Consider the following 259,528-nt stretch of genomic DNA (forward strand, 5'->3'; position numbering starts at 1 on the left):
GGTGGATTTAAAACAAATGTGAGGGAGATTGTTGGCCTGAAAGAGAGAAAGGAAAGACAAAATGAGCTTGTCCTTGCTGCAATGTCCTTGCACAGCTGATTAACCTCTTAAACCCTGGGCTTGAGAAGCTTACTAGAAAGAGACATATCCAAAATAAATAACTTTTATGGATGCAGAGATGCATCGTCTCAAAAACATGGATGATTTTGCAATCATTGTAAAGTTGTCACGTTAGTCTTTTGTTTCGTGAAATTTTTCATGACATACACTAGTGCTTGTTTTCAACATTTGTCCCATTTAAGTACTTGTGGTTTGAACCGTTTCCTGTTTTTCTAAAATTGGTTTGAGCTTTTAGCTGACATTTTTCTGGTTACGTGGATATATTACATGTGTAAAGTGGAACCTGTTTACGTCGACATAAGCCAAGGGGGTCCAAAGTCTGGCCCAGGGGCCATTTGGAGCCAGCAGCTGTTTTTATTGGCCCATGGCATATTCTAAAAATAAAATTAAAGACAATTATTTTAAAAGATTAACAATTTTAAAAAACAGCATTAATTTTATGAGAATAAAGTCGTAATATTATGAGGAAAAAATGTAATTATTAAAATCAAAAAATAGGTTGGTTGCTTTGAAATATACAAGTAAAACATCAAAATATTATGGGAATAAAGTCATATTACAAGAAAAATTGTTTTAAAATATTTGGTAAAACAAAAAATGGAAAAACAAGCAACAAAGTGTAATCCATCCATCAGTCGTCTTCCGTTTATCTGATGTCAAGTCGCCCAGATTTCCCTTCCCTGGCTACTTCATCCAGCTCCTCCCGGCGGATCCCGAGGCGTTCCCAGGCCAGTTGAGAGACAAGTCTCTCCAACGTGTCCTGGGTCATCCCCAGGGTCTCTTACCAGTGGAACATGCCCTGAACCCCTCCCGAGGGAGGCGACCGGGAGGTATCCTGACCAGATGCCCGAGCCACCTCATCTGGATCCTGTCAATGCTGCAGAGCAGCGGTTCCACTCTGGATGACAGTGCTTCTCATCTTATCTCTATCAGCCACCTTACGGAGAAAACTCATTTCAGCCGCTTGTACCCGCGATCTTGTTCTTTCGGTCACGACCCAAATCTCATGACCATAGGTGAGGGTAGGAACGTAGATCGACCGGTAAATTGAGAGCGCTGCCTTTCGGCCCAGCTCCCGCTTCACCACAGCAGACTGATGCAGAGTCTGATAAAGTGTAATATAAGGAGAAAAAAGTGTGTTTTTTTAGGTGGACTTCCCTGACATTAGCAGGTGTTGATGTAACTGAAACTAGCCACTGCTTGCACATTTCCTGGTGACTTTGGCCAGAGACATACGCAGAATGGGCGATAATATATTTTTCATTGTTTTCCTTCATTTGTGCATGTTTTTATTTAGATTCTTCTGTTTTCATATATTTTCTTGTCTTATCGAACACAGCTCTTAAAAGATTTAAAATGTTAAGGAGCTAAGAGTGAGAAAGACAAATCTTTGGGGATTCTTCACACTTTTATTTGGTGGCATCATCCTGGTGACAAAACACCTCGGCAATGAAAGGAGTGTAGTGTGCAGATTATCAACAATCATCATCGGAGCAGCTGTCATTAACAGTGACATGTTATGTTCTAACAAAGTGGAGGTGCACACGAGGCTCACATCTCTCTAAAGGCCTGCAGGTGCTGGTTATACTGCTCCGCGGTCTCTCTGGCTGTGAGGAGCTGCTTCTCACACCAGGACACCAGGGCCTGCTGCAGCATCTGAACCCGTTCACCCTGGAAGTGCTCAATCTGCAAGACATCTCTCTCACATGAATATCCACACACGGCTTTTAAACCAATACAGACTGAAGATGTTTCACCTCTTGTTTTGCCACTTCACAAATATGATCAAACTCGGTCTCTGCCGCTTTCTTCACCTCCTCCAACTGATGAATAATAAAGAGAGTGGATCGTGCTTACAGTACAGCTTAATTGTCGGTGTTGGCAAGCACTACTCTGCTGACACCTGCTGACACAAAGGTGTCATTGCACAACTACTTCAATAGCTTTGTCTCAAATGGAATGCCCCGTTCCAGACCCAACAGCGATAAGTGAATATCTGCTAAGTAGGATTCCTTATTTATAAATGAATATTTAAAACCTTCTAAATAAGATTTTCAACATTATTAGAGCCCTCTAGACATGAAATAACACCGCTCTAGTCACCTTTACACTCCTATTACCTAGTATAGTAGACATAATAAGAGAAAGTAAGACATAATAAGACAAAAATAACACAACATGTGCTCGTGTGTGTTCCGGTGGAGAGGGATCTGATTGAGTTGTAGCATGGCGTGGGTTACAACCACAGCAGTAGCCTGTGTTAGGGATTATTGTGCCTGTTGTGAGACCATTAAAAAATGAGTCTGGTGCTTGTGCATCTCACCAAGCATTACAGTAACATTACTGACACCTGGTGACCAGTGTAGAATACTAAATTTCTTCGCAACATCTTTGAATTAGTCTTCTGAATGTCTTATATTTTTATTTTACTTCATTAAGCCAATTTTATGTTGAAAATACTTCATTTTGGCAAAAAAAAAAAAGGAAAATTTGCTTCAGTATGTATATTTTTGGCTAATAGTAGGCCATTTTCAAACACAAAACATTTATTAATCTATTTTTGAAAACCCGTGATAAGAGTGAAGCCATGAAATTCAAAGCGCAAAGTGGCGAGGGATTACTGTACCATCGTCGCCTCCACCTGCTGAGGAGACTGAGGTCCTTCGGTGTGTGCAGGACTCTCCTACGGACCTTTTATGACTCTGTGGTGGCCTCAGCCATCTTCTATGCTGTGGGCTGCCGGAGAGGGGGCAGCACGGACAAGGACAAGGAGCAGGATCAATAGACTGATCAGGAGAGCCAGCTCTGTCCTGGACGGTCCTCTGGACTCCGTGGAGGAAGTGGGGGAGAGAAGGATGTTGGCTGAGCTGACATCCATCATGGACAACACCTCTCACCCCCTTCATGACACTGTGGGTTCCCTCAGCAGCTCCTTCAGCAGCAGACTGTTACACCCACGGTGTAAGAAGGAGAGGTTCCGCAGGTCCTTCATACCGACCGCTGTCAGGCTCTACGACACCTGCACCACCTGAATCATGTTGTAGTCACTAGGTCACTTTCCCCCCTCTATAACTGTACTTATAGTATTGGGTTACTTACATTGTATTATTTTTATCTCGCTTAATGTTTACATTACAGTACTGTTTATAACAGGGTCACTTTACAGAATTATATTTTTATTTCTTGTGAAATAAGGACTTTTTATATCTTTTATACCTATTTTTTATCTGATCTTATTTTTGTATTCCTTACTTGTGTATCTTGCTCGCTGCTGTAACATGTAATTTCCCCGCTGTGGGATTAATAAAGTACAATCTAACCTAATCTAATCTACTCAGTATACCTAATGAAGTATATTGATGAAAGTATTCCATTTGAGACAAAGCCAAATACTCACAGCCGCCTTCTTGACTGGTTTGGCCTTCTCTGCATTCTTTCTGGCAGTTTCCAACTCCACCAGTTTGCAGGTCCTTCTGAAAAGCATCTCCTGCAATGGACAGGAGATGCGTGACATATAAATCATGAAAATAATGTATAGTCTCTCACAAAAGGGCAAAAGGTATTTCTTTATTAGGTCGTATTGCCAAGAAATAAAAGTCATTTTCACCGACACCTCTAAAGTATATCTAAGTTTCATTTCGATGGTATCATCCCTTGAGGAGATATAATAAAATGTTTGCTGAAATATGACGCATTTACTCACTTTAGTGAGATACTGTTATTGTACTAATGAAATGAGGAAAGTCACGCACCTTTTCCGCTTCCTGATAGCGTGACTCAAGATCCAGACCCAGCCCAAGAGTGCTGACGTCATTCTTAGCGACGTTTGTCATGTTCTTCTGCATGCGACCAACACACAGCCGCTTAACAACACATTACTGGTGCGGGAAGGTGTTTGTCAATGTCCTTACAAGCACAAATTACCTTCATCGACTCAAAGATGTCTGATAATTTCACACAAATCCTGCAAGAAGAAAGACCGCACAACATTTGTACCAATGTTTTTGTGCCAAGTTTCTCTTAGTGTATCAATATGTGGAGTAAAACTATAGAACAGAGTAGGAACTCAAGCAAAGTACTAATATAAGATGATGTCACTTATTCCTGCATTCATTGTTATTATAAATTATCTATTTATAAATCAATTAAACAATGTTTCTGACCGTATTCACTCTTGTATTTATTATGCAATAGGCTGTTTATTTATTATACAGTATTTTTTGCATTTATTTATTCATTCATTCACAAACAGAGCCGGCTGGACAGTTAGGCCAGGGGTGTCCAAACTTTATTCTACCTTTTTTTTTTCTTGTTAGAATACGACTTTTTTCTCTTAATATTTTGATGTTACTCAGTAAAATTACAGCAGTTTTTTAATTTTCCGACTATTTCAACTTTCTTCTTCTTTTTTCGTATGACTTTATTTCCATAATATTTTGACTTAATCCCCATAATATCATAACTTTTTCCCCAACCTAATTTTTCAAAAATTTAAATTTTGCTGTGTTTGTTTCTCATAATATAGCATCTATCCACCCATTTTCTATGCCGCTTATCCTCATTAGGGTCACGGATATGCTGGAGCCTATCCCAGCTGACTTCGGGCAAGAGGCGGGGTACACCCTGGACTGGTCGCCAGCCAATGGCAGGGCACACATAGACAAACAACCATTCACACTCACATTCATACCTATGGACAATTTAGAGTCACCAATTAACCTAACATGCATGTTTTTGGAATGTGGGAGGAAACCGGAGTACCCGGAGAAAACCCACACATGCACAGAACATGCAAACTCCACACAGAGATGCCCAAATGGAGATTCGAACCCAAGACTTCCCCATCTCCTGAATGTGTGGTAAACATGCTAACCACTCGGCCACCGTGCGGCCCTCATAATATTTCACCTTTAAGCTACTGAATGTAATTTGTTCTCACAATATTACATTATGCTTGTAGAATTACAACTTTTTCTCGTTAGAATAAAAACATTTTCTTGTAATATTGTAACTTTATTCTTGTAAAATTACTGCTGATTTTTTTCATTTTTACTACATTTTCTTGTTAAATTAAAAGTTTTAGAATGGGCTGTGGGACAATTAAAAAAAAGCCAGGGGTCGCAAATGACCCCCGGGTCACATTTTGGACACCGCTGACCTAAACCAATAACGTAACCATGTAATGTCGGACTGAGACCAGCGCAGTCTTACTTGGAAAAAGCTGCTTTGTCAGGATCGTCTCCTGATTCCACGCACAGATGCAGGGAGGCTGCAAAGTGCCCACAGGCCACTGCTATTTCTGCATGAACACATGAGAGAGTATTATGCATGAAAACTGATGTCAATGAAGACTATTCCATTACACGTCCCACAATCATGGTGCTAAATTTTGGCACAAAATGGCAAAATATTAACTTTATGTGGCAAAAAGTCAATATTTTGCCAGATTTAGAAATACGTCATTACCAGAATTTAAGATGACCGTGCGTATAAAAATATTTGAAAGGTATTTTCATTCATTTTCATTTTTCTTAGCTACCTGACAGACTGTTTTCTGACTTTTTGTTGATCACCGTTATCTTACACTTCATAATTTGTTCCAGTGCACCTCTTGTGTCACAGCTCTCCAGGTTACTGGTGTGTGAGTGACAGAAAGAAAAGCTCTTATTCACTTGGGAGGTAGTTGCTTGGCACCATCTTCTGGTTTGCATGAATCTCTAAACCAGGGGTGTCCAAAGTTGTTCTACCATGGGCTACACTCAGAAATGAATTGAAACATATTACTTTTCTATACTTAGTTTTTATTTATTAAACACACTGAATTCACAATATATATAGATTTAGGTTTTTTACTTTTTCTGTTTTCAGTATGGCCCGAATCCTCCTTCATCATGTTTATTTTATGCATATAATATTCCTTGGGGGCCAATAGAAATCGAGCTGTGGGCTGCACGTTGGACAACACTGCTCTAGACCCTGATAAGACAACCCGCATTATTTTTTTTTAAAAGTCAATGATAACTATAACAAGGAAGTTCAAGGTAAGGAAACAAAATATTGATAGATTTTTTTAACGGAATGATTTTTACCAATCATTTTTATCTTTTGTGCAAAACCTTTTGAATTCCTTGTGGCAGCAGGTGAATAATATCACATCTGGGCCCAATTCATGATGATGTTAATTGCAATAAAACGTCAAGAACAGCTTTTGAAAGCTTCTTTGACCCTCAGTCTGTACCCTTGAAGACATGATCAATTATTATTCAATTGTCTATGACGGTAATAGAAATGAAGTTATACTTTATCCACATTTGTCTTGTTCTTACTTTGCTCGCTCAGCACCACATCCAGGAATTTCTGCAGAAGAGAAAATGGAAAATCAAAACTGGAAGAGCGTGTCAGGTTTTTAGAAAAGCACGGATGGAGTCGGACCTCACCTCCACAGCATTTTTGGTGCTGCCGGTGAGAGCAATGTTCATGTCCCGTTGGCTTTGAAAGAAGTCGTCAACATCCTGCAGACGCAGTCAGGACGCCGTGAGACACTCTCAGGGTAAATACTGACATTCTGTGACACGCTGTCTTTTGTAAATGCTGTGCACCTTATGGCTTTCTTTTCTCATCTCTTCCACAGCTTGACTCAGTCGGTTGAAAATGTTTTTCCTCGCTCTCTGCCGACCCGGCGGCTGCATGTGGAGACACAGAATCATGCTGACTGTTCTGAAAAACCCTGAAGAACTTAGACCCATTTGTGGCAAACACAGGGGTGTTCAAACTTTTTCCAGCGAGGGCCACTAACGAAAACGAAAGGATGCAAGGGCCACTTTGCTATTTTGCAAAGCGTGCTAAAAGTTACATACTATATTTTAGGGAAAAAAAAAACTATATCTCAGCTTTATGATAAAGGTGAAAAATCATTTTAATTGTATGAACTTTGATCTTTGCTCTTTTTCCATTTTTGCTGTTGCGTTTTTTTCCAAATATTTCAACTTTCTTCTTAAATCTTTGTAAAAATTACATCTCGTAATATTATGACTTTATTGCCATATTATAACTTTTTCGCAAACCTAATTTTGTAAAAATTACAACTTTTGTTTTGTTTCTCATTCTAATTTGTCTTTCTCTTTTTTTTTTTTTACAAATAATTATAGATGTTATTATTATTTCATATTTCAACTGTACGCTACTTAAAAGACATTCTTTTCTCTTGATATTTTGATTTTATTCTCATAAAATTACATCTTTTTTTCCCTTTTCTGCTGTTTTTTTTTATTTTCCAACTATTTCAACTTTCATTATGTAATTTTTTTTTATTACCATAATATTGTAACTTTTCCCCAATCAAATTTTGTTTTGTTTGTTTGTCATAATATTATGACTTTTAAAAAAAATTATATTTCAACGCTATGCTACTAAAATGAAATTTTTTGCTTGTAATGTTTGTAACATTCTCGTAAAATTACTGAATTTATTGCATTTCTGTTGTTGGTTTTTAATTATCCAACTATCTAAATTTGCTTCTTGTAATATTATGACTTTATTCCCATAATATTTTCATCTTATTCCCATAACTCTTCCCCAGCCTAATTTTGCAAAAATTACAACTTTATTTTGTTTTGTGTGTTTGTCATATTACAACTTTTTTTTTTTTAATTATTTTTTTCTTAATATTTTGACTTTTTACTGTTCAAATTACAGCAATTTTTTCCCCTCTGATGTTGTTTTTTTATTCTCCAGCTTTCTTCTTGTCAATGTTTTTGTAATTATGATTTTATTCCCATAATATTTTCATCTTATTCCCGTACTAAAATTACAACTTTGTTTTGTTTTGTGTGTTTGTCATATTACAACTTTTTTCTTTAATATTTCAACTCTGTGCTATTAATGTTTAAATTTGTCTTAATATTTTGACTTTATTCTATTAAAATTACAGCTGTTTTCTTTCCATTTCTGCTGTTGTTTTTCATTTTCCAACATTCTTGTACATTTTTTCCTCATAATTATGATTTTATTCCCATAATATTTTAACCTTATTCCCTTATTCCTTATTCATTGTTTCTCATATTACAACTTTTAAAAAAACAACTCTCTTATTATAATTTTCCTTCAATATTTCAACTTTATGCTACTAAAATAACATTACATTCCCAAATATTACGTTATTCTCATAAAATTAAACTTTTTCTCATTAGATTACAACTTTTTCTCCTGACATGTTGACTTATTGTTGTAAAATTACTTGCCTTTTCCCTTCCTGCTGTTTTTTTTTTTCCAGTTTTCTTGTGAAGCTGTTTTTTTAGAATCTACCCTCCACTTACTTGGTTTGCATAGAAAATATGCAGTGTCTCCCACCCCTGCCAGCCATATTCTGGGATAGCAGCATGACTGTCACATGACAACCACTCCAAACTGTCAAGTATTATATAATTTACACACACGTGGTGTGTTTTGACGCAGCTCATGGATTGGATCTGAATAGATTGCGCAATGTGGCCCTCCTCACCTCAGAGCTGGTGAGGAAGATCTCCAAAGATTTGTTTTTGCTGAGTATGTTATGTGCTGCCACCTGGTGGATGAAGGTCTCCAGTGCTGCACAGTATGGCTGCAACTCTTCCAAAGCAAGGAAACCTACAGGAAAACAATTTAGCTCAAACTATCAAATATTCCAGTCACCAAACAGAGAATGATATGATTCTAATTTCTAAGTTCCAGTGTAAATTCTAAATATTTTATTAATAGACGTGCTCACCCAGCTGTTTGACGGCTTTTGCTGATGCATTCACCTGAGCCTTTGCAGGAAGAGGAGGAAACTTTGGGGGGAAATAGGAGCACAGTTTTACAAAGACTCATTGTTTTCCAAGACAATGCTGCATTTTTTCCATTGAATTCTTTTTGCACACATTTTATAGAATAAATACCACACAACCCCCACTACACACACTGGTATCACAGTCCAGGAAGTGTTGCACAATGAAATATGCTTCCTGGTGTGATTCTTCTGCACTGACTTATGAAAAGTCAAGCAGACAAAACTACTAAAAAAGTTACTATTAAGTAGCTGACAAACAGGAAGCTCTAAAATCCCTATTATCTTGATTGTATCTGCAGCCACAGCGTTCAACCTCGAGTCCTATCTAATCTAGTCCTAATCCTGATACTCTTTACATAGAAATGTGTCAAAAAAATAAATTCAGTGGGACTACTGACAATGACCCCTTGTATTCCGGGCACATCCTCTTGAGTGAACAGCTGCTGCTGCAGCCATTCAAAGTCTTCATAAGTCCGGTCCACGTGGTACTCCCCTGTTCCAGACAGCTGCACCCGACAGGAGAGACAAGCGTGAGAATGGATAGACAGAGGTTCACGTCTTGGGCTATATGGGCAGACAGATGTTTACATTACGAGAAAATGGACTCCAGATGTTGATATTATGCCTGAATGGATAGGCAGATACAGTATGTACATTACATTATGTTTTATAATATACAGTCAAACTTGTCTATAGCGGCCACTAGAGGGAGTCTGCCAAAGTGGCCGCTATAGACAGGTGGCCTCTATAGACAGGTTGGCGTCCAGTTTGAATGTTGACCAGGAGAGGAAAAAAAAAGAAAAAAAAAAAAGGGAAAATAATAATAATAATGTTGACCAGTAGAGGGCACTGCGGACTGCTGATAAAAGTTGTACAGCACTACTAGGCTTGTTATTATCATGGTTCATGGTTTTAATCCTGAACATGCATGAGTCAAACAGTAGCACATCACATAGTACAATTCACAATTTTGCATGTCCAAAAAGGAGTAGGAAGAAGCAAAGCTTATTTAATCCTACCCCTCATCAGTTTCACATCAGTTGCAATACATTTATTCACCTCTTGTTCTTCCACGGTCTACATGACAATGTAGTGCAATCATAGCCAAGGTTTTTACTTACTAAAAGGAAGCTAGAGGCTTAATAATAACTGATAACTGATAAAATACTTCAGTTAAGTACAACCGAACTCAGTTTTGCTCCCGCTGCCGCATGCATGCTAGCATATGTTTTTTTTTTTATTGTAGCGTCGCTGGGAGCACGTCCTGTTCCCAGCCTAATTTGCGGTAATGTTTTGGTGCAAATGCTAGTTACAGTTACATGTTACATGTTTGACCAGGAAATAGCAAGCTCAAAAGAAGACAGATTTTTTATGTGGAACAACTGACAGTTTGTGTGGATCTTGTGAATGATTGTGACTGAGCTAGGACTCAGTAATTAAAGTCTACACACGACGCCTTCATTGATTGAAAAACAAAACTTTTTCGTGCATGAAGCTTCTACTTGAGTCGGTAATTTGGCCGCTATATGCAGTCAGATATTGACCAAGGGAGACAAAATGGGTGGCTGCTGGCTGCATTGGACAGGTGACTGCTATACATAGGGTCTATAACATGTAAATTTGCTGGAGGGGATTTTTCAGTGGCTGCTATAGGCAGGTGGCCCTTCTATAAAGGTGGCCGCTAAGACAGGTTTGACTGTACATACATGAATGGATAGGCAGATACAGTATGTACATTACAGTATGTGAGCATGGGCATCACATGCTTTATAATATACGTACATGAATGGATAGGCAGATATATTCATTATGTGTGAATCTATAGACAGATGTTTAAACAATGTGTGAGTGGGCGAACAGATGTTCAATATGTGTGTGACTGGATAAACAGATGTTTAAATTGTGTGAATGGACAGATGTTTATATGATGTGTAAATGGATACACAGAGCTTTTCCTGATGTATGACTGGACAGGGAGATGTTGACATTATCTGTGAATGGACATCAGATGTTTATATTATGCGTGAATGGATAGACAGATGTCTAGATTGCGTGAATGGATAGCCAGAGGTTTACATCACGATTTATGCGGGCAGACAGATGTTGACAATATGCGTGAATGGATAGACATATGTTTAAACTGTGTGAATGGGCGGACAGGTGTTCACTTTGTGTGTGAATGGATAGACAGATGAAATTGTGTGAATGGGCAGACAGATGTTGACATTATGTGTGACTGGATAGACAGATGTTTAAATTGTGTGAATGGACAGACAGACATTTATATTATGTGTGAATGGGCGAACAGATTTGGGTGAACACACTTTGTGTGTGACTAGATAGACAGATGTTTAAATTGTGGGAATGGACAAATGTTTATATGATGTTTCACTGGACAGGGAGATGTTGACATTATGTGTGAACGGACACCAGATGTTTATATTATCCATGAATGGATAAGACAGATGTTTACATTGTGAATGGATAGCCAGAGGTTTACATCACGAGTCATGTGTGCAGACAGATGTTCATTGTGTGTGAATAGATTGACAGGTGTTTAGGCTATGCCAGTAGATACTAGAGTGATAGAGTTTACCTGTTGTGTGAATGGTTCGGCATGCTGTATTTATGTGTACTGTAGCGGGATAGACAGATGTTCACATTATGTGTGAATGAACATGTGTGGATGACCGACAAGAGCTTATTCAATGCTACGCCTTCTGTTTTTCAGCACTCACTGATAGCCGTATCTGTGTGTGAATGGACAGATGATCTTTACATTTTGAGAGAATGAATACACATCTTTACATGCATCTGGGTTAAAATTTAGCCCTGCAGGACTTGCAGGTAGCTGAGCAGTGCGGTGCTTGGCGCGGCGGGCCGCTCCTTGCACAAAATAAACACAAATCTTTATCATGAGATGTTTGCTGAGCAGATACATTTCCAGGACAGCATCATCAAATGGAAAACATGTCATCCTGACACTTTTGTGTGAACTTATTTACTCACTAGACTCTTACTTCTGTCACCTCACATTTGAACATTTGTACTGCTTTGCATGGAGTTGTCTTACTTTTTGAGAGACAATCAGAAAGGTGAGTCCATCCCCGTCTTTGAGCACCTCTGTAACCTTGACGCCGTGACCATGGACGCTCAGAGTCGACTCCTCTTCTTTGGCTTCTTTCTGTCAAATCAAACACACCATCAGCTGCAGCATGAACCGCTGTTTAATCAAAAATAACACTTCTCTATGTCCATGGATGCATGGCTCTGTGTAAATGGCTGTCACATGACTGTCAGCTGCTGCCATAATAAAGGTTTTCAGGTGCACTCACCATCATCGTCAATGTTTTGCAGTCTCCCGTTTTCAGCTTCAGGAGAATGTCTTTATGTGTTCATAAAAATGCATAAAAGCTGTCAAGATCGTTTCTCTCTTTTCTCTTGAGCTGGAATTGCTGAGAAAGCACAGGATATCCTTTGGGTCAAAGTGCACGCTGGCTTGATGAGAAATAGGAGTACAACTGTGCCAAATTCTAAAGTGCTGGCCAAGAGGGAAAAAAGAGGAGTGAATGTTGTGTTAGTCAGTAACTTTCGACACACCCACACAGGAAAAAGGGGCATGATGGCCCAATTGGTGATCTGTAAAGAAGCATTGAATTTACAAGATATCCAATAAAAGATAACACACACTCGATACTGAAGATAAACTTTATTATTAAAGGACAGTACATGTTATATATACAGCACTTGTCTTGTAGTATTCATCATCGTCATCCCCATACAAATCTGCGCTTCCTTGTCCTCAGTCCCAGTGGAAGTGCAGCTCCTCGCCAAAAATATCAGTAAATACGTCCTCGTCCAGGTCCCCAAAACAGAAGAGGCAGCTGCTCTTGTCTTCATTTGCGGACTCCAGCAAAGCATTGTTGCTCAGGAAAGCATCAAGGCCCAGCCTGTCATACAGCCTCCTCTTCTCCGTGTCAGAGAGCAGAGAGTACGCTTGGGGACAAAGAGGAACAAATATTCTGCAATGAAATGTTTTGGCACTATATACTCTTCTGTCCCTAGGGGGATAAAATAGAGGGATTGCACAATACATACTGTAGCTAATATAGGTACATCTCAAATTAGAATATGGTGCAAAATGGTGGTTAGGTAAAGACCCATTGTGTTTTCAGGATCTATACATGTCTTAACTATGTAAAACTATGCAAAATTTGAATGAAATAAATAAATGTGTTATTAAATGTGCCATTAATTCATGAACTAAATAATCTACCATTAAATAACGACTTAAATATGTCATTAATTACATTAAATTGAAATTAAAATACATAAATGTGTTATTAAATGTGCCATTAATTCACTAAATAAATACACCATTAAATAATGACTTAAATGTGCTAGTAAATAAAACTAGAATTAAATATACTGATGTGTTATTTGATGTGGCATTAATTCACAAAATACACCGTTAAAATGTTTTATCTGCCATTAAATAAAATTGGAATTAAAAACTTAAATGTGCTGTTAATTCACAAAATACATTCACCATTAAGTAATGACTTAAATGTGTCGTCACTTGGATAAAATTTGAATTAAATACATACATGTGCGATCGAATGTGCCAGGAATTTTTCTCTTTTCCATCTTAGAGTACAGGCCCAAAGTTTGGACGCACCTTGTCATTCAATGCGTTTTCTTTATTTTCATGACTATCTACAGTGTAGATTCTCAAAACTATGAATGAACACATGTGGGATTATGTACTTAACAATAAACGTGAACAAACCCCAAATATGTCCTATATTTTAGATTCCTCAATGTAGCCACCCTTTGCTTTTTTGATAGCTGCAAACCCTTGATGTTCTCTCAATGAGCTTCATGAGGTAGTCACCTGAAATGGTTTTCACTTCACAGGTGTGCCTTGTCAGTGTTACTTAGTGGAATTTATTGCCTTATATATACTGGGTTAATTAATGGGTTCTATGTCATGTTGCCACTTTTTTTTAGATGGACTTATTTTCCTTTCTTAGCATCTTAAGCCACTATATAGCTGTTACCCCCCAGAATGAAAAATAGTATGGTCCTGTCAGCCTCTACCTGAAGTGGCCATTCTATGCTAACATAGGGACACACAAACAAATGCAACCCTTCATTATTTTTTTTGTTAATCAACCTTGGCAGAAGTCTGTGAGCGTGTCATTCATTAATCTATTTTTTTTATCAATAGGAAAGCATTTACTTTATTTTGTTTTAAAAAAGTGCGCGAATGCTAAGAGCAGTTAGCATGCTAATGCTAAAGCTGTTTTCGCTACACACCAGAGCCATTGCATTTTGTCTATCAAAAAACCTGGTCCACCTCCCAGACACCCTCAGTAGGTCCCCTACTATGAAAAATGTACTTTTTAATGATGTTAAATGTACCCCGATAGATTGTTTTTGAGAATTCAAAGAAAGAAAAATCTATCATCTCCCTCACTTGTTAGCTCCAGAGAAAAGTCGCTCAACACTCACTTTTGAGGTTGTGGCTTTTCATGACATCATAAAGGAAAAAACTCCTTCCTCGTGGACATACCCACATTTGACCTGCCCCCTGGCCAGATGAACCCACCCCATGTACATTTCATGATACATTAACATTATTGCATATTTGTCACAAATAAATGTTTCAGATCATCATGCAAATTTAAATATTAGTCAGTGACAGCACAACTAAACACAAAATGCAGTTTTAAAATGAAAATGCAAACAAATCCAAACCTACATGGCCCTGTGTGAAAAAGCGATCGTCCCCTAAACCTAATAACTGATTTGGCCACCCTTACCAGCAACAACTGCAATCAAGCAATAATCAAGGTTGCAATAACTTGCAGTGAGTCTCTTACAGCGCTTTGGCCCACTTATCTTAGCAGAATTGTTGTAATTCAGCCACACTGGAGGGTTTTTCAGCATGAAGCGCCTTTTTAAGGTCATGCCACAGCATCTCAATAGGATTCAGGTCAGGACTTTGACTAGGCCACTCCAAAGTCTTCATTTTGTTTTTCTTCAGCCATTCAGAGGTGGACTCGCTGGTGTCATTTGGATCATTGTCCTGCTGCAGAACCCAAGTTGGTTTCAGCTTGAGGTCACGAACAATTGGCCGGACATTCTCCTTCAGGATTTTTTGGTAGATCGCAGAATTCATGGTTCCATTTATCGCAAGTCTTCCAGGTCCTGAAGCAGCAGAACAGCCACAGGATCACCACACTACCACCACAACATTTTACTGTTGGTATGATGTTCTTTTTCAGATGTAATGGGACACACACTTTCCAAAAAGTTCAACTTTTGTCTCGTCAGACTACAGAGTATTTTCCTAAAGATCATCAAGATGTTTTGCGGCAAAATTGAGACGAGTATTAAAGTTCTTTTTGTTCAGCAATGGCTTTCGTCTTGGAATGCTGCCATGCAGGCCGTTTTTGCCCAGTGTCTTACTTATGGTGGTGTCATGAACACTGATCTTAACTGAGGCAAGTGAGGCCTTTTTTCCAGGCTGACAGATCTTAATTAATCTTAGCTATGTTTTAACAGGGGGTACAATCACTTTTTCACAAAGGGCCCTGTAGGTTTTTCTTTTTTTTTTATCCCTTAATAATAAAAGGTTTCATTTAAAAAGTGCATTTTGTGTTCAGTTGTGTTGTCATTGACTAATATTTAAATTTGTTTGATGGTCTGAAACGTGTGACAAGCATGCAAAAAAAAAAAAAAAGAAATCAGGAAGGGGGCAAACACTTTTTCACACCACTGTATATGACCACAACTTCGTAAACATTCAGGCTTCGCTACTCATTTATGAATACCATGCAATTATATTCTCTAAAATTAAAATACATATATTTAGTAGAATGACAAGGATGTGAAATCATGTCAAGAGCCAACCAAAAATGGATTTTACAGTACTGAACACTTCAAATCTAATTGCACTGTCACTAATTGCACTGGTTTTCCCTACAGTCACTATGAGTCCCATTTTACTTGCTTTCTGGTGATTGCTATAATATGCTGTGATGTAACAACCATCTACATTAGTTGTGTACGTGTTTACCTTCGACAATCTCCCTGAAAATCCTCTCTGTGTCGGCGCTTCTGTTTTTATCAGGGCAAGTTTGTGGTAAGCCTTTTTTATCTGTTTCTCACTTGCCGTCGGCTCCACGTTGAGCGTTTCGTAGTAATTTCTGCAAGTTGTTGCTTGAGATAAAATATGGAAGAGCAGTAGGAGAACAAGACAGGATCGTGCTGCCATGTTTTCTTTTGTTTTTTCAAACTAACTACTTCTTCGTAACTTGCAAGGGCACATTTGACTGTGCACGTCACGTCTTTTTGACAAAACAAAGACGGCTTTTCGACCACACTAAAACAAAAGAAGGTATGTCGCGTACATATGAATTTATACAATACACTTCTTCGGCCACTAGGGGCAGAGAAGCATTTTGGGAGAAAACAGCGAAGAAGAACGTCTTCTTCGTTGGTAGTAAAAGGACCCTCCAGCAATGTGTAAAAACATCATCGAGGCCCTTGAAGAATGATAAAACAATACCGGCACGTTTTGGTCAAAGATAAGATCTCTGTGAATTTGCTGTTAGAGTGACGTCTTTGGACCCTTGTGGATTATCGTCATCTGCGGTCTTTGTGGTAAGATAGCTTTAGCATTTAGCTAGAATAATAGCTGTGACTTGCTATAAGGTTAGCAAGCACGACGTGTTATTTAACCCAACGTTGTTTATATGACACCGACACTAGAATTACTCGTTTTGCAGTAATACTTTCAATGCATGAACAAATTGTTGCCTCCTATTCAACCCTGACACCGGAATAACTGGTGTAATTGCTGTTGAGGTGTTTTAATCACGTTGTTCTGAACTGTGTGTCCCTTATAAGTCCTGTTACCTCTAAGAAAGTCTAATTTGTGCTTTATTTTGCAGCTTCTGACAGAGGAAAGCTGGATCCGAGGGAAAAAGCAACCCATGACTTCCATCTCTACACATGCAAAAAGGTCACCAGGATACAGTAGCCCTCCTCATACACATGAGTGCTGTTTACTCCCCCAGCTGGGCCGTGAGCCATGCCTGATCGGGACGGCTCCTACCTGTCAGGTGGCAGCGGAAGTGGTAGTAATCTGAGCGAGGAGGGAGGACCGGGCTCTGGTTGCACTGCAGAGGGCAGAGGAGGCTCAGGAGGGGGCGTTGGTTGCAACCTGTCCGGGTCTGGGGGGATGGGGGGGGGCGGGGCGCTTGGCAACGGCAACAGTTGCGGGAACGGGAGTGGCGGGGTACAAGGCGCTGGGCTGGCGCTGGACGGCGTCTGCAGGGATTTTATTCGCAATGTTTGCAAGAGAGGCAAGCGCTGTCGCTTCAAGCATCCCGACTTTAATGAAGTGCCCGACTTGGGGGTGCAGAAAAATGAGTTCATCTTCTGCCACGATCATCAGAATAAAGAATGCCTGCGCTCCAACTGTCGCTTTGTGCATGGATCCAAAGAGGATGAGGACTACTATAAGAAAACTGGAGAGTTGCCCCTCAGACTGAGAGGAAAAGTTGCAGCACGGCTTGGCCTTTCCCCTATGGACCTTCCCCACAGCAGAGGGGAGGTCCCAATTTGCAGAGACTTCCTGAAGGGGGAATGTCAGCGAGGAAATAAGTGTAAATTCCGCCATGTCCAAAAAGACTATGAATATGAACCTTCCAGGGTTGGCGGGGGTGGTGTGATTGGGCCTGGTGCTGGTGGAATGGTGAATGCTGGGAATGCTATAGTTGGTGGAGGAGGAGGAACATGTGGGGGGATTCCAGGACTTGTTGGAGCAGGGGTTGGAAATAACATGATTGGGATGGGTTGCCCCAGTATGGGTGGGTGCAGAGATCCAGGCCTCTCCGGCGTTGGAAGTGTTGGTGCGGGAGGAATGAGCGGCTGTCTGTCAGTCGGTCCTTCAGGGCAGAGACGGTACGACAGGAGCTCCCTGACGGTGTACGACCCCTTGCTTGAGGGCGGCCTCTTTGATTCCGGCTCCCTGGAGGGCTCACTGGACCACGCCGCCCTCCAGATCAAGAGACGGAGGTTAGAGGGGCTGCGGCTGGCTGATGGGAGCGTAGGAGGCCACTACGAGCTCGGTGTCCAGGCCACCTTGTCTACACGCCCTCTGGAGTACAGGTTCCTGGAGGAGGAGAACAACCTGCTGAGGAAGAGAGTTGAAGAATTAAAGAAACAGGTTAGAACAAGAGCACTCATCGACACCGACACTTATAACCTGGCAAATAATAACATACAGGTAGGCCCCGGTTTACAGTGTTTGTGGATACGTACATGCTTGACTGTCGCGACCGTCATTAAAATACTCATGACACCAAAAAAATTTTCAGCTATACAGTCAATGATGACTAACGTTAGTAGCCAAACCTTGCCAAATCGCTATCACTAGCTGACAACAAACATGGCTAATACGCATGCGTGTGTGCGTTGTGGCTTGCAGCGTTGGCACAGGAAAAAGGTGAATATAATAAACAGTTAGCTCCCCCCATGCAGTACCAACCAAGGCAGATAGTATCTTTTGCTTAACCTTATTGGGGGTGTTTCATCAAGTGTGGAATTGTGTGTAAATATAAACGGCATTGAAAAGACACCTGCACTTTGTAAAAATACCCAGTTCAAAAGCTGTAAGTAAAAATAAATTAAAACAGTGAAGTTCTGCTGATGAAAACAGACAGTCCTTGGTGTAATAATGAGAGATGTATGTGTGTGTGTGTGTGTGATAACACGTCATTTATTTTACAAAATGCATAAAATGTAGGGCACAGTGAAATCTGTTTTATTATTTCCCAAATTAAGTTTGTCTGTTTTTTAATTTTTTAGAATTGCGTTTTTTTTCCTTTTCCACTCTTACTAGGATAGAGTGTGTGCTATTTGGGTTAGTGAATAATTAAATTCAAAAATCCTTACATTTGTTGATGCAATACATTGGCCAATTTTGTCCAGTAATTGAAAATGGATGTAGCTTGGCTAACTTTTGTAATGGGATGTCAGCCTCTGCACATATTGCTACAAAATCTTCAACAAACTGTAATGCCCGTGCTTGTGATTAAGGAAGATCTAGTCACCGATGTATTCCCAACCGCGTTATTAATGTAAGGTATTTTTATCACACCCTTATTTTGTTTCCACAATTAAACCAGATTTGGCAAACTGTGCTCTTATTTTGAAGGCCCGAGGTGTGTTTTGTGCGTAGCGCGTAGAGCACCTCTCCCCAATGGGACAAAGAGACTGAATGACTGATAGGAGGGTTTACTCACTCTGTTCATTCCAATATAGAACCAACACGCCGGGTGTTGAGGCAGATGCACGGCGTGCACCGTCTTGTCATCCAGCCTGTTTGGTAGAGAGGACGAAAACAAACATGCATGCAAATGTCAATATATCAAGGCCGGCAAAATTATCGAGTTTGTTTTAATTTAATTTAATTTGTGCAGTTAATTGATTTATTGATTATACTGAACTGCCTATGCTTGTTGTTACTTGACAAGAACTACTCATAAACCCTCTCGTCTTCTCAGGTTTCAAACCTTGTCGCCACAAACGAGGTTCTTCTGGAGCAGAATGCCCAGTTCCGCAGTCAGACCAAGGTGATGGCGCTGTCCTCCACCCCGGCCCCTTCTGAGCAGACCCTGGCAGCCCCTGTGGGTGCAGTAAGCTCCTACAATCACAGCATCGCCCAGACTCACACCACCCTAAGCAGCACCGGGCTGCAGCCTCGGCCGGTCACCCAGCAGGACCTGGTGGCACCCTCCGGCGCTCCAGCAGCACCCCCGACCAACGCCGCCCCGCCAACGGCACCGCCCCCTCACCTCAACCCAGAAATCACCCCCTTGTCGGCTGCCTTGGCTCAGACCATCGCCCAGGGTATGGCTCCACCTGTTTCTATGGCGCCGGTGGCCGTGTCCGTGGCACCGGTGGCTGTGTCGATGACGCAGCCTCTGCCGGGCATCACCATGAGTCACGCCACCACGCCGATGGTGTCGTACCCCATTGCAAGTCAGAGCATGAGGATCACCACTCTGCCTCATTAACTGTTCCTCAGAATCTTTGGAACTGCCACAGTCTCCATCTGTACCGTGTGAAGGAGGGTTTGGACCACACTGGTAGTTTTACTTTATTTTATGTCATTTTTAAATTGATTCATTTGAGAAGAATGTCAGAATAATACAAAAAGAAGTAACTGATTTTTTTTTGTTGTTGTTTTTTTTAATCATCACACCAGAAGTGGGTTTAACCCTTTACCTGCTTCGCCTCCCTCGTCCAGGAGTTTTCAAAGTGTGAGGTGGACAACCAGAAGACTTGAGGGGATGTGCAGAAGCTTGAGAAAAATAAAAATATTTTCAAAGCTGCTGAGCTAGCTTCAGTTATGTTTAAAGTAGAGGTGCTCTGATCGATCTCGAGACTGGCAAATGCCGATAATGCCTTTCAAAGCTGATCACAAAAGCCGATATCTGTGGCTCGCTCTCTTGCAGCCCACAACGATCCTTTCGAGCCAATCGCAGGGCACATATAGACAACCATTCACACTCACATTCATACCTATGGACAATTTAGAGTCACCAATTCAGTTGTCCCCAACCTTTTTTGACCCACGGACCAGCTTGTGTTCCCACAAATCTCCCGCAGACCGGGGGGTGGCAGAGTGGGGGGGGGTGTATACATTAGAGCGATCTAATTGATCTTATTTATTATGTATTGTGTAAAACTAAGACATGAATAACATCAAATTAAAAGCACAAAATGAATGCCGACCCACCATCCACCAGTTCCAGAGACATTATTAGATGGCTGTTTGACGTGTGTGGTAGAAGGCAGTGCGCTAGCATCAATTAACATTAGCACTCAATAAGTGATCTAAACTTAACTTTATGCATTCCCACATAGTATCAGCATTTGAGACCATATATGAGATGAAAGAAAAAAACAGTAGTAGTCTATCTGTGCGGCATATGAGCGAAAGTTAGCACATGCACAGTGGACATGCATCAAGTGAGACGGATGTAACAGAGAGAATCCGGTGACTTTTCAAAATAAAATTAAATAATGGAAATTATTTTTTCTTTCTGTGTGGCCCGATACCGGGTCGTGGCCCGGGGGTTGGGGACCACTGCACCAATTAACCTAACATGCATGCTTTTGTAATGGGGAAGAAAACCGTAGTACCCGGAGAAAACCCACACACGCACGAGGGGAACATGTAAACTCCACACAGAGATGCCCAAGCGGAGATTCGAGCCCAGGTCTTCCCGGTCTCCTGACTGTGGGGGGGCAACACGATAACCGATTTCAGTCGTGAATGATCGGTATCTGAATCGGCAGCATAAAATCCTGATTGGAGCATCCCTAGTTTAAAGTCCTAAGGAACTGATTTGAGGTCCTGCAGTGAGTGTTAGGGGTGAGTATGATCGACAAAATCTGCGTTTCGGGCACGAAGGGGATGCCCCGACAGTATCCTATTCTCTCAAGGTTGAAAATCCCAAAAAGTACCTAATAAAAGTGTTACAAAGAACCATGCAAAAGTATTCACCCCCTTGGATATATCAGCTTTTTATTGCTTCTAGCAGTGTAAATGAGCTTTTTTGACAATTTTTTTTTAAGTGCTCATTTCATGTGAAAGTGGAAACATTTTTTCAGATTTGTGTCAATATTTTAAAAATACCTGAAAGAAAAAGTATAAATGGCTGCGTAAGTATTCACCCCCTTCAGGTCAGTCTTTAGATGTACCTTTGGTTGCAATCAGAGCACTTAAGTCTGTGTGAATATTTCTCAAATTTACTTAACCAGCATCTTTTGAGTACCTAAAAAAGCGCTGCCTTGCAAAAGTATTCAATTTGTGTCAGTTAATTAAAAATAGTAAAGGTAAAGTAAATGAGTGCGTAAGTATTCACACCCTTCACGTCAGTCAGTCTGAGCTCCATTTCGCTAACTAACCCTGCATGCAGCTGCTAGCTGCAGAAGTGCTGAATTAGGTCAGTCACTTTAAAGGGGGTGAATACTTATGTAACCACTTATTTCGGATTGACATTTTTGAATTGACACCAGCTTGTAAAAATCTGTGTTCACTTTGACTTGAAAGGGGATTTTTTCTTAAAATTTGAGTCAAAAAAGCCAAATTACATTAAGAACGATAAAAGCCTGAAATATTCAACTGGAGTGAATACTCTTTGCAAGGCACTGTAGGAGTATGTGGTGTATTATTTATGATGTGACCTGAGAAATTTCTAAGAATAAAAAAAAGGTAACTTTTTTCTCGAATTGCAAACTTTATTTTAATAGCACTTTTTTATCAGGACGTTTTCTTATTCCTATAATACACTTTTTTTGTTACATAACTTTATTCTCGTAACTTTTTCCGCTCAACTTTTTTTCCAGTGTGACCCTCATACCTACAGCTTGCAAGGCAGCGTGAACCTATGCTTCCCCACCAGAGGGCAGTAGAGAGACTTCTGGCCCCTTTAAACCGGTTTTGTGACAATTTAAACGACTATTGAACTATGAACTGATCTTTTCAGTCATACATGCCAAAAAGAAAAAGACAGCACACCACAGGAGACATTTTTGTGACTTTGCTTTGTTATTTTGCACATTTAGCAGTCATTCATAGATGTGTATGAGTGTGTGTTGTTTCCCTGTGTCGCCGCACACAAAATAAATATTGCATCCACAGAGCAAGCGTCTTTTACTTGAGGTGAAAGGGCGGAGTCGCATTATGTCAACTTCTTCTGCTTTCACAGCAACATTTGTTGAGAAAGGCAGATTAATCTTCTTGAAGGAAACCGCTCCCACACCTATAGTCACAACATTAAGTATACCTGTCTTAAAAGCTTCGTTATGCTCCAACATGCTCTTTGTTCCACGACGCCGGCGTCTTGATCCGGTCGCTCTTCGGCGTGAGGTGAGCGGGTGACCTGCAATTCCCCGCCAAAACACTAGGGGCAGTGTTTTTCAGAGAGTAAATTCAACAGGTTGACTAGCTGTTCAGCATCTGTGTAGTACTAGTAAACAATGGCGACTTTGAAAGCGACATCCAGATCCTTGTTGAAGTTGTAACTCTTCTTTTTGAAACGTGTGACTTTTATTGTACATGGAAGATGAAGACATTCGTGAAGGTGGGCGAGTGCAACCACTGAACGAGTCAATGCAGACGACTCTTGGTTTGGGGAAACGGAAATGATGTCAATAAATTAAAAAAAAACGACCTGTAATGAGATTCGGCATAAGAGGCGGCCATTTTGATATTTTTATTGTATTATATTTTGATAATACTTCTCTGTTTAGTTCTCAGTTCCGGTTTTCCTGCTCTTATTTTGTAATTCTTCCTGTTTTGTCTTAGGGTCATCGCCAACACCAGTACGTGATAGAACGCTCCAACCACAAGGTGACCTCGTGGAGTACGACTTCTGGGGCCAGTTGTTCTTCAAGGCGATGGAGGAGGAATGCGCACGATCACCATGGACTCAGTTTACCCAGCGCCCACCACTCACACACTAGCTTGGCCACGATGCAGATGCATGTCAGCCGGCTCCAGCAAGGGCTCCAGGGCAGTCAAAGTCAATCACTCCCTCCCTCCTTGCCACGCCAAGCCAAGGCGCAGTTGCCACAGTCTGTTTCTGAGTGTCGGTCCATGGTGCAGCCCGGTACGGTCCCTGCTCAACGTCAGCACGACTTCCAACTCCCCGCACCATGGCGTCTCAAGCATCCAACGCCCCCGGTGTCCACTCCACGTCAGTTTCTGATGCTCCCTGTGCCCACTCCACTCTGTCTTAAGCCTCCAATGCCCCCGGTGCCTGCTCCACTCCGGCTCAAGCTTCCAACATCTCCCGTGTCCGCTCCTTGTCAGCCCCCGTCACTTCCAGTCTGTGCTCCACGCCGGTTCAAGCCTGAGGTTAAACTTCCTCCAATCCCGGCACCACATCTTAAGCCACCACTTGTTCCCGCTGGGGGGTCAGAGCTGGAGGGATCCCTGGCCCTCCTCCAGGCCTCCCTCCACTCATTCCTGCTTCTGGTTTTGGCAGTTATAGACGTCTGGAATTTGTTGTTGGAAGGGGGGGCTAGTACTATCAGCTGTGCGACTGGCAACGCACAGCCCAGCTGCTGCCGTCTCCAATAGGGGTCCCGCTGGTCCCCTGAAGGGGCCGGTCCTGCCGGCTCCAATGGGCTTGCCGTCCCGGCAGTCCCCCAGAAGGGCCCCGCTGGCGACCCGCCGCCTGTCCTCCCTCCACCCACCCTGCTTTACTTTGGACTTGTTCCTTAAGGGGGGGCTTACTTTTCAGTGACTGTTTAGTTCTCAGTTCCAGTTTTCATGCTCTTATTTTGTAATTCTTCCTGTTTTGTTCTGCTTTATTTTCTGCTCCTTTTACTTTCCTCCTCATGCTCACCTGGCACTAATTTGTGTTGTAATTATTTAGTTCAGCTGGTGGCGTCTTCCTCTGTTGGAGCATTGCATGTTTGCACATGTCTCGTGCCATCTGTGTGTGTTCTGGCTTTATGCTTCTGCAAGTTTCCTTTTTTTCTGCCCTGCACTTATTACAATTAAAGACTTTTACCTGCAGTGGGTTCCTGTCTTTGCATCTTGGAGCCATTGCCAACACCAGTACGTGACACCAGTGTTGCAGATGCAAATGCTGACTTTTTACTTGAACTTTGTTCAGATCCCCGAAGGATTTTGTGACTTAGCCTTTAAATACGACCATATAAGACAACATAATCTTACAATTATTCCCTTTTACTTCATACAGATGTTCCAGCAAAAGAGTCAATGCGTAAAATAAGTGTAAATATTGTGTCTTATTCAAATCCTTTGTATTTTTGCCCCTAAAGCTCTCCTGTGTCCAAAAATATTCCCTGAGTTTGTAAATAATATATAAATATGACAATATCAACAATGTCAATAATACATGAACAAAACACTTGCAGTATATTTGTGACAATCAGAAGAGAATGGAAAAATATCGGTTCATCACGCTTGTATCGAACAAATATTGATATCTTCGGCAGTATCGATGTTTGGATCGATTGGCCCACCCATAGGAAGGAGTTGAGGATGCACATTTGTTCCAGTGGGCGTGTTTTCATTCAGTTAACGGGACTGGGAGAGAAGAGTAGAACTTGCAAATCCAACCAAACTAAAAGAAGACGCAATAGAATAGAACTAGACATAAAATGCAGTTCGGCTCTTAAAGCAGTTAGGGTTCGCTTTTCGGATCAATGTCCTTATAACGAAATTAGGCCTGCAAGGACACTCTTTAACAGGCATTTTTGCTCATTCAGGCATTCCCGGGAGTCCCAAGGCTAAAAGAAGACAATGCAAAGCGAGAAATCTGAGCCGAGCGGGCCGAAAGTCATCGAGGGTGCTGGCCCAGGCGAGGCCGAGAAGAACGCACCTAGCCCCGGCAGCGAGGTGCAGACGCTTCCGCGGACCAAAGGCATCAGCGCCGTGGCAGTGCTGTGGACTTTTGGGAAGTGTCTGGGGGCTTTGCTTCCCGTCTACCTGGCAGGGTACTACCGGGTCAGCACCAGCCTGCTGGTGTGCGGGATGATGGTGTACACCGGGTGGAAGCACGCCCGGGAGGCCAAGGAGGAGAGACTTAAGTCGGCCATGCAGCTCCTCTGCGACGAGCAGGAGCACGGCCACTTGAAAATGTCCAAGATAAAGAAAGATCTCCCTGCTTGGGTAAGACATGAATGTTAAAGTTCATCTTTTTATTAAGGCTTGACGACGACGTCATGTCTGCTGCTCTTTGTGCTTTGAGGGAAGCTCAGCATCTTCAACTCCAACCGTGCACTGAAAGGAGACTAATAAATGTCTTAGTGTATGACTGAGCCCAAAATGGACATGCAGAAATAAAGCACATGTTCCTCATATGGCCACACCCAGCTGAGGTTCCTCTGGACCATTTCTGTCTGGGTGATTTTCCATGATGGTGTTGGTAAATAGAATGCATCAAGCAGTCAACGAATGTGCAAGATGAGGATGCTCTTCAGAGAGACAACTCATTACAAATCAAACTATGTGATATTGGAAACCCTTAATGCACATTTTGCTTAGGTGCAAAATAAAGTGCAAAACCAGACCAAAATAGCAATATTGCAATATGACATCATATTCTTTTATCCTCCCACGATCAGCATTTTTGTAAAATAGTGGGGATACTTATATACAGTATCAAAATACACCACATCCTCAGAGGTGTTTTCCAAATTAATTAGAATTATTTCTATTGATTTGTATATAATGTATTTATATTTATTTATTTTTGTATTTTTTAAACACTTATTTGTACCATTTTTATTATATACATCATACATTTTAGCCTATGTATTTATTTTATTTAATATTTTTTTGTCAACAATATTTTTTGTTGTTATTATGATATGACATATCATGTACATTGTATATGTGCACATACAGTGTTTCAGTTAGGACTGCAATCTATTTGTGGCTGTGGTGGGTTGCTGCGAAGTTGCTAATGTGATGATGTAATAATCAAATTTGCATGATTGGTCTTCATGCATTTGCGAAAAGTGAGTAAAAAAACACGAAAGGCAAAACTAATTTGTTTAGAACTACAAATGAGCTTAATTCGGTCACTTCTTTTTTTTTATGTTGCAAAAAAGGTGGAGCTGCATACGAGTGCTTTCAGATGGGGGAGAAGCCCACAGCGGCACCGCCTGTTAAAAAGAGCGATAGAGAACTCCAAAAGTCTTTTCACAAGAGTTGTGTGCTAGTCGCTTTTTTGAAAAAGAGGCGCTTTAGGGGTCTGAATACTCGTTAAATATAGCGACAAAGTTGCAAAGTTGGCAACACTGACCACTAATGCTACATCTTCTTATTCCCGCGTTATGTTGTGTTTATGAGCGAGGATAACATCCATTCATCCATTTTCTATGCCACTTATCCTAATTAGGATTGCGGGGGTATGCTGGAGCCTATCCCAGCTGACTTCGGGCAAGAGGCGGGGTACACCCTGGGCTGGTCGCCAGCCAATCGCAGGCGAGGAACAGCTAGCACCAAATCTACTGTATTTGTGGCGGGATGCTAAAAAATGTCTGATGTATATACCGGAATAAATTATAACATTTGTTTTTTTGTATTTATACTATTTTTATGATTTGGTTTTTAATTTAATAATGTTTTATTTAATATTATTATTTATGATTTTTTTCAAATATCTTTGAGTATGTAAAAAGTGCTTTATAAGTACAAAAGAATATTTAATATACAATAATTAATTTAATGCATAATAATTATAACAATAACATCAACAGTAATAAAATAAAAATAATATAATAATAATGATTTTTTAAAATTATTATTATGTATAAATTATTATAATTACAACAATAATAAAACAAAAATAATATAATAATATTTTTAATTATTATTTTTATATTATTTTTGTTTTATTATTATAATTATAATATTTATACATAATAATAATAAAAATAATACTTAGTATATTATTTTTATTTTATTATTCTTGTTATTGTTATAATTATTATGTTCTATTATACTTTTATTTTTTATTTTTTTTTTTTACATTTTCATATTGAACATCATTCAACTGTGCAGGTGTCCCTAACGTGGTTTTACAGTATATATCTACTGTATATATGTATATACAAAGTATTACCAATGCAAATACTACATTCTGCACTCCCTACACAATGTAAAAATGTAATTTTTCTTTATTTTTCACCACAGGTAAACTTTCCAGATGTTGAGAAAGTGGAATGGCTGAATAAGGTAACACAAAAAGACTTGCCATTTGTTTGTTTGGCATTTACTAAAGCACACACATGCTATCAAACACAGCTGCTATGCTGACTGACATGTGGCGCATGCACATTGCTTATGGTTGCAGGACAAAGCTATGTTGCATAAAAGGCCAAACCCACCTCCGCCCCCCAGTTATTATAGCCCTTCAGCCAGTCTGTACTGCAGCAGAAGCAGCAGGCCTGGTGCCAGTCAACCCACTCAACATTTCCACTCCACTGCAGTCCTGCACACAGGAAGGGGGAGGAGCAGCCCCGTGCATGAAAATAAATCAGCCATTGTGCACCTCCCCCCCCCGATACTGTAGTTACAGAAAAGTAACATCAACCACGTTAATAAGATCACAAGATGTTGGAGGCAGACAAAGTAGAGTTTTAAGTGGTGCGACTGGAGGACATGGAGGCCTCCGCATGAGCTGATGACTCATTCTCCACTTATGCCTACTTGTTAGCAAACAGTCTGCCCCTGCAGTCCATTCTTTCCCTCGTGGGGTGGAACATTGTCTGATAAGTTGCAGTGTTGTTTGTGAGGATTGCCGCAACTGGTCAGCCACAGCTGTCTCGGTCACTTAAATGCAGCATGTGGTTCTCACACACTTTACAGAGCTAAACACACAGAGCTCAAACAACAGTGAAGCTCGCCGACTGTGCAAAATGGACTTTTTAATAATAATGTAATACTAATATGTGCCCCTAGAGCTTGTTTATTAGCACAAAACATGAGAAAAATCAATCATATCCTTCACTTGTTTGCACCGCTTTTCAAAGAAGTCGATTTTGAAATTGTGTCTTTTCATGACATCTCTGACCCGTCCCCAGCTAGCTGAGCCCGCCCCGTGTATACACCCACCACTTCACGGAGGACACCTTTGTGAAACAAAAAAAAGCTTCGCTACACATCTTAAAATGCAGCCTGCCAACTATTCGTCAGTCAGCAACAGACATGGGAGCTGTAAGTTTGAGCATAGGCTAATTTTTTTTTTTGAATTCCAAATTGTACGACCTCTGTGATATTTCATTTAGAGTCTCTAACTGTCTTTGAGGCTCGCTAAATCAAAGACTTGTGACGTACGTTGAAGTTTTGCGTGGCATTTTCATGACGGTGTTTCAAATAGTCTGATGTTTTTTTGTTGTTGCAACTTTAAAGGCTTATTTATCAATGATCCATCCAATGGCGCAAAGCAGGCTTCGCTACACATCTTAAAATGACACATGGAGATCTGCAAGCTATTTGTCAGCAACTACAGACGTGGGGTCTGTAAGTTTGATCATTTTGTCTTTCGTCAGTGAATAGGCTAACCTACAAGTAGCATGACGTTGCTGTTCAAATGTGAGTGTAATGTTAGCACTGCAGCATCACTTAGCTATGCTCTTGTTTCTAAGGCTTGTGTCCTCCTGTCCCACTCCTTAATGTTACATTGCTGTATGTGATATATGGCATCTATTTACCTGGACAAGTGCAAAGTTACAGTGTATATGTAAAATGTGGATAAAGTATACAACAGTGCTCCTTCTTGGAGACACACATTGTGTACATATGCACAATAGGGCGTTAACCCAGTAGGGCTTACTGAAAGCACTTTTAAAGTGTCTACATTGCAGCATCAAGGCTAGAATGTGGAAAACATGCTTTAAATAAACTACTGTGGGACCGCTGGGACTTAATCAAAATTGTTGAAAAACACTATAATATCAATCAATCAATTATTTATATACCCGCCAAATCACAACAACAGTTTTCTCATGGCACTTTACACATGGAGGTCACATTCATAAATGAAAAACAAACAACCAACTGAAACCCCACATGAGCAAGCACTTGGCGACGGAGGCAAGGAAAGTCCCCACCGCCTCCCCTCTGGGGAAGAAACCTTGAACAGAACACAGGCTCTGTGGGGCGGCCGTCTGTCTCGACCGGTAATATGGGAACTTTCGGATGCAAAATCGGTCCGCTTCTCTGCCCAACTGAAAGTTCCGTACTGAAAAAATCAAATTAGAATACATGTACATGAAAATATATGTATGAAAATGCATTTATTCAGAAAGGCCCCCATTGTAATGCCTTGCTCCTAATAGATGCCTGGTCCTTTCTGCAGCTAAGTAAATAAATATACTGTATATAAAGCAGTGAAGTAGTATAATATTTTTAATGTCAGTATGTTAATAATAATTATAATTGCATAAGTATATTTTGTTTATTTATTATAACATTTATTTTATTATATATAGATTTTTAATATATATATATATATATATATATATATATTTGTGTGTGTGTGTGTGTGTGTGTGTGTGTGTGGTGGTCTTTAGGTGCTGCAGCAGGTGTGGCCCTTTGTTGGCCAGTACCTGGAGAAGCTCCTAGTGGAGACCATCGCACCGTCCATCCGAGCCTCCAGCAGCCACCTCCAGACGCTGAGTTTCACCAAAGTGGACATGGGCACCAAGGTGACGCCCTCGCTGCTGTTATACGGCATACAAAGCACGCCATGGGCTTTAATCGGGCGTGTTCGTCTGTTTTTCTGCAGGCCATGAAGGTGGTAGGGATCAAGGCGCACACAGAGAACGACAAAGGACAAGTCCTGCTAGATCTGTATATCAGGTAGCATGTTAGCCTCGCCCCTCCCCGCTACTTCTGCCAGCTGGTTTGTGACATTTTCTCTCTCAGCTATGTCGGCAACGTGGAGATCAATGTGGAGGTGAAGAGATACTTCTGCAAAGCTGGAGTCAAAGGAATACAAGTGGGTCAGGAACAAACCCCACGAGACAGGAATGTTTTTCCATCGATCTCACGTCTATTTCCTTGTAGCTGCATGGGATGATGCGGGTCATTCTGGAGCCTCTGATTGGTGACGTGCCCATAGTGGGAGCGGTCACCATGTTCTTCATCCGCAGGCCTGTAAGATGATCTGTCTACATTCAGCTTTACTCTTTACCCTTCTTCTCCTATTGGGTCCCATGCTGATTGATTTGCTATTTCTATTCTGTTTTATGTCGCCCCAGAAACTAGATATCAACTGGACCGGACTGACTAATCTGTTGGATATCCCTGGACTGAAGTGAGTCATGCTCAAATAAAGCAGTACTAATCGTATGTATATTTAAGCTTGATATTAAAAAAAAAAAATCCCAGCCCCGTAACATTTATTATATGGAAAATAAGTCCTTTAATGTGACATCTTTTAATTAAAAGGCATTTAAAGGCTTAAAATAAAAAATAGAGTGAAATATTTGGTATTTGGTAACACTGCACTATTTATTTATGGCAATACCACTACAATACATGGTAGCCATTCTACCATGTTTGGTAGATACTGGGCAAAGAATTGTAGTTTATTTGTTTTTAGGGTACCATGTTAAGTAGAAACAACATTGTTTTGGAATTGTGACTATAATATATATGATTATTATATTAATAATAGTCATATTTATTATAAAAAATGCATCTTATTAATTAAAGATATGGAAATGCATACCAGGAGGGAATTTTACATATTTATCTATGAAAATATATTTTGAATATATTTCCAATTTGGCAAAATGTACACTATTAATTCAATTAAAATACATTAAATTGATCATATTGTTGTTATTGTTATTATTTTGGCCCAAGCCTAAGACTTTGGGGGTATTCTGTGAAAGTAGTTCAACCAACCCAGGCTTTGTGCTCAAAGATGCAGCTCAACAAAACCTAAATTCCCCAAACAGAATTAAAAGATACTGCAGCAGTGGTTATCATCTAACTTGGTCAAGTCCGGTTTTCAGCTTAGTGCTAAGTGCGCAGTCACATAATAAGGGGCGTTTGACGTCATATTATTCTACTTCCGCTCAAAAAATAGCCATCCCGGCTGATGTATTCTACAAAAAATCAGTAAGTAATTATTATGATGAGTTCCCAAAAGATTCTGACTACTAAAAGCAACAGTGTCGTCGCCAATAGAGCGAGAGGTCCGCTGACAGAATAATGCTGAGTATGTAATGCACAAATTAACACTGATTTATTATACTTATTATATCCCGCTAGTCGTTTCATTTATCAACGTTCAAGATTGCACAACTTTGACATTTTAACACTTATCCATTAAAAATAAATAAATTGGAGCAACAAATGTGGTTTTGTTATCTTGAAATATGTCTTATTGTTGTATCTGACCAGTAGACCAGTGACCAGTAGATGGCAGCGTTGATGCGTTTTGTGGCAACCTTTTAAAATTTTTCTTACAATTTTAACTTATTATAAACACGTGTTTTCTTCCAGTTGATTGATGAGTGCTTATTCCTCCTGCAAATATCGTCATATAAGAAGACTAACGAGCTGAGTACTCACTGATTGCTGTGACATTTACGTCTGCTAACATCGGCCTAATTGTTAATATTTCATATCGCATTTTATTCATTTATTCGTCTGAAAATCTATCTCGCTTATAGATGGATAATATCATCAGGGAATGCTCTTTTTTTCAATTTTTTATCCATGTCCCCTCAGGGGCGACATAGATCCTAAATAAATGGTGACGCCATCTCCGAATTAGCTAAACAGTGAAACAGTGGCACTTTCGTAGCCAATTTTAAGCTGATAGCCTGGACATAACCTGGTCGGGTTATGAGTTTAGCCTGAGTTACCACGGTGATACTGCTGCTTTAAAAGAGAGCTACTGTACCTTTGCTGAACAGCTCAACACAGCTCACTAACTCGCTTTGCAGAATACCCCCTAAATCTAATAATAAACATCACAATTCATGTTTTAATGGTGCTTTCTTGTTATAATGCCACTGAAATGTGTCCTCCTTCCTCTCAGTGTCATGTCTGACAGCATGATCATGGATGCCATCGCCTCCTTCTTGGTGCTGCCCAACCGCCTGGTCGTTCCCCTGGTCCCAAACATGCACGTGGGGCACCTCCGCTCCCCCTTGCCAAGGGTAAGGATGCATTATACACCTTCTTATACAGTATTTCAGTACAGCTTGTACAGCGGTATAGATTTAACACCAACACACAGCCATCTTGTGTAAATACCTGGCAACACAAACAAGTGAGTAGCATGATAATTGTCTCTTGCCTACAATTAAGCAAGGTCATAGTCTGGGGCTGCACGAGTGCTGCTGGAACGGGGGTGGGGGTCAGGAGTAAAAATGGTTGCAGAAATTTGGTGGGGATGATGCATTTTGTATCTCAGCTCTGGTTGACACTCACTGATCTTCCTCAGGGTGTGGTCCGGATCCACCTGGTGGAGGCCCAGAACCTGGCTGCAAAGGACAACTACGTCAAAGGGGTCATTGCCGGCTTGTCTGACCCCTATGCCATACTGAGGGTGGGTCCTCAGATGTTCACCTCCCAGCACTTTGACAACACAGACTCGCCCAAGTGGGAGGAGATGTACGAGGTGAGGAACAAGGGAGGTCTTACCGTTGCATGGGACACCCAGTCTCACAGTCCCGGGTCATGGAGGCGTGAGACCACCACAGTGATGTCATTTGTTTTCATTCATTCATGTGACATCATACCATCCTGTCAGGATACATGTCTCTGTGTGTGTGTGTCTGGTGCATCAGGTGATAGTCCATGAAGTGCCTGGTCAGGAACTGGAGGTGGAAGTTTATGACAAAGATCCAGACCAGGATGATTTCCTGGGCAGGTACATGTGCATCCTTCATGTCTCCTTGTGTTCGTGTGTTAAACGTCACACATGTCACATATTGAGTGAAATGCACTGCCATTGCTTGATACGGATGGATGGAGATGATTTTTTAAAAGTACACTTTCATTTCTCTCCCATTTAGGGCCAAACTGGATTTAGGCATCGTGAAGAAATCCACAGCAGTTGATGATGTAAGTAAACACTGTTTTTGCAGTTCCTTGGCATGTGTTTTAAGGCACTCTACAAACTGGAGTCACACTGAGGGAAAAAAAGTGAATAAAATTTACATTTTATTTTATTATGAATTCTAATGATTGAAATTAATATGGTATGGTTATATTAATTATTTAATCATATTAATAGTATAATAATAATATAATAATACTATTAATAGTATATAATAATTATATTATTCTATAATTTATTTATTTTATAATAAATATTTTAAATTGATTATATATATATATAATATATATATAATATTATTATATATTATTATATTATAATATTATTAAATATATATATAATTTTTTGTGGAATTCGTTGGAATTAATAACAAATTTTCCTGTCAGAGAAACATAAAACTTACCCCTTCAGCCCCTGCAGTACATTAAGTTAATTAAAAATGTGACTACTACTACTACTAATAAGAGATGCTCGATATATTCGCTTTCTCGATATTCAATATTGTCCAGCACTACTGATACCGATATAGGCAACAGCTCTTCCCTCAAACTATTGTCATGTAATGAACACATTGTCCATCCAGCCATTTTATACGTTTATCCTCACAAGGGTTGTGGGTATGCGGGAGCCTATCCCAGCTGACTACGGGCGAGAGGCGGGGTACACTGAACACATTATGCATTTCGCAAATAAACACTGTTTGTGCAACATAAAACAAAAATTGCAATATGAAATGTACGCTGTAGAAAAAGCGCCAAAACGCTAAGTGATACTGCGAGTGACCAGGTTACAACAGGGGTGTCCAAACTTTTTCCAGCGAGGGGCACATGGTGAAAAATGAAAGGACGCAACTTTGCCACATTGATATTTTGTAAGATATGCTAATAAGTTCTATATATTTCAAGAAAAAAACTGCGTCTGAGCTCTGTGATGGCGAAAAAACATATTATGATTATGAATTTTGGTCTTTGCTCTTTTTTTCCGTTTTTTGCCATTGTTTTTTTTTTACATTTTCCAAATACTTCAATTTCTTCTTAAATGATTTTCATAAATATTCTTGTAATATTAACACTTTTAACTCCAACCTAATTTTCCTTTTTGTTTTGTTTTGTTTTGTTTGTTTTTCATAACATTACGACCTTTAAAAATATTGTATTTTTTCTTTAAAATTTCAACTCCATGCTGCTAAATTGACATTATTTTTCCTCATAATATTACGAGTTTATTCTCATGAAATTGTGACCTTTTTCTTGTTAGAATACAACTTTTTTTCTCTTCATATTATTTTTACTTTATTCTCATAAAATGACAGCTGTTTTTTAAAAATTCCAACTATTTCAACTTACATCTTGTTAATTTTCTTGTAATTATGACTTTGTTCCCATAATACTTTATTTTTATGATAACCTTTTCTGCAACTTAATTTTACCAAAATTCCAACTTGATTTGTTATTTTCAATGTTTTTTATAATATTAAAAAATTTAAAAAATGCTAGGGTTTTTAAACTTTTCTGGTTAAATTCTATTTTTAGAAGGTGCCGGTGGCCGCAAATGGCCCCCCAGCCACACTTTGGACACCCCTGGATTAGAAGTATTGAAGGAAATCATGTTCTGTATGACAGGTCGGACTTTAGTTTTTGTTTTCCTTAATATTCATGTCGTTTCCTGTTTTGTGCCCTTATTTTGGTTTCCCGTTTCCTGTTTGGCACAATGTGCAGGTACTTTGCGGTTGCTGGAAAGCGCATGTAGCTGTGCCTGTTTCTCAATGGCAATCAGTGCTGCTTTTTAGGTGGAGCATCATTACACACAAAGAGCAAAATGTAACACTTTATTGGCAGGAAAAAAAAACAACGACACTGATACCGATCATTTTTATGCCAATATCGGACTTCCCTAATAATAATACATAAGATAGATAATTTACAGTTGTGTAAAAAAAAAATGTAGATGACGTTAGTATTAATTAGTTTTAATTAGTTAGTATTAATTTACAGTCGTGTAAAAAAAAATAAATGTAGATGACGTTAGTATGTGTTGTGTTCCAAATGCTTTGGAATACATACTAGCATACACATGTAACACACATCACAGCGCATCATACCTGTCAACCCTCCCCTATTTTGCCCTTCTTTCCCGTCGTCCTCCAGTTTTCCTGTAAATTTGTCAAATTCTAACTTTTATTTTTTTTAAATCCCCAAAAATTCCAGTACTGCAGGTTACAATGGTGACGGTATCCACGTGTGAGCCGCAGCAATATGCGATGACAGTGGTGCAATTAATCAGTCATCTATGTGTATTACTGAACTTATAGCAATATAATTATAGAGCTACTTAACAGCTCTCAGTATGACGCAATGCCGTCGCACAAACTAGCTATGCTTTATTATCTTCAGAAATGCGAGCTCTTTGTTGTAGCTCTTGTATGGCTCCGCATTAGATGTGTACCTAATGAAGCGGCCTATCGGTCTCTACACCTTCATGTCTCGTCAGTGGTTCCCGCTGAAGGACACCCCGTCAGGTCGGGTCCATCTCAGACTGGAGTGGTTGTCCTTGATGTCCACGACTGATCGCCTGGAGCAGGTGTGCCTCTCTTATATCCACATCCACATTTAGTGACGTGTCAGCCTTATTCCAAAATGGAATTAATTCATTTTTTCCCTCAAAATTGTACACACAACACCCCATAATGACAGCATGACAAAACATTTTTAGAAATGTTTGTAAATGTATTAAAAACCTAAATAAACCACATGTACCTACAGCGCACTGATCTTGTGTGTGTCTTTCTGCCTGCAGCATTAACTGACACACTCTCTCGCTTCAGATCCTGAAGAGGAACGAGAGCGTGACCAGTAAGACGGCGGACCCACCCTCCTCCGCCATTTTGGTCATCTATCTGGACAAGGCTGAAGCTCTTCCGGTGAGTCAAAAAGCGCTCGAGAAGCTCGCAGTTGCTTCCCGTGTGGTTACGTGGTTGCCATATAACATTCCACAACGTTGTTGCTGTGGTCTCTGCTCACACGCACTGGCTGGCTATTTTTACACCCCCCGGCCTTGCCGTGAGAGTATGTGTGGAATGAACAACTCATTGTGGTCTTTATGTGCAACTGTGCCTCCTTGAATGTGACACATAGTAGTCGATGGTCGCTTCCTGTCTGCAAGTTTCTGTTGTTGCTGTGGTGGATTTGCACACTTTCAACTTGTTCACCTGCTTTACTAGTCATGTGTTTCTTTGCAACTTTTAGATGAAGAAGGGGAATAAAATGCCCAGCCCCATGGTGCAGTTATCTGTGCAGGACATCACTCGAGAGAGCAAGGTACGGTATGTCTACAGTAGATCCGATTGCAACATTTAAATTGTACACTACTGTATTTACCAAGCACATCTCCACTCAAAACAATGTGGCCATTGTGGTATTTATCCTATTTTGTGCTCATTTGTCATTATACACTGCTCAAAAAAATTAGAGGAACACTTGGAAAACACATCATATCTAAACTGGGGGAAAAATGATCTTGAATATCTTTCCTGATAATAAGTGGGTGATGTATTAGTAACAAAATGATGCCACATAATTTGATAGAAATGAAAATGATCACCCTATAGAGGGGGGAAATCAAAGACACCCCAAAAATGAAAGTGAAAAAATGATGCAGCACACTGGTCCATTTTGCTAAAATGTCATTATAGCAGCTCAAAATGATTCTCAATAGTTTGTGTGGCCCCCACATGCTTGTATGCATGCCTGACAATGTCGGGGCATGCTCCTAATGAGACTATGGATGGTGTCCTGGGGGATCTCCTCCCAGATCTGGACCAAGGCATCACTGCGGTACCTGGACGCATGGAGGAGATTCCAGGAGACAGGTAGTTACTCCAGGAGAGCTGGACAGGGCCATAGAAGGCCCTTAAATCCTCAGCAGGATTGGTATCGGCTCCTTTGTGCAAGGAGGAACAGGATGAGCACTGCCAGAGCCCTACAAAATGACCTCCAGCAGGCCACTGGTGTGAATGTTTCTGACCAAACAATCAGAAACAGGCTCCATGAGGGTGGCCTGAGGGCCCGACATCCTGTAGTGGGCCCTGTGCTCACTGCCCAGCACCGTAGAGCTCAATTGGCATTTGCCATAGACCACCAGAATTGGCAACTACACCACTGGTGCCCTGTGCTCTTCCCTGATGAGAGCAAGTTCAACCTGAGCACATGCGACAGACGTGCAACATCATTCAGCATAGTTTAGATCTGATGTGTTTTTGAAGTGTTCCTCTAATTTTTTTGAGCAGTATAAAAAGGTATAAAGTCTGAATTCAACAGTAGCTACTAAGAGTTGAAGCAAATATTCTGTCGAGATAGGAGACCCCTGTGATAGCATCGGCATCATAAGGCTGGACACACTATGTGTTTATGTTTATTAAACCACGACACAGAAATAGTGTTTTGAGGACAAGACATAATTAGTATAATGACAACAAGACAGCAAAATTGTTCAGTGACACTTAAAAAAGTTAGTACGTACCCAATGAATGTGATATATCCACTTCTAGCTTTCTTGTGGGACAAAAACAAGCTCCGAACTAACCACATTGCTTGCTTAGTTTAAAAACAAAATGTCACTGTGGTAAAAAAAGTCACATTTGGAGTCCAAAGACCAGAAGTTAGGCGGATAACTCTAGCTGGCTAGCTGGCACCAGTGACAGCTAGCCAAAGCGTGTAAACAAAGATGCAAGAAAAGTGGAACGGCAATAGGTTTGATCAGGGAGTGATCAAACACGCTGGCGTCGATTGGCGCAGCCTGTGGCAAGCTGTCAAACTGAAGCCATTGAGGTTTTACAGGGTAGTGTTGATTCTCGCGGCAATACGGGACAAAGTGCGCCACTTGTCGCCTCAAGGATGTTGGCAGCCTTACGTGACATAGCACACATGCGGTGTTTGCCGCCTCAAGCCGATCGGTTTTTGTGTCGGCTTTGAAAGGCATTTATCAGCATATGCCGATCACGTGTTTTTTATGGACATCGGCTAATACTCAAGTTTGATCGGAGCGTTCCTGGTTTAGACATCTTCAAACATCTACACTACAACAGCGGTTCCCAAACTTTTCACAGTCGCGTGACTTGAAGCCATGTACCCCCTACTCCTGCACACCTGAAAAACACAAAACGTTTTTTAATCTTCATTAACTTTAAATATTCAACATGATTAATTGGTTAATTATTTTAAGTAAGCAAGCAATTCCGGTTCAAAACTGGTATTTTGCATTGTCAAATTTTGCTAAAAGTTTTACATGAGCACTGATAAATAGATCCTGTAAGTATTCATCCTACATATTTTCTGTTTCAGCCGGATGCTGGGATCCTTCTGTTTGAATGGGTTGAACTTGGGCTTCACTTTTGTCCTCTTGCAGTCACAATGATTTAAGTCTGCATATTACTGGTAATTTGATACCAAACCGAAAGGGAATGTTTAACAAACAGTATCCAAAGTACAAAAATACATACAACCAATGATAAAACATCATTTTCAAAGAAATCTCCAATCTGTCATTCTGCCACACACTTGGCTGGAGATTGGAACACCAATATAAATGAAACCTTCAAGATTAAACGCTCTTAATGCACAACGTAATCATCAAACTTACTTATTTGCTCATGCAACTCACACAAAGCAATGAAGAACTTCATGCTCGGTCTCCTTCCTTCTGCTCCGACTGTGCGTTCTGCTCTGTGAGGCGTTCAGGCGCACTCGTAAGTGAGTGTTAGGCGATAATTGTTTTTTATTTTTATTCACGTATCCCCGATGACAATTGACGTACCCCTTGGGGTACGCATACCCCACATTGGGAACCTAGGCACTACAACAACATTGAGCTCTTTTGGAGACTCTAACATGAAAACATGTACAGTATTCCCTCGCCACTTCAAGCTATGAATTTTGCAGTTTCACTCTATCACAGTTTAAAAAAAAATATGAATCAATAAATCACCGCTCTTTCATTTTTCACCAAAATCTATTATTAGTCAAAAAATTTGCATATTTAAGCAAATTTGTTGTATTTGTCTTGCCTAGATTATGTATTGTCAAGCATAAAAATGGCTAAATTAATTAAAATATAAATGTATTTTAAATATAAAAGGCATTCAGAAGACGCTTTCAAAGACATTGCGATGATATGTAGTATTCTAAACTGGTCACAGGTGTCAGTACTGTTACATTGATGAGACAGGCAGGAAGTACTGTACAGAACAGGAAGTGAAAAAAGAACATCAAACTCTCAATGCTAGCATGTGTGAGTCTGCATTATGTCTTATTTATGTCTCTCATATGTTCTCGTATTATGTCTGCTATATTGGGTAATAGGAGTAAAGGTGACTATAGGGGTGTCATTTCATGTCGAGAGGGCTCTAATAATGTTAAAAAACACATTTAGAAGGTAATGAACACGTTTTGTATGCTCTAACTCAAAAAATATACCATTTATGAATAAGGCATCCTACTTCTTACTTCTAAAATTCACTTATCATGGTCGGGCCTGGAACCAGTTAAATGTGATAAACGAGGGATTAGTATATTGCTCATCTCAATGAGCAGTGGGTACTGCCATGGTCCCCTGCCTACAAAAAACACACAAAAAGAAATTTAATTTGTATTTCTAAACTTGTGTTGCTTCTTACATTTTTGCTAACTTTTTGCCTCCTGCAGCATCCATAAAATTACGTTTAAAAATGACCCACCGTGCAAAACAGTGCACTTGCATGACTTTTGGTTTCTTTCATGTTTTCAGACATGTTACACTACTGTCGATCCAGAGTGGGAGGAAGCATTTACCTTCTTCATCCAGGACCCACGCAAACAGGACATTGACGTCCAGGTAACCTCTCATTTGGTTCATCAGCTGCACAATCTCATGTCATTCACTCCATGAACTATATGGAAATTCTGCTTTTAGTAAGATAATTATACCCCTGATTACGGTATTGACTCAAAGAAAACAATCAGAAACAACTACTGGGGACTAGAGAGTTAGAAGTGCCACCCAACAGGTAGTGCCAAGCAACAAGCAGCTTTTCTTCCGTCACTCAGAAAAGTGTCTGAAAGGTTGTTAGCAAGTTAGCACACAACAGAGGCGATAAGATGCTAATTTTAATATATCACCAAGCAACTGTGGAGCAGCTCTTATAATACAATATGATATCCCTTTTTAGAGCAATCTGCCAGTTATTAAACTATAATGATAAACATTTATAAATTCATTAATGACCAATTAATACCTCCACCAAGTGCCAGGACAAGTGGTATTTTTATAAATCATATAGTTATGATTATGCAAAAAGTATACAACCAACACCCATTAAACTTTGTGGAGTAAAGTGCAGAGCAGTGGAAACAGAATCTGTAGTGGACTCAGCTCCAGGCTGCTTTTTAAGATGTGTAGCGAAGCCCCCCTTTTTTTCCCCCTCATCTAGCTAGGGCGGGTCAGATCATGTCCATGAGGAAGGAGGTTTTTCCTTCATGATGTCATGAAAATCCGGAACTTGAAGCTCAGCCTGTTTTGTGTATGGCAGTATTTGTGGTACCTAATGTAGTGGCCAGTGTAGTGTACTTTCTGGTAACTGTGGGTTTTTTTTCTCAACCAGGTGAAGGACGTCGACCGTGTGCAGACATTGGGCAGTCTGACTCTCCCTCTGTCCCGGCTGCTGTCCACTTCTACTCTTTCTCTGGACCAGATGTTTGCACTGGACAACTCGGGGCCAGCGAGTCGCATATATATTAATGCCGTTCTCCGAGTAAAGTCCCCTGACACATGGAAAAATATGCAAATGAGAGACTCATACAGTACACATCATAGACTGATAGCCATTCTTCCACGCACCTTATAGATGCTGTGGTTGGATGAGGAACGGATCACGGCTGATGTGTCATCTCACCTGGAGTCTGGAGGCAAGCAGTTACCTCAGCAGACCTCTCCTCATTCCAGCTTTGCAACGGAGGTAACAGTCCAGCATCTGAACCCGGGATGTATTTGCACATATTTATTCTGCTGTGTGAGCAGGGCCTGCTGAGAATCCACCTGCTGGCTGGGCAAAACCTCGTCCCCAAAGACAACCTGATGGGGGGCATGGTGAAGGGCAAGAGTGACCCCTACATCAAGATCAACATGGGGGGAGAAACATTCACCAGTGAGGTCATCAAGGCCAATCTTAACCCCACTTGGAACGAGATGTACGAGGTAAACACATGCAGATAATCCTTTGAAAGAACACTGTGTGGGTAGCATTTTATTTGTGGATTTTATTGGTTTATTTGACATTAATTAGCATTGCTGCAAATGCACCAGAATTAGCCAAAAGGCTATTTTTCATCTGTTGTCCCTGGACAGATGTTACAAATTGTCTCCCTAAAACAACAGTAAAATGATTTTAGAGCCATGCAAATATAAAGGATGACTAAAAAAATAGATACAAGAACACTTAAAATACGTAAACATACATCAAGACAACGGAAGACACGAGTAGCAGCACAGTCGGGATAGCATGAATAAACTTATACTATTAATGTTAGTATTAGTGATTACATGCATGATGTGTTATGAACCAGTTTTTTTAATGTTTTTTCAATAGAGTGTATGAACTCAGTTCTTTAGTGTTCTGGGGCACAGAGTTCCACTCCTGTGCAGCTGTGACTGAAAAGGCACTACAAGCGCTTTTCCGTAGAGCAGTGGTTCCCATACTTTATACTGTCTCGCACCCCTTCAGACATTTGACTTGAAGCCACGTACCCCCTACTGCTGCACACTTCAAAAACATAAACCATTTTTACATTTAATTAAATTGAAATATTAAACATGATTAATTGGTTCATTTGTTTTATACTGTAGTAAGTAATTCTGGTTCAAACATTTGTATTGTGCATGGTCAAACTTTGGCAAAGGTTTTACATGAGCACCGATAAATAGATAAGATGCGAATTTCTCTTGGAGATGAATAAAATATCTAAGTATCCGTCCTACATATCTTTTATTTCAGACAGATGTTGGGACCGTTTGAATGGGTTGAACTTCAGCTTCACTTTTTTTGTCTACTTGCAATCGCTATGATTTAAATCTGCATATCAATTTGATACCAAATTGAAAGGTAAATTTGAAGACCTGCACCACCTGAACCATGTTGTAGTCACTATGTATTCTTTACTTGCGTATCTTGCTTGCTGCTGTAACAAGTGAATTTCCCTGCAGTGGGATAAATAAAGTACAAATACAAATACAAATACAAATACAAGAAACATGATAAAGATGTATCCAAAGTACAAAACTACACACAAGCAGCAATAAAACCTCATTTTCAGGGGAATCTCCACTCTCTCATCCTGACACGCACAAACATTGACAGGTTTTCAACAAACTGAAGGGAGGTCGTTTGTGTAGGTTGAAAATAGCAAAGGCCCTAAAATGGAACCATGCTGGACACCTGTGGACAGAGAGAGCGCAGGTGAATGGTTGTCACTAATTCTGACTGACTGTGATCGATTTGATAAATATGATTCTATCCATTTTATTGCATCTGAAGAAAAGTTGAATTTGCTTCGTTAGTTAGTCAACAATATTCTATGATTTACAGAATGGAAAGTGTTTTTCAAGTCAAGGAACACAGCACCAACCACACCACCTTTATCGAGTAATTGTTTGATATTTTCTATGAAAAAAAACAGCTGAGCTCCGAAACCAAATTACATTGGATGAAGGGGAAAAGAAGTGGTGTTCAAATGTGTAATAATTTGTTGAGCAATAATCATCTCAGCGACTTTACTGATTGGTCTGAAATTGGAAACTGATAAAGGATCTCCATTCTTATCGATTGGAATGACAGCTAATGACTTCCATACACAAGGAAAAACTGCTTCAGAAATCGAGAGATTGAGCATTCTGGTTACTGGAAATATTAATGTAGAATTGAGTATCAATGCCCAATGTATCTTTTGTTTTAGAAGATTTTAGTGAACATATTGTCTTTAAGACTTCAGATTCAGTAACACGATCTGTGTTAAAAATTGGCTCAGAAGTATTTATAGGACAACCATTTACGTTGTTGGATGGGAAACACTTGGCAATAGTGAATACAGACTCAATACGTATGTCAGAGTTCATTCAGTGTAATGCGCTCTTGTTGCGTTTGTGTTTGAGTTTGGATCTAAAGTCTTCAATTGTACTCTCAATAGTTGTTCCAAAAGATTCACAATCCATTTCACAAGCAATATTGGATCCCAGTCAGTTTGTTGCACTGCATTTTTAAATTCTTCCTGACCATTTATGGGGATTCCTACAAACTCGTGTTCTGTGACAGAAAAACAACATCTCTTTTTAGAAAGCTGTCTGGCCACAGTAAAGGTAAAATAGTAAAGGTGTAACGGTGCGCCATCGTCAAGGTTTGGTGCATACCTGGGTTTTCAGGTCATGGTTGGCTTCATTTTGGGTACAGTAAGAGAACTAAATTATTTAGATTGTCCTCAATTTGTGCGTACTTTTCCACTGTAGTTGTTTACTGTGTAGACGTGTGACGATGTCCCTCACCTAATGCGCACCGTGTGGGAACTCGGTACACCTAAACCAAAGGTTTTGTAGCAAATAATCGAATTATGAATGCATGTACCCGATGATAAATGATGAATTATGTTGCTCCATCAGGTGATTTTGACCCAGCTGCCAGGTCAGGAGCTACATCTGGAGGTGTTTGATAAAGATATGGACATGAAGGATGACTTCATGGGAAGGTACTACCAACAGCACACGTTATCATTATTTTTATGAATGCTGTCAGGCTGTAAATGCTGTCACATACTGCAACTACTTGAAAATACCGCTCACTGCCTGCAGAGCAGAGATTCAGGTGCAGCAGAGTACTGTCATCCTCACCTTGTCACATTTCTCTCTCTACAGTTTATTGTCCGATTCTCAAGAAAAATGATGCCACACACTTACGCTAAAGGCAGGCTGTTTACAGGGTTTTCTACGGGTACTCCGGTTTCCTCCCACATTCCAAAAACATGCATGTTAGGTTAATTGGTGACTCTAAATTGTCCATAGGTATGAATGTGAGAGTGAATGGTTGTTTGTCTATATGTGCCCTGTGATTGGCTGGCAACCAGTCCAAGGTGTACCTATCGCCTCTCGCCCGAAGTGAGCTGGGATAGACTCCAGCATACCCCGCAACCCTAATGAGGACAAGCGGCATAGAAAATGGATGAATGGCTGAATGGATATTAAAAAGTAGAAAAGCATTCGGAGAGCGCAGAGCTCTGCCAAGCGCCATAGTTCTGCCCATATTGTGATTTACACCATAAACTTTAGTCCTATATTTATTTTATCTACATATTTAGATTCCTTGACCATGAAAACATACAATTAGCAATTGGATTCATAATGATATCAATATGTTGAGGTCAGTTGAGGTGGCTCGGCCATCTAGTCCGGGTGCCTCCCGGACGCCTCCCTGGTGAGGTGTCCCGGGCATGCCCACCCGGGAGAAGGCCCCAGGGCAGACCTAGGACACGCTGGCGGGGTTATGTCTCACAGCTGGCCTGGGAACGCCTTGGTGTCCTCCCGGTGGAGCTGGAGCACACTCCAGATTCCCCAGTGTCTTGGCTATAGATAATGGTGTTTGTTGCATGTTTATAACTTCATACGTTGTTTTCCTATGATGAAAATCCCAGAGGTCCCCTATTTTTTCATATTCTGGATCACAGTATCCGGAATTATTCTGGATCAGTCTTTGATATTTTGTAGAACCTGTTGGAAACTTCTCCTGTATTTGTGCTCTGACCATTTTTTGTAGAGTTATATGCACAAATGCTGAAAATGGTCCTATCTCACAATGTTGAAGAATGCTTTAAAAAATTCCTGGCTACAGACGGTGATCCGGATCACCCCCAAAATTTAATCAGTTCTTCCATATCCCCTTTCCGACAATTCATGAACATTTCATCCAAATCCGTTCAGAACTTTGCATGTTATTTTGAACACAAACAGACAGATTAACGCTGGCAAAAACATAACTTCCTTGGCGGAGGTAATAAACATAAAATACTTACTATTATTTTTTGGTAAACAGAAAATAAATGCATTCTATAACCAAGTTGTTGAAATAATTGTCATGCTTCTCAACATGCAGGCTGAAGATCAACCTGAAGGACATCATTGATTCTCAGTACACGGATCAGGTATGAAAACACCTTGTATTTTTGTAATTGAACTGTGAACTGTTAAAAAGATTCTGAGTGTGTTTTATGTATCAGTGGTACACGCTCAGTGATGTCAAGTCAGGTCGCGTTCACCTGGTACTTGAATGGCTTCCAACAGCCTCAGAGGCAGACCAGCTGGATCAGGTGGGTGTTTCCAGAAGAAGAAAAAGTGTACTAAATCATTTTTTTAATAATATCAAACCATTCTCTTCAGGTTCTTCAGTTCTACTCCAGGCAGTCCTACCACAACAAGGCGGTTCCATCTGCAGGACTTCTCTTTGTCTTCGTTGAACAAGCAGATGGTTTACCAGTAAGTGTTGTCGCTGTAAGCACACACTAAGGAGGCGTAATCTTGTGTTTTATTATTACCCATGTGGTGGTGCATCAACAGGTGAAGAAGAGTGGAAAAGAGCCAAAAGTGGGAGCGGAGATGCTTCTTGGAAAAACATCCCGCAAAACTACTGTGAGGCTCCTTACCGTGGCGACTAGCCAGATAGTAACGAGTGTATTGGCATCGGTGACTGACACGTTCATCATTGCTGTAGGTGTGTGATCGTACTACATCACCTCAGTGGAATGAGGCGTTCTGCTTCCTGGTTCGTGACCCCAGAGAAGAGAATCTTGTTGTCAAGGTAAGTTAACAATATTCTTCTTCTTCTTCTTCTTCTTCTTCTTCTTCTTCTTCTTCTTCTTCTTCTTCTTCTTCTTATTATTATTATGTCTGATAATATCCACCACCTGATATCAACAAACTTGGCAACACGTTGTCTGTGTATTATTGCCTTCACACTTTGTTTCTCCAGCTCTCTCACAGCTGGACGTTGCCCATGGGTTCCTTAGTCGTCCCAATCAGAGAGCTCCTCTCTGAACCAGAACTGGTCCTGGATCAGTGGTTCCATCTGGACGGGGCCTCCCCAGAGAGTCAGATTCTTCTTCGAGCTGAACTCAAGGTAGAAGATCTCTCATTCGTGTCTTAAATCGCGCCAGACTTAACATGAAATTGTTTCAGATGCTGATTCCGAGCAAATGTCCCCATGCCGGTCATGAGGTGAAATTCGCTTCCAAAGACTCCGACCGCTCTACCAAGCAGCAGAAACGGGAGGCAGATGTGATGCAAAAGTGAGCGCTACGTATATCCAAACACACTAGTCTCAGGTCTTATTTGGTTTTCATGCTACATGTGTGCTTCTTGAGACGTCATCTGTACTTCTGTGAAGAAAGTGTCGAACGTTTCGCTCCTCATCCGAAGAGCTTCGTCAGCGAACTAACAAGTGCTGGTAGCCTAGGCCTTAAATACAGTAAGAATGGGCGGAATTGGTGTGCCAACACCCTCCTCCTATGGTTCCTTACACTAAAACTGGGCGGAGTAATCCTGCCATAAGACTGTCTTAGTGTAAGGAACCATAGGAGGAGGTGTTGGCACACCAATTCCGCCCACTCTTACTGTATTTAAGGCCTAGGCTACCAGCACTTGTTAGTTCGCTGACGAAGCTCTTCGGATGAGGAGCGAAACGTTTGACACTTTCTTCACAGAAGTACAGATGACGTCTGAAGAAGCCTTTCCCTCGATGGACAACTCCTGTACGACTGAGAGCCTACACAGACGCATGCTACATGTGTGTTTTTAGGTCAAGTTTGGTGGACGCTCCGGTAGAAACTCTTGTCTCCCAAGTGGCTTTGCAAGAAGATGTTCATGCTGCTGATGTGATGGACGATGCAAAGGAAGAACCATCAAGCCCCGCGGTGGTGAAACCTCCTCACACTTCCCCAGACCTCAACTTTGCTACTGAGGTAAATTGTGTGGCGGAAACTAGAAGGCATGCCTGTCACCCTTTTGACTGTGGGATTGGGGGCGTGATTTGCACACTATGTTTTGGGTGACAAATAGAAGTTTTCTGGCTTGACATTGATTCTGCTTTTTCGCGTATGAAGAACAGAGTTCTGTTTGAGACCAACACTGCGACGTCCTTTCAACTGCCACACTGGTGACCCCAATGTGATTCAATGTGGCAGTTGAAAGGAACGGGCAAGGCACTGTATTGACCTGAATATAAGACCATCCTTCTTTTTCAAGTTTGTTTTTGGAAAAGTACTTTTTTAAATCATGTTTTCAGTATCAGTAAAGTCATATTTCAATCATATTTCTTAGCTGCTTGTTTGGTAACTGCTTAACTGATCATCATTATCTTAGCATTAGCATAATAATTCTTTATCTGTTTGCTAACAACTTTTAAGAGACTTGTTTGAGCGGGTCTCTGTGTTGCGGCTGCATCCCTCCAAGTCATTGGTGTGTGTGAGTGACAGCTTGGACTCCCTTGGGTATAGTACAAATGTCGTACAGCGCCACCTGTTGGTTTGCATCAATAGTTTTCTTGACCCCAAATATGAGACGAGCGATCTTTTTCAGACTTTTGTTTTTTTTTAAATAATCTGATCAAAACAGCCACTTGCCTTCAGGAAGAGAAAATGGAATTTAAAATGAAATAAATGTGTATTATACAGTATAATACATCAATTTATGTGTGTGAATATGGACATACAGTATCTAAAAATTATATATATATACAATTTAATTTAGATTTTATAAAATGTGTAATTTATGTTTTATTACATTTGTAATAATTTTCAATTAAATTATCAGCATTTTTTGAAATATATAAAATATATAAATAAATTATATAAATTAGAAATAAAAATTATAAATTAAATTAAATGAATTATACTGATTAGTACAGGCCGATTTCCATAAAAAACTGTGATCTGCAAATGCCGATAAATGCCTTTTTTTTTGCCCATCACAAAAAAGATTGCCATGCGGCGGCGACATGACAGTTCACGTCACGTCATGTGCATGTGTGCTGCGCCACGGAGGGTTCCCAACAACTGTATTGAGCTGACAAGGAACGCACCTTGTCCCGTATTGCCAATTAACACTAGTCTGTAAAACCTCAATGGTTTCTGTTTGAAAGCTTGTCCCAGGCTACGCCAATCGATGCCAGTGTGTTTGATCGTTTCATTGACAAACCTATTGGTGTTTGACTTCTCTTGCATCTTTCTTTACACGCTTTACCTAGCCGTCAACGCCCGCAGCTAACTAGCTGGCTAGCTGTCTAGAATTATCCGCCTAGCTTCTTGTCTTCAGACTCAAAATGTGACTTTTTACCACAGTGACATTTTGTTTTTAAAACAAACAAGCAATACGGTTCATTTGGAGGTTGTTTTTGTCCCCCGGAGAAGTGGATATTACCTCTATCGGGTACGTGTTAACTTTCTCAAGTGTCCATTGTTGTCTAATTATGTATTGTCCTCCAAACACTATTTGTGTGTTGTTGTTGTTGTTGTGTGTAATGAACATGACTTAATTACCAAGGGCCCTTGGAATTGCCTAATGGCAACTCTGGCCAACAGCACTCATCATAAATAAATTGAAAAGTGTACAGTTAATCCATATGATCGGTATCAGTATCGGCCGATCTCTCTCTGGATGATCAGTATCAGAATCAGCAACATAAAACTCTGATCGGAGAATCCCTAAATTATATGGTATATAAATATAAATACATTCTATTAAAATATATGATAGAAAAACATAACAAAATAAAAATATACATATATATAATATATAAAACTATGTTAGTGAGCATTTGTTATTCTTGTACCGTTACATGAAATAAGTCATCATGTGGAGATACTGTAGCTCACAATGAGTGTCAAATGTCCCTTCTCCATGTAGGGGCTCATGAGGATTGTCCTCATGGAGGCTCAGGATCTGGTTGCCAAGGACAACTTCATGGGTGGTATGAAGAAGGGCAAGAGTGACCCCTATGCAAAGGTCACCGTTGGAGAGGTGACATTTAAGAGCAATGTCATCAAGGAGGATCTCAGCCCCGTCTGGAACGAGATGTATCAGGTGCTGAGCATGCTTTCATTCGTGAGCTGGAGCCTATCCCAGCTGACTTTGGTCAAGTATATGTAGTTCTTGTGAAGTGAGGTCGACGCAGTAGTGAGGACAGTAGAAAGCTTACCAAAAAAAAATCAAAATCGTTGACCTCCAATATTTTGGTAATCTTCGTCATGAACTTGGCAAGATATCAGGCAAACTCAAAGAGTTGCACTGACACAGTAAAAAAGATTGATTGATTATCATCCCTAAATGGTTAAAGAGTGAAGATGCGGAGATCCTCGTCATCTCGTGTCACAGGTTTCTTGCCATCCATTGCTTGCTTCTATGTTTTCTTTGGACTGCAACAGGCGGTGCTGAAGCCTCAGCCGGGTCAGGAAGTAAATGTGGAGTTGTACGACAAAGACATGGACGAAGATGACTTTCTAGGAAGGTGAGGGTCCAGCAAAAGACTGAAAACAATTCAGCATGTTTGGCTCTCCAACACTAAATGTCCCTTTTGTCTAGGTGCAACGTCAGCGTGGCTGACATTATCCGCTCCCAGTACTCAGACCAGGTAAGCAGACACAGTCCTTCACTGGCTCTGCTCACGTGTCACAATGCTCTGGCTCAGGACGTGTTTACTTACTTTGCAGTGGTACACTCTGAACGATGTGAAGTCTGGTCGTGTTCGCCTCATACTGGAGTGGGTACAAACGGTGTCCCATAATGGCACCCTGGACAAAGTAAGAGCTTTTTTCGTGACATTTACTCATGTTGCACATGTAAATACGGTATTTAAAGCTATGTCGTCTTATATTCGGGGTCTACACATTTGTTCATGCAAAATAGGTAGCGCCACGACGACTTCTCCTGAGGCGAGTGAGAGCTTTTCTTCCTGTCATTCACACACACTAGTGACTCAACAGTTGGGCAAGTTAGCAAACAACAATATGGTTTTGTCTTTAAAATATTTTTAAGGTTTTTAATTGTCATATTAAGAATCATTTTACATGTTGGTCAATATGGCATATAACATAAAGGTAACTGTTTTCTACCTAGCCATTTTTAAAAAGTTCCTTAAGTTTGTTTGGTCAAGAGTGAAGGTGATCGTCCCAACCCTGGTACACACCAAACAAGTACACATGGGTCTTGGTTCGGTTCCCTTGAGCTCAAATGTTTAAAGCTACAGGGACCAGAGACACGGACCAGTGCTAAAATGACAGCAAAAAGGTTTCAGAAATGACAAATATGTAAGACAAAATGCATTGAAAGTCTTTCTACTCTGCTTTCGTCCTCTGCGTGCAGGTTTCCTACTAGGTGTGTCAAAAGACACTCAGTTCACGACACGATACACAAGATCGGGTATACAAAAACGAGGATTAGAGATTTTAACATTACTTTTAAATGCCAATATATTGCAATCTACTCATTTAAATTCTACTACACTACCTTGCATTGCTTCTCACGAGGCTACACTCTTCTGCACTCTGTGTGTATGCTCACAGCCCCGCCTCCCCCCACCGAGACAAAGAAACAGTATGACTCACAAAAGGGCTCACTCCATTCATGCTGTTGGAACAAATGCGCCATGGTGCTGAAACCAATGCACAGAGTGAACTCTCTTCCTGCTTGTTTGGATGCAAGAGACGAGGCAAACAATATATTGAGGCCGGAAAAATAATCAAGTTAATTTTCATTTACTGTGTGATTAATTTATTATGGTCCAATCTGAACGATAAAACTTGTCACATTTTAATTTTGTGAGATCTTGTGACACCCCTAATTCGTACACAAGCATGGAAAGTATGGAAAAGTCTGGAATTTCCAGGTCTGGAAAAGATAAAATTCTGATAACTAAAAAGAAAAAGAAATGGATGGATCTGTTTTTCTAAGGTTTGTGTGAGGTCACATAGTTGGCGACACATCCCGGAAGAATGAAGTTGAATTTCCAGCCCTCTGCTCTTATCCTCCTCCAACCCTTTGTATGAGCTACATTGCCAGCTATAAAGTCCTGGAAATGATATGCTGACATAACGGCATATTCAGAATAATGAAAACAAATGATTCATTCCATCATTTATTTACATGATACAAGGCCGACAACCAACAATTATTTTTTTTAGTCGATTAATCTGAAGCTTGTTGTTTCAATTGACTAATTGTTAGGACCTATATCAGGGGTGTCCAAACTTGTTTGAGAGCCGCATAGTGAAAAAACAAAGGAGGTGGGGGCCACATTTACATATTCTAAACCAACCCATGTAGATATGCAAATCATTTTTTTATATTTAAAGAAAAACAGCCTGCATCTCAGCTTTCTCTTATCGGAGACTAAGCAAACTGTTAGTATGAACTTTTTCTCCTTACATTTGTACTTAAAAAAAAAAAAAAAATCAAATATTTCAACTTCCTTCTTGTACTTTTTTCTTTTAATATTATGTCTTTATTCTCATAATATTTTGACTCTTATCGTAATATTATAACTTTTACCCAACCAAATTTTGTTTTTGTTTGTTTCTCATAATGTTTTGGCTTTTAAAAAATGACATATTGTAGCCTTTAATATTTAAACTTTATGCTATTTTTTCCCAATATTTTGTCTTTATTCTTGTAAAACTACTGCTGTTTATTCCATATTTGCTGTTGTTGCTTTTTTAAAATTATTTTTAGATTGTGCCAAGGGCCAGTAGAAAACAACCACGGACCGTGAATGGCTCCTGGGCGGCACTATGGACACCCTTGCCCTTGACTAACCAAATCAATATAACCCGGTTGCAAACAGTAATTAGTTTGGTCTGCATCATATCGCAAAATAAATAAAAATGTCCATCACTGTTTGCCAAAGTCAAAGCTGATGTGTGTGAATATCTTGGTTTTCCTAAAACACCAAGATAATAGGTCTGCTTACATGGATGACTAAGGAAATGAACAAATATTCATATATTTGAGAGGCTGTAATCAGAGAATAGTTACATTTTTAATTCAAAAAATGATGAATTGAATACCAAAATAGTTAATTGGATAATTGATTCATCATTATTTGTCGCGGCTCAGAGTCTGGAAAAAGTCTCGAATTTCAAAATGTCAAATGTCTAGGAACCCTGTGTGTGTGACAAAATACCAGTGCGATGTGCGTACCAAAGTGCAAATGTGAACGCAGCCTAAATGTGCCATTTATTTGTACATCTTTAGCCGATATGTCCTCTGAATGCTCATATTGTTTTTTCCTTTCCTTGTTCTAATAGCATTTTCATAATGATGTGCTCCTCCCCTGCAGGTGATGCAGCTGCAGTCTTTGCAGTCCTTTCACAATAAGACAATTCCCTCTGCAGCTCTGCTCTTTGTTCATGTGGACAGAGCACACCTATTACCTGTACGTCACTTCTTCCTTTGGGTTTTCTAAAAGCACAGATTGGGAAATGAGCAAACCCCGTGTGTTGGTGTGTTTAGTTCAAGAAAAGCGGAAAGGAGCCCAAGGCTGGCGCGGAGCTTGTTTTTGGCAACACAACCTACAGAACAAAGGTATGAAAAATACAGAAACAAAATGCAAAAAGAAGAAATGGGAGGGAGACAAAAAATATTTTGAATAAGCAATATATTGCAAGCAAGCATTAAAGGGAAATAGGCTGTTCATCAGCGGATCAAAAGTTTAAAAGTCCTGGGAAAAAGGTATCATTTTCTGTCAGTATTCACATTGTCATGATCTCTTGATGGCAAAGGCATTTGAACGCAGCTGGATTGTTGAGCTGCATAAGCAAGCTCTCTCGCTGCATAAGCAAGCTCTCTCGCAGTGCGCCATTGCTGCTGATGTTGGACGCAGTAAGTAATTAAAACTTCTTCAAACATCCTGAGGGTTATGGAACAAAAAAGTCAAGTGGTGGAAATGTCACAGACCGTGAGCCACAGGAGCCACAGGATCCCATTGACTTGGGACCACCCTCGGCCCAAATGAAGATTGTTACTGTGCCGAGCGCAGTCCAGTAACCATAAGACGCCATCTGCCAGAGAAGACTTTTAAGAAGAAAAAACATCTTCAAAGGCCTCGTCTCCTTCAATGCCACAAAATTGGCCATATGGAATTTGCACGAGAGAGCCAAACATGGGACATTGAAAGGTGGAAGATGAAAAAATGTTTTCCTCACGGCACAGTGGAGAGGGCGCCATCATGATCTGGGGTCCTTTTTCCTTCAATGGAACAATGGAGTTTCAGGTTGTGCAGGGGCGTCAAACAGCAGCTGGTTACGAGGAGATGTTGCAGTGGGCATCTCTTATGCCTGAAGGCCCTCGTCTGTGTGGTAATGACTGGCTTTTTCAACACAACGCTGCAGTTGACAATGCCCGCCTGACAAAGGACTTCTTCCAGGGGAATAAGCTCACTCTTTTGGACCATTTTGCGTCTTCCCCTGATCTAAATCCAACTGAGAACATTTGAGGATGGATGGCAGTGGAAGTTAACACAAATGTACATGCTCTCCGTGAAGCCGTCTTCACCACCTGGAGCAACATTCCCACTAGCCTCCTGGAAGCACTGGCATCAAGCATGCCCAAACCCATTTTTCAGGCGATTAACAAGAATGGTACAGCTCCTTTTTTACCCAACATTTTATTTCTATTTTTTGTCAGCTTTGGTCTTAAACTTTTGATTAGTTGATGAACGGTCTATTTCACTTTAATGCTTGTTTGCAATAAATTGCTTACTCAGTTTTTTTTGTCTCACTCCCATTTCTTCTTTTTGCATTTCGAAGCGCTACTTAGAACCTTTTAAGATCCACCAGCGCAAAATGTGAATTCTTTCCATTTTTCAATTGCTCTTAGCATTTTGATCAGGTGTGCACAGTTCAATTGCCATCACACTTTCACTGAACTTTGCGAGATAAACAACAAGCAGAGCGTGCTGCCTCATGCAAGGTAATTACCCCCTTGCTGTTCTGAAGGCCTGCCAGCCTGCCAGCTGGCCGTCTGCTATTTTTCTGATGAAACCGGAGTTTTATTTGCATGCCCTGACGTGTTATAAGTCTTTGGAATGCTTATTTGAGATTGGATTGATATACACACACTGTAACTGCAAGCTTCTCTAAATACTAATGTTAGACCAGTCACAAACATAACCAGGGGAAACCTGAAAAATTCATAACCAATTTTCCAGTCATGCAAAAGAAATGGGAAATGAGAAAAAAAGGTTACATTTCGTGGAAACGGTGATCTTATCCTGGATAATTCAGCATGTTAGCATTCAAAAGAGCCAAAGTCATGCTTCTACTACCAATTAATTTAAAGACAGCTTTACATTTAATTTGGGTTTGACATTTTTAGGTGTTTTAGCCAAAAATTTGCAAACTACTGCCACTAATTCATGCTGCTTCAATGGTGTGACCTTCTCCTGTCGGAAGGTGTGTGATCGCTCCAGATCACCCGAGTGGAACGAGGCCTTCTACTTTTTGGTCCGTGACCCTGCTGAGGAGATGCTGGTAGTAAAGGTGAATACTGATATGGAGACTTTACATCCCAAAGTCACTGTCACAGTGTAATATGTGATACTGCCGTGTAGCTGTCCAGTGCCTGGGACCAGCCGATGGGATCACTCGTGATTCCTGTGAAAGAGCTCCTGTCAGAGCCTCAGCTGGTCCGGGATGAGTGGATGCCTCTGGATGGAGCCTTGCCTGAGAGTGAGATCCTACTGAGGGCTGAACTTAAGGTGGGACAACACGCACAATATCATATCTAATATCTGGGTCAATATGGTAATATCACCCACAGAATATTCAATGAGATATTTATTGCTGACAGATCTTGAACTCGAGGATGACGGATGCTCCGCAGCCTTGTGGTCCTGCTTCACAGCTGCCATTCGATGAGTGAGTTCTTTATAATGCATTTCACAATCAGGCTGCAAGCTAATCCATTCATTCTGGATGATTCTTGATGGGAGCTGATACCAGTGTGGGCTTTTTTTTCAGTTTTTCTGCAGGAACCGACCAGCTGAAGCACCGTGAAGCAGCACAAGACGATGCAGGGTGCATTACAGTTCAGCCAGTGAGTCACAGCACTCACCGTTTGTTTCGTCATCTTTTTTTTTTTTTTTAAGCTTCATAAAATGTGCCTCAGGTGGTGGAGGACGCAGCAGATACAGAAGAGTGTCACCCCCAGTCAGACCTACAAGAACCTACACAGGAAGTGACAGCGGAGGAGTGAGCTGAACATGTCTGGATACAAGGTTGTGGTGTCAGCACACAAGAAACGTGTTTATATTTCTGTGTTTGTGTGTTACAGTCCTGCTTTGGATGACCTGGCCCAGTCCGCAAGACCTGGTCTTCCTGCTGAACCCTCCAGGCCAGATGATGATGATGATGTTTGTCCACAGCACACTTCCACCCCCAGCCTGGACTTTGCCACTGAGGTTTGTCTGTTTGGGTTTTTATTTGGCCTTAAATTGATTTAAAAGACAGACACACAGCGAGGGCTTATGTGCCATGACACATGTTTTTTTCTTTGCGCCACTTCTTGTTTTCTGTGAACACTTGAATTTAATATCTCTGCTTACACAAATGCGTTTATTTTCTCTTATTAACTATTCATATTCTATTGCTTGTGTTATACATTTTTAAATTTATATTTCATCCTTAACAATGCACTGTCATTTTTTAAACTCCCATTTGCTGATTGATATTTTACTCTTTTCAACACCTTTCATTTTTTCTTTACTTTCCTTCATCACTGCTTAATCTATATTCCAACTTTATTTACAAATTGTGCATTTCCGTCCATTTTTTTTTACTCAAGCATCTATTTATTCTTTTTTAACATTTATTTTAAATTGTATATATTAAAATGAGGATTAAAAAAATGAATGAAGATTAAAATAAAATTGTAATCCATCCAATTCATCGCGGTGGCAGCGACCTAAGCAGAAAGCCCAGATTTCCGTCTCCATGGCTACTTCGTCCAGCTATTCCCAGCGGATCCTGAGGCGTTCCCAGGCCAGTTGAGAGACATAGTCTCTCCAACTTGTCCTGGGTCTTCCCAGAGGCCTGCTGCCGGTCGGATGTGCCCTGAACACCTCCCCAGGGAGGCATCCGATTCCCGAGCCACCTCATCTGGCTCCTCTCAATGCAGAGGAGCAGCGGTCCTACTCCTAGTTTCTCCCGGATGACAGTGCTTCTCACCTTATCTCTAAGGGAGAGCCCAGCCACCCTATGGAGAATACTCATTTCGGCCGCTTGTACCCGCAGTTTTGTCCTTTCGGTCACTACCCAAAGCTCATGACCAAAATAAAATTGTAATAAGAGTAAATTATATATATATATATATATATATATATATATATATATATATATATATATATATATATATATATTCTAAAATAAAGGTAACAACTAAAATGAAAATATAACGTGTGCATGGTGTGTAGGGGCTGCTGAGGATTCACCTGCTGGAGGCCCAGAGTCTGGTAGCCAAGGACAACCTGATGGGGGGCATGGTGAAAGGCAAGAGTGACCCCTATGTCAAGATCAGCATTGGAAGCGTTGTCTTCAAGAGCCACGTCATCAAGGAGAATCTCAACCCCACCTGGAACGAGATGTATGAGGTAAACACCCCAACGGAAGCTTGTTTGGTGAATGAACAACAATGTCGCTTGTCGTACCATCGAACAGGATGCACTACAGCATAAATATTTGGAGCTATCATGCTTGGTGTTAGCATATTAGCCATTTTCATCAGTATAAAATTATATAGAAACTGAGCGTTGTTATGCTTGGTTTAGCAGTTAGCTAACAGTTAGCATTTTAGCCACTTCTGTACGTAAAAACTTACATAAACACTTGGCACTATCATGCCAGGTGTTGTTAATGTAGTATATTAACATATAAAACATGCTGTTAGCAAGTTAACATTTTAGTCATTTTCATAGGTATACACGGAAAGACACTGCCAGCATGCTAGATGCTTGCATGCTAACAAGTTAGCATGTTGCCAATTCAGCTCTTTTCATAGATATAAACTTAAAATGATAAATAGCGCTATCACTTTAGGCGCTAGCATGCTAACAGTTAGCATGTGATTTTATCTGGTACATTCTAAAAATACAATAAACAATAACAGCAATAATTTAAAAAGTGAGAAAAAAAATTAACTAGGCTTTAAAAACCAATACTTGCAAAAAGGTGTGGATATTTGGCTTTTTATTGTTTGATCATGCCTAGTTAATGTTTTTGTGTTCTTTCTCCAGGTGGTTTTGAACAACCTCGGTGTCCAGGACATCCACCTTGAAGCGTTTGATAAAGATTTAGACTCTGATGACTTCCTGGGCAGGTGTGTGTCATCGTCTATTTTCTCTTGTCGCCTCATCAATAACTTGTTCATTCAAGTAGTAAATCAATACTGATGGTGACGTCTCTCATGTTTCTCAGGTTCAGCGTGAAACTGAGTGAGGTCTTCAGATCCCAGTTGATAGACCAGGTTTGTCATGTTTATTGTACACACCACCGTAGTGTTTTATTGGTGTGTCAGGCTAACCTTACTCGTGTTGCAGTGGTACACTCTGAACGATGTCAAGTCGGGGCGGGTTCACTTGATCCTGGAGTGGGTTCCTACCGTGGCACATGCCATCCAACTCGACAAGGTTTGCATCTGCATCATCCTGAGAGGCGGTTCTGATTTTTTGGGTAGCTTATTTGAATGATAGATCTCTCATATTGGGAATCAAATGTCAATGAAAAGTCCATAAATTGTGGTCTTGCCCTGTGCAGGTACTGCAGCTTCAATCTCTCCAATCTTTCAAAAACAAAGCGGTCCCCTCTGCCGCTTTGCTCTTCGTGCACGTGGAGCGAGCGCATTCGTTACCTGTAAGTCTTCTCGGCTTAACAATCCCAAGTGGAACAAGTAGAAAAGTCCTCATGAAGTCCTCAAGGTCCTCATAAGTGATGATGTTTCTTCAGCTGAAGAAGAGCGGGAAGGAGCCCAAAGCAGGAGCCGAGCTTCTTCTTGGAGACACGAGCTACAAAACCAAAGTGAGACTCTTAAAGGGTGATACAGCGTACGCCATGAAATGTTGTGTTTATCTGTTTATTCTTTCTCTCCAGCTGTGTGACCGCACAACCAGTCCCCATTGGGGGGAGTCCTTCTACTTCCTGGTGCGTGACCCAAAACAGCAGATGCTTGTGCTCAAGGTAAAGCAATACGACATTTTCACTCTTAACTTTGATAATATTATCCGAATAATATAATAATAATAAAAATACATAATGTAATACATACTGTATTACATTATATATTTTATATGTTATATGTTTTTTTGTGCGTAATTAACGTATACATATCATGGCAAGCCACGCCTCTCCATTATGGCGACAGACGGCGGCACAGTCTAGCTCCCCACAGTCTGCCACTCTTTAATAACTTTATTCTGACCTGAACACACCAACAGCAGTGCAATCCCAACAGCATACACAGCATGTCTCCAACTCACAAACACATCTCTCGTCCGGTCAGCCTCGGAATGGGACTTCCGCATTGTCGCTACTGCGAGATGCATTCAGGGACACACCGAACATCACAAAAACCTTTTTGTTGTGTGTACGTGTGGTCTAAATAAACAGAAAGACAAAGAAAAAAAAGTGGATATTCTTTTCACTCACTTTGTAACTCTTAATGCGCAAGTACAATTTGCTGCATTTAAGTATGATCGTAAATCCCAGGAAATCAACTCAAAACGTGACTCCAACATAAGTTACATGGTGTCTTTGAACGTAATCCCTCTGTGCTCATAATAGCAAGGCTAAAGGGTGATTCAGATGTGGTGCTATTAAACTACGTAGTCAGTGTTAGGTAAATAGATTTTCAGTCATGTGCCAACTACTTTTAGCTGGATTTAGTTTTCAGTTCATTTGGAGCTGTTAATACATACAAATATTTATAATTCTGTCCTGTCTTTTAAATATTTCTTTCAGTAAAATACAGTAAAAATGTGCATATTTCAGACATAGTTGCAAATGGTGATTAATCATGATTGATTAATTTGAAAACTGTGATTGATCTGATTAAAATCTGTAAAAATTTGACAGCCTTTGACAGCCACCCTATTTTTATATATATTTATTATTTTTATTTGTTTATAATATTATATACAAACACAAATAAAATATTAAACATGAAAAAAAATAATATAATAAATAATAAATAGTATAATAACAATATTTACCCTGTTAATAGTAATATAACATTGCTCATGTTGGAATTTGTTATGTTTTCTTGCATTCCAGTTTTCCAGCGGCTGGGACCAGCCGATGGGTTCGCTGGTGGTCTCCGTCAAGGAGCTGCTGGCTGAGCCACAGCTGGTCCTGGATCAGTGGTTCCGCTTGGATGGAGCAGCGGCTGACAGTAAGGTCCTGCTGAGGCTTCAGCTGAAGGTGGGCATGAAAACATAACTCAAACAGATGGGTCACTCGCTTCAGAATAGTTGCACATTACTTACAGACATCCTTACACAGTCTCCAAGGCAGAAGTGTATTAGAAAGTATTCCAGAAGAAAAAGCGTCCGGTATACTCCATATCTTTCAATTTGTGTGCCTAACTGTGTCACAACCTCAACTCAGTGAATTATTGCGGCCACTAGGTGTCGCCAAAAAAACAACCACCACCCCACTTTAACTTAAAGGCAGCACATGTTTAATTAGGACCAGCCAAACTGAAAAAAATTGTGACTTATCGTCGGGAAAATACAAAGCATGCTATAGTACATATGTATAGTACTTATACAATACTGTATATGTGTAGTACACATAATGCACTACAGTAGTGGACATCTCTTGTTTTTAACAGGTTCTGGAGTCCAGAATGGTGGAGATGATCTGTAGTGGGACGCTGCCTTGTGCGGCTCCTGGTAGTGGATCTGGGAACGGGCAGGTGAAGTTGTCGCTTTCCTATGACTCACAAGACAGCAAGTTGAGCGTCGTCATCCATGCCTGCAGGTGGGCGTTTACTTTGGGCTCACACTTTTGCACCGTCCAATGAGATCCAGTACCAGAACCGTGTTAGCAAATTATGCCAGGAAAACATGAAAGGTGACGCAGGAGAGAACACATCAATGTACTGCCGTCCTCGCCACCGTGGTCTTCTCATGACTAAAAAGTGCCTGCTTGAGTCGACACACATGGTCAGGGATGCTAACAGGGCGCTGCGACTTGTTTTGAGCAAGGGAGCGCATTCTCTTGAAATGCTCAAAGGATGCGCATGGTGGAAGGCAGGGGTGTCCAAACTTTTGGACTGAATGGTGAAAAATGAAAGGATGCGACTTTGCCACTTTGATATTTTGTAAAGCAACCATGTAGATCCTGTACGCTAAGAAGTTACATGGATTTCAAGAAAACCAAATCATCTCAGCTTTGTGACATCCTGATGGTGAAAAAGCCTTTTATTACGATCAACTTCACGCTCTTCTGTTTTCCCATTTTGCTGTTTTCCAAATATTTCAACTTTCTTCTTAAATAATATTTATACATTTTCCTCTCGTAGTATTATGATTTTATTCCCACAATGTTTTGACTTTATTCCCATATTATCACTTTTTCCCAAACCTAATTTTCCAAAAATGACAACTTTATTTTTCATAATATTACAACTTAAAAAAAATTCTTTAATATTTTAATTCTATGCCACTAAAATGACATTATTTTTCCTCATAATATTACACATTTATTCTCCCAAAATTCAAACTTTTTTTCTCATTAGAATACTGCCTCATTTTTATTAATATGTATTAATGTTTCAACTTTCTTCTTGTAATTTTTGTTCTTGCAATATTATGACTTTATTTCCATAATATTTTCACCTAATTTTTATATTATAACTTTTCCCCATCCTAATTTTCTACCAAATTTTTCTAGACTTAAAAAAATACATATTTCTTGCTTTAATATTTCATTTCATTTCATTTATCGGCTAAAATGACATTTTTTCCTCATAATATTACATTATTTTCATACAATTCTGTCTTTTTCTCGTTAGATTACACCTTTTTTCTCTTAATATTTTGACTTTATTTTTGTCAAATTACTGCAGAGTTTTTGCTGTTGTTTGCTTGTTAAATTAGAATGGGCCGTGTGTCGCAATTTGGCCCCCAGGCAAAAAACAAGACGAGTAATCTGCCACGGTGCTCGTTGGAGTAGGTGTAAAGGTAGATCTGCTGCCTTTTAAGGCAGCGTGTCCTTGTTCGATTCCAAGCCCAGACCATTTTTTAAAATTCTGTTAATTTATTTTGCACGAAAAATGAAAAATGGGTGTGTTTATGTTGATGTGTTGTATTATTGTTAACTTCATCATTACAGTGGTGGAGTTCCACAGCATTAACACGGGCACACGGTGACCTCTGCTCAGTGCCAAGTAAGCGTCTAAAGAAAAGTATGGCACAATTATCCTGGGCTCTACCACAGCAACTCACAAAACGCAGCCTTTTTTAGATGAGTCAGTGTGTTAGTAGTGTTCTATAACAATATGTTCAGAAAGATCAAGGAATTTGACCTCCATTAGGGGGGCTATATTTGTCCTTTGTGGACTTTGCGTAAAGCCAAAGCCCCTATTTGAGGATATTGAAGAGGGGAACATTTAAAGGACGAGATAAAGAGTGAAGACTTGAATGACTCCACAGAAAGCCTCATTCTAACATACAATAATGAACAGGGCGACTGGACGTTTGCTAAATGCTGTCTTTGTGTGCACACAGAGGTTTGTTGTGCACCAGCAAGGACGCGCTGGACAGCTACGTCACCCTCTTGCTGCTGCCGGACAAAAGCAAAGCCACCAAGAAGAAGACGACCGTCAAGAAACGAGATCTCAACCCTGAATTTAACGAGAGGTAACGGAGTCAACTGGAGGTTCTTTACTCGTACGCATGATTGGGCAGTTTTTGTTTTCTGCTGCGTTTACCATCGTAGATTTCACCAACATACTGTATTTGTATTTTCGGCATGCTTTTTGCTGTCATTATTACCCTGCTCCATTTGGTCTGTGTAGCGTTCACAAAAGTCCAGACCAGAGAACCGAACGACAACGCATACTTTATCATCGTTGGTGACTTTCTTGTAGGTTTGACTACAAACTGCCTGTGGAGGAAGTGAAGCTCAAGCAGCTCAGCGTCTCAGTGAAGAATAACTCCGCCTCCTTCAGAAGCCCTGACCTCATTGGACAGGTGATACGTCCTTGTATGACGACAAAAAGTGTTGCCCCTTCTTGATTTCTTATTTTTTCGCATGTTTGTTACACAAATATTTCACATCATCAAACACATTTAAATATCAATGACAACACAACTGAAGAACAGAACACAAAACACAAAATGCAGTATTTAAATGAAACTTAAGGCTAATAACTGGTTGGGCCAACCTTAGCGGCAACAACTGCCATCAAGCGTTTGTGATAACTTGCAATGAGTCTTTCACAGCGCTGTGGAGGAATTTCGACCCACTCATCTTTGCAGAATTGTTGTCATTCAGCCCCACTGGAGGGTTTTCCAGCATGAAGCGCCTTTTTAAGGTCATGCCACAGCATCTCAATAGGATTCAGGTCAGGACTTTGACTAGACCACTCCAAAGTCTACATTTTGTTTTTCTTCAGCCATTCAGAGGTGGACTTGCTGGTGTGTTTTGGATCATTGTCCTGCTGCAGAACCCAAGTTGGTTTCAGCTTGAGGTCATGAACAGATGGTGGGACATTCTGCTTCAGGATTTTTTGGTAGACAGTAGAATTCATGGTTCCATTTATCACAGCAAGTCTTCCAGGTCCTGAAGCAGCAAAACAGCCCCAAACCATCACACTACCACCACCATATTTTACTGTTGATATGATGTTCTTTTCCTGAAATGCAGCATTACTTTTACGCCAGATGTAATTGGACACACACCTTCCAAAAAGTTCAACTTTTGTCTCGTCAGACCACAGAGTATTTTCCATAATAAAAAGTAATAATAAAAAGTTTCCTATAAAAACTGCATTTTGTGTTGAGTTGTGTGGTCATTGACTTATATTTTAACTTGTTTGATGATCTCAAACATTTAAGTGTGACAAACATCAATAAAATAATAAATCAGGAAGGGGGCAAACACTTCTTCACACCCTGTAAGTGCTGCCACCTAAACACAGTCTTGTCCTTGCAGGTGCTGATCGAGTTGGCAGAGGTTGACGTCACGTCTGGAGTCACTGAGTGGTGAGCACAGCAGATGAACTGCTTTTCAATCAATCAATCAATCATGTAACAAAGACGTTAAAGGTCCCTTAATATGCAAACTGACTTTTTAACATAATAGCAATATGTGTCTGTCGTGCGGGGGTCTCAAACGTACCTGTGGTGCCCGCTGGAGGTGGAGTCTGGGTGAGGATGGGCTGCATCAAGTGAATCTTTCTTTGTTTATTGCAGGTTCATTCTGAGAGATGAAGAGGAGCAGTGAAGATAAACATGGCATGGCGCCATTGCTGCAGCTCACAGAAAATGCCTTCAGCTTTCTACTTCCGTATAATCACACATCGCTGCCATACGCACACACACAGAACCAGCGCACCTTCTTCTTACATACGCTGCAAAACTCTCCACGCATGAATATAAGACAAAAACACACACTCGCACAATGAGGAGTGTTCCCAAGCGTGAAGCGATACTCGGTACTGACTGGAGGAGAGTTTCATATACGATGAAAGAACCGGCGAGAGTGGTCTTGATTTGTGTTACGTTGTGTTGTCACCTGTGAATGCCACTTCAGTGTTAATTCTTCTTTTAGAACACAGCACCTTGCTTGCTTGTGTTTGACGCTGCTTTTTTATGTGTGTTTTATAAGATCGTTGTTGTTTTGCTTTGCATCATTAAAATCCGGTTTGGTTTGTGTATATTTGCAAGTACTATTATACACCAGGTGAGTGTTGAAAGATGGGATATTAAAAATATTGCACCTCTAATTTCTTGTGTTGTTCTTCACCCTGATGCGCATGCTCGCTGGACACAACTTTAGCTAAACTTGCACAATCTAATAAATATACTAATAGCGTTCCCTCGCTACAACGTGGTTCACTTTACGCGGCCTCGCTATTACACAGATTTGTGTGTGCAATTTTTACAGTGCAGCATGCTTTTACTTTTTTTACAGCATATGAACGCATTGTATTCTGCATCCTGATTCGCTAAGGGAGAACCCGCATTGTCTTCTGCGTCCCAATTGGCTAAGGGACTGTAGACCACATAGAATGGGTTCAGTTTGCCTAATTTACATAATTGTTTGATGATAGCAGTGTGGCTCTTTAGTGTTGTATGCTAATTTTCTCCCTGACAAAACCCACAATGTCGACAAAACGCTCTGCACCGACAAAGGCACCTGTAGTTGCACCGAAAAGGCGGACTAAGATGCTAACCATTGCACAAAAAGTTGGAATTGTGGACATGCTGAAGGAAGGTAGAACTTACACAGCTGGGGGACACCATTACGGAATAAATGAATCATAAAGTAAATGAATAAAGTATAGGTAAGGTGGAAAATAACATAAGGACAACAGCAGCAATACATTTTAGCAAGAACGGCTGTGACTGTCCGCAACGGGACTCATGTCTGAGAAAAGTGTATAAAATGTGTGGTGAGGGGTTTTACAGCCTTAAAACATACAGAACGAAAACACATCTGGTAAATGAAAAAACATATACTATAAATGAAAAAAACATATCCTGTAAACGAAAAAATATATAATGAACGAAAAAACAAAAAAAAAACCAAACTTCTACTAAGCGGATTTCATTTAACAGGGGTATTTTTGGAACCTAAACGAGGGAACACTGTACTCATTTTCATTGACATTATTCATTTATCATTGTGTTAATATGCCGACTCACTGCAACAAACACAACCTTAAAGGAATAGTTTCTGATTTTTTGGCATGTAGTTGTACGACATCCCCATCAGCTGTGTAGTGACTTACCACTTGGTCCCGAGAGCCCAATACTGGTCGGATTTCAGTCATGAGGAACGTAGTTCCATTTAGTTTGGTGGGGCCACTTAAGTAAAGAGTTTGGCTTCGCAAAACAATATGTGTTCAAAAGAGTACCGTAATACTTTTGCATTACAAAAATGCCTCCTAAAATCAGACCTCACAAATTGCTAATTCATATCACTGTGCACTGTCGCCTGTCCATTGTTGTGTATGTGATGAAGATTGCTGAGACGCTCCGCATCTTCATCCGCTGTGGAACACAAACGACGTAACATGACGGCTGCCACGCTGGCTCCGTTCCACTGACGCTGTTGACAGCGGACGCTACTTGCTGCCACCCGCTCACCTTCCTCTTGTTCATAATGCCACTGCTGTGTCCTCCAAATATGATGTTTTTGCAGGCCTACAGCTCTCCAACTAACTGACGTGGAACTTTTTCGTCTTCTAAGCAGCCATGATTCAGAAGAACCGCGCGAAGTGCAATCAAGGGTTTTTAAATATGGACGCCGCATTCATGAGTCACTTTCACTTTGCATTGACCATTTATGGCGAATTGAGGGCGTGGCGTGGGCGGTGTTGCGTACGCACATTTGGACAGCAGATGAAGCACAAATTGCTTGAACGTGTGCAGACGCCACTTTTTTTTTTTTTTAGGTCTTTATTTTTGTCCATAAGCACATTTGGGTTTCTGGCGTACGCAGACTTTGTCAGATTTCCACACGCACTTTTATAAGCAAAACCACAGATTTGTCATTTTTCAAGTTCCTCAAAAACAAAGACAGGTATGTGTCATAAAAATGTTGTAGATTTATAACACAGGTTGTTCTCAAATAAACAGGACAGTGGCCAAGCCTGAAAGTGTTGTCTGACACAATGTTAGACTAATTTGCTTAGTCTTAGTCTTGATGATGATTGAGGTTATAGTCTATCAAATGTATGAACAATGCAATTACTGAAATAAACATTGTATTGTCTAAATACTTCCCGTTACTTCTGCGGAACACAGCAGCCGCACAGCTTCAGAAAATCCTCAGCGAAACCCTGGACTTATTATGTTCTAAAATTGTTGGTCTTGCTTAAAAATACATGCATTTAGTTGTATTCATATGCCTTTCATAAAAATACATGCTAAAATATGTGGCTTTTATGGCTCCCTTAGCCAAAAAGGTTCCCGACCCCTGCATTGCAGTAATTGGCTTTATAACCTAAAAGAAATACTTAAACCATGGAATGGAAATGACAGTAAAGAGCACATAAACATGTTTGAAACAACAATTGACTGACGCTCTAGTTTTACTTCACGGTCTCACGTTTTTAAATCACTTGGCTCTTCACCGATGTGCACGTGCACGTGTATTTATTGTTGATTTATTTTGTATTTCCACACGCAGTCCCTTTTAATTTTGGCACTCCTGTGATTCCATACACGTGCAGCAGAAAGCACGGAAATGCCCAACGTTTACTTTATTTGTATTGCATTTGAACGTTTTTCACAATTTTGGCCTCAAATTCACACTTTTGCCTCTTTTCTTTAGCATCCTCCATTTCCCCCCTTTTCATTTTTTTATACTTTTGACATGAATTAGTAGTATTTTAGAAGAAAAACAAACATCAGACATGTCTTCAATGTGTTCCTCTTCTGTGGTCTGTGGTCCATCCCCCATCGTTTTCCTGTTTTGGGTTCTTACGGGTTGAAATAAGAAGGCAGGAAACGCTGCGTTTTCTGTACAATTTATTTATAACAATATGTTATTGAGTTTGTAAAGTACTCCAGCAAAAATGAAACATTATTCTCTTCCCAGGAGAAAGTCTGAGCCTCCATGCATTGTGTACTATAAAAGCTATGTGTCATTATTTATTTCAAAAGAAAAAGAAAGAAATCAACGACAATTAAGAACATGTGATGGTGATCTTTAGCAAGAACTGCTGCTTCGGGAAACACAGTTGATTGTAGATATCTCTCCATTCAAAGACATATACAACCCAGAATAGTAACACTTGCTGACACTGAAGCAACGGAATAAAAACAAAAGCTGTGGCTGTCCTTAACAATAACTGCTGATCTGTGTTACATGCACTAAGATATGGCTGACATGTTTCTGACAGAAGCAGCATTTTGGGACAGAGGCTGAGCAGAATAAGGACAAGAGTGGTAGCGATAGCAGCAGCAGTTCCATACGGGGTGGGGGCGCGGGGGTATTTGGACAAACTTCAAGAACAACACAAATACCAAAATGACCTTTATGCACTTGAAAGACAAGAGGCGATACAAAACGCTCACTCTGATCCACTAAGGCAGGGTTTGCCAGGGGTGTCGTTATTTATTTACTGTGAATTTTATGGTAATACATCAATTTCCTGGGCGCTGGAGCCTATCCCAAGTGACTTTTTGGCATGAGAGGCGGGGTACACCCTGGAGTGGTCACCAGCCAATCACACGACACATATATGACACGTTCTCCCAACCGGCTGACTAAAAACCTGACAAGGGAGTCCAAATGTAAAGTTGAGGCACACATAATAAAAAACATGTAAATCAACTGTAACTGTACAATGTTAAGTTCATGAAAAATAGTGGCAAACAAAACCTTGCACCCACCAAAATATGTCAGTGATAACATTTGTGATGATTGGACCCCACGATTATTAGACATCAATGCATAATTCACTTAATAAGCTTTTATTCATGTGGAGTCCTTTGGCAACACAACTATAGCTTAGCTATAGCAAAACAGAAGGTTTGATTCCGACCCTAATTAACACGTGTGATGGCTCTGGACACGAAAGGTGAAGGTACTTTAAGAATGTCATAATTCCAAGCTTGGAATTTAGCCTAACTTTTTACTTCACAGCTGGTGTGTTGGAAGTAAAACAGAATGCGTTCAGGTGCTTCCCATACTAATTCACGCGCGTGATGGCGGCAGACACGAAAAGGTACTGATTGCATTCACCGCCACATATAAAACTCATGTAAAAATATCAAACTGTACAATGTTAAGTTCATGAAAAATAGTGGCAAATAAAACCTTGCACTCACCAAAATGTGACATGTCAGTGATAACAGTCGTGATGATTTGGACAACACGTGATTTTTAGATATCCGTACATAATTCACTTAAGGTTTTATTCAAGGTGGAGTCAACTATAGCCTGGTTATCGCAAAAGAAGGTGTTGAAAGCGCTTCCTTTAACATGTGTGATGGTGATGGACACGAATGATAAAAGGCACCTGAATAATGTAACCGTTACAACTATTTCTATATAGACATAGAATAGAAGATCTCTGCAGGTGTGGAGAACGTGTCGTATACAAAGAACCATTCCCACTTTTGGAGTCTCCAATGAACGTAAGATGCACGTTTTTGGCTGCCAAGTTAATGGCAGTAAATGGAAAAGTGTGACAAAGTAAAGGGCAGACAGTTGCTCATGACTGACATGAATAAGAAAAGGTCCATCAGGATGAAGCTTCCCTAACCTTCACCTCGATGAAGGAAGACCCTGGAAGTCACATGACACTCACTTGTCCTCCTAACTGGCTGTGCTTGTTTTTTTGGTCCTCCCATTGTTTACCAGGTGGTTGCTTCATTGCAACACCACCCGGGCCAGGAGCAAAGTCCTCACTCTCCAACACACACACACCAAAGCCATGAAGAAAACATCTTCAGCGTATAAAATACCCTCCAATGGGATTCTGTGCAAGGAAGACAACACAATCATTTCACACTCCGGGTGCCTTCACACTTCGCGTTTGGTTAAAAGGAACTCTGGTGCATTTGCTCGACGAGGACGCTTTGTTTGGGTGAGTGTGAACGGCCATCATCCCGACCCTGGTGTGCACCGGCGGACAGATGGGGTCTCCGGCCGCTTGCCAGTCGGCTCTGGTGCGGTTCGCTTCACGGACCGAAGACGCGGAGCAGTGTCGAAACGACAGCAAACATTCAGAAATGACAAACATGGAAGAGAAAATACGTTGGAAGAAGTCTTGTGTGTGTGTGACAATGGTGCTCTTTAAAAGTATATTTTAGAGGCTTTTTGTGAGATCTAAGATGGTAAATGTTGCAGAATGTAAAAATAGGGTTAGGGATACGTCTCTTCTGCTCTCTCCCTCTGTGTGTGTGTGTGTGTGTGTGTGTGTGTGTGTGTGTGTGTGTGTGTGTGTGTGACATTGCCGCCCTTTACAAGTACATTTTAGAGGCTTTCTGTGAAATCTAAGAAGTCACTCAGAAGAATATAAAAATAGGGTTAGGTCTGCGCTGCTCTCTCCCTCTGTGTGTGTGTGTGAGACAATGGCGCTCTTTAAAAGTATATTTTAGAAGCTTTTTTTTAATGTAAAATGGTAAATCTCACAAAATATAAAAATAAGATCTAGGTTAGGCTGCTGCTGCCTTCCTCTGTGTGACAATGGCGCTCTTTAAAAGTATATTTTAGAAGCTTTTGGTGGCCTTGGGTTAGGTCTGCTCTGCCCTGTCCCCTCTGTGCGTGACAGTGGGGCTCTTTAAAAGTATCATTTAGAGGTTTTTTTGTGAGATCTAAGATGGTAAACATAGCAGAATATAAAAATAGGGTCAAGGTTAGGTCTGCCTTGCTCTCTCCCTCTGTGTGTGTGGCAATGGTGCTCTTTAAATGTATATTTTAGAGGCTTTTTGTGAAATATAAGCAGAACACAAAAAACAACCTACATATTCAAACCAGTAACGGCATTTTGGTTTGGAATATGTGAGTTACGTCATGTAAAGCTGTCCATTAAAGTTATCTCTATGCTTTACTCCACAGCCTTTGGTCCCATGACAAAATAAGGGTGTGAACGCTAAGCGAACCGAACCAGAGTGCACAATCTTGCCGAGAAGCAGAACAAACACAATTTCCACAACGTTGAGTTATGCCTTTCCTGCTGAAAGTGCACACAAACAACAAACAGTTGGCACTGGTGAAATGGAACGACTCTTCTCTCTCGCTCTTTATACAATTCATACAAAAATAACAACAAAAATAAATCTGCTCCGATGACTTCTAATTGTCTCCTTTCCGTTTCATTTTGCACAGAGGTAGTGGCTATTTAGGGAAAGGGGAAGGGACGCGTGGAAATGAAAAATCTCTTATAGAAAATGTTTTTTTTTTGACCGGAGGAAACTCAAAAGAAACAAAATATAATACTGCAATCACATACAAAAGTAGTCCTTCATTTTTGTACATTTTATACAGTGTTCACACGCTGTTTTGTGTCGTTTCTCTCTCAATTTGTTTTGTTTGTTTGTGTGTTTTCTCTAAAAGGCAAGAACACGGTGTTTGGAATAGTGTGACGGGCGGCGGCCTACGCCAGAGGGTCCACGAGAGGCTCCTCCTCTGCGCGGCACAGCAGCTCCTTCTTCTCGTCCGTGCTGGCCAGAGAGTTGCGGCTGTTGTGAGCGCCCATGTACAGCGTGGCGTACACTGGATTGGTGAAGTTGGTAGGCTGTGAGGGCGGCACCAAGGAAACATGAAACATCAGGCGGCGTGTAGTAGGGGTGTAATGGTACATGAATTTGTAATACCTTTTTTTTGGTCATGGTACAGAGACATAAATACTACTACCAGTGGATGATAATAAACAACTATGTTAACTGTAATCATGAACTTTGAGCAATTATTTACAAAAAGGTGCCACAAGGCATGCTGGGTAGTGGCTAATGTTTCTGACTTCCCAGCATGCTTTGCGGCACTTGTTTTGTACAAAGTAGTTCAGGTTACATGTTTAGAGTTAACATTGTTGTCCATAGTAGGAGTACACGAAGAACACCACAAGTAGGTCGGAAGGAAGTTGTTTAGATCTCTACCTTGTCCGGATCGAGGGTGAAGTCCGCGTCTAACAACTCCCCGGCGTCGTCATCAGGCTCGCCCTCGTAGATCTTGTAGGCGGGGTTTCCAATCTCGACATTCATGGCCCCATTGGTCATCCTTTGGTGCTGGAAGCCCTTGGCTCTGTATAACACATAAAAGGTCCAGCTTTAAGATTCCTAACAGCCACAGAACGAGGAGAGAGGCGTCTGAGGGAACGCAAAGGACACATAAGCACAGACACAAACCCAGCACTGGATTCAGAACTCAACACACAAAATGAACCACAACAATGCTTGGACACATTGCTAGCGACTCCATCGACATTTAGGAAAGAGCTGGAAGAATGATCCACGAGTAGACCACACGGCAAGACACACCACAATGCTGTGGCAGTAGGGATGAGCATCACACGTCCTGAATTTAATGCTGATGTTCTAACACTCATTTATTTGTGAGTTTATGAGCATCGAACGTGAGAAAAAAATAAACATCTCACTTTTGACATCACAGATGCTCCGACAAGGAAAAACCTAATTCCTCACGGACATGGTGACCCACCCCGAGCTAGATGAGCCCGCCCCGTGATAGCTATGAGAAAAAACAACAACAACAACAAAAGGCTTCGCTACACATCTTAAAATAAAGCCTGTAAGTTTGATAATTTTATGTATCTTCTTTTGCATGATGCTGCTGTTAAAATATGACTAATGTTGGCACCAATAAATGATCATTTTCCTGGCCATCCAGGGGAGGACTCGCCATCGGGAGTACTGGGAGTTTTCCCGGTAGACCGATCAATAATGACGACCATTTACTCATTCATCCTTTCATTCAATCATTCATTCATTTTCCATGCCACTTGTCCTCATTAGGGATGTGGGGGTATGCTGGAGCCTACGGGTGAGAGGTGAGGTACACCCTGGACTGGTCACTAGCCAATCACACTCACATTCATACCTATGGACAATTTAGAGTCTCCAATTAACCTAACATTCATATTTTTGGAATGAACGTGCAAACTCCACACAGAGATGACTGAACAGAGATATGAACCCAGATCTTCCAGATCTCCTGACTGTGTGGCCAACATGCTAACAACTAGGCTACCGTGCGGCCCACGCCTGTTTATTTATGGATTTATTGCTGCGCCTCAGTAACTACAATAATTAACTCTCGTGGGTTGGCCAGGGAACTCGCTGCTGCAGCCACAACACAACACAAGGTTGTCTCTCTTCAGGGGAGAGGGACATTTTGCACAAGGGGGCGCATTTTCAGTAAATGTGCAAAGGATGTGCAAAATGTCCAGGAGCCTCATCTGTGCGTGGAAACTGTGCGTGGAAACTTGACTAAAAGTCTCCATATGCCAGACACCCAAAATGTGCGTATGGACAAAAATAGCCAGCGCTATAAAAAGTGGCATATGGACACATTCACGTAATTTGTGGTTTATACTAGATCCCACCTTCAGTGGAAGTGTGCAGACGCAACTCCGCCTCAAGTCACGCCCTTCCCACACCTGCACTTCAACATAAAGGTCAATGCAAAGTGACTCATGAAGACGTCGGTGACAAAGAAGCGGACTTTCACGGAAGCGGAGGTGGAAACACGAGAAAAAGTATCATATTTGGAAGACACAGCAGTGGCATAACAAATAAAGATTGAGTGACAGCATGTCCGCTGTAATGGAGCAAGATGAACCGTGGCAAAACTTTAAAAAATAGTGGTCTGATATCAAGGCACACATTTCCATTTTTAGTGAGCATGTTTCTACATTTTTCCTAATTGATACCAATTTTGAATATAAGCCTACCAAAATCTGTTTAATTTAAAGGTAAATGCAAAGACTCAAAACGGGGTTTTGAAGTTATGTCAAAAATTGATGTAATTGCAGACAGATATTTTCAAAATACTTAACTTAATGATGACTTTAATGTCATCAAAATATTGGGTATATTATAATTTTATGAAGTGTTAATGTTGTGTATTAGTCCAAACAAAACCAAAACCCCATCATTTGTGGAAAAGAAAAATGAAAAAAAAGGAAAATGATAAGAGTAAATTTACGTACACGAACGGACCTGGCACAATAAATGTTGCTATTCATGACATACCGGTATTTGACATATGCAACAAAAAATGTCCTTATTTTTTATAAATTGTCCAAAAAAAAGGGAACGGAGGACATATTAGCGCTGTGTCTTGTAAACTTAAACCCTAGAATTATTTAATTGACAACTTGTTTGTTAAAAATAATATAATCGAACACATAATATTCTCACAATGATAAAATAAAATTATGAAATATTCAAGCGCTGCGTTGTGTTTTTCATGTATCTTTTAGTCCGTATACCACGCTGGCACGTAATGGTGTTTATGACAAATGACAAATAATATCCATCAGCGTCATGTAAAATAGCAACACTTTCCACAAATGTTTTTCACTCAATAACGGCATGATGTTTTCATGCAATGACGGATAACTTTCTTGGCTTCAATTTCTTGGCTTCAATTGCATTTTTATTTCTAACATGATTTCCCTTCACCACTTAAAATGTGAGGCGCCTTTTTGCCATGTCTCCAAAAATACGTTGGCGCATATTCTCACGCCACGTTGTGTTTTTATAGATCACATACTTAGCGTGCTAAATGCTGTTTTGTGCATACGCAAGCTTTATAGATGAGACCCCAGTCCAACCAGTCCCCGCGGTCATCTGTTATGGAAATGTTTTGAATGCCCATCCCTACAGTGTGATAAAATAAGACAAAGCATGATAGACAACATGACAAACAGATCTATTCATTGCAGATCTGTCCTGTAGCTCCTAAAGAGGTGAGAGACACTCATCACGGCAAACAAACACTGCACATCAACTAAGACTAATGAGGAAAGGGTAGAGGGAAGCAGTGAGCCCCCCCAGCAACTGTTACCGCAATCGTTTGGACCCGGTTTTACTGGGCCGGCTAGACCTGAGGAGCAGAGGAGATGCCATTACAGTGCTGGTGCAAGGAAGGGAGGAAAGAAGGAAGGAAGGAAGTGGGAAAAAAGAGCAAGAGGAAAGGCCCTTTTAAATATGTTTGACCCTTGACTCACCCTCTCATCCTCCTCCTGTACCAGATCAAGGCTCCCACAGCCAGCAGAACCAGCAGGAGCAAAAGGAGCACAGGGATCACGATGGAGGTAGTGCCTACACACACAAACACGCGCGCACACACATATACACAATACATGAATGTACACGTGGCAGGTTTGAGTTCTGATGCGATGAAGTACTACTACTTACGTCCACCTGAACTGGTGCCACCTTCAGTACCAGTGACTGACTCACAGCGATGCCCCGCCCATCCAGGGGAGCATCTACACGCACACACATGCAGTAGGTATGTAAAGTATCTCATAAAAGTGAGTACACCCCTCACATTTAAACAACCATTATTATGACAGTAAATCTCCTTAAGCGACAACAAACTTGAGAGTAGTCAGTGTACAGCTTGTATAGCAGTCCGAGCGTCCCATGGTTAAGAACGCATTCCTGTAAATTAATTCAAAAGAGACTCGAGACTAGTTACGGCGTAAGAATAAGCTGTATGAAACTCAAGCGCAGCCACACTACTGTCAACAATGAACTGTTGCAAACATCATGAAGGATAAAGCTTATGTTTTTTTGTTCGTTTGTTGTATTTTAGATTTGCCTTGTTTTGTCTTGTCTTGTCTTTATTGCAAAAACAAAACTGGCTGCTGTGGACCACTACCACACCAAATCAGCATCAGCAAACTCAACTGACATCCTTTTCCCACACATACACATACAAACTCATGTTCACAGACAGTCAGGAAACACAAAACTCTTTGCCAATACACATAACTGCCAGCAGTGAAGCACTTTGGGTATCTTGAAAGGCGCTATATAAATTCTATATATGTACTGTGTACACCAGGGGTCACCAACGAGGTGCCCGCGGGCACCAGGTAGCCCCCCACAACCACATGAGGTGCCCGAAAGCCTGCTTTTCATTGAGGTTTTCAGTTAATAATGAAAGAACAGTAGAAAGAAATGCATTCTGAAATACAAAATGTGAGTTGTGGACACCAGCATTTTGTTAATGTTCTGGTAAAACAAGCATATTCGCTTTGTTTGGGTTTAAAATAAGCTCTGAAAATAAATGCTACAAAAATGAGTAGCTCTTGGCCATTTTCATTTTGTAAAAGTAGCTCTCACAAGGAAAAACGTTGGTGACCCCTGGTGTACACTGTGTAAATATACCGTGACATTGTGAATCAAAGCATGATCCCTGGGCAGTTTGACAACATTGAACCCAAGTATCCATCTAGTTACATTTCTATAATATTGTCCCTTGAGAAAATAATAAAAATGGTTGCTTTTGTGATATACTGTAATCTTGTGTGCAACAATGTGGTCTTTGCCGCTAAGTTTGCTCACCTGCACTCAGGAAGGTGGGTACGAGGATTAATGGAGCACTGGCCGTTTGCACAGTATTCATTTGTATCGCATGTGTAGCAGCTTGGCTGGATTCTCCCGTTTGTACATCTATTGAAGACAGAAAAGTGTGAGTAAAGATATACGCCGTCTGACTACGTCATCCTTCACACAACCTAGCTTGAGCAAAAAAAAGCATTTTTGGACACTAGACTGTGTGTGTGTGTGTGTGTGTGTGTGTGTGTGTGTGTGTGACAGAGAGAGAGAGCTGTTACCGGCAGGTGAATTCCCCAGTAGAAGTAAACCTGTCCTTGGGAATACACTCTCCATCACGACAATAGTGACACTTGTCGATCTCACACGTGCTGCCGGTGTACTGGGGCAGACAGCGGCACAGTTTGGAGCCACTGGCAGTCTGTAGACACGTGCCTCTGTTCAGGCAGTGGCCTTCACAGCTTCCTACGCACACAAATAGACACGTGTTGAATCCTATCCATCAGTATTTGCATTTTAAGATTTGAGATGGTCAACACCACTCACGATACTGGCACTGGTCGCCCAGGAAGTTGTGAGGACAGCTGCAGGTTGGCTGATTTCCTGCACTGACAGTACAGTTGCCTCCATTCATACAGTAATTCCTACACGTGTGCAGGTTACAGTTTGGCCCCGTAAACCCTGGGAGACATCGGCAGGTCGGAGAGCCTGTTGACATTCGGAGGGATAAATGATGAGAGAAAACATTAACCAACACAGATATCACACATCACGCATACAGTATATCATTCACACTCACATTCATACCTATGGACAACTTTGAGTCGCCAATTAACCTAACATGCATGTTTTTGGAATGTGGAAGGAAACCAGAGTACCCGGAGAAAACAAGCACGCACGGGGAGAACATGCAAACTCCACACAGAGATGCTCAATGGAGATTTGAACCCAGATCTTCCCGATCTCCTAACTGTGTGGCCAACATGCTAACCACTAGGCCACCAAGCGGCCTAGTTGTTGAAAGTGCTCAAACTTTAGGGACAACATGAATAATGAGTTTTGAAGATAACATCCTCGCTTCAGTTATGGGTTTATGTAAATAAAACAACATGGCATTTATGGCAATCTTTAATAGCTGCATCCTCCTCTTCCTCTTTTCCTTTCGGCTTTTCCCTTCAGGGGTCGCCACATCGAATCAATTGCCTCCATCTAACCCTGTCCTCTGCATCCTCTTCTCTCACACCAACTACCTTCATGTCCTCTTTCACTACATCCATAAACCTCCTCTTTGGTCTTCCTCTAGGCTTCCTGCCCGGCAGTTCAAAACTCAGCATCCTTCTACCTATATATTCCCTATCTCTCCTCTGGACATGTCCAAACCATCTTAGTCTGGCCTCTCTGACTTTATCTCCAAAACCTCTAACATGTGCTGTCCCTCTGATGTACTCATTCCTGATCCTATCCTTCCTGGTCACTCCCAGAGAGAACCTCAGCATCTTCATCTCTGCTACCTCCAGCTCTGTCTCCTGTCTTTTCCTCATTGACACTGTCTCTAGACCAAACAACATCGCTGGTCTCACCACAGTTTTGTACACCTTTCCTTTCATTTTAGCTAAAACTCTTCTATCACACATCACACCTGACACTTTTCTCCACCCTTACCATCCTGCCTGTACACGCTTCTTCACCTCTTTTCCACACTCTCCATTGCTCTGGACTGTTGACCCTAAGTACTTAAAATCATCCACCTTCTTGTCCCTTCTCCCTGTAACCTCACTCTTCCACTTGGGTCCCTCTCATTCACACGCATGCACTCTGTCTTACTGCGGCTAACCTTCATTCCTCTCCTTTCCAGGGCAAACCTCCACCTCTCTAGCTTCTCCTCCACCTGTTCCCTGCTCTCACTGCAGATCACAATGTCATCTGCAAACATCATAGTCCATGGAGATTCCTGTCTAACCTCGTCTGTCAGTCTGTCCATCACCATAGCGAACAAGAAGGGGCTCAGAGCTGATCCCTGATGCAGTCCCACCTCCACCTTGAACTCCTCTGTCACACCTACAGCACACCTCCCCACTGTCTTACAGTCCTCATACATGTCCTGCACCGCTCCAACATACTTCTCTGCCACTCCAGGCTTCCTCATACAATACCACAGTTCCTCTCTGGGCACCCTGTCATAAGCTTTCTCCAGATCTACAAAAACACAATGCAGCTCCGTCTGGCCTTCTCTGCACTTCTCTATCAACATCCTCAAAGCAAATACTGCCTCTGTAGTACTCTTTTTTGGCATGAAACCATACTGCTGCTCACAAATGCTCACTTCAACTACTCTTTCCCATAACGTCATTGTATGGCTCATCAGCTTTATTCCTCTGTAGTTGCCACAGCTCTGCACATCTCCCTTGTTCTTAAAAATGGGCACCAGCACACTTCTCCTCCATTCCTCAGGCATCTTTTCATTATCTAAGATTCTGTTGAACAACCCAGTCAGAAACTCTACTGCCACCTCTCCTAGACACTTCCAAACCTCTACAGGTATATCATCAGGACCGACGGCCTTTCCACTCTTCATCCTCTTCAATGCCCTCCTCACTTCATCCTGACTAATCTTTGCTACTTCCTGGTCCACAAAAGTCACCTCTTCTAGTCTTTGTTCCCTCTCATTTTCCACATTCATCAGCTCTTCAAAGTAATCTTTCCATCTTCCCATCACACTACTGGCACTTGTCAATAGACTTCCATCCCTATCCTTAATCACCTTAACCTGCTGCACGTCCTTCCCATCTCTGCATCTTTGCTGCATCCTACCTGTAGGAGAAGGTGTGCATGTTCCTCCATTCTTGCAGTAGTCTCTGCACTGGTCAACCTCACATCGATCTCCTCCATAGTTGGGCTGGCAGCGGCATTTGGCCTGCTTGTGAGCATTGAGGAAGCAGCTTCCGCCATTCAGACACTGCACCAAGCAAGGGCCACTGGGGGGTGCTGCAGGCAAGTACATTGTGTTAAGTTTTTATTGAGATTTGGGTGTCAGTGTGCGTGTGCTCACTTACAGATGGGTGACAGCGTGGGCGTGGGCTGCCTCACGCATGTGCCGTTGTCCAGCGTGTGCCCGTTGGGACACGTGCACACAGGTCCACTGGGGCTCAGCAGGCACAGCCATTCACATTTCTTTCGATCGCATGGGTTAGTCACTAGCAAAGACAGAGAGCATCCATTAAAAGCACGCCTTCTTCTTACTGCGGTGGCTTTTAAGTGAAACTCACTCTCGGGTTGCTTGTTGCGGTGGTACAAAACCAAATCAGTGGCGTGGTTCATTCTTGTAGTCAGGTTCTCCACATGGCCTTTGCCAAACTTATTTACACGGAAGACGTGGTTGTGGATGTAGGTGATGCCGTAGATGTAGTCTTCAAATATGTCGATACTGAAGGGTTGCTGAAGCTCTGTGTAAAAAAAAAAACAAAAAAACAAATAATTGCAAGGAATTCAAATGGGTACAAAATGTAAAAAAGTCAAACCCGCTCTCAAACAAAATTGAGTGCACAACCTTATACGTTGATGACTCACTCACTCTGCATTTTCTATTGAGTGTGAATGCTAAATAACCTGCCACTTGGCCAAAGACAGTTACAAGTGCCAACAATTTGAGAAAGATACACTAATGAATTTTAAAAATAACTCATCGCAAAGTACGATGATGGTGTCCCCTCCGCACTTCCTTCTCCGCTCTTTGACGTCTTCAACAACAAAGAGTCCTCAATAAAGATTAGATGAAGTTAAATGTTAATTTATCCATTTCATCCCTGAAGTATAATATATATATATATATATATATATATATATATATATATATATATATATATATATATATATATATATATATATATATATTAAATGTATTTTTTATTCATATTTATATGTGTCTGGAACGGATTCCAGTAATCCTGTGCCACTCCACGCTTCGAATTTCGTGGCTTCACCCTAGAGGGCTCGAATAATGTTAAAAACCGTATTTAGAAGGTTGAAAACAGTTTTCTATGCTCTAACAACCAAAATATTCAATTTATCAATAAGGAATCCTACTTTGCTTATCGCTAATTCACTTATGGTGGTCGGGTGTGGAACCGATTAACCGCGATAACTGAGGGATTACTCTAACTGAATTTACATGATTTCCTATGGTAAAAATTGCTAATTGGTTTTGTATGTATTGTCATACCTTTTGGAAAGAAACGCTTAACAAAGTAAAATTAAAGTCAAAACCTCAGTTTTCAAACGCTCCAATTTTCGTATGATTCGTTTTTTGACAAAACATTTTGCATTGGGTCTCGTAAACTCTCTCTGACTAATGAGTGGATGCTTTGTGTGGTCTCTCGACTCTACGGACAAGCTTGAGCATACGATAACTGAGACAGTGTACAAAAACTGTGATATATTTGTCAAAAACTGAATCATACAAAAACTGAGGCATTCAAAAATGGAGGTTCCACTGTATATGATAAACAATAGTTTAATAAGGTAGACTGAAGTATCTAAAGCGCTACTCAACTGTTTTTGATGCTGTGTACAGCCACAACAGCATCACTCCCGTTCAGCCTCACGCTGCCAATCAAGGACAGTTTGGCATCAGCCCAGTACAGGCGCTGGTTGAAGTAGTCCACTGCAAGACCTGTCAAAATGAGGGCAAAGATTGAAATCAAAAATGTTTATGAATTGGATAGAGAAGCCATTGTGCGTATGTATGTCTTACCAGTTGGCCACTGAATGTTTTCTTCCACCAGCGTCTCTCTCATGGTTCCGTCCATGGCAGCGGTCTCAATCTTTGGGTGGTTCCCCCAGTCGGCCCAGTACATTTTCCTAATGAATGATGAATTTCACTTGCATTACACACTTTTATCGCACTTTTGTTACTCAGCTCAAAATCTTTGTTCCCTTTACCCTCTCGGGGGGTCGACTACTATGGCGTGAGGTTCATCGATCATGCCAGAAATGAGAGTTTTGCGCTGTCCTCCGCTGAGCTGAGCCACCTCGATGACATCTCGACCAGAGTCTGTCCAGTATAGGTTCCCCGCCACCCAGTCCACGGCGATACCCCGTGGCATAGTCAGATCAGGGATCTGCATGAAAGTCCATTAAAGAACCACTTCAAATGTTAGCTAGTTTTTTGTACATCTTTACAAACCTCCACGTTGGTGACCCGTGATTCGCTCTGGCGCCGGTTTCGGTTATTGTTAGGTGACGGCGACGAGGAAGAAGGCAATTCGTACGAAGATATGCGCCCTGTGTGCCAGTTGGTCCAGTAAATGCGGTTTGTTTTGATGTGCACATCCATGGCATCGATGCGCACGTTGGCATCGCCCTGGAAAACCTGCTCATAGCGCCAGTTTGGCATGGAGGGGTCCAGCCCACGGATCTCATTGTCATCAGCAATGTAGAGCACTTGTCTCTGAGCTGGGAATGAACCAGAGAAATATTATTGGATTAGAACCGTGCATAGCCTAAATGCTCCAATTAACGCCTCTAATCAATGGCATGCCTCTGTTATTGATCGTATCATTTACACATAAGCAAACAGAAGAGGCAACTTGAAATAATGTCCCTTCCCCCCCATGGCTTTGGCGCCCCTATGTGGCGCATGTAGTGCATGCTCACTTTCTGTGCCACTGCTTTGGGAAAAATTGCAAGGCAAAACCTGCGATCTCCAACACATTCCAACAAATTGCAGAAATATTGTTTCCCAGAAGGGCTGTTCTAGTTGAAAGGGACCAACTGCATATTTTCCCTTGCTGTTGGTGTAATGGTCCCAATACTTTTGTCTATATACAGGGTAGTGTCCTAAACGTGCGTGCATACTCACTGTCAGCCTTGCAAGTGTCGTTGATTCTGGTGAAGTGCTTGTGGCAGCTGCACTTGTACGAACCCTTGGTGTTGTTGCAGATGTGCGAACACACTCCAAACGCTCCGCACTCGTTCTTATCTGTCAGAGTCACACAAAAAGGCAGTCAATCGTTGCCGCGAGAGTCCGCCTTACAAAAGGGGCCGCACCTTCACATCTGTTACGCCCGTAGGATCTGAAGCCCGGTTTGCAGGAGCAGAAGGAGCTTGTCCCGTTGACCACGCAGTGAGCCTCATCGCCGTCGCCGCACACCGTCCTGTTGCTGCGGCAGTCATTCAGTGCCGTGTCTACAAGCCAGGGGACGGTTGTCACAATTAGAACCAAGCTCACCGGTCACCGTCACGGCATCTGCCGGGTCTCACCTTTCTTATTGCAGTTGATTTCGTCAGAGCCGTAGTCCTCGCAGTCGTTGAAGAAGTTGCACCGCAGCACGGAGCTGATGCAGCGGCCACTGGAGCACTGGAACTCATCTTTTTGGCAGACAGGTGTGGACGGAAGCACCTCTGCAGAAGTCATTTATTGATTTATGTTATTAGGCTTATACATGCTTACCCAGAAAATCAATGAATCTGCAAAACAGGATGTGTAATTGTTAAGTAATGTGTGAAACTCAATTTAAAATGTGTTTAATAACTGTGAAAGGCATATTATAGGTTTTGAGAGCAGGGGTGTCCAAACCTTTTCCACTGAGGGCCACATATGGAAAAAAAAATGCTGGGCCACTTTTAAATGTTTTAAACCTATAAGCTGAGATCCTTTTGTATATTTAAAGAAGAAAACAGCCTTGCATCCCAGCTTTGTGTTACTGTGTCACTTTTTTGCAGGTTTTTAATTATTTTTTTTTTAACAAATATTTCAACTTTTTTCTTGTGATTTCTTCTTGTAATATTATGACTTTATTCTGATATTTTGACTTTATTATCATATTCTAACTTTTTCCCAACTTCATTTTACAAATATTTCAACTTTATTCTTAGTTTTTTGTTACTCATATTAAAATGTTTTTCAATAATATTTCAACTGTATGCTATTGCAGGTTCAGATTGTTATTTGCCGAATAAATAACAATAACATTTTTAGTTTTAAACAAAAACTTTCTAAAATATGTATGTTTTCTCGTTTTAAAGACAGGTGGTAAATTTGTTAAGTAGTGTACAGTAGGACAGTTGGTCCTCGGTTTATGAATGAGTTCAGTTCCTCCAGTCTACATGAAGGGCATCTTAGTTACAGTCATAAAAAGATGAAATACAAGAATTAAATAAAACCATAATAAAAAGAGAACAGTCCTTACTTTTATCCCTGTGGTTGTCCTACCTTCTTAAAATATTGTTTGAGGCTAGTCTGGAAGGTCTGCTAGTAGGCTAGTCTTCTCCTCCCAGATCTCCTTGTAACAGCGCACAGAATCCATGACCCCTCTAGTATTCATTAGCATGCAGTGATCTTTATCCTAATGATGGTCATGACAGATGAGTGGTTGAAACCAAAAGAGTGGCCAGTATTGTTCATTTTCACTTCCATGGGGATGGCTTTACTTTTCTTTGGCGCACAATGTTTTTAATGAATTTATGGGAGCGCATTTATAACCACGGTCGAGCCCCACCTGTATCTTTATTTTTCTCATTAACATAATTCCAAACATTCGTTAAAAAATGTCTCTATCAATATAACAATAGACAACAGGGTGCAAAGGAACAGACACACACTAATGTGTAATAATTTAGTAATAATTCCAATATTATAACTCACGGCAGTTGACTTCATCGCTGTTGTCCCCACAGTTGTTGACGCCGTCGCAGCGTTTTGATATTGGCAGACACACGCGGTCATTATGACAGCGGAACTGCCTCGTGGGTGGACACTGGAATTTAACTGCGAGAGAAAAGGAGAGAACCTGACAGAGGGGAAATAACTAGATCAGGGACGCTGTCAGTGGAGTGCGAGTCTTACCACATTCCTCTGGCTTCTCATCAGAATTGTCTCCGCAGTCGTCCTCGCCATCGCACTTCCAGCCCAGAGGTTTACACAGAGTGTTGTTGCACTGGAACTCATCCAGGGGGCAGTGCCTACCCACTGAAATACCACCAGGATTACAGCGTTACCTTGCTTGGTGATGCATTCAGAAGAAAAAGAAAGTGTTTCTCACCACCACTGTCACATTTCTCCTCATCGCTTCCATCCATGCAATCGGGGTCAGCATCACAGCGCCAGCGGATGGGAATGCAGTGGCCGTTTTTGCACTGAAACTGATCGCTGTCACACTTCACTTCACAGCCGTTCTGGACCAAAACAAAACAGTTCACTTCCATTAGTGCCGCCATGCGGGTGTGTCAAGGGAAAATCTGATGCTGGGTCAAAAATAGACAAGAGACGAGACAAGTTATTTGAGAATAATGAGAGGTACAATTTATTAAGTCTTGCATGCGAGGAGATAAACTGAACAGCCGGCTTCTAGAGAAGATGTCTGACTATTCATGCTAAAATGTTATATAAAATATAGGAAACCACATATGCGAGGAAAGGGGGGATTTCCTCCTCCTGCGAGGGACAGAGACGGTGAAGGGCTGACTCACATGGCTATTTGAATCAGGTGATAAGTATGTGGACGACTTGTTTTGGAAACAAGAGGCCTCTGGCCTCGAGCAGATAATCATAGCAAGTCAGTAGGGCATTCAAGTGTACTAATATTAGTCAAATCAAATGGAATAATGGAAACAAAACATTTTATAAATGCAATAACAAACCATATGTTCCTAACAGTGTGTATTTGTTTTTAAATAAGAAGTGCTGAGTGATACCTCATCTGAGCCATCTGCACAGTCATGATCGCCGTCACACTTCCAGCGCCCGGCAATGCAGCGGCCATTTGTGCAGGCAAACTCGCTCTCAGAACACTGGCGAGGCACTGACAGAAGAGAGTTATCACTTTAGGAGGATGAGAAATAAGTGTGGGGGAAGAAAGGATAGGAGGAGCAGGAAAAAGGAGAGAAAGCACTGCAAAAATAAAAAAATAAAGGCTGCTCCTGTTGCGAGACAGGCGGTTGTAAACAAAAGAGCTCAATAAAGTTCGACAGGAATGACTCATGGGGAAGCAGAGGTGGGGGTGGAAGAGCATACGGCACACGATGGTACAAAGTGGAGGATTTGGGGGATCTGAAAGGATTGAAAGCGGACAGTACAAGCTGGGCACATAGCTGAAGATTCTGGAGGTGAGACTATGAAAACACCTACCTCTGGCTCACGGCGACGGGCCAGTGTGAAATACAAAATAGACATGAGATGATATGAGGTGTGCAAATGACCACAGAAGTGATTCAGACGGAATCACAACCATGCATGTTGGTTGAATCAATTTAACGGCAAAATACAGTGAAATGTGACATATTGCTAACCACTCCTTCAGTAATGTGACACGTTCCCTAAACTTGCTAACTAGAAACGGGGCAATGGGAGTCCAAATTTAAAGTTGAGGTGCACTCTTATTTACTCATATTATGTCTACTGTACTAGATTGGGCAGTACGAGTGTAAAAGTGACGATAGTAGTGTTATTTCATGTGTACAGGGCTTTAATAATGTCAAAAAATGTAATTAGAAGGTCGTAAACAGATTTTATATGCTCTATGAAAATATTAAATTTATAAATAAGGAATACTACTAATTCATTTATCACGGCCTGGTCTGGAACCAATTAACCGCGACAAACAAGGGATGACTGTAAAATAACTGTACAATGCTAGGTTCATGAAAAATAGTGGCTAACAAAACCTTGCACTCACCAAAATAGATGTCCGTGATAACAATTGTGATGATTTGGACACCACATGATTTTTAGATATCGATACATAATTAACTGAGTATCGTTTCATTCACATAGAGTCATTTGGTCCCATCTAGTTTCCTGCTGTATAGCGGGTGTGTGTTAGAAGCAAAACAGAAGGTATTCAAGGCACTTCCTGTGGCAGACACGAAAGGTAACGATTGTTATAGGATTTCCGGAGTTCCGGTACTTGGTCAATATTATCTGTGTAGCAGAAACTGCGGGTGGACTACACATCATTTTACAGGATGCAATCATACTTCATATCAGAGCCACTCAATAAAACCATGATATTCCTGTCAGGGTTTTGTGTCCTCCCCCTTAAAATCTTAAAAAGATTAATTTTTTATCATCATTACACTACAATAATGTAACAATTACAACCATGGAATCTCCATCTGCAGGTTTGGAGAACGTGTCATGTACAAACATAGGACACTTTTTAGGTACACCTGCACAATCTAACACAATCCAGTATTTAAAATCGCTGCATTCCATAAAACTGGGAAGTTGGAAATGATCTTAGAACTGGAATGCCGCTTGAGGTTGGAGTTCCTGCTCGTGAAAGACCATAAAAGACTACGGCTACCAAACAAGATTAGGATTTTGCCAACGGTCACGTAATCAATTCACAAAGCAAATACAGTGCAAGCTTATCGCAGTCGTCAGCCATGTTTTTTGTTTACATTCCGGGGCATATTTGCATGGTATGTTAGGTTTGCTATGACGTGGTGTTATGTATTCACCAGCGCTGGAGTCCTAGATTCAGTTCAGCTCAAGGGCAGTATTTGTGGTTGTAGTTTTAAACTGCACTGAACCACATTGAGAGGTTATTATCTCACCAAATAGTGTAATGTTATGGTGCGAAACTCACAGTACCATTCTTAATGAGAACTTACCACACTTGTCTTCGTCAGAGTTGTCCCCACAGTCATTGTCGTAGTCGCACTGCCAGCGTCCGGGCACACAGCGGTTGTTCTTACAGCGGAACTGATACGGCTCACAGGTCCGTTCATCTGAGTGTCAAAGTGACATCATGAGTACAGGCATCTGTTTCTGGCTTTTGTCTTAATCTACAACACCTGTCTGCTTACCACACTCCTCCTTGGGTTCATCTGAAGCATCGCCACAGTCGTCCTCGCCGTCGCACTTCCAGCGTGCCGGGATGCAGCGGCCCGAGTCCTTACAGCGGAACTCGTCCACACCACATGTCATTTGGGCTGCACCACAGAGGATTTTAGGAATAGAGGTACTTTCATGCCTAGTTCATTAAGAACTATGTAAAAATAGCTGAAATTGTTCTCAAAACTATTCAACCACCATTATAAATTCTAGGTTTCCTCATGTTATATTATGCTAGGCTATGCTGGTGTTAGGTAATGTCATTTTATTTTATGTTGCTTTGCTATCCTATGCTATGCCATGCCATGGTTGTGCCATATTACACATTACGTTGTGTTATGCCATGTCATGGTATGTTATTTCATGTTATGCCGTTGTGTTTTTAGTTATGCCATGTTATGTTATATTAAACCATATGTTATATTATGTCATGGTATGTTATGTTATGCTATGTTCAGTTATGCCATGCTACGTTACGTTATAGTATGCCTGTCATGTTTAGTTCTGCCATGTATATTATGTTATGCCATGGTATGTTATGTTATATTATGCTATGCCATGTTATATTATGTTACATTACATCATGTTGTTATGTTTGGCCATGTCTGTTATGTTATGCTATATTATGTTGTCAAAAGTCATGTTCGATGAGAGATACGAAGGTTTTGAAGACTTTAACATAATCAAAAATGTACAGAATCTTGCAAGCATATGTATCCAGGTGAAAATGTACATAATAAATACTGATGAGAATAGCCGTGTGTGGTCAGCTGGGTCTTACTGCAGTTGGCGGGCTCATCAGAACCATCCACACAGTCATTGTCCCTGTCGCACACCCACACCCTTGGGATGCAGCGCTTGGTGACGGCACACTGGAACTGGTTGGGGGCGCATGTCACCTCCGCTATAACAGCACAGACAGACGGACCATGAGCCCAGCTGACTTACAGACACAGCAAACACAACAACACTAAAATCGAATGCCCTAAAGCAGGGGTCACCAACGTTTTTCCTTGTGAGAGCTACTTTTACAAAATGAAAATGGCCAAGAGCTACTCATTTTTATAACATTTATTTTCAGAGCTTATTTTAAACCCAAACAAAGTGAATATGCTTGTTTTACCAGAACATTAACAAAATGCTGGTGTCCACAACTCACATTTTGTATTTCAGAATGCATTTCTTTCTACTGTTCTTTCATTATTAACTGAAAACCTGAATGAAAAGCAGGCTTTCGGACACCTCATGTGGTCGTGGGGGGCTACCTGGTGCCCGCGGGCACCACGTTGGTGACCCCTGCCCTAAAGTAAACTTTCTGTACCACAATTGTGGGCACAGAAGTGCGAGCGCTACTTACGGCAATCTTTCTCATCCTCTCCCTCTCCGCAGTTGTCCTGTCCGTTGCAACGGAAGATGCCAGGGATGCAGCGACTAGGATGGGTGCATTTAAACTGACTGGGCAGGCACACATGGATGTCTGGAAGGTGGGTCGCAAAGGATTTAGTACTGCTAGGAATATTCTAAACAGCATATGCATGTGCGTACCGCAATTGGCCTCATCTGAATTGTCTTGGCAGTCATTGTCTCCGTCGCAGATGTAGGCGGGATTTGTACAAATTCCTGTTCCACACTGGAACTGACCTGGTCTGCACTTAAACTCAGCTACAGAAACAAAAATAAGACAACATGTATTATTATTGTATGCCTACATATAAATATACATGTACTGCTACTACCACTACTAGGGGTCACTGTTGAGGCACTACACATCACTTACGGCAGTCGGCGGGCTCATCCGAGCGATCCCCACAGTCGTCTTCTGTGTCACACTTCCACCAAAATGGAATACACTTGTCATTTTTGCAAACAAACTGAAGAGAGAGCGAGAGAAAGGATGGTTTATGTTTTAGACATAAGGTGTTACCACTGGGAAAAGCCATTTAAAGTCGCACACCTGACTGGCAGTGCAGTTGGACAAGCACTGTTTGCCATCTGCTGCCAGATAAAAGTTAGTGGGGCAGGCGCATTTGTAGCCCCCTCCGGGTGACAGCAGGCACAGGTTGCTGCAACCGCCATTGTTGTTCTGGCAGGGGTGATCGGCCACTGCAGAAAAAGAACATTTCAATGTAATCAAGTCCAGGTAGGATATGAAGGATCCACAAGGTGATTTGATCATACCCTCTGGTTGACGATATGGGTGGTAGATATGGACATCCATTGGTCTATGTAAGGTGCTAATCAGCATGGTCTTGTTGATTCCCAGAGTCTTATGAGCTCTGTTGATGGACTTGGTCTCCCAGTCAGTCCAGTAGATGTACTCCTCAAACAGAGTCATTGCAAAGATGTGTGGGATATCCTGGGCCAGGACTATGTGTGCAGGGTGGAGGGAATCATAAAAGTTAGTAACCAAAAAAAAATCACAGTAAAACACTTTTTTAACATGTGCGTTACCTGTGTGTCTGCTGGTTCCGTCCAGGCTGGCGAAGGCGATGTAGTCCTCTCGGGCGTCGGCCCAGTAGATGCGGTCGTTGACAAAGTCCAGTGTTAGGCCGTTGGGCCAGGTGATCTTGTCCTCCACAATGACACTCCTGTTGGTGCCGTCCATCCCAATCCTCCCAATGTGAGGGGTGTCTCCCCAGTCTGACCAGTATAAGTAGCTGTCAAACACATGTGCCGTATTACAATTGCTGCCTGATGACATAGACAAAACCAAATGCACACCAGGGCAGGCAGAAAAGATCAACTAATATAAAAAAATACTATGGAGACATAAAAACGAGATAACGTCGCGTTCCACACAGCAACAAACTTGCTAGCTCAGTTTGTACGCAGTCTGGAATCATTTCAAAGTTTCACCTTTGAATTGCAATCTGCAAAAAATATAAAGTGCTGCAAGGGGGTGGAGGTAAGGCGCCTTCCTTTAAAACAATATCACACCTTGAGAAGAATCACTGACAACCTCCACAAGCAATCAGTGGAGCAGTGCTGAATGAGCCCAGTTTATAATTTCACTGATTTTATTAGCGCAGCGTTTCATATGGTGCCACATCCAAATTGTATTGTTGTCAGCATCATTTAATGTATTTGTGAATTTATTAAGACTAACCTGTCTTGCTTGTTAATAGAGGAAGAACATGTTATTTTAGTAGATTTTTTTAAAGGCTATTTTGTTGAGACAAAATGTTTACAATAAATATAGCACTTTTTTAGAAAACCTACATTGCATATTGCATATTTGTGAAAAGCATCCAGTGGCATCGCATTAAAGGAAGCATAATGTGTTCATTCATTACAACATTAAGAGAAAGAACTTCTGCCTATATCAGTATCCATTATATTTAACAGAGTAAAACCCATTTCTCACTCTCTGTTTTGGTCTTACCCATATCGCACATCCACAGCTACGGCTCGAGGTTCTCTCAAGCCATTGTTGACCAGTACTGTGCGGTATGCCCCATTCAGCTTCGACACCTCAATAGTGTCCCGCCCCTTATCGCACCAGTACAGGTTTCCTCCCACCCAGTCCACTGCCAGCCCATCTGGGTTGCTGAGTGATGTGCGGTGGAGAACCTGTCAATCAAACAGAATCTACTTTGTCAACACCTCACAGTCATTTTTTTTTTTTTAAGTAGTGTAATTTCCCATGGAAGTGTCTCCAAACTTTCGACTGGTAGTGTAAATGGCAGATTTAATATTGACCTGAACATCACTGCCATTGATGTGCATGCGCCGGATCATGCTGCCCTGCGTGGTCACATCGGTCCAATAAATCATCTGCTGACGATAGTCAAAGTCCAGAGCCACTGCGTTGTTCAAGCCCTGTTAAGGTGTAGGCAGCATATTAGTCAGAACCACACTAAAAGCTGAACAGTGCAATGTAATGATAGCTGCAGATCTCACCTGTTTAAGGAGAGTGTAGTTAGAGCCATTCAGATTGAGCTTCCGTAGGTAGTAGCGGTTGGCAAAGATGAGGAAAGGCTCTTCATCTGCACAAATGAAAACATCATATAGAACTGCAGAAGGCAATTTGTGCAGAAATTGCGTGTGAAGGCTGAAGATTTACAGTGCATCTGAAAGTATTCACAGTGCTTCACTTCTTGTCCCAAAATAACATTTGTTAACATATTTATAAATTTTTTTTCAAATGTATTTAAAAAAAAAGAACTCACATTTACACTACATGAAGCAATTTCAGTAGAAATTTCATGTCAATGCTGAATTGTTGAAGCTGAACTGAAATGTAGAGTGAATGTTGAATTAACCTAAAAATGTGTTAAATCTATCCACCGACTGAGGAAAGAACCAGCAACCATCAGGTTGGGAGATGAACACTTAACGACCTCAGCCATGCCACCTTGCACAGACTAAGCACAATGTTACATGTAATGTTAAATGTAAAGCAAATTTCCACCAAACATTGAAATTCTCCTTCGGAAAAATGTCACAGAAAATCTTGACTTATGGAAAATGTGGGAATTTTTAGAAAAGTCCTGCTAGAATCCTACAAGTCCTGAATGAGCTGAACATTGTGATGTTGGAATGCTTTGAAGTGGTTGAGAAACGTGGGAGTAGTTAGCAGACAAAAAAGGGCGGAATTTGAAATGGTGAATTGCAAAAATAGAGAATGATTACTGAAATGTATAAATTCACTGAACCATTACATGAGGACAGCGTTCGGACCACCTTTTACAGGGCAAAAGTCCCCCCAGATTCTATTACTCTAACAACTGTGAAATGAGTCTAGGAGTCTCAAGGACATTTTACAATGCAATTCAAACAGGAGTCAATACAAGCAATTGCAATGCCAGCACTGGAGAGAGCAACAAGCTGCCAAAAAAGGTTTAGCAAAGTCCAATCGATCTCCAAAGTGGAACTTTTTCCACTTTCTTTTATGACTTCTGTCAGAGAGGTGGTACAATGGGTGTAAACTTACCATTTTTCATTGTTAGAATGTTAGGCACAAGCTCGTCTAATTGCTGCTCAGACAGAGATTAAAATGGTGGCGTATCTACAAACTATGTTTGTGCGTGTGTGCGTGCGTACAGATAAAAACAGGGTGCCTCTTTTCCAAGTGAAAGGTCTTCTGAGTGTGTCTCGAGACTGGAAAATATTCTATTCCTAACAACAGAGGCTCGAACCAGCAACATCGGATTGGGAGACAACCAAGCTACCACGTCAGCCTGTAGAATAAGTGAAATGTTACAGTAATGGAAAATGAAAAATGATTTTTCAACAGTAGGGAGCACCATTTAATTTGTCCATTCATTTTTAGCAGACTAAAAACGGCAACATTTGAAATTTTGGAAAGCAAAAATGCACACACCAAGCATCGGATTGGGAACCAACCTCTTAACCTCCTGAGCCGTGTCAGCCTGTGAATTTGCTGAATGTTGCAGTCATGGAAAATGTTAAATGATTTTCTACCCTTAGGGGGCGCCAAATAAATTGCCCATTCATTTTTAATATGCTTTGCCATGAAGCTTAAAATAGAGCTTAGGTGCATTCCGTTTCCACTGATCATCCTTGACATGTTTCTACAGCTTCATTGGAGTGGGTAATTCAGTAGATTGGACATGATTTGTAGGGGTACACACCTGTCTATTAAGGTCTCACACTTGACAGAGCATGTCAGAGCACAAACCAAGCATGAAGTCAAAGAAATTGTCCAGAAAACCTCAGAGACAGCATTGTCTCAGGGCACAAATCTGGGGAAGGGTGTAGAAATTCTACTTTAAAAGTCTCAACGAGCCAGTGGTGTGCGCTGTGAATACCTTCCGGATGCACTGCACAGTTTGTGTTTTTTTTCTGCTCCAAATTGAATAATCAATAGCGAAAATGAATGTGATGTTTGGCAGTGCCTCTTACCAGATGTCGATTTGCATATGGTTGGATTTTCAGGGCTAAGTTGGAAACCGTCTACGCACAGACAGTGGAAGCTGCCGTGTGTGTTGATGCAGCGCTGTGTGCAAGGGTAGGTGCTGGTGCACTCATCCACGTCTACGCACGTCTTCCCGTCGTCTTTCAGCCGGAATCCAGGGTGGCATCGACACTGAGAGGCGACCGAGCACACGACAGGTAAAGCTCATGCCACTTTCAATACGCTCTTAAGATGTTCCTTTACCTTGAAGCCTATCTTCAGGTCCTCACAGAGCTGAGAGCAGCCACTCAGTTTGCTGTTCAGGCACTCATTAATGAAGCAGTTGAGCTCATCCGAGCCGTCGCCGCAATCGTCCTTATGGTCGCAGAGTAGTGTCTCATTGACACACTTTCCGTTGTTGCACGCGTACGCCGTGTCGTTGCATTTCTTCTCTGCTCCACATGTAAGGAGAATCAAATTGTTACGTTAACCTGACTTCCATGAAGGTCATTCCCTGCTGTCATATAACCTGGTCCCGTGCAGCGCGGATTCTTGGGGGCTTCGTCTGAGTGGTCGTGGCAGTCAAAGTCTCCATCGCATTCCCATGAGCTCTGGATGAGGCAGCGTCCATTGGCACAGCGGAACTCATTGGGTCCGCATGTTGGATACTCTGCAGCATGTACAGTATAGGACCCATGTTAGGAAACACACACCACCGTGGCTTCGTATGGATTAAGACGACCCACTCACCACACTCCTGCGACTCGTCTGAGCCGTCGCTGCAGTCGTTGTCGTGGTCGCACACAAAGTGCTTGGGGATGCACTGCCTGTTCTGGCACATGAACTCGTTGTTGCGACATGTGTTGTTAAAGACTGGGGCACAAATAAAAATGGAAAGGAATATTATGTATATATTTTGTCCTCTCTTTGACCATGAGCTTGCTCTGCTCTTACCACAGCCAGCTTTCACACTCTCATCAGCCCCATCGGGACAGTCTTTGTCACCGTCACACTTCCAGCGCTGAGGGATGCACATGTGGGATCCAGGACATTGGAACGCTTCTGGACTGCATGTTTTTGTTTCTGTCAGTTAAGTAGAGTAGCCATTAAACATACAGTCTGTGTTTGACAGCAATCATCAGTATCTGGGACCACTTTGGAGACATCATATTGACTTGATTGTAAGATGTTATTTTTTCCTAAAATAGTTACTCAGTTCATACCGGGGGTCAAGAGACACATGCGAACCAATAAGTGTTATCCCAGAGCTTTTCAGCTTTTTGCACGCACATACACACACACCAGTTATCTGGAGAGATGCAGCCGATTTCTATGATTTTTTATTATATATTATTATCTTTATTATTGGGCCGCACGGTCTAGTGGTTAGCACGTTGGCCAATACAGGAACAGCCTGGAGATCGGGAACACCTGGGTTCGATTCTCCCCTGGGCATTTCTGTGTAGAGTTTGCATGTTCTCCCCGTGTGCGCGTGGGTTTTCTCCGGGCACTCCGGCTTCCTCCCACATTCCCAAAACATGTAGGTGAGGTTAATTGGCGACTCTAAATTGTCCATAGGTATGAATGTGAGTGTGAATGGTTGTTTGTCTATATGTGCCCTGTGATTGGCTGGCGACCAGTCCAGGGTGTACCCCGCCTGTCGCCCGAAGTCAGCTGGGATAGGCTCCAGCATGCCCCCGCGACCCTAATGATGAAGCGGTATAGAAAATGGATGGATCTTTATTATTATTATATAATATATATTATTCGTCTGTGTAGGCTCTCAGTCGTACAGGAGTTGTCCATCGAGGGAAAGGCTTCTTGAGACGTCATCTGTACTTCTGTGAAGAAGGTGTCGGACGTTTCGCTCCTCATCCGAAGAGCTTCGTCAACGAACTAATAAGTGCTGGTAGCCTAGGCCTTAAATACAGTAAGAGTGGGCGGAATTGGTGTGCCAACACCCTCCTCCTATTGGTCCTATTGGTGTTGTCAATATATATTATTATTATATTATAATTTTTTATTTTAAGAACACTCCGATGATCAGCCGACAATCAGTATTGGCCAATTTCAGTGGAAAAGCATATGATCGGATATGTCGACAAATGCCTTTCAACGCCGATCACAACAGCCGATGGCCTCTGGCTAGTACTATTGCAGCCTTTCGCGATGCCTGTGTGCAGTGTCGTGTTCCTTTCCCACTTTCCTTCAAACTGCACAGGCGTGCCAAAGCCAAACCAAACATGTCTGCTGTGTCGAGCTTACCTGCCATTTGTGAGCGTAATATAAGATGAAAAACGAAAACTATCTTGTAGGGGTAGCACGTTAAAAAGCTTTTATTTAATAATGCATTTGAAGAACAAACACTTGTCGGAGTAAGGTGAGTTTTCGAGGCTCGCGGTGCAGCATCAGTCAAACGGCAGGTACAGGCAGTCACCCGTAGTCATCCTCTGTAAATTTCACCACTGATATATGCTCCCTTGAGGAAGTAAGTAAAATATGTTTATATCTTAATTAAGGTGATTTTATAGTTCCTTTTTATGTATGGGCCTCATGAAAAAAAAATATGTTGGCCCCCCTTTTTATTTTTTATCCATCCATCTTCTATGCCGTTATCCTCACTTGGGTCACAGCTATCCCAGCTGACTTCGGCTGAGAGGCGGGGTACACCTTGGACTGGTCGCCAGCCAATCACAGGGCACATATAGACAAACAATCATTCACACTCACATTCATAGAATGAAAATGAAAATGCGGTTGTAGGCTTAGCCTGACGTCCAGGCAAAAGGCTAGACTGTGATTCGATTGCATCTGTTCCATTGATCATCTTACATTATCATTCATGAATGGTGAGTACTTATTTATCCTTTGAAATGTGCTTAATAAATACGTGTGGCATATTTGGGGCTTAAACCTGGATTGTGCTTCTATACATTTTGTTAGTCTCCTTCGTCACAAAGAATGACAGAGAGACGGGAAGGTGTCAAAAATATACATTTTCATGGCTTAATTTACTCACGTTTATTCGCTTCTCTCGGGTGGTCTCAAAACGTAAACCTGCATATACTGTATATGGCATACATACGTATGTTGACATTGATGGTCCTCGCCACTTACTGCATTTGCTGTCCTCGTCGCTGCTGTCGCCACAGTCGTCAGCTCCGTCGCACACCCATGAGTTGGGAATGCAGCGATGGTTGCCACACTCAAACTGGGAGGCTGAGCAGAATTTACCTGAAAGATCCAGACAGAGGGTGTGTATGAAGCGTACGTAGCGGTATAACATAACGTAACTTGCTTACCGCAGTGAGCCTCGTCTGCACCGTTCTCGCAGTCGTGCTCTTTGTCGCAGGTCCAGCTCATCGGGATGCATCGTCCGTTGGGACACGCAAAGAAAGGCGTCGGGCACTTTGTTTTGCCACTTCCTGGTAGAGCACAGAGTTATATCAACATGATATCTTAAGAACATAAGAAGATGCTCTTCAAGAGTTATTTGTCATGTCTGTTTCATCTAGAATACCGTGGTACCCCGGTTTTCGTTATTCATTCGCTCCAAAGGAACTGAACCAAACCGAATCCTGCGAAAACTGGGGCGTATGAAAACCGAGGTGCCACTGTAATATGAGTTAGGCATCATGCTCTGATCCCCAAGTGCAAAACAACCTTTGTCCCAGATCACTGCCTTCTCATTTAGTGAAAATCAATGTGTACTGCAGAGAACCTGGGCAGTTTCTTTCATCTGAGAAGTCTCCACAGTCGTTAGCTCCGTCACAATGCCAAGAGGGGTCATAGCAGAGGGTGGTGAACTCGCACTTCTGAAATGTCACTCCTTTCACTCCCAGGCGGAAATAACTGGAACAGTCTGTGGCCGCTTCAAAAAAGAGCAAGGAGAGAGACGGGAAGTACTTTACAGCACGGCCTCTTGAGGGATTCTTTTGTCAGCCTTTTTAATTCTAACTTACTGCAGTTCATCTCGTCACTGGCATCCTCACAGTCCACTTTCTGGTCGCACTTGCTGGAGTTGAGGATGCAGCTTCCATCTCTGCACTGGAATTGTTCCGCCGAGCACAGCGTGGCTGACGAGCACAACGTAAAGCTTAGTTTGATTGTCACTTCATATGTGTCTGTCTGTGAAATTCATGCTGCTGCTTATACCGGTATTGGTTGGTATCATTATTGGTAATGAGGTGCTGGACAATATCGAATATCGAGCATCTCTCCGAAACATGCAAATCAACCCCAGTTAAAGACTTTGTGAAGATGATGGCTGAAACGAGTCTTGTACCGACCACTCTACCAAGAAGAAGCCTTTAATCCAAAAGCAACTTTAAAAAGCAAGAATACAGATTATTCAGAAATACAGATACAGAAAAGACCCTCATTTTTGGACAAATGTCCTGTGGTCTGATGAAGTGGAACTGTTTGGCCTTGATGGCCATTGTTACATTTGGAAGAAAAATGAGCACGCTTGTAAACCTGAGAACACCATCCCAACTGTAAAGTGTGGGGGTGGCAGCATCATGTTGTGGGGCTGTTTTGCTGCAGCAGGAACTGGTGCCCTTCAGAAAATAGATGGCATCATGAAAAAAGAACATTATGTGGGAATACTGAAGCAACATCTCAAGCCAGCAGCCAGGTAGCTGATCTTGGTCGCAAATAGAGTCTTCCAAATGGACAATGACCCTAAGCCAGGGGTGTCCAAAGTGAGGCCTGCAGTTGTTTTTGTATTGGCCCGTGGCACATTCTAAAAATATAATTTAACAATTTTTTATAAGAATGAAGTCAAAATGTTCAGAGAAAAAGTGTTAATCGGGAAAAGTCATAATATAACGAGAATAAAGGCGTAATATTATAAAGGAAAATTAAGTCATTTTAGTATCATAATGTTGTAATAGTAAAGAAAAAATGAGTTTTTAAAGTCATTATATTATGAGACACAAACAAAACAAAATGATTTATTTTTTTAGAAAATTAGATTGCGGAAAAAGTTATGTTAAAATATTATGGGAATAAAAGTTATTCAATAATTCAATATAAAGTTATAAAAGTCATAATTATGGGAAGAAAAGTTACAAGAAGAAAGTTGAAATAGATGGAAAATTAAAAAAAAAAAACCAAAAAAAGCAGAAAAGGAGAAAATTGCTGTAATTTTAGGAGAATGAACTTGTGATATTTGGAGGAAAATAATGTCATTTTAGTAGCATAGAGTTATAATATTTTTAATATTTAAGTATGTTATTTAGTTTAAAAGTTGTAAAATTATGAGAAACAACTAAAACAAATAAAGTTGCAATTTATGGGAAATTAGTAAAATGGATTATGGGAATAAACTCATAATATTACGAGAAAACATTTTACAAAGATTATTTAAGAAGAAAGTTTATTTATTGGGAAAATTTTAAAAAGCAACACATTTCACACTAATAATAGGCTTTTTCACCTTTAATCACAAAGCTGAGAAGGAGTTTTTCCTGAAATATACAGTCGTGCCTCCTTTATCACGGTTAATCGGTTCCATACCGCGAAAAGTGAATATCCATGAAGTACGATTCAATATTATAAATGGAATGTTGTAGTTAGGGCATAGAAAACCTCGCTATGACTTTCTAAATATGGTTTCTAGCATGATTAGACTGTCACCTTTAGTCACCTTTACACTCCTATTATTCTTTGTTTGCACCGCATTGCTCATGTGCAGGTTATGGGATCACAAGAGACGGCCGCCACTTTAAACATAGCATGCTACTGACCTAACTAGTTTTATTGTATTTACTGTATTGTCAACTTAAGAAAGGGTTTCAAACGGAGTGGGGAAGAAGGACAAAGTAAGAAGCCCAAAACTTAGCACTTTCACACAGAATGGGAGAATTTTTTTTCAGTGTCATGTCGGACATGTCATGGCTGACTACAAGCAATCATGTCTCATCAATGTTTTGTGTCATTACTGACGCCTAGTGACCAGAACACTGCACATGACTTGTCTTTCAATATTTTTTGACTAATAATAGTCCATAGGCAACCATGAAACAGCAATAATATATTCATCAATTATTTTTTTCAATGTAAATGTAGAGTGTATATAAACTCTTGGTTTCAACTGTATATGGAATTGAACAGACTCACTGTTACAGAAAAGCTCATCGGAATTGTCTCCACAGTCATCCTGTCCATTACACCAAGAGTGATGCCCCACACAGCGGCCGTTAACGCAACGCCTGTAGCCCTTCTTGCACACCCGGTTGGCTAGAACACAAGCCAAGAAATGATATCAAGTGATGCTGTATTAGCGTACAGAAAGAAAATCAACCTCGTCACCGCAGAGAAAGAGTGTCTCCTCACCACAGTAAGACTGCTTCTCATCAGACTTGTCCTTGCAGTGGGCCATGCCGTCGCAGGTCAGCGTGTAGTTCACACAGTCTCCGTTTCCACACTCAAACTCGTCAATGCTACTGCAGGTCGTGTTGAGAGCTAGAGGGCGGAGAAAAGACATTCGCTTGGTACTGCTCGTTCCAACAAATTCAAGCCTAGTGTCAGGCTCACCTCTTCCAAATGACAGATTTAATTTTAAAAAATACACACGTCTTGAGACACCCCCCTAATCATTTAATTGGTTGATGATTAAAGCCGTTCAAGTTAAATAGGACAAGCCTATGGGAACAGCTCCCTTTCCTATGTGGCATGACTGTGCCCCAGGGTCCATTAAAGCATGCTTGAGTTTGGAGTGGAAGAGCTGCCCTCAATATCCAAAATAACACCTTCCAAAATAAGTCTTAACAAAAGAGTGTCCATCCTGTGTCCCAATAGTTTGTCCATATAAATATTTTTTCCCCATATTTATTTGGTCTCAACTCTCTTGACTCTCTTAACGTGACTGTAAAGATTCCGGAGCACATCCAAGCAGTATTATCGTATTACCAATGCAAGTATTGTCCTCCAGAAGCTTCCTGTCGCCACGGCAACTGCAGTTGACCCTCCCCTCAGACGTCAGCAAGCACAAGTCCTGGCATCCTCCGTTGTTGACGCGACACAGCGAGAACTCGCCTATGCAGGGAGCAGGAACGTTAGGAGGAACACACATCTCGACATCAGTACAGTGGATCCATTCTCAAACTGTGGTGTGAGTGCCACTAGGGGTACGTGCGCTCCATTTAGCAGTAGGCAGGAACAGCAGAGATTGTTTTTTTTAACTCGTGAAGCACATGCGACGGTTTTCTTTGTCTAAAATACAGCTAATTAATGTCAGAGACGTGTTGCATTGTTCATGGTACAAATATTCCTTATTTGAAAATAATTCAACTTGACACGTTTTCATGCCTCATACCACAAGTGTACTTGAAATTGAACCAAAAAAAATGTACTTAAAAAATAATAGAAACAGTCACATGTCTTTATTGGCTCATTTTTGCTATTGTAACAAATACATCACATCAGGCTTTTGCTTCACTTCTTTTCAATATATTTCCAATTTAAAGGCTTGTGTTTACGCATTATATTAGGGCACAATTTTGGGTAAAAATCTTGTCAAAAAACAACTCACATAGAAAACTGGAGCGATTTCAAATACTTAGTTTTGACTGTATTATTAGCAAACAAAAATGAAACTATATAACTATATACAGTATACCGCTTTTTTCATAATTTGTAGGGGGTTTACTTCTGCTTGTCCCTCATTTGTGGTTTACTTCCATCATTTGTAAGGGTTTCCTTCTGCTTATCCATCATTTGTAGGGTTTTACTCCCGCTTATCCCTCATTTGTGGTTTACTTCTATCATTTGGAAGGGTTTACTTCCGGTTAGCCATCATTTGTAAGGATTTACAGTACTTCCACTTATTTATCATTTGTAGGGTTTACTTCCGCTTATCAACGCTTTGTATGGGTTTACTTCCGCTTAGCCATCATTTGTAATGGTTTACTTCCACTTATCTTGTATCTTGTATCACTTGTAGTTTACATCCACTTATCCATCATTCGTAAGGGTTTAAGTCACCTTATTTGTAGGCATTTACTTCCATTTATTAATCATCACTTGATCCTGGTGTTTACTTATGCTTACCCATTATTTGTAGGTGTTTACTTCCATTTATTCATCATTTGCAACAATTTACTTCCGCTTATCCATCATTTATAGGGGTGTATTTCCACTTATCCATCTATATTTTTTACTCAGCTTGTGCTGTTATGTCTGTGGTAGAAGGTGGAGCCTATCCTAGTTGACAGAGTGCAAATCAATCACAGGACATCTTTGAACGGGGCTGGCAAGCTGAATGAAAGTCAACTATGCCAACAACTACACTCGGGGTTTAGCTTTACAACCAACAGTTTCTTTGGTTGCATGGTTTTCGATCACTGAGACAGACAGCTGTGGGAACTATTCTGATATTCAGTCATATTGTCACTAAACAGCAATGGCACCAACACAATTTGGGTCAGGGGGACTCACAGCTGTTAGTGTCGTTGGCCACGGCGACGATTCCCATCGGCTGCTGGGGAATATCGGCACGTAGGACCTTCATGTCTCCTCCTGTGTATTTGGCAGCCCGAAGCACAGCCCTCCTCACCCAGTCCGTCCAGAAGATGTAGTCTCCATACACCGCCAGACCGAACGGGTGCACCGGTTCATTCTTCAGCACCACCTGCAGGGGAAAGCACAATAACACTCGTGAATCAGGAGGTTCCAGTCCTGGGGATGCACTACAGTGTAAATATGTGTGGCTCACATATCGCCGACTGCCGTCATACTCGCAGCGCTCAATCTTATCCAAGGTGGCGTCAGAGAAGTAAAGCTTTTCAGCACGGTGGTCGATCGCCAAACCATTGGGGGTTCGAATGTCAGTGCCAATGATGACAAGCACGTTAGCCCCGGTAAGCGTGGCCCGCATGATACTGGGAGACTGCTCGTTCCAGTTGGTCCAGAACATGAGGCTGTGTGGGGAAAAAACAAGAAAATTAACAAAGGAGCTGCCAAACAAGAATCACAGAAAAGCATATGACAGCACAACCTCTGGCACTCGTCCAGAACAAAGGCTCTGGGGTGGTCATCCCCTGACATCGTGACCACGGTGTGTCGGTCAACAGCGCCCCAGCGGCTCTGATCCACCGTGTGGCGAGTGATGGTGGAGGTGGTGTAGCTGGTCCAGTACAGCATATCCCAGCCCCGGTGGTACGCCAGACCCTCCACTGAGCCCACATCTGCAAAAGCACAGTGAACACAGACGTCAAATGACTCGAGGCTAAGAACCCAGACCTATTTCTGCTTAAAAGAAAATGATGGGGGATAGACCACAGACCAAGCGGAGCACACAGAAGTCATTTCATGAAATAGAAAGTGGTTTGATGGCGCTATCTGCACGGGAAAAGAGTTCTGTGTATATGAATCCAGAATCCACTCAGGAAAATTTTATGGGTGTGTCACTGCAAGGACAATATTGTATACAATACTTCATAATGAAACATTCATAAAACATTTTTTTTTCATTTCTAAAACTCAATTTAAAATGTGTTTAATAAGCGTGCTTATGTAACAGGATGCAATGCACTGTATATTGGTTAACCTCACTCCCTGACGCCTTAAGAGTCGCACTGAACAGCTTGGGCTTTTAGTTCGATGACTGATGCTCTCGATTCTCATTTTGCAGACCCTCGTTCAAGCCTGGGTGGAACACGGGGTGGCTGACTGCAAATGGGACAGTAGATGAACCATAGAGATAATAATAATAGTAATGAAGATGAAAGAAAAAAAGCATGTCAACTCTAGTGTGGAGTTAAAAAGCTGCAGGGTGGAAGGACGGAGTCAGAGCCCGGGCCAACACATTTCCAAGAACATTGTGTGCCGCAAGGCTTTTCTGCAACAAATACCTCACTAAAAAGGTCACAACAACTATTAAAGAGCGGCGTATTATTTTCCTCTGCAATACCTCGGAGGAGGAGGAGGAGGAGCACAAATTCAACTTTTTAACCTTGACATGAGTTAAAAAAAACGTGTATTTCATGCCTGAACAGAGGCCAGATGGATGACAAGCACTGGCCAGGATGGAGGAACACAACGTCCTGTGGTTGAAATACAGACAGTACACACACACACATGTGTATTTCATTTGCAAGCACCTACGTGACAGACAGCAGTTAACAGGTACCTTATATAAGGCACTCTTCCATTTGCAGTTTGTGTTACCCACGGTGCCAACCAATAAATAAACGACACATAACAATGAAGTACCACTTTATGTGGGTAACATCGACGTGTTACAGCGATGAATGTTTTTAATCCCCCATGTGGAAGACATGCCCGCAAAGCATGCTGGGTACTCCAGCGGCAGTCACGGCTAGAGGCGGGACTGGATGCTACAATAGTGAGACATTAGATGTACTGTTTAGTGACGTGTGTGTGTGGCACTGGTCTGAAGCAAATAGCAGGTTAGTGTTTGTTATCAGCAGTCAATAATTACCCACATTTCTGATACCAATTCCTCACACTAACAGACACATAATTAGGTACACCTGCAAAATCTAATTAGAACAAATGAGCAATTCAAATGCAGTACAATAATCAACATTAATAATCAACAATTGATACCGCTCAATCAAAAAAAGTAAGCCTTTGATACAGCTCCTTCAAATGTTGTGGCCAGTGTGTAAACAATCAACATCATGAATGCTGTGGCACACATTTGCACATCTCTCATGTCTAATTTTCCCCTGGAAAAAAAGCAAAATATTGACATTCTTTGGGAACTGAACAGAGACAACGCACCCTGGGAAAAAGCTATGTTTGGTCTCCACAGGGACCACCCACAACAAGCATGCCGGCCAATCTCTCTCCTGCTCTGTCATAATCAGTCCAGAGTTCACCTGCTGATGACTCGGCGTCATCCAGTCTTTCTGTAAAGCTATTCAACATCGCTTTTTGTTTCTCAAGAGGAAGACTCCTTAGCTGGTAGGTCTCGCCCTGGAGCTGCTTTGGAGTGATGAGAAACTTCTCATAAAACTCAGATGACGGCTTTTTTTCAGCATTGATCCTAATCGGAATGGCTTAACAAGCATGAATTTACGTCTATGGCTGTGCATGAAAGGACAAATGTCAGGAGGCAACGTATCTACTGTGTGTGAGCATTCTTAACAACAATAACGGGCTCCCTGTGTTGCCTTTCATCATCAATGCTTGAAGGAAATTTTTTTTTGTTTTCCTGTGTAGACTGCCATTCACCCACAATGTGAGCAATCGTTTCCATTGCACACCTTATCTACGGTTTTACGAGCGCCTGGAGCATGATTACAGAGGCAAAGACTAAACTGAAGACATAAAAATGCTGCTGTGGAATTCTACAGGTGCAGAGGATCTGCTAGGAAACGGTAGCGACAGAAGGCAAGGCAATGTGGAGCAAGTCCTCGTCCCTATTTTTGATGTCCTGATCCTGGTGTTGGGTGTGGGGGGCCACAGCATGGTGATGGTGATCCTCTGCAGGAGGTACAGGAGGAAGGTGGGTCAGTCTGCACAGAGCTCCATGACAGGAACGGGTACAGACGTCCTCCTGCTGGCCCTCAGCTCTGCAGACGTGCTCCTTCTCGCCACACTTCCCTTTCACACCACTGCCATCGCCGTGCAGCAATGGCCGTTTGGAGACTTCCTGTGTCGCCTGGCGGGCTTTTTGGGATCGGCCAGCTCCTCAGCCAGTGCCTTCACGCTGTCCACCCTGGCGGTGTCTCGCTACATGACGGTGGTGCACCCCGCCAGAGCTTACCGCCTCCTGTCTCCTCGCCGGGTGAGCATCGCTGCCGCGATTCTTTGGGTGCCAGCCTTCTGCCTGGCGACGCCGCAGTTAGTGTTCCGCTCAGTGGGAACCCCTCACCATAGCTCCGATGGGCTTGCATGCTTCGCTTTCCTGTCCCACAGAGATCAGCTCATCTACGGATTGTTCCACTTTCTCATAGCTTTCTTGCTCCCGCTAATCACCATCGCCATTGCTTATGGAAACATCTACTTGTTCCTGTGGAGGACTCAGAAGGCCCGCCAGGCTCCACAAGTAGAACGCTACCAGAGCAAGGTAACCCAGACGTCTGCAATGCTGGTTCTGGCATTTACTCTCTGCTGGCTGCCTTCTTACGGCCTGATGCTGGCCTTACTGTCCGATCAAAGCTCAGGCGCCACCGGCACCTCGCCACGATACGGCTCGTTCACAGTGTTCGCACGACTCATGGCAATCACTTCCACTGTGCTAAACCCCATGCTCTATGTGCTCGTGTCCCAAAAGTTCAGACAGGACCTGCAGAGGTTGTTCAAGAGGGGAGGGCAGAGCGCCAGTGGGGGTGCGACTCCCTGATTGAAAGCCATTAATCCCCGGACGATCTACTGTACTGGGAGCTGCAACGAATCATTTCTCATTAGAATCATTGTCAAGATGACCATCCTTGTATTTAAATCATTAAAGTCACTTGAAAAGAGTTTTGAAATCATTTAAATGCAGCATTTTCTGTCTGTTTGTGTTCATTCATGTGTTGAACTGCACAATGCAATGCAATCCAATCCAACAATTGCACACATAAGACTGCTGTTACAAAGATCAACTCATTAAAACTCATTAAGTCCTTAAATGACGCATAGGAAACATTTTAGAGGGGTTGTCATGTGATGGTCATGTGACTATCCCAGGATATGGCTTCCCCAAAATGGCAGTTATGTCAGGCAAGCTAGCGCATTTCCAAAAGCGTATTTTTTGCCATCTTATAACCAGTTAACAATTGGAATGCTTCAATACGTTGTCAAATATTACAATTCAACTGTTCTTGCTATATTTCTTCAATTAATTCATACAAAACAAGCAAGGGAAATCGCTATTGCTACAGCTACTGACTCCTTGGTTCAATTTGAAGTACACCTTGTGGTCTTAAGGACAAAAAAGTGTCTTTGACATGAATTGGTAGAAAAAAAAAAAAAACATCATCAATGTGTTCCACTTGGTCTGTGGTATATCCCCCATCATCATTTTCTTTTAGGCACAAATGAGTCTGGGTAATCATGGATTAAAGGACGTAAAAAAAAAAAAACCCAACAACAACATACTGTAAGTAATGACTTTTGAATTATAGCTCACACATCAATTGTGAAAAGAAAACAAGTTGTAGATAAGACAGGAAATCAGATTCGATTAGATGGGAAGGGGAATACTCACTCTCTACCACAGTCTTGCGGTCAGATCCATCATCGCTGATCTGCTGGATGTTGCCAAAGTGGATGTCACTGAAGAAAACCCGGTTGGCTCCCTTCCCTCCCCCTCCTCGGTAATCAAAGGTCAGCGCAATGACGTTCTTCATATGCTCGGGGTCCTCGAAGGGTTTTATGGGCGCGTTCAAGTTGTTTTCATCCGATAGATGAACGCTCTTTAGTATGGTGCGCTCCGAGTAGAGCAGGTAGCCGTCGTAGTCGCGGCAGCTGCTTCCGTCCTCGGCCAGCATGCCGTGGGCGCAGGCGCATGTGCGCTGCGCGTTGCCACGGTAAAGACAAAGCTGCTGGCACCCGCCGTTGTTGACTTTGCACACGTTTGTTCCTGCACACAGGCATGACATGGTGAGGAACTAAACATTTGGCAGAGCATGATGTGTGACATGTTTATACTACAGGGTGTCTCAAAAGATTTATTTCCAGTAACGTCGCTCAAATTACCTAAAATTTTAACGTGATGTGTAAAAACTAGGGGCGTAACGCTAGTGCTACTTATTACTAAGTGAGGGGCTAGCGAGAGTCATGGCTAGTGAAAATGCCAAGGAGAAGCCAGAGCTCAAAAACCGTCTCCTGTCGTTGAAGTCTCTGTCGCATACTGCCGTTTAACATTCCGTCTACTTTCATCAAAATATTTATGTCAGACGTCATATAACGGTAACTTCACATTTTTTGGCCATGGACGGTAGACAGAACAGCATGAATAACATCCAAATACGCCTCACAAATGTCTGCTTAAGTATGAACAATGTCTTCATTGCCAGCTTACGGAACATCAAATGCCTGAGTAACGTCTGCTTAAGTACGAGTCACGAAAGAAACATCTGAATTACGTCTATCAACATCCAGTTTGTACGTTATAAAAGGCCAAGCTCCGCCCATCGCCTCATCACAACAGTCGTAGCTCCTGGATGGTCCACATCGCTCATTCTGAAATTATATTTCGATCACTATTATCTTGGAATACTATTATTTTCATAGTTATTATCTTGAAATAGTATTATTTTCATTACTATTATTTTAAAATATAATTGTTTTGTTGTACTACCACACTTGGAGGTCCTGCACAAGGAACTTGTTGAGTCCATTAAGCGACTTTCTGCCATGCAGAAGAGGGAGCGTGCCGGCAAGCGGGCTGCCTGAATGAAATATGTAAGTATATAACATGTCATGGCTGTGAAAAAATGTCTGATGACATAAACAGCCATAAAAGTCTAAAAACCAGAAGTATTCCACCTGAGTAACAGTGAAAATGGCAAAAAGATGCAAGAGTAACATCAGAACCACCAATGGCTATCCAAAGCTGGCCATCAAAAATTTTGAAAATGTCCAAAGTTTGGCACGGCTAGCGCTGTCTGTCACCTTCTAGATACGTCTAAAAACCAGCTGAAAAACCAATGAAAAAGTCCAAAAACGAACGCCTTCCTTTTTATGATGGAATCGTTAAATGACACAGTGGGACAGAGACTGCACAAAATGTATCAAAGTGCCCCCCCCCCACCATTTTATGTATGCTATACCTATACAGTAATCCCTCGCGGTTAATTATTCCTGATCCAACTGCGTGAGTGAGTGAATTTCCGCAAAGTAGGATTCCTTATTTATAAATGGAACATTTTTAGAGTTAGAGCATAGAAAACCTGTTTAACATCCTCTAAATATAACTTTTTAACATTATTAGAACCCTCTAAACGTGAAATAACACCCCTATAGTTGCCTTTACACAATACAGTAGACATAATCAGACAAAATAGGACATCCATGTATAAGATATAAATAAGACATAATATAGACTCACATATTAGCATTGGGAGAATTCCTTGTTGTTCTTTTTTTACTTCCCGTTCTGTACAGCATTTCCTGCAGTGGCTATTGTCTCATCAATGTAACATGACTGACACCTTGTGACCAGTGCAGAATATTATATATCATCGCAACGTATTTGAATGTGTCTTCTGAATGCCCTATATTTGTATTTCAATTTCATTTTTATGCTTGAAAATGCTTCATTTAGGCAAAAAATACATGACATTTACCTAAATATGAATTATTGAGTCATAATGGGCTGCAGTCAACCAATGAACGGCGCTGATTTTTGATTAAAATATTGTTGAAAAAGTGAAGCCGCGAAAGTCAAAGTGCAACATGACGAGGGACGACTGCATTTTACTTTTTTATGTTTTGAGAATTGTATTTACTTGCATGTAGGTATGTACCCAAACTTGATGATGGCGTGTATTTTTATTATTATTATTGATGTTGTTGTGTCCAGTGCATGTGTATATAACAGGTTCACAGGTTTACCTTGCTGCCTGGCCCGGTTGAAGACCTTAATATCCTTAAGCTGCACCCCAATACCAGTCCTCAGAGACACCGAATCTGTGGCATTGTCTTTACTACCTCTTTTTATGGAGCCATTGGCATGAGTTCTGCATGAAAACAGGTGATGGCAATAAACAAAAGTGGCAGAGAATCACTAGTAAAAATCCACCAGTGAAGGCAAAGCCAGCACTAACCGGTCACTCCAGTAGATGTAGCTCTCAAACACGGACACAGAGAACATGTCCATGTTATTGTTGGCCAGAACCACTTCCCTGTTCTCTCCTGTCTCCAGATTGATGCGCTCGATTTTGTCAGTCCTGGCGTCGCACCAATACAGCAAACCATCCTGAATGAGAAGTGCCACATTTTCAAATCAAAGCTATCACTATTATCATACTGGAGTGCTTTGTTTTACTCTACCTCATAGTCGATGGAGATACCATTGGGCCAGCTAATACTGACATTCACCAGAACAGCCCTTTGCGAGCCGTCAAGTCGGGAGCGTTCGATACGGGGGTACTGGCCCCACTCCGTCCAGAACAAGTAGCTGCACGCACACACACAGGCACAAAGATAACTCCTTTGGTAATCAATCAAGAGGGAAATAACAACCCAGAGTGAAAATTGTGCCTTCTCACCCTTTCTCAGGGTGGACAGTGATGGCACGAGGCTTGTCCAAGCCCTGGGAGATAACCACGTAGCGGAAAGAGCCATTCAGGCGGGCCACCTCGATCACATCAAAACCTTGGTCTGTCCAGTAGATGTTTCCTGTGGAGAAGCCAAAAGGCAGAGTGACGTTCTACAACTCCCAGGGCATGTAGATTTTATTTGCTTAACCCGATGGTTCTCAAGTAGTGGGACGCGCCCCCCTGGGGGGACTTTCACTGTCAGTGTTGTTCTGCCCCCACTAATGTTTGGTCTCTACTTTCTAGGTCATCAGACAGATAACAGTGTTCTCATTAAAGACAAGAAGTTTATTATTCTGTCATTTTGGATTAAAGTCAAAAAGGAACTATTCAGAAATGTCCACAACCTCTCACAATGCCTCATCTCACCTGCTATCCAGTCAACAGCTATTCCCTCCACCCTGCCGATGCCATTAGTGACCACATCCTCTCTCCACGTCTGGTCTCTCTTGGCTCTGCTGATTGTGCTCAGGCCCATGTCCACCCAGTATATAGTGTCATTGTCTGAGGAAACAGGAATCGAAATGTGTATGACAGGACTTGTATTATTCAAAACTGCTTGGTTTACCAGCATGGAAATCTATTCCCACAGCCAGGGAAGTGCCTGACACTGGTACCAGGGCATCAGACTTGTCCGACGGGTCCAAAGGAATACCTCGTATCCCCTCATGTACAGAGTACAGGAGGAAAGAGCCAACACCTACAGCAAACACACAGTCTTTAGCAAGTATTTCACTCTTTAGAAGCCTACAAAATACAAATGTAATGCGCCGCACCCTCGCAAGACTGCTGGCCCCTGCGCAGGCTGTATCCGGCAGTGCACATGCAAGCCCTGCTGGTTGGGGAGGTGGGGAGACACAGCTGGGAACAGTCACCATTGTTATTGCTGCAAAGATTGGTGCCTGGAAACAAAGAAAAGCATGAGGACAAACACATAAAAACACAAAAAGTAAAGAACCAAACAGATGTGCTCTTGTTGAGATAAACAAACTATGTCCTGGTTCAAGAATGACACCGTACATGGTGATTTTGTTTCCCTTTTTGACATGTACAGTATTTCAACCAAGAAGACAAGTCGATAATGGACGAAAACTTCAAGAGGTACATTTGTCTTACGGAATAAGATCTAATAGAAGATGAGTATCAAAAATCTGCTTTTAAAAACACCAACAGTTAATACTGTCTTTCCATCCATTCAGTCATCCATTTTCTTCCTCTTATCCGGGTCCTGGTCACGAGTGCAGCAGACTCAGAAGGGAAACACAGACTTTCTGGTCTCAGGGCACCTCTTTCAGTTCCACCATGGGGACACCGAGGCATTCGCAGGCAAGCTGCTAGACATAATCCCTCCAGCGTGTCCTGGGTCTACGCCGGGGCCTTCTCCTGGCCACAAGTTGGCCCCCCCACTAGCTCCTCTCGATGTAAGGAGCAGTGGATCTAGCTTGAGTTCCTCTCAGATGACCGAGCTTCTCAGCCTCTCTCTTTGGGTGAGTCCAGCCACCCTATGGAGGAAACTCTTTCTGTCACTACCAAACCTTGTGACCATAGGTGAGGGTAGGAATGTAGATTGACTGCTAAATTGAGAGCTTTGCCTTCCAGTTTGCAGTAGAGTGACTACTGCAACAATTCGGCTGTCGATCTCACGCTCACGCTCTTGAACTAACTACTTGAACTAAACTTGGGCAAGACCTGATTCCCAACCCGAAGCGTGCAATCCACCCTTTTCTGACTGAGAATCATGACCTCAGACTGAAATATTGTCATCGTAAAGGTAAAATCTGCACCTTTTTGCACAGTTTCATTGTAGATCTTCATGTGCATCATTGGGGATGTGCTGTTCCTTAGGACTTTCCAGTTGCCACCGTCCTTTTTGTCACACGTTCCTATCTGGTCAGTTCCTTGGTCGGCCCACCACAACTTATCCCCTGCAGGATGAAGCACACGTCATTTTATGAGAGACTAGAACCAGACCGTACGTTGTTATTTACTATAAAAAAAAACTGTGGGACATTTGCAGAAGGAAAAAGTGGTAGATTTACCCATGATGGCTAAAGCCGTAGCCTTGGTCAACTTGCCCTTGACCTCTTTGAGGACTTCAAGTCTGGAGCCATCCAGCTTGCAGCGGTTGATTGTGCTATTACCTGAGCTGATCCAGTAAAGCTGCTCAGTGTCAAAGTCAATGGAGAGCCCTGGAAAACAAACACTCCAATTTTCTGAAACTGAATATTACTGGATATAAACTTTAAAAAGTAAAAAAAAAAAAAAAAATGTAGAAGTGCATGCAATGAGAAAATAGAAAATATTTTGCAATTGATTCCATGCAGAGTCATCAGCATGTGACAAAACTTTGCATTGCAAGTATTTTAGTCCATTTAATCCTACGTCTATATGGCTCTACAACAGAGCCCTGACGAACACCCAAACCATCGTGATACCCACCAACAGGGCCTTTCTGGTTGCTGAAAAGCACACTTCGGTTGCTGCCATCTGTGTTGGCTATGCTGATATTGTCCCCATCTGTCCAGTAGAGTTTCCTGCAGGAGGCAAGCAGAGAAAATCAGTCGAGCAACCTTCGCTACTATCTTACTTTACAAAGTATCGAGGAATGTGCAGCACAGCAATGAACGCATACATCAGAAAAATATTATTGTTTTGGTCATGGTTGTGGTTAATTTGTTTCAGACATGCTTAACAAGTTACGTTAAGGAAAATCTGATGTTTATACTTGCACAATTCAACATGTCTGAAAAAGAGCAGGAGGAATTACACGTGATTTAATCCTACCATTTCTTCGTGTTTCTGCGTAATTACTGATCATTTGTTCACTTCCTGTGCTGTAATATCAACATTTTCTAATGGGAAGAGAAGAGTGTGTAATAATAAACCGATAGCAGATGCAGAGATGAAGGAAACGGACGGGAGAAGAAAATAAGGGTTAACAAATGAAGAAATTAAATACGTGAATAAATTAAAAGTAAATGAAAAAATATATAATAATAATAAAATACAAAAATGAATAATACAAAAATAGACATAAAATAAAAGAATTGAAAATAAGATATAAAAAATAATTAATGAATACTACAGTGATATACTATGTCAAACATAATGTACTGCATAAATACATGCAGAATGTAGATTGAGCAATATATAAAGTTGCTCAACATTGAGCAACTATAACTTACTAATGATAAACGAATAAGAGTGTCACGAGACACCCAACTCAGGAGACGAGATGATGCGCAAGATTGGGACCACGACAATGAGGCAAGATGACATTTTAACATTAATTTTAAGAAAAGTACAAAGAAAAACTATGACTGCACAAATAAAGTTTTTAATTTAACCAAATCACAAAACAATGCAGGTACGTTTTGAAATGTTGATTGTCCCACAAATTGACACTAAACAATATTATTGTCAACATTTTTTGAGACCAAATAAACCACTAATGTTATTTTGATAATAAATAATATTAATATTTTATAATAATGCAATATTTCTTTTAATATGTCATCTCCCACTCTGTAAAATTGTGAAATTGCTGTTTGTGACATGTATTTTCTCATAGGCAACTCCTACAATCTGTCAAACGTTTGCAGCATTTCTTGAAATACTGGATCTTCCACTGTATTAAAGAGCAGCATTTCTTTTGCCATGACTTTCTGTGAATGCACACAATGCCCTTACTTTGCCTCAGTGAGTGTTGACTGTCAGAATGAAGGCTCTACACTTTGATGTGTATTTTTTCCCCCCAAAACTGGGTTGTGTGGATATGTTTGAGGTGGACACATTTGTTTTGTTGCCTTTTATGTCGCTACCACTTTCGAATAAATTCGGCATACTGTGGCATTTGGCTTTACAGGCATCTATTTCCCTCCAAATTTCTATGTTACCTTGCATTGCTCCTCACGATGCTCTTTCGCTTTGTGTGTATGCTAGCAGCCCCGCCTACCCCACAGAGACAAAGCAACTATATGACTGACAAGAAGTCTCACTCTGTTTGCCATTGTTCTATGGAGAGTGTAGCTGCTCAACCAATGCACCTTGCCTGGTGGCGAGAGATGAGGAAAACAGACATGCATCCGCATAGCAATATATGGAGGCTGGCAAAATTGTCAAGTTCATTTTCATTTATCGTGTGATTTATTTATTTATTTATTTATTTTTGTGAGTTTTTTTCTGAATGAGAAATCTTGTCACCTTTTAATCTAGTGAGATCTTGTGACACAATAGCTCGCGACACCCTTATAAATGAATTAAATATATTGCCTGATATTTTTTAAATTGGCATACAAGCACATACTTCTCTTGTTAGGATGAATAATTGATCATTTATTGTCAAATGTAGCTGCTGCATTATTCCTCAGTTTTTAATTCCAAATCTTGTTCAGCAATCCTTTCTGCTGCAGTGTTGTTGTCAAATGACTCTTTTCTTTTGATATTTAATATTTGTCCAGTCTTTTAATTCATGTTTGGGCATAATAGAATTGGGTGAAGCAGAAATCTAGAGCAACTTTTCTTTCTCTCTCTGTAACATACCAATCTTGTGTGCAACTGCACTTAGACTGAGTGCAGACTGGAGTTTGTTTAAAAGGAGCTTTGCCCACATCCTTTCAAAGCCTCACGCCTTGCCTGCGCCCACCCCAGGATGAATGCAGCATTGATGTGCCATAAAGAAGACACATGCATCTCGCAGCATCTGCTTTTCATTTTCCCCCACGCCAACAATGCTCATGTCGCAAACATTCCTCCATTTAAGTGGGCAGGGAAAAGCGGACAAAAGACAGAAGGCCACAGCAATTCTACAGATTCTCTACCTTCTTAATCCACCTCAGAAAAAAAGAGAAAACATGTAAGGGGACTGAACTTGATGTATAAATACAGATGGTCTGTCTCTGCTGTGCTACTTAGATGCGAGGCCAGGCAGGCTTGGTTTGGGGAGCTCAGCAGGGGATTAAGTTTCAAGACACTAAGGAAAACAGACATTTGCTAAACAAGAAAGGAGTCGCAGGATAAAGACGGAAACAGAACAGAAGACAGACAGGCCGTAAATAATTCAGAGACCAGTGGAGTGTTTTAAAGACGGAAGACAGCGACAAGAGGAAAGGACACTGGGGTTCAAAGTCAGCGTGTCGCAGGGTAAAGGTGAAAATATTCGAGGTTCCGATGCGATATTTCAATAAGCTTGACTTTCACTTCGTATGACAGCTTCGCAGCGTGTGTACAGTGTGACTCACCCCAGGATAGGATGCAGAACCAGGCAGTGGGGTTTGTCCAAGCCTTGGATCACAGCGTTTTTGAACGAGCCGTCCAGTCTGGCGACATTAATTTGTTTCTTATTGGCGTCGTAGCTGGTCCAGAAGATATTCCTGGAAACCCAATCAACTGCAAGCCCATGAGCGTTGGGCAGGTCTGAAGATGGACAAGCACACAATGAGCAATTTTTTTTTTATTTTGTGGGTTTCTATATATAGTTAATACAGTATTACATCGATATTTGTCATTAATCTGTTCCAAATGTCAGACAAAAACTGAAACGTACAAAAACAGAGGACATTTTCCCATAGGAAATAATGTAAAGCCAATTAATCTGTTCCAGACACCCAAAAATATTAACAAAAAATAAATGTTATAAATAATCATTTGATTTACGTGCAGAAAACAATAATTATAAATGACGAAAACTAAGACAGTGTACGAAAATCAAATCATATGAAAACGGGGGACACAAAAAATGAGGTTTGACTGTATTCGCTAAAGCAGAAGCGCTAAAGGGACTAGCATTATTCCAGCATTATGTCCTGCCCTCTTCCTGCTTCAACATTGCAAGCCACACCCCACGTAAGTGTCCATATACTGTGTGTGTATATATATACAGTCAAACTTGTCTATAGCGGCCACTAGAGGGAGTCTGCAAAACTGGCCACTATAGACAGGTGGCCTCTATAGACAGGTTGGCGTCCAGTTTGAATGTTGACCAGTAGAGGAAAAAAAAGAGAAAAAAGGGGGGGGGGAAATTAATAATAATGTTGACCAGTAGAGGGCACTGCGGACTGCGGATAAAAGTTGTACAGCACTACTAGGCTTGTTATTATCATGGTTCATGGTTTTAATCCTGAACATGCATGTGTCAAACAGTAGCACATCACATAGTACAATTCACAATTTTGCATGTCCAAAAAGGAGTAGGAAGAAGCAAAGCTTATTTAATCCTACCCCTCATCAGTTTCACATCAGTTGTTTCACATTTATTCACCTCTTATTCTTCCGAGTGTACTTTGTAGGTCTACATGACAATGTAGTGCAAGCATAGCCAAGGTTTTTACTTACTAAAAGGAAGCTAGAGGCTTAATAATAACTGATAGAATATATCCACGACCCACAGAACAAAGCTGTGCTAGTAATGTCTTACGCTTGTTTTTAATAGTTTACTTTTTATACGGCAGTGTCATTACAGCTTTAGTTCATCAGGAAGTGACGGGAAGTGACGGTGGGCGTCCCGAGCAGGAGAGCTAGGCTCAGTGCTAGCTGTGAGTTTCGAGAGAGTTGGGAAGTGTGTTTATGTTGGCGTGGATGTAAAGTTAATAAAGCGATTAAAGTGCATCGGCACCAAGCGGCATTACAGTATTGACCAGTGCACACCAGGAAATAAACGGTGTCATTTCTTACAGGCATTGGCTGGACAGCTATGTAGTGGGGCTTGTTTAACCTTTGCCTTGTGGGCAAGCAGGAAGGAGAGACGATGCTGAGAGATGTGTGTGTGTTCTGAGCTGCTGTCTGGTGGCCGCGTTCAATAAATAAAGTTGGCAGAAGCAACAGGAGAAGTTTCCTTCTTTGCTTCGGAGCTGAATAACACTGACAAGTTAACAGACTAGTAGCGAACGGAAGAGAAGACGGCTTTGTTTGTGTCGAATACAGAAGATGAGGACTTTGATGGATTTGTGGATGAGGATTGATGAAAAATAACGTGAGTACATTCTAAAATACTTCAATTAAGTACAACCGAACTCAGTTTTGCTCCCGCTGCCGCATGCATGCTAGCGTATGTTTATTTTTTTTATTGTAGCGTCGCTGGGAGCACGTCCTGTTCCCAGCCTAATTTGCGGTAATGTTTTGGTGCAAATGCTCTTAAAGTTACATGTTTGACCAGGAAATAGCAAGCTCAAAAGAAGACGGCTTTTTATGTGGAACAACTGACAGTTTGTGTGGATCTTGTGAATGATTGTGACTGAGCTAGGACTCAGTAATTAAAGTCTACACACGACGGCTTCATTGACTGAAAAACGACACTTTTTCGTGCATGAAGCTTCTACTTGAGTTGGTAATTTGGCCGCTATATGCAGTCAGATATTGACCAAGGGAGACAAAATGGGTGGCCGCTGGCCGCGTTGGACAGGTGACTGCTATGCACAGGGTCTATAACATGTAAATTTGCTGCAGGGGATTTTTCAGTGGCTGCTATAGGCAGGTGGCCGTTCTATAAAGGTGGCCGCCAAGACAGGTTTGACTGTATATATATATATATATATATATATATATATATATATATATATATATATATATATATATATACACACACACACACACACACACACACACACACACACACACACACAAAATATATATTTTTGTTTTTCTTTACTAAAATGACATTATTTTTCCACATAATATTAGTTTGTCATAAAATTGGGACTTTTTCTCTCATTAGAATTTGACTTTTTTCTCTTCATATTTTGACTTTAGTCTTGTAAAATTACAGCATTTTTTTCAACTTTTTACTGTTTTTTCCCAACTATTTCATCTTTGTTGTAGTACATCTTCTTCTCGTAATTCTGACTTTATTACTGTAATATTACAACATTATTCTCGTAAAATTACAACTTTTTCTCGTTAAATTACGTACAACTTTTTTCTCCTAATATTTTGACTTTAATTCTTGTAACATTACTGCTGATTTTAAAATTTCTGCTGTTGTGTCTTTTTTTTTAGTTTTCTTGTTAAATTATAATTTTAGCATGTGCTTTGGGCAAAGAAAAACAACAGTCGCCGGCCCACACTTTGGACATCCGTGGTATAGCCTATTGCAACAATAACTGCAAATTGTTGGTCACTTCTCTGACACTGCTTTTATGTGTGTGCTGTGCCACGGACATGTACGTGAATACCACTCAGTCATGAGTGACCACTCATCCTTTTAGAGCCAAACAATTTACACCAATTTCGATGAAGTCAAATTTGTAATTGTGAAAAGTATTGTAAGTATTATTGTTTGTTGAAACCACTATTGGTAACACATGCTAGCCGGTGGTGGTGTTCTTATATTTTTAGGTTGAAAAAATCATCTTGAGTCAAAATCAAAGCCATCTTGAGCCAGTGACACGCACCAGCTTTAACCCATAAGTAGTCACATGTCAGCAACACTTAAAATGGGACAGCTTGTGCTTGATTTTAACTCATTAAAGGGTTCTATCCTGCTCATATCCAGGGCTTTTAAAACAATATTGGATGGAAATACTTCATGAATCGCAAGTTTTTGTACAGGGTAAATCTGCATTCTTCTCTTGGCTGAAACTGTCCGCCTCAGCAGCAAAGGCCCCCACCCCCACCCCCACCCACCCACCCACCCACCCACACACCCACACACACACACACACACACACACACACACACACACACACACACACAATGTTGCAATGTTGCAATTGTTCAAGGACTCTTCTGGGTTAAGTACAATAGTCATTAGTGTATACGTATGAGTCATACCAGCAGATATCACAGTCTCGACCCCGGTGCCGTTAATGAAAGCCCTCTTGATGGTCTGAGTGCGGACGTCTGACCAGTAGATACGATGCTCCATGGCGTCGTAGTCCACCACTGTCACATTGTCGATGTCGGGCACGGTGAAGGAGATGATGTAGTTGTAGTACGGGTTGTCAATGTCCACTCCTCTGATCTCAATTTGGCGAGCGTACAGCAGGAACTGACGAGACTCTGAAGCAAGAAGCAATGGCACACTGTATATTTAGATATATTCTATACTGTGTATTAGGGCATACTGTATGAGGGGTGATTCGTTGACTCTTGGATTTTTTAAATAACTTTGGTTGAGACAAAATGTTAAAATGTTAAAATAAATACGGCACTTTTTCTAAAACTTAGATTGCATATTGCAGTATTTGTCTTCCATCCATCCATCTATTTTCTATGCCACTTATCCTCTTTAGGGTCTAGGGGGTATGCTGGAGCCTATCCCAGCTGACTTCGGGCGACAGGTGGGGTACACCCTGGACTGGTCGCCAGCCAATCGCAGGGCACATACAGACAAACAACCATTCACACTCACATTCATACCTATGGACAATTTAGAGTATTTGTCTTATTTTGCACAAACTGTTTATTTGTGAAATGCATCCAGTGGCATCACAGTAAAAAAGCATAATGTGTTCATTCCATGACATTAGATGGAGCCAAGAGCAGCTGCCTTTATCGGCATCGGTTGGTATCGGTATCAGTAATGAAGTGCCGGGCAATCTTGGTATACAGTAATCCCTCGCCACTTCGTGCTTCGAATTTTGCGGCTTCACTCTATCACAGTTTTTCAAAAATGTATTAAATAATAAGTCATGCTATTTGGTGGTTGAAAACGGCCCATTGCTAGTCAAAAAATATGCATATTTAATCAAGCTGTATGTATTTTTTGCCTAAATTAAGCATTTTCAAGCATAAAAATGGCTAAATAAATTAAAATACAAATATAAGGCATTGAGAAGATGCATTCAAAGACAATGATTTATGTTGATGATATGTAGTATTCTACACTAGTCACGAGGTGTCAGTAATGTTCCATTGATGAGTCAATAGCCACAACAGGAAGCACTGTACAGAACAGGAAGTGAAAAAAGCCCAACAGTATGGAACTCTCTCAAAGCTAACATGTTTGAGTCTATATTGTGCCTTAATTTCTGTTATTATATCTTCTAGATTGGGTAATAGGAGTTAAAAGGTGACTGTAGGAGTGTTATTACTGCTCTAATAATATAAAAAAAAACATGTTTAGAAGGTCGTAAACAGGTTTTCTATGCTCCAACCACGAAAATATTCAATTTACAAATACTTTGTGGAAATTCACTTATCACGGTAGGGTCAGGAACCGATTAACCAGGATATTGATAAAAAGCCAATAACAAGCATCTCTACTGTATTTTTTGCTTTCATGAACAATGACTAAATCGGTGATTCCCAAACACTGCGCCATGAGAGATCATCATTATTCAATCTGACGTAATTAGGCTGAAAATGATTATTTATTTAGGAAAAATAATGTATCTTTGTTCATCTGCCTATGCCAGTGATGTACATTGAGTGGAAAAATAATGAAATGCTCATCCACTAGATGGCAGAAGGTGCATAATTAACCTGAGTATCCACTTGTTGCCTTTCATACAACAGAATAAATCATGACAGCATGGTGTGCTTTGAGATTTTTTTCTGGATTAGATGATTCCAGCTCCTTGAGCAAACAGCTCATGTTCCTCACATTAATGACAACATCTGGCTGGCTAACTCCATTGCACCGTTGTGAGCATGTGAATGAATGCAACGAGAGAAGATCCATTACAACCGCACCGGTCTCTCCTATTATCGGTGAACCTCCGCCGCCTACATAATAGACAGGAAAAGAGGGACTGTGCAAGAAAGAAGGAGAGGAATAATAACAGTGTCAAGCTGGATCAGCCCAGTCAGGCGAGGTGGTGGGTGGCGTGGAGGGTTGCCTGCATCAGACAAGAACGGGCTTCTCCATTCCATTACCCCTGAAGAGAATAGCAATCCCTGCCCTGAATACTAATCTGACTGCACACACACTCATCACGACCACTTCAATGGGCACCAAAGCTACCATAATAATGGCACCTCAAAATGAAAAAAGTCTTGTTTATTTGCTACACTCCCTCTCTCTCTACCACACGCAAATAAACATGCACATATATAAATAAACAAAAATAAACTACTTAGCAAGGACAGGGATTACACTCTGAGAGGGAATTATTTGTAAGCTTTCCAAAGGGTGTTTGTCTGCGGCGGTAGATACGATGTTCATGCTTACCGTAGCAAGTACGCCCGTCAGGCCCGAGCTTCATGAGGTGGGGGCAGCCGCACGAGAATGTCTGATTGTAGTTGATGAGGCAAAGATGAGAGCAGGGCTCCTTGCCGTCTTTTGCAGCACACGGGTTAGGCGCTGCAGACGAAACAATGTTGTGAATGAATGCATGGAATGTATTTGCAGCTGGATCTACAGATAAGTGGCGGGTCTGGTACAAACACTGCACATTGGCAGAAGAACAGCATAGTGGGGTACCGTGGTAGCCTTGGCGCTTTGGCTAGGAGGCTTATTAACTGTTAGAAATACAGTAGCAATCAATTTCCTCTTGTTTCCAAAACAAGTCCTCCACTTGCTTATCACCTGATTCAAATAGCCTTGGGTGTCTAAGCATGTGAGTCTACCCTTCATTGTCTCTGTCTTTCACAGGAGCAGGAGATGAATCTATATAAAAATCCTGTTTTTAATATGAGGGAACTAAAAACTAAAAACTACCATATTACTCAATGGTACCTCAGTTTCTGCTATTAGTTCGTTCTAAAATGTTCAACGAAAATCGAAACGTGCAAAGACTGAGGCAATTTTTCCCCATATGAAATTATGTAAAACCAACTGATCATTTCCAGACGCCCAAAAATATGAACAAACTACAGACACACTCGGACAGTGCAGACCTCCACCATGCGCCATAGTTCCCCCCATATTGTGATTTACATCAATAATAATAATCTGATGTTTTTTGGATCAGTCTTTTATATTTTGTAGAACCTGTTGGAAACTTGTCCTGTATTTTTTTCTCCAAGAGCTCTGACCATTTGTTTGTGGAGTTATATGCACAAATGTCGAAAATGGTCCTATCTCGCAATGTTAAAGAACCCTTTAAAAAATTCCTGGATCCAGACGGTGATCCGGATCACCCCCAAAATGTTATCAGTTCTTCCATATCCCATTTCTGACAATTCCTGAAAATTACATCCAAATCCACTAAGAACTTTACAAGTTATTTTGAACACCAACAAACAAACAGATAAACGCCAGCTGGCAAAAAAATAACCTCTGTGCTGCGCTAGCACAGGAAAAATACATTTTCTAGAAAATAATTACACAGAATTTCCATACATCCTGCCGAGATTGAATTAAATTGTGTTTCTCACTGTCTTTATTGCTGCAACTTTCTTTGGCCCCATGGTGGGTTATTTACCAGTCACAATAAAGAAATGCACGGATTGTGAAGCAGCAATGCATAGGGTGCTTCATTGATCACCATTCTCCTAAGATTAGCGTCATAACTCTTTATGTTTTTTTTAGAGGGTCTCTGTGTCACCAGGTCAATGGTCAATGATCAATGTGTGTGACAGGAAGAAAAAAACCTCTCAAGCCCGAACATAAGATATCTTTACATCAATTTTTTGGATACATGAATGTAATTTACTGGGTGTTCTTCTGGCTCACCCTGAGGCTGTCTGGACGGATGGTAGACTTGGAGGTCAAAAGGCTGCGTGTTGGTTCTCTGGACGACAGTGACGTTGCTCCCAGTCCACTTGTTGGCCTTGGCCAACGTGTTGGTCCTCCAGTCAGTCCAGTACACCTCCCCACCGTACATGGTGACAGCAAAAGGATGGGACAGATACTCGTGGCCCCTCAGAACCTCAATCAGCCCAGAACCATCGTATTTGGCAGAGTAAATGGCATCCGACCTGTATAGAACACAAAAACAAAACAATCATTGTATTTCTGACAGAAATACAATGGAAAGACGGGAGGGTATTTGCACCAAAAAGACCTGGCATCAATCCAGAGGATGCGTCGCTCTAGATAATCCACCGTGAGTCCATTTGGCCAGCCTCCGTTGCCAGTTTCCTTGTGGATGGTCTTCCTGCCTTCTCCACTCATGGATGCAGCTTCAATTCTTGGCAAGCTGGCATCCCAGTCGGTCCAGAAGAGGATTCTGAGGAGAAATTGCGTTAAACGACATGTCAAGGAAAGCAGCAGTTGAGATTGTGTGGCGTGCTGTTGCTTACCCGTCACGGGGATCCAGGGCAATGGCTCGAGGATGCTCAACCTCTCCGGCCAACAGTGTGGTCCTCATGGTGCCGTCCAGCTTGGCCACCTCAATCTGGTCCAGGTTGCTTTCCACCCAGTAAATGTTTCCTGCTATCCAGTCCACTGCCAGGCCCTCAGGGGTCGCCAGCCCATACTGGATTACCACGTCAAAGTTGGTTAAAGCTACAGAGGCAGACAAGTTCATGAGAAATGGATTTGTTAGTTGTTATTAAGCTATCATTGCTGGCATTTTATTGCCAAACATGTTCTATTCTTTTTTCGCGATTCAGATCAAGGATTTTTGTTTAAAAAAAAATATATATATTTTTATTTTTTACCCCAAACATACAACAAATAAAATAAAAACGTCAAAATATATTTTAAAAATGTAGAAGAATAATATAATTCACCCTGCGTAAGTAGGTCATAATTTATAAATAATACTGGTAAAATGTACAGCATACATGTACCACTGTTAAAAAAGTGCACCAATTTTACATGTTTATGTCTTTATGCTTCACTGATAATGTTTTCTTTCAAGTGTTGAGATTTTGCACCTTGTTTGGCCTTGAACACACCAAGTGTGTGAGGCAGATAGAAGAGAGATGGGGGGGGGAGGCTTCTGGAGCCAAATCTAATCTAATAACCACAGCAGTTGCTGTTATTGCAAATGTTGATCCGAAATTGGTGCAGAACCTCAACGTCAAGCTAGCAGGGTAGAGTTTGCAGTTGCGATTGGAAGATTCCATTCACACACACATGCACGCACGGCATAGAGCAGAGTCTTAGAATGACTGGAATGTGATTGCTTCTTGCAGGTTGTTAATGATGTAATAAAAATGCCTTTTAAGTCATGCGATGGCAGTGACCACCTTGCGCAAAATAAATAATCGGAATGAATGCAAATAAGGCTGGAAATAAGTCATAGAAATTGTCGTCATTGCAGAACCAGTGTGGCCAACCTGGCTACTAAATCTGGTGACATTCCAACTCTCTTGGTGACATATTTTCTCAAAAGTGACCAGCAGAGTTTTTCTGGCACTGTTGGGCAATTTTCTGGTATGTGGGGACTTAAAAGTGAAAGCACATATTGTTCTACAGTTTCTGATCTCACTTGAGCAGCGGTGGGTGCTGCTGAGAGGTCCACCCCGCCCCAAAGCAGTCACAAGCCATTTCCCGGTACACCGAGAGCATAGTGGAGATCTACGCATCCTTGAATCACGCATGCGCAAGGCACAATGCAGCTGGGGTGGCTCTCGCCCTGTTTTACAGAGTGGGATCTAAAACGTAAATGTTTCTTTAAATTACATTTTCATTAAATTACTACTCATTACACTCAAGCCTCATTCGGACTCGGTCACTCACCTGTTGTGTGTCAGAACGTGTAATGGAAGAACGCTGTGTGATAACTTAAACAAGTAGTAGTCCGAACTACAAGATAAAAGGTGGAGGCTGGAGGCGAGTCTGGATGTAATTATTACGCTCTCTAGACATTGAGAGGTAAAGAGATAAAATATTAAAATATATTTTAACATTTTGATGAAGTGATGGCCAATTTTAAATGAACAAACCAACAATCAAGTTCTAAACATAAGTAAGGTGTTTTTACTCCTTTTTTTGCCTCTCCAATGAGGTTATGCTTTTTTCCTACAGCATCTATTATGTCATGTGCAAATTATATGCAAGTTAGCCAATGACATCATCTAGCGACTTCTAGGTCAGCCAATAGCTACTTTTCTTACAGAGAAGTTGGTAACAGTGTGCAGCATGCATAATAGAAGCGATGGGACGAGCAAATAGGTCGTAGCATGAATGCTCAGTGTGAGTGCAGGACAGTCGAGGCCTTGAGACGGAGGGGGTATCGTGCCCAATCCTTAATGTAACTAATAAAATAAATCCATGACCATTTTGCAAATTTTGCATGTGGCATGTTGTGCATGAACATCCATCCATCCATTTTCTATGACACTTATCCTCACTATGGTCATGGGTATGCTGGAGCCTATCCCAGCTGACTTTGGGCGAGAGGCGGGGTACAACCTGGACTGGTCGCCAGCCAATCGCAGGGCACATATAGACAAACAATCATTCACACTCACATTCATACCTATGGACAATTTAGAGTCGCCAATTAACCTAAAATGCATGTTTTTGGATCGTGGGATAAAACGGAAGTACCTGGAGAAAACCCACACACGCACGGAGAGAACATGCAAACGCCACCAGAGATGCCCAAGCGAAGATACAAACCCAGATCTTCCCAGTCTCCTGACTGTGTGGCCAACATACTAACCACTCGGTCACCGTGCGGCTTGAACATAAGAAAGGTAATCAATATAATAATTGATTTAATAACTTGTACTTTATTTGTATTTTTTTTTCATTTAATAAATGTGTTTTAAATATGAATGTTAGTTACTAATATAACTGATTAATATTAATGTTTTTAAATTCCAGAACGAGTATAACCAGACATGCTTGTTTCTGTAAAGCTGAGTTGAAAAGAGTTTCTCCCAAACATGTGATGAGTAGTATTTGATTTTATGCAATGCAACATTAGCTTTCGGAGAAAACTTGCTTGATTGCATTTACATAAATTGAAAAGCCTGAAGCAAAGCAGATCCGTGCTTTGGAGCGCAGTGCAATCCGAAAGCCCTGATCCATAAATGTTGAAAGACGGTATCATGCCCTCGGATAACTTCCTGTTCACAGTTTTTGATGTCTCCACATGGATTTTTTATGATGGGTTGGGATTATATCAATGATGTTTCCATTACATTTTGGCGAGAATCCACCCATTAATTACTGCATAAAAATAACTAGATATCTCAATCAAGTTAGGAGAAAATTAGCTGTGTGTTTACAAGGTTTGTATGGCTGTAAAGTCAATCCAGGTTACAATAATCCTTCATTTATCGCAGTTAATTGGTTCCAGACCCAACCGTGATCAGTGAACTTCCCCCAATTTCCCTGTTGTACGATTCCTTATTTATAAATCAAATATTTTCATATTTAGAGCACAGAAAACCTGTTTACAACTCCTAAATACACTGCTCAAAAAAATTTGAGGAACACTTCGAAAACACATCATATCTAAACTGGGGGAAAAATGATCTTGAATATCTTTCCTGATAATAAGTGGGTGATGTATTAGTAACAAAATGATGCCACATAATTTGATAGAAATGAAAATGATCACCCTATAGAGGGGGGAAATCAAAGACACCCCAAAAATGAAAGTGAAAAAATGATGCAGCAGACTGGTCCATTTTGCCAAAATGTCATTGTAGCAACTCAAAATGATTCTCAATAGTTTGTGTGGCCCCCACGTGCTTGTACGCATGCCTGACAACGTCGGGGCATGCTCCTAATGAGACTACGGATGGTGTGCTGGGGGATCTCCTCCCAGATCTGGACCAGGGCATCACTGCAGTACCTGGATGCATGGAGGAGATTCCAGGAGACAGGTAGTTACTCCAGGAGAGCTGGACAGGGCCGTAGAAGGTCCTTCAACCCTCAGCAGGATTGATATCTGCTCGCTTGTGCAAGGAGGAACAGGATGAGCACTGCCAGAGCCCTACAAAATGACCTCCAGCAGGCCACTGGTGTGAATGTTTCTGACCAAACAATCAGAAACAGGCTCCATGAGGGTGGCCTGAGGGCCCGACATCCTGTAGTGGGCCCTGTGCTCACTGCCCAGCACCGTAGAGCTCGATTGGCATTTGCCATAGACCACCAGAATTGGCAACTACACCACTGGTGCCCTGTGCTCTTCACCGATGAGAGCAAGTTCAACCTGAGCACTTGCGACAGACGTGAAAGGGTCTGGAGATGCCGTGGAGAACGTTATGCTGCCTGCAACATCATTCAGCATGACCGGTTTGGTGGTGGGTCAGTGATGGTCTGGGGAGGCATATCCCTGGAAGGATGCACAGACCTCTACAGGTTAGATAACGGCACCCTGACTGCTATTAGGTATCGGGATGAAATCCTTGGACCCATTGTCAGAACCTACGCTGGTGCAGTGGGACCTGGGTTCCTCCTGGTCCACGACAATGCCCGACCTCATGTGGCTAGTGTATGCAGGTAGTTCCTGGAGGATGAAGGAATTGATACTGGCCCCCACGTTCACCTGACCTAAACCCAATAGAACACCTCAGAGACATTATGTTTAGGTCCATCCGGCGCGGCCAGGTTGCTCCTCAGACTGTCCAGGAGCTCACTGATGCCCTGGTCCAGATCTGGGAGGAAATCCCCCAGGACACCATCCGTAGTCTCATTAGGAGCATGCCCCGACGTTGTCAGGCATGCGTACAAGCACGTGGGGGCCACACAAACTACTGAGAATCATTTTGAGTTGCTACAATGACATTTTAGCTAAATGAACCAGTGTGCTGCATCATTTTTTCACTTTCATTTTTGGGGTGTCTTTGATTTCCCCCCTCTATAGGGTGATCATTTTCATTTCTATCAAATTATGTGGCATCATTTTGTTACTAATACATCACCCACTTATTATCAGGAAAGATATTCAAGATCATTTTTCCCCCAGTTTAGATCTGATGTGTTTTCGAAGTGTTCCTCTAAATTTTTTTAGCAGTATAAGTATTTTTACATTATTAGAGCCCTCTAGACATGGAATAACACACCTATAGTCACCTTTACACTCCTACTACCCCATATAGTGGACATAAGAGAAATTAAAACATATAAGACATAAATAAGACATGTAGCCCATATGTGTTGCTATAAATGTGCTTGGGAGTTGACTGGGGGGGCGGACAGGAAGTGATGTCGGGGGTGCAGAGTTGAGTGAGCTTTGTGTGGGTTACGGCCGCAACAGTAGCCCGTGTTCGGGATTATTCAAACCTGCAATAAAAGTCTGGTGCTTGTGTGTCTCACCAAACATTACGTTACTGACATCTAGTGACCAGTGTAAAATACTACATATCACATGTAACGTGTGACATTTTTGAATGTGTCTTCTGAACGTCTTATGTTTGTATTTTAGTTGATTTTGCCATTTTTATGTTTGAAAATGCTTAATTTAGGCATAAATACATAAACTTTGCTTAAATATACATATTTTTGACTGATAAATGGCCGTATTCAAGCACAAAACAGCATGATTTATTAAGTACTATATTTTTAAAAAACAGGATGGAGTGATACCCCCAAATTTGAAGGGTGAAGTGAGAAGCCAGAGATTACTGTACATCCATTTAGCAACTGTGTCGAACCACGAAATCTCACCCCCATTCTCTGACAGCTTCCCACGGTAGATCTTATCCTCTACCACGTCGGTCCAATAGAGGGCGCTCTGGCTGAGATGGAAGTCCAAGGCGATGGTGTTCCTCAGCCCGGGCACCAGCACGCTGAACTCGCCCTTGTTGAGATCGATGCGTCGGATTTCATGCCGGTTGGAGAAAATGATAAAGGGCTTAAAAGGATCTGCGAAGACGGACGGAAAAGTCACACGTTTTTAAAAGACAAACTGAGCAGTTGGTGAAATGTTCCCTGTATCGTCTTTGAACTGACTACCGAACGTCACAAACGTCACTTTTATTGTACAAGGAAATAGACTGTTACATTTTACCACTGTAAGCACTTTTCAATTTCAATTCCTTCATTCCACAGCCTTTCTCTGTTTCATCCAATCAGGCATTCACTGGTGTCTTTCAACATCCCTGACCCTCATCCGAAGCAGCTTACCTGTGCTCTTGCAGTTCTCCATGTCGGGTTCCAGCTCCCACCCCTCGTAGCAGGAGCATTTCACGCTGAACTTGTCCTGCTCACAGCGCTGACTGCACTTCAGGTGTTTAGCGCAGAAGCTCTGGATCTGACAGGTTTTGTTGTCTGGTCCCAGCTCCATGCCCAGTGGGCAAGAACAAATCACGCCCTCCCCAGGGGCCACAGTGCAATTATGGCTGCAGTCGCCATTGTCCAGCGAGCACAGGTCTAAAAAGGACAAGGACAGGAGACATTAGGGACATGGGAATTTAGCGATACGCACACAACATTTGATTTAATCTACAAGCCACGTTTCCACCAAGTTCTGCTCAGTGAAGAAGCATTTAGAACAGTAAAGCCCGAGCTGCACTTGTTTTTTTTAATGTAATGTGATCATAGGGCATCATCATTGTTTAAAATAAAGTGCACAGTAATCCCTTGCCACTTACGCTTCGAATTTGGCAGCTTCCCTCTATCACGTTTTTAAAAAAAAACACATCATGCTGTTTTGTGGTTAAATATGGCCTATAATAATAAAAAACATTAATGTTTAAGCAAAATGTACCATATTTTTTTGCCAAAATGTATCATTTCCAAGCATAAAAATGGCTAAATGAAGAAAAATTCAAATATAAGGCATTCAGAAGACGCATTCCAAGACATTGCGATGGTATGTAGTATTCTGCACTGGCCACTAGGTGTCAGTAATGTTACATTGATGAGACAATAGCCACTGCAGGAAGTACTGCACAGAACAGGAAGTAAAAAAAGAACAATCACAATGCTAACATGTGTGAGTCAATACTATGTCTTATTTATGTCTTATAGGTCTTGTCTATGAGTATAAAGGTGACTGTAGGAGTGTTATTTCATGTCGAGAGGGCTCTAATAATGTCAGGTTTTCTATGCTCTAACTACAAATATCTTTATAAATAAGGAACCAATTAACAGTGATAAACGAGGGATTACTGTGACCTTGCTTTTTTTTGGGCCCTTTGTGGAAAAAGTGTGGACACCACAGTCATAGATGATAGATATACTCCAATTGTTTATGAAAAATGGATTTTAAAAAATGCCATAACTTCATCAATATTGAGGAAATATTCTGGACAGTGTACCATATTGAACCAAACGGTGCTTTGTGGTTGAATTGGGGCAAAAAATGCACAGGATGGTGTATTCAGATGGTGTCATGTTCCCCGCACTAAAAAACAAATCCTTGCTTCTGTCGCCACTTACCGCAGAGTTTCTCATCGGAGCCATCTGGGCAGTCATCGGTGCCGTCGCAAAGTTTCTCTGCGGGCAGGCAGATGGTGGAGTCGTTGGCACACACGTGGTGAGAGAGTTTGCACACCAGTGCCTCGCAGTTTTCTTCGTCCGAATTGTCCTCACAGTCGCTGTCTCCATCGCACATCCAGGCTTTGCTGATGCACCGTGCTGCAAAGAGAGGACACTTTTATTACCATATTGACTGACAAATATTAGACTATTTTGTTTGACACGTGTGTGGAATAAAAGTTTTATATCATTCAGGGTCGTCTTATATTCTGGTAAATACGGTTATTAATTGGCGGTAATGTTAGACTCCTCACCAGAGTCCCTGCAGCCAAACTTGACTGCCGGGTCACACATGTGCGTGACACCCTCGCAGTTCTTCTCGTCGCTCAGGTCCATGCAGTCTGTGTCGCCGTCGCAGCGCCAACGCAGGGGGATGCAAAGGCCGTCCATCCGACACTGGAACTCGTCCGTGTGACAGCCTCCCGGTGGACGAGTGGCTGCGGGAGGAGGGAAGTAGAGTATGCGTGAGCGCCGCCGTTACCGCTCGTCTCGCACAGTGATCGTCTCCTGGAGATGCTTCAAGCTGTTGGCCAGCTAGCAAGGATGCTTGCAGAAGGTCGCTGTTTAGTCATGAAGAGCAGCCGGTAATGAAACATTTTTGTGTATGTCTCATAAAAATGAGCGTGGCACGTTTATATAATGCTCATATGGAAATTACCCTGGTTTAGGTGTCAGTTAGGGGTGGAACAGGCCGCCACAAATAAATGAATGTAAAACTAATCAATGAATTTATGATTAACGAATTATATAATTAATTGAGCTAAAATATTTTGGTAACAAATTCATCTTTTTTTAATTTAAAAATGTAAATATCCTCAGATTTCAGTCTCTCAAATGTGAATATTTTTTTATTTCCTAAGTTATCCACGAAAGGAGAACTGAAACAACACTGTTCAACCTGTTACTGTCACTTGTTTGCATTGTTGCATTTTCCTAAAAAGAAACAAGGGGTGTCCAAAGTGTGGACAGCCTTGTTTCTTTATTTTTGTATCCTTTAATTTTTCTGAATGCTGAATGCTCTACATATATTTTTTGGGAGAATTACCTGCCAGCAGTTTGCTGTTGTTTTATGTTTCATTTAAAAACTCTTTAAAGCTGTTTGCATAAAAGCTAAGCAGTTTAATGGCATGAACAGTTACTTTAAATCAAGGGTGTCCAAAGTGCAGCCAGGGCTCCAATTGCCGCCGCCGACTCATTTATTATTGGCCCACGGCACGTAGTAGAAATAAAATTAAACACACAAAAAACCTCAGTAAAAAAAGAGCAAAAAGACACAAAGAAAAAGCTGACATATTGATACTAATAAATAAAGCTTTGACTTTAAATATATACAAATAGTTTTTTTTTTTTTTTAGCCTTTTTGTAAAATAACAAATTTTAAAAATATCACAGTGGCCCCCAAATCCTTCCATTTTTCTGTGTGCGGCCGTTGGTACAAAATGTTTGGACATCCCTGCTTTGAACCATGATTTTGGCGTAACGTTACATCCCTTGCGTCAGAAGTGGTGCACATTTTCCACCTGGAACTGATCAGAACCAAACATGTGTTGGATCTCTTGCCTTACATGTAAACAAGAACTTGAGGCGGGAAGCAACCACCCACTCTCAACTGAAACTGTTCTAAACAGCCGCTTGCGTGCAATAAACCCCAGCAACAATGATGTCTGTCAGCTGTTCAATGCCACTGAAAACCCTTCTGTCACGTGCAGTCTCCCGTGCACACCTGAGGCAGACGAGAAAGCGGCGCGCGTTATCAGGGAGGAGTGCATTATCATTCATCGCCGGTTGCTGTGGTGAATTCTGCTATGAAGTGCAGCCGTTGCCGAAGGCTGCAGCTTTTACTCACGTACATTAAAAAGCAGGGGCGCGACTCGGTGCAGGCAGCAGGCAAAGACTTTGTTATTTAGACGTCCCTCCAAGGAGCTCATTTATTTGGGGTCAGACTGTAATTTAGCCATTAGTAACAGTCATTTACATTAGGCTGTTTGCGTGCTTGCATGAAACAAAGAAAAACACAAGTAGTGGCTTAGTGCTTTTAAGTATACTGTATGCTGGCACCAAACCAAAAGAGAAAATCAGCATATCATACCTTTTGCATTTAAAAATATGGGACACTTTTCCGGAACATAAAGGAAATGATGGTAAACATACCGGAAACAGTGCCGGGAAAAAAGGTTGACAATATGTAGTATACTCATCCATCCATCCATTTCCTATGCCTCATTAGGGTTGCGGGGCTATGCTGGAACCTATCCCAGCTGACTTTTGGCGACAGGCGGGGTACACCCTAGACTGGTCGCCAGCCAATGGCAGGGTACATATAGACAAACAACCATTCACACTCACATTCATACGGACAATTTAGAGTCGCCAATTAACCTAACATGCATGTTTTTGGAATGTGGGAGGAAACCGGAGTACTCGGAGAAAACCCACGCACGCAAGGGGAGAACATGTAAACTCCACACAGAAATGCCCTACAGAGATTGGAACCCAGATCTTCCCAATCTCCAGACTGGACTCTCTTGAATCTCTTGAATCTTGAATCTTGACTGTGTGGCCAACATGCTAACATGCCACCGTGCGGCCATATGCAGTATACATTGTTAGACTTTACTGCATAATACCATCCTGACAACGTCCACATGGTCTGCTTTTTTTTTTATAACAGGGATTGCAATACCCTCAGAAATAGTGTTTAAATGCCGGGAGACGCTGCGAATTAGTCAAAATGGCAATGACAGAAATGAATTAAGAACTTTTTCAACCATTTTCAGTAAGTCTCAGAGGTTTCACAATAGGGCATTCTAATCCAATCTAGCCGTGACGCTGAAAAAGTTCTTTCAGTAAGCCCAACTGCAGGGGTGTCCAAAGTACGGACCGAGGGCCATTTGCAGCCCACAGCTGATTTTTCATTGGACTGTGGCATATTTCAATATCATTTATCTAGAAAACTAAAAAAACAAAAACAAAACTGAAAAAAAAACTGCAGTAATTTTACAAAAATAAAATAAAAATATTAACCGACAAAAATCTAATGAGAAGGAATCATCATTTTCCGATAATAACATCTTACAATTATTAAAAATAAATAACGTCATTTTACTAGGATAGCAAGTTAAAATATTAAAGAAAGATGTTTTTTAAGTCGTAATATTATGAGAAACAAACAAAACAACAAATAAAGTTGTCATTTTTGGAAAATTAGGTAGTGGAAAAAGTTATAATGTTATGAGAATAAAGTCAAAATATTATGGGAATAAGGTCATAATTACAGGAAGAATGTTGAAATCCTGTAGTTGGGAAACAAAAAACAATAGCAGAAAAGCTGCAATTGTATAAGAATAAACTTGTAATATTATGAGGAAAAATAATGTAATTTTAGTAATATAGAGTTGAAGTATTAAAGAAAAATTACTTCTTTTTTTTTTAAATAGTCGTAATATTATGAGAAACAAGCTAAACAAAATAAAGTTGTATTTTCTGGAAAATTTGGTTGGGGAAAAGTTATAATATTATGGGAATAACATTATAATATTACACAGAATGAAAGTCATAATAAGAAAAAAAAAGAAAAAAAATTGCAAAGACTATTTAACAAGAAAGTTGAAATATTTGGAAACAAACAACACAAATGCTCCTCCCTGAGCTACCACCTTATCGTGGTGGAGGAGTTTGCGTGTCCCGATGATCCTAGGAGCTAAGTTGTCAGAGGTTTTTATGCCCCTGGTAGGGTCACCCACGACAAACAGGTCCTAGGTGAGGGACCAGACAAAGAGTAGCTCAATAGACCTCTATGATGATAAAAAACATTGGACCACGTTTTCCCTTGCCCGGACGCGGGTCACCAGGCCCCCTCTCTGGAGCCAGGCCTGGAGGAGGGGAACGATGGCGAGCGTCTGGTGGCCGGGCCTACGCCCATGGGGCCCGGCCGGGCACAGCCCGGAGAGACGACATGGGTCCCCCCTCCCATGAGCGGTGAGCTAAAGGGGTCGGGTGCAGAGTGAGCTGGGTGGCAGCCGAAGGCAGGGACCTTGGCGGTCCGATCCTCAGCTGCAGAAACTAGCTCTTGGGACATGGAATGTCACCTCTCTGGTAGGGAAATAGCCTGAGCTGGTGCATGAGGTTGAGAAGTTCCGGCTAGATATAGTCGGACCCACCTCAACGCACAGCAAGGGCTCTGGAACCAGTCCTCTTGAGAGGGGTTGGACTTTGTTCCACTCTAGCATTGCCAGCAGTGAGAGGCGACAGGCAGGGGTGGCAATTCTTGTTGCGTCCTGGCTTGTGGCCTGCATGTTGGAGTTTAACCCGGTGAACGAGAGGGTAGTTTCCCTCCGCCTTCGTGTGGGGGGACAGGTCCTCACTGTTGTTTGTGCTTATGCGACAAACAGCAGTTCAGAATACCCACCCTTTTTGGAGTCTCTAGAGGACTTCCTCTGTAGAGTGAAGAGTGCTCCCTCAGGCGATTCCCTTGTTCTGCTGGGGGACTTCAATGCTCACGTTGGCAGCGACAGTGAGACCTGGAGAGTTGTGATTGGGAGGAACGGCCTCCCTGATCTGAACGCGAGCGGTGCTTTCTTATTGGACTTCTGTGCTCGTCACAGATTGTCGATAACAAACACTATGTTCAAGCATAAGGGTGTCCACATGTGCACTTGGCACCAGGACACCCTAGGCCACACTTCCATGACTTTGTGGTCGTATCATCGGACTTGCGGCCATATGTTTTGAAGAGAGGGGCGGAGCTGTCAATTGATCAACACCTGGTGGTAAGTTGGCTCCGATGGTGGAGGAGGATGCCGGTCAGACCTGGCAGGCCCAAATGTATTGTGAGGGTCTGCTGGGAACCACTGGCAGAGTCCCCTGTCAGAAGGACTTTCAACTCCTACCTCCGGGAGAGCTTCGACCATGTTCCGAGGGAGATGGCGAACATTGAGTCTGAATGGGCCATGTTCCGTGCCTCTATTGTCGAGGCAGCTGATCAGAGCTGTGGCCGTAAGGTGGTCGGTGCCTGTTGTGGCGGTAATCCCAGAAACCGTTGGTGGACACCAGTGGTGAGGGATGCCGTCAAGATGAAGAAGGAGTCCTATCGGGCCTTTTTGGCTCATGGGACTCCGGAAGCAGCTGTCAGGTATCGGCAGGCCAAGCGGTCTGCGGCTCTGGCAGTCGCTGAGGCAAAAACTCGGACATGGGAGGAGTTTGGAGAAGCCATGGAGAACGACTTCCGGACGGCTTTCAAGAGATTCTGGACCACCATTCGGCGTCTCAGGAGGGGGAAGCAGTGCACTGTCAACACCGTGTATGGTGAGGATGGTGTGCTGCTGACCTTGACTCGGGATGTTGTGGATCAGTGGAAAGAATACTTCGAAGACCTCCTCAATCCCACCAACGCGTCTTCCTATGAGGAAGCAGAGCGTGGGGACTCCACTCCTATCTCTGGGGCTAAGGTTGCTGAGGTTTTCAAAAAGCTCTTCGGTGGCAGGGCCCCGGGGGTGGATGAGATCCGCCGGGAGTTCCTTAAGGTCATGGATGCTGTAGACATGTCTTGGTTGACATGACTCTGCAGCATTGCATGGACATCGGGGGCAGTACCTCTGGATTGGCAGACCGGGGTGGTGGTCCCCCTTTTTAAGAAGGGGGACCGGAGGGTGTGTTCCAACTATCGTGGAATCACACTCCTCAGCCTCCCTGGTAAGGTCTATTCAGGGGTTCTGGAGAGGAGGATCCGCCGAAATCTCGGATTCAGGAGGAGCAGTGTGGTTTTCGTCCTGGTCGTGGAAATGTGGACCAGCTCTACACTCTCAACAGGGTCCTTGAGGGTGCATTGAAGTTTGCCCAACCAGTCTACATGTGTTTTGTGGACTTGGAGAAGGTATTTGACCGTGTTCCTCGAGGAATTCTGAGGGAAGTACTCCAGGAGTATCAGACCAGCTAACTCAGGCTGTTCGTTCCCTGTATGTGTCAGAGTTTGGTTCGCATTGCTGGCAATAAGTCGGACCCGTTTCTAGTGAGGGTTGGACTCCGCCAGAGACTGCCCTTTGTCACCAATTCTGTTCATTATTTTTATGGACAGAATTTCTAGGCGCAGCCAGGGCGTTGAGGGGTTCCGGTTTGTTGGCTGCAGGATTGAGTCTCTGCTTTTTGCAGATGATGTGGTCCTGCTGGCTTCATCGAACCGTGAACTTCAACTTTCACTAGATCGTTCGCAGCCGAGTGTGAAGCGGTCGGGATGAGAATCAGCACCTCCAAGTCCGAGTCCATGGTTCTTGCCCGGGTGGAATGCCATCTCCAGGTCGAGGATGAGATCCTGCCCCAAGTGGAGGAGTTTAGGTACCTTGGGGTCTTGTTCACGAGTGAGGGAAGGATGAAACGTGATATCGACAAGCAAATTGGTGTGGCGTCTGCAGTGATGCGGACTCTACATCGGTCTGTTGTGGTGAAGAGAGAGCTAAGCCAAAAGGCAAAGCTCTCAATTTACCGGTCGATCTACGTTCCTACCCTCACCTGTGGTCATGAGCTTTAGGTAGTGACCGAAATGACAAGATCGCGGGTACAAGCGGCCGAAATGAGTTTTCTCCGTAGGGTGGCTGGGCTCTCCCTTAGAGATAAGGTGAGAAGCACTGTCATCCGGGAGAGACTCGGAGTAGAACCGCTACTCCTCCGCATTGAGAGGAGCCAGATGAGGTGGCTTGGGCATCTGGTCAGGATGCCTCCTGGACGCCTCCCTGGGGAGGTGTTCAGGGCAAGTCCGACCAGTAGAAGGCCTCGGGGAAGACCCAGGACACGTTGGAGAGACTATGTTTCCCAACTGGCCTGGGAACGCCTCAGGATCCGCCGGGAGGAGCTGGACGAAGTGGCCGGGGAGAGGAAAATCTGGGCCTCCCTGCTTAGGCTGTTGCCCCTGCGACCCGATCTCGGATAAGCAGTAGAAGATGGATGGATGGATGGACAACACAAATGGGGGGAAAAAAGAGCAAAGCCCAAAGATCATATTAAAAATAGGCTTTTTCACATGCATCACAAAGCTGAGATGCAGTTATTTCTTGAACTATATATAATGTCTTAGCATATCTACATGTTTCTTTACAAAATTTGACCTCTGGTCTTATTGTTAAATAAGCCTCAGTTTGAACCACTGTCGCAAAACCTCAAAGCCTCTGCCTATGGCCTCACCTTTGACTGCCTTACTTGAAACCCAACATGTATCCAACATATTTAGAAGCAAGCATCCGCCTTACAATCTGCAGTGTTGCAGTCTACTTCTACAGTCTTGTTAAATGGGAGAGCATTCATGCACTGTGCTCTAATTTAATTGCGGAATTATTTACCCTCCAATCCGCAGTTATCAATAATCTCCATCCCCAAGGCTCCCCAAGTCTGAGCAGCCTGAGATACTGACCCTGATTTGTGCAGTTTGCGTGTGTTTCGTCGCTGTAGTCCCCACAGTCATTATCCCCATCACAGGTCCAATAATCCGGGATGCATCTTCCACTGTTGCACTTGAACTGAGCACTGGAGCATGAATGGCTGCAGCCCGCTTCGTCGCTGTTGTCCCCGCAGTCGTTATCTGGAAAGAACATTCACTGTCATGACGCTTGCTAAAAACCAAAGAAGGTGGACAGACACTTGATTATTGAAATATTTATACGCTGTCCAGACAGGAAAGGCTTGTTTTCATAGAGAGTGAACAGGAAAAGAGTATGAGTGATGAGAGTTTGAATAATGACTGCATAGATCAGACCATGCACCATGAGGGAATGTACCCAGCACACTGATACATTAAGCTTGGCAGCAGAGCATAAGAAGCAGGTAATACCTGATACTAGGTGTGGAACGCATACCACCATTAACATTTGCATTTGAAAATAGGGGAAACTTTCCATAAAATAAGGAAAAATTACACAAATGTTGGTCATTAAACCAGAAAGTCCACCAGTCCTGCTACAGAAAAATCAGATTACGAATATGTTTTATATATTATAATATAAATAATTTAAAGCATTTCTTAATTAAATTATAGTATTATAATTTAATACAATTATACAATTATTAATTTATAATAAATTAATGAAACTAAGATAGAAATTATTTTCTACTCTCTTGTGCCTATCAAGTTACATTCCATAGCGCTAAAAAAACACGGTTTGCGTAAAACAGAGGTGTAATTATTAGCAAATATCAATTAATTAATTACAACAAAATAATAAAAACAATTATATTTTAAATATTGTAATATTAATAATAATGATACAAAATAATGTATAATTTAATTAAATAACTAAATTCTGTGTTTTTACTATTATTACATAACTAAAATAAAAATTAAATAGTTAAATATTGTTGATAATAACATTAAAAATAATTTATCATTTAAAACAATTATGTATTTTTTATTTTTTCTAATTAATTACATATTAAAAATAAAATAATACATACATAATTTTAAATAGTTATTTAGGAAAAACAAATTAATTAATTAGAAATGTGTTAAACCTGTCTTTTAGAACATTTATTGCTAAGGAAAGTAGATTGTTTATCATTTGACTTGTCATTCTAAAAAAATGAAATTAGCTCATCTCTTTGCTTGACTGGACACTGTATTAACCCCAATCTAATTTAGCTCTGAGCCTTTGTGCAGTATTAGAAGCGATATTGGCAACAGCGTGTGGCCATGTTTAAGCCAAGCAGCCTTTAAGTGTTTGTTGTTAGCCTGCTGGGCTAATCTACCAGCGAGGCAAGCGTCATGGCCGCCGCCACCGCGGTGCATGTTGATCTATGCACTAACCGGCCAGGTTTGGACAATGCAACTCATCAGAGCCGTCACCACAATCCTTTTCTGAAAGACAGAACCAACGGAAGACACCAGAGTGGGCCAACAGCACAGAACACCAACATGGACAGGAAAGAAACACACAACATCTACATGGTGACACACACAAAAGCCAAAACGAGTAGACGCAAGGAGGAGTTGGAGTCGAGGAGCAACACTCACCATTATCACAGCGCCAGTTAATGTTGATGCAGCGTCCGTTGTTGCAGGTGAACTGGGTGAGGGGGAAACATGTGGGGTAGGCTGTGCACACACAGAAATAAAGACATAAAACCATTTTGTACCCTGACGTGGGAAATGAAAGCTGGAATCAGGGTGTGCTCACACCAGGCAATGAGTATTGTGCTTGGGCCCACTTAGCACCTGAAGTCTGACACATTCGGTTTGTGTAAGTGCCCCAATGTGCACTCAAGTTTAAGCTGAAAGGTATACTTGCCCTCATCTGCCAAGAGATGGACCAAGACCCTGCACCACTGGTCACACTAGCTGATCATACAATAATAATGCAATCACTCCTTCCTAGTTCTTAATAGCAACCGGGATATTCCTTAATACAAATAAATAGAAAGACAACATAATCCAGAAAGTCAAACCTCACGGCACGCTTGCTCATTTGTGAGTAAATTTGTATCCATAATGATAATAACTGTTATTTAATTAATGTGATTGCTCATTACTTGTTCTTTTGATATGGGGCATATTTCTATGCATATATGCCTGATAAGGCACATTCCTTAATACAATTAAATAGTAAGACTACATACATTAATCCACAAAGTCAAAACCCAAGGCACACTTGCTTGTTAGTACATTTGCATGCGTTGCAATAACAATAACAATAACAATAATAATAATAATAATAACATTCACTTGTGAGTACATTCTCATGTGAAAATAATAAAATATTGTTATTTAATTAATATCGCTCCTTGTGAATTCTTAATAATAAAAGCATACTTCTTAATAACTTCTTAAATAAATAGAAAGACTCTACATAATCCACAAAGTCAAAACCCATAGCACGCTTGCTTACTCGAGACTACATACGTATGTGTCTTAATAATGATAATAATAATAATAATAATAATGATCACTCCTTTCATAAGTTCTAAACGACAGGCACCACGTTGCACAATGGGAAGAAACAGAACGACTCAAAATAAAACAGGCAATAATCCACAAAGTCAGGGAAATTGCATTAATACATGGGTGTAGAAGGGAGGGTGCACGCAAATGGGTCAAAACAGAATTCTGTAGTGTGAGGACGGTACGAATGGCCTTGTGCAGGGGTGACCAATGTGCAGCCTGTGGGCCATTTCTGTCCCACAGCTCATATTTTTATCGGCCCTTGGCACATTCTAAAAAATGTTTTTGTTAGTATGCGACGCTTGGTGGAAAACGTTTGGACACGTCTAGACCAGTGTGAGTAGACCGTAAGTTGGTCAGGGGCCCCTAAACTATCCGTCCAGTCAGCTGTTTTATATTTGAAACATTTTGTGGTCCATTGAGATTCATTGAACTGTGCATGAATCTGTCCCAGACTACAATGACCCACCACAGGAGGCAGGCTCATCCGACCGATCCCCACAGTCATCATCCAGGTCACACGTCCAGGAGATAGGGATGCAGCGCCCGCTGGCACATGAGTACTGATTTGGCGGGCACGTCCGAGCTGAAAGACAACACGGGATGATGTATACATAAACACAAGGAGGACTTGCTTAGTTTGGGTTTGTTCGTTTGCCAACCCGAACAGGTGGTGTTAGATTCATCCTCGTCGTTGCCGCAGTCGTTGTCGCCGTCACACAGCCAGCGCAGGGGGATGCAGCGGTTGTTCTGACACTTGAATCTTTCGGTGGGGCATGTGTGCTGGTCTGGAGGAAAGAAATGAAGAGGGCAGGTGAGACGCTGGCTCAAGAGGCGTGGTATGCAAATGCATGCGAAAAAGGTCAGTTGGTAGATTTGAATGTCAGACTCCCAGGCAGGCAAGAAAGTCTTTTTACACACACACGCACACGCACAAGTGCACTGTTCTTTTACTCAGACTCAATGTCATCATTTAACAGGAGGTGATGTGACTCAGTGACAACAGCAGATGAGGCAAAGGTGTGTGTGTGTGTTTGTGTGTGTGTCTGCACGGCAACTCACGGCACAGCTCAGGAGCCTCGTCGCTGTTGTCCAGGCAGTCGTTGTCGCCGTCGCACTTCCAGCGCTCCTGAATGCAGCGGTTGTTTTTGCAGGCAAACTCCCCAGGCTGGCACTGAGGAGGGGGCACGTAGGACGGGTTGGCTGTGGAGGATAAGAAGAGGCGAAATAATACACTTGCAGTCAAAAGTTTGGAGACACGTTCTCATTCAGTAGCATGGGAAATTGCCTCCAAACTTTTGACTGGTAGTGTAATGTGGAGGAGCGATTGCAATACAGTTGGCTACGCTGTTTGTGTTTGTGTTGACGGCATGTCATTTCTGTCTCTATATGGTCTAAAATTTCAAAACCTACCATTTTTCATCTGCTCTCTATACCACCTGCAGAGGAGCAATTGCATTAATTAAATGACACGTCTTTATTTTGACTTTGTGGACTAATTTGGATTGCTTTCTATTGCGTGGACACGTACATGTGTTTGTATCGGTTTCGTCGCTTTCATCGGCTCTATGTATAACGTGCGGAGAAGCAATTGCATTCATTTAATGACACGTATTTATTTTGATTTTGTGGACTAATTTGGAGTGTTTCTTTTGCTTTCTGTTTTAAAGGTTTGTGAAAAGTAAATGTAACGTGGAGGAGCGATTGCAACACAGTTGGCTAAGGCCGTGTGTGTGCACCTGTGATTGTGTTGGCGGCATGTCATTTCTGTCTCAACATGGTCTCGAATTTTAAAGTCTACAATTTTTCATCTGCTCTCTGTATAACGTGCGGAGGAGCAATAGCATTAATCAAATGGCACGTCATCATTTTGACTTTTAGGGGGTAATTTGGAGTCTTTGGATTTTTACATTATGAAGGTTTGTGGGAAAAAAGTGAAAAGGCAAATGTAATGTGGAGGAGCGATTGCAATGCGTGTGTACACATGTACATGTGTTCGTGTCAGATTCGTCGAGCCACAGTCTGCGATTCGCAGCAGCTACAATTTTTCATCTGTTCTTTGTATCACGTGTGGAGGAGCGATTACATTTAATGGTAATGTGGAGGAACAATTGCATTAAAGTTGGCTATGCTGTGCTGTGTTATGTCGAAGTGCCTCACCCCACCAGCCAACCAAAAGCTGTAGAACCCGGGGAAACACTGAATATCATACAGTCAATCAGTGAGTCAAATGTTTGACTGCACTCAAGTTGGTACGTGCCTTTGCAGCTGGTGTTGTCTGTGGGGTCCAGTATCTGGTCCTCTGCACAGGCGCACTGCCTGCCCCCCGGTATGGCCAAACACAGGCTGGTGCAGCCTCCATTATGCACACGGCACGCATTAGAACCTGCAGGTGAAGAAGGTGAAGATACTAGATAAAGACCAAAGCTGAGACACACTGAGAGGAGTCCTGTATGTGATGCCGGCTTGACCTTGTTGCTGCTGAGCGTCATACATGCGGATTTCAAAAATGGGCGGGCGTTCGTTGCGCAGTAGGGTGGCAGTGCCCGTGGAGGTGTCCAACTTGAAAATGCTGCCACTGCGGTACTCGTTCCAGAACAAGAAGTGTTTATAGTGGCACAGACCAAAGGCGTGGTTCAGCTCCTGGCCCTCGTACACCGTCTATACAGTACGCGTGAGAAAAGGAGGGGAGGGGTGGGGGGAGGGGGGGATAAAATGTCCGGTTAATTCCTACCAATTCCTACCCGCTTCCACCTAATGACACTGAAAATCTAGCAGTTAACATTTAAGACACCATTACCAAACAAGCATTAAAATAAAATGCAACAAATCAGGACATTTGGGTCTACTTCAAGGTTTTAAATACTGTTTAAAGTTTGTGCAAATATTTAGACGACAAAATTCCGATTTGTAGAGTTATATGGCTAACTGCTAAAAAGAAACATAAACCCAACAAGCCAGTCAAAATAACAGCCACAGCTTTAGAGTTAATTCCTTATAAGGTCAATAATAGCAAGTCTAACACAGCAGTATGGAAATTGCCTCTTTCGGCTACCAAATGGCTGCTCGGATTTTTTGTTACGTAAATTAATTTATTACCAAAACACGTGTAACATGAATTTCTAATATAAAAAAATATAATTACACTAATACCTCATTTATTGTGGTTAACTGGCTCCAGACCTGACCGTGATAAGTGACTTTTGACACCTAGTGACCAGTGTAGAATACTACATATCATCGCAACATCTTTCAATGCATCTTTTGAATGCCTTAAATAGGGTGCCTCAAAAAAATGTATACACCCTTTAGCAGTTGATGACTTTTTCTTTGCAGATTAAACCCTCGTGATATGTACAATGTACGATCCAGTGCTTCGCGTTGTCAGCGTCTCTACAGTATATGGAGTGTTTGGACAACAGTTTCAGAACAGGCGGTGACAAAAGAAAAAAAAAAGATGTTTGTAAATTCTATTACATTTTTTAAATTGAACTAATTATAATAAACACAGAGTTTATCATTATTTTAAGTGTGTTTAAATTTTTTTTTTTAAACACCCTGTATTTGAATTTTAGTTCATTTATGCTTGAAAATACTTAATTTAGGCAAAAAATATGTCAAATTAGCTTAAAAACAGCAATGATTTTGTAATATATTTTTGAAAAATTGTGATAGAGTGAGGCCGCACAATTTGAAGCGCAAAGTGGCGAGGGATTACTGTGTGTAAAATAATATGCTCAACAGATAGCCACAAAAAACTAGTTATGAAATACAAAAATAAAAACCCAAATCAATTAGGTAAAAGGTGCAACCTGAGAGTGTATTATTTCAAAATGTCCAACTTTTTAAAGTGAAATACCCGAGCATCAACGAAACATTACACAACAAAATGTATATTTAAATAAAAAAAGACAGCTCGTTCACTTGAAAGAGTCGGCTCCCCAAAGAGCCAAGGCACTGTTGGCGACGGAAACATGCTGTCAACTGGTAGAGATCCTGACCTTGCGTTCGGAGGTGTTGAGATAGACCATCTCGATGCGGTCATAATAGGCATCAACCCAGTAGAGGATTCCCTGTGGGATGTCCAAGCTCAGGCCGTTGGGCCACAGCACCGTCTTGCTGGTGAGGAAAACGTTTCTGTTGGAGCCGTCCATCCAAGCACGTTCAATTTTGCCTCGTTTGCTCTCCTTAGGGTCCTCCTCCCAGTCTGTCCAGTACATCCACCTTAAGGAAACAGGCCAGTTTGTTAAGGTTGATGAAAGTGACACTTTAAAAAGGCGCATTAGCACAAAAAATTTTGTCACCAAGGAGTATAATATGCCTTTCATACACGACTGTTCATGAGCGAAATGGTCATGAAAACTAAACCCCTTGAGCGATGAATTACAACCAAACCTTGGTTTTCGTACACTGTTTTCAAATAGCCTTGCACATAACAAACTCGTCCGTGTTCTCTGTACTGTATCGTTCCGCGGACTCGCGTGTCCAAACAAAGCACCCTACGCAATGGTGCCTCACCGCCCGTACATTTTTTAATGGACTGTGGCTGCTAAATAACCCGCCACGGGGCCAAAGAAAGTTGGGAGTGCCAATAATTTCATAAGAAGGTAAGAAACACTATTGAATTCAATCTCGTCAGGGTGTATGCAAAGTCTGCATCAACAATAAGTCCCATTCATTTATAATTACTTCACATTGTTTTCCGCATGCAAAACTATTATTATTATCTGTAAAATGTATTTTTTTTCTTAATATATTTGGCTGTCTTCAAAGGATTAATTGGATTTACATTATTTTCTATGGGAAAAATTCAGTTTTTTGTCAGACTTGTCACCATGGCTTCTTAGTAGTAGTAGTAGTAGTAGTAGTACTTTATTAATTCCACAGCAGGGAAATTCATCTGTTACAGCAGCAAGCAAGATACACAAGTATGTACACAAGTCAAGAATGCATAGTCATAGACAATGCATGCAATGCATAGACATAGTGAAATACAAAATGGTTCAGGTGTTGTAGAGCCTGATAGCGGTCGGTATGAAGGACCTGCGGAACCTCTCCTTCTTACACCGTGGGTGTAACAGTCTGCTGCTGAAGGAGCTGCCCAGGGAAACAACAGTGTCATGTAGCGGGTGAGAGGTGTTGTCCATGATGGATGTCAGCTTAGCCAACATCTTTCTCTCCCCCACTTCCTCCACGGTGGTCCTTATGAGTTAAGGCTAAAAGTTAGCTAGGTTCTATAGCTTGTTTTCTATGAATCCATTGACGAAATATGGTAAGAACAGTTGGTATTGTAATATTTGACACCCCATTCAAGTATTACAGTTGTTAAACTGCTTGAAAATGAGCTTTAATGGCAAAAAAATAAGCTTTTGGAAAAAGCTAGCTTGCTTACCTGACTTGCTGCCATTTTGGAGAAGCCACATCTGTCTGACTGTCACAAATTGTGTCCCGTACATCTTTCGGGACTGAATGAGTTCAAGTCAAGCCCATTTTAGGACATTTAGTGTTGGTGACGCAGGTTGATATGGGTTAAAAGGCCTGTCCCAATATTTTTGTTCACATAGTACATTTCTTTCCCCATCTGTCTCAATATTTCAGGTCCTTTTGGCAAATGTCTCTTCTTTCTCCCTCAGCCTGATGGATATGAGGCATTAGTGCAGGCGAGTGCCTTTCCCCTGGGCAGCATGGACACACATCACGCTGCCACCAGCAAACCAAAGCGTGTGTGTATGTGTGTGTGTGTATTCTGAGCATGTGCAATATTTCTCAAGAGACAACCCTGGAGGTCATAGCAATAAGACTCATCCATACGCAGGCAGATTATTCTGTGTTTGAGAGTGTGACAGACAGATGAGTGCCTGTGTGCTACAAAGCGATTGCAGATGGGCTGAATGCATACATATAAAAAAAAGACAGGAAAGCATCATTCAAGCTGTTTACTGGTCACAACTTTACACCAAGCAGAGCCGGCTGGCCCATTAAGTTATATAGGCAGATGCTAAGGGCATCGTGGCCTCCAGGGGGGACCAAAAAGTCGGGACAAAATTCACCTTCAATATACTTTTACAATATACAATTCCAACTAGTGATTACTCTTATAATGGAAAAGCTTTCTTATCATGTTGGAAAACTAACATGTTTCACTTCACAATGTCACAGTGCATGTTGGAATTCATGTTTCCCCTCAATGAACCACAACTCTCCAATGCCAGCAGCACTCATGCACCACAGGAACTGTGCTTGATCAGGGATCAATACTGGAGCAAAAACTGCTCAACTTATATATTAATGACATCTGCAAAGCGACGAAAGACCTAAAGCTAGTATTATTTACAGACGAACTGGAAATCTCATATTAAACATATACAACTTAAAGTGGCAAGAAATACCACAAGATTGAATAAAGCAAAATTTGTCCTTGACCAAAAATCACTCCATACTCTTTACTGTTCTCTGGTATTAGCATATCTAATTTATTGTGTGGCGATACGGGGTAACACAGTAACTATAAAAGTAAACTTCACTCGCTAAACGTACTAAAAAAGATCAGTCAGGATAATCCATAATGCCGCATATAAAGAACACACAAATCCTCTATTTCTAAAATCACAAATATTAAAATACGCTGATCTACTTGTAGTACATTTTCAAACAAGAAAAAAACAACCTGCTACCCAAAAATGTCATACAATACTTTTCAACAAGGGAGGAGAAATATGATCTCAGGGAAAAACTAAACTTAAAACGCTAAAAAACCCACAGCATTTTAGTATGTGGAATCAAATAATGGAACGGATTGAGTAAGGACCTCAAACAAAGCACCAAGAAGAGCGATTTCAACAAAATCCAGGGAAGACGAGTATTGAACCACTGTGTACAAAATGCTATGTCTAAGCACAACACACTCACTTACAACACTCAATACACTTCATTCTTGTGAGTTCATTGTCAGCACTCACCTATTGTTCCAAATATGTTCTGTCTATTTATACTGATTATTATTTATTATGATTGTTATATGAATTATTTATGGTGAAAAATGTATATTACCACATTTAGACCTATGTATTAACTGGTAAAGACCAAATTTGGAATACAGGAAGTGAATAAATGTGTTGCGACTGATGTGAAATGGATAGGGGGTAGGATTAAATAAGCTTTCCTTCTTCCTACTCCTTTTGGACATGTGGAACTGTGAATTGTACTATGTGATGTATTCCACTGTCATTTGTATGCACGTTCAAATAATATTAAACCATTACCATCTTGCTACCACTCGTGTTCCCAGCTACTTAGGGAATAATAGCTGTGTGTTGACTGTACACTGCATACAGCAGACCCAACCTTATTAATATTATAGTACTGGGCCTTGAGAAGATACCTTGATATTTGGTTCAATGTTACAGTAGAGCTTCATTGTAAAAAAACAGCATTTCACAATTAACTTTGGGTTGGGGCCATAAAATGAGTCCTGAGTGGTTTTTATTGGGATTTTACTGTAGTGGAATGCAGTCATCTATTTTACAGGCAAGCGCACAATTTCTTGGCAAATGGCTTTTTGATCCCTATTTGTTGTTGGAGCTGTTTATTATATTACTTTATATGTTCAGAATCAGAACAATCCCCACAGTCCAAGAACGTGTTATGTTAATTAGAGACACTAAATTGCCCACAATGAAATAATCATAGCATCATGCGCCGCGCACACCTTCTGCCTCACTTACCCATGGAGGGGGTCCACCACAATGGCCCGAGGGTGAGTCATTTTATCCTCGATGAGAGTCTTGCGGGTCTGGGAGGCCTTCTCAAGCCGAGCCACGCTGATGGTTTTCTTTGGCCCGTCGTCTGTCCAGTACAAGTTGTCTGCCATCCAGTCCACAGCGATGCCCTCCACCGTGTGGATCCCTGTGGTGAATCCATAATTGTATTGACAGATTCCTTTCTTTCCCTAGGTGTCAGAACTCACCTTCTTTCAGTATGGTGTCTCTCTCCGTGCCGTCGATCTTCTGCCGCCCGATGATGTAGCTGGTGGCGTCTGCAAAGTAGATGAACTCGCTCTCGGCGTGGAAGTCCAGAGCTCTGGGCTTCATCAGATTCTCGATGGGGATCATGTACTCATCCGGCACCTTGGCGTTCATGTCCATGCCCCTGATCACCCCTGGGCGACCCTTCCCGTAGACCAGGAATAGCTCATGCTCTGGCTCTGTAGCGTTCAACAGCAATTATGATCATTAATGATGGCAATTGGCCAACGCAGACCTGTTTTTAATGAGCAGTGACTATCACGTCCAGCATAATGTGTTATTTGTGAGACTGTGTTCAGTAAGGTCTATTAGAACATCAATATTGTTGTATATAAAGTCTGGACACAGGCAAAAAATATGTATTATACAATTACAGAAAAAAATAATATTTTTAATTGTTAATTGACTATAAAAAATGCTTCATTTTAATGTAATTTATTAATCTCATGTATTCATTTGAATATATTATTTCATGTTATTATATTATTTATTCATTTTAATTTGTTGTTTTTGTATCTTAGTACGTATTTTATAATTGTTTTCAAAATTGACAATGTCCAGAAGTCTCTCCCCCAAAGATCGTGGCCGCTAACGAGCTGTTTAGCCACCAAGCATGGGGACGACCTCATGTCAGGCAAGACGTTAGCCATGTTGAGTCAAATACCACACACTATTTTTCCTTAAAAATGACTTATATTCGTTGGTCTAGCGATTTATATGCGCAAGGTAACAAGTTGAGCAAGTCAGAGCTTTTCATCCCGTCACTCACATGCGGACGCGCGCGTGCACACAGAGACACACACACACACACACACCCCCCCACACACACACACAAACCTGTGACATGGAGAGATGAAGCCGAGACACAGAGATCGGCTCAAAGGTTGTTTGCAAGTTATCAAACAACAATCTGGTTTTAAGATAATGGCGATAATGGTACATAATATTTTAGTTATTTTTACAAATTTAAAAATATTTAATTTGAATTCTTTTTAAAAACATTGAATTTCCATAACCTGTTGTCTGCTGACAGCAATGTCCTGACATATCTCTCCCAAGAGTGGCCACGAGCGAGCTGTTTTGCCAAAACTACTAAAATATGATCTCACTGATATTGGAAACATCATTAAATACCAAAAAATAATTTTGTGGTTTTGTGGAAATATTAGGGGTTGCCTTATATTCAGGGTGGTCCTACACTCAGGACAGTATAGTACTTTAGAAGATGTGTGTAGTGTATTTTTAACGATTCATGACTCACTTTTGCAAGACTTGCCGTCACTCCCTAAGCTGAAGCCGGAGCGGCAGCGGCACGTCCGGGTCTTGTGTCCATTTCCGAGCAGGCAGATATCTGAGCAGCCTCCCGCTTTTCCAAACTGGTCCACCTCACAAGCGTGGCTTCGGACTGCCAAAGGAGCGGGGAAAAAAACATGTCATATAAACCAAATGTGTTCATCACAGACGTTGTGTGTACGAGAGAAAAGACACATACCGGGTGGTTGGCGTCTCTGATGGTACACATGCAGCGCGCCTCCCTTGTCCACGCGTGTCACCACTTGGTAGTCTGTGCTGTTGAAGCGGTTGATGCGTATCACGCTGGTCTTGGGCTGCATGTTAGCGTTGTCCGAGTTGGTGGCATAGAGGTAGTTTTCAAACACAGTCAACCCGTACAGATGCTCGATCTTAAAGAAGAAAAAGAAGACATTTTGATACAGATTTTAAACCCTATTAAAGAGCATAGCATTATGTTTAACCATTGATTTGATACAGTAATCCCTCGGTTATCGCAATTAATTCGTTACAGACCCGAACATGATAAATGAATTTCCGCAAAGTAGGATTTCTTATTGATAAATTGAATATTTTGGTAGTTACAGCATAGAAAATCTGTTTATGACCTTCTAAATACGCATTTAACATTATTTGAGCCCTATAAACATGAAATAACACCCCTATAGTCACATTTACATTCATATTAGCCAATATAGTAGACATTATAAGACAAAATAAGACAGTTCCTTGTTCTTTTTTTACTCCCTGTTCTGTACTGTACTTCCTGCGGGGGCTATTGTCTCATCAATGTAACATCAGTGACGTCTCGTGACCAGTATAGTATACTATATATCGTCACTTATTTTTTATCACGGTTAATTGGTTTCAGACCTGACCGTGATAAGTAATTTCTCATAAATTGAATTCATTCATTAATTCCTTCTACGCCGCTTAATCCTCACTCGGGTCGCGGTGGTATGCTGGACACTATCCCAGCTGACTTTGGGCGAGAGGCGGTGGACAACCTGGACTGGTCGCCGGTCAGAAGTTGTTTATAAACGTAATATTTTCAAAGTTAAAGAACAGAAAACATGTTTTTTTTACATTATTAGGAGCCCCCTAGACGTGGAATAACACCCATATAGTCACATTTACACTCCTATTACCCAATATAGAAGACATTAATATGAGAAAATAAGACATAAGAGATAAAATAGACTCATTGGGAGAGTTCCTTGTTGTTGTTGTTGTTATTGTTGTCCTGCGGTGGCTATTGTTTCATCAATGTAACATTACTGACATCTAGTGACCAGTGTAGAATACTACATATCATCCCAACATCCTCAACATCTTTGAATGCATCTTTTGAATGCCTTACACTGTATTTCATGTGGCCATTTTTATGCTTGAAAATGCTTAATTTAGACCAAAAATACATCTGATAATAGGACGATAGAATGATGCAGCAAAATTTGAAACGCCAAGTGTGGAGGGACAACTGCATTTCCGATGGGAATGATATATTTAGATTTTTGCCTGACCTTTTGGAGCAAAGGCACCAGTGTATGTATGGTATTTGGTGTATTATTTTCTTAATAATATATTTGTAGTTAGCAGTGGGTGTAGTACTGAATGCACTTCATCATCCTGAGAATAGAATTTGGAGATTAGTCATTATTTTGAACACGCTTAACAAAGAATATCACGTTTGCACATGCACTATTCAACATGTTTGAAAAGGAGTAGGATGAAACAGAGCTCATTTCAGCAAAGTGTCACAATTCCACACTATGTGTTTTATGTTCGTGTTTCCTGGTAAAGTCCATGAGGCCTCGCTACCGTCGCTATGGTAACCGGATGAACTCAAACGCGTGCGGTGATGCGGGAGCGTGGTTTAGTAACTCCAACTGTCTTTTAGTCCAGTTGCTACAAAGATGTGCTTGCTGCTGCTGCTGTTCTCCCAGGACTAAATGATGGGCACACTGGTAGGAATGAAGCGGCAGGAGAAGAACTCTCAGATCCTAATGGCTCAAATAATGAGACACACACACACACACACACACACACACACACGGGGCTTGGTGCAAGAGACACAGAGACTTATTATCTTGCCATCACAGCCTGCAGGGCAAGGCGCTGCTACGGTGTTACAGGGAATGCAAAGCCATTATCTCACCACTATTTTCCCTACTTTATTCATCTCAAATTGTCTCCGGTACTGCAGACATAGAAAAGTAGACTCGCTGCTAAGAATTCTGCCTTCATAAAATAACGTTGTCACTGATTCAACAATATGTTGGAGCTGTGTTGATATTATCACATTTATGGGGTTTAATTTATTGATCAATTCAGGAAGTGACTGGTGAACCGTGTCTTAGAGTGCTGAAACCAGCAGAGGCGCTGTTCACGCAGTCTCGACTGATTTACAGTCGAAATCCTTACAGCAGTTAAAGTATGGAATGAAGAAACTGATCAAGTACTTCAGGACTGCTTTGGCTGCACAAACTGGGATGTGTTTAAAACTGCAGCGGGGAGGGAAGATTGTACTGTTGATTTGGATGAATATGCTTCCGCTGTTATTGGCTACATTAGCACATGCATAGAGACTGTTACCACCACCAAGTATTACAGAAAATACCCCAATCAAAAACCCTGGATGAACTGTGATGTAAGGGCTAAGCTACGTGCTCGTTCGACCGCATTTGTCATGGGCACCGCTGAGGACTACAAACAGGCCAGATATGACCTGAGGAGGTCCATACGAGAGGCCAAAAGACAGTACAGACAGAAGCTTGAGGGCTACTATTCCACCTCAGACCCTCAGCGCATGTGGGCGGGGCTCCAGCACATCACAGACTATCGACAGCGGAGTAGCGTAGCCACATCCAGCCAAACCACACTTCCAGATGAGCTGAATGAGCTTTGACACCCAAACTCCTGATGAGCAGAGAGAGTGGCTGGACTTGGGGAGCACACAGGACTCACCTGTCATGGTGACATCAGCAGATGTGCGCAGGATTCTGAACAAAACAAACCCACGAAAAGCAGCAGGCCCAGACTACATCTCAGGACGTGCACTTCGGGTTTGCTCATCAGAACTAGCTGATGTGCTTGCTGACATATTTAACCTGTCGCTTGCACAAGCATCTGTACCGACCTGCTGTAAGTCCACCACCATAGTGCCCGTACCCAAGAAGAGCAACGTGACCTGCTTAAATGACTATCGCCCTATAGCACTCACTCCTATTGTTATGAAGTGCTTTGAAAGAATAGTCATGACCCACATCAAAAAGAGCATCCCAGCAACTGTGGACCCTCTACAGTTTGCATATCGCCAGAACCGGTCCATGGATGATGCAGTCAACACTGCCATCCACACAGCCCTTTCTCACTGTGAAAGAATGTGTTTCTATTGCTGTGAAGGTTTTGTTATGAAAATGTACTAAACGCTCACATGTTTTCACGTGTGAGAATGTGATGTGACCATGAACGAGAGCAGCTGCAATTTGCAGCATCAGTTCAAACAAGAGCCTTGTTAGAGAAATCTATATACGTTATCACCCACTTTATAAATATATTATTGTTGTACTCTTGTGTATAGAGGGGAGTAAGCAGGCCCTGTGAGGGGAATCAAACGGGTCAGTCTTGTGTATTGTATTGTATTGTATTGTATGTACTTTATTTATCCCACAGCGGGGAAATTTACTTGTTACAGCAGCAAGACAAGTAAAGAGAACAGTGTAAAGAAAGCATAGTGTCTACAACATGGTTCAGGTGGTGCAGGTGTTGTAGAGCCTGACAGCGGTCGGTATGAAGGACCTGCGGAACCTCTCCTTCTTACACCGTGGGTGTAACAGTCTGGTGCTGAAGGAGCTGCTCAGGGAAACAACAGTGTCATGTAGCGGGTGAGAGGTGTTGTTCATGATGGATGTCAGCTTAGTCAACATCCTTCTCTCCCCCACTTCCTCCACGGAGTCCAGAGGACCGTCCAGGACAGAGCTAGCTCGCCTGATCAGTCTATTTATCCTGCTCCTGTCCCTGTCCGTGCTGCCCCCTCTCCAGCAGCCCACAGCATAGAAGATGGCTGAGGCCACCATGAGTTGTGTGTGAAGTCCGAGGTGTAGAGGGTGAAGAGGAAAGGGGAGAGCACCGTACCCTGAGGGGCACCTGTGCTGCAGAGTACCATGTCAGACACACAGTGACGGAGCCTCACATACTGTGGTCTGTTGGTGAGGTAGTCTATAACCCATGCAGTCAGGTGTTGGTCTACTCCCACACTCTCCATCTTCACTCTGAGTAGTGCCTCAGTAGAGTAGAGTAACTCAGAGACATGGAGGAGGTTGAGGTGCTCAAGGTCTTTTGCTCCTTTTCCCATTCTGTGATGTTAGAAAATTAATTAAACCACACATGTATGATATCACTACACTGACGCACACACATAGCTAGAGACACAGAGTTCAGCTGTAGTAGGCCCCTTCCTTGAGAAGCTGAACTCTCCTGTAACTGGGGAACGCCCAATAGCAAATAAAGGGAGAGGTTTTTCGGAGAGCGTATCCAGAGCGGTATGGGATACAACTCTGGTGCGTCCCTCCGTTTCTCCTCGCGAGTAAGACAATCTTGCCGTGGTTGAGTCTGTTTCTTTGAGTAGTTATACAGTCCAGTACTTGTCTTGGTTATCTGTAAGGATTTCCCTGACACTCACCTACAGGGCCAGGACACATATGTCAGAATGTTATTTATAGACTATAGCTCTGCTTTTAATACAGTCAGCCCCCACAAACTCACAAATAAGCTCCTCACACTTGGCCTGTCACCCACCTAACAGGCAGGCCCCAGTCGGTCAGAGTCCACAATCGCACATCCAGCTCAAGAACTGTGAGCACTGGGACCCCACAGGGGTGTGTGCTGAGTCCGCTCCTCTACACGCTCTTCACCTACAATTGCGTGGCCTCCCACAACAACACCAGCATCATTAAATTTGCGGCTGACACGACAGTCATCGGCCTGATCAATGGTGGTGTTAAAACATCATACAGAAAAGAGGTGGCGGACCTCATAGCTTGGTGTCATGATAACAATCTCCTTCTCAATACAGATAAGACCAAAGAGATGATCATCGACCCACGAACAAGGGAAAAGAAGCCACATAGACCCCTGTTTATTGATGAGACTGAGGTGGAGAGGGTGAAAACCTTCAAGTTCCTTGGCACATACATCAACGAGGACCTCACCTGGTCTCACAACACCCAACAAATTATGAAGAAGTCCCAAAGGAGACTGTACTTCCTGAGAAGACTGAGGAAATTTGACATGCCCACCAAAATCCTGAGTTGCTTCTACAGATGCACTATAGAAAGTTTCCTTACAGCCTCCATCACTGTTTGATACGGTAACTGTACAACACGTGATAGGAAGGCACTCCAGCGGGTGATCAAGACCTCACAGAACATTGTTGGGGCAGTCCTCCCCTCACTGCAAGACATTTATAAATCTAGAGTCCTACGAAGAACACACAACCTCATCAAGGACAGCACACATCCACAACAATCATTATTCACACTCCTACCGTCAGGCAGACGCTACAGGAGTTTGAAGTCCAGGACCACAAGACTGGCGAACAGCTTTTACCCACAGGCCGTCAGGCTTCTCAACGAAGCACTCACACACGCCGTACGCAACACACGCACACACTCATAGCACTTTATTTATTTATTTTCTTTATTTGTATTATTTATTGGTATTAATGTCTCTTCTGTTGTTGTTGCTTAATTTATTGGTATTTATGTTTCTTATATTCTTATTCTTTTTCTTGTGTTTTCTTTCTTTTCTTGGGAGAATGAACAGAATAAGAATTTCATTGCATAGTATAACTGCTGTTTTACTATGCATATGACAATAAAACTCTTGAATCTTGAATCTTGAAATCCGGCACAGGTCCTAGTGGTTAGCATGTTGGCCACACAGTCAGGAGATCGGGAAGATCTGGGTTCGAATCTTCGTTGCGCATCTCTGTGTGGAGTTTGCAAGTTTGCGTGCGTGGGTTCTCTCGGGTACTCCAGTTTCCTCCCACATTCCAAAAACATGCATGTTAGGCTAATTGGCGATTGTTCATAGGTATGAATGTGAGTGTGAATGGTTGTTTGTCTAAATGCGCCCTGCGATTGGCTGGCGACTAGTCCAGGGTGTACCCCGCCTCTTGCCCAAAGTCAGCTGGGATAGGCTCCAACATACCTGCAACCCTGGTGAGGATAAGCAGCATAGAAGTTGGATGGATGGATCCGGCATGGGCAAATTACAGCCCGCAAGCCATATATAACCTCGTTAAGATTTTTTATCCGCCAACCTAACTTTATTTCATTAAAAGCCTTTGATGTCGAAGCTGTCGTCAGCCGCAGGATTTACAATGTTATTTTTAAAATATCATAAGTCTTGAACTATTTCTAATTTTATTTGAAATATCTTTAAAAGTATTATTTATTTAAATATGTATTTATGAATGCATTTTTAATTATATATTTATTTATTCTAATTATTTTATTCATTATATTTCTAAAGTATTAATTCATTATTAATGAAATAACTTTTTACTGTTTACTGTATGTACACAACATGTCTGACATCATGACATCACATCATGTATGATACACATGTATCAACGTTAGGGGTGGGGGAAATACTCAGTTCTTAGATGGATCGCGATGCGGACATTGATGTTTATTAATTGTTTCATAAATGACAATAATCGATCCTGACGGAACAAAAAAAAAAAAAAAAAAAACAGAACAAAAAGACGTAAAGCAGAAGTGCCACCCAGACAGTTTATGGTGGTACACCTAAGTGTAAGACGCTACCAGAATGGCTGAGTGTAAACTCCGACCCGCACCCACTGGATTTAAAACGAGCGCCTGAAGCACTGTGGCTTTCACGTAGTTGAAGGTAAAAATGAGCAGGACAAGAGCCAGACAATATGCAAGCTTTGTCATACCAGCTTAAAATATTTTGGGAACCCGACAAATGGGAAACCACAGCTCGTGTCCACCCAAAGCAGGAGGAAAAACAGCCAGCTGAAGTTACTGCCAACCAGAGAACCATCAAGCAGGTGATAACTAATTTTCCACCCAACTCGGAAAAGAGAATCACAAAGTCAATCAAAACTTTTATCACAAAGGATTTCTGGCCGTATTCGGCTGTTGAGAAGCTGGGATTTCGTGCTTTGTTGCGCACTTTGGAACCCAAATACAACGTCCCATCGCAACGTTATTTCACTGATTCTGCAATTGTGAATAAGGGCAGCCTAGTTTTTTTGGTTATTCATAATATACTGACGTCTGCAAGCATTATTCTTGTATGAGAGCCGCTGGTACAGAAATGTATATTTTGTATGAAAGCTGTTTTTGACTTTGCTGTACAGCTAAAATATTATTTTGGCAGAGATTCTATGCTCAGGATTTTTGTTTCAATTCAGAAGTCTATTATTTATTTGGGAATAATGGCAGATTTTTTTATGCTGGTTACTCAGAATATGCTGAAGTTTGTTCATTTTATACTGGACATGCTGCTACTGGTGCACTTTTACTACTTTTCCTGCTGGCTCTGTGCAATGGGAAATACTGTATGTTGGTAACCTTCCAGTTATTAAAAGACAATGGAAGTAAATTCATGTTTTTCATGTTAATTTTAATTATGGGTCATCACATATATACTTTGTTTTGGTAGTACACAGTGAGTAAAAAAACGTTATATATAGACAAAAAGTATGCATGCAAAAAACTGAAAAAATATTGATCACAAAAAAGATGCATTGAGATGCATCGATAATTGTTTTATCATCGCATCGCAGGCCTCTGAATTTTTTAAATGGTTATTATTTTATTAACTATATTTTTCACATATTAATTACTTATTAATTAAACCAACAGTTTGTTTATATTGTACTGTATGTACTATACCTCATAAAAGTGAGTACGTCCCTCACATTACATTAATTATTATTTAATAATAAATCAATAGCGAATATATATAAGTAATATATGTTTAATAATAAATTAAATACAATTGATTAATAAGTAATTTATTAATTAATTACTAATGATATTAAACTAATAATAAATAATACTGCACTGTATGCACTCAACCTCATAAAATTGAATGCACATTTCTGCTAATATTTTATTATGTCTTTTTTTAAAATAAAAAATATAATTATAATACACATTGATGTATCAATGTCAATTCTGTTTTAAATATCATGTAACAAATTTTAAAAATGATTAGTACATTATTAATTAAATTACACTTTATGTGTATGAAGTACTGTATGTACAGCACCTCACAAAAGTGTGTACACCCCTCACATTAGTGCAGATATCTTAATATTATTCTTTTCCCAGCACAACACTGAAGAAATGACAAGTAGGTAGGGTGTAGTGAGTGTAGAGCAGGGGTCACCAACCTGGGGTCACCAACCTGGTGCCCCCCACGACCACATGAGACGCACGCAGGCCTGCTTTTCATTCAGGTTTTCAGTTAATAATGTAAGAACACTAGAAAGAAAAGTATTCTGAAACATAAAATGTGAGTTGTGGATACCAGCATTTTGTGAATGTTTTGGTAAAACAAGCATATTTGATCTGTTTGGGTTGAAATAAGGTATGAAAATCATTTCTACAAAAATGAGTAGCTCGTGGCCATTTTCATTTTCTAAAAGTAGCTCTCGCAAGAAAAAACGTTGGTGACCCCTGGTGTAGAGCTTGTATAAGAGTGTTAGACATGAATGGCTGTGTGTTGACTTGTTTTGTTGCATGTTTTGTTTGTGTTCCTGTCTGTGTCCTGAGGCTGACTGACTAAATGAAAGACATTACTTCCCATGGATTGCAGTAAACGTCAAGCTTGAAGAGGCAACCCCCACGGAACATGAACCACCTCCATATTAGACGCAATTAATCAACTGCTCTGATGAAAAAGTCGACGCCCTCCATCTTCCCTGCGCTCATCCTTCACCCTGTCTTGACTTAATAGAGACTTGTCGAGGTGTTCATTGTGTTACTCACCAGAAGGCCTTGAATGATGGTGTGGCGGTTCTTGCCTTCATAGTCCACCACCTCAATGTAGTCCAGGTAGGCGTCGGCCCAGTACACCAGCCTGCTGACCAGATCCAGTGTGATGCCGTGGGGGAACACGATCTTACTGTCCACAAGCTTGGTGCGGTTCTGGCCGTCCATGTCACAACGCTCCACTTTGGGGATCTGACCGTAGTCTGTGAAGAACACTTTCCTGAGGAACACAGGGAGCAGATATACTGTATAGAATTATTCATTCGAATTATAGAATTAATTATTGATATTTGTAATAACTAAGAACATATCTAATTTACATTTAATAATTATATATTATTTGATATTATATTGAAAGTATATTCAAATATTTTTAGATTCTAAAATATATTATACATTTTTTAAAAATACATTATAATACCCTATATTAAAATATGTTATCTTATAGTATTTGATCTTATAATTATATTTAATAATTAATTATACTAATTCATATTTGTATATAGGTTGTGTACAACACTGTACGTAATACTTATAGGATTACATTTATTTAATATGTCTTTTTAATTGTATAATAATAATAATAAAATCATATAAGAACATACAAAATCTAATAATAAATAATATAATTTTAAAAAGATAATAATTAAATAAAATAATGAAATAAAAACTAAATAACACAAAATCATATCTAAAATATTTTATTAGCTATAAAGAGATGTAAATCAATATAATACACGTAATTTTGTGTGTGTGTGGAGGATGGGTGTAATCCCCAAAAGTTGTTAATACTATATTTTTACAAAGTACCGTAATGTTGTTTCTTGTCTGGTTTAACTTCCTGATAGTGACAGGAATCAAACTAAACTATACTTTAGTAGCAGAATTTTTTTTTTGTCTGCTTTTTGTTCTTGTGACATAAGTCTTGAACCATGTGCGTTTTAATTATAGTTATTTTTAAAAAATACTATTATTTATTTATTTTTTATCTATTAATTTTTTTTGTGTATAGTATACTTATTCCTCTTTTGTTTTTTCGGGTTTTTTGTTGTTGTTTATAGAAAAACAAACAAAATAAGCAGAATTTTTTTGTGTGTGTGTTTAGTTTAGTAACACCAAACATTTTCTATTAGCTTGATGTTGGCGCAACGCAGCGCAAATTGGGGTTTAAAATGATCTGTGTGGTGACATGTGCACACCCTTTTTTTTCTGCCCCCATTACACACACTCGTGCAAATACACACGCTTGCGTAACACAGCCACACTTTCGGGAAATCTGTTGGATTTTTTTTGTCACGCTGTGGACCACAGAACATCTGCGTTCGCTTAATTTCACGTTCACATCCTCCACACGTCCTTGGCCGCATTTAACTGTCTTCCAGTCAGGTGACATCGACATCCCCATCACGGGAGCATTGAAGACTAGTGACGGGCGTTCGTGGTGGAGGGAAGACACGATACTGACCCCATGGTGGGGTCCAGGGCGATGCCTTTGGGGTTGTAGAGCTCCTGGTCCAGGAGGGTGACACACGTCTGTCCATCCTTGTCACACACAAAGATCCTGTCGTCCACGTCGTCCACAAAGTAGAAGTTTCCGGTAAGCCAGTCAATGGCCATCTGCTCCACATCTGCACAGAGAGGGAGAGGCATTGGAGAGGGACAAAGGAGGTGCAACTTATTTTTAGTCCTTATATTCTTGCAGACTAAAAGGAGGTGAAGATGTGACGTGTTGCTGTAAATACGGCTAGCAAGACAACAAGGGAAGAGGTTTGATGAAGTAACATTTAGTTAAACTAAAAATGAGACAGAGGGACGTTTGAGTGACGAATGCGTTGACAAGCTAAGTGCAAGTCATTGACGTGTCATTTAAAGGTCAGAGTGACATCACATGAAGACTTTGGGGAAAAATAAAAAGGCCCGACAAAGTTCAAGCGTGTCAAGTTAGGAGAAGCAAAATAAATAGTCCTGCATGCAGACTGTGAGCGAGGTAAAAAGCAGTGGAAGGGGGGAAAAAAAACACTCTACAGTATAAACCCTTTCTTGATTACTTCCTCCTTCCTTCCTTCCCCAGACATAAAAAGTAGCTAAATACTTCAAAGCATCCTCTACTTTGTTGACTGTAATGCACGGCTGGCCAAACTTTTTCATACAGAAAAATTCTAAGTTGCGAAAGGCCACTTATATGATATTCTTCACCTTTTGTTTACTTAATTACAGGAATCCCTTGTTTATGGTGGTTAATTAGTTCCAGACCCAACCTTGATAGGTGAATTACCGTGAAATATGATTCCTTATTTATACATGGAATATTTTTGTAGTTAGAGTATAAAAAACTTGATTACCACCTTCTAAATACTAGTTTTAACATTAATAGAGCCCTCTAGACATGAAATAACACCCCTATAGTCACCTTTAGTGAATAAATCATGCTCTTTCGTGGTTGAACACGGCCTATTATTAGTCCAAGAAGATGCATACTTAAGCCAATTTTACATCTTTTTTGACTACATTAAACATTTTCAAGCATAAAAGCAAGCATAAAAAAAGCATAAAAATTCCTACATTTCAGTAAAATACAGCAAGCCTTCATTTATCGTGGTAAATTGGTTCCAGACACGGCCGTGATCCATTCATTTTCAATGCCCTGATACTAATTAGAATAGGTCGCGGGGGTATGCTGGAGCCTATCCCTGTTGACGTCGGGCGTTCAGAGTTGAGTTTTAGCTTGTTGTAGGTTACGGCTGCAACAGTCGTCCGTGTTAGGGATTATTCTGCTGTTGCGAGATCATTCAAACCTGCAATGAAAGTCCATCGTTCCAGCGAACAAGTCTGGTGCTTGTGTGTCTCACCGAACAATTACTGACACCTAGTGACCAGTGTAGAATACTACATTCAATTTCAATTCAATGCATCTTCTTAATGCCTTATATTTGTATTTTGGTTAATTTTGCCATTCTTATGCTTGAAAATGCTTAATTTTAGCAAAGAATACGTACAGTTTGCTTCAATATGCATATTTTTTTGGACTAATTCAACCACAAAACAGCATGATTTACTAATTAATATATGTTTGAAAAACCGTGATAGAGTGAAGCCACAAAATTCGAACCACAAAGTGGCGAGGGACGACTGTACTGTGCTTTTTGGGCGGAACTGTCAAACAAAATGCTATCAAAACAATCCCTGCTCCAAAAAGTAGGAATCAATGTGTCAACTCCAGAGGGAGATTGTAAGGTCCGAGCACTTCACGCGTGGATGCAAACTTCCATGTCAGGCAGTGTACAACATTTGCAGTCGTTTGTATTTTTGCCCATTGCAGCAAATGCGGCTGATGCAACACGCAGGCTGAACAATGGATCCATGCTATTCCAGCACCGGTCATGTGGTCCAGGGCCTACACTGTGTAACAATGCAAAGGCCAGGAGGACCAAGATCTGCCTGCAAGCTGGTTCACATGGATGCAAGCCACACAGGACGTCAGCATAAAAAAAAAAATCAGCTTTGGAAATGTATGCAACAGTATAACATTGCCATTTTAAAGGGGCCCTATGCTCATTTTAGGGGCTTTTTAAATAATAGTGGGACAAGAAAGTAAGTTTCTTTACATAAAATACTCAAGTCGTGTGCAAAGTAAGTCTGCATTCTTCTCCTCTTGGCCGATGTGTTTGGATTCCACAGCGTCCTCCCGGCCACACCTACTGGAAAGAACAGTTGAATTTTGTGTATCCAGTGGCACCTCAATTATTAATCTGTTCCAAAGAGGTCCGTCGGAAACCAAATCGTACAAAACCCTGGAAGCATGGGATTCTTTATTTGGGCACACCATTCCACGAAACCTAGACATAGAGTGTGTGTAGCATTCTCATGGGCATTCGAGTTTGCCAAATGAATGTACCTTACAATACCATTGTACTTTATTGTGTCAACTAAGTATGCTATCAATGTACCAAGGAGTACACTAATACAGTGGTTCCCAAACTTTATAGAGTCGCGTACCCCTTCAGACATTTCACTTGAAGCCATGAACCCACTCCTCCTGCACACTTAAAAAACATAAACCTTTTTTAATCTTCATTAACTTGAAATACTGAACATGATTAATTGGTCAGTTAATTTTATAGTAAGTAATATGGTTCAAAAATGTGTATTTTGCACGGACAAATTTTGATGAAAGTTTTACATGAGCACTGATATATAGATAAGCATTCCTCCTACATATCTTTTATTTCAGTCGGATGTCGGGATCCTTCTTTTTGAATAGGTTGAGCTTTTTCTCCACTTGCAAACACTATGATTTAAGCCTGCATATTAATTTGATACCAAATTGAAAGGGACGGTTTAACAAAAGTTTAAAAAACATGATAATCAGCAGTATCCAAAGTCCAAAAATACATACAACCAGCGATAAAACCTCATTTTCGTAGGAATGCCCACTTTCTCATCCTGACACGCACATACATTGACAGGTTTTCACAGTGCGGGGATTGGCACACTAATGTAAATAAAATCTTCAAGATTATACACTTCATGGACTGTCTGCTTCCTTCCGCTCTGACTGTACGCTCTGTGAGGCGTTCAGGCGCACTCGTAATTGTGAGTGTTAGGCACTAGTTGTTTTTCATTTTTATTCATGTACCCCCATGACAGTTGGCATACCCCTGAGGGTACGCGTACCCCTTTGGGAACCTAGGTTGTTTTTGTACAATAACAGAAACAGTGTACGAGAACCAAGACATCATTTTAGAGAAAATATTTGTTGAAAACCGAATCACACAAAAACAACCGAGGTTTGACTGTAATTGGATGAATACAATCATCCCTCACCACTTTGAACTTCATGTTTTTTCCAAAATGTATTCATGAATAAATCATGCCGTTTCATGGTTGAACACGACCTATAATTAGTCAAAAAATATGTATATTTAAGCAAATTGTACGTGTTTTTTTTTTGCATAAATCAGGCATTTTTTCAAGCATAAAAATGATTTAAATGAATTAAAATCCAAGGCATGCATGCATATATACACACACACACACACAGGGTCAGGCAAAATGATCTGACACATTTGTAGGTTAAATAAAAGGCAAATAAAGTAAAGAAACAAAGAAGTGTTTTTATTTTCGAAAAGTACATATAATGCCATTTTTTTCATATAATGCTATTTTGCTTTGTTTCTTTATAATGCCATTGTTTTTAATTTCTTTTTCAGTTGCTGCTACGAATTGGACTGGTGAGCATCGCACTTTCATTGTAGAAACGTTTATCAAAACAAACGAATCTGTAACTGCAACACAACGAGCGTTCCGTTTGCACTTCAATCTTGGTAGACATGATCCCGTACCAGCTCGAAACACCATCTTGTTATGGGTTACCAACTTCAAAGCTACTGGATCTGCATTGAGTGTGTGGACAATAATGGATCCCATTTGACTGATTTAATTTTTAAAACATAATGAAACTTTTCGAAAATAAAAACACTATTTTGTTTCTTTACTTTATTTGCCTTTTATTTAACCTACAAATGTGTCAGATCATTTTGCCTGACCCTGTGTATATATATATATATATATATATATATATATATATATATAAAAGGACTACATACAATATAATATAAGGCATCAACATACAATATAAGGCATCCAGAAGAAGCATTCAAAGAAAAGTTGTGATGATATGTAGTATTCTACACTGGTCACTAGGTGTCAGTAATATTACATTGATGAGACAATACAGGAAGTACAGTACAAATCAGGACGCAAAAAAAAAACAAGGAACTCTCCGCACGCCAAGGTGTGAGTCTATATTATGTTTCATTTATGTCTTAAATGGCTTATTTTCTGTTATTATGTCTACTATATTAGGTAATAGGAGTGTCAAGGTGAGTGTAGGGGTGTTATTTCATGTCTAAGGGGCTCTAATAATGATAAAAACCATATTTAGAAGGTGATAAACAGGTTTTTGTATGCTCTAACTACCAAAACATTCCATTTATAAGTAAGGAATCCTACTTGGTGGAAGTTCACTTATCACGGACAGGTCTGAAAGCGATTAAACTTAATAAACGAGGGATTACTGTACCACAGAATCCGACGAGAAACTGTGCTTTGTTCAAACGTGAGCTTGGTCTGTAGCTACCCGGAAAACATCAAATTTTCAATTGCTGCCTTACTTCGGTTAAGATACACAAATCCTCCATTTGAAAAAAAGCACTTTAAAAAAAAGCGGTACTGATTACCACTGGACACCTGGAACGTTGCCAGATATGGACTTCAGAAAGTTGTTACGTGACAAGTTCAAAAGATCTCGTGGAAATCTCGTAATGTTCTTGTATCCGACCAGGGATACGTTAAAAAGACACCAACCTCATGATCTGACAGTTCCACATCATTCAGAAAAAGAATACAACATCTGAAACATACACATGACTGAAAAGTTGCGAATGTAGGCTAGGGCCTCTTTCAGTTAAAGATCTGTGTGTTGTTTTACATCCGCCTGTCGACAGGAGATGAAAAAGAAGCGTGTGAGCGACAGAGAGAAAGTGGAATGGGGAGGAGGGCTTGACAAACCACAAGACGTCTATTTTTACAGCTGCCGTGAGCTCTGCTCCCTCCACAAGTGCCCTCACACAAACACAAACAAGCCAGATATGGCGCTGCAGTGGTACAGCAGGGGTCCCGGGTCATGAAGTACTGCGGGTGAGCTGGGTCAATGCGATGATTCAAGGAGACCAAACTTACTTTCTCCAACCAAGACAGAAAAGCTTTGGTAAGGAGGAAATGACAAAGCAGATTCTTTGGCAAAAAAGCTACTTTGAGCCATAAATCCCGTCTCCACTTGCAAGTGTTGCAAGTGTTTTGGTTTGAGTTAAAGCTGGCAGCAAAGGACTAAGAGAGAAAATGGTGGAGGAATGGGTCAAAAAATAGAAGACAGAGGAAAAGCTGGGAGGGAAAGCGAGAGATCTGATTTCCACCAGGGAAACTTGGCCATTGTGCTGCATTTCTGAGGTTTATGGGAGTCAGCGGCCATATTCCCAGAGGTACTCTTAATTTTTAACACACAGTTCTCTGTTTAAACACTCCCAGCTGCCCCGCGACCCACTGATTCACTGATTAAGCCACACGTAAACAAAGGTAAGGAGAGAAGAAGGTTGTGCAATAGTGTTAAAGTGAAAGAATGTCCACATGTCTGTGACACACGCTACTTTCCTTTTTCCTTTACTCGCTCCGCCTCCCTTGCTGGTCTGGAGTCATTAAAAGCACCACTGTACATTTCAGTCTATAAAAAGCAATTGAATTCAAAAAACAAACGGCTTTATCGTCTTTTTTGGTGGATGTTTTCTTCATTGTCTCCTAGCACAGGGAGTACGAAAACAACAACCTGGGAATTTATGTTTACGTAAGAAGAAAAAACAAATGGAGCACCACTTAACAATGTTTTATACTGTACATATAACATACAGTATACAAATACTGTAACCTAGCAGGGAGGAAGTGAGAGGCATCTTCTGTTTAGTAAGTAGTATATTGACCCGGATAGAAGATTGTTCTATAGACAGGAAAAAAAGGTCTGAAGACACAGCATCTTCTATCCGGGATCTAGAGATTTATACATGCAAACCAACAGGGGTCGCCAATCGACTTCTTCCCAAGCAAGTTGGAGATTTTCTTCATTTATGAATTCATGAATTTCTCAAAAAACGCAATATAGCAAGGGAGCAATAATCAAACTGCGATATTGTGAGGGACACCTGTATATCTTACCCAATCTGAACAATGAACTGTATTTATCTAATACACTCAACAAAACACACTTTTGTTTTTGCTCCCATTTTTTATGAGAAAACTTTTTCCACATACACAATATCACCATTTCTCTCAAATATTGTTCACAAATCTGTCTAAATCTGTGATCGTGAGCACTTCTCCTTTACTAAGATGATCCATCCCACCTCACAGGTGTGCCATATCAAGATACTGATTAGACACCATGGTTAGTGCACAGGTGAGCCTTAGACTGCCCACAATAAAAGGCCACTCTGAAATGTGCACTTTTATCAGACAGAACAATGCCACAGATGTCGCAAGATTTGAGGGAGCGTGCAATTGGCATGCTGACAGCAGGAATGTCAAGCAGAGCTGTTGTTCGTGTATTGAATTCTCAACCATAAGCCGTCTCCAAAGGCTTTTCAGAGAATTTGGCAGTACATCCAACCAGCCTCACAACCGCAGACCACGTGTAACCACACCAGCCCAGGACCTCCACATCCAGCATGTTCACCTCCAAGATCGTCTGAGACCAGCCACTCGGACAGCTGCTGAAACAATTGGTTTGCATAACCGAAGAATTTCTGAACAAACTGTCAGAAACCGTCTCAGGGGAGCTCATCTGCAAGCTCGTCGTCCTCATCGGGGTCTCGACCAGACTCCAGTTCATCGTTGTAACTGACTTGAGTGGGCAAATGCTCACATTCGATGGCGTCTGGCACGTTGGAGAGGTGTTCTCTTCACGAATGAATGCCGGTTTACACTGTTCAGGGCAGATGGCAGACAGTGTGTGTGGCGCCCTCCCCCCTCCATAAAACAAAATTGCACATTTCAGAGTGGCCTTTTATTGTGGGCAGTCTAAGGCACACCTGTGCACTAATCATGGTGTCTAATCAGCATCTTGATATGGCATTTATATGGTGTTTATATTTTCGTTGAGTGTATATGGTGCAACATACTGTATGTTTTTCCACATTTTTTAGAGGAGTTTGTAGAGGATTTTTTTTCTCTCTTTCCCATGTGTCCAAAAATCACAAGTAGCGCAGTGGAAGCCGCTTAAGTCGATCCTGTTTATGTCAACGACCCGTCTATGTCGACCAACTCATCAAGTGCTGGTCCACTGTGCAAACTTAAGTTGACATACACGGTCAAAGGGGTCATTTCTATCAAAAATGAGTCCGTTTATGTCGACATGTGTTGTAGTATTGTCAACTACGTCATTATCGCCAAGCAGCGTGAGACAACAGCAACAGAACTACTGTCTCGTTACACAGCATTAAAATGTGCATACATTGACTTCCTGTTCAGTGCAAAGTAAGCTTCAAAATAAAAACATAGCAGGTGGTGTCGCCAACCACTTATGTGGACGTGGGTCAGCCAGCCCCAGCGGAATTCACCGTATGCTCCCATCATCTTATTTCATACTTGGCACCACACAATATAAATTGTGTGACTGTTTACGTAATTTTTTTTTTAATGACAAGATGTTATCTTCTTAGAATTTACTGCCTCGTTCTAGTCTGAGCCCGAGCTGACGATTGCAGAAACTGACGCCAACCACAATGATGATCATAAATAAGTATGATGTGCCGTGATTTTTATTTAATCATCGACTCTACTGAGTGCCACCCACCACTGCTGCAACCCAACCCCCACTCTGCTTTGCCAGCCTCCCTGCATACAACACTCCCTCCCAAGCATCTGGCCAATGCGTCAGAAAGAGAAACATACTGGCAGAGTGTAAAAAAAGGTGGCTGCCTTTAAATGCTGCCATGGCTCGCAGACAGGAGAGGGAAGAAGAGGATTTGAGGCAGTATAGTGGAGACAAGCCAATGAAGTGTACAATGCTTCATTGTCAATGGAGGTTAGGGTGTACGTGAATGGGCAGGAGATTGTGAAAAAATGTGCTGGCTGGCTTGACTTTTAGCAGCACATGACCCCGTAAGGAGATTTCAAGCTGGCGTGTGTGCTGAGCAGAACACGGTGCAGGCTGTGCAAGGGAGGGGGGCAGGTCTCTCCTGGAGGCTTAGCAACACCTCTGGGATCAGCCCTCCCGTGCTCAGCGTCTCTACGTTTCACTGAGCTTCGCTTCAAGGATTCTCAGGGAGAATTTTGTCTTGACTATAGATCCCGCTACTCGCAGGGGTTACACTGATGCATCTAGGTGCCACCCTACGCCCCCTCCAAACCCTCCTGCTAGCTTGATGTCTTATTTGCAATAAAAGTGACTGTTGCTCCTTTTCTGTGGATGTAGCACCACCAGCAGGAAGAAACAATGGAAACCATGTACTGTATTCTCTATCTTTATGTATTATGTAGAGTTGGGGCTGATACGACCCGGTATTGGTATCGGGATCAGATACCACCGTAATTCACAGAAATTGCCGATGCCACCTGTGGAGATTGTCGATCAATGAGACACAGCAGTGTATCAGCAAATCTAACTAGAAGAATATCAGCAAACAAAGCCGAGCGTATCAGCTAACACAGCCACAAGAATACAAGCAAACATAGCCAAAAGAGTATCAGCAAACAAAGCCAAAAGAATATCAGCAAATGTAGCCAAAAGAGTAACACCAAACATAGCCAAAAGAATGTCAAGGAATTCACCTAGAAAAATATCAGCAAACAAAGCCATAAGAGTATCAGGAAACATAGCCAAAATATCATCATCAAATGAAGCTAGAAGAATATCAGCAAACTGAGACAAATGACCATCAGTTAACATAGCAAAAAACACAAGGGTGCATTCACGGCCACACAAAACAGTTGGACACAGGTTGCTACAATATCATAATTGCCTGTAGGGAGGAGTTTATTAAAGCCTCATATCAACTAAACAAATAATGATAATGTAGCGACCTGGAAGTGATGAGCAAGGTTAAAAATTCTCTGTTGTCCGACTAAATGTGAAGCTGTGAACACATCAGGCTGATAGTTTGTGTGCGTGTGCAACACTGCTTGTGTGGAGATAGCTGACATTCTTCTAGATACTGTACATTTGCTCATATTCATTTGCTGTGGTTGCATATTAATGCAAACAGAGCTCTGGTATCTTAAAGTGCTCATGACACCAAAACACATGTTGATCTTGTTACTTCCACACGTTTCCTGTGTTAGATGTGTAGTCTTATGGTCCAGTTCTGAATGAATTGCTGGTGTTTGGTATATATTTATTCATATTATGCCCGGTCGTTATATTATGCCCGCTAGAAGGCTTTTGCTGGAACACTCGAGGAGACGGAGTAAGCTTGTTCATATTTCTAAAAGACACCATTCGCCTCGTCAGATGTGTCGGCAAACTTCATGGGACAAATGTTACTGCCCCGCAGATGGAAATAAAAGGTCGAAGACCCACAAGACGCTCGTCTGTGGAAAAGCGTGCCAAGGTGGCAGTAAGTCAGTTCACATTTCTCGTCCTTATATGCTCCGTAGTAGCCAGCCTAGTGCTGACGGACTAGCGAGGTAGATAATGTTGTAGCTATCACTGCCAGTAAAACATATAATACTCCTCACAACACAATATTAGTGAATGTTATTATTGTTGTGGTTATGTCACTCTCTTCACGTGCGTTCATGGCTGTGCTTGTTTGTGTCAGCCATACGCGTTCGAAAACATGGATTGCAGTCACTCATTTTTCTAGCCTACCTTGCCGTCGATCTGTCAGTTTCAGTAAGTAAATACGTATTTTTTGTACTAGCTCTAGTCTCGGAATCTCTGGGGTTTCTTTCCTGGGCTAACTGGTCTTTTATTTTCCATTTGTCTGTGTCAAATACTGACAGTACAAAACATACCTGTGGCCATTTTTTTGTGTGTGTTATATCATAGTTATCACAACACAATATTAGTGAATGTTATGATTGTGTTATTGTTGTGAATAATGTCACTTTCTTGGCTTTGTCGTGAGTTCATGTCTGCATGTGTTTGAAAATGGTTCCCGGAACGTAGTCTGGCAGTGACGTCGCAACAAAGATTGGTGTTCAGAAAACTCACTGGGTGGCGTGTGACAATAACCACTTCAGTTCACTCCTATTTCATAGTTGTTTATTTATCTCTCATAGCAGTATGACTAAAATGCTTTATTAAGTGAGTATTTTGTTATTGTTTTTTTCCTAACTTTTTTTGGTGTCATGACCACTTAAATTGTATCGGTGTTGGCGGATATCCAAATTCAGATATCGGGATTGGAATGGAAGTGAACAAATGCAGGGTCGCAAATGCTGAATCATGACTACTGGCATGATATGGCAAAAACAATATCATCATCCTTCATGGCTGGTTGATGTCTCTGCCTGGACTCTACTTACTTGAATTCTATGAAACTGCTGAGTTGGGGTGTCAGCAAAGGAAAAAATCTATTTGATGCAGATATTAATTTTTTTTCCCCCACTTCTCTTAAAATTGTGAGCTATTTTGTTTGATTTAAATAGATGCTTATTTTAATGAGATAATGTTGACATATACTGCAATGTTCAAAACGTAAGACTTTTTGGTTTATTAACTTCCTTTGACTTTCAAAACATTTTGGGATCAAATAAAAATGAATTTAGGGGTTTGTTAATATATACCTATCATAAAAGTTCCAGACTGTTCATCTCTTCTGTATTTACAGTATATTCATTTCCAGCAAGCCTTAATTTGATGAGCTGCGTGTGCAATATTATGAGTGTCTTCCTCGTGTGCAATGACATGATTAAAGCCTGCAAGTCTTGGAGGAGGAACTGATGCAGAGAAGAAAAGAGTGACAGGGATGGTGGTGGAGTCACATCTGCACAACCCATCTGTGGCGTACCGAGGTCATGAGTCACTCCAACCACACGTGCATCATTTCCTGTATGTTCACTCCTGCCTTCACTTGCCTCTGCCTCCTCCTTCCATGGAGGACTGTAAACAAGAACCTCCCACTCTGTGCAACTCCATGTCAACAAGTCTGTCCAGAAGGTGAAGTGGCACCGACACACGTGTGCTGTCTGGTCTGCAGGAGATCCAAAACCTCTCAGATGCTTCCAGACATGACATCTCTGACTAGAGTTAAACAAGCTTATATTCTGTCTCCTCATGCAACCACCAGATGCTTGTTGTACTCATCTTCATCTTTGAATGGGTCTGGGTTCTTGTGGGTTCATGGAGAAAAAACTGAAAATAATCTGACTCCTGAAATGTAGCATAAGCCAGTAGGTGGTTGCTGCAAAAATATAATGAGAGTAGATCTGCAAATGTTAAACAATAGTCTTAGTAAACGCCCCGTCGGTTGGCGTGTTTAGGTCTGATATTGAAATCCCAGCAGTAGCAGCAGCAGCAGTGGCACATGGCGGCCAGCAAGACTAAGCACAATTAAATCAGACTTAAACTTCTGAGCTAATTAATCACACGCGCTGATTTCCGATCCCTACTGGCTTCCTTCCAGATATGGACGGGGCCAAAAAATGGATTTTATCGCAGGAGCCTGGCAGTTTTTATTTCAAAAATCGTGCTCCTGTATGTTTTATTCATGAAGTCCAAGCCTCCTTTATGCTTGACCTGCATGCATAGTCATATCACAGTATTACGCAGTACTTGCACGGAAATATTATAGAATTAGCTAAAAGAACTAGCAGATAAGGCCATTTCTGTAGAAATTGCATGTGAGTGCTGATAGGCTGAAGCTGAACTTAAATGCTGTATGGAAAATGTGAGAAATTAGCATTAATTTCAATGAACATTTTCAATGAACAAAAATGTGGAAATCCAGGGAAGCTGGGAATTTTTTGACATAGCCCTAATGATTGGTTGAGAAATATGGGAGGAGTAAGAATTCTTAAGAGCAAAGGGAATTAGTTTTATGGAAAATGGGTAATTTCAGGAAAATTCGGAATTTGGGGGATGTTTTTTTTACAAATGTCCCGGATGTTTTCATCTTGTAATGGTTTGAATTGAATCAGATGCAAAATGTGAGAAATGTGGAATTTGTAAGTAAGTGACCATTCATTTTCAATAGGAGAACATGTGGAATTTACTGTAATTTTTACTGTAAATATTTACTGTAATTTACTATTGGCAATTTTGGGGAAGTGGAAAACAGAGAGCTCAAATGTCCCAAATGCGCTGGATGGTTTGGTTTGAGAATGGTTTTAACTGGTTGAGAAATGTGGACGTATTAAGAATTGTCAACATCAAAGTGAATTAGTGTTATGGAAAATGTGACATTATGGGAATCGTGGGGATTTTTAGGATATGGGAAAAACATTCCATAGGGTCCTGAATGAGCTGAATGTTTTCATGTTGGAATGGTTTGAATCGGTTGCAAAATGTTAGAAATGTGCAACTTGTAAAAACCTCAGAAGTGAAAAGTATGTACTGTATGTTTTGCTGATAACGGATTGATTGCTATTGGAGGATATTCAAGGATGCAATATCGGTATCAAATTGCAAATGAAAATGTTGTATCAGGACCGCCAATATAGTTAAGATAACCACATAGTGGTCACCAAATATGAAGCATAAAACAAATGTGGGAATTTTTTGGAATGTGAAACTAGTTGAGCATCAAAAAATGACAGAATCAGAATAATAAAGAAAATAATTTTGTTTCTGAAGAACATTCACACAGTTACAGATTTCCACCTGCTCTTTTGGGCAAAAGAAATAGCACAAAGCAGTTGAATCAGTTGAGAAATGTGGAAGTAGGAAGAATTCTTAAAATCAAAGGAAATTTGTGTGATGGAAAATGGGGAATTTCGGGGAAAATGGGAATTTGGGGGATGTGGAAAATGTTTGGTTTTTTTTATCCCAAATGTCCAGAATGAGCTGAATGTTATCATGCTGGAATGGTCCGAATCCATTGCAAAATATTAGAAATGTGGTACTTGTAAAAATTGTCAATTTTCAAGTGGAATTTTGTCCTGAAATGTGTGAAATGAAAAGAAATGGCGGGATTTTTTTTTTTTTTTTGCAATATGTCAATAGATAGCTATGGTGTGCATTTTCAAGTTGGAATGGTTGAAATCGGTTGAAAAATGCGGCTCTTGTAAAAATTGTCCATTCATTTTCAATGGGAATTTTGATGTTGTGGTGACCCCCCAATATAGCTAAGACAATCACGTCGGGGTCACCAAATATGGAGCCGTGACTCGAAACGTGGAAAATGTGGTGTTCAAACAAATGTGGGAATTTTTTGGAACGTGAAAGAAGTTGAGCATCAAAAAAATGACGGAATCAGAATAATACATAGAAGAATTTCGTTGCTGAATAAAAGGTATGTTGGTGAAGAGCATACACATAGTTATAGATCTCCACCTGCTCAATTGGGCAGTACACAACAAGTAAATAGTATGAGTGTTTTGCTGAGAGGATCGATGTAACATTATTTTGCAAGGATTCATATTTGGTGAATTAAATAAATGACTATTTAGAAAAGACCCTAAAAAAAGACCCTGGGAGGCTGCCGATGAGGTAGAAGAACACCCACATGGGTGGGTGTATGTGGCGTCTAGGAATATGATTGAAGGGGAAATTAAAGTGAAAGGTGTCTTTGTTTCATGTGGTTTGTAATATTGGGCAATGCGATTTACTACTGTGTGCCCACCAAGTCACTGCTGTGCTGTACTCACGATGCAAGCTGAGGGAGATGTTGATGACTCGCTCCTCACTGAAGCCCTTCAGGTTGGGAATCTTGGCACATTTGAGATGCGTGGACGAGGGGGAGTCCCCCACGTGGATCCAGCAGACTGTCTCCTGTGTGTACAGGAAGTCCATGGCGGTGGTTTGCTTGGTGCTGGTGGACAGCAGGCTGTGGACGGTGGTGCCGCTCAGGGAGGTGGCTTGAATGTTCTGAGAGTTGGCGATCAACAGTACAGGCAGACGGTCCACCGGGACTGAGAAGAACAAACATAAACACAAAGGGAGGACGTGAACAGAATATACAGTACATGGTGTCTCAAAGTGCTGCTGTCAGCAACTTCTTCTGGTTGTTTTTAGATTTTTTTTTTTTTACCGTTCTTGGCCTTGCAAGAGCGGTTGTCAGGTTGCGGCAAGTAACCCTCCACACAGGAGCAAGAGTAGGAGCCTTCAATGTTGGTACAGGACTGACTGCAGGTCCCATAGACACTGCACTCATTGAAATCTGAACACACAAAAACAAAATCCATGAACAACTATGGAGCACATACAAGAGGATGTACATAAACATCTCACAGCATGCTTCCTGTGTGAACGAGTGCTGCCCGCACAGGAAAGCTGCGGTTCATTGAGGGGAACATGAATTCCAACATTCCACTCCTCCATCATGATATCACTGGTAGAGCTGGAGGAGTTACACACCTTGAGGATGCCCCACAGACGATCAATTAGGTTCAGGTGTGGAGACATTCCTCCATCTTCCTCAGCAAGATACTTGCCATCTTGGAGGTGTGTTGGGGCTTTGTGTCATGTTGGAAAATCGTTTCCCAAGGGAGGGGATCATGCTTTTTTTCACGATGGCACATCACGTGGTGGAATTCATACCCCCCCCCAAACCAAAAATACTGCTATAAAAGCTATACATTGACTCTTGACTCACCTTTGCATGTTTTTCCATCCGAGCTGATCTCATAACCACTTTTACAGTAACAAGCAGGTCCAGCTGGAGTCACTGCACAAGTGTCCTGGCAGCCCATAACTGAGCAGTTGGATATAAACTCTGAGGAGAAAGGAGAAAGAAGAGACATTTATTTGACATGCTTGTGCACACTTGTGCAAAGAGATACCGTATAGAGCAACATAGCAAGCTGTGCACAGAAGTGTAAGAGTTGTACCCAGTTGGAAATGCGGCATTAGTGCTTCTGATGGAAAGAGGATTTGTGCATAAAGTGTGCTATAATCCACCGAATGTGCAGACATGACACTGTGTTCACTCAAGTTTAATTACAGAACACTTAATGCTGTCAGTGTACACATATTCTGGGGAATATTCACAAGTCAGCATGTACGCAAAATGGACTAAATGTGTCTTTAGGGACCAGAGACAGTGACAGTGTGACAGTGAAGTCAGTACAAATCATACTGTAGCCTTAAGAATCAAGCATCCAGCAGCTCGCTATGACTTCACAAGCTATATTCAAGCAGAAGGAGCCGCACCGATGACTTGCACATTGACAACTGGCCCGCAGAAACAGCTCATTAGTTGGCAAAGATGCACAAAAACACGGGAAACAAAAAAAAACAGCAAAAGGCAGTGGAGGGAGAAATGTAGTCAGAAACAAAGGCTTGCTTGTCTTTGCCATGCCATTTTCAACAAGAAATGTTTTCAATTATTTGAACATTTGTCTTTTCAGTCCAGTTGAAATGTTTGTTTTGGTCATCCATCAGCTCCATCATCCAAAACATCACACTGTGCCACACACTCTGAATAGAATTTCATTGCTATTGAATGTGGTCCAAAATTACAATACGGTGGAACCTCCACATTGAAATGAGGCTCCAGCAGACAAAACTGTGGGAATGGTTACCTGTGTGTGAGTGTGTGTGTGTGTGTGTGTGTGTGCGACAGACAGCATGTTTTAAATAAGAATCTTGAAAAAAAAACATTAAATAAAAATGATTTATTATAAACTCCTGATCAAAATTTTAAGACCAGTTGAAAAATTGCAAGAATTTACATTTTGCACTGTTAGAGCTTAAGAAGGCCCTCCGTAGAGCTTCAAAATGAAATAAAAAATAAGAAATGGGAGTGAGACAAAACATTTCCTAGTAAGCAATTTTAAAGTGAAAGAGTCTGTTCATCAGCTGATCAAAAGTTTACAACCATAGCCCAAAAAACCCTGAAACTCCCCTAAATAAAAATCAAAAAAGAAGTCAGTAAGGAGTAGTTGTGCCATTCTTGTTAATCAGCTGAAAAATGTGTTTGGGCATTCTTGATGCCAGTGTTTCCAGGAGGCTAGTGGGAATGTTGCTCCAGGTGGTGAAGATGGCTTCATGGAAGGCATCCACTGTCCAGAACTGATGTCAATTTTTGTAAACTTCCATTGCCATCCATCCCCAAATGTTCTCTATTGGATTTCGATCAGGGTAACACGCAGGATGGTCCAAAAGAGTGAACTTATTCCTCTGGAAGAAGTCTTTCTCAGTCGGGCATTGTGAACTGCAGCGTTGTCCTGTTGAAAAACCTGTTATTACCACACACACGAGGGCCTTCAGTCATGAGGGATGCCCCCTGCAACATCTCCACATAACCAGCTGCTGTTTGACGCCCCTGCACAACCTGAAGCTCCATTGTTCCATTGAAGGAAAAAGAAAGCCAGATCATGATGGTGCCACCTCCACTGTGTCGTATGGAAAACATCTCAGGTGGGATCTCCTTGTCATGCCAGTCACGTTGGAAGCCATCAGGACCGTAAAGGTTACAGTTTTTCTCAGCGAAGAATAAAACTTTCTGACAGCTTTCAATGTCCCATGTTTGGTGCTCATGTGCAAATTCCAAACTCCAAATTTTATGGCCTTGAAGGAGATGACGCCTTTGAAGACGTTTCTTCTTCTTGAAAGCCTTCTCTTGCAGATGCTGTCTGATGGTTATTGGACTGCACTCGAAACCAGCCTTCATTTGGGCTGAGGATGGTCCTGTGTCTTGACGTACAGCCAATTTGGATTCTCCAGCTGTGACACCTTTTTGGGTCTATTGCTTGACTTTTTTCTTCCATAACCCTCAGAATCTTTGAAGTTTCTTACTGCGTCCAACCTCAGCAGCAATGGCGCACTGTGAGAGGCCTTGCTTATGCAGCTCAACAATCCCACCGAGTTCAAAGAAAGAACGTTTTTTTGCCTTGACCATCAAGATATCATGACAGTGTACCTGACACAAAATCACATCCAATCCACATTTTTGCCAATATTTTGGCTTTCAAAGGCTGTGCTCAGCTCATGAACAGCCTATTTCACTTTAATGCTTGTATCGAATAATTAGCTTACTCAAAAATATTTTTTTCTCACCCCCATTTCTGCTTTTTGCATTTTACAGTTCTACTCCGACCCTCCTTAAGACCCAACAGTGCAAAATGTAAATTCTTGAAATTTCTTAACTGGTCGTTACATTTTGATCAGGAGTGTATTTGACCGCACAGCAAAATGGGGCGTAATACTTGGTGTTAAGACGGGTCTGTGTATTTTCTTGAGAAGGACCTCAATCCATGACAGAAAAGTGTCTTTCTAATGCTTGTCTTGCTGAATGTGCTCCCAACTCCCTTGACATCATCACCCAGCTCCTGCCTTGTCATTCTGGGCTGGTCAAGTCAAATTTAAGACTTTTTAAGACTTTTAAAAGACTATAATGAATAGAATTTAAGACCCATTTCACATCCTTACTGGCAAAAAAGTACAAAAGAAATTAAGTAAAAGGAAAAAAGTTAGTTCCCTTTTGTAGTGAAGCATACTCCTAAATCGAAACATTTAAAAGTAAAACTGAGGTTTAATGAGCTATCGTATTTAAGACTTTTTATGAGATTTTATTTTGTCATTTTAAGGCCTTAAATTCAAAGTATTGAATTTTAGACCTTCTAAGACCCCGCAGCACAATAACCAGTCTGTTTCTGTTTCTTTTTTTTTTTTGCTGATGGTCTTTGAGTCCAGTCTTGTGCACGTCTAATCTTGTCCCTGAAGTCCTATGACAGCTATGACATCAGCTTGCCCATGATGGTGGAGAGGTTTGACTGGAGTGAGTTGAGATTAGGAGTACTTTCTTAAAGGGACAGGACTCATTTGTGTGCTTTTTGGCACAGAGCCGGTCTGTGGGGGTTAGAATGCTTGCTGGTCGGTAGGGGATCAAACACTTATTTCCCTCAATCAAATCAATTAATTTATAGCCTTTATTTAATGTTTTTAATGGATTTTCCTTTAACATTCTGTCTCTGTCTGCTACAATAAACCTTCCACAAAAGCTCTTTACCGTAACTTACAAAATCAGCAGGGAACCAAATACTTCTTGTCCCCTCTGTACACTGAAAAGCAGTGATAATGACAAATCCACACAGTGAACCAGCACAGCTTTATTTAAAATGCAGAAGGACACAAACGGCAGAAACTTGCCACAATCACACCTTCCTGTCCCCTGACCGTCTCAGGATAGAATCCCAACTATAAATCACAGTGAGTCATCATCAGTCGTCTCACACACTCACGCACACACACTCAGCTTACTTATCACAAGTGATCCACTTTGCCCAGAAACACACAATTCGCATCAACTTGTCAACTATTGCAGCAAGAAGAGGCGCAGCCTTGATAAGAAGTGCTTCTTCAAGGAAGGAATTTCCAGCAAAAACAAATCTCTTCACCGCATATTTACATAATTACACGTCTCATTTGTTTATCATCTTTTGTCCATCTTCTGAGAAATGATGGTTTGTTAAAACGCACCGGCCGATTGCAGTGCAAGACAACAACAAGAGCAAGCATCGAGCTCTTCTTCAGAAGCTCGCTGAGACAGCCGCAGTTAAATTTACACACACGACGGGAATTTTCCAAAACAAGTCTGAGCACTGAAAAGTCAGACATGTTTACAAAAGCGACACGAGCAACAATGTAAACAACTTACACTGACGCACGCCACAAAATATGCATTATGGAGAGGATAAAAATGTATGAGAGGATTATTTTCAGCGTGTACTTGTACTCATGATTAAGTGCTTTTGCAAAATCACAGACCTTTACGATGTTATGCTTTAGCTATCTTGTCACATTAATTGAGGTTGTTTGCAAGTTCAACTCAAGTTCAATTCTTTAACCCCTTTGAATTACGGGATTTTTGGGGGGGGCTAAAAGGCCAACAAACGTCATACCCAAAGTAAATCAAAAGCTGTCCTTGAGAACTTTCTGTCCCAGTCTTGTACAGTGTCTTATTTATATCTTATTTTCTCTGATTATACACTCCTGATCAAAATGTTAAGACCATTTGAAAAATTTCAAGAATGTAGATTTTGCACTGTTGGGTCTTAAGGAGTAGAGCTTAAAAATGTTAAAAGAAGAAATGGGAGTGAGACAAAAACATTTTTCAGTAAGCAATTTAGTGCAAACAAGCAAAGTGAAATAGGCTGTTCATCAGCTGATCAAATGTTTTTAAGAGCAGAGCCTTTAGAAGCCCAAATCTTGGTAAAATGTGGATTGAATATGATTCTGTGTCGTATTGTGGCAAAGGCAAAAAAGCTTTCTCTCTTTGAACGCAGGTGGGATCGTTGAGCTGCATAAGCAAGGCCTGTAACAGCGTGCCATTGCTGCTGACTTCAAAGATCCTGAGGGTTATGGAACAAAAAAGTCATGTGATAGACTCAAAACAAAATGTCACCGGCCCTGAGTCGGAAGATGCCATCGTCTGTGCGTCAAGACACGGCACCATCCTCGGCCCAAATGAAGGTTGTTACTGGTGCAGTCCAATAACCATCAGATGCCATCTGACTTTTAAGAACAAAACAGATCTTTAAAGGCCTCCTTCAACACCACAAAATTTAGAATTTGCACGAGAGCACCAAACATGGGACATTGAAAGGTGGGCGAAAGTTTTCTTCTCTGTGGAGAAAAACTTGACAGTTCTGATGGCTTCCAACGTTATTGGCATGACAAGGAGATCCCACCTGAGATGCTTTCCACACAGCACAGTGGAGGGGGCACCATCATGATCTGGGCCCTCACCTATAAAGCTTGCGTACACACAAAATGGGGCCGAAAAGTTGCATCTGTTGTTTTCCACGCAAAGTATGGTACCTATAAAAACACAACTTGACGTTTGAATGTGCGCACCGCTACGTCACCTTTGTAGTTGCCGTATGCACCTTTTGGAGACGTGCTAAAAACGCAACGCACATTTGAAGTGAAGTGAAATCATCCGTCTGGACATTTTGGGTTTCTGGGGTATGCAGACTTTTAGTCAGATTTCCATGCACAGTTTTAAGCACAGTGAGGGCACTGGGCTTCTTTTTCCTTCAAATGGAACAATGCAGCTTCAGGTTGTGCAGGGGCGTCCATCGGCATATGGCTATGTGGAAATGTTGCAGGGGGCGTCCCTCATGACTGAAGGCCCTCATCTGTGTGGTAAGGACTGTTTTTTTCAACAGGACAACTCTGCAGTTCACAATGCCTGCCTGACAAGACTTCTTCAGTTCCAGACAATTGATGCCCTCAGTGAAGCCATCTTCACCACCTGCAGCAACACTCCAACTAGCCTCTCCGAATGCCCAATCCAATTTTTCAGCTGATGAACAAGAATAGTGCAGCTACTCATTACAGGCTCCTTTTTTGAACATTTGACTTGCATTTTAGAGGGGTTTGTTTTTTTTTTTTTTGAGTCTGCAGATATCCTATTAAACTCTTAGTCTTTTTAACATCATAAAAAAAAGTGTCACCTCTCGTCTTCTGTGATATAAAACAGTAGGCAGTATTGTTCAAGAAATTCCTTTTTAGGTTGTTCGCTTATTTTTAAAACTATCAACAGGTCCATCTGATCGCTAACAGATGAGTAAATTATCCCAAGTCCTTACCAAGAGCAACATTCCATAAGAGGAGAAGCAGCTATAAAGCATTATGTACAATATAAATCAGTTACTCTATTGTGCATGGTCTGAATGCAGCGAGGCCACCTTTACACAGCAAGCTGTTAAAACCTGGGTGAGTTCCCCTCACCATTGACTTAGAAGTCTCATTCTCAGTGGCTGAGATTAACCCTTTAAACAGAGAGTCAGGCGGGCGGTGCGTACACTGAATTAGAAGAAGTGTGGTCTGCATCCCAGGGGTAACTAGGGTTTAAACAGGTCTTAACCTTTTGATCAGCTGATGAACAGCCTATTTCACTTGAATGCTAGTTTGCAAAAAATTGGTCACTCAAAAATGTGTTTGTTTCAGTCCAATTACTTTTTTTGCATTTTGAAGCTCTACTTAAAACCTTAAGATCCTACAACAACCTTTCAACTGGTCTTAAAATGTAGATGAGGAGTATATCTACTATTTTGGGTAATAGGAGTGTAAAGGTGATTATAGGGGTGTTACTTCATGTCTCGAGGTGCTCTAATAATGTTAAAAAGCATATTTAGAAGGTCGTAAACAGGTTTTCTATGCTCTATCTATGAAAATATTCAACTTAAAAATAAGGAATCCTACTTGGCGGAAATTCACGTATAACGGTGCGGTCTGGAACCAATTAACAGCAATAAACGAGGGATTACTGTATTTTGTTTCCATTATGAATTGTGTGGATTTTCATCAATAACCTGCAAGTAGTGATCGCATTACAGTAATTCTTAGGACTCGGCTACTTTGGCACGAGTCCAGGCACGGTGCACAGGTTGCAATCAAGTGATGCACGTGAATAATCAATTAATCATGGTAAATGGTAATGATAAATGGTCTTTCACTTGTATAGCGCTTTTCCACCTCCAAGGGACTCAAAGCGCTTTGACATTAGCTAGCACATTTACCTACTAATGACGCAGCATCAAGAGCAACGAGGGGTTCAGCATCTTGCCCAAGGACACTTCGACACGATCACGGGCGGACGGAGGATAGAGACAACCACTCTACCACCTGAGCCATGCTGCCCAATCATTGGTTATTATGCCCACCCATCCCTAATTATTCATTCATTCGTTCTATACTTATATTCTCTGCCACACTTCATGAATTTGGCATATGAATATTAGTCATGCCGCATCCCTTTCTTCCTTTGCAAATCATCTCCTCATTCGAAAACAATCTGTGTCATTACCACGTATTTGCATTGTCTGTCAATATGAAAGGGTTGCTGGGCTGAGATAATGATGAAAATCACCCTCCTGGCTTCTTGTTTGATTGACAGCGGCTTAGGAGGAGGCCCATCAAAGCCAAGTAGAGGATGAAGACAACAATGCACACACAAAGACATGCACACTGACACAGACAATCTCAGTTTGTCCGTAGCTGCGGACAAGGTCGATATTTTATAAGCACAGATGCAGTGCATCGATTCGCTCGGGCCTCGTGCACCGATAAACACTTGCCACTTCAATCAGGGGGCTTTGCGGCTCAGTTTTGATGTGTGATTCATCGCTCAATAGTCTTCGTGTAGCATACATTCAAAGTTTCACCACACATCCAGAATGTGTGAACCCGTTGCACCCTGATGTGGTATGTAAATATGCTGCCACTACGACTATCTAGGCTGACTGTTACAAAGGAAGCACACAGTGCTATTAATAATGCATTTTTCTATGAAATAGGATGATGTGTCACCACATGGTGTGTGGATACCTCTGCAGTGCGGTCCCTCGTCCCAGCCGTCGGTGCAGTCCGCAGCCCCGTTGCACAGTTTGCTCATGTGGATGCACAGCTCTGTTCCCCCACACTGGTACTCGTTGGGGGGGCACTTTAGGACGGCACTATGCGGGCCTGAGGGGGACATACACAAATATGGTCAATTTAAAAAATGCACAAGAGTGGGAAGAATGTGAAGTGCAGTATTTGGCTGCGACCAGCAGAGGCGCTGTTGAGTCAGTCTCAACTCAATATGACGTCATGTGATGGGAAGCTGTGCGACTGTCACGCTTTGGCGCCACTCCTCCACGCAGCACTGGTCAATACAATACAATACAGTACTGAGGAGTAAACAGGAATTCAGAACAATCACACCGTTTTAATATCTTAATCATAAAAACAACAATTAATTGATGTACTGTTGGTTATTTTTCAGTCAAATATCAAATAAATAAATAATAAAAACTGTCAAACTGAAGGCCCGGGGGACATATTCAGCCCACCACATTGTTTTATGTGGCCCACGAAAGCCTGGAAATAATGCATGTCAAAAACATACTTTATAAAATATATATTTTTTATTATTTTAGTAACATTTTTATTAATTATTATTATAGTTTATTTTTTATAATGCTTTCATATATTTATATTGTTTGGAGTTTTATTGTCAAACCCTATTTAAAATGAATTATATATCAGTTGCACACACAAATTTCTGCTTGGCACTCTGGACTTCTGATTTAGTAAGTAAGTAAATAAATAATGTAAATAACCAACCAAACGTGTAATAATATTATGAGCTTGATTATACATTAATATGGTTTCACAGTTACAGGTGGCCCTCTGGGGGCAACCATAACTGCGATGTGCCCCTGGTGAAAACGAGTTTGACACCCCTGCAATAAAGGAAACTTAGTTAAATCCCTCACATGTCCACACTGACTTGCATACTGCAATAAATGCCTGTATATTTTCCCCCTATATTATATCCGCATTGCAAAATATAGCACCCATCCAGTTATCAAATGTCATACAGTGCGGGAAATGAGACGGTTTGTTCAACTGTGCACATTTTATGCAGAGAATATTATTTGCAAATAATGGCATTTTGGTGTGGACTTTCAGAATAAAGTCATTCAAGAAGGCACAAACACAATCTCCATTTACACCAACTTGCCCATCCTATCCCATCCCATCCTGACATCGCATCAGGACCTCAAAGGACCTCTCCTCAGACGTTTTACTCCTTATTCATCTCCTTCCAGCAAACCAAACAAACTGGCAACAATTAAGCACTTGACATGTGGCCGGAAGGCTCTTGTCACTTCACAGCATTTTACAAGCGAGCTTTACAGCACTTGCCGTCGTCTGGGTTCTATAAGCGTCACATTGGTGTCTCCTCAAGACTGCGCTGGGAGTTCAGTGCAGTGAGGTCAAGTACCGTTGAGCCTCCGAGAGGGACTTCGATGAACCTCCAATTCACTTGGCTTTTGTAACAATTTTACAAAAAAAAAAAACTTTTTTAAAAACACGATGTTGAATTACAAACAAAGAGCTAAACAACACAATACATAAACAGCATGTTAAAGGAATCTAAAAATGATAATGCGTCACTTCATGAACTCATGGATGGGCTAGAAAGCAAAGCGGATGCTTTAAAGAAGCAAAATGATGAAGAGGATTGCATTATATTACAAATGGGTGATTTGGAACGGTTGACACGCATGAACAGTGTGATTGTGACTGGGCTCCACATTAAGAGCAGGTCTTACACCAGTGCAGCTGATAACAGCGGAGGACAATAAAGGCGGTGGATGAGGATGTCAGCAACATCGATGCATGCATTCCAATGCCTGGCAGGAATAACAACACCACACCTGTCATCATCATCATAAAAGTTCACCAAGAAAAAACACAAGCTGGCACTGGTGATGCAGACAAACAAAGCTGAACGGTACATGTATCTACATCAGTCATGTCCAAAGTGCAGCCCGGGAGCCATTTGTGGTCGCAAAATTTTAAAATCAGCAGTAATTTTACAGGAATAAAGTCAAAAATATCAATAAAACAGTTGTAATCTAATGAGAAAAAGTCGTAATTTCACAAGAATAACGCCATAATATTATGAGAGCAAGTAAAGTCATTTTAGTAGCATAAAATTGAAATATTAAAGAACAACTTTTTTTTAAGACATAATTTTATGAAATAATAAAGTTGGGGAAAATTTGGAAAATTTGGAAGTGGAAAAAAGTTATAATGTTATGAGAATAAAGTCCCATAAACATTATGGAAATAAAATCATAATTCCGAGCACAAAATTTACAAAAAGAAAATTAAAAGTTGGACAAAAAAAAACCCCAAAAAACGGCAGAAATGAAAAACACAGCTGTATTTTTTAAAACATTAAATGAGAATAACGTAAAATTATTAAGTGAAAAAAGTCGTTTTCTAATGCTATTTGAGTAGGCTACTAAAATATTATATTTCCCTTTATTATTTTTTATTTTTTAGAATTTCAACTCTATAATTGAAATATTAATCAACAACACATTCGATTTTATGCGTTCATTATGAATCTATTTTTGTTCTATGCATGAGCGATTCTCACAGCTTTTATGTAAAAGTGATGAGCTTCTTTAACATGCCAGCCTCAGAGACTTGGTTCATCTTTTATGACACAATCAAGTAACTCAAATAATTAAAGCTGTGAGCGGCGTAGAATGGGCCCTCACACCCCCACGCCTCTCAGGGTTCACGTGAGTTGGCGGAAAAAGCACATTTCATTGCCTGTTGCCACTAGGTGGCGTTGAGACAAATTCAGGAAGTGACCTATTTATAGCTTCAAGGTGTCATCTTCATCATATGTACCAATTATGATGAAGATCTGACCTTGTTGAATTGCGTTATTAACATTGACAGTTTAGTGGTGAATTGTCTGATTGTTCATCAAAGTTTGTTGAATGCCCTCCCACATCTTACGGAAGAGCCTAACACAGGGGAGTACAAACTTTTTCCAGCAAGGGCCACATAGTGAAAAATGAAAGGATGCAAGGGCCACTTTGATATTTTGTAAACCAACACAGAGATATGCTAAGAAGCTATACTGTATGTAGCTCAAGAAAAAACTGCATTTCATTGTAATATACTGTAGGTGAAATGCTACTAAAAATGAAGTTTTTTCCATAATAATACGAGTTTATTCTTGTAAAACTGCGACTTTTGTTCCTTATTCAATTATTTTGTTTTTCTTAATATTTTGACTTTATTCCTGTAAAATTACAGCTGTTTTTTACCGTTTCTGCTGTTTTTTTTTTAATTTTCCAACTGATATTTCATTTCATTTCTTCTCATAATTAGAACTTTATTCCCATATTTTTTTATCTTTTTAAAAAAATAATATATTTTTTCTTTATTTCAACATTGTTACTAAAATGATATTTTTCCTCATATTACAAGTTTATTCTCATAAAATTGCAACTTCATTAGAAAACTTTTTTTTCTTAATATTTTGACTTTACTCTGGTAAAATTTCTGTTGTTTTCTATTTCTGATGTTTTTTTTGTATAATTTTCCAAATATTTAAACTTTCTTTTTGTATATTTTCTTTTACTTTATTGTCATTTTATAAATTTTCCCCCAACTTAAGTTTCCAAAAATTATAACTTTATTAATTTTTTTGACTTAAAAAAATCTTTAATATTTCAACTTAATGTTACGAAAATGCCATTTTTCCTTATACTATTACTTGTGAAATTATGGATTTTTTTCCTTACTAGATTACAAGTCTTAACATAGTCTCTTAATATTTTGACTTTTGATTGATTTGCTGCTGTGGTTTTTTTTCCCCTTGTTAAATTACATTTTTAGACTCAGCTGCGGGCCGATAAAATCACAGTCACGGGCCACAAATGGCCCCCGGGCCGCACTTTGGACACCACTGGCCTAAAACACTTTGCAATATAACATCGCCTGTCTCTCTAGTATCCGTGATTTTCATTTGGTCAGCGTTCCTCGGACGAGTTGGTTGTCGTGCAACCCTTGCTTTTTGGCCAAAATTGCTGCTGGAAATGAAATTTGCCAACTTCCTGTTTGTTTTGGAACATAGGTTCTTGAGACTTTTTTGTGCATCTTGTTATGATTGACGCCACCACCAAATTTCGTGATGTTCTATGAAACTGGTGTCACATTTTTCACCAAACCTGACGCACTTGCACATTTTGGTGAGTTTTCATGCATGTGAAGGCCCACAAACATGCAAGTAAAGTCAGAAAATATATATAATTAAAAATAATACTAAACATAGAGGTTTCAAGAGGGCCTTTGCACGTCCGTGCTCGTGCCCTAATAATGAGACGAGAAACGTTACACCAAAAAAAGGCTTCACTTGAATTTTGCAAAAATGTGAGCAGACATCTTGTGAAAGATGCCTGTCTTACAGTATCATCACTGAAAGTTCTCCATTCTAACTTTGTTTTCTCCCTTGAAGCATCCGCACTACGCCAACTTTACAGCACGACCACAAGGCAGACATCCACAAGCAAATGATGACCACGGACGAAGAGCAGCAGAGCTACAAACACGCCATTATTCACTGCATCTCCATCCACACCGAGACAAAACACCCACAATAATCATGCCAGCGCCGTGCCGTGGCATGCAGACACGGCACAGTGCTGTTTGCTGAGAGATATCTTTGGGATCTCCGAGGGAGAAAATATATCTCGAGTAAACACCAGTTTGGGCAGACTTTCTCCGATTCCTCAGGAGACGTCGAGCATTTGCGGCGTGAACGCAACAAATAAGTGAATATTCTGCCGCAGTCGAAGCGCAGACGGCTTTTCTACTTAAGTCTTACTCAACTTCTTTTTCTTCTTTTGCTGGATGAGCTTTTGGTGCCTTGTGACTCTGACCGGTGTTTTCATCCACAAAAGGACAAATGACTCAGCAAGAAGTCTGTCCCAACGGCTGTCACACACTGTCCAAGTCTCAGGGAAGGGAGGGGAACAGCAGTGCTGCTCAGTAACCATCATAACAACCAATCTATGAATCACTAGTTTAAACCCCCTCTCTTTCTTCGCTGTCCCCCAGCGGAAAAAGCACAAAACAGCATAAATGATTCATGAAAAATCACAATTGGAAAGCAGCCTGTGAGGCTGAACTGATCACGTGATCATTCAGCGTACACTCGGAAACTGTTAGAGGATCAAAAGGGACAGAGTTCGATCTATGAATACATCAGGGGTGTCCAAACATTTTTCCAGAGAGGGCCACATAGTGAAAAATGAAAGGATGCAACTTTGCCACTATGGTATTATATATTGTATATATATTATATATTATATATGGCGTTATATATTTCATGAAAAAACTGCATCTCAACTTTGTGACCTCGGTGAAAAAGCCTATTTGTATCAACTTCACTCTTTGCCCCCCCCCCCCCATTGTTGCTGTTTTTTAAAAAAAAGTTTTCGTAATATTATGACTTTATTCCTGTAATATTTTGACTTTACTCCCATAATAGAACTTTTTCCCCAACCTAGTTTTTTCCAAATGTTACAACTTTATTTTGTTATGTTTCTCATAAGGGCCCCCCACGGTGGCTGAGTGGTGAACATGTTGGCCACACAGTCAGGAGATCGGGAAGACCTAGGCGCGAATCTCCCAGTGCGTGCGTGGGTTTCCTCCGGGTACTCCGGTTTCCTCCCACATTCCAAAAACATGCATGTTAGGTTAATTGGAGACTCTAACTTGTTCATAGGTATGAATGTGTGTGTGAATGGTTGTTTGTCTATATGTGCGCTGCCATTGGCTGACGACTAGTCCAGGGTGTACCCCGCCTCTCACCCCAAGTCAGCCGGGATAGGCTCCAGCATGCCCCTGTGACCGTAATGTATTGTTTCTTGCTACTAAAATGACATTATTTTTCATCATAATATTACGGGATTATTCTCATAAAATAGCATTTTTCCTTGTTTGAATATGACTTTTTTTCTCTTAATATTTTTGACTTTATTATCATGAAATGAAAGCATTTTTTTCCACTTCTGCTGGGATTTTTTTTTCTTTCTTCTTGTAAATTTTCTTCTCGTAATCATGTTGTGATGTTATTCTCATTAAATTGCGCCTCTTTCTCGTTAAATTACATCTTTTCACTCTTAATATTTTGACATTATTCTTGTAAAATTATTGTTGGTTTTTCCATTTCTTTTATGTTTTGTTTTTTTTTTAGTTTTCTTGTAAAATTAATCTTTTAGAATGTGTCGCACCAATAAAAGAACAGCGATAGGTGGTGAAATGGTCCCCCGGGCTGCACTTTAGACACACCTGGGATACATCGTTAAATATTTACTTAAATGTGTCATTTAATTAATTAAAATTGGTATTAAATACATACATATCTTATTACACGTGCCATTAATTCATGAAATAAATGAATACATCATTAAATAATTAGTGAAATGTGTCAATACATTTGTTAATGCAGCGACTAATGTTTATTTGAACTGAGGAACTGAAATATGTTCATCTGTTTCAGATGTGTTATCATGCAAGCAAGCAAGGGCAACAATTAAAATGTGTGTAAAAATAATCATTAAAAAATATAAATAAAAATGTGTAAAAGCAATAAACCGGGTTTTAATTTTGTGCGATATTTTTTAAAAACATATTGGCATTTTATTTGTAGGTTTGATTCAACACGTTGTAATGTTAGATTCTTGGTAGCAGTTAGCACCATAGCAAACGAGGCACTGCTAGCTAGCTTGGCTCTGTCAAAAAATGTGAGTCTTTACCTTACATTTACAAATGAACGTGTCGTCATGTTGGTTTATAATGTCAGCAAGCTGAAGAGAAAAGGTTTGACCTCATGCCCGAGATGCTATAAGTTAACAAGCTAGCACAGGATGACGGTGGGGGCATGTTCACACAATAGCATCAGCACGAAGTGTGACGTTCTCCCCCGTGCCGGTTCTCCCGTCGCTAAGCTGCTGGCTTAACACGGGACGACAAAGCCCCTCATTGGGGATTAATGCATTTTCTAAAGAACAGGGAGCCATAATAACAACACAACACTGCAGTCTTGAGCATGGCTACGGGCCTTGCCATCAAAACGCTGACCCAAGGCTACTCCTGTTTGGCCAAAGGATTAAATATGAGGACAAATTAAGTACAAGGTGTTAATTAGTAAGCTTTAGACGTGCCGCTGGGCACCTTTTTTTACCTTTGGAGAGCAGCAGACCGGATGTATTGCTTGTTTGTAGCCTTCAAGCTACGCTGCCAATTGGGGGCTGATAACAAGCTTAGGTCACATGCTGTCACTCCAGGAGGAAAAAATGTGGAAATAAACACCCACCCCGTCATTGTCTTGGTTCATGTGGACGCACCCCCTCGTTTAACATTTGGGTGGATGCCCTGACAAGCAGCAGCATTATATAACCCCAAACTTTATAAAAAAAGAAGCTGGCTGACGTCAGCAGCAAAGACGGAATGCACAGAATGAAACCAAGTGTAAAACATCATGTGATGCTTTGAATCGGACATTTTGACAACGCAAGAAGCACACGTGGAATAGATTCCTCCTGTTGACGGCGAGTACATGTGTGGTCGATTACCGAAGCATGAAACAATTGAAGTGATGGAAAAAGAAGGAGAAAGAATAGAAGAGCCTCACAGGAGCTAATTGAACACCTCATTCATAGGAAGTGGTCCAAAGTCCCACAAGGCCCCATTCTTCTGTGAGCTGGCAGCACTTGCTAAGGCTGCCACAGAAATGGCTGCTAATTTAAATCAGAGCTTTTTATTCCATATTCCTCTGTGGTATCAAAGCATGACTGTTTGCGTCCTTTTGTGTAAGCCAGTGGTTCGCACTTTTTTTCCTGTTATGTGCCCTCTAGGGGACAGACATTTTTTCACAACCCCCAAACTGAAATACCACTGAGTAACAGATTATATAGGCCCACATCTAAAATCTCTCACAGAAGCAGTCCATTTCGGATTCCGCCCCAGCACTTCTGTCCAGCGTGCAGACCGCATGTGTTCACAACAAAGTGCTAACACCACCCCTCGCCAAAGTCCGAAAAAGACGTTGCAGTCGAGTACAAAACCCTGCAGCCCCCCGCCGTACCACAAAAAACAGCATGAGGATCCTCACAAGACCACAGAGGTGAATAAACAAAACTCCGCCCCCTCCCAATCAACAAAACATCCAAAAAGCCTGACAAAGTGAGTTGCTGACTATTGTTCTCTGTTCCCTGAGTAAAATATCACCTGATACCTTGGTTTAAAAGCTACCTAGCAAAAAGGAAACAATTTGTAAAGCTAGGAGAATATACATCTGGGAGTTTAAATATTACGTGTGGAGTACCCCAAGGGTCAATATTGGGACCAAAACTGTTCAATTTGTACACCAATGACATTTGCAAAGGACTTAAAGTTGGTATTATTTGCGGATGATACCGCTGCCTTTTGTTCTGGGGAAAGCACACTAATAATTAAAAAGGTCAAGGATGAAATGGTCATATTAAAGTCATGGTTTGATAAAAACAGATTATCCTTGAACCGAAGTAAAACTATAATAGTAATAACCAAATACAAATAAATGGAGTGGACATTGAAAGAGTAAAAGAAAATAAATTTTTGGGGATCAAAACAGACGAAAAAATGAGTTGGAAATCTCATATCAAATATATACAACACAAGGTGGCGAGAAATACTTCAATATTGAATAAAGTAAAATATGTTCTAGATCAAAAATCACTCCACACTCTTTACTGTTCCTTGGTATTACCATATTTAACTTATTGTGTGGAGATGTGGGGCAATAATTATAAAAGCAATCTTCGCTCACTCAAGGTGCTACAAAAAAGATGAGAACATACAAACCCTTTATTTTTAAAATCACAGTTATTAAAATTTGCTGATTTAGTACACTTTCAAACTGCTAAAATAATGCATAAAGCTAACAATAACTAGCTACCCAAAAACCTAATACAGTATTTCTCGATAGGGGAGAAGAAATATGAATTTAGGGGTAAATCAAAAACACTTATATGCGAGAACAACGCTGAAAAGCCACAGCATTTCTGTATGTGGAGTTAAATTATGGAACGGATTGAGTAAGGAACTGAAACAATGTACAGAGATGAGCAAATTCAAAAACCAGTACTAGCAGTTGATGTTTGCTAAATACAAGACAGAAGAGTCTTTGTCATTACACTGATTGTTCTTTCATTCTTGTTTTTTTATTTTTTTATTATTTATGTTTTATTATTACACTGATTATTATATGGAATTATATTACATGGAATGCAGGAAGTGAATAATATGTACTGTACAAGATGTGGAATGGAAGGGGGGTAGGATTAAATAAGCTTTGCTTCTTCTTACTCCTTTTGGACATGTGGAACTGTGAAAGGATGATTCATGAGATGTATTCCATTGTAACCTTCATGCATGTTCAAATAAAACTAAACTAAACTAATACCTACAAAATAAGTCAGAAAAGTATGTATCATTCGTGTTGATATTGCGTGGGTGGATACTCAAGGCTACAATATCGGTGTTATATTCAAAGTGAAAAAGCTATATCGACGCACCCCTACTACTTGTAGAGGCAACCTGATATTTATTGATTTGTGGCGTCTGCAGTGATGTCGGCAAAGCTCTCAATTTTCTCAATTGATCTACGTTCCTACCCTCACCTGTGGTTATGAGCTTTGGGTAGTGACCGAAAGGAGAGGATTGTGGGAACAAGGTGCCGAAATTTGTTTTCTCCATAGGGTGGCTGGACTCTGGTGAGAAACGCTGTCATCCGGGAGAAACTCCATTGCTCCACCGCATTGAGAGGAGCCAGATGAAGTGGCTCGGGCATTTGGTCAGGACGTATACCTGGCAAGGTCTCGGGAAAGAGCCAGGACACGTTGGAGAGACGATGTCTCTCAACTGAGCTGGGAATGCCTTGGAATCTGCTGGGAGGAACTGGACGAAGTAGCTTGGAAGTAGAGGGAAGTTGGGGCTTCCCTGCTTAGGCTGCTACACCCACGACCCAACCTCGGATAAGCGGAAAAAAATGCATGGACGGATGGATGGACGGATGGATGGACGGACCATTTCCAAGTTTATGAACTTCATTTGTAACATTTAAGCAGGATTGATCAGTTGGTGTGATTCTCAAACCAGAGAAAAAAAGGGCAAATGATTCAAAGAGGATGAACCTTAAGGTTGCTGGTTCAATCCTCCTTCCTGTAAAAGTATCCTTGGGCAAGATACCGAACCCCCAATTGACCAACATTGAAAACAGCATCAATAGGCTTATAGTCTTCAGAGGATAAGTCGGCTGACATCTGTTTTGCTGCCCTCAGCTGCGTGTTCAGCTCCACGTTTGGTCATTCCGTTTACTTTTCCGGCAACTCACAAACGGAAGTGGAGCAAGCAAAGGCAGAGTCTGATTGGCTGTTGTCGTATATGTTTGATCGAGTAAATATGCTACCAGCTGATCTCCGTAATTAACCTGAAATGTATCGCGATCAGCAATTGCAATCAAATAATCGCCCAGCCATAGGGCTTGTCTTTCCTGCTCTTTTTATTCCGGTTATTGTGACGTTTTGCTTGCCTCGGATGTCTCCTTCCATTTTGTTTTCATTTCTGTCAGAAACCTCTCCATCGTTCATCCTCCGTGAACTCTGCACACCGGTGTTCCGAGCCCATCGATGGCGGAAATGTCTTCTTCTTCTTTATTCGTTTTGACAACAGTTTGAAACGCATGCTACCAACCCCTACAGGACTTGAAGTAGAAAAGCAACAAGCGGAACGTAAAGTGTGAGCCGTGAAATTGTGGATTTTCAATTGTTAGATTTAACTTTCTGTCGCAGGGGATTTACTTGAATGCTTCTAATACCGTACAGTGTACGCCCTCGCTTTGCTCGGGAAAGAGGTTAAGGCATCTGGTAGAAGGGAAACCACTGGCGTGTGTTTCCAAAAAAAAATGTAGGGTCTAACTCAACCTGACAGGCGTTTGGCTTTAGAGGTTATGTCATATTATTTTCAAACGCAAGCAAATGGGCGTCAAAAATGTCACATGGATGTTAGTAATACCAGGACTCAACACATATCAAAAGCAGATGACCAACTCGCCATTCCAGCCGACAGAACCTTTCTTCTACCAGAACAAGACATGGCAGACACATTGCAGGAGGGGAGTCATTAAGCCGCTGCACACGGAGGTGGATCACATGGACTGGGGCAGTGGGATGAAGTGAGGCCAGAGGTAGGGGCAGAGGCCGGGGGGGACACGAGAAATAAAGCCATTGTTTGATCACTTAAATCGGCTGTGGCCCCATACAAATCACACTGAGCTGCGGTGTTGTAAGCGCTGTCATGTGCAAACCTTGATCTGAACTGTGGCACGGCCACATGGGGAGAGGACAACGGTGACGGGGGGGGGGGTCTTTGCGACTTACTATATATGTGATGGTACATTTACAGTACTTACGCATCTTCTAGGTTCTTGTCAGAGGATGTTGTTTCCCATTCAGCGGTTCATGCTTTAGTAGGGGTGGGCGATACTACAACGTTCCGGTTTATAGTGCCAAAATTACAGTAAATGCAGGGATTGCAGATACCGATACTTTTTAGTTGACATAAAGGTGTTCCACTGCATATGCAACGTATTTCATTCATTTTCTTTGTTGAGAAGAAACGGGCTCGCATTTTCAATACCAAGGGTTCCTCTGTGCCGTGACTGGATTTGGACTTCATTTGTCAAAACATTGTCACTTAAGTTGATAATGAGATGACTTCTTCCTGCTACAAGAGCAGTTTATTAGTCACAGATTATTTTATTCTGCTGCCACTCTGCCAACGCCACCCACAAATTATCCCTGACAGTGATGTAACCACACTCTCCATGGCAACAAGTGTCATCGGGTCCTCTTGCCAGTTAATACCCAAGTAGACAGCATCCCCACTGTGACAAGCCCTTCTACTGGTTCGGGATACTCCAAAATAAGCCCTTTTTTTCATACCGGTCCACATAAAGATGAATAATTTATTACCCCCATAAATATACTTCATGAATAAATCGTGTTGCACCAGTTTACCCCCATCAATAGTGTTTGTTTTATGTCAGGCCATCGCTGACCAGCTGGCTCTCTCTGACGCATACTTGGATGAAGCAACCAAATCCTGACCTAAAGCCCTCAAGGAACGATTTGGGCCGCCTACACCGTCTGTCCTGTTAAAAAAAAGCAACAAAAAAAAAAAACTCAGGACAACCAGGACAACCTTACAAAAAGACTGTGAAAGGACACACTACTACGAGTACTATTTCGACTTGGATATTTAAGGTGGTCTAAATGACATCTGTCATTAAGGATAAAGAGGGTATCTTTTGCTCCTATGAAAGCGACAGTGATTTCATAAATTTCAACATTCAGTCTGCATTTTTACTTCCCAACATTTCAAATGCTGCCCCTGTTCCTCTGTTAAAACGAATACACACGTTTAATTGTGCCCCCTAATTGTGAAAAATCTTTTACAGTTCCCATTAATATAACCTTCCACTTATTCTACAGGGTGACGTGGTTCAGGTGATAGAATGGTCGTCTCCCAACCCGATGTTGGCTCCATCCTCAGTCCTTGTGTAAGTGTTCGGCATATTTATACATTTCAACAATCAGTCTCCATTTTTACATTCCCACGTCAACATGCTCAGCTCATTCAGGACATGTAGTGTGTCTGTCTGGACTTTTCTAAACATTCCCACATCTTCCAAAATTCAATATTTTCTGTGATATCTGTGACACAATGCCCCCTAACATGGAAATTCATTTTACATTTACATTTAACAATACATGCAACATTCTGCTTATTCTGTGCCCAGTGGCATGGCTCAGGTTGTACAGTGGTCATCTCCCAACCTGATGCATGCTGGTTCGATCCTCAGTCTGTCAATAGATTTGATTTTAACACATTTCTGGGTCATTTCAACATTCAGTCGACATTACAGCTCAGCTCCAGCATTCACACGTAATTTCTGCTGAAATTGCTTCATCTAGTTACAATTGTGACTAATTTTTAGTCCAAAGTGTGTTCTGTTTTATTCCAAATTGTAGTTTTTAGTAACAAATTGGACATGCGTACTTTGAGGTACAAATGTGTACCTGCTACACAAATTACAGGTTGTCAGCCCAGGAAAAGCAGAGTAGCGTAGCCACGTCCAGCCAAACCACACTTCCTGATGAGTTGAATGAGTTCTATGCCCGCTTTGACACCCAAACTCCTGATGAGCAGAGAGGGTGGCTGAACCTGGGGAGCACACAGGACTCACCTCTCATGGTGACATCAGCTGATGTGCGCAGGGTTCTAAACAAAACAAACCCACGAAAAGCAGCAGGGCCAGACAACATCTCAGGACGTGCACTTCGGGTTTGCTCATCAGAGCTAGCTGATGTGCTTGCTGACATATTTAACCTGTCGCTTGCACAAGCATCTGTACCGACCTGCTTTAAGTCCACCACCATAGTGCCCGTACCCAAGAAGAGCAACGTGACCTGCTTAAATGACTATCGCCCTATAGCACTCACTCCTATTGTTATGAAGTGCTTTGAAAGAATAGTCATGACCCACATCAAAAAGAGCATCCCGGCGGCAACTGTGGACCCTCTACAGTTTGCATATCGCCAGAACCGGTCCACGGATGATGCAGTCAACACTGCCATCCACACAGCCCTTTCTCACCTACAGGGCCAGGACACATACGTCAGAATGCTATTTATAGACTATAGCTCTGCTTTTAATACAGTCAGCCCCCACAAACTCACAAATAAGCTCCTCACACTTGGCCTGTCACCCTCCCTCTGTAACTGGGTGTTTAACTTTCTAACAGGCAGGCCCCAGTCAGTCAGAGTCCACAATCGCACATCCAGCTCAAGAATTGTGAGCACTGGGACCCCACAGGGGTGTGTGCTGAGTCCGCTCCTCTACACGCTCTTCACCTACGATTGCGTGGCCTCCCAGAACAACACCAGCATCATTAAATTTGCAGATGACACTACAGTCATCGGACTGATCACTGGTGGTGTTGAAACATCATACAGAAGAGAGGTGGCGGACCTCATAGCTTGGTGTCGTGATAACAATCTCCTTCTCAATACAGATAAGACTAAAGAGATGATCATCGACCCAAGAACAAGGGAAAAGGAGACGCATAGACCCCTGTTTATTGATGAGACTGAGGTGGAGAGGGTGAAAACCTTCAAGTTCCTTGGCACACACATCAGCGAGGACCTCACCTGGTCTCACAACACCCAACAAATTCTGAAGAAGTCCCAAAGGAGACTGTACTTCCTGAGGAGACTGAGGAAATTTGGCATGTCCACCACAATCCTGAGTTGCTTCTACAGATGCACTATGGAAAGTGTCCTTACCGCCTCCATCACTGTTTGGTACGGTAACTGTACAACACGTGATAGGAAGGCACTCCAGTGGGTGATCAAGACCTCACAGAACATTGTTGGGGCCGCCCTCCCCTCACTGCAAGACATTTATAAATCTAGAGTCCTACGAAGAACACACAACCTCATCAAGGACAGTACACATCCACAACACTCATTATTCACACTCCTACCGTCAGGCAGACGCTACAGGAGTTTGAAGTCCAGGACCACAAGGCTGGCAAACAGCTTTTACCCACAGGCCATCAGGCTCCTCAACGAAGCACTCGCACACGCCGCGCGCAACACACGCACACACTCATAGCACTTTATTTATTTATTTGTATTATTTATTTGTATTAATGTCTCTTCTGTTGTTGTTGCTTAATTTATTGGTATATATGTTTATGTGTTTATGTTTCTTATGTTCCTATTCTTTCATTTGTTTTCTTTCTTTTCTTGGGAGAATGAACAGAATAAGATTTTCATTGCATAGTATAACTGCTGTTTTACTATGCACATGACAATAAAACTCTTGAATCTTGAAAATACTGGCTAATGCCCTTCAAGGGGATGAAGAACTGGTCTGATATTGATCTGTTTGAATCTTTCCTTTCTCGCATCTTAGGTTAAACCCAGCGCTAGACCTCCTTTCACACCACATCGACAGTATGATCCTTGTCCTTCAACAATATCACCAGCACATTTCCATTCCTTCAGAGTTGGCAAGGTGACAATCTAAGCAGGAAACATAAATCCAGCACTCCATATCACAACATACTTGTCCAAATGCAGACTTCAAGTATCCCTGCGGCAGACAAATCACATCTATCTGCTAAGGTTTATTCAACACATCACCGGATATCCCAAACAAATAAGCATAGCTTCCTCTATTAGTGCAGGTTATGAACGATGGCAAGCAAACAATCACACAGAGGAAGCATGTGGTGGCATTTCAAGAACTTGTACTACGACCTACTTCTCAATAAAAATATACATTTCACTTTTTGCTCAAAACGTAAACGACTCATTGCTTCTAAACATACTTGATTTATTTCCTCACAATGGACCTTAGGATTAGCTTAAACCTAACAGCAGTTCAGTGCTACCTTAGTTTTTCTTATTAATTAGTTCCAAAAGGTCAGACCAAACTCAAAATGCACAAAAAACGATTTTACCCATAGAAAATCCAATTAATCTGTTTCAGACACCCAAAAATATTCACAAAAAATAATAGTAACAAACAAATAATAAAATAATCCTGCCATCTTCTATGCCGCTTAATCTTGACTGGGCCGTGGGTTTGCCGGAGCCTATCCCATCTGATTTAGGACAGAGGCGGGGTAGCCCAAAGTCCAGGTACACCCTGGACTGGTACATATAGACAAACAACCACTAACACTCACATTCATCGTAATGTAGAGTCGCCAAATAACCTAACATGCATATTTTTGGAATTTGGAGGAAACCGGAGTGCCCAGAGAAAACCCACGCACGCACAGGGAGAACATGCAAACTCCACACAGAGATGCCCAAACAGACATTCGAACGCCACAGCCCCAGTGTGGAGGTGCAGCAGAGCCTTCGTCCCGACAGTCAACGCTCACTGAGGCGTTTGGTCGGCAAAGTAAATATAAAAGAAACAGCACAAAATGGTGCGTGCTCACAGACAGTGACGCTCACTACATTCCAAAGCCAACACTTCGGCAAAATGTTAGAAATGTTTGACAGACAGTACGAATAGCCTGGGAGAACGTATATGTACATTTCTCAAACAGCAATTGCTGAATTGTATAACAGAGTTGCTCAAAGAGAGTCTATTTTATTTTCATTGAGTTTTTTTTCTTTTTTTTGGTTTATTTAATAAAAGGTCTTGATATTCCAATTACAATGTTAAAACACTCTTGAGAAATTAAAGTTCATTGATTTTGATACGATACACTTTATTTTTATTATTATTGCCATATGCTATAAAAATTACGAAAAAATGGTCTCAAAAAATGTTGTTAATAATATTGATTATCGACAATAATTTGCAGGACAATAATTTGTTACTATTATATTATTTGGCAATTTTTTTTTTATCATGACAGGCCTAACATGGAGCAAGTTCATCGAGCCAGGGGCGGGTCAGAGGCGGGGCACTTAAAACATCACTTGTAGCATTACTAGATGTTTTATGATAGCACTTGCTTACCGAAAAAGGAATTATTTTTTAAAAATGAACAAGACCTTCGAGGTTCCACTGTACAAACTGACAAAAGTAGGCTCAGTTCAGGAGACAGTCTAATTACAGATACCGCAAACATAAACCTGCCATCCAAAAAGTATGCCATCTGAGCTTTGATTTCCTCTGATATCGTCTATTTATTTGTCTAACTTCAAGCAACAAAACTTTCTTGACAAGCTCACATTTGTTTGCCTGATGAATAATGAAAACACTTGCATTTATAGCAAGCTGACTCAAAAGGCGCCCAAACAAACCCAATATTCTATTGGGTTATTAAACCCAATATTCTATTGGGTTTGTGTCTGAAGAAGTCTAATTAAAAGTTATATCTCAAAAGCAGCCAACGTTTCAGAAAGTAAGACAGAGAAAAACCTACAGTGATCATCTGCGACTAGAGCGCTCGGGCCCTACATTTCTTAACATTTGGCACAGAACAATATTAATGACAGCTGGGCTGAGTCTGGAAAAGACTTCAAAGGGCAGTGAATCCATCACAACTGGACTGTTCAGATTGTCTTAAAAGATGTTTTGCCTCTCATCTGAGCAGGCTTCATCATTTCATTCTCAGAGACCAGATAGGGGAGGGAATGGATCGAAGTATTTATCCTCTAAGTTAGAGGTACATGTGGGGCCTGAAACCAAGTGCGTCCATGACCATTGTTACAACTGAATGGAATGCAAATGGCAGTGATTCCACTCATACGACTGTTGTTGACTGGCAGAGGCCCCACTCCAATGTATTTTAATGACTGTCGTTTTGCACCACAAAAGAGTGAAACCGTTCTTGTTTAGGCGTGCCTCTACCTTTAGCATAAATACTTTGGATCTTGCACCATCTCGTCAGATGAGCAGGGGTGGACTTGCCATTAGATAAACCCCGAGATTTTCAGGGGCCCCTAAATGTCTCATAGAAAATGAGTATTGATTTTTTTTCTTCAATTTACGTTACATACTACTATTTTAGCCTTAATTCCCGTGCTTAAAACTACAGTGGACTATTGCACATGTGCAGATTGATTCTGGAAGACGGGACAGCAACAAACTTAGAGTTACCCCAGTGGAGCAGAGAAGAGGAGAAGGTGCGTGGAAAACAGTTTTTTTTTAACTACTGAAGGTGTCAACCTTTTTCACAACAAGTGTAGACACGAGGACAGAATCATCGCTGCTGTCAGTGTCAGCCAAGGAGAATGCAGTAGATTAAGCTGAGAGTGACGCTTTTCATTACAAAGATGTGAGTTTTAATGTGTCACTTAATGTTCTTATCAATTACAGTAAAAACATTGAGATGATACACTTGTTAGGTAATAATAATCCTCAACAAAGAGGCTGAAAAGCATGCGGCGAAGCAGTGGGTTGCCGACCCCTGGCGTAGGAGATTGGGAGGGAAGAGGGTAAGAATTTTTGCTCTGGCAGTTTGTGGTGTGCAGAGAGCAGTGGGACATCGACGTGCGTAATCAGTTCCAAAACAAGTGCTTTTCGCAACTGACTGTTTTTTTTCTTCTTCGTCCGCCATTTCTCTTCGCGCCTTTTGTTGCCTTTCAAAGACGTGTGGGTCGGATACGCAAGACCCGAACATTCACGCTGCAGTACCATCGGATTTATATCTACATACTGTATCAAATAGGCCTGAGGCGCATTTCAAATAAATCTGAATTGTACTATTCACACACTGACATGACAAAGTCAGATATAGGTCACATATGAGCAAAAAAATTCAGAATTGGCCCGCAGTGTAAACAACCACAACTGTCCAATTGCGATCGATTCAATGCCTTGAAAAACGGCCTGGATGCCGAGCCACCAGTCCAAACTAGATGTTCAGCGTCTGTGTTTATGCGTTCACTGACGCCCAACATCGTGTTATTACAGTTCATCTTGCACAGTCGACTACAGTTGAGTATTATAATCGCCCCTGTTGTCCCAGGCCTGCTCTCGTGTCCCCTTTGAGTGCCTCCGGCCTGCCACCCGCCACCACCCCCCCAACTCCGTCTGTGGGGAACCCTGCTGAGATTACATAATGAACTTTTTTTATATTTCATTTAAACCCCTGACACGCTTTTCTTGGCTAAACACAGTCTGGGCTCTCTTGTCCTGCTTGAGGGGGGCAGCTTTGGCCAACCTCATCTAAAAATGGCTCAATGGTGGCTGGCAGTGCCCCATCCCCTTAAAATACAGTCAAGACTGTATGTATTCGTTTGTGTAAGCTAACACTTCTAATCCTGAACCGCTGCACACAAAAAGGTGAAAATTTGGCACAACATGCCCCCTTACTGTGTTGGCTGTGCTATTATTTGTCAAAAATACACCACATGGCAGCGCTCTTATTAACCCCCAAATTAGCAACATACACACCTGCAGGCAGTCTCCCTGCACTAAGGCTGTGGCAGGAAGATGCCAGCTTATTTCTCTAACTCCACGTTTCTCCATTCCACGGTTAGAACCCCAAATACTGCAATCCTTCCTTATTCTCCTCCAGCAGCAGCTATCGCAGTCTAGTCTTACTATCGCTTTTTGTAGTATTTGTTTGATGCAGTGTTCTTTTTTTGTCCTCGTCTTCCTGCCATTCTTGTTGTCTTAGCCTAGTATTAGGAGATTATTTGTGGTGCACTTTTTATGTTCTTAGTTTCCTCTGTTATTTATATCTGTTATATATTTTTGCCTCTGAACTCTTGTGCTCTTTGTCAGCAAAGACATGTTTTTTGCCAACCTTGCCTCCGTCTCTGCACCTTGGGTCCAACCCCAAACCGACAGGCTACAAATAAATCATTGATCGTCTGAAAAAAAAAAGTTTCGCTTACCCACGCAGCTATCTGCATAGAAAACCAGTTTTATGTAATTTTTGCATGACTAAGCGGTCGACAAACAGCAATCAAAATGTAACAAGGTACATTTTTCTAGAGTTTTTCAAGATTCAAGAGTTTTATTGTCATATGCGCAGTAAAACAGGCAGTTATACTATGCAATGAAATTCTTATTCTGTTCATTCTCCCAAGAAAAGAAAGAAAACACAAGAAAAAGAATAAGAACATAAGAAACATAAGAAACATAAATACCAATAAATTAAGCAACAACATTTTTGCATTAATTGTGCATGTCTGCAGTGAGACAACATATTCTTTCACATTAAAGTCGCAACCCAAACAGTTCATCTTATGTGAGCATAGTAACCACTGACAACACGATGCAAAACAAGTCCCTTGCTATGTGTCAGCATACTCTGCATGCTACTCTCATATATCACATCATTAAAAATAGGCTTTCTACACCGAAAGGGGCTGTAAATGTCCTAAAAGGCTAATTGCAGCTTAGGTAGGAACAGACTGTTAAACTGCCCTTATTACAGGCCAGAGGCAGTGGACGTCAGCATCACACTTCCTGTGTTTCCAGGGCGCCCCTCACCATCGACGTGGGAACACTTCAAGACCCACATAAAGTCTATAGCCCGGGGAACTCCAAAAGAGGGGCTACACCCTACCTGAGGACCATCCGTCACATGGCGTGGCTCGGCTTCATTGATTGGTAATGCAGATCTACTGTAAACAAAAAGGGCACATGCCCAAGCATTCTGTCTGTTTTTGTTGTCCCCTGTCAGTGTCCTTCTATCCCAGTCTGGCCCAGCACCCCAGGGTACAAAGGAGAGCATTGTGAGAGAAACATAGCAGCTGCAGGGGACAGTGGCTGACTTCACTGGCAAGAGCCCACACCCCCACAAGGGACACTGTGAGGCCGCATCCACGTAAGGGAATCAATAAATATTCCTTATGCTCGTTTCAGCCACCAGCCATCACACGACGTACACCAACATAAGCATAGACGGTTTATATCAAAGTCGTGGAATATACGCAATATCATTATGAGCAGACAAAAACAATACCAGTATGAACTGATGTGTCATTTTTATGCCAATATTGGCCAGTAATATCAGTCGAGGTCTTTCATCCCAACAGCGATCAGACAGTACAACACTTGCACAACCGGAACCTGTTGTAGTTTCTATTTATCCACTTGCGCTACTTAAAGTAATTTCTTCTTTCAAAACAGTTCTTGTATAATTTGCAATATATTTTTCTTTATTTTTCATATAAATACCCAACTACTCCAAATTAACATGTGCATATATTTTCTCAACACCTAACTGTCAACATATGCAATATTATTTAATCTTTTACAACATCACTTTACTGTGAAATACCTTCAGTGCCCACATTTACTGTATTTTCTTATGTACTTGGTCATCTCATACTTTACTCACTTGGCTAGGTTTTATATTATAGGTTTATTGTATATCGTTAATAGGTTTATAGTCTATTTTTTAAAGTAAATTATTTATTTTCTGTGTAAGTATTTGGTATATTGTGCTTTTTGTATCTTTCTGCTGCTGTGCCATTTAAATTTCCCAGAGGTACACAAAGCTGCTAGATGCTGAGTATTTATGATATAGTGGAACCTCAGTTAGCATACACCCTGGTTAGCCTGTCTTTCGGTCTTTGTTTGCGTACTTTTTCCGCTAAACGTAGAGTCTGGAGTGCATCTTGTTGTGCGTGCGTCCAACTGTGTTCTTCACGTATTTTTATCAAAATAGTCCATGTTAGTAGCCTATTTTGCTAATACAAAAAACAGGACGCGAAAGCCAGTTCCGTCGCTGCATCCATGATGTCATCAGCGATCGACTCTAACACAGCTACATCACAAGCCTCAAAAATGTTAACACAAGCCACGTTTTTATAGTTTGACACGCATAAAACAATTCTAAATGCATATAAATGATGAATGAAAAGGATAAAGGAATAAAGGCTATGTTAAGGCTACGTTTACCTTCATTGAAGACGTCATTGTTGACAAAGACACAATGGGGCAACACGGACACCACTGTCCGTGTAACTTTTGGTCATTGAATTTATTTTTGGTTTATTTGAATTTCACTTTGAAATACAGAAAATAAAACTGAAATTCAAAGCGTCAAAACGGTTTGATTTTGTCATATAACAAAAATCATCAGTCAACAAAAAAGAAAAAAACTGACCAAAAACAGATGTTTCATATTTGGACACCAGAGTTTTCATTTTCAAAGTAAGAGCGCGATTGATTACAACCGCACCTATGTCGTATTTGTTATTTGTGTGTTCCATTCAACCAGACGGAAGGCGTATTCCACATGCAAGCCTTCTTTATTCACAACTCACTGCAACAACTGCAATCTCCAGGTTTGTTAGGCAACACTCAGGCGATTTCGGGGCAACACCACCTTCCTGTTTTGCTATGAGTTATTTTTTGAATTTAGTATAGTGCTTCTCACCTTCTTTATCAAAATGCTGCCACTTGCAACTTTCTTTGGCTCCATTTTGGGTTATTTTGCAGCCGTGTTGAAAAGAAAAGCAGAGACCTGAGTCGAGAAACACGATTGAATTCAAGAACTAACTAATGACGAGACAGGAAGGTGTTGTCGGTGTTGATTTCGCTGCCACATCGTGTCTCTGGCAACAATCACATCATCATCAAAGGTAAAAGTAGCTTTTTGTTAATTTATCCCTTTCATTCATCATTTATATGCATTTAAAACGGTTTTACGCATGTAAAACTATAATTGTAAAACTCTAAAAACGTGTTTTGTGTTAACATTTTTGGCGTTCTGCAACACGTTCTGCAATTGGATTATTACTTATGGGAAAAAATGATTCAGCTAGAGTGCGTTTTGGTTACAGTCGGACCTTCGACCAAGGTTCCACTGTACTTCAAATGCAGCTCCTAATAAAAACCACATCAGGAGGTTGACTACAGCCACAGAGGTTAATGGCAAGGTCTGTCTCTGACTCACAGCGTGGGTTTTCCACTAGCGCATTGTCAGGTTTCTTTAATCCACCATTCCCGTAAGTGTTGTTGTTCTTTTGGCAGACATGAGACAAGGGATGCAGTCACTGTTGTCTCCGTCCCAGATAGAAACATCGCCCACAGATGAGGAAGGAGGAAAGAGCAGGTTGTGAAAAACAGCAGGTTTCTCCATCGCTGTGGGCGCGTCTCTAATGACTTCCAGACTGACTCTCTCACAGTCCGTGCGTCTAGACTCCGAGAGGCTGCACCTCCCAGTCTCGCACTCCATGCCAGCCCTCCAAAAACATGTCAAATGTACACACACACACGCACACACGCACACACACACACACAAGCACTCTTTCCCCCATGTCCTCTTGGAAAACTACCGTCGTTTCAGCCTGAGAAGCTGACCAGAGAGACACTGCTGCTTTCATTCCCTCCCCAAGGATGAGGTCTGAGAGCAGTCCATCTCCAATGTACACTTTGGAACTACGGATGTCTTTTTTTTTTTTTTAAGAACATTGGGATTGTCTCATTAAGTGCATTTGTGCATTTTCTGTGGCAGTTAAAAAAAAAAAAAAACAATTGGTCACAAATAGTAAAAACAAAAATTAACTTTGTAAATATCCAAATTGGGCAAAACAAGAGCGCTTTAAGGCCAAATGACCTCTGTGCATCGCTAACAACACAACCCATTGTTTTCACCCGTCACGCTAAGCACATCTAATAGACCATCAATGTCCTCAGTCAGAGTTACGGGGATCAAACATGAAAGCAGACAGGAGAGCAGGCCTGCTAAACAACTCACACCAATGTGCATTATTCTCAAAAAAATGATTTTCGGAAAACGATACAAGTTGCAGTGATGCGAGGGAAACTCAATTATGTACAGTGGTACCTGGTTTTTCCTGTAATTTGTTCCAAAAGATTCCACAAAAACCGAAACATAGAGAAAACCCAGGCAATTTTTTCCACAGGAAAAAAAGTCATCCCTTGCCACATCGCAATTTGAATTTCTCCGCTTCCCTCCATCACAGTTTTTAAAAATATATTAATTAATAAATCATGCTGTTTCATTGTAGAATACGGCCTATTAGTCAAAAATTATACACATTTAAGCAAATATTAAGCATTTTCAAGCATAAAAATGGCTAAATAAACGAAAATACAAATATTAGCGGTGTCCCAATCCGGTACTTACACACCAGGAGTAGGAGTGACGTTGTCCGTGTGTACTTTTCGTTAAAAGTCTGAAACAGATGTTGCACGTAGCTTCCCGTGGTGGCACAGAACCAGGGAAGTTTAATAAGACCAATCTCATCACACATTTGAAGCAGCATCACACAGGAAGTTCACACAGTAAGTCATTAGCTATAACAGAAAAGATGACCAGCCCCTGTCTGTGGTGAGTAAGGTTGGGTTTGAATGCTTAATCCACCACCTCAAACCTTGCTATATTACAGTATGTCTAGCTGCCACTACATTGTGGATAAAACTTACCCCACATGCATAAAGAAATAGATGGGTCAGTTTCTCTCATACCTACTGTTGCTGACTATTAGTCTCTGTTTGAGTAATATTACTTGATCAAGCCTTTTTTTCCCCCCCCTGTCCTCTCCAGTCTTTAAGTCAGATAGAATTGTTGATGTAAATGCCCTCACGTGCTCAACAGATTTACTTTGCCAGGGAAAAGTGTGAGAAACACTTCCCCTGTTATACAGAATTTATTTGACTGTGATGTTTTGGTATTATGCAAATTTGGAGCGGCCAGACCGGAGCATGAGGGGATAGAGAAGAAGAGAAATGAAAACGGGGGAGGGGATAAGAGGGGGACAAAAAAGACAGAGACAAGGACAACAGCAACAAACAACAATTGTGACAACAATAACAGAACAACAGAAACCAAACAGGACTACATCAGCAAATGTCTGTGATGACTATAAAGACCGTGACGGAAAGGACAAAATAATATCAACAACCACAATGACAATACTGCATTGCTTTGTTGGGTCACTCCACTTGATTGATACAGGACAGGGTAAATGGACATTTGAACAACATTTTCGACAAAAAACGAATCATACCTAATCAATCATATCAAATTTGGGGCGTATGAAAACTGAGGTTTGACATTTTAAACTTGTATTTGAGCGTGAAAATAAATTTACTGCTACAGTCAAACTTAAACCACAAATTATGTCAACTTTATTGACATGTGGTGGACGTGACAAACAGAGTGGGGGTTTACTGTGTGTGCCTGGGAGGTGAGTCTCTTCACATTTGTACGTTTTTGACATTCCTATCTCTGATTTAAGTGTGAAAATAAGTTGACCGCTGCGCAAACTTACACCACAAATTACGTCAACTTTAATGACATATGGTGGACGCACGATACATTGAGGGGAATACAGCGTATGCCTGGGAGGTGAGTCTCTTCACATTCAAGCTCCTTTGATATTCTAAAAAAATAATTTAACCATTGGATAGTAAAACTTAACAAGCAACATATTATGTCAACTTGAATGACATGTACTGCACATGTGACACAGCGGTACGATGAATGCGTTTGGGAGGCGAGTCTCTTCACGCTAACACAAAGCAGAGCTGAATTTGTGTTGCAAATCTTGTTCTACTTTTATCACTGATGTTGACGCATGGACACTGTGTTGTACTGAGCAGCCATGGCAGGGACGGGAATGAGAATGCAGTAAGCTCTACATCCTGTTCTTATGGCCATCACACTTTTTGCCAACATTGGGAAATGTTCATTACTTTTAAATCACTTTTAAGGATGAGCTGGGGTGAGGGAAATATGTGACGTATATGACATTGATGCATATCAGTTGCACGGCATGCAATAATAAAAAATAACCAAGCACCCTGAACCTTCCTGTCGTCCTTAAATTATATGACGCACATATTTAGAGCAGAAGAAAGTGAAACGTAATCCCACCAAGGCTGCAATTATCGACTCTGAATAGTTCAATGTCAGCCAAGGTTCATTGTGCAGAAAATGCAGACAATCAGGGTAAACAAAAATAAATGTACACAAAAAAAGAAAAAACACTTACAAACATCGGGCTCCTCATCCGAGCCGTCTGGGCAGTCCTTCTCGCGATCGCAGCGCCAGCCCTTTGAGATACACGTCACGCCATCTTTACACACAAACTGCTTTGGGCTGCAGGTCTTTGGAGCTGCAAGGGAACAAAAAAGAACACATTCAAACGGCTGCAGAGGAAAGCACACCTTTTGTGTCAATTATTTTTATTATTCCTGAGGTCTCATTAGCCAGCGGGGTCTCTTTGGCCTGAATGCCGCGGGCACTAATTCAACTGTGCACTGTTGTTAGCTGATGCAAAAGAAAAAAAAGTGATGATTATGCAGGCTTGGAAAGACTTTGCATGAACTTACTGCATGGCATGTCAGTGCTTCCAATGACACAACATAAGAATGACATAATGAACCTCCCCTGAAATTATTTCTTATCCAAAAACCTTCCGCAAAATCTATTTTGCAAAATGTCAGAGGAAAATAAGCGGTAGCCCAGCCCTTGAACTGAACACAAGGCATATCTCATTACTTTTATCCATGTAGTGTAGGCTTACAGCAACAGCACTGGCTGAACTTTGTCTTTCTTTTAATAAGACTTTGACAGTGACAAATGGAGGAAGGCCCGCAGAGAAACAGCCAAAAAAGTCCTGATGAAACACTTTTTCCTGTCACTGTTATATCAAATGCTGTGCAATCTCCCAAGTCAAACACGACCCAACCCAAAAAGAATCTGTTCCAGGGTCAAACTGTCACCGTCCCAAACCTTTACAAGCGATTTTAACTGTCACGCAAGCGTAAAAATCACTTAACCCCTCGTACATTCAAACTTAACAAAACAACCAGTTGCTGTATGTCAACTTTCATGTCACGTGGTGGACGTGACATCCAGTGGGAGGATTACTGCCTGTGCCTTCACACTTTTGCAACATTTTAAATAGCACGCAAGTGTAAAAATAAGTCAACCATTGCACAGTAAAACTTGAATGTCAAATTATGTCGACTTTCATGACATGTGGTGGACGTGATAAAATCAAGTTAGGAAGAATGATTGCGTGTGCCTGGGAGTAGAGTCTCTTCACATTCACACTTTTGTGTTAACTGTCGTACAAGTGTAAAAATAAGTCAATTGTTGCATCGTAAAATGACAAATTATGTCCATTTTCATGACATGTGGTGGGTGTGACATCGAGAGGTAGGATTACTGCATGTGCCTGGGAGGTGAGTCTCTTCACATTTGCCCTTTTGCAACGTTCTCAACTGTCATGCAAGTGTAAACATAAGTTAACCGATGTACTATAAAACTTATCAAACAACAAAATATGTCAACTTTCATGACATATGGTGGGTGTGACATCGAGAGGTAGGATTACTGCATGTGCCTGGGAGGTGAGTCTCTTCACATTTGCCCTTTTGCAACATTCTCAACTGTCATGCAAGTGTAAACATAAGTTAACCGATGTACTATAAAACTTATCAAACAACAAAATATGTCAACTTTCATGACATATGGTGGGTATGACATGGAGAGGTCGGATTATTGCGTGTGCCTGGGAGGTGAGTCTCTTCCCATTTGCACTTTTGCAACGTTCTCGACTGTCATGCAAGTTAAAAAATAGGTTGACCGCTGTACAGTAAAACTTAAATGACAGGTTATGTCTAATATAATGACATGTGGTGGACGTGACATAGAATTGTAGGATCATTGCACGTGCCTGGGAGATAAGTCTCTTCACATATTTATCATATTTATATACCCAAGTTTCATTCTATGATGGTATTGTCCCTCGAGAAAAAATATACCGTAATAAAAATGCTTGCTTAAAAATGAGGGGTGCACTTCGGTCCTATGCCATCCTGGGATTTGCTATGTAAAACTAGGCTGTTCAACTTTGTGTTCCTTTTTTATTTTTTTTTGATAACACGTTTGAAACTTTGTCAACTGAATGTTACAAATTAGAATTCCCTTTTTTTATGGTGTAACACTGTCTCACTGTCTCAGCAACATTCTCAACATTTTGCAACATTCTCAAGTGTAGAAATAAGTCAACAGTTGTACGCTAAAACTTAAACAATAACTTATGTCACCTTTAACGACATGTGGCGGATGCCTGACATGTAGAGGCAGGGCTACAGCGTGTGGGAGGCGAATCTCTTCACATTAACACTAAAGACAGCCAAATCTGATTTGGACATCTCGTTCTGCTTTTATTACCGACTCTGCTTTAGGTGTCACTGTTTTTAGAGACATGAGAGGCGAGAATGAGAATGCCATATGTCCGACTTCCCGTTCTATGGTCACCATCACACTCTTGCCAACACTGGTGAAAAAATTAAAATGTTAGTCGGAGTTTTCCCTTTAAAAGGCTCACTTAGCAGAAATTTTCTTAAGTCTGCTGCATGGTGAATTATGTTTTTTGGGGGGCATTTTTACCCCAAATTTCCCCTAAGCCAAACACCAACACTAACTCAAAATTGCACGACTTTAGGTGAGCCCATTGATAGAATCCTTTAAATCTCAATGCACGGTTGTAATGATGCACATTTTACTGTAGCTACTAGATTATTTTGACCGACTGCGCTTAAAATGAAGCATGGGATGGAAGCCTGCTGATGATGGGATAAAGCAAGATGAGCACGTAAAGCTAGCCTCCATGGAGATCAACCTAAATAGGAGGAATTCAACCTGACATATCGCCGTACTTAACGTGTGAGTGTGTGCGTGGAGCGGCGTAACTTCCCTCTGAGGAGTTACAAGGTTTTGATTTATTCATGAAAAGGCGGCCAAGATTACACTTCACTATTCTCCTCATCCCTAGCCTCTCTAATGTGTTTGTTTGTTTTCATGTTCAGGGGGTGGGTATCGAGAGCAGCCCAAGCAGCCGGCTGCTCACGCTGTCGACCGTCCATGCTTTATTTAAAAGCTGACAGCCTGGCAGGATGCTCTCTTTCCAATAAAAGCTGTGGGAGGAGTGCTAGATGCCGGCGACAGAAACATATCACAGAGCGCAGGAAGTAGGTCAGGAGGTGAGCGAGGTGAGGTGGAGATGAGGGTTACTGTACCACCAGGGATGGTTGGGGTGGAGACGTGAACGGCAGTCTTAGGGCTTGCAAGCCTGAAGCAAATCCTGACAACATGAAAACAAACAGTTTCCAAGTAAATTACAATATTAGCTGCTGTCAAAGAAAGAAACAAGGTGGTCATGAAGAAAACCCACGCACGCACGGGGAGAACATGCAAACGCCCAAGGGAGAATCGAACCCACGTCTTCCCGATCTCCAGACTGTTACTGTGTTGGCCAACATGCTAACCACCTGACCACCGTGCAGCCAAGAATAAAGTCATTAAATAAATATTAAGAAAAAAATTCAATTTTACAAAAATAAACTGGTAATATTATGAGGAAAAATAATGTCATTTTAGTAGCATAGAGTTTAAATATATTAAAAAAAAAGAGAGAAACATACAAAACAAAATAAAGTTGTCATTTTTGGAAAATTAGGTTGGGGAAAAAGTTATATTATGGAAATACAGTCAAAATACTACGGGAATAAAGTCATAATATTACAAAAAAAAATTGAAAAACATTATTTGAAAGATGTGGACTTTTTTTTTTTTTTTTTTTTTAAACAGCAAAAATGGGAAAAAAAGAGCCAAGAGTGAAGTTTATATTACGGTAACAGGCTTTTTCACCTACAGTATGTCTCAAAGCTGAGATGCAGTTTTTTCTTGAAATATATATAACTTCTTAGCAAATATACACGTGTTGCGTTACAAAATATCAACGTGGCAAAGCTACAGCCTTTAATTTTTCACAATGTGGCTGTCGTGGAAAACGTTCGGATACCCCTGCTCTAGACGGGCCAATATGAACCAAACATAAACCGCTCGTGGTTTGGTCCGCAACATGTCATAAAAGAGGCAAAAATGTCCATCGCTGTTTTAAAGTTAAAACTGATGTGTGACTCGCCTAAAACACACAGATAACGCGTCTGCTTTCATGGATGACAAAGAAAATTTAAAATATTCACATTTGAGAGGCTGAAATGGATTTACATTTTTAAATCCAAAATAGATTAAGTAAATACCAAAAGAGTTGTTGATTAAGTGGATCATCAATTCACTGATTAATTGCTGCAGCTATACTGTATAGTATGTCCTTCATGTGTTCTGTGTACAGTATGACACTAACAAGTAATTGAGACGGTCATTAAAATGTCTATTCTGACATGGTGCAACCACAAATAACACACGTCACACAATGCAACTGTAAAGTAATCGCTTACACACTAATATACAAGCAAAACAATACTATTGTACACTAATTTATAAACCGCAAGGCATGCTGGGTAACTTCCTGTTGTGGATGCGTGTGCATAAGCTTCCCAGCATACCGTGCAGGAATGAGTATAACCTAGTATTGTTTTGCATGTATGTTGTTTCTAATGGCCCCCGGGCTGCACTTTGAACACCCCTGACATAAATGGACAACAGCCAGCATTGTTGAGTAGAGATGGGGAACGGGGCTACAAGTTGGAACTGCTAATGCTACACCACAACACTACAACCATGACCTTAAAACTGACATACGTACTGAACTGTGATTGTGGCCTAACTGTCACACCCCTACCACTTTGTGATACACGTTTTGATATATGACTCATCATTTCTGACTTTAGCAAATTAATGTGAATAAAAATGAATCTCATTTATAGCTAAAACAGCTTTCATCTACTTCCTGTTCACTGATCAGATTTTTCTATGAACGTAATGGTAAATATGTCTTTACAGCTTGAAACCGGCAATCATGTCGGTCTGGAGACTCTCAGGATTTATTTGCTTTGACAAATGTAGATTTAAAGAAAGTTTCCATCCATTATTCTTCCGTCGTCTCTTTGAGAAGCAGTCAGGTGTCTTTTGTTAGCGTAACAAATGCAAGCAGGAAGAACAGACAGGATAAAGGAGGCTAAGCAGATACATATGACACGGGATGACATCAGAGAACAAACTGGATGAACTGAGAGCAAATGGAGAAGTGGGTGGACTGGAAAAGAAGATCTGAGAAGAAGCTGGGTTGGGATAAGATGGGATGGAGGAATGTCACACATGCTATCAATGAGCAGCGTGTGTGTTTACCAAGGTTGAGAGTGTTTTAGGTCTTCTGGGATGGGCCCCCCCTCGCCCACCGCTGTAGGCTACTCCTCCAAGATGAGTTCAGTCTGTTTTCGAAGGAAGCCTCGTCTCCTAAGACAAACATCACCCTCTTCTCCAGCCACAGCACCATTTCCTCTAACACCCACAGCACGGCTATAAATAAGTCGGAGGTCTGCTCTCCGTGATGAAGAGGGGCACTACAAAAAGCTGCAGCAGACATTGAGACTACACGGCATCAACATACAAGACAACCTTCTTCAGTCGCTTTTGCAACAGCCTTGAGAAGAACGACGTGCTCCAGCTCCTGTTCAAGACGACCCTTTTCTTTGACCTCAGAATCAAAGCAGAAAATAAACAGATTTTCCTGCAGGGATGAGCGAGAAACGTGCTCTGATCTTTCAGCCTCCCAATATGATAAGTCAAACCTCGTAAAATCATACGTAAAACCCCTGTTTACGTTATTCAGCTTTCCACGAAAAATGACTCGTAACAAACCGTTGTATGATATCCTTTCACACGCTGATTATTCAGCCATCTTGGATCACACTGGCAATACTTAGTTGAGTCAATACTGCGGCAAACTGAAATGAGAACGTTACACAAAAGGTACGTTTGCCCGCGCATAGTTACGTGGAATAGAGTGCCCAAACATGGCTGACGTCATGCTGTTCTTCTTTAGACCACAGTCTAGTTGAGACCAAGGCCATGTACACACAAAAGGCGCATTTCCCTCTCTTTGGTGGTAAAAAAAAAAAAAAAAAAGAAAAAGTCTGTCCACATGAAAACACATTCATGTCATGCGCATCTTGGCCAATCACAAACCTGAAAGAGCAACCACAGCTGACTTGGTAGCGTCTCATAACAATGTTTATTAATATAGCTATATATACTGTCGATGTCAAGGGTGTCACGAGACAACCATCTCGGGAGATGAGACGATGAACGAGGTTGGTTCCACAAGAATGAGACGAGACGAGATTTTAACATCACTTTTTAGGAAAGTACAATTGAAAAATATGACAGTACAAACAAACTTTATTTAACCGCATCACAAAACAATGCAGGTGCGTTTTGAAATGTTTATTGTGTCCCACAAATTGACACTAAACAATACTATTGTCATCATTTTTGGAGACCAAATAAATCACTAATGTTATGATATCATAATAATAGTAAGAATAAGAATAATAATGCAATATTTCCTTTAATATGTCATCTTTCACTGTGTAAAAATGTGGAATTGGTGTTAGTAGCATGTATTTTCTCATAGACAATTCCCACTGTCTGTCAAACATTTGCAGCATTTTTTTGAAAAGCTGACTTTTCAACTGTATTAAAGCAGCATTTCTTTTGCCGTGGCTTTCCGTGAACGTACACCATTTTGCGCTGTATTTACTTTGCTGAGCAAACGTCTCAGTCAGTGTTGACTGTCAGAACGAAGGCTCTACATCTCAGTGTGTACTTTTTTCCCAGTGGGTCGAAGTGGGTCGGGTGGATATGTTTGAGGTGGGCAACTTCATTTCGTTGCCTTTTATGTCGCTACCACTTGTGTGTATGTGCTTACAGCCCCGTCTTTGATATTCAGTAGAACTTGTTGGAAACTTGTCCTGTATTTTTTTTTTCAAGTGTTCTGACCATTTTTTGTGGAGTTATAAAATGCTGAAAATGATCCTAACTCGGAATGTTAAAGAATCCTTTAAAAAAATTCCGGATCACCCCCAAAATGTAATCACTTCTTCCATATCCCATTTCTGACAATTCCTGAAAATTTCATCCAAATCCATTCAGAACTTTTTAAGTTACTTTGAACACAAACAAACACACAACAGATCAACGCTGACAAAGACATCGCTTTCGTGCTTTGCGCTGCACTTGGCGTTTTTAAAATATTCATGTGGACATGGCTTTAATCAACAGCACCTCTGTCAAGCATTGCACTTGCTTCAATTGCTTCAAGACGCAATTAATCAACCACCCATTTTCATGCATACTGCATGCAATATGTGTCAACCACCAGTTAATCAACGACTTCTAATATAGTTCAATGGAGAATACCATACACAGGCTCAGTCTCCGATTACTACACTATTACAAATATTACATTATTATTACATTATTACAAATGAAAAAGAATAAGAATTTAAAAATCAGGTGTGATTTGGTAGACACTCAGTGGCCTAGTGGTTAGCATGTTGGCCACACAGTCAGGAGCTCTGGAAGATCTGGGTGATCTTTTTGTGAGGTTTGCATGTTCTCCCCGTGTGTGCGTGGGTTTTCTCCGGGTACTCCGGCTTCCTCCCACATTCCAAAAACATGCATGTTAGGTGAATTGGCGACTCTAAATCGTCCATAGGTATGAATGTGAGTGTGAATGGTCGTTTGATGTCTATATGTGCCCTGTGATTGGCTGGCGACCAGTCCAAGGTGTAAACCACCTCCCACCCCAAAAAAAAAAAAAAAAAAAAAAAACAAAGTCAGTTGGGATAGGCTAATGAGGATCCGTGATGAGGATTAAGCGGCATAGAAAATGGATGGATGGAGGTTTAGTTTGGGAGCCAAGAGAGAACTTTCATTGAATGTACCTTATTAAAATGGAATCACACAGTTTTATAATTGGTTGCATACTAGAATACAATATGTTACCATTTTTCCTTCTCATCCAAAACATTCACAAAAAAAAGCTCAATTCTCACTAACGATATCATGTCTTAATGCTGACTTTTTTTTAATGAGCTGCATCACAAACAAAATGGGGGCCGTATCAGCCCACCAATAAAATATATTTTTTTAATTCTGCCGATAATTAAGACTAACCTGTCTTACTTGGTGTTAACAGGAGAACTTGTTATTTTAGTTGACTATTGCTAGTTGACTTTTTTTTTTTTTATAACTTTTGTTAAGGCAAAATGTTTAAAATAAATATGGCACTTTTTCTATCTAACTTATATTGCATTTTGTAGTTTTTGTCTTACTTTGCACCTGACAGTGTTTATTGGTGAAATGTATTCATTACAAGACATGTGGCCTGATTAGTTTGAGGGAAGGGCTGCTGCCAATATCAGTATCAGTGATAAAGTGCGAGACAATATCGGTATTTCTTTATCGGTATCTGTAAGAAAGCCAGTATTGAGCATCTCTGGCAGAGGTGAAGGCAAATCAGTGTTCTGCAAGTCTCAAGTAAGTCTCAAATCTTTAACCTCAAGACTTGAGTCAAGTCTCAAGCAAACACGTGCAAGTCCAAGTAATGTATCAGGTCTTTAATCCTGAGTCAGGTCTCAAGTGCATCCGCCAAGCCTCTGGTCCACAGACTCCAAATGTCAATTTTTTTTTCCCGGGGTGACCGGGTCTTCAAAACAAACGAGCAATGCAGTTCGTTCGCAGCTCATATTTGTCCCACAGGGAAGCTACAAATGTCTGTCACGTCCATGGGGTGCACGCTACCTTACTTTAAGTGTCACCTCACGACCTTGCTCTCTGCTCTCTCTCCGCTCTGATTTTTAGTAGCTCACCAAAGAATATTTGCTTCAACTCTTAGTATTTTTCTAGCTCTTCAATTCAGACATTAAGCCTGTATTTAATGACAAATGACCACAAACTAGCATAAATACAATAAGCACACTGTATGAGTGGAGATGTGCTTTGTAAGTAAAGTACGATTGAAATGTTGGCAGTCACAAAACACAAATAGCTCACCTCATTTCTTTTTGTCAAAGTAGCTTTAATAGTGTTGGAAGTTGGATACACCTACACTGCACACCGATACTGTTTAGACACGACCGATTTGTATAACAAAAATATTGAAATTGTTATTTTATTAGTGTTATTTTGAACTAAAAATCCTACAATTTAACAATTAATTCCCCATGCATTCATATTACTCTAAAAGAGGCATCAAATAAAATGTAGGTTTGTGTCAAATAGTAGGGGAGACTGGGGACAGTTGCAACAGGGGACGGTTGCAACAAGCCTTATTTGTCTAATCAGTAACATGCTAGAGTGATGACACTCATACTGCACATGCTCAGTTAGACCCTCTCGTCGCCAAGAAGAAAGCGGCCATATTGCGCATCTGGTCCAGCTTCTATCAGGACAAAGTTGTTTTGGAGGTATGAAAGTAGCTTTTTTCACGAGCTGTATTTTTGTCATACTATCCTAATATTTTGTATGAATTACTCCAAACCTACCTGGTTTGAATCACTGTTTTGTTGACTATTCAGCAACATTGCTTACATTTGTCAATGTCACTGTGGCTAGTTAGCACATGGTGTTTTGTCGTGACTGATACTATGGGGACGGTTGCAACTGTCCCCATGCTAATATCAAAATAGACCACACATAGACCACAATGCTAATGATAAACAAAATAATTACAAATCTGAACCGAGGAAGGCAAAAAGAATACAAGAACATCAAACCACAAAGAAAAGTGTAAAGAAAACCAAAAAAAGAAGAGAGAAGAATCAGACTCTGAAGAGGAAGAAGATGTCTGTTTTTTTTCTGTGAGCTAGAATTGTTCAGAAGCTGCTGGAATAGTTCACAAGACAGCAGATTTGTTGGGGAAGAGGCGAGTGTTGCAGTTTTATTTTTTAAGCATTTGTGTGCCTTTAACAAAACTTCAAAATCAAACTTTATATTCACTGGAGTTTTAAAACAATGTGAATTTTGTTCACTAAAACTGTTCACTGTTTGTTCACATGTTTAATAAATGTTTTTTTGCACTCCAAATGATTCTATTCTTTTTGTCCCAAACTTAAATATTGAATTTTTATAGCGTCCGTAACATTTGCACATTGACTCAAAGTAGGCCTATGTTTTACACAAAACTAAACTTATTAAATACTTTAATATTGTATACTGTGGTTAGTTAAACAAAAAGCATACAATTTTGGTGAAATTTAATGTTTTTTGATATGTTGCAACCGTCCCTGATCGGTGTTGCAGGTTTGGGGTCAGTTGCAACGTCTGAATTTTTGCGTTCAAATAAATATTGTGATTGATATGTTATACTGTATGTAGCCATCTTTAAATGGTATGGCTATTTAGTAGACAGATGTAGGTTTACTATGGAAAGATTTGGTGTGCCTAGTCTAAATAATCTCTGAGTAATTGAGAGTAATGTAAAAAGTGTTGCAAGTGTCCCCAGTCTCCCCAACAACATTTTGTAGTTTTGCACTCGTCAAAGTACTGTTTGACTAAATACAGCCGGTCAGTGCTTTAAGTGCTCTCAGCAACTTTGCCATTAAATGAACAGTTTTGCAATGTTCTCGGTTCATGTTCTGCTGGTTGTTGAAAAAAATTCTAAATAAATAAGTTAATTAATAAATAAAGACGTCATAAAAATTGTTATTTGTCATGACAAATAACTGGGAAAATATGTTCTTTCTGGAAATGACATAGTAACAATCATTTTGCAAGTCTTGATGATAAGGTCAAGTCGTGTCCAAAGTCATCAAAATTGTGCCTCGAGTCAAGACCACACCTCTGACCTCCGGCTATTATGCAATAAGTTATCACATTTAACATGAAAATAAGGCATCTCTCGCCACTTGTCCTGATTCCATAGAGACACGACCAACATCCTGAGGCGGGTGTTCGTACGAGATCCTCTCTCGACTCAAGCTTTAGTGATTCATCCTGAAGTATTGACCAGAATAAAGCAGGGCACAGCAAAACACCAGGTGGCCGTGCTGGCCGAGGTAATTGCACGGTGAGCTTGCTGAAAACATTTACAGACTCCTTGCAATGTCTGCTCGGGTTAAAAGCCCATCTTTAGTTTAGTCTACTAAAGATAGGGCGTACTTTCACGAGCAAAACACTGGAAGGCTTTCTCAAGGAGACGATAATCCTGCTGTCCTAAATTTACCCTTCCAAAAATATTTGAGGGGAAGGACATCAACAAGTTGACACAAATGCTACCCCAACACAGCTGCTCATAAATATTATAATCATAAACAGTATGAGATCCACTGGAAAATATCGCTTCAGATTTGTCCTTTTTTACGCCCAAAAAACACAACAGCGCTCTTGAAAGCGTGGATTCCAGCCTGTTGGGCTGCACTCGACCACTTCTTCATCCTCCACCGCAACGCAGGCATGAACTCATCCAAGGTTTTGTAACGGGAGAGAGTGAGACGCGCGAGAGGGCTGGGGAGAGAAGTTTTCCTATTTGTCATGTTACAAAACACAGAAGAAGAGGGCCCCAGCTGTGCCTGTTAAATAAACCATTTCTTCAGAGATTGTGCAAGCTGTAAAAAAAAAAAAATGATAGAAGAAAGAGCTCATGGAATGCAAATAAAGATTCATAGACAACCCGCAGAGGATGGTGACATTTACATGTTTAACACATAAGAAGCCATCCCGACTCTTTAACAATGTGTTTATATGTGTCCTGTACAGCTTTGTGCTTGACTTGAACTCTTTAAAGTCCCTAAGTGACGTACCGTAATCCCTCGGCAATTTCACAACTTCACTTTGTCACGTTTTTTCAAAAATATATTCATTTAGAACAAACAACCTCATCAAGGACAGCACACATCCACAACACTCATTATTCCCACTCCTACCGTCAGGCAGACGCTACAGGAGTTTGAAGTCCAGGACCACAAGGCTGGCAAACAGCTTTTACCCACAGGCCATCAGGCTTCTCAACAAAGCACTCAAACACACCGCACGCAACACACGCACACACTCATAGCACTTTATTTATTTATTTGTATTATTTGTCTGTATTAATGTCTCTTCTGTTGTTGTTGCTTAATTTATTGGTATTTATGTTTCTTATGTTCTTATTTTTTTTCTTGTGTTTTCTTTCTTTTCTTGGGAGAATGAACAGAATAAGAATTTCATTGCATAGTATAACTGCCTGTTTTACCGTGCACATGACAATAAAACTCTTGAATCTTGGATCTTGTAAATCATGCTGTTTCGTGGTTGAATATGCATAAAAATATGCAGTTTTAAGCAAATACATTCTACACATTTTTTGCCTAAATTAAGCAGGTTGAAGCATAAAATTGGCTATATAAATGGAACAACAGGCTTTTATTGCAACTTTGAATGATCTCACACAAATCTCTAACACGGGCTACTGTTACGGCCCGAGGTCACTTCCTGTCCGCCCCCCCATTCAGCTCCCTAGCGCCGGAACACATTTACAGCAACACATGAGTCTTATTTACGTCTTATTTTCTCTTATTACGTCTACTACATTGGGTAATAGGAGTGTAACGGTGACTGAAGGCGTGTAATTTCATGTCTACAGGGCTCTAATAATGTTTAAGACTGTATTTTTCAAATGTTCGATTTCTATCTTATGGCTGGAAACGACACAGAAAAGTTGAGAAGTAAGAAGTACAAAGTTGTGCTGGAGATACTAATGAAAAATATTCACCATTTTTACTATTTCTTTACATTAAAAAAAAAATTAAAGTACAAATGCATGATGCAGTGCAAACTATGTCATCTAAATAGACTCTTATTTTGGTCAGTTCCTATTCTGTCTGGCGTTTTCCTGGCAGGCAGCTCTGTCTGGTGACTGAGGGGGCGGATGCAATGGGCAATCATCATCATTTTAGTCTTTTGTCGCGGCCGCACGGTGGACTAGTGCAGGGGCGGCCATTACGTCAATCGCGAGCTACCGGTAGATCACCAAGGTAGTTTGGGTCGATCGCGTAAACGTCACTTAAGCTCCCCTTCTGATTCGCGCTTGCTCCCCCGCAGCGTTTCAAGCTACACATGAAGATGCAACTTTCATCTTTATCATTGTGATTATGGATGAACTAACTCTGCGGTAAGATGTCTATATCTATAACAAAAGTTATCTGTTCACTTGTAGCGGCCAGTTACGTAGAAAAAAAAGTGTACTGTTGACTGGCTTTGCTTGGTGTCATGAACTCTACTACAGAAATCAGTGTTTTCTACACGTTTGCTTCTTAAACTATTATTTCATGATGAAATTAAATATGTGCCCATTGGTGAAACCTTTTCAATATGTTGCCTTGACTGGGGCTGCATTGTCTTTTGCATAATCATGTTAAGTTCTTGTATATGGATAATGTTAGATAGCAAATGCTAACTGGACGTAATACATGAACTGTGTGCCCTAATGAACGTTACATACTGAAGCTAATTTGACTGACATATCACCAGGACTCAAGTTATGTACACAACTATTTAGGAGTTCTGTGGAATTATTTTTATTTCCATATTGAAGTGAATTATGATAGCAACTACTTTGATTACCTGTAAACTTTGAAAATGGGAATGTGAAATACTAATCCTTCATATTTACAATAGAACTTCAGAGTTTACTGGTTACATTTTCTATATGTTATATGTTTTATAGAAGAGGTAGATCGTTTTGACTTGTACTTGCATGCTGAAAAAGTGTGTGCACTCCAGATATACATGTATAACGTACATAAATACCTACTCATATTTTATTAAAATAAATATAGTAAATATATATATACTTTCTATATGTATAGTAGTAGGTAGATCTTTGGGACTTGGTCATTTTAAAAGTAGCTCGTAGGCTAAAAAAGTGTGAGCACCCCTGGCCTAGTGGTTAGCATGTTGGCCACGCAGTGAGGAGATTGGGAAAAACTGGGTTCGAATCTGGGTTTGGGCATCTCTGTGTGGAGTTTGCATGTTCTCCCCGTGCATGCGTGGGTTTTCTCCAGGTACTCCGGTTTCCTCCCACATTCCAAAAATATGCATGTTAATTGTCCATAGGTATGAATGTGAGTGTGAATGGTTGTTTGTCTATATGTGATTGGTTGGCGACCAGTCCAGGGTGTACCCCACCTCTCCCCCGAAGTCAGCTGGAACAGACTCCCCTGCGACCCTAGTGAGAACAAGCGGCATAGAAAATGGATGGATGGATAGTTACAGGTTGGTTGTTGGTTTGTTTTTACTTTTCACTCTTTTTCTCCTGCGTGCTCCTTGTTGCTCCGTTCCGCACATGAAGGCATGGGGAGTACGAGGAGAAGACCCTCCGCAACCATAAGTCAGTTTAGATAAATCCCCCCGCTACGCCATCTCCACTGCGCACGCCGCACATAGCTTCAGTGGGAGAAGAATGACAATTAAGCCTACTTAACATGCCGCTGGGGGGAAACATGTTAAAGAAGATTATATGAAATTCTTTCATGCCTTTTCATGAGACCAGAGCAGGTTTCAACCCATGAAACACGGAGAACGTTTGAAGGAAGAGGTAATATTTTATATTATCATTATATTAGGGGGGCACCCCGACCTACCAAGAACTTTGACTTAATTTTATTTTAATTTCTATTTACTGTAGTGCCAGACCATAACAAGTAATTGAAGGTCACCTTTCAGATATAAGAGGTTTATACATTAGTCTTTTCTAAAACAAACTAAATATTCTTATCTTATTTACCTTATTTACATGACAGCATGTCATTTCTGTCTCAACATGGTCATATTTACAATTTATCATCTGCTCTCTGTATTAATTAAATGACACACAGTAATCCCTCGTTTATGGCGGTTAACTGCTTCCGGAACTGATTGTGATAAGCGAATTTCCGCCAAGTGGGATGCCTTCTTTATAAATGGAATATTTCCGTAGTTATAGCATAGAAAACCTGTTTACAATCTTCTAAATATATTTGTTTAACATTATTAGAGCCATCTAGACACGATGTACCGTAATTTCCCGTGTATAAGCCAGTCATTACCCAACATAACAGTCAGACTCACGGTTTCATCTTACAAACAACATTAAACTTATCACACTCCAACTGCACTCAAACGTTATACCTCAAAAATATAGAAAAATGTCAAATTTGATATTTAGTGAACAAAAAGATGTTACAGAAAGATTTTTTTTAAACAGAACACATCATCAAGAGGAAGAGGAAGAGGAAGAACGTCGTCAGCAGATATGACGTGTACGCCTGTGGAGCTAAGTACATTGCGTAATGTTTACACAAGGTCACTTCTGAAATTGATACTTTATTCACCTCCAAGAGAACACCGCGACATATTATGTTTTGTTTTCTATTTTATATGTACGGTATATTTAATGTATCTGTATTTCTGTTTAATTACGTAATTTAGTCAGCGGATATGACGTGTACACCCGTGGCGCTACGTACGTTACCGTACGTATGGTTTACGTAGGGTCACTTGTGTAATTGCTGGACATTACCTATTATTTCTGCTGGGTTTATCCTGTGGACTTCATAAGAACCGCGGTACAGTGGCCGCCTTTGAGTCATCATAGCGTGTGGATCCCTGCGTGGATTCTCCTGGATCCAGGTACGTCTCTGCTTTTATATGTTACGTTTCCCTTTTGTTTTTATTCATCATAACAGGCTTTGCAATCCTGGTGGTGTATTTATGGTGTTTATTACATAATTCCCAATCCAACAATGTTTTACATTTTGTTATAGTATAAACTGTATTTGATGTTGCTCGCTCGAGTGTGTGCAACGACAGCGACAGCGTTAGCAAACGTCGAGAATGGTGGCTTCTCTGCGTGTTTTGGTTATTTTTTTCCCCTTATGATGGACTATCTTTGCAATAGCGTTTTCCAAATTACATTTTTGAACGATTAGCAGTAGTTGTGATGTATAGGAGATGTCACGAGATTAGAACATGACCCCACCAAGCACCATGGCAAATGTAGTTTTTAGCCACATATTAGCCGCACCGGTGTATAAACCGCAGGGTTCAAAGTTTGAGAAAAAAGTAGCGGCTTATACACCGGGATTTACAATAGTCACTATTACATTCATTTTACCCAATATAGTAGATATAGTCAGAGAAAAGAATCCATTTAAGACAGTTTACCTGGAAGTGGAGCAAAATCAGTGGTGGGAAGGAAGAGACGTTGGGGCTTCAGAGTTGACTTTTAGCTTGATTTGGGTTACGGCTGCAACGGTAACCCGTGCCATTATTATGATTATCATCATTATTATTATTATTATGACTGTTATGTTATGTTATTATTATTGTGTCTGTTGTGACATAATTTAAACCTGCAATCAAAGCCTGTTGTTGTCTCACCGAACAATCAATTACACTTAGTGACCGATGTAGAATACGACAAGTTTAATGGTGGTCTTAATGGCTTACACTGTAATTGTATTTTATTGGTAATGGTTTAATTATTTTGATGCATACAGAAATGTATTTTCGGTCACCCTGTCAATGTCCACGTCGTCAATTTGTATTTTTAGTTCATTTAGTCATTCACTTAGTTCATTTTGTCCAAAAATATGCATATTTAAGCTATTTTTTGCCTAAATCAAGAACTTTCAAGCATAAAATTGGCTAAATGAACTAAAATACAAATATAATGCAGTCAGAAGATGCATTCAAAGACATTGTGATGCCATGTAGTATTCTACACTGGCCACTAGGTGTAGCCACTGCAGGAAGTACTGTCCTAAACAGGAAGTTTAAAAAACAACAACAACAACAACAACAAGGAACTCCACCAATGCTGTGAGTCTACATTATTGTCTACTATATGGGGAAATATACGGGTGGTATTTCAAGTCTAGTGGGCTCTAATAATGTTAAAAACCGTATTTAAAAAGGTCTTAAGCAGGTTTTCTATGTCGTAACTACAAAAATATTCCATTTATAAATAAGAAATTCCACTTTGCAGAAATTCATTTATCACGTTCAGGTGTGGAACCAATTAACCGCCATAAACGAGAGATTACTGTATTATTTATTTGGACTTTGTCAACTAATTTGGAGTCTTTCTATTGCTTTTTGTTATGAATGTTTGTGTAATGTAGCTGTGGCGGAGCAGTCACGTTACAGTCTGCTATGCTGACTCAACAGCGCCTCTGCTGGTCGCAGCCAAGTACTGCGCTCTATTCATGAATCAATCAATCAGTTCCACACATTTCATTTCTGAATGAATCCAGCAGTGTGGTTCCCAATCCCAGGCGCCATCACGCTGACAGGTGTTTCTAATATTTTGGCGACCTTATTTCGCTATCTCACCGCAACACACGACTGCAAAAACAAGACTAATACATCAAAATGATTGAAACGCCAGGCTTCTTTCTCTATTGTCAGTCCACAAAGAGCTGGGAGAGCTTTTATCAGGGTGTTGAATTGTTAAAGCTCCGCATCCTGTCAGGTTAGTCTGCTTCGATTCTTCCATACAAGGAATGAATGCTCATCTTGAAGGGGTTCAACTCTTCCCTCCCTCACACGTTTGTCACTGAAAAATGGATGTCAGATCCCGCAGTGAAAGAATAAAATGGACCTGAATGAATGTATGAATTGTACAGGCGGGTGCTTAAAATAGAAAGCGTTTTATCTGTTGACGGAGCCATTTATAATTCCCCACACTACAGGGAATCCAAGAGCTTTATCGAATATTCTGCCTTTCCAGATAAAAATGCTCAGTTTTGACGGTCAGACGCTTAGAGAAGTACAGACGTACAGTATACGACTGTACTGCGGTACTTTCTCCGGAAGCCATGCTTTTAGTCGTCATGGTAATGGCAGTGGAAGGGGACGGAGTGAGCAGTGGCTCATTTGCATGGGATAGGAAAGACCCACAAAACCAGCTGCTCTGAACAGGACTGTTTAGAGAGGGTTTTAAGTGTTGTGTAATTCTTGATATTTTATATTAAAATTGATGATGAATTTGTGAACAACGCAAGACACTTGGAGGTTTCAGCAGGGGGGAAAAAATAAGTATCGAGCTGATCAACACACGACACAACGTGATCTTGTGTGACTAACTTATTTGAACACGCAGTCCTCAATTGGATACAATTTGCGAACATGGCCGCAGTGTCAGCATTCGGACCGTCTCTACAAGTGGAATTGGCAAGTGAGCAGTGAAAAATGGAAGTACAAGAGGACTTGTAAAGAAGAAAAATGCCTCTGTCTCCTGTTTGGGTGTATTTGGGTCCAGATGATAAAGCAGAGGCTGCCAACACGCCTGAAACTGTGTGCACCGTTTGTCTCCAGAAAGTTGCCAGTAAGGAGGCCAGCACGTAAAACCGCTCCATAAAATATATAGAGTACAAAAGCTGTATCAAAATAAAGTACAACTGTACTGCATCCATCTCAAATGTGTTGAGAAAACAGGGGCAAATTGTTCGAAGCAGCTTTTAGCATTAATGCCGTGACGTTCCACAGCACACATGACAACATTATGTTAAAGGAGACAGTTTGTATTTTTCACAAATTAAAACACTTCTCAGGTGCCTTAGTAAAAATGCTTTAGTCAAAATACCCAAATATGAAGAATTACAGCCCCTACTAAAAAGAGTCCTGTCCAGAGCAGCAGTACGGCCATATACTGTACTTACTGTATGTACTTCTCTGACAGTGTCTCACCACCAAAACAGAGCATTACTATCTACTGTATTGTTACATTTGAAACAAGTTTTGTGTTGGTTCATGACTGTGTTCCTTTTAAAACAGACTAAGTTTCAGTTTCAGAAGTTGTGTATTTAGGAGAAAATTGTCAGTTAGCTTAACAAGGATATAAGATAGCATGACTCCCCAACACATAGCCTCCAAAACAGGAAATAAAATATGAATTTATAGTTATCGTATACGGTAAGCCCTCGTTTATCACGGTAAAAGGGTCACTGACACGATTTTTCAACTTTGCTTAAATATACGTATATATTCTATATTGTTTGTAATTATGTTCTATGTTGTTCGTTTTTTTTAAAGCAAACATTAAATTAGTAAAAATTTAATTTTCGGAGCGCTTATCGGCCATTTTGGGATGTCCTCTGGAACGAGGGGCGTTTCCCAGTTGACGTCAGTGCAGTCGACCAATCAGAGAATGGACGAGATAGAAGATGTTTACAGTGATTATAGCAAAGATTTGTGTCGTTAGTTTTCAGGGAGGAAGTCACATCTAGAGATGAAATAGAGAACTTACAGAACATGGAATTAAGCCGTTTGTTAGAACCACCGACCATGGGACTATATGTCTGATTTTGGAGCCTTTTTCATTGTGTTCGTTCATCGGCACCTCGCCCCTCAACCCACCGTCAACATATCGCTGTGGAAGTAAGTTTTACGACATGTACAAAGCTTTGAATGCTACTTGGAATACTATGGTGGCATAGTCTTTATAGTCCTGTTGCTAGCTCCTAGCATCCAAAATGCGTTTATGCCGTACTTGTAAAGGTGTTTCCTCATAGCAGCCCTCAGTGAAATGAACGTGAGGCGGTGCGCCGTATCACATACAAAGAAATGAGCATTTGCTTTGTTCTCCAGACATCCACTACTCTGGCCAAAGCATCGGTCAGCTTTCAATACGGCTCGCCCTGGCCATGGCGGAAAAGAAAACAAACTGACAATATCATTTGGACACTGTGAACAGTCAGCAGCAACAAAATATTTTGGCATGACTACTATTTTGATGAAAAATATACTTAACGAGATGGACGAGCTAACCCCAGTGTTGTTTAATAGCCTAAGATGAGAGCCGTCCCCATGGCCGTCCCTATGCCGACGTCACTGGGGCTGTCTTCTGAAACACACACTAACCAGGGTAGCCATCGCTAGCATATATGCTAAGCTAATAGTTGCTAACCATACAGTCGTTCTGTGCTTATTTGTTCATTAACTTCACAAGATAAGCCTAAAGCAATGCCCCACATAAAACAAAATAAAACATACATTTGTATTATTACATAGATTATTTTCTTTAAGTTAAGGCCATAAGCGCTATGCACACATCTTGTCTCGCATTGTCCCACAATTTTCTGTGGCAGTACGTGCCTTTTATTTATTTATGGCATGCCTGAAAAGCGTGAAGACGAGTTTGTGCACTGTCTCTGGTCTGTTTACGCATACGTTACGCACTTGACATGCAATTCGTGACGGAAAATGGTGCGCATTGGCATGAAAAACGATCACGCTCCCGCACGACCTATTTACATCATGTCAAGTACTATTCACGTCTAGCGCATGACGCGCATTGTTCCCTCATGTGTACGCGTTGTCGCCACCACTTCCGCTTCATCGTGGCATTATTTCGTCCTGCTGTGTCCCCCTGCGTCCCAGGTGACGCCACACAACAGCAGCTGCAGGTAAAGAATGTGCAAAGAGCAGGAAGGAGGCAATAAACTAGAACAAAAAAACAAAAAACAAAAGAGAGACACGGACAGTGTGGGAGAGGGAATTGCTGACTAGAAGAGAAGACATCCCTTTGGGCATTATGATCACTTATTAACAGAAAATCACAAGGAAGATCCGAGACGCAACAGAAATGACCTGAGAATTCCCACCGAATTGCTCCAAGAAGTAGTGGAAAAGTTAACCCATTCATGTGAATGAGGCACGCTTTGATACGCATTGTTTGCACATATGTTGCAGCGCAGGGATTAAAATTATTTCTACTCCCCCATGAGCCAGTTTCATACTGTTGTTTATGTGGTTATTTGTCCATTAGTGTCACAAAGATACACCTTGAAAAACCTAGTGTGACTCCCCTCAAAGCATATGACTCCAAAAGTAAATAAAGAGACATTTTATAAGTTGTAATGCCCTCTTTCCCCCCACATGAACCAGTGTAGCCATTTCTTGCCAATATGCTAAGCTAATACTTGCTAGCCAGTTCCATACAATTGTTTGTGGTTATTTGTTCATTCGCTTCATAAAGATAAGCCCAGGAAAGCTAAAATGACTCACTAAAAGCATGTACCCCCACATTTTATAAGTGTTTGTACAGTATATGGTGTACCATGTGTATTTTCTCCTTTACCGGAGAATTAAAGCCATAGAATCTCCTTTGAAATCATTTTTATTCCCACACAAATCAAACCAGGTGGGCCATTTATAGCATACAATACATGCTAGGCTAACACTTACTAGTCTAGCCAGCCACTGTAATTTGCTTTTCATCCAGCTCTCATCTAGAAAGATATTTACAAAAGCTTTCCATGAAGTACAACTGCGCTGAAAGTCTTTAATGGCATAAGAAACGTGATGACTTATATGAAAAATTTACAGTGATGAGCAAATGAAATTCATTGCTTGCATGCAATATTTGATGCTTCTCAGCATAGTAACGCAGCTGAGTTATGAGCCTTGCCTGTTATTTTCACTGACCAAAAGTACTAGATTATATATATCGCGAGGCAATGCAAAGTAGCTACTCATCTTGGTGTCACATTTAGATATTTAATCACCGTACAAGCTGAAATATGCACAGTTTAAAGGGTATTTTGAACAAGTCTCACATTCCAAATGCACTCCGTATTTGCAGACAGTAAAATATGAACCTTTCGGTCGTGTGGATCCCAAGTAATGCAGCCAAATGTTACAAGGGGTGAAGCGCCAAGAGATTAGAATCACAGATGGTAAGTTCATTTTAAGTTCTACTATTTTCCAACAATTTTTAAGACGTGTCAGAGGTCCCGCAGTAGTCTACTGGACGTGTGTTAGCCTTCATGCTGGATTTCACACACTTTAAAAAGCACTCGTGTGTGTAGCTGCATTGCTAATGACCTGTGTTTGTCCGTGCCTCGAATATGTGTCTCCAAAAAGCGATTGTGAACTTTAATCCACTTTTTATATATACAACGTCCAAAGTAATAGATGCCATATGTGGCATAAAGCAACGTAACATTAAGGAGTGGGAGAGGAGGATATGAGCGTTAGCGACACTAGCACAGCGCTAAGTGAGCCACAGCAACATCACGCTAGGTTAGCCTATTGGCTGAAGAAAAGCAAAATGATCAAACGTACACCTCTTGCTTCCGTAGATGACTGTCAGAGCTCCAGGCTACATTTAAAGATGTGTAGCGAAGCCTGCTTTACCTCACCGTATACATTATTGCTGGCTAAGCCTCTAAAGTCGCACAAAACGGCAGAGTTTGAACCACCGTCACAAAAGATGTCACCCAAAATCTCAGCATCCGTCAAAAGGTTCAGCGAGCTTCAAAGATACTAAATTTTGCTAGCTTGTAAATAAACACAGTAGGAACTTCTAAAATACTGCTTGAGGTCATACAATTTGGAATTCTGGCTAAATTTCCGTAAATATGTGCCTCTAAAAACCTCTAAAATCAATGTAGCTCTTGTGAGCTATCGTGCTAATATTCCACTAGCATTTCAACAGAAGCATCATGCTACAGTAGCTTAGCTTATTCGCTGATGAAAAACAAACAGAGAAAACTTAAGGCGCCCGTCTGTAGCTGACCGATGGATGATTGGCAGAGCTCCGGGTGTCATTTTAAGACGTGTAGCAAAGCCTGCTTCAACCCCATAACTTGCAAATGTGGGCATCTTCTCTCAAACAAGATTTTTCTCACATTTGCTCACCAAATGACTCTAGAACAGAAGTGTCCAAAGTGCAGCCTGGGGGGCATTTTCTGCCTTCAGCTGTTTTTTTATTGGCCTGCGGCACATTCTCAAAGTTTAACAAGGAAACCAAGAAAAACCCAACAGCAAAAACTGAAAAATCAGCAGTAATTTTACAAGAATAAAGTCAAAAAATGTTCAGAAAAATAATGCCATTTTAGTAGCAGAGTTGAAATAGTAAAGAAAAAAGAAGTTGTTATCTTAAAAGTCATAATAAAATGTTACAATATTACAGTTATTAGAAAAAAAATTGTTTTTTAGAAAACTGAAAACAAACAACAAATATTGAAAAATCAGCAGTAATTTTCAAATACTAAGAAAAAAAGAGACATTAAGAAAAAAGCTGTAAATGAACAAGAAAATGTCATCATTTTACTGCCGTAATATTATACTACCAATATAGTTTGGTCAATTAGATTGCAGAAAAAGTTATAATGTGACAGGAATAAAGTCAAAATATTATGGGAATAAAGTCATAATTATGAGAAGAAATTTTGCAAGAAGAAAGTTGAAATAGTTGGAAAATTAAAAAACACAGCTGTAATTTTAAAAAGATTAAAGTCAAAATGTTATGAGAAAATGTCATTTTAGTAGTACGGAATTGAAATATTAAAGACATTTTATTTTATTTTTTTTTTTAAGTCGGAATGTTAGGAGAAACAAACAAATCGAAATAAAGTTGTAATTGGTGGAAAATTAGGTCATGGAAAAAGTTATAACATTATGGCAATAAAGTCCAAATATTTGAGCAATCAAGTTATAATATTACAAAAAGAACAATTACAAAGATTATTTAGGAGGAAAGTTGAAATATTGAATAATATAATTTAAAAAACACAGCAAAAATGTAAAAAAAAAAAAAAAAGAGCAAAAAGTGAAGTTGATACTAATAATCGACTTTTTCACTAATACGGTAAAACTGAGATGCAGTTTCTTCTTTCATTTTTCATTAAGTGGCCCTCGCTGGATAAAGTTTGGACACCCCTGCTCTAGAGACGACTAGAAACATCATTAAAGATGTCAATTTTGCAAGACTGGGGACTTTAAAGAAGAGCTGCTTTGGTTATTAGGGAAAGTCTGTCAAAAATGCCAAAATAAGAAGTAATAAGTGAAATTTGAATAGATTTTTGAGGGTGATTTGATACGGTGAAGCAATGTGAATTCCTTCATTAGGGTCTTTGCCGCTAAGCCGCCAATTAGCAGCACTTTCTGAACAATTTGAGACTGTTCGCCGAGGTCTCCTGTGAGAAACAAAGAGCACTTTAGACCCAATTAAAACCGAGGGGCGGCTGGTGAGTGACCCGGCATGCCTGGCTACGGTACAGAACACGGCAAAACAACTCGCAGCGAATCAGAAGCAAAACTTACACGGCAAAATCTTTGAATGCAATGTATCAGCTTTTGCAAAGAAGTACAGTAACTGATTGGTACCAAAGAAGAAGCTGACATGGAACAGAATGAGTCACACATAATGAAACTATCCGCGAGGAAAACACACTTTCACAGCGTAGCGAGTCATTTTTCTCGTGTCGACCCGGACAAACCGCAGTGAATATTCAAGCGGACAGCCGACCGCTCATGATGACTCATCCAATCAAGCTGTTAGGCCTCAAGAAATGCACTAAATCAAATAAAGAATAAAAGAGTGTATTGTTAATAGCATGGCGGTGTGGCACTGTGTGCTGATTAACTTTGTCTCGAAGCAATTGAAGCCAAGAGTGCAGTACTTGGCTGCGGCCAGGAGAGGCGCTGTTGATCAAGTCCTGACTTAAGAAGCAGGGAAGCTCCATCACAACTCCGACAGGTAACATTACTCTGCAGTCTACACAACGTTTCATTACAAATTCCTTTCAGAAAGTTGCTCCTTCGGCCACTGAAAGGATGGATGGCGATGGGGAATCTTAAAGAAAACAATCCCTCCGTTTCTATTTTAGAAGAATCTAACGAATTGCCCTTTTCCTCAGTGGCCACATAGAGGTGTGTGTGAGTCTGACTGGGAGGCTTTTAATGGTTTCCAGAAGTTGTTCCAGTCTGTGAAGGTGTGCAAGGTCAGTCGTGGGAAGGGGAGGAGGGTGATGGGGTGGGCTGGTTTTATCCTGGAGAACAAAAATGTCCTACTGGTCCTCAACAAAGCCATGAAGAATATGCTGAACGCTGAACTTTTACTTCTCCAAATGGACGACGTAGTCATGAATTAACACACAAGAAATATACTGAGACTGGTGAAAGATCCTCTATATGACAGGAGTGCTCTGCTGTTTTTAAAGACATACAGTACTTCAAAAATGCAAGTCTTCAAGTCTTCCATACGACAGGAATGCGCTGCTATTTTTTAAACACTTGTCAAAGATCCTCTCTATAACAGGGGTGTGCTGCTGTTTTTAAGGGCCTACTGCAAAAAATGCGAGTCAAAGATCCTCTACATAACAACGCTCAGGTGTTTTCAGGAATCTGCTGCAAAAATGTTAGGAGCTCCCAGGTTTTGTCCAGAATGACAACACAAACAATACAGTAAGTTTACACTGGTCCAAGAGCTTCTATGTGACAGGTGCGCTCTGCTGTTTTTTAGCATTTCCTTCAAAAACAATAGTCAAAGATGCGGTGCTGCTTTTAAGGACCTCAAAATCACAGTGCTCTGCTGTTTTTAGGAATCTGCTGCAAAAATGATAGTCGCTCCCAAGTTTTTAAAACAAAAGTCAAAGATCCTCTTATACGACAAGAGTGTTCTGCTGTTTTTAAGAACCTACGGCCAAAAACAAGTGAAAGATGTTTGTACTGTTGTTTTTACGAACCTACACTGGTCAAAGTTCCTTTCTCTCGCAAGACTGTTCTGCGTTCTGCTGTTTTTAAGAACCTCCTGCACACAGTTGTCAAAGATTTTGTGCTGTTTTAAGGACCTCAGAATCACAGCATTCTGCTGTTTTTTGGCATCTGCTGCAAAAATGTTAGTCGCTCTCAAGTTTTTAAAACAAAAGCAATAAGTACACTGGTCAAAGATCCTCTAATACGACAAGGGCATTCTGCTGTTTTTAAGAAACTACTGCCAAAAACACAAGTCAAAGATCCTCTATGTGACAGGGGCGCACTGTTCTTTTTAAGAACCTACTGCCAAAAACGCTAGTCAAAGATCCTGTGCTGTTTTTAAGGACCTCAAAATCACAGTGCTCTGCTGTTTTTAGTAATCTGCTGCTTTACGATAGTTGCCCCCAACAGAAGCAATACACTGGTCGAAGATCCTCTTATGTGAAAAGAGTGTTCTGCTGTTTTTAAGAACCTACTGCCAAAAACACAAGTCATGTGACAAGAGAGCTCTGTTGTCTTGAAGAAAACCTTGTCAAAACATTTGTCAAAGATCCTCTATGTAACACTAGCTGTTGTTTGTAAGGACCTACTGCATAAGAACACTAGTCAAAAATCCTCTATATGACAGCACTCTGCTGTTTTTAGGAATCTGCTGGAAAATGTTAGTTGCTCCCAAGTTTTGTCATCAATTAAAACATAAGCAATCTACAGTATACACTGGTCAAAGATCCTCGATATGACAGTGCTCTGCTGTTTTTAGGAATCTGCTGGAAAATGTTAGTTGCTCCCAAGTTTTGTCATCAATTAAAACATAAGCAATCTACAGTATACACTGGTCAAAGATCCTCGATATGACAGTGCTCTGCTGTTTTTAGGAATCTGGGAATCACTTTTAAGGAATGCTCTGCTGTTTTTAAGGACCTAGGCAACACAAAGATCCTATGTATGACAAAAACACTCTTTTCGAGAACCAAACGCAAAAACAACAATCAAAGATCCTCTATATGAAAGTGCTCTGCTTTTTTTTTTAGGAATCTACTGCAGTTTTGTCATCAATTAAAACACAAGCAATATATTTATGCTGGTCAAAGATCCTCTCATACGACAGGAGTGCTCTGCTGTTTTTAGGGATCACTGCTCTCAAGTTTTGTCAAAAATACAAGCAACTGGTCAAATCCACGATATGACAGGAACACTGCTTTCTTTTTTTTTTTTGGAAGGAACACTGCTTTCTTCCATAACAGACAGCAAAAACACTAATCAAAGATCCTCTATATAGCAGCGCTCTGCTGTTTGTAAGAATCTACTACTCTCAATTTTTGTCTGGAATTAAAACACAAGCAATATATCACAGATATACAGTATATCAAAGATGCTCTGCTGTTTTTAAGAACCTCCTACAAAAATGCCAATCGAAGATCATCTATATATGACAGCGCCCCGCTGTTTTTAGGAATCTTGCAAAAACGTAAGTCGCCCCGTTTTGAACTGAACTCACAGGGGGCGGGAGCGGTCTACTGTGATACCTGGGCCGGATTTGGCCCGGGGGCCGCGAGTTGAGGAGCCGTGACATGGAGTATGTGACAGGGAAGGGGTGTTGTTGTGAGGTGGGGGGGTGAAGATGTCTCAGCAGTGCACTGTTCAGCAAATATGAGTCAAATGTGTCATTTTAAAGCCACGCCACCTCTCAAAAGTCCACAAACTGAAAAGCTATTACGTAGCAAGTGTTTGCATTTTGGCATTCCCATTAAAAAACAATTGCTACCGGGGCCTCAATGAAAGCTAATACTGAAATATGCAAATATTCCCACGAACAAAAGAGCTATCAAGATGCAGGTATGCTGAGCACATCCAAACAAAGCAGCAGGTGATAGACAGGAAGCCTGCTTACCATCAACAGCCCTGGATGGAGACACCACTTCCGAGCTGTGCAACATTCCCAACACGAGCAATCCTGCTGCCAGCACGTTGGCCACGGTGCGCAACATTGTTGTGGTTTATCTGGAGGGAATATTAGTCATCAATCGCCTCCTGGTGCTGTCACGCTGGTAGGCTGCACACAGGCGGGAGAGGATGCTCCTCACTGGAGATCCACCGCTGCTATGTCACACACACAACACTGTCAAGGCTCAAAGGTTCAAAGGCGCAAGGCTTCCGGCTCGGTCTTCTCCCAGCCAGCCCGGGGCTGCCTCGGGGCTCCCCGGGTGCATGGACAGCCCGGCCACCCTCACAAAGGCTAGCGGGCTCGGCTAGCCTGGCTTTCTGTCGCGCTGGAGCCTCCAATCATGCAAGCTCGCCCGGCTGGGGTTCGTTTCGCTTCTCGTCCAAGGGGGAGGCTGAGTGCACGGAGTCGTGAAGCCTGCTGGAAAAGGTTGCACACTCCCGGTTGTTGCACGCCGCCACCTCTGCCTCTGCTGCCGCCGCTGGCCACAGATTGAGAGGCTGGAGGCTCCAAGTGCCGTCAGCCAGCCGTCTGATGAGTGACGTCGGCTGGCCCTCCCCTCCCCGGCCTCCTCCCCCTCTTCCTCCTTCTCCTCCTCCCAGGGCACACGACACCTCCGTTCACCTCCATCATGTCCCCAAGTAGGCTATTCTCTTCATTTCATCATTTCATTTCATTTCTTCACTGCAATAAACGCACTTATGTCTGTGGAGGCCATGTTTACTCACAATTATTCAACTTTCATTTCCAATGTATTTCTTTAGATCAGTCCACTATTGTGCAAAATTGACGTCTTTAACGACGTTAAAACAGTCATGAGTCATTTGTGTCTCAAGTTTTTTCCAGCGAGGCCACTTTGATATTTTCTAAAGATATGCTCAAAAGTTCTATATATGTAAAAAAAAAAAAAAAACGTATCTTAGCTTTGTGATATAGTTGAAAAAGCCTTTGCTCCCTTTTCCCCATTTTTGCTGTCGTTCCAGTTATTTCAATGTTCCTCTTAAATCATCTTTGTAAATTTTATTTTTGTAATATTTAGTCCCATAAAATTTGACTTCTTTCCCATAATATTTTGACTTTATTCTACTAACATTATAACTTTTTCCGCAACCTAATTTTCCAAAAATTACACCTTTATTTTTTTTGTTTGTTTCACATAATAGTACGACTTTAAAGTAGTTGTCTTTTTTCTTTTATATTACGACTTTATTGTCCTAAAATTATGACTTTTTTTTTTGTTAAATTACAACTTTTATTTTCTTGTAAAATTACTGCTGATTTTTCCACTTTTGCTGTTGAGTTTGTTTTTTTGTTTTTTTGTTTTTTGTTAAATCCGATTTTTTAAACGTGCCGCAAGCCAATAAAAAAAACAGCCACAAATGGCCCCGGGCCCACACTTGGGACACGTCTGATTTCATTTAGATAAATACTTTATTGATTCTTTGCAGGAAATCACTTTACTACAGCAGCAACGTTTACAGACATACAGTACAAACAAAAATACTAATATTTTAAGTTAAAAAAAGGGGAAACAATTTAAATGAAGTTCTATAAAATATAATAAAATAAATAAAACAAATAATATAAATGTGCATTATATTAATACTCGTGTGTTAATTCTTGCATATCAGCAATCACAGCATAAAATGTGCAGTGCTGAAATGTGCAATTTTGAAAGAGATGCAGTATACCATTTGTACACAGGTAGGGTACAGGCCAACAGTTAGGACACACAACACAACCGATGGTCCCCACCCCATTAATAAGGCAGTAAATTCCACTAAGTAACCCTGACAAGGCACACCTGTGAAGTGAAAACCATTTCATGAGGCTCATTGAGAGAACACCAAGGGTTTACAGCGCTATCAAAAAAGCAAAGGGTGGCTTTGAGGAATCTAAAATATAGGACATATTTAGCGTTATTTCACACTTTTTTGTACATAATTCCACATGTGTTCATTCATAGTTTTGATGCCTTCAGTGAGAATCTAGTCATGAAAAGAAAGAAAACGCAGTGAATGAGTAGGTGTGTCCAAACTTTTGGCCTGTAATGTATATGCAATCCAAAAGTGCCTAAAAATTTCTGTTTTAGTCAAATTTTAATCACAATCAACAAATTACTGGCAAAATCACAAACTCATCCGATCTTGAACATTTGCAAATACAAAAAAAAACTGCATCAGTATCCAGATCGGATCGGATCGGATCGCCCTGTATTTACTTGGTATCGGGTTGATGCCAAAATGTGCAGCATCGTCCACCCCATTTCCTGGTAAAGTCAAAATGTACCCAATGGCCGTGTGATTCCAAAAGCAAAGAAATGTAATGATAGTAATAGGAAAATGTCATTAAATACAACGAAACTGACGTCTTATATTCTAAATAAAATGATTAGAACTAGGAATTGTGAAATATAATTGTAATTGTGAATAAAAAGTATTGTACTGCACTGCATTTTTGGTTAAAATATCAAATTTCCAACTAAATGAGTGCAAGATTGGAATGGATTGTTACTAATGATAGTTATTCCAATCGAGGCGACTGGACTCTTCTTATTTGTTGAAGATGTTTCGCCTTTCATCCAAAAGCCTTCTTCAGTTCAAATTTGTTTAGCTGTGGACTCTCTCTATTTAAGTTTCTGGTGGGTGTGTCCCGTGCAGGGTGTTCCTCCAGATTACAGAATTTGGACATCAAGGAATGTCCCGTCTTTGTTAAGATACACATACTGCTCTCCTGCGTTGTATAAGGGTTGCTTGGTCTCTCCAATGTAGAGGTCATTACACCCCTGTCTTGTGTTCAAGTGAGTGATGGGAGTCAAAGAGCAGGTACTGGTTTTCTGTAGACCTCAAATGAAAATCAAAGATAGGTTCTTGAAACATTGTAGAAGATCTTACTGCACATATTGCTTGGGCTTTCATTTAGGAAAAAAAAAAATAACAACAGCAGAAATGGAAAAAAACCCTGTAATTTCACACGAATAGAATAAAATTATTAAGAGAAAAAAAAGCATTGTAACAAGAAAAATAGTCACATTTTATGAGAATAAAGTAGTAATATTATGGGGAAAATAATGTCATTTTAGTAGCACAGAGTTGAAATATTAAAAAAATATATGTTGTTTTTTTTTTAAGTTGTAATAGCATGAGAAACAAACAAAACAAAATAAAGTTGTCATTTCTGGAAAATTAGGTTGGGGAAAAAGTTATAATATTATGGGAATGAAGTCCAAATAGTATGGGAATAAAGTCATAAAATTACGGAAAGAAAATTTACAAAGATCATTTAAGAAGAAAGTTGAAATATTTGGGAAATAAAAATTAAAAAAACAGCAAAAATTGGAGAAAAAGGAGTAAAGAGCAAAGTTCATTCTAATAATAGACTTTTTCACCTATATCACAAAGCTGAAATGCATTTTTTTACTGAAAATATAGTATATCATTTCTTATCTTATTTACATGTGTTGCGTTACAAAATATCAAGGTGGCCCTTGCAGCCTTTCATCTCACTATGTGGCCCACGTTGGAAAAGGTGTGGCCACCCCGGTGTAAAATATACTTCAACATATACTTCCCTATTAATTACTGCATGTTCAGCTATACAGTATGTGTGTGAAACGCTGCACAACAGTGACACCTACCGGCCAGATAATGTCGGTGTTGCACAGAACAAAGGGTTCTTTGTGTGAAAGGAATGAAGGGGGGAAAGTACTTTCCTGTAACTCACTACCACACCAAAAAAAAAAAAAACTGATGTCCAGCCCAAAATCTTAACGAGGCCAGCGATTCTATTACACAAAGAGAAATGACTAGCTTATTTCGGCATTTCACTTCACGTTCTTGCTTATTTTAGTGCTTTCATTGGTGCTCTCAAATGTGGTCATGCCAGATGTTCCCCCCATCCAGATTTAACCCAAACACAAATGCAGTCAAAGGGAATACACGATTACTCTATGCGAACATAGTGCGTAATTTAAATGTAACTTAAATACAGCTAGCTAGACTCTCGACGTAACTCAATACGATTCAATTGACGTCATTTTTACGTTGACTTAGTTGCATCAAATGTTTTCTCTAAGTCTCACATGGTGAGTTTAAGTTTAATTGATGTATATGTACTTCAAGTGTAACATTAGTGTGGCATTTCTTCGACGTTCATTGTGGCTCGAATGTAGCCAGTAGATATTTAGTGTAATTAATACAACCCACCGGCAGGTGGCAGCAAAACACAAGGCATCCTGATCAGCAACAGGCACGCTTACTATTATTCTAGATTTGAACGTAAACTATTCTTGGTACCACATTCAACAACAGGTCAAAAGGCCTCTTTTATCGAAGGTGTATATCGTAGATTATTTGGTAATTTACCATGCAACAACGGGATGAAAATGGGAGTTCAGGACATTCATTGAGTGAATTAAAAATAACAATTATTGACCAATTGAGTGTTACTTTTTGCCATAGTCGACCAGCGAAATGTAGTCAAAGGCCCATCTCCAGTATCTCCATCAATACACCATTAAAGCCTGCTCTTATTCATCTAAAGAGCCCATTCCTATTCCAGGAGTAGCTGTGGTGTATTGATTTGGAGCATCTGCTGCATCAAAGTTGTAACATGATGCTTTTGATCATAAGGGATGGCTCAGTGCACACTTCCACATTCCATACAGATACTCAAGTCCCTCTGTAAAACCATACACCCTTTATACTTACAGTTCAATCTGAAAAACTATACTGAGGTACAGTGTTCCCCATATGAGGGGTGGGGGTGGAGAAGTGTGTGATTAGCTTGCCCCCTGCTCTACTGGGCCAACTGTGCTGGATGAGAACGTGAAAACACTCTTTGCCTGGCTTATGTCCTGACCGGGACAAGTATTTCATCTGTCATTCTCTCATCCACGATGCTCCGTCCTCCGCCCACTTCACTGCAGAGCTGATAGAAGCCAGGCTGCCCGAACATGATCGAGGAAGACAACATTTCCTTTTCCCCCCGCCCTTACAGTTTTATTCTTAACATGCATGGCGTGTCAAAAAACACAAGGCAACTCAAAATGCACTTCAACTGGCAAGTGACGAAAACAAGCAAGCAGTCCGAGGGCAGCATATGACATGAGAATGTTCATAAAACACAACACTAACGCGACAAACTCAGCAGTTTTCACACTTCGCCCTTCCAACGGTACAAGTATCACTCCTTTACCGCTAAAGGTCACCGAAAAAGCAGCATTCACTCTTTCTCTAAAACCTAATCATCAGGTTAGAAATCCATGGGTAATAATGGGAATGGTAATGGTTTAATTGGTAACACTTTACTATGAGGTACACAAAATTACAGTGGTTAATGAACCTACCTAACCCTAACCCTAACCACCACTCATAGTAACCCGACCTGTTTCACACCTGCCTGCACCGGGGCTCAAACACAGGACCTTCGTAATGCGAGGCGAGGGTGCTGACCACGCGACTAAAAGCCCGGACCGTTTGGCTGCATGTTCAGCACGGCTCTTGAGGCAGAGGGAGTGAGGTTTACCAACGTACACTCGCACAGCCTCACAGACTGGCATCTGTTACACTAGTCTAAATTTATGTGTCTTAGTCATTAGTTCCTCATTAGTTCTTCATTATTCCTCAGTAACTACTCTACTTATTAGTTCCTCGTTAGTTCTTCATTAGTTCCTCAGTAACTAGTCTAAATATATGTGCCTTAGTCATTAGTTCCTCAATAGTTCTTCATTAGTTCCTCAGTAACTATTGTATTTTCATGTACCTTATTGGAAAGTGTGAGCGTTTAATTTATTTGAGCATGCATACAAGTTACACTGGAATACATCACACATTACAATCAAGGAGTAGGAAGAATGAAAGCGTATTTCATCCTACCCCCCCACCCGTTTTACATCAATTGCAATACATTTGTTCACTTCCTGTATTCCAAATGCACTCTCTTCTGGTTGACTACATAGGAATATGTGAAGGTAATGTAACAATGTGGTAAAATAGTAGTCACATTTCTTGTCACCGTAACTTCTTCATATGACGATCATAATAAATAACAAGTATGAAATAGACATAACAGAACATAGCTGATAATGGGGGAGTACTGGCAATGAACTCACAAAAATGAAGAGTTAGCAATAAGGGTGGTAGTGAGTAGATATAGCACTGACAAATAAAACAGAAGAGAACGGACTTGGATAATGGGTGAGTACTGGCAATGTACTCACATAAGAAGGAGGAGTAATGAGTGACAAGAATGAAGAGTTAGTAGTGAGTGTAGTAGTAATTAGACATAGCATTGCATGTACACAGTGGCTCAGTGCCCTTTGCAAACATCAACTGCTTGCATTGTTTCTTGAAATGGCTCATCTTAGTGCATTGTTTGAGTTCCTTGCTAAATCCGTTCCATAATTTGATTCCACATCCTGAAATGCTGAAGGTTTTTAGCGTTGTTCTCGCGTATAAATGTTTTAAGTTGAATTTTTCCCTGAGGTCACATTTCTCCTCTCTTGTTGAGAAGAATTGTATGACATTTTATTTTAAAATTAACTAGACCAGCAAATTTTAATAATTGTGATTTTAGAAATGAGAGGATTTGGTATGTTCTTTGTATGTTCTTGTATGAGTGATTTTTGATCGAGGACGAATTTTGCTTTTTTCAATATTGATGTATTTCTCACCACTTTATGTTGTATATTTTTAATGTGAGATTTCCAGCTCATCTTTTCATCTATAATGACCACCAGAAATGTATTTTCGTTCGATTTGTATTTGCATATAAGTATCTTTTCTGCTATTACCAAATAGCATTATCTTAGTTTTACTTAGGTTCAGGGATAGCCTGTTTTTATCAAACCATCTTTTTAGTATAGTCATTTAAGTCTTTCATGACTTTACAGATGTCACTTATGTATAAGTTGAACAGTTGTGGGCCCAGTACTGACCCCTGGGGTACGCAGCACGATATATTTAAGCATGCTGAAGTCTATTCTCCTAGCTTTACATGTTGCTTTCTGTTAGCCAGATAGCTTTGAACCCAAATCAACACTAACCCTCTGATTCCATAACTTTCTAATTTTGTAATTAGGATGTTGTGATTAATTGTATCCAAAGCTTTTGTCAAATCCATAAATACTGCAGCTGCGCCCTTTCCACCGTCTATAGCGGTGGTAATTTCCTCTGTAATTTCGATCACTGCCATGGAAGTTGAAATGTTAGCTCTGTAGCCGTATTGGCTGTCCGCAAGTAATTTATTCTTCTTAATAAATTTGTCCAACCTGTTGTTGAATAACTTTTCAATAATTTTGTAAAATTGTGGTAATAACAAAACAGGGCGATCATTTGTAAAACGATGTTTGTCTCCATTTTTGAAAATTGGAGCTATTATAGCTGTTTTCATTTTGTTTGGAAATGTACCGAAATCTGAAATGATAAGTTACTGATGTACGTCAGCGGTCCTGCGACCTGGTTGATTACCATTTTTATCATTTCCATATCGATTCCATTACAATCAGTTGGTGTTTTTGTTTTCCATTTATTGACAATGTCAATGATTTCCTTTTTTGTCACATCGGTGAGGAACATTGAGCTAGACTTCCTGTCTACCGTTTCGTCCCGTTCCTCCACTGAACAGAAATTTGGGATCTTTTCCTCCTGTTTTGGTCCAATATTTACAAAGTTGTTGTCAAACTTTCCAACGACTTCATTCATATCATCATAATTGGCATTTCCAACCGTGAAATAATGAATGCAATCTGATTTCTTAATACCATTCCTAATAATACTGTTTAGAATGCCCCAAGTTGCTGTAATGTTATTTTTATTCTTGTCTATAGTATTCTTTCTTGCACACTCTCAAGCTTATTTTTATGTATCTTATACTTTTTTCTGCCTCTGGAAGATGGTCACTGATGTCATTAATTAGCAGACCCTAGCTGTGTTGTTATCAAAATCATTGGTGAATATATGAATATATGATCAATTCTGCTTGGTCTGGTGATCTTAGGATATAGACTCAAACTATACATTGTGTCTATGAAGTCATCTATTACCTCGTTCTTGTGTGGATTCAGAAGATCAATATTCAAGTCTCCACATACAAAGATTATTTTTTGCCTGATGTCTGTGAAGGTTGCTTTGATCCAGTCCTCGAATATTTCGATGCTTGACTTTGGAGTTCTATATAAACAACTTATTGATACATTTTTGCTTTTTTCTTTACAGATTTTGATCGTTACACATTCACGTAGACAGCCAATGAAATCAATAACATCATCAGTTTTTATCACCTAAAAAACATTGCCAAAATCAAGAGAATAGTGTCGAAGACAGATTTAGAGAGATTCATCCATGCCTTTGTGTCCAGCAGGCTGGACTACTGTAACGGCCTTCTCACCGGGCTCTCTAAACGAGCTATAAAACAGCTGCAGTTCATCCAGAAGGTCGCCGCTCAAGTCCTGGCCAGAACCAGGAAATATGACCATATTAGTCCAAGCGTCAGGTCTCTGCATTGGCTTCCTGTCGCTCGGAGAATAGACTTTGAAACAGCTCTGTTGTGGACAAATCTTTTCATGGTCTTGCGCCAAAGTACATCTCTAACACATTAGAGCCACATGAACCATCTCGGGCTCTGAGGAGCTCAGGGAGGCGTCTCATGCGGGTGCCCAGAGTCAGGACTAAACACGGTGGGGCTGCGTTTCAGTTTTAGGTTGCCACAATCTGGAACAGTCTACCAGAAGATGTGCGACAATCCTCAACTTTGGCAATGTTCAAATCCAGGCTGAAAACACTTCTATTCAACTGTGCACATGACGACTGAAACTATTTTATCTGCACTCTTCATTTAAAATTTTTGAATTTATGGAATTATTTATGGAATTTTATGTAATGATTTTATGTTTTATGGAATGATTTTATGAAGTGATTTTACCCTTCTTTTCTGTGAAGCACTTTGAATCACCTCGTGTAATTGTAAATGTGCCCTCAGCCGACAATTTTTTTATTGGCCCACAGCACATTCTAAACAAAAAACAGCTAAAATGGAAAAATCAGCAGTAATTTTACATGAATAAAGTCCAAATATTATGAGGAAAGGGTTGGAACCTAACAAGAAAAAAAGTCATAATTTTAAGAATAATGTAACATTATTAAGAAAAATGTCATTTTAGTAGCATAATGTTGGAATATTAAAGAAAAAAGTCTTTAAAAAAAGTTGTAATATTACAAACAAAAAAAAACAGTGGATGAAGTTGTATGTTTTGGAAAATTACGTTGAGGAAAAACTTGTAGTATTGTAAGGGAATAAAGTCATAATGTTACAGGAAGAAGAAAGTAGAATTATATGAAAAACAAAAAACCAAAATTTTTACAAGAAAAAAGTCATATTCTAAGCAGAAAAAAACTAATATTGTGAGGAAAAATAATGACATATATTAGTGGCATAGAGTTGAAATAGTAAAGGAAAAAGATGTTATTTTCTTACAACATGTAATATTATGAGAAACAAACTAAACTAAATAAACTTGGAATTTGTGGCAAATCAGATTATTATAATAGTATCATATAATGTTATAATAGATATAACAGTTATACTATTATGAGAATAAAGTCAAAATATTATAGGAATAAAGTCATAATATTATGAGAAGCAAAACAAAAGAGGAAAGTTGACATAGTTGAAACAGCTGGAATTTTAGAAGTTTAAAATAAAGCCAAATAATTAAGAGAAAAAAGTTGCAATTTTACAACAATAAACTTGTAATATTATGAGGAAAATAATGTCATTTTAGTAGCATTTCATCTATACCACAAAGCTGACATGCAGTTTTTTCTGGAAATACAGTAGCTTCTTCGCATATGCTTCATATCAAAGTGGTCCTTGCATCTTTCATTTTTCACTTTGTGCCCCTCGCTGGAAAAAGTTTGGACACCCCTGGTGTAGACCTTACACGTGCAGACAAAAATGATAATCATTTTGAATGTCTCTTTCCAGCAAGCCTCTCAAGGCCAACCTGAAATACCCCAGTACTGGGGGCAACAAGGATCTGTCTATTTTGGTATATTAATAATAACTGCAGTCGTCATTGTCACTGAACTCACGCTATACAAACGTCCCCTAAAAGCTCAGCAAAGCCAATTTTAGGAAAATTGAAACCACAGGCACTTAAGCAGGGAAGCCCATACTTCCCTCTCCTTGGCTGCTTCGTCCTCCTGGCGCATCCTGCAGCATTCCCAGGCCATTTGAGAGACATAGTCTCTCCAACATGTCCTGGGTCTTCCCCGAGGCCTCCTACCGGTCGGACGTGCCCTGAACACCTCCCCAGGGAGGCATCCGGGAGGCATCCTATCCAGATGCACGAGGAGCCACATGAGGTGGCTCCTCTCAATGCAGAGTAGCAGCAATTCTACCCCGAGTTTGTCCCGGATGACAGTGCTTCCCACCTTATCTCTAAGGGAGAGCCCAGCCACCCTACGCAGAAAACTCATTTCGTCCGCTTGTACCCACAGTCTCATGACCATAGGTAAGGGTAGAAATGTATCTCGACCGGTAAATTCACAAACAACGGACCGAGGCAGAGTCTGCATCAGTGCAGACGTCGCACCAATCCGCCTGTTGATCTCGCGTTCCATCCTTCCCTCCCCCACTTGGGGCAGGATCTCGACCCCGACCACCCCACCCTTTTCCGGGCGAGAACCATGGAATCGGACTTGGGGAGGTGCTAATTCTCATTCCAGCCGCTTCACACTCGGCTGCCAGCCGATCCAGTGAGATTTAAAGATCACGGCCCAATGAAGCCAGCAGGACCACATCACCTTCAAAAAGCAGAGACCCAATCCTGCACATAAAAACCGAATCCCCTCAATGCCCTGGCTGCGGCTAGAAATTCTGTCCATAAAAATGATGAACAGAATTGGTGACAAAGGGCAGCCCTGGCGGAGTCCAACCCTCGCTGGAAACAAGTCTGATGTATTGCCTGCAAAGCTCTGACACCGGTCATACAGGGAGCGAATCGACTGGTAGTCTATTGCTATAAAATTATTTTGAAGACAAGTATTATTAAGTATTAAGTATTATTCCTCCACTGCCAAAGGTCAGGACAGGAAGCCCAAAGAGTGCAGAAATGTGAATGAAACTGGTCTATGTTCATAACGTACAGTAGTTTCATGTCAATGAAGCACCGCTTTTTATGTTAGTGTGTTGTTTGGGGTTACACTGACTATGATTTCCACCACAAACAATGATGCTTTCCCTATGATAAACAAATACTGTACTTATGTTTTCAAAAACATATTCATTAATAAATCATGCTGTTTCGTGGTTGAATACAGCCTATTATTAGTCAAACATTTGCATATTTAAGCAAAAATTTCATATTTTGAAGCATTTTCAAGCATAAAAATGGCTAAATTACGTAAAGTACCAAAATAAAAGGCCTTCAGAAGACGCATTCAAAGATGTTGTGATGGTATGTAGTATTCTACACTGGTCACTCGGTGTCAGTAATGTTAGTAATTACTGTAATGTTGGGTGAGACACACAAGCACCAGACTTGATCGCAGGCTTTCATTGCAGGTTTGAATGATCTCACAACAGGCACAATAATCCCTAACACGGGCTACTATTGTGGCCGTAATCCATGCCAAATTAAAACTCAACTCTCAACCCCAATCACTTCCTGTCTGCCCCCCCGCTGAGCTCACACATTAACAGCAACACCCGCAAGCACAAGCCTTATTTATGTCTTATACTGTATGTCTTATTTTCTGTTATTATTGATATATTATCAACCATATTGGGTAATAGGAGTGTAGAGGCCTCCAATAATGTTTAAAAAATCGTACTTAGAATGTCGTAAACAGGTTTTCTATGCTGGAACCCATTTAGAAATAAGGAATCCTACTTTGTGGAAATTCACTTAGGTCTCTCTAGTGTTCTGTCTAGTGACCCGCTGGAAACGGCAGGACGCACGAGCCACACTAACACTAAACTTTAATGTCAAGTGGGGGGGGCGACAAAAAATGGTTCGGTTTTTGTGTTTTTTGCCACTGTGTAAGTAAAAAGTGTGGATTTTTCATTTTCGAAATCCAAATTTGGACTTAAAATCCCCCTTAAAAATATACTAAAAATGATCACAACATGTATGCAAAGCCTGTTGCTAAAAGAGTATCCTGCGTATTCTGCATGAAGCTCGAATTTGGACCGACACCATCGCTCATGTTCTACGCAGTGCCTTTCTCCCGCCCTTCACTTGCCCCCTGCGGCCCCCCTCTTTCTCCTTTCGCCTCTGAGCCAGATGGATTATCTCATCAATCAAAGTTCCTGGATTCACATCCTGTGTGCGCACGGCGGCGTCCCACCAACGCAGTTACGACTCCCATCAGGAGCAAAACAGTCATGCACCGCAGCCATTTCTGCGGAATGCAAAGCAATTCTGCAAAGGACTTATTTGCTATTCATACCTATCCATCTGCTCATTGTCAAGGGGTGGGGGTGGTGGGGGGGCGCAGGAAGCAGCTAATCTTGCACGAGCATGAAAACTTCTCCAACTGCACTTGAGAGTAGGCTTCAGTTTGAACGTTGCAGAAACAAAACAGAAAATCAGCAAAGAAAACAATAATAATATAGCGAGACTTCTGCAGACAAATGTAACTGCAAGTTGTGCAATTCAGAAGTTGACTGTGAAAATATGTTGCATATCGTGTGAGCCGTCAGTTCAATTTTAATGTGGAAGATTGACTTTTTCTTTGGCTTTTTTATTCCAAAAGAAGGAGCACAGTAGCTTCCCACTATTCATGGTGACGTAACACTGCAAATAATGGATGCAAGTCCATAAAAAGCCCTAGAAATGCTTATTTTTTAACCCCATAATACTCCATCTACCATCTTCTATGCCGCTTATCCTCATTAGGGTCGCGGGCATGCTGGAGCCTATCCCAGCTGACTTCGGGCGACAGGCGGGGTACACCCTGGACTGATCGCCAGCCAATGGCAGGGCACATATAGACAAACAACCATTCACACTCACATTCATACCTATGGACAATTTAGAGTCACCAATTAACCTAACATGCATGTTTTTGGAATGTGGGAGGAAACCGGAGTACCTGGAGAAAACCCACACACGCACAGGGAGAACATGCAAACTCCACACAGAGATTGTGGCAGCCTCTCGCAACAGAGATTTGAGATTCGATTTTCTGACTGTGTGGCCAACATGCTAACCACTAGGCCACCGTGCGGCCCCCCATGATACTCATCTCACACATATTAAGCACATTTTTAATTACATTTTTCACATGAAGAAACAAGCATACAGTATACAGTCTTGTACAGTATACAGCGTAGGTCACAACAAGATGTATGCTTTTTTTTGGCTGTGCGATTTTTGGCGTTAACCAAAAAAATGTTTTTTTGTTCGTGGAGAACGTAGTTGTGGTGACCATGAAAGAGTAAGATCTCGACACGCATGGAGGACATACGAAATATCTGAACGTGTGTTGGCCGAACTAATTACGTTTGTGGGACACACATACGGAGCCCGAAAGTGCGACTTACGAAAAAATGTACATTTCGCTCAAACCTGACATCATCAAAACGTATGAAAGACACACATTGGCCGTACGGATGACACAGGAAGACGTACAAAGTGTGTTTGTTCTGCAACCTGAAAGAAACTTAAAGCGCCCGTAGAATTTGCGCTGACGTGACAAGGACCTCTGCGGCCGGTCTACGGCTCAAAAATCAGCACGTCACAGGCACGCCCGCCGCGCGTTTCTTGCATTTTTGTGCACATAGGAGCCCGTATGACCGGTTGTGATCGAGACTTTACACAACATCACGTCTTGTCAAAGCATCTTCCTGCTGGAAAATGTCAAATGACTTGTTAGATAGCTCCCTCTGCTAAATTCATAGCTGCAGCACTCATGCCCGCCCTCAAACCGCTTTTTAAAATTGAAGTTACCATAAAAAAAAGAATTCTTTGCAAAGTAAAGCAGAGAAAAGGAAATAATTGACTGGGGAATACAGTAATCCCTCATCTATCGAGGTTTGTTGTTTCCAGAGCCGACCGTGATAAGTGAATTTCCACAGAGTAGGATTCCTTATTTATAAATTGAATATTTTTGTAGTTTGAATAGGGGTGTCATTTTAAGTGCCATTTGTGGCCCCGCTTCTGTGTTTTCTAAAAATATCATTTGACAAGAAAACTAAAAAAATGGAAAAATCTGCAGTCTTTTTACAAAAATAAAGTCAAAATGTAAACAAAAAAATGAATAACTTTTTGAAAGTTAAATTAATTTAAAAATTAATTTTTGAAAAATTAGGTTGCAGAAAAAAATATGTTTCGAGAATACTGTCAAAATATTTTGTGACTAAAGTTAGAATTAGAAGAAGAAAATTGACAAGAAGAAAGTTGAAATAGTTTAAAATTTTTCTAAAAACTGCAGAAACTGACAAAATCGCTGTAATTTTACGAGAATATAGTTGAACTATTATGAGGAAAAACAATGTCATTTTAGTAGCATAGAGCTGAAATATAAAAAACAATATACGTTGTTATTTTTGTAACAGTCGTAATATTATGAAAAACAAACAAAAAAATAAAGGTGGAAAATGAGGTTGGGGGAAAAGTTATAATAGTAAGGAAATAAAGTCAAAATGTTGTGGAAACAAAGTTATAATATTATGAAAGGAAAATTCACAGAGATTACTTAAGAAGAAAGTCAAATCTTTTTTTTAAAACAGTAAAAATGAGCGAAGTTCATACTAATAATACTTATCACAAAGCTGAAATTTGAAGGATTACCGTATACGGCTTGTTTCATGTTTATTCATTTGAAACATGAATAAAGTTGACAGACATAAGAACATAAGAACAGATGAAAAATAGAACATTTTTTCGGACCTACATTGCGGGTACAGTAAGTAGTGTGTGTTCGTCATAACAAAGGTCCTTTGAGGAGTTGTTTTATTGGAAATCCAAACTTGTCCTTTGTCTCAATGATGCAAAAATAGCAACGTCGGAAATGTCGACCTCGCTGTCGCGAGCCCTTGACCCCCTTCCTTGTGGTCAAAAGAGGAAGCTTCACAATGTTTGGCCCTTGCACTCCCCATCCTCCTCCTCTTCTTAGAAGCCAACAATTATGCAGCGTGATATGCTGATAACACCTAAAGAATTCCAGGCATGCACAAACAGCCCATCCCCCATCCGCTGAGCTTCTCTCTTTCTCCACTTTGCCGTACCCTTGCCCCCTTCCCTCCTTTCCTCCTCTTTGCCTCCTCAAACCCGCTGCTCATGTTACTCCCAGTTAGACCAAATAGTCCACTTCAGTGGTTCTTCAAACTCCAAAATATCTTTAGAGGACTTTTTGTTCTTGTCTCGTTCTGGCACTGAATTGCCGCAGTGCATACAAAGACACGTTTGGTGAGTTTGCTAACTCCACGTATGCAAACTTTCATTCATTTTCTATACTGCTTGTCCTATCTGGCCCACTGTGGGTGAGAGGCGGGGTACACGCTGGATTGGTCACAAGTCATTCAGAGGACACAAACAACCATTCACATTCACCAAGTGGGAGTTATTCTCTGTAAAATGTTTTTTTTTTCAGATTTTTGAGTGTCTGGAACGGATTTACATTATTTCCTGTGGGAAAAATGGCTGTTTTCGGTTTTCGCTGGACCTTTTGGAATGAATTAATAACAAAAACTGGGGTACCACTGACCATACATGTGTACGTACTGCCATCAGTATACACTACCTGCTTGTATTTGTTAGCAATTCCCCTTAATCCTTCCACCCCAAACTTCCTCTTTCACACTCGCCTTCCAAAACACATTCCAACCATGGGAATGCCTGACTGATTGTGTGTGTGTGTGTGTGTGTGTGTGTGGTCTGGTGGGCAGACATGTAACCTGACTACTCTGGTGTGAAGCCAGCACATCCATCACTTTATCGGTGTACTGCTTGGCACACGTCTTCACAACGCTCCTTATTTACGACTTCGGAGGGGCAAATTGCGCCAAATACCCTCCCCCGCTAATTCACTTACAGATGTTCCTCATTACGAGGCGACTCGATTTAAATATTGGACCACTTTGACCCAGATCGGAGCCAGTTTTTCAATTTGTCACAGCATAGCAACTTAAAAGAAAATGTTTAAATGATATATATTATATAATATATATATAATATATAATATATTATGTTTACACATTTGTTTACATTTATTTACGTTAAATTTTTTATTCTATCCCATTTTTGATGCTCCACGAGTTCCACATTTCTCAACCTATTCAAACCATGAAAATGTTCGTCTCAATCAGGATAACATTTTTCCACATCACAAAAGATCCCACTTTTCCCCATCTTCCACATCATCCATACAACTAATGTCCTTTGATCGTAAAGAAAAACTGCACTTATTTTGGAATTTTGCCCATCATCCACAATCCATATATAAGACATGAACACACGTCTTTCTCTTTATAAGATATAAAAGAGATAAAAAGAGACTGCACGTGATGGGACACACCTCTGCTATTAAACACCTCCAAAAACTCCAACAATGTTTTATGGTTTTATATCCATGGCGTGACCAGGTAGTAACAGGTACATTCATGATAACATGTAATACTTACGGTATTTTGACGGAACTTCCTTCCAGGGTGTATTGATTTCACATAGCAACATAAAAACATAGAATTTATATCTTGAGAACACACAGAGAAAGACATACTGTATGCGTTCATGTCTCACACAATGATTGTGGATGATGGAAAAAAAAGTGCACTTTTCCTTTAAGAATTGTTATGTCAGCTATTATTATTGCACCTTTAGAGTCAGGCTCAGTACATTAGCTCAGTGCATTTTCAGTCTAATAGCTTAGAAGGCATTCTTAACACACACACACTCACATGGCACAATTAGAGTTGTGCAACAGTTACATAGAACCAATGGGAAAATACTGGAAGAGGCAGGCACACACTAGATGCGTTGTTTTCACTCCCACAAGCTTAACTTTCACTTTTTAGAGGAGTGCGGCAACTGGTATATATACTCTGTGTAACTTTGTCCATCTACCTTGCAGATGCAGAGTACAGCGCTGTAACCAAATATCTTGTTCTTGTTTTCTATACAATTTTGAACACTTTTAAATTGTGTGATCATTGACTAATTCTTCTGATCCAAAAGACCCAGAAGAAATAGCTTTTACACTTATTATCTCCACATTTCTCCACCAATACAAACCATTCCAATACCAAAACATTCAGTTCATTCAGGGCATTCAGGATATCCATTTCAACATGAAAACTCATTGAAGATATTCAGGATAACTATTTCCCACAACCAAAAAATTCCCACTTTTCCCAAAATTCCACTTTTTCCACAACGCTAATTTTTACAATGTCCACATTTCGTAACCGAGCAAAAGTATTCCAACATGAAAACATTCAGCTCATTCAACTTATTGAGGATAACAATTTTCCACATCTCAAAACTTCCACTTTTCCCAAAAGTTTGCTTTTTCCATAACACAATTTTCCTTTGATTTTAAGAATTATTATTACTCCAACATTTCCCAACAGATTCAATCCATTCCAACACGAAAACTTTCAGCTTATTGAAAATATTCGGGATAAACATTTCCCACAAACAAAAAATTCCCACTTTTCCCAAAATTCCACTTTTTCCATAATGCTAATTTTGACAATGTCCACATTTTGTAACCAAGTCAAAGCATTCCAACATGAAAACATTCAGCTCATTCAACTTACTGAGGATAACAATTTTCCACATCTCAAAACTTCCACTTTTCCCGAAGGTTCCCTTTTTCCAAAACACAAATTTCCTTTGATTTAAAAAATTATTATTACTTCAACATTCCCCAACAGATTCTCCATTCCAACATAAACATTCAGCTCATTCAGGACTTTCAGGATAACAATGTTAAAAAGTCCCACTTTTCCCAAAATTCCACTTTTTCCATAACACCATTTTTTTTACTACTTCTGCATTTCCTAATAGATTCAAACCATTCCCACAAATATTCCCACTTTTCCCGATATGTCCCTTTTTCCACAACACAAATACCTTTTGATCTTAAGAATTCCTACTACTTCCACATATCTCAACAGACTCAAACCATTCCAACATACAAACCATTCATCCCATTCAGGATAACAATTTTCTACATCCCCCAAATTCCCACTTTTTCCAAAATTCCCCATTTTTCATAACATAAATTCCCTTTGATGTTAACAATTCCTATTAATCCCACATTTCCCAATAGACTTAAACCATTCTAACATTCAACGCATTCATCCCATTCAGGACAGTCAGGACAACAATTTTTCCACATCCCCAAAAATCCCACCTTTCCTGAAATTCCACATTTTCCACAGTTGTGTTATTCATTTCTCAACCGAAATCATTCCAACACCAAAACATTCATCCCAAGCAAAGCATAAAAAAAAAGTTTTGTCAGTATTTCACATTTTCCCGCCCAAAAATTACCTTTGAAATACCGTAAATGGCATTTTCTTACATTTCTGAACCCAATCCCCAATGTATTTTTGACATTCCAAAAATTCACACTTTTCCCGAAATACCAAATTTTATCGTCAGCATTTCAGTTCACGGTTAGCTTCAGCATTCACATGCTATTCCTGATAAATGTCCTCAAGTGTTCTTGCTCGTGTGTTCTAAATACTGCATCAAAAGCGTGCTAAATGATCATCTTCACCACAAGAGTCCTTGTTTGTCATTTCCACCCCAGTATGTACTTTCAACAAGTCCACCCCCCGACATTCTCCCTTTGTTCCTTTACCGTTAAAGTCTGCTTTCTTTCATGCTCTTTCCACTCATTTGACCTTGAACCCCACCACACACGACCTTGCTGAACTCTTCCACGGCAGTTCTATTCACGCACACACGCGCACACTCGCACACATGCAAGTTGCCCTTTCTCCCACCCAAACAACCGTCCACTTTGATCACGGTTCACACCCACAGAATTGATGCTTTGCGTGTGTGCGTGTGTGCACGTGTGTGTGTGTGTGTGTGTGTGCGCGTGTGTGTGCGTGTGTGTGTTTGTGTGTGACTGTTTGAGGGGGGCTTTTTTTCCTCCAAGTGCTTTTGTCCTTGAGGTTGGCATTGGCTATTTGAATCCTGGACTAAAGTTTGAATGACATCATACTCACATTGCATATTGCAGTGTTTGTCTTATTTTGCACAAACTGTGTTTATTTTGTGAAAGAAGCATAATGTGTTCATTTCGCAGCCTTAGTTTGAAGGAAGACTGCTGCCAGTATTGGTATCGGTTGATATGGGGATATCAGATATCGGTAAGACAGCTAATATGGAGCATCCCTAGTGGTGACATTTCTACTATCTGCGAAGCGGAAGTACCCCAGAGGTAATAAGTATGGAGTCACAGTCCAGAAGACTCAGGGGAGGGGGGGGCTCGGTTACCTAGCAACCAGACTGTTGATGCCCAAACAATGTTGATGTCGTCAAAGCGGGCCGGTTGTGCCAGATTAATTTAGGTTGTGCTGAGTGCAACAATGTCACACAGACACAGACACACAGTCACACACACACACACACACACACACACACACACACACACACACACACACACACACCCTGCTGCACTGAAGGAAACATGAGCCAATAAAAAGTGCTAACAGTGCAAATTTGGATAAATGCACTGCAATACATTTTTCATTTTCCTGTTGGTATGGACGTTGGACGTGGTGCGTTCGCAGGCAGCAAAGTGGACGCAGAAATGTGCTCAGCAGGAAACTGGGCAGGAACATGCATTTTTTTCACTCATGTTTATGAAACGTTATAAATCAGCGGTGGTGAGTGATTTACATGCCGTCGACGTAGTCGTTTTACAAACTGGATTATTATTTTCTGGGTTACGCGGTGACACATCAAACTCACGGTGCTGTGTCGCAAATCGAATACCGTCAAACCTTGGCTTTCATACACCTCAGTTACTTTTAGAATGTTTGGTTTTTTGTCAAAAAATGTGGTTTCGTAAACTGTCTCGGTTTTTGTACAATATTTTATTTTTGTATATACCGTAGGTTCCTTATTTTATAATTATTTTGCAATTTCTTCCAAACTAATTATTCCCTTTAAAATGTATTTATTTTTGTTCATATTTTGTGTGTCTGGAGCAGATTACAGTAATCCCCGTGGTTAATTGGTTCCAGACCCGACAGTGATAAGTGAATTTCCGCAAAATTTAATTCCTTTTTTATAAATCAGATAGTTTTGTAGTTAAAGTATTGGAAACCTGATTACGACTCATTTTTAACACCATTAGAGAATAACATCCTCATAGTCACCTTTACACTCCTATTACTCAATATAGTAGGTATAATAGGAGAAAATAAGACATAAATAAGACTCGTGCTCATGTATGTTGCTGTAAATGCTCGGGTAGCTGAGGGGGGTGGCAGACGGTGACGTCTGCATTTCAGACTTGAGTTTTAATTGGCGTGGGTTGTAGCTGAAACAGTAGCCCGTGTTAGGGATTATTGTGCCTGTTGTGCTGCCAGTGTTGCCCACACTGGTGTGAATGTTTGGTGGGGGTCAGAGAGGCCGTATGCGCAAATTGGCAGCCACGTTTCCTTCAGTCTACCCCAGAGCAGCTGTGGCCACTGATGTAGATGACCACCACCAGTGTGTGACTGAGGAGTGAATGAATAATGGGTTCACTTCACTGTGAAGCACTTTGGGTACCTTGAAAAGCGTTATATAAAATCTAATCCATCTATTACTGTTGTGAGATCATTCAACGCTGCAATAAAAGCCTGCTGTTCCAGTGATCAAATCTGGTGCTTGTGTGTCTCACTTAACATTACAGTACCGTTACTGACACCTAGTGACCAGTGTAGAATACTACATATTGCAACGTCTTTGAATGCGTCTCCTGGAGGCCTTATATTTGTATTTCCGTTCATTTATACATTTTATGCTTGTAAATGGTTAATTTAGGCAAAAAATATGTACAATTTGCTTCAATGTGCATGTTTTTTACTAATAATAGTCTGTATTCAAAATACCATGATTTATCAATTCATATATTTTTGAAAAACCATGATAGAGTGAAGCTGCAAAATTTGAAGTGCGAAGTGGCAAGGGACTGAGTGCATTATTTGTTCATATTTTTGGGTGTCTGGAAGTGATGAATTGTATATACATTATTTCCTATGGGAAAATGGCCTTGCTTTTGGTTTTTGCCTGACCTTTAGATTCAAGATTCAAGATTCAAGATTCAAGAGAGTTTTATTGTCATGTGCATGGTAAAACAGCAGTTATACCATGCAATGAAAATCTTATTCTGTTCATTCTCCCAAGAAAAGAAAGAAAACACAAGAAAGAATAAGAATATATACCAATAAATTAAGCAACAACAACAGAAGAGACATTAATACAAGTAAATAATACAAATAAATAAATAAATAAATAAATAAAGTGCTATGAGTGTGTGCGTGTGTTGCGTGCGGCGTGTACGAGTGCTTCGTTGGGGAGCCTGATGGCCTGTGGGTAAAAGCTATTTGCCAGCCTTGTGGTCCTGGACTTCAAACTCCTGTAGCGTCTGCCTGACGGTAGGAGTGTGAATAATGAGTGTTGTGGATGTGTGCTGTCCTTGATGAGGTTGTGTGTTCTGCGTAGGACTCTAGATTTATAAATGTCTTGCAGTGAGGGGAGGACTGCCCCAACAATGTTCTGTGAGGTCTTGATCACCCGCTGGAGTGCCTTCCTATCACGTGTTGTACAGTTACCGTACCAAACAGTGATGGAGGCGGTAAGGACACTTTCGATAGTGCATCTGTAGAAGCAACTCAGGATTGTGGTGGACATGCCAAATTTCCTCAGTCTTCTCAGGAAGTACAGTCTCCTTTGGGACTTCTTCAGAATTTGTTGGGTGTTGTGAGACCAGGTGAGGTCCTCGCTGATGTGTGTGCCAAGGAACTTGAAGGTTTTCACCCTCTCTACCTCAGTCTCATCAATAAACAGGGGTCTATGCGGCTCCTTTTCCCTTGTTCTTGGGTTCTTTAGCCTGTTTAAAAAAAAAAACTATCAAAATGTCCCCCGCATTCTTTAAAGTGAATTTCTTATGACTTTTTCTCGCTCGCATGTACCCCCTGCTTCATGGTTGCCTTTTGTGTTTGCCTTCTGCTATGTAGCCAAGACTATTGGGGGTGGTGAGTGTGCAGCGCAGTGTCTCAATTCACGCACTTCCCCACTTACACTTAGGCTTTTGAGTGCATAAGTGCATTCACAGTATGGCAAAATTTTGTACAGTTGCCATCTTGGCTACATAGCGGAAGGGGAGGGACTAACTTGAAGTAATGGCGGTTGAGGAGCAACCCGTAGCATTCCACTGTCACAATTTGTACACACAGTGTGTGCGGTATACTTGTTGAGGTGCACTGACATCACCCACTCACCATTTAGACTGTTTTGAGTGCAACATCTGGGTACTCACACTGCATTTTGCCATACGTCTCGGTGTGAATGCACTTAGGCACTCAGTAGGTTAAGAGTAAGTACAGAAATGCGCAACGTGAGATGTTTTTGCACTTGTGTGATATTCATAAAGCGCCATCGCATGCACAATATGCTACAAAGCAGACTGATGGAGCACATAATCACTTTCTAAACAAACTATTCCTGGGTAAGACTAGCAGCAGTTCTTTGCAGTGCAAAAATTAATCGCCCTGCCATGCAAACCAGCGCTGATTCATTCGAATGCCGCTGCATTTGAAGGCATCGGGTTTCAGCTGCCATCTGCGCAGGGATTCATCTCGCGGCCGATCTCCAGCAACAGGAGAAAGTGAAAAGACATTTAAATATAGACGTCAAAGTATATCCCAGAGTCTCTGACAAAAAAAAAGCAGGAATAAGATGGGGAAGGTGACTTGAGGACATTCACGCGCCGATGCAAAGTCTTTTAGGTTTAATACCCCCTGCGTGTGTGGTGTTTAACAACCTTCGTCTGTGACCTTCACAGGAAACTACAGGGCATCATTAGAGCAGGCACCACATGCACTCACATCCCCATATTTCCCTGGCAAAGCCTTTATTCAGTCATGTTTTTAGGTTAAAATGAATTCAATGAGAATGTAATTATAATATCATAAATATAATGTAACATAACATGATATAATAGAATACAATTCAATATACAGTAATATAATATTTATTGACAAGGGACAATACTATAGAAAGTAAACCTGGATATGCACTAGTCAGTGTTTGTTTAGCAGTATCGAGTTACTGTCCAATGACTCAACTCACAGCCTTGCTACAGTCAAGCATAGTGGCGGTAAAGTGTCATGGTCTGGGGCTGCATGAGTGCTGCCATTACTGGGGAGCTGTGGTTCACCGAGGGGAAAGATGAATTCCAGCATGTACTGTGACATTGTGAAGCACAGCAGCATCCCCTCCCTTTTTTCTCCTTGAGTTTAATGAGGAACAACAACATGCAGCACATCGTGGTTTTGTTGCTGGAGCTTGGCAAGTTAAATTGATAAGAGTGACATTACCAGCCACTTTTTAAGATGTTTTTTTGCTGACAAAATTGTGTCTTGCCTAGAGTCAAGCGTCATGGTCAGGGGCTGCATGAGTGCTGCTGTCACATTGACATGACTTTCTACATGTGACTTTGTGAAACGGCGCATTATCCCCCCCCTTCCTTGGGAAACTGGACCGCATGGCAGTTTTCCCAACATGACAAGCAGCCCAAACACACCTCCAAGATGATCAAGTGTCTTGCTGAAGAAGATGAAGGCGAAGGTGATGGAGTGGCCAAGTATGTCTCCACCACACCTGAACCTAGTTGAGCACATGTGGGGCATCCTCAAAGCAGAGGGAAGTAAGAAAGGTGAAGGAGCAAGGTGACTAACATCCATAAGCTCCACGAGCTCTGCTCAATTCCACATCCAAGAGTCTGGACAACAAGGACAACAAGGACACAATTTGGACACTGCTACCAATTTGGACACGTCCAGTGTGTGTGAAACATAGTCTCTCTTTAATTGTCATTGTTTGCTGGCGACAAAGGAAGCTAACAAGCTAAGAGGTGAACAAGTGCTGCGGTTGCTCACTGAGGTGACCATCTGTCTGTGCCCCTCGCGTTTCTACGGAAAATTGCGCCCTGAAGAAGAGCTATAAAAGGATCAAGACAACATCAGAGGAGATGGCGTAGTGACTACACGCAAGCATAATCTAGGTTTAAGAACGATACGCGCTTTTATGTCAGTCTCCAAAAGACTCAGAGAACACAAAAATAAGTTGCTGGATTTGTCACATTTTTGAAAAAAAAGTCACAGGAGGGTGCTGAACACTGGCTAATACAGTGGAACCTCGGCGAGCGGATGTAGCGGTTAGCGGTTAACGTGGAAAATCTACAACTAAAATTTGCCTGGCTTTGCATACGTTCTCCGGTTAGCCTGCAATATGGAGCACATCTTGTCGTCCAAATGTATCCTTAATGTATTTTTATCGCAAAACGACTTTGTTAGCAGCCTATTAGCTTGCTAATACATGGAAACAGGAACCATAAGTCAGCTCCGTCGTACGTCGATGATGTCATCCGAGGCTGACTCTCGTTTTTAGCTAACTAACACAGTTACACCACAAGTATGGAGCCAAAGAAGGTTGCAAGCGCCAGCATTTTGATAAACAAGGTGAAAAACTCAATTGAATTCAAGAAATAACTCATGACAAAACACCACATCCCAGCTTTGTGATGTAGGTGAAAAAGCGTATATTTGTATGAAGTACTCCCCTCCCACCCCCACATTTACTGTTGTTTTCCAAATATTTGTTTATTATAATATTACAACTTTTAAAATTACACATTTTTTCTTTAATATTTAAACTCTATGCTACTAAAATGACATCGTGTTTCCTCATAATATTACCACTTGATTCTCATAAAATTGCAACTTTTTTTCATGTTTAGAATACGTTTTTGTTTATTTTGTCTGCAGTTTTTTTCCACAAATTTTTTAACTTCCATCCATCCATCCATTTTCTATACCGCTCCTCCTCACTAGGATCGTGGGGGTATGCTGGAGCCTATCCCGGCGGGGTACACCCTGGACTGGTCGCTAGCCAATGGCAGGGCACATACAGACAAACAACCATTCACACTCACATTCATACCTATGGACAATTTAGAGTCACCAATTAACCTAACATGCATGTTTTTGGAATGTGGGAGGAAACCAGAGTACCCGGAGAAAACCCACGCACGCACGGGGAGAACATGCAAACTCCACACAGAAATGCCCAACGGAGATTCGAACCCAAATCTTCCCGATCTCCTGACTGTGACTGTGTGGCCAACATGCTAACCACTAGTGGCTCCATCTGCTCTCATAACGAAGAGATGTGGCATGACAGGATGCGCATGCGTAGATTTTTTGACATGAAGTTGTATGACCTCCCCATCTGCAGTGTACTACAG

The 259,528-nt window shown here is 40.9% G+C and overlaps 5 protein-coding genes and 2 long non-coding RNA genes across 13 annotated transcripts; 4 read left to right on the plus strand and 3 right to left on the minus strand.

The window, feature by feature from the left end:
- Window positions 1-1,518: 1,518 nt before the first annotated feature.
- si:dkey-28n18.9 (sorting nexin-6) lies at window positions 1,519-12,439 on the minus strand. 4 transcript variants are annotated; one of them, XM_054785858.1, is made up of 14 exons: window positions 12,262-12,439; window positions 12,000-12,110; window positions 9,325-9,432; window positions 8,867-8,927; window positions 8,684-8,745; window positions 6,720-6,803; window positions 6,558-6,632; window positions 6,447-6,477; window positions 5,332-5,419; window positions 4,045-4,084; window positions 3,873-3,959; window positions 3,518-3,607; window positions 1,878-1,943; window positions 1,519-1,806 (listed from the first exon to the last, which is right to left on the minus strand). In XM_054785858.1, exons 1-14 carry the CDS (start codon window positions 12,265-12,267, stop codon window positions 1,672-1,674), a joined length of 1,044 nt encoding a protein of 347 aa, XP_054641833.1. In that variant the 5' UTR covers window positions 12,268-12,439; the 3' UTR covers window positions 1,519-1,671. The 4 variants fall into 4 exon arrangements, with proteins under 4 accessions (XP_054641833.1, XP_054641832.1, XP_054641836.1 ...); XM_054785857.1 differs by having other exon boundaries at window positions 8,621-8,745; XM_054785861.1 differs by having other exon boundaries at window positions 1,660-1,806; window positions 3,518-3,593; window positions 8,621-8,745.
- A 3,982-nt stretch (window positions 12,440-16,421) lies between these two features.
- On the plus strand, window positions 16,422-22,648 carry zc3h10 (zinc finger CCCH-type containing 10). The gene is made up of 3 exons (XM_054784554.1): window positions 16,422-16,597; window positions 16,888-18,167; window positions 19,507-22,648. Exons 2-3 carry the CDS (start codon window positions 17,028-17,030, stop codon window positions 20,017-20,019), a joined length of 1,653 nt encoding a protein of 550 aa, XP_054640529.1. The 5' UTR covers window positions 16,422-16,597; window positions 16,888-17,027; the 3' UTR covers window positions 20,020-22,648.
- A 2,376-nt stretch (window positions 22,649-25,024) lies between these two features.
- Window positions 25,025-64,638, plus strand: esyt1b (extended synaptotagmin-like protein 1b). Its single transcript, XM_054784971.1, has 52 exons — window positions 25,025-25,661; window positions 27,693-27,734; window positions 30,074-30,208; window positions 30,289-30,362; window positions 30,429-30,501; window positions 30,570-30,659; window positions 30,764-30,819; window positions 32,560-32,680; window positions 32,968-33,144; window positions 33,314-33,396; window positions 33,542-33,590; window positions 36,076-36,165; window positions 36,410-36,505; window positions 36,831-36,902; window positions 40,366-40,452; window positions 41,219-41,368; window positions 41,462-41,572; window positions 41,635-41,811; window positions 44,263-44,348; window positions 45,746-45,794; window positions 45,870-45,959; window positions 46,030-46,125; window positions 46,207-46,278; window positions 46,361-46,447; window positions 46,619-46,765; window positions 46,825-46,934; window positions 47,444-47,606; window positions 49,549-49,725; window positions 50,067-50,149; window positions 50,224-50,272; window positions 50,352-50,441; window positions 52,976-53,071; window positions 53,149-53,220; window positions 55,089-55,175; window positions 55,247-55,393; window positions 55,486-55,553; window positions 55,656-55,731; window positions 55,804-55,886; window positions 55,969-56,095; window positions 57,107-57,283; window positions 57,926-58,008; window positions 58,107-58,155; window positions 58,229-58,318; window positions 58,446-58,541; window positions 58,635-58,706; window positions 58,779-58,865; window positions 59,958-60,104; window positions 60,517-60,665; window positions 62,417-62,548; window positions 62,779-62,881; window positions 63,846-63,895; window positions 64,106-64,638. Exons 1-52 carry the CDS (start codon window positions 25,293-25,295, stop codon window positions 64,134-64,136), a joined length of 5,373 nt encoding a protein of 1,790 aa, XP_054640946.1. The 5' UTR covers window positions 25,025-25,292; the 3' UTR covers window positions 64,137-64,638.
- LOC129186585 (uncharacterized) lies at window positions 58,820-66,152 on the minus strand. Of its 2 annotated transcripts, none has more exons than XR_008572256.1 (4): window positions 66,005-66,152; window positions 64,032-64,112; window positions 59,897-63,888; window positions 58,820-59,282 (listed from the first exon to the last, which is right to left on the minus strand). It is a non-coding gene; the product is annotated as an uncharacterized LOC129186585 (long non-coding RNA). The 2 variants fall into 2 exon arrangements; XR_008572257.1 differs by lacking the exon at window positions 66,005-66,152 and adding an exon at window positions 65,647-65,995.
- A 1,210-nt stretch (window positions 66,153-67,362) lies between these two features.
- Window positions 67,363-234,572, minus strand: LOC129186794 (low-density lipoprotein receptor-related protein 1-like). Of its 2 annotated transcripts, XM_054785404.1 has the most exons (90): window positions 233,991-234,572; window positions 206,826-206,948; window positions 181,282-181,419; window positions 173,600-173,719; window positions 173,036-173,164; window positions 172,653-172,916; window positions 158,761-158,923; window positions 157,293-157,515; window positions 148,463-148,652; window positions 148,232-148,375; window positions 146,913-147,149; window positions 146,671-146,851; window positions 142,948-143,170; window positions 141,418-141,607; window positions 141,207-141,332; window positions 140,009-140,149; window positions 139,609-139,734; window positions 139,416-139,532; window positions 138,023-138,103; window positions 136,430-136,597; window positions 129,285-129,467; window positions 128,932-129,129; window positions 127,675-127,920; window positions 127,216-127,413; window positions 121,941-122,145; window positions 121,703-121,867; window positions 121,372-121,616; window positions 119,926-120,057; window positions 117,585-117,812; window positions 114,059-114,233; window positions 111,258-111,352; window positions 110,858-111,007; window positions 110,603-110,743; window positions 109,595-109,720; window positions 109,387-109,518; window positions 109,188-109,322; window positions 108,771-108,900; window positions 108,553-108,679; window positions 108,327-108,478; window positions 108,115-108,239; window positions 105,764-106,138; window positions 101,597-101,786; window positions 101,315-101,519; window positions 101,038-101,230; window positions 99,511-99,636; window positions 98,935-99,063; window positions 98,719-98,838; window positions 96,558-96,671; window positions 96,317-96,466; window positions 95,898-96,020; window positions 95,713-95,829; window positions 93,550-93,678; window positions 93,346-93,468; window positions 93,125-93,265; window positions 92,860-93,047; window positions 92,604-92,787; window positions 90,639-90,724; window positions 90,438-90,557; window positions 90,121-90,308; window positions 89,190-89,395; window positions 88,917-89,105; window positions 88,693-88,841; window positions 88,516-88,609; window positions 88,284-88,400; window positions 88,096-88,215; window positions 87,520-87,642; window positions 86,711-86,836; window positions 86,516-86,632; window positions 84,596-84,702; window positions 83,944-84,076; window positions 83,748-83,870; window positions 83,547-83,669; window positions 82,163-82,303; window positions 81,950-82,087; window positions 81,762-81,881; window positions 81,087-81,355; window positions 80,843-81,021; window positions 80,655-80,761; window positions 80,454-80,573; window positions 79,171-79,347; window positions 78,958-79,098; window positions 78,716-78,889; window positions 76,451-76,612; window positions 76,186-76,369; window positions 75,914-76,021; window positions 74,756-74,829; window positions 74,566-74,659; window positions 74,403-74,441; window positions 71,471-71,615; window positions 67,363-71,109 (listed from the first exon to the last, which is right to left on the minus strand). In XM_054785404.1, the coding sequence occupies exons 1-90, from the start codon at window positions 234,085-234,087 to the stop codon at window positions 70,969-70,971; spliced, it is 13,710 nt and encodes a 4,569-aa protein (XP_054641379.1). In that variant the 5' UTR covers window positions 234,088-234,572; the 3' UTR covers window positions 67,363-70,968. The 2 variants fall into 2 exon arrangements, with proteins under 2 accessions (XP_054641379.1, XP_054641380.1); XM_054785405.1 differs by lacking the exon at window positions 74,403-74,441.
- On the plus strand, window positions 69,288-74,107 carry LOC129186796 (uncharacterized). Its single transcript, XR_008572297.1, has 3 exons — window positions 69,288-69,456; window positions 70,929-71,169; window positions 71,985-74,107. It is a non-coding gene; the product is annotated as an uncharacterized LOC129186796 (long non-coding RNA).
- On the plus strand, window positions 103,442-105,035 carry LOC129186795 (somatostatin receptor type 5). Of its 2 annotated transcripts, none has more exons than XM_054785407.1 (2): window positions 103,442-104,638; window positions 104,846-105,035. In XM_054785407.1, the coding sequence occupies exons 1-2, from the start codon at window positions 103,901-103,903 to the stop codon at window positions 104,912-104,914; spliced, it is 807 nt and encodes a 268-aa protein (XP_054641382.1). In that variant the 5' UTR covers window positions 103,442-103,900; the 3' UTR covers window positions 104,915-105,035. The 2 variants fall into 2 exon arrangements, with proteins under 2 accessions (XP_054641382.1, XP_054641381.1); XM_054785406.1 differs by having other exon boundaries at window positions 103,442-103,695; window positions 103,789-105,035.
- Window positions 234,573-259,528: the final 24,956 nt, after the last annotated feature.

This window comes from Dunckerocampus dactyliophorus, chromosome 8, assembly GCF_027744805.1.
Source record: "Dunckerocampus dactyliophorus isolate RoL2022-P2 chromosome 8, RoL_Ddac_1.1, whole genome shotgun sequence".
NCBI lineage: Eukaryota > Metazoa > Chordata > Actinopteri > Syngnathiformes > Syngnathidae > Dunckerocampus > Dunckerocampus dactyliophorus.

Bases quoted from the DNA above. Each gene is read 5' to 3' on its own strand.
- LOC129186794 (XM_054785404.1), bottom strand. From the start codon at position 234,087: ATGTTGCGCACCGTGGCCAACGTGCTGGCAGCAGGATTGCTCGTGTTG. The intron at 82,304-83,546 runs GTGAGTTATAAT...TGACTTCTGCAG, and splicing joins CAGCGATGAAGTCAACTGCC to AGGTGCTTCCGTCCACACCT. The intron at 81,356-81,761 runs GTGAGTATGCAC...GTTCATTCCCAG, and splicing joins CGACACTTGCAAGGCTGACA to CTCAGAGACAAGTGCTCTAC.
- esyt1b (XM_054784971.1), top strand. From the start codon at position 25,293: ATGCAAAGCGAGAAATCTGAGCCGAGCGGGCCGAAAGTCATCGAGGGT. The intron at 36,903-40,365 runs GTACGGTATGTC...TCATGTTTTCAG, and splicing joins ACATCACTCGAGAGAGCAAG to ACATGTTACACTACTGTCGA. The intron at 58,542-58,634 runs GTAAGTCTTCTC...ATGTTTCTTCAG, and splicing joins AGCGAGCGCATTCGTTACCT to CTGAAGAAGAGCGGGAAGGA.
- si:dkey-28n18.9 (XM_054785857.1), bottom strand. The intron at 8,928-9,324 runs GTCAGTAGTCCC...TTCCCCCCAAAG, and splicing joins CCGGAATACAAGGGGTCATT to TTTCCTCCTCTTCCTGCAAA. The intron at 3,960-4,044 runs GTAATTTGTGCT...GGTCGCATGCAG, and splicing joins ACATCTTTGAGTCGATGAAG to AAGAACATGACAAACGTCGC.
- LOC129186795 (XM_054785406.1), top strand. From the start codon at position 103,901: ATGCTGCTGTGGAATTCTACAGGTGCAGAGGATCTGCTAGGAAACGGT.
- zc3h10 (XM_054784554.1), top strand. From the start codon at position 17,028: ATGCCTGATCGGGACGGCTCCTACCTGTCAGGTGGCAGCGGAAGTGGT. The intron at 18,168-19,506 runs GTTAGAACAAGA...TCGTCTTCTCAG, and splicing joins TTGAAGAATTAAAGAAACAG to GTTTCAAACCTTGTCGCCAC.